The sequence below is a fragment of the Lepisosteus oculatus genome, chromosome 3 (assembly GCF_040954835.1).
Source record: "Lepisosteus oculatus isolate fLepOcu1 chromosome 3, fLepOcu1.hap2, whole genome shotgun sequence".
Lineage (NCBI taxonomy): Eukaryota > Metazoa > Chordata > Actinopteri > Semionotiformes > Lepisosteidae > Lepisosteus > Lepisosteus oculatus.
The window spans coordinates 12,433,232-12,711,621 of record NC_090698.1 but is presented as its reverse complement, the minus strand read 5'-3'; the positions used below and the strand labels follow the sequence as shown (position 1 = coordinate 12,711,621).

General features: G+C 45.7%; 19 protein-coding genes, 2 long non-coding RNA genes and 15 other non-coding genes across 43 annotated transcripts; 21 read left to right on the top strand and 15 right to left on the bottom strand.

Moving 5' to 3' along the window:
- Positions 1 to 7,271: 7,271 nt before the first annotated feature.
- On the bottom strand, positions 7,272 to 13,321 carry LOC102688225 (UDP-GlcNAc:betaGal beta-1,3-N-acetylglucosaminyltransferase 7-like). The gene is made up of 2 exons (XM_015340325.2): positions 13,242 to 13,321; positions 7,272 to 11,749 (listed from the first exon to the last, which is right to left on the bottom strand). Coding segments are annotated over exons 1-2 (1,206 nt in total). The 5' UTR covers positions 13,244 to 13,321; the 3' UTR covers positions 7,272 to 10,545.
- Positions 13,322 to 20,271: 6,950 nt separating this feature from the next.
- On the bottom strand, positions 20,272 to 32,679 carry LOC102688431 (UDP-GlcNAc:betaGal beta-1,3-N-acetylglucosaminyltransferase 7-like). Its single transcript, XM_069186874.1, has 2 exons — positions 32,571 to 32,679; positions 20,272 to 24,872 (listed from the first exon to the last, which is right to left on the bottom strand). Coding segments are annotated over exons 1-2 (1,200 nt in total). The 5' UTR covers positions 32,573 to 32,679; the 3' UTR covers positions 20,272 to 23,674.
- Positions 32,680 to 40,385: 7,706 nt separating this feature from the next.
- Positions 40,386 to 49,364, top strand: LOC107076534 (uncharacterized). The gene is made up of 7 exons (XM_015340306.2): positions 40,386 to 40,494; positions 42,523 to 42,566; positions 43,254 to 43,523; positions 44,011 to 44,070; positions 45,313 to 45,360; positions 45,880 to 45,969; positions 47,010 to 49,364. The coding sequence occupies exons 2-7, from the start codon at positions 42,545 to 42,547 to the stop codon at positions 48,746 to 48,748; spliced, it is 2,229 nt and encodes a 742-aa protein (XP_015195792.2). The 5' UTR covers positions 40,386 to 40,494; positions 42,523 to 42,544; the 3' UTR covers positions 48,749 to 49,364.
- Positions 49,365 to 50,117: 753 nt separating this feature from the next.
- LOC138237675 (uncharacterized) lies at positions 50,118 to 62,350 on the top strand. The gene is made up of 7 exons (XM_069186873.1): positions 50,118 to 50,371; positions 52,257 to 52,299; positions 54,430 to 54,702; positions 57,307 to 57,360; positions 57,780 to 57,827; positions 58,800 to 58,871; positions 60,038 to 62,350. Exons 2-7 carry the CDS (start codon positions 52,278 to 52,280, stop codon positions 61,732 to 61,734), a joined length of 2,166 nt encoding a protein of 721 aa, XP_069042974.1. The 5' UTR covers positions 50,118 to 50,371; positions 52,257 to 52,277; the 3' UTR covers positions 61,735 to 62,350.
- Positions 62,351 to 63,080: 730 nt separating this feature from the next.
- On the top strand, positions 63,081 to 74,872 carry LOC107076537 (uncharacterized). The gene is made up of 7 exons (XM_069186871.1): positions 63,081 to 63,357; positions 65,241 to 65,283; positions 67,414 to 67,686; positions 70,291 to 70,344; positions 70,761 to 70,808; positions 71,781 to 71,852; positions 73,001 to 74,872. The coding sequence occupies exons 2-7, from the start codon at positions 65,262 to 65,264 to the stop codon at positions 74,038 to 74,040; spliced, it is 1,509 nt and encodes a 502-aa protein (XP_069042972.1). The 5' UTR covers positions 63,081 to 63,357; positions 65,241 to 65,261; the 3' UTR covers positions 74,041 to 74,872.
- Positions 74,873 to 79,410: 4,538 nt separating this feature from the next.
- Positions 79,411 to 81,403, top strand: LOC102688637 (zona pellucida sperm-binding protein 4-like). Its single transcript, XM_069186872.1, has 9 exons — positions 79,411 to 79,639; positions 79,721 to 79,908; positions 79,988 to 80,085; positions 80,161 to 80,288; positions 80,367 to 80,556; positions 80,642 to 80,789; positions 80,871 to 80,946; positions 81,054 to 81,179; positions 81,257 to 81,403. The coding sequence occupies exons 1-9, from the start codon at positions 79,426 to 79,428 to the stop codon at positions 81,385 to 81,387; spliced, it is 1,299 nt and encodes a 432-aa protein (XP_069042973.1). The 5' UTR covers positions 79,411 to 79,425; the 3' UTR covers positions 81,388 to 81,403.
- A 605-nt stretch (positions 81,404 to 82,008) lies between these two features.
- On the top strand, positions 82,009 to 84,174 carry LOC138237805 (zona pellucida sperm-binding protein 3-like). Its single transcript, XM_069187652.1, has 7 exons — positions 82,009 to 82,035; positions 82,930 to 83,048; positions 83,137 to 83,243; positions 83,396 to 83,564; positions 83,639 to 83,756; positions 83,837 to 83,922; positions 83,997 to 84,174. Exons 1-7 carry the CDS (start codon positions 82,009 to 82,011, stop codon positions 84,157 to 84,159), a joined length of 789 nt encoding a protein of 262 aa, XP_069043753.1. The 3' UTR covers positions 84,160 to 84,174.
- Positions 84,175 to 84,455: 281 nt separating this feature from the next.
- LOC107076542 (uncharacterized) lies at positions 84,456 to 84,850 on the top strand. The gene is made up of 2 exons (XR_001477754.2): positions 84,456 to 84,582; positions 84,700 to 84,850. It is a non-coding gene; the product is annotated as an uncharacterized lncRNA (long non-coding RNA).
- Positions 84,851 to 87,481: 2,631 nt separating this feature from the next.
- Positions 87,482 to 89,479, top strand: LOC107076529 (zona pellucida sperm-binding protein 4-like). Its single transcript, XM_069186870.1, has 9 exons — positions 87,482 to 87,715; positions 87,797 to 87,984; positions 88,064 to 88,161; positions 88,237 to 88,364; positions 88,443 to 88,632; positions 88,718 to 88,865; positions 88,947 to 89,022; positions 89,130 to 89,255; positions 89,333 to 89,479. Exons 1-9 carry the CDS (start codon positions 87,502 to 87,504, stop codon positions 89,461 to 89,463), a joined length of 1,299 nt encoding a protein of 432 aa, XP_069042971.1. The 5' UTR covers positions 87,482 to 87,501; the 3' UTR covers positions 89,464 to 89,479.
- A 1,434-nt stretch (positions 89,480 to 90,913) lies between these two features.
- On the top strand, positions 90,914 to 93,316 carry LOC107076530 (zona pellucida sperm-binding protein 3-like). Of its 2 annotated transcripts, XR_011189035.1 has the most exons (8): positions 90,915 to 91,302; positions 91,378 to 91,475; positions 91,564 to 91,667; positions 91,862 to 92,039; positions 92,114 to 92,231; positions 92,312 to 92,397; positions 92,914 to 93,048; positions 93,166 to 93,316. XR_011189035.1 is itself a non-coding variant. In XM_069186869.1 (7 exons), exons 1-7 carry the CDS (start codon positions 90,925 to 90,927, stop codon positions 92,614 to 92,616), a joined length of 1,107 nt encoding a protein of 368 aa, XP_069042970.1. In that variant the 5' UTR covers positions 90,914 to 90,924; the 3' UTR covers positions 92,617 to 92,631. The 2 variants fall into 2 exon arrangements, 1 of the variants encoding a protein (XP_069042970.1); XM_069186869.1 differs by lacking the exons at positions 92,914 to 93,048; positions 93,166 to 93,316 and adding an exon at positions 92,472 to 92,631 and having other exon boundaries at positions 90,914 to 91,302.
- Positions 93,317 to 95,988: 2,672 nt separating this feature from the next.
- LOC138237674 (zona pellucida sperm-binding protein 4-like) lies at positions 95,989 to 97,988 on the top strand. The gene is made up of 9 exons (XM_069186868.1): positions 95,989 to 96,224; positions 96,306 to 96,493; positions 96,573 to 96,670; positions 96,746 to 96,873; positions 96,952 to 97,141; positions 97,227 to 97,374; positions 97,456 to 97,531; positions 97,639 to 97,764; positions 97,842 to 97,988. Exons 1-9 carry the CDS (start codon positions 96,011 to 96,013, stop codon positions 97,970 to 97,972), a joined length of 1,299 nt encoding a protein of 432 aa, XP_069042969.1. The 5' UTR covers positions 95,989 to 96,010; the 3' UTR covers positions 97,973 to 97,988.
- A 5,609-nt stretch (positions 97,989 to 103,597) lies between these two features.
- Positions 103,598 to 110,696, top strand: LOC102688843 (galactose-3-O-sulfotransferase 2-like). The gene is made up of 4 exons (XM_015340324.2): positions 103,598 to 103,831; positions 106,652 to 106,759; positions 107,443 to 107,701; positions 108,785 to 110,696. The coding sequence occupies exons 1-4, from the start codon at positions 103,827 to 103,829 to the stop codon at positions 109,667 to 109,669; spliced, it is 1,257 nt and encodes a 418-aa protein (XP_015195810.1). The 5' UTR covers positions 103,598 to 103,826; the 3' UTR covers positions 109,670 to 110,696.
- A 504-nt stretch (positions 110,697 to 111,200) lies between these two features.
- On the bottom strand, positions 111,201 to 111,282 carry trnas-gcu (transfer RNA serine (anticodon GCU)). Its single transcript has one exon. It is a non-coding gene; the product is annotated as a tRNA-Ser (tRNA).
- An 11,577-nt stretch (positions 111,283 to 122,859) lies between these two features.
- gal3st4 (galactose-3-O-sulfotransferase 4) lies at positions 122,860 to 150,872 on the top strand. 3 transcript variants are annotated; one of them, XM_015340322.2, is made up of 4 exons: positions 122,860 to 123,273; positions 139,774 to 139,878; positions 140,657 to 140,972; positions 142,409 to 150,872. In XM_015340322.2, exons 2-4 carry the CDS (start codon positions 139,778 to 139,780, stop codon positions 143,336 to 143,338), a joined length of 1,347 nt encoding a protein of 448 aa, XP_015195808.2. In that variant the 5' UTR covers positions 122,860 to 123,273; positions 139,774 to 139,777; the 3' UTR covers positions 143,339 to 150,872. The 3 variants fall into 3 exon arrangements, with proteins under 3 accessions (XP_015195808.2, XP_015195809.2, XP_006627381.3); XM_015340323.2 differs by lacking the exon at positions 122,860 to 123,273 and adding an exon at positions 131,304 to 131,894; XM_006627318.3 differs by lacking the exon at positions 122,860 to 123,273 and adding an exon at positions 137,486 to 138,109.
- Positions 134,780 to 134,861, top strand: trnas-gcu (transfer RNA serine (anticodon GCU)). The gene has a single exon. It is a non-coding gene; the product is annotated as a tRNA-Ser (tRNA).
- On the bottom strand, positions 138,742 to 138,823 carry trnas-gcu (transfer RNA serine (anticodon GCU)). Its single transcript has one exon. It is a non-coding gene; the product is annotated as a tRNA-Ser (tRNA).
- A 2,877-nt stretch (positions 150,873 to 153,749) lies between the features above and the next one.
- trappc14 (trafficking protein particle complex subunit 14) lies at positions 153,750 to 179,414 on the top strand. 3 transcript variants are annotated; one of them, XR_011189034.1, is made up of 12 exons: positions 153,750 to 154,400; positions 159,344 to 159,439; positions 159,841 to 159,970; positions 160,136 to 160,222; positions 160,640 to 160,760; positions 161,843 to 161,990; positions 162,496 to 162,578; positions 162,950 to 163,113; positions 163,788 to 163,930; positions 165,301 to 165,494; positions 166,227 to 166,496; positions 178,576 to 179,414. XR_011189034.1 is itself a non-coding variant. In XM_015340310.2 (11 exons), the coding sequence occupies exons 1-11, from the start codon at positions 153,939 to 153,941 to the stop codon at positions 166,378 to 166,380; spliced, it is 1,782 nt and encodes a 593-aa protein (XP_015195796.2). In that variant the 5' UTR covers positions 153,750 to 153,938; the 3' UTR covers positions 166,381 to 169,379. The 3 variants fall into 3 exon arrangements, 1 of the variants encoding a protein (XP_015195796.2); XR_001477744.2 differs by having other exon boundaries at positions 178,564 to 179,414; XM_015340310.2 differs by lacking the exon at positions 178,576 to 179,414 and having other exon boundaries at positions 166,227 to 169,379.
- zanl (zonadhesin, like) lies at positions 169,983 to 211,256 on the bottom strand. The gene is made up of 51 exons (XM_069186867.1): positions 211,156 to 211,256; positions 208,382 to 208,443; positions 207,683 to 207,829; positions 206,726 to 206,994; positions 205,705 to 205,789; positions 204,997 to 205,146; positions 203,859 to 204,023; positions 203,327 to 203,427; positions 202,600 to 202,678; positions 201,213 to 201,935; positions 200,790 to 200,983; positions 200,101 to 200,242; positions 199,714 to 199,958; positions 198,648 to 198,796; positions 197,931 to 198,059; positions 196,740 to 196,878; positions 196,009 to 196,150; positions 195,432 to 195,628; positions 194,847 to 194,985; positions 194,508 to 194,624; positions 194,061 to 194,185; positions 193,243 to 193,388; positions 192,356 to 192,499; positions 191,815 to 191,922; positions 191,284 to 191,453; positions 190,530 to 190,735; positions 189,612 to 189,753; positions 189,204 to 189,451; positions 187,881 to 188,058; positions 187,106 to 187,214; positions 186,414 to 186,508; positions 185,867 to 186,043; positions 184,787 to 184,989; positions 183,756 to 183,900; positions 182,856 to 183,097; positions 182,139 to 182,303; positions 181,597 to 181,724; positions 181,018 to 181,289; positions 180,402 to 180,613; positions 178,616 to 178,760; positions 177,218 to 177,465; positions 176,645 to 176,774; positions 175,789 to 175,993; positions 174,720 to 174,881; positions 174,097 to 174,227; positions 173,153 to 173,355; positions 172,740 to 172,875; positions 171,744 to 171,890; positions 171,522 to 171,615; positions 171,299 to 171,351; positions 169,983 to 170,890 (listed from the first exon to the last, which is right to left on the bottom strand). The coding sequence occupies exons 1-51, from the start codon at positions 211,233 to 211,235 to the stop codon at positions 170,847 to 170,849; spliced, it is 8,367 nt and encodes a 2,788-aa protein (XP_069042968.1). The 5' UTR covers positions 211,236 to 211,256; the 3' UTR covers positions 169,983 to 170,846.
- A 9,213-nt stretch (positions 211,257 to 220,469) lies between these two features.
- On the bottom strand, positions 220,470 to 238,931 carry LOC102689451 (hydroperoxide isomerase ALOXE3). 2 transcript variants are annotated; one of them, XM_015340308.2, is made up of 15 exons: positions 238,642 to 238,931; positions 233,485 to 233,656; positions 231,626 to 231,833; positions 230,311 to 230,392; positions 229,909 to 229,998; positions 228,372 to 228,487; positions 227,307 to 227,479; positions 226,895 to 227,038; positions 226,460 to 226,663; positions 225,043 to 225,129; positions 224,628 to 224,797; positions 223,960 to 224,081; positions 223,274 to 223,374; positions 221,587 to 221,757; positions 220,470 to 221,258 (listed from the first exon to the last, which is right to left on the bottom strand). In XM_015340308.2, the coding sequence occupies exons 2-15, from the start codon at positions 233,629 to 233,631 to the stop codon at positions 221,076 to 221,078; spliced, it is 1,998 nt and encodes a 665-aa protein (XP_015195794.2). In that variant the 5' UTR covers positions 233,632 to 233,656; positions 238,642 to 238,931; the 3' UTR covers positions 220,470 to 221,075. The 2 variants fall into 2 exon arrangements, with proteins under 2 accessions (XP_015195794.2, XP_015195795.2); XM_015340309.2 differs by lacking the exon at positions 225,043 to 225,129.
- Positions 238,932 to 241,227: 2,296 nt separating this feature from the next.
- trnat-agu (transfer RNA threonine (anticodon AGU)) lies at positions 241,228 to 241,301 on the bottom strand. Its single transcript has one exon. It is a non-coding gene; the product is annotated as a tRNA-Thr (tRNA).
- Positions 241,302 to 243,102: 1,801 nt separating this feature from the next.
- On the top strand, positions 243,103 to 243,173 carry trnag-gcc (transfer RNA glycine (anticodon GCC)). Its single transcript has one exon. It is a non-coding gene; the product is annotated as a tRNA-Gly (tRNA).
- A 157-nt stretch (positions 243,174 to 243,330) lies between these two features.
- Positions 243,331 to 243,401, top strand: trnag-gcc (transfer RNA glycine (anticodon GCC)). The gene has a single exon. It is a non-coding gene; the product is annotated as a tRNA-Gly (tRNA).
- A 1,820-nt stretch (positions 243,402 to 245,221) lies between these two features.
- On the bottom strand, positions 245,222 to 245,295 carry trnat-agu (transfer RNA threonine (anticodon AGU)). The gene has a single exon. It is a non-coding gene; the product is annotated as a tRNA-Thr (tRNA).
- Positions 245,296 to 245,447: 152 nt separating this feature from the next.
- On the top strand, positions 245,448 to 245,520 carry trnav-uac (transfer RNA valine (anticodon UAC)). The gene has a single exon. It is a non-coding gene; the product is annotated as a tRNA-Val (tRNA).
- Positions 245,521 to 245,852: 332 nt separating this feature from the next.
- On the bottom strand, positions 245,853 to 245,924 carry trnaa-cgc (transfer RNA alanine (anticodon CGC)). The gene has a single exon. It is a non-coding gene; the product is annotated as a tRNA-Ala (tRNA).
- A 115-nt stretch (positions 245,925 to 246,039) lies between these two features.
- Positions 246,040 to 246,121, top strand: trnas-uga (transfer RNA serine (anticodon UGA)). The gene has a single exon. It is a non-coding gene; the product is annotated as a tRNA-Ser (tRNA).
- Positions 246,122 to 246,738: 617 nt separating this feature from the next.
- LOC138237841 (transcription factor HES-7-like) lies at positions 246,739 to 250,762 on the bottom strand. Its single transcript, XM_069187687.1, has 4 exons — positions 250,611 to 250,762; positions 250,324 to 250,419; positions 248,812 to 248,899; positions 246,739 to 247,847 (listed from the first exon to the last, which is right to left on the bottom strand). Exons 1-4 carry the CDS (start codon positions 250,647 to 250,649, stop codon positions 247,372 to 247,374), a joined length of 699 nt encoding a protein of 232 aa, XP_069043788.1. The 5' UTR covers positions 250,650 to 250,762; the 3' UTR covers positions 246,739 to 247,371.
- Positions 250,763 to 255,159: 4,397 nt separating this feature from the next.
- On the bottom strand, positions 255,160 to 258,188 carry LOC138237840 (uncharacterized). The gene is made up of 2 exons (XR_011189148.1): positions 258,067 to 258,188; positions 255,160 to 256,035 (listed from the first exon to the last, which is right to left on the bottom strand). It is a non-coding gene; the product is annotated as an uncharacterized lncRNA (long non-coding RNA).
- On the top strand, positions 255,605 to 255,686 carry trnas-cga (transfer RNA serine (anticodon CGA)). The gene has a single exon. It is a non-coding gene; the product is annotated as a tRNA-Ser (tRNA).
- On the top strand, positions 255,923 to 256,004 carry trnal-uag (transfer RNA leucine (anticodon UAG)). The gene has a single exon. It is a non-coding gene; the product is annotated as a tRNA-Leu (tRNA).
- Positions 256,306 to 256,387, bottom strand: trnas-gcu (transfer RNA serine (anticodon GCU)). Its single transcript has one exon. It is a non-coding gene; the product is annotated as a tRNA-Ser (tRNA).
- On the top strand, positions 256,610 to 256,683 carry trnat-agu (transfer RNA threonine (anticodon AGU)). The gene has a single exon. It is a non-coding gene; the product is annotated as a tRNA-Thr (tRNA).
- Positions 257,835 to 257,916, bottom strand: trnal-uag (transfer RNA leucine (anticodon UAG)). Its single transcript has one exon. It is a non-coding gene; the product is annotated as a tRNA-Leu (tRNA).
- A 1,157-nt stretch (positions 258,189 to 259,345) lies between the features above and the next one.
- On the bottom strand, positions 259,346 to 263,829 carry LOC107076531 (F-box/LRR-repeat protein 12). Of its 2 annotated transcripts, XM_069186865.1 has the most exons (4): positions 263,654 to 263,829; positions 261,997 to 262,072; positions 260,700 to 261,556; positions 259,346 to 260,563 (listed from the first exon to the last, which is right to left on the bottom strand). In XM_069186865.1, the coding sequence occupies exons 1-3, from the start codon at positions 263,752 to 263,754 to the stop codon at positions 260,747 to 260,749; spliced, it is 987 nt and encodes a 328-aa protein (XP_069042966.1). In that variant the 5' UTR covers positions 263,755 to 263,829; the 3' UTR covers positions 259,346 to 260,563; positions 260,700 to 260,746. The 2 variants fall into 2 exon arrangements, with proteins under 2 accessions (XP_069042966.1, XP_069042965.1); XM_069186864.1 differs by having other exon boundaries at positions 259,346 to 261,556.
- Positions 263,830 to 265,576: 1,747 nt separating this feature from the next.
- cops6 (COP9 signalosome subunit 6) lies at positions 265,577 to 272,012 on the top strand. Its single transcript, XM_006627279.3, has 10 exons — positions 265,577 to 265,674; positions 266,996 to 267,121; positions 267,514 to 267,645; positions 267,820 to 267,908; positions 268,394 to 268,456; positions 269,415 to 269,462; positions 270,062 to 270,176; positions 270,298 to 270,390; positions 271,005 to 271,105; positions 271,357 to 272,012. The coding sequence occupies exons 1-10, from the start codon at positions 265,632 to 265,634 to the stop codon at positions 271,495 to 271,497; spliced, it is 951 nt and encodes a 316-aa protein (XP_006627342.1). The 5' UTR covers positions 265,577 to 265,631; the 3' UTR covers positions 271,498 to 272,012.
- Positions 272,013 to 273,173: 1,161 nt separating this feature from the next.
- and3 (actinodin3) lies at positions 273,174 to 278,105 on the bottom strand. The gene is made up of 5 exons (XM_015340330.2): positions 278,034 to 278,105; positions 275,972 to 276,038; positions 275,382 to 275,426; positions 275,101 to 275,267; positions 273,174 to 274,530 (listed from the first exon to the last, which is right to left on the bottom strand). The coding sequence occupies exons 2-5, from the start codon at positions 276,024 to 276,026 to the stop codon at positions 273,811 to 273,813; spliced, it is 987 nt and encodes a 328-aa protein (XP_015195816.2). The 5' UTR covers positions 276,027 to 276,038; positions 278,034 to 278,105; the 3' UTR covers positions 273,174 to 273,810.
- Positions 278,106 to 278,390: the final 285 nt, after the last annotated feature.

The window sequence follows — 278,390 nt, the reverse complement described above, 5'->3', positions numbered from 1 at the left end:
TCATACAACATACAAAAAACATCTGCACATGGATCAAACCTGGTGATGACTGCTGTGGAAATCCTGTTTACAAATTAAAGGTGAGGTTAAGGAGAAATGATTCACTCAACACAACAAACAAATACATGAATAAACCAATCCCTGAGGCAGTTAGGTTGCGATTGGACCACCTGTCAGTGTGCCAATCAGGCACACAATCATTTCATTCAACACCCTAATAATTCCCTGATCACCACTGGAAAAGTGCTCTGACATTGAGCCTCCTGAGGTAGTGCTGTAACCAGCCCTGCTAGAATTATAAAGAAACCTACACTATACATCTGAAACCTGAAGAGCATGAAACCTGGAACGGGAAGCAGTCCTCAGTGCCCTGTCCATCATTAGCTGTCAGCACCGGTCCGGTAGTGTGGTTCCTCCTGTCACCTGTTTCTATCTGTCCCTGCCTGCCTGTCCCTCCTTGTCTGTCCCTGCCTGTCATCTGCCTGCTTGTCTGTCTCTCCTTGCTTGTCTCTCCTTGCCTGTCCCTGCCTGTCATCAGCCTGCTTGCCTGTCCCTCCTTTATTGTCCCTCTTTGCCTGTCCCTGTTTGCCTGTCCCTCCTTGCCTGTCCCTGCCTGTCATCAGCCGGCTTGCCTGTCCCTCCTTGCTTGTCCTTCCTTGCCTGTCCCTCCTTGCCTGTCCCTGCCTGTCATCAGCCTGCTTAACATTTACCTGCAAACAGCCCTGGAAATCTTTTTTATGGAAATCTAACAAATTCTAATTTATCTTACTCCATCTTATGGCTTTTATACATATTGTCAAAATGTATACTTCACTCATGGTCTTGTGGCCTGCCAGCTGTGAAATCTCTCAGCTGGAATTGTGATATCAACAAGACAAAGCAACATCATCATCAAGCTCTTCTGAAAGAGGTATGATCTCTGTGCTAGTTACAGTAACATACAGCATTTTTACTTTTCATTTTCCACGGCTTTTAAGTTTTTTGTGTGGAATGTTGTTCTTGTTTAACGAAGTGGATGGTTAGGTATGAGCTTATTCATTTATTTTTTGCTTGGTTGAGTGAATCATCTCTCTTTAACCTCAGCTTTCATTTGTAAACAGGATTTCAACAGCTTTGACTGTGATTCACAGACCTAAAAGCAGGAGTTTTGTAAGAGAGATTCTGTGTGAAAATGGTGGGGCAACCCATGGGTTTTGCCTCTTTTTAAATTTTGGAACTAAAGATACCAAGTTCCTTTGTCTTCTTCTTTTTATAGAAGATATATTCATTTCAACCTTTCATACACAGCTAATTTTAATTATTAACTCATCGGTTTCCATTAGTATCTGAAATTAGAGTGAAGTGCCATCAAATGACGGAAAAGTAAATATGTTGCATTTTAAAAAAGCTGATAGCTGATGTGTGATGAGTGTTCTGGCGCATTACTGCCGTCGCATCATCCAGGTGGATGGGAGTGGAGGGGAGTCCCCATTACCTGTAAAAGTGCTTTGAGTGGAGTGTCCAGAAAAGCGCTATATAAGTGTAAGCAATTATTATTAATTATACAGTACCTACAGTACAACAGTGGTTGTTTAATGAAATGGGAATTAGGCTATTCTTATTATTCAGTCTTATTCATGTACTTTTATTCATGTACTTTGTAATTCTGGCTTTTCGCCATGTTCCCTGCACCTAACATTTGTTTTTACTTTTCTTCTACTGTAAATATGGTCACGAATATGCCACTGTGCATAACAGAGATGTTGGCCAGCTGGGTTGAGGGAGGTCTTCTGTAGCTCAGCTGTAGCTACAGTAGCTCAGCTATTCCCCTCCCTTGATAAAGTTCCTTTGAACTTCCACAAACGGCCACAAGAGTGCGCTCTTCCACTTGTCCATATCCTATCGCCCTGTCCGTTGCTATGTGTGACAACCCCCCATTAAGGTTTTAATAGGCAAAGAAAAAAAAACACAAGAATACTTATAAGATAAAATAAGATATAAAATAAGATAAGATGTACTGCGCAATGCTACAAACCATTTTTTATTTAACTGTCGTGTTCAGTTTCCATTGACATTATTATATTTTGTGTATGTCAGTCTACGGAAGCTCATTGCTGACGTCAAAGAAAGAAATAATCATCGGCTATCTTGAAAGGGCGGTATATTCTCGCGTGCTGTATGTGAACGTCACGCGTTGGCGCAATTGTCATACAATACCTACGTGATCATCAGTTTTAAGTAGTGGAATCGATTCCAGGGCTCACTCCTCGGTCTTGTGTGAGTGTCCTCATGGTTGAAACTGTTAACATAAGGTGCAAACTGGAACATTTCATTATAAATAAACCCCAGGGGAAAATAAATCCGTGCTTATTTTGCCGCGTTGCACATTGTCAGAACATTAAACCCACACTTCCAGCAAAGCTATCGGTAGCTTCTAGGTGCTGTCATTGTATCATGTAAACAGGTTGCTCATACACTGAAATGATCTCGTAATTACGATAAATTCGATTTTTTTCCCCTCTTGATGGCAGCAATGCGCTTCAATATGAATCGACAGCTGTGTTACTTAATTGGCCAGCAGATAGCGCGAGCGAGGTTGCTTTTCAGCCAAGCGCGTGAGCATCTGTTTTAAAATATGACACAACGTCAAATGTCGCACTGTGGTGAAACAGCAGCTTTAATGTCATTTAAGATGTGTAAATATTGTACATTGGAACGGAAACAAGGTACATGAGGGAACAAATTAATTAAATTGAAACTTTTAAAGTAACGGGTGTATTCCATTATTAAGTAGTATAAAGAAGTGAAAATACACTATTTCTTCGTGTTTCTTATCCTAATGACGAGGAATAATGTTATGCATTGTTTTTGTTTTTTTTTTTTTCTTCTTATACCATTTTACCTTAATGACAAAAGGTAATATGTGAGTTATTCAGATTTTGTTTCCTGATGCCTGAAGTAGGATTTGTGCTACTGTACATACTAAGTCAATGTTTGCACATACAGTATCTGCACATATTACTAAATTTTGAGCAGCGTATCGCACACTGAAAAACAGATGGTGACTCTGTGTCTAATAGTTTATCCTTGCCAATTAAGCAACGTTTTCCTAAAAAAACAACAATAGTCAGTTACTGTCATAAACTAAACTCTGTCAAAGAGAGTTTAATTCAGAGACGTCAGCTGTGAACATTGAACTGAACATCATGCTGGCCAGGTCGATTGCTGGGGAAGTTTGAAAATCCCAGTGAGTGCCGGAGCTGGACAGGATCTGTTGCTGGAGTGTGCATGTCTTCAGCTGGCACTGTCCCAGTATATTTGTATATTATTGTGTGAGAGTTCGTCCAATTGGTGGATCAAAGGTGATGGACAGTTATGCTTATTATTGCATGAAATTGAACTAGGTACAGTAATGGTACAACTGTGAAGATGGTGGAAGAATGTTTTACCAGCAGTGTGGAGCAATAGTTAGGGTGCTGGATTTGCAGCTGGAAGGATCGAGGCTCAAATCCAAGGTGAAATCTGTTTTTTATTGTACAGTCAAAGTACAATATGTCAGTCAAATCGCTCCTGTAGAACACGCAACTGTATAAATGGATATGCGGTAAATGAAAGTGATTCTGGACAAAAGAATTAGCCAAGTCAGTAAATAAATTAGAATCATTGTGGTGTAGTTAGAGGTCAACATTACTATTCAGTGAAACATCATCAAAGTCCTTGATTCAGGGTTTTTGTGTCGTAACTATGCACAATATCTAAGAATTTTAATTCTTTGTCTTTGCTGGCACAGAAACGTTCGAAGAATATCAAATTGAATTGTAATGTGATCAGATTGGTTGAGTGATGAAGTCTCAAAAGGGCCCAGTGGGCAAAGTGTATGTTAATCTACAAGTCTGACACATGCAGGTCGGGTAATGGTCTTCTGGGAAAACTGGCCCCGGTGTGAGTGCGTGTGCCCTGTGATGGACTGGTGTCCTGTCCAGGGTGTGTGAGAGTGTGTATCTGTGTGTGCCCTGTGATGAACTGGTGTCCTGTCCAGGGTGTAGCCTGTCTTGCGCCCGCTACTTGCAGGGATAGCCTCTGGCTCCCCTGCAACCCTGAATTGGAAGGTGGTTAGAAAATGGATGGATTAATGGCAGCTTCCATTCTTCCAGTTAATAATTTTAACATAATAAATAATAATTTAACATCATAAAATTAACAACATAATTTCACAGGAACAAGTAATAGGTTTAATCCATGTTGAAAAGAGAAGAAAGTAAACACAACGTTTCGGCTATGGATTCTTCTTCGGGTGTCTTCAGGTGTTCCCAGCTACCCACCTGAACTACTTTAACATTACTTTACTTCCATGATAAGGGATAATAGTAACAGGATCTGATTTTTAATAGGTGGGGTGAGAGATCAGGGGTCACCGAATAAACCTAAAGTTAGTGAAGGTGGAATGATGTAGCCTAGAATCTTTGACAGGGTTTTAGGATTAGGACACACAATTGCTAAATTGGTGGGTAGAAGAAAAATTCATGGACGTAACTGTCAGTAGTATTTCCTGAGCATTGATAGCATATATCTATTTCTAACATCCCCATATTAAACAAGTTATTTCCTCTGTAGCATATCCCATGTAAGGTTTTTAAATTGTATTGTATTTGACTATTGCAAGATCTAGTGAATTTGTTGCATCTGATTCCTGTTCAACTATCTCCATCCAGGAAGAGAGAGTGTAACATTGCTATCCAGATGGGGCCACGCCAACAGCATGCCCCTACACAGAGTGTGGAGCTTTTTTTTTTTTCTCCTCTCCTCCGAGAGTGTAGGTGTTACAGTATGTGTCCCCTCATGAGTGTAAGCGCTAGGGCTTGAGGTGTCCAGTGTTCCATCAGGGAAGCCTCAGAATATCTTTCCCTCAGTCTGTCTGAACAAATTGGAAATCTTCCCCTTCCACTCACACTATCCCAGGCTCAATGAACCATACACCACGTAACATCTCCTTTGGTGGCACCTCCCAACTCCCTGTGATATACCTTTCATGCCTTGGTCTTGGTCCTCTGAGGTCATGCTCCTCTCCCTCATTAATGTTTGACTTGCCCATGCCCCTTGCCCATGGAAGCTAGATACTGTCACAGACGTCCAAAGGGACTAACCGCGGGGAGCAGGAGACCGGAAAAAGACCCATATGCGTAGCGGCGAGACGGAAAAAGACTCGGGCTCATTAGTGCAAAGAGTTCAGGAATGCCGTATAGAAACCTATGCCCTCAGGGAGCGGACGTGGGGCACCCTGGTGCTAGGCGGGTCTCAGGACATCCGAACGTCAATGCTGAGCGAGGGCAGAGTGCAAGACCTGGGAATATATAGCCCAAGGGAAAGAGAGGGACCGGAAGGCCAGCAGGCAGGAAACTAGGGACAGGACAGAGAAGGAGCGCCCTCTGGCTGCTCTGGCTGCAGAGGGCGTGACAGATATTTTCTGCATACAAGGATTATTTAACACTCAAGAGTTTGATATCATAGTGTGTCAATGATACCAGGTTAATATATTTAATCCTCACTTGAGTACTTTCAGTAACCTCTTATCCCATTCAGGGTCATGGTGATTCAGAGGCTATCCCGGGAAACAGTGGGCACAAGGAGGGATACGCTCTGGACAGAACACCAGTCCATGGCAGTGTACACACAGACACAGACATACACACACCCACAAGGGCCATTTTGTTACAGAAGCTAGCACGACTTCGGACTACGGGAGGAAACAGGAGCACTTGGAGAAAACCTGTTTGTGTATTATTTGAATTACTTTCTTGTTGAATCTACGTGACAGATGAAAGGTAATGGATTTCTTGAACACAGTATTCGAAACACAGAAGGTCACACGAAATACCATTTTCAGGGGATTGGGTGATTCTTAATGTGAACAAACAGGTTTTTAAAAATACAGTTTACCTCTTGGGGTTCATTGCACAGTTTGAAAAACCTTTGAAAACCCCACCCATTCCATTAGTCCAAATCTGTTAGAAATGTAAAAGGCCTCCATTTGGCTTTTCACATGTAAAATTACTAAGTGGTGATGCAACTACTATACATACTGTACATGCCTGCTATGGTTACACAGGCTTGTCATGAAAAAGGGTTTTCCATTTTGAGAAAGGGCTCTATCATTAAAAAGTGAGATATAACGTGTTTCTCAATAACATTAATAAAGTTCAAACAAAAAAATCTTTTTTTACTTCTGACATCATTATACTTTGCTAGGTAAATTGTTGGTATGAAAATCTATTCAGAATTGAATGCATTTAGAAATGTTTTCTTAAAAATATGTTCTTGTTTATACAGTATTACTGTACTGGTTTGATGGGTTTACTGAGACAATTATTAATTGTAGCAGTAATCACGAGGTTGTTCGTTGGGGCTTTTAGAAAATCAATCGTCAAAACAACTAACAACGCAAACACACTGGTTCAATACACGAGATACATTTATTAATATAAACTGTGCACCAAACATATACTAGTCTGCCTGGATACGAGCGGCAGACCTTACTGTGAGGGTTATCAATATACAAGGTATATAATCTCGAAGAGATGCAAACACAAAGAGATACACAACAGAGAATATATGTCAATATATATCGTTCGGTTACCAAATCGCTAATCAGTGTTATTACCCACTGTTACTCTAAGCTCGGAAGTAAATACATTACTCATGAATTAAATTGATAACAACTTGTGTTGAGGTACAATTAAATTCTCGAGACGCAATGTAGAACATGGGGTTTACTTATCCACTGTGTTTGGATTTGGAATTTCCCGGCACGAACACCAAACCAGCTGACAGGCTCTGTTGCAGCCTCTGTTCCAGCGGTTGTCCAATGGGCGTTGTGTCGGCGTCCTCTGGCTACCGGCCAACCAATTCTGAGTACGTACGGGATCCTCGGCCTCGCTCTTAGAACAAAGTCCAAGTCCCTTTGCAGACAACAGCAGTTGTCACGTGATTGTCTCTGAGGATGCGCGAAAATGTCCAAGGAGAGCTCAGAACTGAGCTTGCGCTCCCTTTTTGATCAAGACCCAGATGTGTGCTGATTGGTTGAGAGTTTGGTGGGCATTGGAGACCCACGTGGTATTACCACGCCCTGCCAGTCCCTGATTGGTTGGTCAAGGTGAGATATAAGTCACTTACTCTTGACACTTAGGAATGCAGTCCAGATGTCCATTCGGCACTCCCTAGACTGATAGGTGCCAATGGATGACCATTGATCATGATAGCCAGGCTTAGCTAATTGCATCCCCGTCTGGGAGCTTGTTTCTTATCAAAAGAAAACATCTTAAATCAGCCTACATGAATTCTTTCTCTGTGGCTGCACCACAGAGATGGAGGGTGAGATGGGGCCTCCTTTAGGAGCATACCAACGCTTAATTCTGTCTTATTAACAAGCTTTGCCGCTACATTACCATTCTGAGAAAAAAATTTTAAATCATATGGGTTTTAGCATTTTGATAAATCATCATGCAGGCTCTTTTCTAAGAATATTCAACAAAATACAGTGGTAAACATGAATTTTCAGGTATTTCAGATAGATGTGCTAATAATGGAAATTATTGGATCCAGTGTCTGCACACCAAAACACTCTCAGTGTGGCCAACAATGTAAAGTCCAGGAGGCTTTATTGTAGACTTTCTCACGTTTTGCAAAATATAAACCTTAAAAAAACAAACAATTTATCATAAATATTGCCAACATCCTTTATACAGTATACACATATTCATTACTTTGGTAAACAATGTATAAATAAAGCTTCTTTGTGTAACACTTTATTGGGATAGAAATCCCAACTAGTTCTACGACATAACAACACCACTTTTTTCACTTTAGAAAATGTTGAAAAGTTGTGCTTCAAGTTTTTTTTCTGTCCATCTCTTAATGATATGGAATCCTTTGGTTACAAGTCTGCAGAACTGGTTTTCCAGAATGTCTATACCTTTAGACATTCGGTCAAAATGAGTTGGAATGTAAGCAGGTTTCAACATTTTATTGTATGTATTTTTCAGATAGTCTCTTGCGTGCTGTTGCATATTTTAATAATAATAATATAATAATAAACTTTATTTTATATAGCGTCTTTAAAGGTGGCTTCTCAAAGCGCTTTACAGAATGACAACAACAATAAATAAGAAGAATACACAAGATAAAACACAATGACAATACACAGAGGAGACCGTGGATGGTGGTACTAGGAAAAGCAGAGGGGTAAAGAATGGAACCAGTTAAGTACAGGCTCTTCTAAAGAAGAAAGTTTTGAGTCTGGACTTGGAGGAGTTTAGAGAAGGTGACTCTCAGATATCCTTGGGCAGAGAGTTCCAGAGCTTGGGGGCATCACAGGAGAAGGCCCTGTCACCCATAGAATGAACGGGCTTGGGGGACAGTAAGGAGACCAGAATTAGAAGAAGGAAGGTTGAGAGGTGGGGAGTAGGGTGATAAAAGTTCAGACAGGTACTGAGGTACCAAGCCATGCAGAGCCTTATAGGTGGAGAATTAATTAATTGTATTAATTCTCCATGAATTCAGTAGATTTAGTAACTGCCTGAAAATCAAACTTAATTTAAGACTTTAATCTAGTTTCATTTAAGTTAAATTACAGTGTCTTCTAATTAACTATTAAAATGCTTACTTTAAACAGCAATTCCCATTAATTCAATAGCATAACTGTCAAATTTCTGTCACATTTCCATTATCTATTGCTTTTGAGCTCATTAACATTCTCATCAATTTCTGTGTTTATATATCTATTTGAATGTTTCTATTTCCTTCATTATAACTTCATAGCCACTAAAAGAAATGTGTCAATTTCTTCTGTTAAAATGTACTATTTTAGATATCTGATGATTTTTATGAACATGTACTAACTTTTGTTTTTCCTGTTACACAGACAGCTTCATATAAAATAAAATTTATTTGAAATCACCTTTTTTTAAAAATAATATACATATTAAATATAATCTATGATGTTATATGTGAGGGTGGCACAGTAGCTAGCACGATTGCTTTGTGGTGCTAGAGTCCTGGGTTCAATTCCAGACCTGGGCTACTATCTGTGTAGTCTATCTGTTATCCTCATCTTTATGTGGGTTTTCCCCAGGTGCGCCAGTTTGACATATGACATACAGTAAGACATATGGTAGGCTAATTGGCTTCTGGGAATATTTTCCCTGGTATGAGTGTGTGTTGTGTGCCCTGTGATGGACTGTGTCTTGTCCAGGATGTGTCCTGCCTTATACATGTTTCTTTCTGGGATAGCTCTGGCTCCCCTTTAACCCTGAACTGAAAGGAGTTGAAAAATGCATGAATAAATGTTATATCTGAATATAAAATTTAAGTGCCTTCCAAAAGTACTCTGGTTTTTGTACAATTCTCACATTGTGCTGGTTAAAAACTTGAAATCGTGATGCTTTGATTAAGCAATTAATATTTGTTAATTAATATATTAATGGACCCCAGTCTATCGCAGAAGAAATATGAAAGAAGAAAGTCAATAGATAATTAAAAATAAAAATTGAAAAGTCTTGATTGCATAAGCCTTATGCTGTGGCAAACCTAAATTAATTGAGGTGTACAAAATTATCTTAACAACCCACACAAGGAACCTTTGCAATGATAGCGTCTCACATGATCTCATTATAAATATACCTATTCCTGCATGATCCTTCAGTCCAGTAGAGTATTTGAAGAAAAGCCAACAAGCTTTCAGAACTCTGATAATGTTGTATATGTGTTCAGATGACTGAACATCCCTTTAAACATGGTGAGGTTGATCATAAAGAACTGGAAGGAACAGAATATATTGCTAACCAAATAATGCCTAGATTTAATTGTCAGTCCAAACTAAGCAGCAGGGCATGGTGAATACTGCTTAGTGATGACACCATTAAGGCCAATGCCAACTTTGAAAGAGTTCAATGGCTCAGATGGCACAAAAAATGTCAATGGGACAACAATATCCCAGTTCATCCACAAAGGAGCTTGAATGGAACTGGAAAAATATTCCTGCATGTGTTTGAATCAAACTACCTATCTGATACTGCAAACATGTGACAAAATGTTTTGAGGTCTCACAGGATAAAGTTGGATTTTTTTAAAACAGGTCATTTAAGCATTATATTATACTATAAGATGACATAGTGATTTCTCAGACATTGATCTGGCATCAAATTATGTACGTGTTACCACACAGAAACTTATCCCATAGAAACCTAAACTTAAACTTAAACAGAAACTTAAACCATACAAGCAGTACAATTAAATCCTACATACTGCAACATATATACACATTCATATTCATTTTACTCTTCTCCTACAGAAAACAAAGAACCCTGATATTTACACCAACCACACTACAACCATATGAATAGCAAAACATCTCTTACATTTTGTACATAAGCAAAGCACTGTACATAGATTTTTATCTGATCTTATTGACCTGTGGGAAGATTATTATTTCAGATTATACATTTTTTACATACATTTACTATGCACAACTGGATTAGTCTGTACCTTATCTCAACCTACCTTCAGACCTCTCTATTCTATATACTTTGTCTGTGTGCAGGTGAGGTTGCTGTTCAACTGTTCCCACATTTGAATCAGCTCATCAGGAGCCAACTTATGGACCAGCAGCAAGTCACGGTACCAACAGGGGTTTTTACTCATCCCATTTTCTCTGCTTTTAACTTTGATGCCCAGTGTCTTAATGCCACTGTGCTCCTTGGGGCTGACCTGGAGCACTTTGAGACACATGCCTATAAACGCATCATCAATAGGGAAGATTTCCAGCTCATTAGAAGCACCGTACATCCTCATAGCCAAGGGGCCTCCCATGAGGAACCCTCCTCCTCCTACATATGGAGGGTAAAAAGTCTCACTGAACATCACTTCTGGGATGAAGTATTTGCTATTCCTCTCTCTGCTTGGAGCAGAGGTTGTAAGGACATCCCCAGTGATCAAGTCTGTTGTGTTCTTGTTACTTTCCAGAAATTCTACTACATTGACAGTGTTTACAAAGACATCATCGTCTCCCTTGAAGATGTACGGCACGCTTTGACAATAGATGGAAAACCACTTTAGGAAGCCAACCTCCTTGAGGGTGAGGTTGTAGAAACTGTCTTCAAAGTCCCACTGGAGGATGTCTCCAAACACCCTGTCCTCGTATTCCAGGAGCTTCTGGTGGTGAGCCTGCTCTTCTCCTTTGGAGTCTGTCCCCAGAAGGAACACGAGTCTGATCTTCTTGCCCCTGATCTCCTTCTCCTGCCCCCAGGTCCTGCGGATGGCCTCCCTGCGCTTGTACTGTGTGATCACGGACTTGACCACCATCAGGAGATAGATGTCTTCTCCGCATTTCTCTGGATGGTTAAAGATCATGGGGAAGTACCTACAGTGCCGGTACAACAGGAACCGCTGGATACGTTCCCCCACTCCAGCAAACCATGGCATGCTGACCATGCTGGAGTTGGCAGAGCAGTTGGCATTTGTAACATCCCATCCTTGGACCAAGCTGTTGTCAATGAATGATCTATTCTCATACTCCATCCAGAAGGAACCAAGTCCTGGGAAAGCCATACTCTTACTCTTACTGTCTTTCTGTATGTCCTGGTAATTCTTGTCAGGATCAGAGTTCTGGTACCTCAGCACTGCTACCTGCACAATGACACCTATTACCAGAAGGATGACCACTAAAATGATTCTTTGGAATTTGTTACTAATCTTCCGCCTAATCCTACTGAGAGACCTACAAGGGAGGGAGAAGCAGAAGGTAGTTACAACTGGTATGCACAGCCAGTAAGGTGAGAACAATCTCTAAAACATGATAGTAAACAGGTTCGCATAGGCACTGTATGACTGGTGTGAAGGAACAAGTTAAAGTGTTCAAAGCTAAATTTATTTTGTTAAAAACATTTCTTTTCATTTCTTTATAATATTCAAATCTGTAATCCAAATCGTGAAACTCTTTAATGTCTGTGTGTACCTTTTACAAGAATGGAGCCCTGTGAGGACCACATTCCACAGATTACTCTGGCGAAATGAACTGCTCTTCTCTGCCACTTAACTAGCTTTCTCTTCCTAATTTTTAAATAGTCAATAGACAAACTGTCTTCCAGCAACAGGTGAGGTGACAGAGGACACCAGAGGAATCTGAGAAATGTGGTTGTCAAAGGAATATGCTGTCACACCTATAAAAGAAAAACACCGTCTTATGTGCTGTGAGTTATACTAATTTTAGTAGTGAACTTGTATTTGTTAGAAACAGCTCTTATCTACATATAACTCTTTTGTAAAATGAGACTGAGAAAAGGAAAATAATTCATATCATTCTTGCTTCTAGTCTCGGGTCAAGCCTTGGAAGAACCGAATACCTCTCACTGAGAAACCCATTCTTAAATGTTTCATGATATACAGTATATACACTGTAGACATCTCCCTTGAAGAGAACATTCTCTGTCTATCTAATAGAATTGGGAAACAAGTCTCAGGAGGCCATTGACTAATGCAAAGGAAAGATAAATCATTCCTTGATTTGAACCAGAACTCCTTTCAGAACCCAGATTAGTCTTGAGAGTGAATAAGATTGTTTCCTGAATAAACTCTTTTGCTGCACAGTAGTGATGCATTTATAATCGTAATAAACACTATAATTGTAATAAAAATATATAAAAAGTGATATTTATAACACTTTTATAAATATTATAACAGTGATCTAATTCATTTACGCCATTCAGTTATTCACCTACAGATAATGATGACAATAATGAAGATTTAGACATAATACAGATTTACACCTGGCTAGATATTATTTGTACTGCAACTGATGCACAGTATGAGAAGTTTGTGTGTTGTCACGTAGTCATCTACACTTGTTGATGATCAATTAAGCTGATCCCATGATTTTGGAGTTTTATTAGACCCTAGAAAAGGTAGTAAATGTTCTTCAAAGTTTTAATTAAATTGAATCAGATAATGGTTACTATTTTAACAGTTGCACCTGTGAGACAGCTCTGTTATTCATGAAAAGATTTTTTGCAATTACAGGAAACCTTAGCTTTACAATCCTCAATGACATGAAATTATACAATTTACTGTATATGTTTTAATGATACATTTATGTAATAAATAACATAATTTATATGAATTATGTTTAACTAATGTCTGCACAATTAACATAGTTAATGAACATAATCATATTTTTAATTAGCACAATATACCAACAATATACTAATACTCACATTTCTGCAGAAAAGAAGAAAGCAGGTGAGTTATTTAGAGTGGAAAGTCACAACAGAGACTCCCTACAGACAGACTCCACAATCCCTTTCAGTGTGGAAAACCATCTCTGGCTTAATATATATTCGTCATACAGGCAGTCCTTGCAGTCGTCTTGTAAACCAATTGTACACCCAGGCACATGCAGACATTTGAATAGCTAAGGTTTTCATAGGCTGTTGTTCCCTTTGTGTCACCCACCTGTTCTTTTGTCCTCCCTCTACTGTACATAACTCTGGAGGCACTCTCTGGGTATGGCTAGGGGCCAGACACCAAATCCATACTTGTCCTCATTTCTACTGCATGTGGTGGCTCAAAGGAAGCAATTGAAAAAGAAACAATGCATTCAGGTAGGATGAGACACACCTGTAATGCTAAACATAGGATTAACAGAAATAAACAGAAATTGTATTAGGTCATCTAGCAAGGAAAACTGAATCTTTTGTTCATGTCAGCTCTGCTTTTTACTTTTTTTCTCTTCAGGGCATCTTCCATTTGAGTTAGAAATACTCTGAACTGTATGTGGCGACTTGTTATCTCTTGAAGTTAAAGATATAAAACATTTAGGACATTTTTGTTCTTTCACTTATTCTCACCTAGAAGGACCTGGTGGTCAGAAACTGGCATTATGACAATATTATGTGACATTACACAAAACACTTTAATGTTTCATTAACCTTTACTGGAGAAAAAACATTTTCTCTAGGAATACATTAGAAATGTTGGAGAAAGAATACCCGAAGCCATAGCGTCATGCTACTTGTCCATGCTGATGTTACATGTTGTTTATTGGGGTGGGCTTAGAATGGGATGGGGGGCATGGGTGAAATTTGTTGATTTCCTCATGTCCTAATCATTTTCAGAGTCTGGTACACATTGGATATTTTTATGGAATATTTTGTGACTCCAACCTGATCAGTGTCCATTTTGGGTGCAATCATTTAGCTTCATTTTTCACAGACCAAACTATATTTTTACAAAATAACATTACAGGAATGCTTATCTTATATCTCTCTAACTAAACAAATCTTTTCAGAGCAATTTGAGACTGTGGATGTTATGGTGTGTGATTTGACATGGAATGACCTATTTCTGTTTCCTTTTTGTTGGTGGGTATTATGGATATGTTAAAGGGAAATGAAGTGGTATATATCAATCGTCTTTGTCTTTCCCATCAAAACATTCTCCTGTAGAGTCTCAGGAAATGTGATCCAGGGAAACTCGTACCTCTCAGTTATCAACTTTGCTCTTTTTATCTAGTAGACTGTTCAGTAGTTTTGCAGAAGAAGATCTCATAGACACAGATGGAAATGTAACTACTACCTTTCAGGGTTTATTAGCTGCAGTGCTTGCACACTTTAAATCGAGAAAGTGCTTTGTTTATGTCATAGCAGGGACATAAACAGAAGCCAACTACACCACCAAGCAGTTTTAAAGATGTTAGGACCTTTCTCTCCAAGCAGGCTGCCATATTCCCTGAAGCCTCCGGTTCTCCCGCAGACCAGTACAAGACATGTATAGCACTCACATCCAGTTTTTATGTTTCTAGAGCCCCACTATTTTATCACTTTCTACTAAATAAAAGAACAAGGAAAAAATATCCACAAAGTAATTAAACACACAAACTTATGAACTCCATGAAGGTAAAAGCCCACCAGCACCACTCCGCTGAATGAGGTGAATAGAAGGTGCACCTCTTATTTCTTTAAAGAAAGTAATGAAACTTCTTGCAGTCCTTCAGTTGCCTATATGCAGGTATTCAGGTACATTGTCCTTATCTTTCTTCTCTGACCAGCTGGTCCACATCTGGATCAGCCTGTTAGGAACACACCTAGGCAATCTTATGGTTGACCTTTGACTGGGTGGTATTTGAAGGGTATCAGAGCAAAGAGGTTGTAAATTCAACCCTTTGTAGCACGGACCCAGAAAGCAAGGTACTTTTTTATTTCAAGTGCAAGAAAATTAAAAAAAACAAATTTAGAATCTAATCTTTAAGTTTCTGATTTACAACTTCAATCCCCCTGCAAGATTCCTGGCTGAGAGGTTAAGCTGCTCCCAAACAATTTGAAATTCTTTCCCTGAGACTAACCATGAAACTGATACTCTCTCCAAGAATTCTCTCAAGCACACTTGATCCAATATGTTATACTACATTTCAGCACCCGGGCACACCAAAAAAAAACAGGAAAAAACCTTACAGAAGACAAACAGAAACTGTCAGTCAGCAGTAAGGAAAAGACCATGATTTGAAGGAGGAAGAGAAAGAATTCCTTTTTTCCTCAAATGCCACTTTTTGGTATAGAAACAAAAAAAAATCCCACAGGACGTTCTGGTGATCATTAGTGAAATGTCTCTTACCTTATCTGCTTACTCAGGAATCTCCAAATGCAACATAATTCCTGGTAAAGCGGATAAAAACACAGAACAGCCTATGCTTGGGTGAGGGTGCTTAGAGACATGAAGAACCATGTTCAGCCAAGCACAAAGCCTATTTAACAACAAATTTGCTACAGTATGTACAGTATGTGCAGTTTTGTAAGTGACAAGTATGGGAAATTTAAACTTCTTTATGACAATTGCCTAAATCCCACAACTATGCATTTCTTTGACCTGTGTTGGAGGAAGGGTCACTTTTTTACAGAAAATGTTAAACTGAGCTACTGATTACTATTAAAAGTCCCATGACACTCTTCATAGTTTGTAATTTTCATGATTTTGGTTGTTAATCCTGTGTCATAGGTAAATCCTACTTCTGGTTCCCACAAGTATAATGCCATTTGCAGTGTCTTTGAAACAGTGTTGGTACCCAGCTTCATTTCAAATAAATTACCAAATCCGAAACCAGACATCATATTTTGCACTTCCAAGCTACTTGACATATAAATAAAAGTAATATATTTCCCAATATATAATAAGATAAGAGTAGTTCAGGTGGGTAGCTGCGTCACCAGCCTTCTTCGGGTGTCAGCCTGAAGCCTGAGTCTGAACTTTCACCTGAGCCTTCTTCAAAATGTTGTTTTCTTTCTTCTCTTTCAGCATGGAATAAACCTATTACCTGTTTCTATAATAAGATAATTTACTGTAATAAACATCATACCTACAGATACAATAAATAATTGGAAAACAGACTCAAACTATAATTTTATGGTGATCAGTTTTATGGTTTAACTGATAATCAATATTCATAAAGACAAAAAACATAGTTTTTTAATGCAATACAATAAACAGAGCATGAGACCAAAGTTGAAAGGAGGGAGATCATATATTTGTTCTTGCTAATTTTCTAACAGTCATTTATTGGCCTTCACTCCCTGGTTAAGAGCCACCACCAATGAACACCTTGCAAAATATACTCTCATATCCTCTTTCTAATTATAGTAAACAAATGACAAATTATGTTTTCTATTTTTTAAATATATAACATATTAAATACCTTTTAAATAAAAAAACATAACACATTAAAGTAGAAATGTTATTAGATTATACAGTAGATATACTAAAATTACATGTTTAAACTTTTATAATTAGTGACAAACCTTTACTGTAGTTTGTGCTAAAACCCTGTTTTTCTGGTTGTTTTGTAACCTATGTGCGTAAGAAAAAGAAGAGGTATGTCATTAAATGCTACCAGTACCATGTGAAAAGAGGCAGGAAAAGATCGAGAGAGCTTTCAGACAGGACAGATTAACCAATGGAATGCAAGTTAAAAAACTGGTTTGTCCACAACTTCTTAGTGTCACGGATGCTGGAAAAGTCTGCCGTGGAATGAACAGAAGAGCAGTAGAGATGATGTTGGCCTGTGCCCTCAGGGGATGAGGCCTGACAACATAGGAAATGGAAACCAGACACACTGGAAGGACATGAATAATCACACGGAACTAGGAACAGGAAAGAAGTGGAGCGCCCTCTAGTGGATGGATGTTGACCAAGAAAGTACCACACGTAGGATAAGCTGAACAGCACAGGGGGGAGGAAAAACCTAATTTAACTGTCAGGAAACCTCCGGGAATCCACAGCTGAGAGCAACCCCCTCCTCTGGGGTTATAATAAACTCTATTAACGTGTGGTAGAGGGAGCCGGAAGTCTCTTGTGGACCGGGCACTTGGTCTGTGGAAAAGTTCCATGACTACATGATCGATCACATGAAGGATCCTCTGGTCCTTCAGTAACCTTTCAATCTGTTAAAATTATTTTCTATCTTGGTACAGGTAAATATCTATATATTTTTACTGTGAAAGGTGTCTTAAAATCAAAACTTTCATATTTGAGTTTCAAAGTGAGAGCTCAAACAGATTTTGAAAGAAGTCAAATAGCTGGTGTCGGAATTGCAGGTGCTTCAGTCAAAGAAACAGCTAAATTATTAAAATATGTCAAGGGGAACAAATCATGACAGCATACGCCAAACAAGGGAAGACAGCATCAGGAAAGAAGAGGAGTGGTTGTCAAAAAGTCAAATTTATCAATGGTACCCAGCTTCATTTCAAATAAATTACCAAATCCGAAACCAGACAGATAGACAGAAGAGGAAAGTTTCTAAAAACCACAAAACAATAGCCTGATGCAGACACAGCCTATGAGACCACAGAGGAGATCGATCCAGGAACTGCAGACCGAGGGAGACTTTGGCAGAGGAACAGAGGCACTGCATAGAGACATTTAATACTTGAAGGCGAGGAGCAAAGAAACTGGCCTGGTGAGTCGATACTGACCCAAGGGGAATGTGGTGCAGTCTGAAGGAGGACTCCCAATATAGCCCAAACCAAGACTGGGCAAGTTGGACTGTGTGGCATTCCTCCTCTATGCATTGCTGTCCTTCTCTGTAACACCAAGACTTTCTAACACCCTCTCCTCATCACCTACAACTATAGCAGACCCTCAGGATGAGGTTTAGGATCCTTTCCTTGTTGCAACTGCTGTTTTCGTTGTGTCTTGGGCTGATAGTAAATGTTATCGTACATAGTAAATTAAAAGGGCACTTTTAATTATATTAATGCTTGTCACTGGTCTGTGTGTGCATTGGTAGTTCTGGGAAATGAACAGACCTTCCTTCCTAACATATCAATGGGTCTGTAATGGTATGGACAGTTATTCCATTGGGAATCATTGGGTATGATTATTACTCTGCATGGTAGAAATAAGGCCACAAAATACAAAACCATTTTAGGCAACCACATGCACCCTATGGTGCCAACATTGTTTCTTCAAGATGCTCCCATATTCCAAGGTGGTAATGCACACTGCTAAATGTATTCAACAGTGGTTTCATGAACACCAGGATGAAGTCAAATACCTTCCATGGCCTCCCCAATCACCAGATCTCTACATCATGGAACCTTTATGGGAAGTTCTGGAATGTAGACGGTGGCGCAGATTTGCACTTTCTTCAACTCTCAAAAATCTGGAGACTTTCCTTATGGAAGAATAGTCCAATATCCCACTAGAGATGGTTCCAAACTTGAGTAACAGTATATCAAGAATGAATGCAACTGTTCTGAAGGCAAAGGACAGCCCAGCTCCTAATTAGTTAATTAATATTCATATATTGCTTGGTGTTTTCATTATTTTGCCCACCCCCTGTACTTTATTTTGTTCTTTTACTGATTTTTAGCTTTGTTTATATACCTTTCTCCTTCTTCTGCGCTATCCTGATGAGCTCTGTGTCCACCAATGTAAAAGCAAGTTGATGTTTGAGGATTTTCATTACACGGGGTTTGTTAGGCTCTATCACATCCTAGACCTAGAGTATTCAATTCAGTTTCAGGATTCAATCTTTTGACTGCCCTAATCTGCTTCCTATACCTGCAGTCAAACACTCCAGAATCCAGAAATTGGTGCCCCCAACAATCCCCTCAGGAATATCTGGTTCTAGTGGCATCCTCTACATTCTTGTTTCTATCCTGAGACAAGGTTGTTTCAACCCCTGTGAAGACACACTCATGCCCTTTAAGGATCCTTAAGATCTGCAGAATTTACTTTGTGCCGTGACTCCTGTCTTTTCAAATATCTGCATTGTGAACACCCAGTAGCGCTTTTGTGCCCATGTTCATTACCCCCTTTCAATCAGTGGTGACTAAACACTGGAAATTTGGGGTCTGGAAAAATTGGCATTGGTGTTAGAGTGTGTGTATCTGTGTCTTTGTGTGCCCTGTGATGGACTCCATCCATCAGGGTGTATCCTGCCATGTACCCATTGCTGGCTGCGACACACTGTGGCTCCCCGAAACCCTGTATTAGATAAAACGGTTAGAAGATGGATGGATGTACTTTTGTTCAATAGGATACAGGTTCACTTTTTGCTTTTTAATGTGTTTTAGTGTTTAAATTATAGAGGTCTGTATTTTTTATGTCTGTTAAAGGCGGGACTCCAGAAATCACAGACGTAAGAGTTTCTGTTTATAGCAGAAACACTGTTTATAACACAGTGTGTAATTTACTGTAATAAACAGCTGTTGTTATTAAGGTTCTAGGAGTGTAAAGGCAATGTGTAGGTAAGACAAAATTTGTAAGAGGTGTGGGAAAGGCTATACGCAGTGTGAGGAATGTGTGCAGACCTGTGGGGAAATTTAGTACATTTTTGACTGGTTAGTAAGTACACTGTAGGGTTTCTTGACTTGTGGTGCCTGTTTCAGGAACTGTTTGAACTGTTTGAGAACCCAGTCAAGATTGAAGACTGGTTTTTTTATTCCTCCTTTTTATTCATGATTTGTGAATTTTCCCATTTATAAAAGACTCAGATCTTAATATTATTCTGTGAAGTGGCTTTATTCCGCTAAACGAATGCTGGACTGTTGTAGTGGACACTGATCTACTATCAGACTCTTCTGTTGAATACAGAAAACAATGCATTGATATGCTTGGTTAAATCCTGTCTTATATTCACCAAAACATAGTCTCTTACCACTAGTGCTCTCTTAGCAATTCTGCCATGAAATAAAATCATAAATACTCTGTAATTATAAAGGAACAAATAATAGGTTTATTCCATGCTGAAAAGAGAAGTATGGAGGGTATTGAATTTTTCCTTTGATTTCAAAACATTTAATAACATAAAGAAGTAAATTCTTCAAGATGTAGAACATGAAAGAACACAAAATGATTTGCATGCCTCCTACAATATGTCTGGAGGCCTGTAAACCTGTAAAACTAAAAAATACAGAGAGGATTTGCCCCTCTCTGAATGCAATGTAACCCTGGTGCCACAAGTGTGCAAACCTGATTCTGTACACTGTTTTACATTTTGACAGTTGCTTTAAACAAGTTAGAACTTCTGTAAAAAAAGTAATTTACCACTTATTATGCTTGAAGGATATCAGCGCTCTTTTTACCTCTTATGTACTGTCAGAAGTAAATATATTAAGCTCTGAATTCATTGTTAATATATTGTCTTACATATTAAAGTTTAATTAATTTTCTTTCAAATCAGTATGCTCCCTAACTCCTCAATTCTGGTTTCTTAAACTGAAACTTAAGACAAAACTTTCATCTTGTCTCATTCAAGTTAAATTACCTTGTCTTCTAATTAATCAATTCAATTTCGGATAATGTCACACAACATAGCAGACCTCTTTCACTTTATTATCATCTTGTGTGACACACACTAGAGGGTCCCATAAACCAGCAACTCAGCCTGCAAAGGAGCAAGGAAATGTTTATTCCATGCTGAAAAGAGAAGAAAGGAAACACAAAGTTTCGGTTGTGGAGCCTTCTCTGGGTGTAAGGGTCAACTATACACTGGCTCTCTTCCTCCTCTCAAGGTATCGACCCACTAACCCATGACACTGTTACATTTGGCACCCAATGTTAGGCTGCCTTTAAACTGCGGTCGCTGTGGCAGACAGGTTGAGTCTGTCGGAGGAAGACCCAAGCCCTCACTGTGTCTGTGAGTGTCCAGAGGGAAACCAACAACCTACAGCGGCAGGCGCAAATTACAGGCACAGCTGTCAACACTTCAGGAGTCTGCCTCATCATCTCATACCGTCCCTAATGCTGAACCCTCTTATTCTTCCCCTCCTAGATCTGCACCAATCGTCTTGACAGCTGGGAAATGGCGATTTTGACAGCTCAATTCCACCGAGACCAAGCCGAAGATCCTACCCTCACGCACGCCAGAGTCCAGGTAGTAGGACTGACCGGATGACCCATCGATGGCCGCCAGAAGCGTTCAAGTACCTTCATCGTTAAGAATGATCTCCTTTACCCATGTAACAGACCAAACCGGATCAGACCTCTAGTCCCCATGACGCACCGACAGTTCATACTGTGGCTGGCTCACTCCCATTTGCTGGGAGGACATCTCGGGGTAGAAAAGACACGAGAAAGGATCTTAAACAGATTCTTGTGGCCAGGAATATACACTGACATCAGGCGCTACTACACTAAATTCCCTGCCTGTCTGCTCAAGCCCCGAAGCCCCACTTACACGTGCCGTTACAGCTCCTTCCCGCTATTGAAGAACCTCAACATTGCCGAGAATCCCGGGAGACTGATTCCTTTGACATCCTGGACCATGTAAATAACTTCCAAGAGAGACTGTTCTAGTTAAAACCTCTCGTCGACCAATTTCTTAGAGAGGCACGGGACAGACAACAAAAATATTCGAATCGCACCGCTTAACTTCGTACCTTTCAGCCAGGAGACTGCGTAATGCCACTACTGCCCGCTCCAGGGTGCAAGCTTTACACTAAAAGGCAGGGTCCCTGTGAAGTTCGTGAACAGATGGGACCTGTAATTGATCAAATCTCTCACCTTGACCATCACGTAAACCGCCTAAAACCGTGGCGTGAGTACACACCCGACGAGGGCGCTTCTACCTTACTGTCCTGTACCTGTAAGGTTTCTGTGGAGAATACGGTGACTGTGATGTGGTTGAAGAAAGTACTAGCCCCCAGTCCACCCCCATCGTTCTGATTCCCAAACCCAACAGATCCTGGCATTTTTGCAACGATTTCAGGAAGTTAAATGAAGTGTCCCAGTTTGATGCATATCCTATGCCCCAGATTTATGAGCTTCTGGAAAAATTGGGAAAGACTAAATATATAACCCCTCTCTCTTTGTGCTCTTAAGGTGATCTTGCCTGTTTCTGTCCTGCTCCTTTGCAATCATTAATCCACAACTTACCTACAGTAGGTCTACTAAGGTACTGTACACCTTACAATTGTTTCTGCTCAAGGGACCCCCAGACCTCAGTAAACATTCTCTCTCCTTTGAAGTTTGAGGTGTTTACCCTTCCAAGTGTCACAGACTTTATCTGAAATCTAAGAGACACTTCTCAGTCACCTAAAGCTGAAACAATATGTTTATTTATTCATACTGTAAGTGCCATACAGAATATGTCATCTTTTCTATTTTCTTTATTCTAGCTTTACAGACTTTAAAGAAAAACTGGCTATTTTTGATTCTTCACTGTTTCTGTTACAAATCGCTGTATCATTTTAAATACATTATGACTTCAACCATGAAGACTAAGGTGCTTTTTTAAAGCACTTTTTTTTTACCTTAGATGAAAGTTGTATGAAAGCGCAGATTAGGAGAACAGAATTAAAAGAATAAAATATTTCAAAGACCCTTAGCCAGCAGCTATATACTCTGCAACTCACAACTGGCAACCCCCTGAAGCTAAGCAGGTGTGAGCCTGCTCAGTACCTGGATAGGAGAGCTCCTGGGAACAACTAAGGTTGCTGCTGGAAGAGGTGTTAGTGGGGCCAGCAGGGGGCACTCACCCTGTGGTCCATGTGGGTCCTAATGCCCCAGTATAGTGACGGGGACATTATACTGTAAACAGGCGCCTTCCTTCGGATGAGATGTAGAGTAGGGGGTGTAACCCCAGCATCCTGGCCAAATTTCCCATTGGCCCTTACCAATCAGTGCCTCCTCATAATCCCCATCTATGAATTGGCTTCATTACTCTGTTCTCCTCCCCACTGATAGCTGGTGTGTGGGGAGTGCTCTGGTGCACTGTGGCTGCCATCGCATCATCCAGGTGGGGCTTCACATTGGTGGTGGTGGAGGGGAGTCCACATTACCTGTAAAGCGCTTTGAGTGGAGTGTCCAGAAAAGCGCTATATAAGTGTAAGCAATTATTATTATTATTATTAAATAATATCTCTTTGAGCATGGTGCAACATTGTAACATTATGGTGGCAGCTTTAAGTTATTGAGGCCACATTGTCCGAATACTTGTACAATCAACATATAGTATTTTAGTTTTTCTCTTTACTATTAGCTGACATTTATTGCAAGATATCTAACCCTCTGAGGTATTCAGGCAATATAAAGCATTAAGCTTAAAAAACGTGTATACAACATTTTTAATTTGCTAAAATTGTACACCATAGGAATAATTGTTCTATTTTGTATATTTACTGCCCAAAAGCTGGGTAAGTAACTCATTCTCCCTTCAGGCTGTTGTATTCTGGTTTGTGTTTGGGCAGATGAGGTTGCTTTTCACCCATTTCCACATTACAATCAGCTTTTCAGGAGTCAACTTATGGAAGAGCAGCAAGTTGTGATACAAACAGGGGTCTTTGCTCATCAGCTTTTCTTTAATATAATCTATTTTGCCACGAGTCTTGATGCCCTTGTGATGCATGGGGCTGACCTGGAGCACTTTGAGACACATCCCTATAAACGCATCATCAATAGGGAAGATTTCCAGCTCATTAGAAACACCATACATCCTCATAGCCAAGGGGCCTCCCATGAGGAACCCTCCTCCTCCTAAATATGGTGGGTAAAATGTCTCCCTGAACATCACTTCTGGGACGAAGTATTTGCTCTTCTCATTTCTGATTGGAGCAGCATTTTTAAAGATCTCTCCAATGATAAAGTCTTCCTTGTTACTATGTTCCAAAAATTCAACTATATTATCAGTGTTTACAAAGACATCATCGTCTCCCTTGAAGATGTACGGCACACTTTGACAATAGATGGAAAACCACTTTAGGAAGCCAACCTCCTTGAGGGTGAGGTTGTAGAAACTGTCTTCAAAGTCCCACTGGAGAATGTCCCCAAACACCCTGTCCTCGTATTCCAGGAGCTTCTGGTAGTGAGCCTGCTCTTCTCCTTTGGAGTCTGTCCCCAGCAGGAACACGAGTCTGATCTTCTTTCCCCTGATCTCCTTCTCCTGTCCCCAGGTCCTGCGGATGGCCTCCCTGCGCTTGTACTGTGTGATCACGGACTTGACCACCATCAGGAGATAGATGTCTTCTCCGCATTTCTCTGGATGGTTAAAGATCATGGGGAAGTACCTACAGTGCCGGTACAACAGGAACCGCTGGATACGTTCCCCCACTCCAGCAAACCACGGCATGCTGACCATGCTGGAGTTGGCAGAGCAGTTGGCATTTGTAACATCCCATCCTTGGACCAAGCTGTTGTCAATGTGCGATCCATTGTCATACTCCATCCAGAAGGCTCCCCGTCCCCGGGAGGACATACTCTTACTGTCTTTCTGTCTGTCCTGGTAATTATTCTCAGGAACGAGATTCTGGTACCTCAGCATTGTTACCTGCACAATGACAACTGTTACCACAAGGATGACCGCTAAAATGATTCCTTGGAGGTTGTTAGAAATCTTCCCCCTGATCTGACTAAACCTATAAAGAAAGGAGAAGGAAAGTTACAACAGGCATGCACAACTAATAATACAGGATGTGATGTCAATCCATATAACATGACGGAAAGTAGTTACCCATGAATATGGTATGACAAGGGCATAGGGTAAAGTATTCAATGCCAAAATTATATTGTTACAGATTAAATATTATACCATCTCTTCATGTAATATATTTTTTATTAAACTCAATCAGAATGGTAAAACTCTTAATTGTTTGTGTGTGCCTATCAAAAGAGAAACATCCAAGTGCTATGATTTATACTAATTATACCAATATGGAATACAACATAGGCATTTAACATTTTATACTATATACAGGCCAGTAAACCAGTGTCAATGAAGGAACACAGATAACTCATGTGTCTGTGAGCATCCACTGCATTTGTAGAGATGTGCAGGTTAGAGAACATTAGGAGGCTGTTTCACAAAGTGAGATTTCTCAGTTAGCCAGATAACTTCAGGAAATATATTGACAAAATTCTGCCTTTTCCATTACATGAAGCAAGTTGGAATTGTATCCAGTTAAAGGGGAACCACAGTCCCAATTTCTCAGACTGGATATGAAATCTCGGTAACAAAATACATTCATTAATCTTATGGTAAAATTTGACAAATTCCGAATTAACCACAAAATTGTGAACTTTGTGAAAGTGTTGTACTGCACGGTGACCATGTTGTCGTAAACCTCTGGTCTCGCCACAGTGCTCACTAGTCACTGTAAGCAAAAAAGGGAACGTGGTTTACAAACAACATTAATCATTTTTTGGCTTTCTCATATATATTTTAAATGATGCATCTCTGTCCAGCATTTGGCTGAGCAGAACATGGTGGTCTCACACAAAATAGAAGATCGGATAAGCAGAAAGTCAAAGGATATTATATAGATTTATTATTGCAAGGGATATCAAACTAGCCAACAGATGGGTAATAAACATGGGCACTGATGGTGGTTCCATCAACAAGTTTCTTGACAAGAATCAGCACGATGCATGATTGAATAAGTACAGGTTGTGCAGCAGACATCATACCGCACAAAAATGTTCCTACGTGTCTGCATGTGGAGTTAACAAGTAAGTAAGAATGTTTAAAGTTATTACTTAAAGTCTTAAAGTTGATTGAATTCAATTGAATTGCACTCATTCAAAGAGATAAATAAATCCTAGATAAATCAGTGCCTGCCTAGGACCCTGAGGCCACCAGGGGTCCCCCTCAATGTACAACACAACACATTGTAAAACCTGACATTTAAATGTAAGTGAAAATTTCCATATAGTGGCTCTTTCTGCAGCTGCTCTGGATCATCCTAATGGAAACCCGGTTAAAACAATAACCTATCCTTATCAATACATAATGTTTCTGAACCACAGAAAAGAATAGCGGGATAAGAGATCTCAAAACACAGGTACGCCAAAATCATTTGAATAATGTATAATATGCATGATAATGTAATTTGTATTTCATTTTGTTTAGAGTCTGTCGGATCCACTAGATCAGCTGGCGAACAATAGACAAGACAGATTTTCAAGATAGACACGTAGACCACTGGAGGTATTTTACTAGAAGTTAACGAAAGTTCACGTTTCCAATATTTGTACCCAAGCCGCGTGGGTCAACTGGCTAAAACTCGGTGCTGGCTGGCCAGACAAAAGCGTGAAAGCGAATGTGCTGTACAAAAGACTGTTCAGAGATTATGTGTAACTAGCAGTAAAATGCGGTTTCTCCTGTATTTCATAAAATGGTATAGTGAACCCAACCTGTAGCCCTTCCGATTTTAGTCAGTCTCCCAGTGACAGCGGCAGGAGCAGAGAGGAGCTTTTCAAAGCTCAAGATTAAAACAGACCCGAGATCATCCCTGGCACAACACCGTCTCAGTTGACTGGCCATCATGAGCATCAATCATGCAGTGGGTCGACTACTATCGTATGTGTCACGCCCTCTGCAGCCAGAGGGCGCTCCTTCTCTGTCCTGTCCCTAGTTTCCGGTCTTCTGTCCTTCCTGTCCCTCTCTTTCCCTTGGGCTATATATTTCCGGGTCTTGCACTCTGTCCTCGCTCAGCATTGACGTTCGGATGTCCTGAGACCCGCCTAGCACCAGGGTGCCCCACGTCCGCTCCCTGAGGGCATAGGTTTCTATACGGCATTCCTGAACTCTTTGCACTAATGAGCCCGGGCCTTTTTCCCGTCTCGCCGCTACGCATATGGGTCTTTTTCCTCTCTCCTGCTCCCCACGGTTAGTCCCTTTGGACGTCTGTGACAGTATGAAGCTATCATTGATGATTCTGCCTCCCCAAATTCTAGGTGAATTGATTTTTCCAACATTTTGTTTTAGGTCTTACTGACCTCACCTCCCTTGTTATTGAGTGCATGTATTTCTTAATTACATATTCATTTCTACAGTTCCTTTCTACAAAGGGTTAAATGCGATCATTTGTAAGCTATGATTTGCTATAATTTTGAAGCAACAGAGGTCTTTCTTATTGTTATTGTTATTACTGTTCCTGTTTATTACTTTCAATGTATAAATACTTTATATTATAAAATCATTATACAATTTGTGCTCATTGTTCTTGTTAGTAACTTATTTATTACAGTATGGGATAATAGGTTTTCTAGTTATACAATTAATGGATTTAACTCTTCTAAATAGTCAAATAAGGGTGGGATGGGATAATACTAGTGTATGTGTATATCGTGATATGGAAGAGCCCCTTTCCAAGATCTCGCCTAGGGCCCCCAAAAAGCTAGGGCCGCCCTGAGATAAAGTATCTAAAAAACATGTTGCCTTGTAAGGTATGTGAGGGGACCTTTAATATGGGGTTAAGCTCAAAGAACAAGGAGAGAAACACATCATCCCTGGCCATTCCAAGCAAATGTGAAGTCAATAGCGTTCTCAGCTTGAGCTTCATAATAATAAACCCTGACGTAAAAGGACTTTCCAACTCTGACCTGTTAAATGAATAGAATCTTTTTAGGCTCGAGCAGGGAAGACCAAGACAGGACCTGCTTCAATTATCCAAAATCTACAAAAAAAGAACACTGACAAATTCAGCCTTCTCAATTATGTATGAAAACAGAAAGAATCATGATTATTGCAACAAAAACAATGTAAAAAACGTCTACGTCTGTAGAAAAAAAGGGGTAATTCAGGTTCAGTATTACATACTGTTTTCACACGCTGTGTCTCTCACACTATGTCTTGCCCTTTCTTCTACTTCTCCTCTTTCTTCTTTCTTCTTTCTTTTCACTGATCAAGAGTTACACTCTAGAGCAGTGGTTCACAAAGTGTGGTCTGCGGACCACCACTGGTCTGGGAGCATGCGCCAGGTGGTCCGCGGTCTGACCTAATCATCTTTCTTAAAAAGCAAGTCTTCGCTGTTTAAGTCAGAGGAAAGGATATTGTAGTGTCCGCTACGAAGGGGCTCCCCCTAGGAGCACTGTTAAGAACTGCAAGCTGTAAATAGTAGAAGGAGGGACTTGTGTGTTGATTCTAGGTATCGGGGTCTCACCAGCCTTAAGGGGACTGTGTGTGTCAGTAATGGGGCGAGCACCAGCCTAGACGTAGGCTTGGTTGCCTTGAGGGGCTGCAGACTGTACCCTTCTGGTGCCTTGGTGTTTTAATGAAGCTTGAGTTATGGCGGACCACTACGCCTCTTCATTTTCCCCAACAGCGCCTATCGCTTCAGTGTTTTTCTTTTATGCACCACGAATGAAACGATGTCACACACTGAAAACGAGACAGTTAGTTTGGCGGCGATGTCCTTGCCGCCCTGCAGCAATCTACTGTGGTTAGTGATGCCCGGGTCGGCTTTCTTTTGACCCGCACCCGCCCGACCCGATTTAAAATGATACAAGTACTGACCCGAAGCCAGTCTGAACCCGCTCCATTAGAAATATACAAGCATATCCAGATTCCTTGTTTTAAACGACTAAAGTAGCCCAGTCTTGTGACATTTCAAGTAGGGAGCTGCATCAGCTGCAAAGTACCAGGTAACGGGTTTATTCCATGATGAAAAGAGAAGAAAGGAAACACAACCTTTCGGCTGTGGAGCCCTCTTCAGGTGTACAGTCTTGTGACTGTCATTTTTGTAAAGTGCTTCACAATCGATGCAAATAACCTCTGCTTTTTCCTTCTGTTGCGCAGCTTTGTTTGTAAAAATATTAGTACTTTTCATCAAATTTAATTAAATATTAGTTCTTTTTAGTACATTAACAGGCAATGATTTGTACAGGGTAAGAAGTGGACGTAGGCATACAGTAGGTGGTCCACCGCATCTGTGACATGGTGTAAGTGGTCCGCGGACCATACAACTTTGAGATCACTTTCTTCTCCTGTTGTTGTGTCACTGTAATGATAACTGTAATAACTGTAATAGGTTAGTATATTGAATAATTCTAACATCTATCTCTCCACCGACCACCTACTGTAGTTGTATTTTCTTACTTCTGTAACGGGCATTGGAAAAATGCCTAATGATATACAGTAGAGGGGTCACATTTCTCAGTAGTTATTAAAGACCTATTTACCGGCACTAATGTCGCTGGGATAGATTAGGTTATGTTGATTTCCAGGATGGTGTCAATGTTGCCTCTCACTCAAGGGGAGCGACTGCAGTTGTCCCACTGAATGCCATCTAGCAGGAACAGTTAGGTATTGAGACTTGGAGGTGTGAGGAGTTGCTGAGCCAGTTTTAGCCAGACCAAGGGAGGAAGAGGGAGAGCCGGAGAGTGAACAATAAACTGATAAGGTCCCATGACACCTAGCTCGGCACCCCCACAGTCCTCAATCAACACAGGCTTCCTCCTGGACAAATACTGGGCAAGCCCGGTTCTGCCAGGGACAGTGGAAAACCCCCTGAAAGGGATTGGCTAAGGAGAGGGATAAAAACACCCGAGACAGGACAGAGGGGTTTTGGAATTTCCACTGGACCCCTGGAGACGACACAAGCAGCACAAGGGAAGCTGCAGAGTGCGAGACCACAGAGGTACTGTGCAGAGTCTTCTAATACTTGGAGGCAAGGAACTACTGGTTCGGTAACTGACGACCACGGGAGACATTGGCATTGGAACAGAGGTACTGTACAGAGACTTTAACACCTGAAGGCAAGGAACGAGGAAACTGGCACAGCTAGCCGATTCAAACTAAGGGGAATGTGATACAGCCCCAGAAGATTTATATTGTTATCTGAACGGAGACTGGGAAAACAGGACTGGGCGATACCCCTCTCTTTCAAGTGGGCCATCAGAGACTACAGGTACTAAGTAGAAACGTTTGAGTGGCCCTCTTCAGTATTTTACAGGGAAGACTGCTGCCCCTCTGTATTCATTATGCTGCGAATGCTGTTTTCATTGTGTTTTTGGGTGATAGTGAATGTGAATATAGTTAGAAAATAAAAGGGCACTTACACAATACAAATGCTTGTGGCTGGTCTGTGTGTGCATTGGTGATTCTGGGAGATAACAGAACCTGTGGTAATGTAGAGGGGCCCCCCAGTGGGCAGTGATTCGTAGAATATACGTATATTCACGGCGAAAATACGGCTATACGTATACAGTATATACGTCGCCGCGACGTATAATCAACGTCGAATTGCAACCGTAAAATCGACGACATTAATAAACGCATATATAATGTCGAAACCACATCTAACACAGTGCCTGAGGCTTTTTACTGTATGTATCGTGTGTGCCGCAACTAGGAGTATACGGCACTCTGCACAGTGTACGAAATAAATTATTCTCGCAGTAATTAATTTATTTACACGTGTATAATAACTATAGTAATAAATATAATTAATTAATTGGTTTTGAATTAGTGTGTTAATGTAATTAGTTTGTTTGTCATTACTATACTGTATATTGCCATGTTACCAGAATTTGTAGCTGAAGTTTAAGACTATTTGTGTTTTTTATGATTATTGCCCATATGTTGATTGTTGATTGATTGTATACAATGTATAATTTGAAATACATATTTTTCAGGTGTGAATGTGTATTTTCAGAATAAATTTCTAAACCAAATCATTGGCTTGATTTACTAGTTTCTACACCTGTAAAACCTATCTTTGATGTATAATAGACCTCTACCCATATACTTATAATAGTCCTCTAAAGTTATCCGTATAATAGACCTCTAACCATTTACGTATAATAGACCTCTAAAGTTATCCGTATAATAGACCTCTAACCATATACGTATAATAGTCCTCTAAAGTTATCTGTATAATAGACCTCTAACCATATACGTATAATAGTCCTCTAAAGTTATCCGGAACTCCAAACATATATGTATAATAGTACTCTAAATTTATCCGTATAATAGAACTTCAACCATTTACGTATAATGAACATCTAATCATAGACGTATAATTGACGTATAACAATAGACGTATATTAGAATTTCATTCCAGACGAATTGCGGACCACATTTAGACGTCTGAAGTATGGGTTTAATAGACGTATATTATACGTCTTTTGCCCACTAGCACCCCGTTTGTATTGCTAAGTGGCGTAGTTGTACACGAGGCAGGAACATTCCTCGCCCATAGGGTTCACCTTACTGTGACACTAACTTATGAGAAATAGGTTAATCAGCAATTACGTCTTCCTATGAATTTTGTCTTAATGTGCATTACACAAACTAACTCAACGAGAGGAACCGAAATAAACATGAAAAGAGTTTGCTTTGGTTTTTTCCTTTGCCTGAAATATTTTATCGGCAGGCAGAAATATTCACTTTAGCCATGTTATCTGCACACAATAGTATCCCCTTAGATATGTCTGTCCCCCGCAGAAGCCACACTCATTCGTGATACCCCAGGGATACACTTCTCTGCAGTGTGCGAGTGTGGAATTTGGTATCCCCTGCAAATTTCGTGGCTGCTGCCTCTCAAAAAACCCCAGCTCACACAGCCAGCAGACCTCTGGTTCCCCACACCCTCACAGCACCTCTGGGCCGAATCGGGCCAGCGGGTCCTGAGGCACACATGCGCACTTTGAAAGGGGATACAGATTTCCACGGCATACTGAAGTCGATACGACAGGCGACAGGAGAGTGAAAGCCGGTACCCACTTGCCCAAATTCATCTCGCAGATGTTCTTCACCCGACCTACAGCTTGGCTAACGAAGAGGTAAGATGTTAGCGTGTTATGTAGAAGTGCACCGTGGGTTATGCTTCTAGTTTAATTGGGTTATTTGTTTCCGTTTTCACTTGTTCCTTTGCAGCCTACGCATGCTGACGCAGCTACAGTTCCTACTTGAACTACATATTATCTCACTGGTGCGAATGATTCAATATTCCGAATCAGAGCACCCTTTAGTTTCTGCTTGGGAAAAAAACTTACACATACGGCTGGCGCTCATTACTCACGTAAACATCCACACCCAAACCAATGCACATCTAATGCTTTGCTGGCGGAAACTGAACTAAATCAGATAATGATTACCTCTGTTACTCAGTTACACCTCTGAGGCAGCACTGTTATTAATCATATTGTTTTAACAATTGCTGGAACAACTTTCCATAATCACACCTTATTGTACCATATTTATTAATTAAAAAACTAAATGTGTATGAATAATACATTTAATATATTTATGCACAATTAGCAAAGGCATGTTAACAAAAGTCTTATATTTTTCTAAATGTACCATACATCCATATTACACAAATAATACTCACATTTTCTGAGGAAAACAGGTGTTACTCAGAGTAGTTATTCGTAAGAAGTCCCACAGGTCGATTCCTGATTTTCTTTCAGTCTGAAAGACGAGCTACAGTATGACTACATTCCTCATACAGGCGGTCCTTGCATTGTTCTCGTAAAAACTATTGTGTAAATGCACATGCTCACACATACACGTTTGAGAGGCTCTTGTTACTTTCTATTTCACTCAACTGTGGGGGAGGGGGCATATCCAAATTAAATGAAAATATCCTTAAGATAAGATAAAATATGAATTGTATTGTCCCTTAGGGCAAATTTGTAAGGACTCAGATTTGTTCTGTACATCTGAATACATCACCAAAAACTTAACCATCAAAACTTATGCCCATGTTTAACTCATTAAAAAAAAGTCATGACATATTACACATACAGTCCACAGTTTGGTATAGCATAAATTGTTTATACTGACTTAATTGCATTTAGCTTTGCCATTTGTTTGTATTAGATGCTTTAAAAGATAGGAGAACATATGAATATTGGTATCTATTTGATCAACATCTGGGAACCCTCATTTACCAGAAGAAGGAAGTTAATATTCTGAATTAAGAATATGAAAAATATCTGATATGATTTTTTTCACCTGTCCAGTCATGGATTGGTCAAATAATATCTGCAAGTTTCACTCCCCTAACCTTCATTGCTGTTTGGACAAGATGGGTGAAATTGTATCTTAACTGGACTGATAAAATTACCAAATCACACTGTTATACCATATAATAATGTTATCAATAAAAGCGTGGATTAAAGTGGAGTTTTATTTCCGTAAAACTCACAAGCGCTGCTGAACTCTGGAGCTATAAGAATTGCACTTACAGAAACTTCCTGTAAACCAAACGATCTGGGAAACAAAAGGAGATGCTGAAATCAAGTAATTATTTGCCTTTCCTTTTCTTCTGGACTGTCTCCATCGGTAGGCAGTAATGAAAGTGACATTTGGTGTTCTGACGTTACTATGACTGATTTCAACTAGAAATAGAAAAACACATTTCAAAACTATCTCTTACAGAAAATTAAGCAAACATCAGAGTGTCTCTGATTTTAGCACTTCGGAGTAATAAGGTGATAATGATTATGATGGAAAGGTTAATTAAAATGCTGAAAAGAGAAAAACAGAAACACAACCTTTCGGTTGTAGAGCCTTCTTCGGGTGTACACAGCTGAGTCCACAGCCGAAATGTTGTTTCTTTTCTTCTCTTTTCAGCGTGGAATTAACCTTTACTTGTTCCTATGCAGTCTACACATCCTGAGGCAGCTGGGACTATGATGATTATTAGTAGAATTAATATAATACAGTAGTTTTATAGACTTTAAGGAAACATATTGGTTTTCAAGGACAGCACAGTAACTCCACACACCAAACCTAAGCTGTAATTTGAGTGCTAACTAGCTTATTCACTATCTGCAACAGAGAGGCTTAGCTGCTTACTGGCTTCCCAAACAACACACAAATACAAGGCTTTCTCCGAGACTCACCATGAAACTGCATCTCTCTCTGAGAGTCACTTGGTCAGTTGCTTCCTGTAAATGAGTAAGCCTGCTAAACTTATTTATAATAATAGACTTATTGTTCGTTCGCACACCTACTGTTGGATCACAAAAAATTAACCTTACAGGCAGCAGCAAAGAATGACAAATAAAAATACAAAATGTGTTGTTTTCTTGAAAGGAGGTAGAGACACAAAAATAAAAACTATCAAAATCGATATACAACATTCACAAGGGGGAAAATATCCAAAAATCGGATGCTTTGTGAAAGTTTGAGTATTTCTTTGTAGGATCATTGTGTCTTAACCATCTTGGTTGACGGGCAGCCCCTGGACATCAGAGAACAAGCAGGCAAGGAGCTAACCAAGGAAGAGTGCAAGGTAGAGGAGGGGTGGTGTAACGAACAGTTCTTTCCAGACTCTATGCGGGCGACAATTCGGAATAGTGAGGAAACACTGGGGGAAAAGCCATGCAGGAAACGGGGATCAAACAATCCAGTAGAAATCCAAAGGAGGAAACCAAAACAAAGCAAAGTCCAAACTCGGGAGGTCCATCCAAAACCAGACAAGATAAAAACTAGAACCGGGTCGGAACCGGGAATGGGAATGGGAACAGAGACTACAACCTTAACAGTACCAGGCGCTTCCAAGTGCCGGACTCGCACGATACGGAGATCAGATGCAGAGCCGGGATTAACGTCAGCACCTGGCTTTTAAGGTGGACTGGGAACAGGAGACAGGTGCACAAAATGAAAGTGAAAGGGCCGGAGCGCCCATAAGGGGGGAGGGACTACAGTTGTGACAGGTGGAGGAGGGATGCAGGAGACAAATGTGAATGAGGTGAGGTGTTTATGTTAGAAATGTATAGCTAGTTTCCATAATTATTATCTTAAGGACGAGCTGGGTGGCATTGACTTGTTGTTATCCCTCCAGAACTTCAGTTATGAACTTCCATTTCACAAGACACAACAAAATTGCATGTGAATGTTTGAGTATTTTGTGGCGGGATAGTTTTAGTCAAAACTTGCTTGGTTAAGGGGCAGCCCCCTGGCCTGGGGTCGAGGTGCCTCCAACCCCCCAACAAAGGAGACTAACCTGAAACGAATCCCAAAGCCATCAGTGCAGAAGCAGAGACAGAAGATGAGGATGCATTGCTTTGGGAGATTGTATAGAAAGCTGTAAGATATCAAAAGATGGGAAGTTAGTGTGGTGAGAGAGAGGAAATGATCCAAAACACTTCTGTGCAGTCAAAAAAGAGCTACTGTAAGTGAGCAAAGTGCACTTCCCAAAAAAGTAACATAGGCCCTCTGAAGGTAATGTCAAACGTAAAGATTCACAGGAATATACTATAAGATTCTAATAGAGAAGAATTGGATGAAGATTAAGACTTACATCTGGGGCCAAGGTTCTCAATTTCTGAAGCTGAAAACAAGAGAGAGCATCAGAGGCAGTATTTAAGTACCCTCAGAACTGGGTGCATCAGTTAAGAATCGATCAGCAATGGGAAGCCAGATGAGATGAGAGAGGAATTTCACGATGTACTTATAAGAAAAAATTCCTTTACTGATAATGTGTACCAAAATACAGTTATTTGAGTGGATGAGACCACACTGTTGTTTCCAGCTATGACTTGGCTAGGAATGTGGCAATGGTGCTTAGTTACAATTTGGAAGCTGGGGGTTTCTGAGAAGGAGTTGTAGATGAAAGCTCACCAGGCCAGTTTCCCCCAAACCACTGACCTGAGACCTAATCCTCTGGCAATAACAACATTTCATCACAGAAGAAAAACTGCCCTTTCTAGTTTTCCAGGAAGAAGTGCCATAATTGAAGAAGCTCCTGAAGACTACTGAATACCTCATGTTAAAAGGAAGGAACAGATGAAACCAAATCTGAAATAACAGCCTGCGGAGGGCGTGACAGTACCCCCCCCCCATGTGCGGCTCTTGACTCCCATACAAATAAGTGAGCTGCACAGCACTGGGGGGAGGAAAAACCTCATTTAACTGAAAGGAAACCTCCGGGAGTCCACGGCTGAGAGCTGCCCCCTCCTCCAGGGTATAAACCTTTATTGGGTAGAGGAAGGGGGGGTCATGTAGAGCTCCGGAGACTTAAAACAAAAAAAAGACAAGTACACAAGCACAAACAATGACCGAAATAAACCTGGGAGATCAGGGTAACAAACCACACTACACAGATAGGAACCAAGAGCTCCACAACACAGGGGTCAGGGGGACCAGAGAGAAGGGGAAACCAGGAAGTGAAAAATCTAAACACCAAGCAAAAAACAAAAATAAAAACACAAAAACCCGGGAAAAATACAGTAGACAGGGCAATAGGCACGTTCACATTATATCACTGATATCAGAGTGGACAACCCGAGGAAAGCCAGGCCGCAGCCTGCTCACAGGCACGGATGTCAGGAAGGTGATATCCTGCAATTAGAATGGGAGAGGAAAAAGGGCTCACCACCCTGTCGCTGATATCGGAGTGGACAACCCAAGGAAAGCCAGGCACACACAAATTTAACATTCGAGAATTCGCTTATTCGCAATTCAGTCTGGCCAATGGGGTCTTGGATTAAAGAAGAACAAAGCAGGATGAAACCGAGCTAAAGGCTGTTAAAAACCACTTTCATATTAGCGGCACCACAGATAAGACGAATCTATCGAGAGAGTGAATGAGCCTCTCCCTGCCTCCAGTGCCCCCTAATTAGCATCTACATCTCAGCAAGGTCTTGTGTTCATAGTGTAACGAACGCTCCAGGTTCTGTGTCAGCAGTGTGGGGAATCACAGGCTGGGGATGACTTTACAGGCTCACTGACAGTTTTATTGCCTATTTCATTACGGTGGCTCATGATGTTCACAGGGGCAGAGAAAGTGCAGACTGGAAGAGAGGAGGAAATTCATGTTGTTATTTTAGCTGATTACTATTGATTCTTTTGATTCTTTTAGTTGATGAATATTATTTATAACAACTTTAAACCAATGCATTAGTACTTCAATTATCATATAAGGGTACTGTTTAATCTATTGAAGTGGCTATTTGAGGTGTCTCAGGATCTAGAGGTGTTTGCTGCGGTCTATTTTGCAAATTAATGTTGTGGATCTGAGACAGATTAATGAAAAGGAAATATGTTTTTTTTTCCATGGCTTACCCTACTTAATTAACAAGCCAGGAAAACAGGATAAAAAGAGAGGTAGAGAAGGGAATAGCAGAAGATGCAAGGTACAGAAGGATACAGAACAGGCAGAATGACAGAAGGATACAGGGAGAGAAAATGGAGGTCCAGGTGAGAGATTCTAATTAAGTATTTGAAACTTGTTAAGAGCACTTCCCATTCTGTTATTTATGTCTTTTATAAAGAATCCTTAGATTTAAAATGGTCTCTCCTGGTTGGATGCAACATTTAGAATAGGGAAGTAGGGTTCCATTGTACTATCTGAATTTATAGGACGAGGAGGGATTTAACTGTAATGCTTAACGCTTGGTTTAGTAGGCAGGTTTATCACTCTTCTTGACCTTTGTAGGTATTATATAGGATTTTAAACACTTGGGGGCAGGTTCTTGTTGGTCAGGACGTAGGCTTCTGAAACGCCTTGTTTGTAGATGGAGTAACTGGTATGTTTTATGTTGTTGCATGTTGTGTTGTTTACTTTAGTGTGTGGTATTGTATTCATTAATAAATACTTGATTATCCCAATTTGCCTCTGATTTGTTCCTCAAAAGCTGTACTAGAGAACAAAGATCTCAAGTGCCTCTAATTATACCAACTACTGCGGAATATCCTTGGCATATTTTGCACAATTTGGGAGTTACCATTTTTTTACATTACTGATTATCCTACTTTGTCTATTGTTGATATCTGTCTCATTTTCTTAACCTCCTGCTTTGTAGCAAACTAGCTGCCAGAATTGAATTTTCTGGTTTAAAAAGTAAAAAAAGCAACATATCCTTGAATGACATTGATTTAAAAATATGAGTACTCTTATGTAGATAAGTACATATAAGTACTCTTATGTAGGTGCGATTTCCCTCAAGGGATCAATAAAGAATCTATCTATCTAGATGTTCAGATGTTTTTCAAATCAAATGAAAAGTATTTTAAAAAATCTAGAAGCCGAAATAAAGGCAATGATATTGATAACTGCTTTGCTAATCAGAGTGATACAACGGTAAAATCTATGTGATCAGAGGACGATCATTATATATTTATTATATTAGTTTATATTACAGTAGTTATTAATTATATTATATCATATTATAACACAGCATAAACACAGTCCCTGATGGTACTCGGAATTCTGGGATAGAACAATCCTCAGGAAATGCTCTAACTGCACAGCAGACTGCACACAGAGACCCACCACTGGTGACTGAGGCTGGGCAGTAATACAGCCCTTTCCAGTTGACCAACAAGAGATTGAAATTGAAAGTCTAGTTTGAAAATTGATGTGCGTGATAGCTGACAATAAAGGGAACGAACAGGTGAAGCACTCAACCTTGAACAACGATTCACATAATTCATACAATTAAAGTAACCTCACAGAAACAAAAGATCCTATTTTGTACACAGAGGACAAATAGGTAGACAAATACAGCTGACTGTGATTGAGCTCATCAAGGAGAGCTGAGGCTTTCTGCCTTCTCGGTTGTATTTGTGTTTGTATTGAGGTGTTGTGTAGATAAGCGTTTCGAATGGAAATACATTTTTTGTTTTTTTCTGTCTTTTTTAGTTGTTCGAGGGAGCACATAAGCCCCCCTTAATGGGCACTTCATAAAAATGTGTACCACATGTGTTTCTAGGAAATGAAGGAATAACTCAATCCTTTCAAAGTTCTGTTCTATACCATGTTGCCCTTTGCTCAATGGGTTTTCTTTTCTCCATTCACATTGGTTGTTGTGTATGTAGAGAATAAGGGTATTATTCCACTCTTAATTCATATGATTAATGCATTTAATGTATTGAGACTCATTATTTTTTAGAAGTAGACGTGCTCAGAATACCAATAGTAATACTCACATTTTCAGATGAAAATAAGAAAACAGGCGAGTTATTTAGAAAAGGGTCAATCATAAGACAGACTTCATGCAGGCTGACCTCACGTTCCTTTTAAGTTTGGAAACACCTACTGTGATAATATAAATTATACAAGCACTGCCTGCCATTTCCTGATAAAACCAGTTGTACACGCAAGCACACGCTCAGCCATTTGACTATCCCAGCTTTCAGAGGCTTTTCTACCTTTTTTTTCAGGCACCAGCCTTTTTTCTTCCTCTACTGTACATCGCTTTTGAGAGTGAGCAAGACCACAGTTCTGGTTTGAATATTTGATGCAAAATACAGGATAACAGACACAAGCAAATGATTTCATTGCGCTGAAATCACCAGTTAGCAAAATTCAGTTTAAAGTTCAAAACATAATACCTCATAAAACTAAAATAATTGTTCTTTTTTTATATAAATAAACATATATATTACATTCATACTCACTATAGTACTGTGCCATAGTGCCAGGATGTTCCATAGTTCTAGTCATAACATGAAAGTACAGCTTTGCTTTAGATGTTAAAAGGGAAGATTTAACTTAGTTCTACTTGATCACTGTGTACTGAGCCTATGGGAGAAAGCACTAGATAGCCACAGCTAACACTCTATCTGTCAGGCCATACATCATAGGATATTTCTCTCAAGTTCTCTCTGTTTTCCATTCATACTGCATGGGTTGTCTGAGGTCCTGCTTGGTTCTTTTTGGGGGTTCTAGTCTCCTCTTCCTACAGTATGGCCAGGAGGCTAGTCCTCAGCCAGGCAGAATAAGTCTAAATTACTGTGACTAAAACACCAATAAACCTTTCTATTTGCTCAATTCTTGGGTGTTATTATTTCTAGTGAAATAAACCTTACAGCTCATAAGGAATAAAAATAAGTTTTAGTCAAAGGCAAGAGACAATGAATTCCCTTTATCCTCATATCCAAAATGGAAAGCAAAAAACAGATTCCATGTGATGGAGCTGAAGAAGGCTCCACGGCCGAAACGTTGTGTTTTCTCTCTTCTTTTTTTCAGCATGGAATAAACCTATTACTTGTTCCTTTGCAGCCTACGCATGCTGTCGCAGCTACCCACCTGAAGTACTCAATAATAGACCTGAACATAGCACACACTCCCCTCTTCAATAATAGATCCGAACACGGCACACACACACCACTCAATAATAGACCTGAACACAGCGCACTCTCCCTTCCCCTCACTATGACAGACCTGAACACAGCGCACTCTCCCCTCCCCTCACTATAACAGACCTGAACGGCACTTCCAGTTTCAGTCTGAAGACAGTGTTTGCCGCGAGGTGAAAAAGAAAAATCAGAGCAGCACGACATTCAGAGGCAGAGGACAGGTGAGAACTCGGCTCTTGGCAGTTTTCATAGGATTTATGGAAAATGTGACACCACCCGCTTGCCGAACTCTCCGTCAGTTGAGTGAAGATACTCGGTTACTATCTAAAACAGACTTCTGAATCATTTTTCGATCACTACCACAGAAAACACCAACACTTTCTGCAAATGTTTTGCACGATTAAATGTTCCTAAAGTGGTTAAAAAAACTTCCTGATGGAAGCGACGAGCGTTCGTTAAACGTTACGGCGAAACTGTTGCGTTTTGGAGAGAAGAGGGGCTGGTGCAGATTTTAGACCCGTGCGCGTGTGTGTGCAGTTTGTGCGCTGTGATTCTGCAGTTATGCTGTGATCAATTTCATTATTTCACTTGATTGAATGGCGTAGAGAGCAGGGGCACTAGTAATACAGTAGGTGTTAGTCTTAATGCGCCGGATAAACTCCCCTCTGTGGTCTGTACAATCTGGAGTACAATGCAGTGGTGTGGGTGAGTGGGATACCTCCTCTATGTGGAAGGAGCTCAGACATTACTAAAATGATAATAAATGCAAGGAATTATTATTTATAATAATCTACACACTTGTGAATATATGTCCTGTACAAATCTGCGAAGACTGAGAAAGCTGCAGATTTAAGTAAAAAAGCTAAAGCAGATATTTTTACCAAGTGATTCAGCACAAACAAATAAAAAAGCCTCCGTTTTCGGGTAGGATCTTACATTAAAGTCTTAAAACAGAATTAAGCACCAGGAACATAAGGCAAATAAAACATAAGGCATACAAATCAAATGGCCTGCTGATTTAATTCATATTATCAACTGCACTAATTGTGCTTCAATGAAGTAAAGGTAAGAACGAAGGGGTTAAAGAGAATATTAAAACTCTTCCTGCAAGAAAACTGATAAGACAGCTGCTTCTGTCCGACCACCGGATACTGTAACAGGAAACTCTGCTAACGACTCTAAAAGACTGAACCTGGTGAAGGTGTCTTTCTCATAAATGAAGAGCATCAGAATGGTTCAGCCCACGCAGCCCGTTTGGTGGTTGATTCCAGGATCATCCAGCGGTTTCATGAAGCATAGCAGGTGCTGGCTTCAACAGCACGGCTGGGCAGCTCGTCCCAGACTCCCACGACCAGTTTGCATGACTTTGTTTGAGGAACTGCCTCCAGTTCTCACTTTTGAGTGCATTTCCTTTTAATTTCCACTTCGTGTTTCACCGTCGAACCCGATGAAGTCCACTGGGTTAACCCTGTCAGTGGCTTTTGAGCAGTATGAAATGAATCAGGTTCGCTCTCTGCTGTCTCTGCTCGACACTGAAGAGATGCAGGTCCTACAGCCAGCCAGCGTAGGACACTCCTTACAGCCTGGGAATGTTGCTGGTTGCTGTTCTCTAGACAGATTCTAGAGCAGCAGTATCTCCTGTTAATGGATGGAAAATTGACAAGAATCAATTTAAGCAATGGTCCTCCCTATTCCCACTGAAGAATTTTCACCAACAGTAACAAGAGTGTTTTCTCCAATCCTGCTTAGTGATACAGAGGGGTCTGTTATTACTTCAGGTGGAAGTAATACCTTCCACCTTTCCTCCAGCATGATAATTACTTCAGGTGCAGCGAACAGTGGACTACCTAGCCTTCAGCATGAGCATAACCTGTGCTGCTGCCTGTTCTCATCTCCAATACTCTGCACATCCAGACCTGCTTTGATACAGAATGATCCATGAAACCCCTGGTAGACCACTCTCCACCCACAGTGCTTTGCACAGTTATACCACAAACCTTTTTTTTTACAGTAGCTGTCTGAGACTCGACCCCAATGCACTGTGAACCAAAGAGGTGGTGTATTTATTCTCCTGCTTTAGTCTGCAAAATACCATCTAGGGCTTTGTTATGTCTGGGATATAGGAACCTTTGCTCTTAAGTCTGTCAGGAGAAGGGCTAATTAACTGTAGTGGGAGAATGAGTAATCAATTTTAAGAAACGATCGCTTGTTTTTAAAGAAATGCACATTTTTTATTTCCTTTTTTTCAGCTCCCATCAAACAAAATTAAAAATGAGACGCTGCAGCTCAGAAGGTATGTTTATGTAGTGTACGGTATGTATGTGAGTATCCCTGTGCACTTGGGCATGTTTGAATGTGTTTCTTAGAGAGCGTCTATGTCTCTGCTTGTGTGTGCATTTGAGTGTGTGTATGTCTGTGCATATGTGTGCATTTCAGTGTGTATATGTGCCTGTGTGTGCATTTGAGTGTGTGACCTGTATGTCTGTGCATGTGTGTGTGTCTGTGCATGTGGGTGTGACCTGCATGCGGTCTGATAAAGCTGTAGATTCCGGTGCTCAGCTTTTCAGAAGAAAGCGTGATGTCATCGTGGAGGAAGGTGCCAGAGCTCCACCACAGTGGGATGGAAATGCAATTTAAAAAATGCCTACAAGCATGTCATTGGCAGTTTAGAGATGAGAACAGGGTGAGCCATAAGAACATAAGAAAGGTTGAAGTAGGAATTTAGCACATAATTGACCCTAGGATCTCATCCAGTTGATTCTTGAAAGAAGCCAGGGTTTAACAACTTTAACAACCTGGTAGGGCAACTTGTTCCACACCCCCACTACCCTTTAGTAAAGAAGTGCTTCCTGTCCTGATTGGAAGATCTTATCCAGCTGTATCTTGAAGGAATCCAGGGAATAAGCTTCAGCAGCATAACATGTTCCATACTCCTACCACCCGTTGTGTAAAGTAAGCCCATGTTATCATTTTCTCACAGATGTTTGTGAGGATGCGTGCAAGAACAAACTGCTGGACACCTTTGCCTCCCTCGCCCGGCTCCTTGAATTCCAGACAGCGGTTGAAATGGCTGACATCCTGCTGAGCAAACAGAAGATCAACCTGTCGGAATACCTGGAGCTGCACTGCAGCAAGGACGTCCGGCAGTTCCTGCTCATGATGCTGAAAAAGCCGAAACGAGACCAGGAGTTATTCTTAAAGACCCTGCAGGAGAAGAACTGGTGCTTGTACAAGCAGGCAATGAAAGAAGGTAATAAAACTAAGAATTCCTTTCTTGCATAGTGCCTATATAATGTAAGAGACCAGTAAACACACTTTAAACAGATTTAAATGTTAAAGTATAAGACTGAGTCTTAAGACCAGATTTAAAGGGCCGACCTACTGTTGGTTCTGATATAGGCTGAGGACGGTTCTGATATATGCTTCCACGGTCTTGGAGCAACAGAAGAGAGGCCAGTCTTCCAGACTTTCCCAGTTTCTCAGAGGGCCTCCTCAAACTGGAGGGGCTCCTCAGGGGCTCCGCAGGCAGGTACTGGAGGGGCTCCTCAGGGGCTCCGCAGGCAGGTAATGGAGGGGCTCCTCAGGGGCTTCGCAGGCAGGTACTGGAGGGGCTCCTCAGGGGGTCTGCATCAACCATCTTTGTTTGTGTTTGTGGTCAGTGGTTAGCAGTTTCTAACTGAGGCTTACGGAAATCCGCAGACTCTAACACAGGTACTGTATGTCTCTCTTTGTGGCAGCATGCGAGATGAAAAACTGCTTGTTGTGTCGGCAGCCAGGCTCCCCAGCCCACCCTCAAGGTCAGTGCAACAGTGGCTTGTCCTCGCTCTCTGATTCTCTTTCCTGCCTCTGGTTTCCGGAAGGCTGAGAGTCATCCTGGATGGATACCGGACAGTCCAGGACTGCTTAGACCTCGTGGTCCTGCAATACAGTGGGGTGTGAGGTTACTTAAGCCCCTCCACAACCAGAGTGGACACAGGGGGAAACAGGGTCAATGACTGATTCCACTAAGCCATTAGAAAGTCAAGCTGGAATACATCCCAGATATCCTTGTGGTCATTCAAGCACCAGGAACGCACTGTGGTCATCAGATATTGAGGTGCACAGCCCTCATTTTATTGAGGGATGTTTTTTTTCCTGATGTGCAGTAGTGTCCAACACAACAGGGAGTGCTGAGGTCTGGGATAAGCACATTGCAGTTGTTAGGAATCCCTGGTGGGAAGATACAGGGATCCTGTGCAGACGCAGGCACGGGTGATAGATGAGGCAGGCGAACAAACCAAAACGAGAGGCAAGGTCGTAGTCAAAAGGCGAAAGGCAAGTCGTAATCCAGGAAGTTCTCCGGTAGCAGACAGTCTGAGGCGAGAGGCGAGGTGCAAAGTCGAAAAGGCAGAGAGGAATCCAAAATCCAGAATAAACGAGGTACAGGGGAAAAACGCCAGGTAGAGCTCTCAAGGAGTAGACTCAATACCAAGCAGTGGGAAGCAGGTGAAGATGGTTTAAATAGCAGTGCGCACCGCACAGTGAGTGTGCGCAGGTGGTTTAACTCGTGCGGCGGCGTTTGTTAATAATCACCCGCTGCTGGGACTGATTAGCTCGATTACGCTTTGGTCTTGACTGCCTGGTGGTCGTGACAGCAGTAAATTAAGAACATTGCAACAAATCAAATTGCTCTCCTGGGATGAATAAAGTATTTTGAATTGAACTGAATTAGGGGCTCTGACTTAGGGTGCAGGGAGGTTCAGTAACTTGTTCTGGGGATAGGGGTCCTGTGAGTTGGAGAGCCTTCTTGAAACCCTTGACTATAGGGCACAATCTGCTGGTTATCGTTCAGAAAGCCAGAGTGCTGGTCTTTGTCTTCCCAACCTGCTACCTTTGTATGTTGCTAGGACATACCACAGACAGGAGCTGTACTATAAACACTCCTACCTGGCGAACTATACTCAGAATGGGGCAAAGTACATACTAATTGCACTGCACTATCAGTGATCAGTCAATCAGAGGACAGGAAAATACCAATTCCTCCTTTTAATCTTTTGCAGAACCAAGGAGAAGAAAGGGATCAGAAACCATGGATGAAGTCCCAGCAAGTAAGCAAATAAAACAGCAAAACTTTAAGTCATGTTCCATGTTGGGGCGGAGCATCTCCTCAGAGTGAGGCAGGATCATGTTCACTTGAGAGGGAGTGATTACACAAACTGGCCACTAGAGGTCACTGAGAGACGAGGTCTTAGCTGTCTTAGGACAGCAGACAACAGCTCAACTCCAGAGCATTCCTATGTGAGTCCAGCCAGTCAACTGGGTAAGTCAGCATTAAAACAATATAGTAGAGCTGCAAACCAGGAATGGGGACTCTTTGTAAAGATCAGCAAAAATAACAAATAGTAACTTTGAGATTTATTCTGTGAGTGCCTCAACTCAGCTGGTATCCCTTCTGTGCAGCACTTGAATTGGAGCCTCTGTGTAATAACAGCCTTGTCGTCACGAGCTGCACATACACATTTAGGGAGCAATGCTGACAGAGGCACCACTGGATGCCTCTGAATTGTGGTCGAAAGCAGATGGAAAACCTGTGGATCTGACAGCATGATGTCTGTGTTTCCCTGCAGAGAGAAAGCCCTTCAAATCGAGTGCTTTTCACCACAAACACATGGTTGGCATTCATGGAGACGACGAGGTGGACTCTGCTCGTGGCCTGAGTGAGTCTTTTGTGTAGAGACACTTGTGTAGATGTGTATTTGGAGCACAAGGGGATCAGTGTGGAGCACTCTTGCTAGAAAACTCTGGGCTCTTGGGTTCAAATCTGGCACTGTTTGTGTGGAGTGTTTATATTTTGCCTGTGTTGGAGCTGGGTTTTTCCAGATATCATTTCCATCCACTGTCCAGAGACATGCTGTCCTGATTAATTGTCATCTCTAAACTGTCCCACAAATGTGTCCTGTGATGGACTGATGTCCCAGAGTGTACTGTACTCTCACTAAGGCAGAGGTCCCTAGTCCTGATCCTGAAGAACCAGTGTGTCTGCAGGGTGTCCAGTCCTGGTCTTGGGGATCAGTGTGTCTGCAAGGTGTCCAGCCCTGGTCCTGGAAGGTCTGTCAGTGTGCCTAAAGGGAATCTAGTTCTCTTTAGAGAACTCCCAAAGAGCTACTGAAGAGCTGAGAGAAGGTGTTTAACTGGTCCAATTAAATGAGCTTATTCAGGTCATTGAATGCCCAGTTGGACAGAAAATCTTTAGACACACTGGCTTTCCAGGGCTATGATTGGGTATTCTGGTTCGCTTGCCCAGTGGGAGTTCCTCCTTGTTCCCAGAATATTATTCTTGATTTCTCAAAAGGCACCTGTGCACCTTCAAGCCACTTGTCTTGTGATATGTCACAGGGAGCACAGCTCCCTGATGGAGGATTGGAGTACCATGTGTTGCAGAGTCACTGTGATACTGAGAAACCCAGCTGACACCACCCTGCTCTTTGTAGTGCTCAGCTAATCACGCACCACAGTCTGATTAATCCCCGTCATAGCTGGGGGGCAACAGAATCAAGACTCGAATGATCAGGCTAGTGCTTTTACTGTCTCACTCGAGGAGCCCCATAGTCCTTATACTGTAGTTAGAAATTGAGTGTTCTTATCCTGCTGCAAAACTGCAAAAGCTAATAGGAGATACACATAGACCGACATGTCAGATAATATCAACCCTTTACAATGGTTAATTATCCCCAGACTAACTCTGTTGCTCTTCCAGGTGGGTACACCCTGTCGAAGATGGAGGAATATGTGGACAGATCAGGGAACTGTGAAAGATTAATAAAGGAACTGAGGGAAAAGCTGGAGGAGGGAGAGATGGAGAAACTGGAAAACAAGCTGAGACACATGCAGACAAAAAATGGCTTCATTTTTAACTGGAGCACTGCCAGGAAGCTGACTTCCAATCAGGAGCTGAGGAGTTTCCTGATTGGTGGTAACCGGAGGATATTTCCCACCATTGTCCTGAATCAGTTCTTTCGGGTGAGGCTGAACCAGCGTTCTGGTGTTTGCTCAGAGCTGGGGGAAAGCACCGATGAGAAACAGACAGCTAATGAAAGTACCCACCCAACATGCAGTGATCCAGTCATCCCTTTTCTGGACAGTGTTTCTCCTTCAGCTATGGTTGAGCAGAAGATTTACCCAAAACCTCTATCTTCTGTGGATCAGTCTACTCTAGTATCTGCCCATGGCTCTGACAAGAATCAAAGTGTAGAGGACCTGAAAGGCGAAGAGGAGAACAACTGTAGCCCCAGTCTCAACAGCAGTGGTTACAACTCTTTTAGCAGCTCCATTTCAGAGAAGACAATTGAAACAATTCCGAATTCTGACAGGTCATGCATTCCAGAAGAGTCTGTGCCAAGAGCACCCTGTGGCATCAGCCCTGGCGAGCGCTCTGGAACATGTGAAGATGGCACAAGGACCTTCAACAGTGAGGTTGAAGGCCCATCTGGAACAAAAGGTTCTGGATCAGTAAGTACTCTGACCCTTAAAAAAAAATGTCTCTCTGGAACAAACACGGGAAATGATACTGGGAAAAAAGTGGATATTCTGTTTGAAGAGTCAAACCACATGCTTGAGAGAATTATGAATGACACCGATTCGAGTCAAAGCCCTACACTGTTTCAGAAGGATCTACATGTCTCAGATGAGGTTGGCAAGCAGAAAGAGGAAGATTTGGGGAAAGAATGCTTCTCTCTGTCAAAGGCTAAAGCATGCTCATCTCTCTCTGAGGAAGCACAGTCCAATTACTTTGGCACCAACACAATAGCAAGGAGGGCAAGCAAAGTGACCTCTTCTTCTAGAGAAAGGGCATCATTGGACTCAGAGATCTGGCTAGATGATGATGGTCTGGTTCTCCAGAAGACCCGGCCTACAACAAGGGCTCCTTCTGCAGAGTCAGCCAGATCAACCACACGGAACAATGAGACAAAGGAACAGATCCGTACCCAAAAGGGATCAAGGACGTCACAGAAAAAGCAGAATGATCAGCAAAAGAAAAGGTCCATGCTGAAGGAATGGGCAAGTAAAAAAGTATTTTGCTTGAAAGGAGGCACCAGTGAGGAGGAGAAGATGGGAGCAGTCCGAGCAGGGATCTCAATCATAAACCTCAAAGAGCACAAGCTGTACCCCTGCCTGGTGGCTGAGCAGTGCCTGGTGTTTGAAGACCCCGAAACTAGTAAGAGAAGGATCATTGAGATTGGGGAAGTGGGGAAAATCCTGTCCAAGAAGAAAGGGGAGTTTACTGAAGAGTTTGGTTTCAAGCTGCAGTTCCAAATGGGGGTGTTTGTAGACATCTGTGAGACTGATGTGGTCTTACCTGGAAAAATAAGAACAATTGCTTTTGATGAGCTTCTTTTTGAGAAGGTGCTCAAAACATTCTTGAAATATATCCACGAGGCCGTGCTTCCAGCTCTTGCTGTTTTTAAGAAGGTTCAGAGGGAGACCGACTTGTACTAAGCCAACTTGGGAATCCACTGTAATGGACTGAGAGATGTTCCTTGGACAGGAATACTGAACGGCTCTTTCGCTTCTTTTCATAGAAACTGCCAACATGCATGGATTGGGCTCTCCAGTGAAATTGTCGACTCAGAGAGCTGGATCATTAGGTCCGAATCCACATCACTGTGGCAGGGAGCTCCCAGAGCTGGCTGGGGCCTCCTGGAGTGTAGCTAGGGTCGGCCAGGAGAGTGAACTTGGGGAATCCTTTTCATGATCATTACACTTCAGTGCCCCCTGTCTGGGGTCAGGCACCAGTGCCCTTCTGGTCTTCACACCGAGAGCGGTGCCAGTCCTGCCTCCAGTGTGAGAATAGTTCGAAGAAACACATAGGCTGGCACATAGGGTAAAGCCAGTGAGCCCAGCTGAGCAGTAATTGTCAGCTAAGAACAGACCCAAGAGAAGAGGAAGAGCTACTTGTAAATTATATTATTCTGCTTCTTTAAACCCTTTCCCTGAGAAAGATTCCTTTCTGCTTTTCTACTGTACCTTGTCTCTTAAAACACTTGATTCTGTTCTTAAGAGTCTTGAATCATGTCAAGTGCTGGTGACTAATAAAGTTTTGCAAAGTTATAAATGTCTGGCAGATTGTAATTGTCTGTGGAGTCAAGTGTGATTTTCATCGACCACCCCTCCTAGTGCCTCCAAGAAAGAAACTTGTTTTCACTTTAGTGAAGCCTTTAGTGAAGACATACAAAACAATGGCTTTAAGAAAGGGATTTATTCACTTCACAAATGGAGAACCAAGTATTGCGGATATATTCCATTGAACATCTATGATAGGAAAGCTGCTCTCCCAGAACCACAGAGTACAAGACTGGACCACTCCCTGGACAGGATGCCCACACACTCGAAGGGACAATTTAGATACTGCAATCAACCAAGCCATGACTGTGGTAATGAGGAGCGAAGAGAAGGACTTTGTCAGAGAAAACTCCATATGAAGATGGGAGAGCAAGCAAAATCCACACAGGAGTCAGACAGTTCCAGTCACTACCCCAGAAGCACTCAGTATGCATTCACAATTTCAGCATTATTTACCAATTTTACACATAAAGTATCAAACCATTTACTGGAGTGATCTGTATGACATACTTTGTTCAGAGGTAGAACAGCAGTATCTCAACTTTAAATCCTCCAGCTCCATTCAACATACAGTATGAGCACACGTGTTCCTATTCGGGAATCCTAAAACCTAATTCTAAATCTCGCTAAATAATTGAAAGAATGCATCGCTCATTTCTCTGAGCACTCGCATATCTTTTTTTCGTTTCGGAGAAACAATGTTCTCTCTTCAGTTTCCCTGGAAATCACGGATCTGTCCGACTTTTTTTTCTTGGCGCGAGAGTGCTGCAGTTTAATTAGCCAACAGAAATTCTCACACAGGTAGCGTCAGAGGTAGGAAAGTCTGCGCTTGTGCAATATATACAGCCGGATACAGCGGAATCGAAACTGATCAGGGAGTAGCTTATTTTATTCTACACGTTCTCCTACACCCAGAGTAATGTTAACTTCTCCCGCTCTCCCTTCCAATAATACATGTGAGTGCCATATTTAGACGTGAGTTCAGAAAGGAGGAGAAAGGTACAGTATGATTTTTTTTTTCTACCACAGCACTCGGTATAGTATTTGGGACTTTTTTACTCGCAGACATTGAACATACAAAGTTGTGTTTACAAAGATCTCTAGTTAAATCACCAGCTGACGGCTGAAGAGTATGGAAGCCCGTTTCCGCCAGGGGGTAAAGAAAAAGCTAAAGAAAGTCTTCTTTAGCTCAGCCGGCAAGACCTGGGTTCGAGCCAATGCAGTGAGGCACGAACTAGTTCTATAACCCAAATCCATTACAATAACAAAAGGACAGACAATGAAATGTGGGCCATTTCGAAGTCGCAAATGTGAGATATAAAGTCGGCATTCTGAGATACAAAGTCGCAATTGCGAGATACCATAGCGCGGTTTCTTTTTTACTCCCTGGCGGAAAAGGGCTTCCATAGTAGAGCGCTAGCACTACACAACTAGCATGTTTTTTGAATCGAAAAGAGAAACAAAGTGCAGAAACAGTTTTGTACCCTTAATCATCTTTAAGGTATAAAGGAGCATATACAGTTAAGTCGATGAATACATGTTATTTCAGAATGAAAATAATATTAACAGTAATACACGATCGACACGAGTAGAAAATGCGTTGAAGCTCATACCCTGGATTCTCTCAGGAAAAGGCGGGATGAGATTCTGAGATCAATTGAAAACTACAGTATCAAACGTGCTGATGATCTCTTATTTGTGACCTTTCTTGTGTTAAAGCCTCCGAACGGAAATACGGTACACGAATGACATTACCGCACACTTTTTACAAAATTCGGGCAGTGTCCGCCTTTTTTTTTGTATTCTTGGGGAAATGTATTCGCTCAAACAAAGTGTATTGCGGGAGTCCTTATAGACCAGGAGTGGGCAAACTTTTTTGTCCCAAGGGCCACATACGTTTGAAACTATAAAGTGGAGCACTTCAGGCTGCTGTTTTAGATAGCCTATGCCCTATATAAGTTTAGAATCCAACATAGGCTTATTAGTTCAAGGTTAACGACAACCTGAGAGAAAAAAAAATATTTTAAATATAAAAAAAATAAAATTGTATAAAACGTGAAATTCACCTCACAAGCCAAGTCTTCACCGATTACCTCGACCCGACGGTTAACGGTTTTGCTCGTAATACATTTTTGACTGGCGATACCTGTGACGCCCCTGACCGACAATAGCACCCCTAGGTGACGCGATGCACAGTTTGGATTCACTGTGGTAAAACCTTTGTGCGCCATCTTGTGGCACGAATAATGACATTTAAGGAAAAACGACACCAAACAAAGTGGAATATGGCGAATATTTTGACTAATTTTTTTTTTACCTTTAAGGGCCGGTTAAAACTGGCTGGCGGGTCGGATGCGGCCTGAGGAACGTAGTTAGCACGCAGGTGTTATAAACTGTTAGTCACAGCAGCAGTAGTTTAGCTGTTTTTGTCACAGCCTTAGTCAATGTGAATTTCAAGCAGAGATTCAATCAAAAAGACCAAGGAGATTCAAAACCAATTTAGGCATAAAGTTGCAGAAAAGCTGGCTGCCTCTGATTCACCAACAGAAAGAATGTCTGGATTGATTTAATAAAAGTATTTCTAATGGCAATAGTAACATTTTCACTTAAGTTTCAATGAACAAATTAGATATTGGTCCAGATGGGTTAAGTACAGTACATTAGACCTTTAAGTTCTGAATTTATTGAGACAGAGAATACCTGAAATGTCAGTTAAGAATGTACTGTATGTTTGTTTCTTTTGGTATTATTTTCTATTCTAAGTTAATGTGCTTGTCTCCAACAAAAATCCAATGCCGAGAACACAAACTATTTTACTGTAAGGGGTATGGTAAGTTGATTGGGTATGCCCACACTGATTTTCTTTTCAATTTCTCTTTTTCAGTTAACCTGTAATTATCTTGAAATGGATCAGGACAGCCCTAAAGGTAAGTCATTCGGTGCATATCTGAGATCAATCGACCAATTTACTACTGTGTTGTAGCAGTTAAAATTACAATGTGTGAAGCGGTCAATGTGGAGAGGAGATGAACAGTAGACTGTAGATCTGTAGACATCAGTGTGATCAGAAGTGTTGAGGAGGTGATCAGCAGAATGTAGATCTACAGGTGTTAGTATGAACAGGATTGTTGAGGAGGTGATTAATAGACAGTAGATCTACAGGTGTCAATGCGATCAGGGGACTGTGGGGAAGGTGATCAGAAAGCTGTAGAAGTACAGCTGTCAGTTTGATCAGCGGAGTGTGGAGGAGGTGATCAGTAGACTGTAGATCTCCTGGTGTCAGTGTGATCACAGGAGTATGGAGGTGGTAGGTGATCAGTAGAATGTAGATCCCCTAGTGTCAGGGCTAACAAGAGTGTTTGGGATGTGATCAGTAGACTGTAGATCTCCAGGTGTCAGTGTGATTAGGAGTGTAAAGGAGGTGATCAGTAGACTGTAGATCTACAGGCGTCAGTGTGTTACATAACCATGGAGCATCCAGTTAACTAGTGATCTTTCCAAACTGATTGGAAGTTTTGAAAGCGACTAATTTTTAGAAAAAAAAAACACATTTGGGTCAGAAATTACATATCTTATTAACAGACTCCATAAATGTCCCTGCGAGCACTACAGGAACTTCCTTTCTCTGGTACAGAGTTGCAGACTATGGCAGATAATTTTTGTGTAAAAAAACTGTAGTGTGCAAAATTAATCTGTCATAGAAGTATGTAGGTCACACAGTGTCAGCACATATAATTCAATAAACACAGGTAGGCAATCAATGTGTGACAAGGCACTGAAACAGTGCTTCTTTTCTGTCAGGGGTGGCCAATCATGGCTTGCTGTCCATTCAACGACTGGAGGACTGATGTATCTTCAGATTTTCACCGCAACTCAACTGGACTATGATTGCCCTACTCAGTTATAAATGCTGTCAGTTAAAAAATGTTCAAGGGCTGACAAGGCAATCCCCTGAGTACACACTTTGTGAGGATTGACAGCAAGCCATGAATCAAGTTCACGTTTATTTTTCATTCCAGCCATATACAAGTATACAGTGGAATGAAATATCGTTCCTCCTAGTCCACAGTGCAAACACAGACGGGATAGACAAGACACTGACATTGACATTGTAGACAGGATACACATAGTGCAAAGTGCAGATAGTGCAAATTAGACGGTAAATACATAATACAATATACACAACCCACTGGGGGGATTTAGACCCTGTTTCTGGAATTGGGGTGGGTGCAAGTAGATTCCAGGGTGTTGAGGAGCCTGACAGCTTGCGGGAAGAAGCTGTTACAGAGTCTGGTGGAGCTGGCCTGCACACTGCGATATCTTTTCCCAGACGGTAGGAGGGCAAAGAGTTTGTGGGAGGGGTCATCTACTATACTGGAGGCCTTGTGTAAGCAGTGTTTGTGATAGGTGACAGAAATGGAAGGGAGGGAGGCTCCAATGATCTTTTCAGCTGTGTCCACAATTCGTTGCAGGGTCTTGCAGTCTGAAGTGTTGCAATTCCCAAACCAAACAGTGATACAGCTGGTCAAGGTGCTCTAAATGGTGCTTCTGTAGAGAGTGGGAAGAATGGGCAGGGGAAGGTTTGCCCTCCTCAGTCACTGCAATGGTATTCAGGGGTCATTAATGATTTGGGGCTTAACTCTATTAGTAACATTTTAAAGCATGCCATCCCTTTCTAAGGCAATATCAATTCTGCATAAAATCAATACTGACAGGAATTATTGAACTTTAAGTCATTTCTGTTTCATTATTTGGGGTAGAAGACATACGATCAACCGCCTTCCTTCCTCAGCAGAGTCCCATTACTGCCTGAGCCCAAACCCAATACTGAGATGCACACAGACACCCTTTTCACTTGTATAGTTCAGGACCGTGGACCTGACTCCAAGGATTGGAGTATGAGAATTTGTTAGGAGGAGAGGTTTTTTTTCAGTCTTTCAGAAGGCAAGGTATTCTGTCTAAAATGATATTTTAAGTGCCAGTCAGAGGTATAGTGAAACATACAGCTGTGACTCTTATGCTGACTCTTCTATAACCTGAAATGGTTTTTGTTTCAGATTTCCAGAAAGACAGCTGCAGCGAAATTAACCTACAAGAGGCATTTGCATCCATCATCGAGTTTAGGAATCTGGAAGATATAAAACAGGTCGCTGACACCCTGCTGTCAGCAGGGCAAATAAACAAATCAGAACTTGAAGTGTTGGCACAGAAAGATGATCTACGGAATTTCATGTTAATGATCCTAAAGAAACCAAATAAAGTCCAGCAATTGTTCTTAAAAACCCTAAAAAAGAAAAATCCTCCTGTGTATGAGCAAGTCATGGAAAATGGTAAGTGGTATCATTGGTGTCATGTGAGCACCTGCCTTAGTGTCTATATAAGGACATAGTCTATAAAGTAAACCCTGTAAAGCGCAGAGTGGAGTGTCCAGAAAAGTGCTATATAAGTGTAAGCAATTATAATTATAATTATAGTCTATCTCGTAGGTGTGCAACTCCGGTACCTGAGGGCCAGATTTCAATAGGTTTTTCACAAAGTGTTAAACCAATGATCAACTCAATTAGGTCATCAAGACCAGGCATGTAGCACAACAGTGTGCCCCCTCCAGGTCTGGAGGACTTCAACTTCTCTTCTGTCTGATGCAGTTTAAATATTTTGATAGATTCCAGATGGTGTGAGGACCAATAATGCTCGCTCCCATTCTGGAAACCGATTGCCCTTATTTTCTTAATAATGTTGTTAATAACACTCCAAAACAATGAACAGCTCTGCCCAGCACGAGACCCCCGGACCCAGAACAGGGGGAGGGTGCACCCCCTTCCTCCCTCCTATTCTCTGAAAATGCTCAGTATGTCCTCAGGAGCAGGCAGTCAATCAAGGAATCCCAGTCGCAGTCGGTTAGTTACATGATTCAACCTAAAACTTATAACAATAGATCCCAGCCTGGTTGAGGCATTCTGGTGGCCAGTTTACAAGTCCCAATTTACAGCAGCACATCATAGGAGTATTATAGTCCCCTCCCCCTTTGGGTACTCTAGGCAGGTCCAGGTCAGGGCAGACTCCCTCATACACACCCTAGAAACTTACCTATAGTAAGAAATGCATTACATTAGCAAGCTACTTATGTGAAATATTACTTTTTACAATTAACAAGAACTTGGGGAGGAATTAGTTTAAAAATCAACTACAGTAGTTACACTGATATGTGTAATGTGTGTATGGATCTTGTGTAAAAAAGACAATTGAAAAGAATTTCCCCACAAGCTCAAATTGATTAACCAAGTAACCCATTATGTACAGTACTGTATGTAATGTGTAACTGGAAGGCATTACTTTTAACAATTAACATTTCTCCTCATATTGGAATACGAAGAGCAGCAGGGAGAAAACAGTTTCCAGGAGTTCCTGATAAGGATGAGGTCAAAAAGAAACCTCAGGAATTTCAAAGCAATCAGGCTGAAGTCTCCTTAAGAAGACACCCAAAAACATTCTCCACATTGAAAAGAGACCAAATGGTGTAATAAACCAATATAACAGCCTTTGTTTACAGGAGGGATACTAAACTGATTATGTAATATACAGTACATTTTATATGTCTATCTATTTTGTAACCTCTTAATCCACTACAGGGTCGTGGGGTAGCTAAAGCCTATCCTGACAAGCAGTGGGTGCAGGACAGGGTACACCCCGGATGACATGCCAGTCTATCACAGGGCAAGGGGACACAGGCACAGACATGCACACACTCACACCCAGGCCAGTTAACCTGCCAGCATGTCTTTGGACTGTGGGAGAAAACTATAGCACCTGGAGGAAACCCACAAGAACACAGGCAGGACGTGCAAACTCCACACAGATTGCAGCCCAGGAATTGAACTCGGGGCCCCAGCAATGCTACCACTGTGCCACCCATATATATATAACCTATAATTGTCATGCTGCAGTGGCTCTCGGACAGAGCTGCACTATGGTAATGGGCTGAGGCCCAAGCGCAGATCTCAGGCTGCCTCTTGGGGTTTTTTCAGAGGCAGAGTGTGGCTGGGAGGGTGTTAACGGAGAGAGGGGGTGCAGGCAGATGGATAGTGTGCTAGAATGCTCCAGTGGGAGAACGCCTGCCCATAACCTGCAGGGAGAGTGCTGGAGTGAAATAGTTTGAGCTGGGAAGGCAGGAGAGAGCTGTGGGTTTGATGTGAAGCTCCCTGAGGACAGTCACAGCCACAGAGGAATAATACATGAGCTGGCAGAGACTGGGAAAAAATTCAAACTTTGTTTAGTCAATGCTCCAGAAGAATCTGTAGGTGAGCATGTCAGGAAAATATTGCTTGAAGAGTGACGTGTGTGCTTGCATGGGTGACTCATAGCTAAGAGTTAGCTAGGAGCTCATTAGGCAACTAATTAGGTAGATTGGGACAATCTGACTGACTGCCAGATTGAAAGATACTGGGTGTAATTGAGAGACATCCCTACCTTGTTTGCACGGGCTTGGAGGAAGCCTGAGAGTTTGTGTGAATGTTCAGGTGACCCCTTACAACAGCCGGTCCCAGCCCAGGCATGACAATAATGCTATTTACATATATAGATTCTAATACATACAGTATTCACCCTATTCCACTGATGTCCTATTTTTTTAATTCTAAATTATATTTGCATATTTCCTTTAAGCGAATATTTTCTGCCAAACTAGGATGCACAAACTCAGTACGTTTATGGTAATATTTAATATGTTAAATATCAAGAACTGACTAACACAAATACTGTATACCTCTATAATTCCTCACATCTTGGGTGCATATTGAAACATGAGGATTTCATTCAGTCTTCTGATGCCAAACTCTCGCTGCTTATTTGGCTCATCTTGACAGCCTGCTGTGAGAAGGGTCATTTGTTTCTTATTAATGTGACTATAACTTAGGCATGTGTGTCTTCATTTTCAGCTCGTGAACTAAAAAGAAAAGCTCTGCTAAAAGACCAATCCATCAGCTCACAAGGTCAGTCCAGATTGCCCTTCACCGTTTTTATTTGCGTTCTCAGTCCCTCACCCTCTGTGCAGGTTTGCTCAGCCTGCTTTATGTTAAAAATAAGCTTAGTGACCTTAATTCTAATTATCTATTTTATTAATGTTCTCTGATGTGAAAATGTGAAATATTAAATAAAGTAATGAGGCAGGGGTCGTCACTTCCATACAAAAGGCTGCAGGAAAATCAACATGTGGATAGATCTAATGATAACTATGACCTTATATTCTATATTATTCTAAATTTATTTATATACACACACACCAAACACTCCTGTCTGGCGAACCGCACTCAGAATGAGGCGGCATAGGTGCGTAGCTGATTGCACTGCAATGTGAACAATCAAGCAATCAGGACTGAAAAATGCTGATTCCTCTTTCAATCTTTTGCAGAACCGAGGAGAAGAAAGGGATCCAGCAGCATAGATGACGTCCCAGCAAGTGAGCAACTAAAACAGTAAAAATTAAAGTCATGTTCTATATTTGAACAGAGCGTCTCAAAGTGGGGCAGAATTGAGTGAGTGATTACACAAACTGGCCACTGGAGGTCACTGAAGGTTTTCAGCTGCACCTCTGGGTACAGCAGACAACTTGGAGATACAATGAGAGTAAATGTTCATTTGTGCAACTAGATCCCTCCCATCCCTCAGAGCAGCTATGCCATAAACTGAACACAAATGCTTTCTAGTGCGCTACGAATAGGGATCAATTGGGTGTCTAAGAAATGACCAGGAATGTAACAGATTTAGGGTGCCGTAGCAGTTGGTAATTACCAGGATTCTGGGGTGGGAAAGCTAAGTTAGGTCTGGAGTTTGCATATACTCCCCATATTCCTATGCATTTTCTCCTGGAGTTCTTGTTTCTTACTGCCTTTGAAAGACACATTGGCTAGGAAAAATGGGAAAAAAAGGGTTCATCGTTGATGTTTGAGGTGATGTTCCTGATTTCACTGCTGCAACTCAGGCTTGCAGAACCTTTTCAAAACCTGACACTGAATGAGATGTTTGTGGGAAAAGGAAATTGAGACATAAAAACTGTACAATCACGGTATCACATATAAGAGGTGAAGTCACATGTATGAGATGAAGGGTGACAGTGTTGTGGAATCTCTGTGTCTGGCTTCCTTTCAGCAGTCTCTTGCATAAGCCTTCTTTCCCACAGCACAGCGAGAAAAAGGTCCGGTTTGCTATTATTTTACAGACTTCAGAAATTACTAGACATACTACATGCTGGCATATTTCCACTGTTTTGGACATGATGGATTTTTTATATTTCATTAGGTTGATGTAACTGCTATCTGTGACCTATCTGCTTGTCTTGTGTTGTGCATGTACTGTACATATTTCTTAATGAGATCATCTTAAAGGCAGGTATCTTATTGTGGATGGAGAACTTTCTGTGTGTTTCTTGCAGAGAGGAAATCCCCTGGATCAAGTTTGGCTCAGGCTCAGGGAGAAGAAGATGTGGACTCAGCTCTTGGCCTGAGTAAGTCTGCAGAGATATTGAAAGAGACCTGTGTTTCTTCAGCACTTAATGTTTCTACATGGGCAAACAGACACCAGTGTAGCACAGCACATCATTTGGGAATAAGGGTCAGGTCAGTGCTTCTGTAACACCTTGACTACAAACCTCAATTTGCTAGACATGTATTTGATCTCCAGATTTGAATTCCTGATATTTCTCTTTGATGACCAATCTCCTGGAGTTCCCACCAAAACCTGCAGTCACATGTCCTAAATACTTACTGCAAGCACAAAAATGTGTTTTCTGCAAATGACTGCCAAATATTCACCCTTTTGTTTTCAGAGAAAACATAACAATGATTCCTGTTATTTCTGAAAATCTAAGGCACTGGAGTGTTTAATAAACCTGGGGAAGGGGAATGAGCTGCATCTCCTGAATGACTGTGAGAGTCTGGTTAGACAGACTTCCCCAGGTACAGACGGTTCCCTAATTGCCTTCTGAGAATGCAGAGAATGTATTCCTGGTAATGTCTCAATGCCGCCCTCTGGTGGGTCATCTGCTTTTCCACAGTGCTCCAGTTACTCAGTTTTCTCTCGGAGACCCGTTCTCTCCCATTCACAGCAAGCACCTTGTGATTTACAGTACAGATGAAGCACTGGGAAGGAGAGAGAAGGAGTTAGTGGGTGGAGTTAGTGGGGCTGTAATATCCTGGGGTAAAAGAAACACTGTATGTTCAGAATTACAGCAGCTCTTGATGGTTGTGTGAGAATGAAAGAATCAAGCCTCCAGACACCTTGTATTAAACTTCATTAAACTGCATCTGTAAAATAATACATAATGTACGGAACAACTTTTAACAGCTACTGTGAAACAGCAGATCCTTACATAAATTACCTACTAGCAAACAAATTACCTAGAGGGGCTGAATGGCTTTCCCATTTTTTATGTTCGTGCTTCCATGTTACAAATACCATTCATGTGCACCTGCGGCAGATAGGAACAGACAAACAAGTCACATTTTCATGTTTTTTAAAAGAAATATAGAATCCTGCATTTAAGTCTGTAAAAGTGGCATCGCAGAAATGAAGATTCAGTTAACCAGTCAAGTGGGAGTTCTATTCAAGAACCATTTAGGAAAAGTACCTGCATTTTTTTACTTCTTATCTGTTTCTCTGTTGCTCTTCCAGGTGGTTACACCCTCTCGAAGATGGAGGAATACGTGGACAGGCCAGGGAATGGTGAAGAATTAATAAAGAAACTGAGGGAAAAGCTGGAGGAGGGAGAGATGGAGAAACTGGAAAACAAGCTGAGACACATGCAGACAAAAAATGGCTTAATTTTAAAGTGGAGCAATGTGAGGAAGCTGACTTCCAATCGGGACCTGAAGAATTTCCTGATTGGTGGTAACCAGAGGATATTTCCCACCATTGTCCTGAATCAGTTCTTTCGGGCGAGGCTGAACCAGAGTTCTGGCTCAGAGCTGAAGGAAAGCACTGATAAGAAACAGACAGCTAATGAAAGTACCCACCCAACATGCAGGAATCTAGTCATCCCTATTTGGGACAGTGTTTCTCCTTCAGCTATGGTTGAGCAGATTTACCCAAAACCTCTATCTTCTGTGGATCAGTCTACTCTAGCATCTGCCCATGGCTCTGACAAGAATCAAAGTGTAGAGGACCTGAAAGGCAAAGAGGAGAACAACTGTAGCCCCAGTCTCAACAGCAGTGGTTACGGCTCCATTTCAGAGAAGACATTTGGAACAATTCCGAATTCTGACTGGCCATGCATTCCAGAAGAGTCTGTGCCAAGAGCACCCTGTGGCATCAGCCCTGGCGAGCGCTCTGGAACATGTGAGGATGGCACAAGGACCTTCAACAGTGAGGTTGAAGGCCCATCTGGACCAAGAGGTTCTGGATGTCTCTCTGGAACAAACACGGAAAATGATACTGGAAGAAAAGTGGGTATTCTGTTTAAAGAGTCAAACCACGTGCCTGAGATTATGAATGACACCGATTCGAGTCAAAGCCCTACACTGTTTCAGAAGGATCTACATGTCTCAGATGAGGTTGGCAAGCAGAAAGAGGAAGATTTGGAGAAAGAATGCTTCTCTCTGCCAAAGGCTAAAGCGAGCTCATGTCTCTCTGAGGAAGCACAGTCCAATTACTTTGGCACCACCACAATAGCAAGGATGGCAAGTGAAGTGACCTCTTCTTCTAGAAAAAAGGCATCATTGGACTCAGAGATCTGGCTAGATGATGATGGTCTGGTTCTCCAGAAGACCCGGCCTACAACAAGGGCTCCTTCTGCAGAGTCAGCCAGATCAACCACACGGAAGATTGAGACAAAGGAACAGATCCGTACCCAAAAGGGATCAAGGACGTCACAGAAAAAGCAGAATGATCAGCAGAATGATCAGCAAAAGAAAAGGTCCATGCTGAAGGAATGGGCAAGTAAAAAAGTATTTTGCTTGAAAGGAGGCACCAGTGAGGAGGAGAAGATGGGAGCAGTCCGAGCAGGGATCTCAATCATAAACCTCAAAGAGCACAAGCTGTACCCCTGCCTGGTGGCTGAGCAGTGCCTGGTGTTTGAAGACCCCGAAACTAGTAAGAGAAGGATCATTGAGATTGGGGAAGTGGGGAAAATCCTGTCCAAGAAGAAAGGGGAGTTTACTGAAGAGTTTGGTTTCAAGCTGCAGTTCCAAATGGGGGTGTTTGTAGACATCTGTGAGACTGATGTGGTCTTACCTGGAAAAATAAGAACAATTGCTTATGATGAGCTTCTTTTTGAGAAGGTGCTCAAAACATTCTTGAAATATATCCACGAGGCCGTGCTTCCAGCTCTTGCTGTTTTTAAGAAGGTTCAGAGGGAGACCGACTTGTACTAAGCCAACTTGGGAATCCACTGTAATGGACTGAGAGATGTTCCTTGGACAGGAATACTGAACGGCTCTTTCGCTTCTTTTCATAGAAACTGCCAACATGCATGGATTGGGCTCTCCAGTGAAATTGTCGTCTCAGAGACCTGGATCATTAGGTCCGAATCCACATCACTGTGGCAGGGAGCTCCCAGAGCTGGCTGGGGCCTCCTGAAGTGTAGCTAGGGTTGGCTAGGAGAGTGAACTTGGGGAATCCTTTTCATGATCATTACACTTCAGTGCCCCCTGTCTGGGGTCAGGCACCAGTGCCCTTCTGGTCTTCACACCGAGAGCGGTGCCAGTCCTGCCTCCAGTGTGAGAATAGTTCGAAGAAACACATAGGCTGGCACATAGGGTAAAGCCAGTGAGCCCAGCTGAGCAGTAATTGTCAGCTAAGAACAGACCCAAGAGAAGAGGAAGAGCTACTTGTAAATTATATTATTCTGCTTTTTTAAACCCTTTCCCTGAGAAAGATTCCTTTCTGCTTTTCTACTGTACCTTGTCTCTTAAAACACTTGATTCTGTTCTTAAGAGTCTTGAATCATGTCAAGTGCTGGTGACTAATAAAGTTTTGCAAAGTTATAAATGTCTGGCAGATTGTAATTGTCTGTGGAGTCAAGTGTGATTTTCATCGACCACCCCTCCTAGTGCCTCCAAGAAAGAAACTTGTTTTCACTTTAGTGAAGCCTTTAGTGAAGACATACAAAACAATGGCTTTAAGAAAGGGATTTATTCACTTCACAAATGGAGAACCAAGTATTGCGGATATATTCCATTGAACGTCTATGATAGGAAAGCTGCTCTCCCAGAACCACAGAGTACAAGACTGGACCACTCCCTGGACAGGATGTCCACACACTCGAAGGGACAATTTAGATACTGCAATCAACCAAGCCATGACTGTGGTAATGAGGAGCGAAGAGAAGGACTTTGTCAGAGAAAACTCCATATGAACATGGGAGAGCAAGCAAAATCCACACAGGAGTCAGACAGTTCCAGTCACTACCCCAGAAGCACTCAGTATGCATTCACAATTTCAGCATTATTTACCAATTTTACACATAAAGTATCAAACCATTTACTGGAGTGATCTGTATGACATACTTTGTTCAGAGGTAGAACAGCAGTATCTCAACTTTAAATCCTCCAGCTCCATTCAACATACAGTATGAGCACACGTGTTCCTATTCGGGAGTACTAAAACCTAATTCTAAATCTCGCTAAATAATTGAAAGAATGCATCGCTCATTTCTCTGAGCACTCGCAAATCTTTTTTTCGTTTCGGAGGAACAATGTTCTCTCTTCAGTTTCCCTGGAAATCACGGATCTGTCCGACTTTTTTTTCTTGGCGCGAGAGTGCTGCAGTTTAATTAGCCAACAGAAATTCTCACACAGGTAGCGTCAGAGGTAGGAAAGTCTGCGCTTGTGCAATATATACAGCCGGATACAGCGGAATCGAAACTGATCAGGGAGTAGCTTATTTTATTCTACGCGTTCTCCTACACCCAGAGTAATGTTAACTTCTCCCGCTCTCCCTTCCAATAATACATGTGAGTGCCATATTTAGACGTGAGTTCAGAAAGGAGGAGAAAGGTACAGTATGATTTTTTTTCTACCACAGCACTCGGTATAGTATTTGGGACTTTTTTACTCGCAGACATTGAACATACAAAGTTGTGTTTACAAAGATCTCCAGTTAAATCACCAGCTGACGGCTGAAGAGTATGGAAGCCCGTTTCCGCCAGGGGGTAAAGAAAAAGCTAAAGAAAGTCTTCTTTAGCTCAGCCGGCAAGACCTGGGTTCGAGCCAATGCAGTGAGGCACGAACTAGTTCTATAACCCAAATCCATTACAATAACAAAAGGACAGACAATGAAATGTGGGCCATTTCGAAGTCGCAAATGTGAGATATAAAGTCGGCATTCTGAGATACAAAGTCGCAATTGCGAGATACCATAGCGCGGTTTCTTTTTTACTCCCTGGCGGAAAAGGGCTTCCATAGTAGAGCGCTAGCACTACACAACTAGCATGTTTTTTGAATCGAAAAGAGAAACAAAGTGCAGAAACAGTTTTGTACCCTTAATCATCTTTAAGGTATAAAGGAGCATATACAGTTAAGTCGATGAATACATGTTATTTCAGAATGAAAATAATATTAACAGTAATACACGATCGACACGAGTAGAAAATGCGTTGAAGCTCATACCCTGGATTCTCTCAGGAAAAGGCGGGATGAGATTCTGAGATCAATTGAAAACTACAGTATCAAACGTGCTGATGATCTCTTATTTGTGACCTTTCTTGTGTTAAAGCCTCCGAACGGAAATACGGTACACGAATGACATTACCGCACACTTTTTACAAAATTCGGGCAGTGTCCGCCTTTTTTTTTGTATTCTTGGGGAAATGTATTCGCTCAAACAAAGTGTATTGCGGGAGTCCTTATAGACCAGGAGTGGGCAAACTTTTTTGTCCCAAGGGCCACATACGTTTGAAACTATAAAGTGGAGCACTTCAGGCTGCTGTTTTAGATAGCCTATGCCCTATATAAGTTTAGAATCCAACATAGGCTTATTAGTTCAAGGTTAACGACAACCTGAGAGAAAAAAAAATATTTTAAATATAAAAAAAATAAAATTGTATAAAACGTGAAATTCACCTCACAAGCCAAGTCTTCACCGATTACCTCGACCCGACGGTTAACGGTTTTGCTCGTAATACATTTTTGACTGGCGATACCTGTGACGCCCCTGACCGACAATAGCACCCCTAGGTGACGCGATGCACAGTTTGGATTCACTGTGGTAAAACCTTTGTGCGCCATCTTGTGGCACGAATAATGACATTTAAGGAAAAACGACACCAAACAAAGTGGAATATGGCGAATATTTTGACTAATTTTTTTTTTACCTTTAAGGGCCGGTTAAAACTGGCTGGCGGGTCGGATGCGGCCTGAGGAACGTAGTTAGCACGCAGGTGTTATAAACTGTTAGTCACAGCAGCAGTAGTTTAGCTGTTTTTGTCACAGCCTTAGTCAATGTGAATTTCAAGCAGAGATTCAATCAAAAAGACCAAGGAGATTCAAAACCAATTTAGGCATAAAGTTGCAGAAAAGCTGGCTGCCTCTGATTCACCAACAGAAAGAATGTCTGGATTGATTTAATAAAAGTATTTCTAATGGCAATAGTAACATTTTCACTTAAGTTTCAATGAACAAATTAGATATTGGTCCAGATGGGTTAAGTACAGTACATTAGACCTTTAAGTTCTGAATTTATTGAGACAGAGAATACCTGAAATGTCAGTTAAGAATGTACTGTATGTTTGTTTCTTTTGGTATTATTTTCTATTCTAAGTTAATGTGCTTGTCTCCAACAAAAATCCAATGCCGAGAACACAAACTATTTTACTGTAAGGGGTATGGTAAGTTGATTGGGTATGCCCACACTGATTTTCTTTTCAATTTCTCTTTTTCAGTTAACCTGTAATTATCTTGAAATGGATCAGGACAGCCCTAAAGGTAAGTCATTCGGTGCATATCTGAGATCAATCGACCAATTTACTACTGTGTTGTAGCAGTTAAAATTACAATGTGTGAAGCGGTCAATGTGGAGAGGAGATGAACAGTAGACTGTAGATCTGTAGACATCAGTGTGATCAGAAGTGTTGAGGAGGTGATCAGCAGAATGTAGATCTACAGGTGTTAGTATGAACAGGATTGTTGAGGAGGTGATTAATAGACAGTAGATCTACAGGTGTCAATGCGATCAGGGGACTGTGGGGAAGGTGATCAGAAAGCTGTAGAAGTACAGCTGTCAGTTTGATCAGCGGAGTGTGGAGGAGGTGATCAGTAGACTGTAGATCTCCTGGTGTCAGTGTGATCACAGGAGTATGGAGGTGGTAGGTGATCAGTAGAATGTAGATCCCCTAGTGTCAGGGCTAACAAGAGTGTTTGGGAGGTGATCAGTAGACTGTAGATCTCCAGGTGTCAGTGTGATTAGGAGTGTAAAGGAGGTGATCAGTAGACTGTAGATCTACAGGCGTCAGTGTGTTACATAACCATGGAGCATCCAGTTAACTAGTGATCTTTCCAAACTGATTGGAAGTTTTGAAAGCGACTAATTTTTAGAAAAAAAAAACACATTTGGGTCAGAAATTACATATCTTATTAACAGACTCCATAAATGTCCCTGCGAGCACTACAGGAACTTCCTTTCTCTGGTACAGAGTTGCAGACTATGGCAGATAATTTTTGTGTAAAAAAACTGTAGTGTGCAAAATTAATCTGTCATAGAAGTATGTAGGTCACACAGTGTCAGCACATATAATTCAATAAACACAGGTAGGCAATCAATGTGTGACAAGGCACTGAAACAGTGCTTCTTTTCTGTCAGGGGTGGCCAATCATGGCTTGCTGTCCATTCAACGACTGGAGGACTGATGTATCTTCAGATTTTCACCTCAACTCAACTGGACTATGATTGCCCTACTCAGTTATAAATGCTGTCAGTTAAAAAATGTTCAAGGGCTGACAAGGCAATCCCCTGAGTACACACTTTGTGAGGATTGACAGCAAGCCATGAATCAAGTTCACGTTTATTTTTCATTCCAGCCATATACAAGTATACAGTGGAATGAAATATCGTTCCTCCTAGTCCACAGTGCAAACACAGACGGGATAGACAAGACACTGACATTGACATTGTAGACAGGATACACATAGTGCAAAGTGCAGATAGTGCAAATTAGACGGTAAATACATAATACAATATACACAACCCACTGGGGGGATTTAGACCCTGTTTCTGGAATTGGGGTGGGTGCAAGTAGATTCCAGGGTGTTGAGGAGCCTGACAGCTTGCGGGAAGAAGCTGTTACAGAGTCTGGTGGAGCTGGCCTGCACACTGCGATATCTTTTCCCAGACGGTAGGAGGGCAAAGAGTTTGTGGGAGGGGTCATCTACTATACTGGAGGCCTTGTGTAAGCAGTGTTTGTGATAGGTGACAGAAATGGAAGGGAGGGAGGCTCCAATGATCTTTTCAGCTGTGTCCACAATTCGTTGCAGGGTCTTGCAGTCTGAAGTGTTGCAATTCCCAAACCAAACAGTGATACAGCTGGTCAAGGTGCTCTAAATGGTGCTTCTGTAGAGAGTGGGAAGAATGGGCAGGGGAAGGTTTGCCCTCCTCAGTCACTGCAATGGTATTCAGGGGTCATTAATGATTTGGGGCTTAACTCTATTAGTAACATTTTAAAGCATGCCATCCCTTTCTAAGGCAATATCAATTCTGCATAAAATCAATACTGACAGGAATTATTGAACTTTAAGTCATTTCTGTTTCATTATTTGGGGTAGAAGACATACGATCAACCGCCTTCCTTCCTCAGCAGAGTCCCATTACTGCCTGAGCCCAAACCCAATACTGAGATGCACACAGACACCCTTTTCACTTGTATAGTTCAGGACCGTGGACCTGACTCCAAGGATTGGAGTATGAGAATTTGTTAGGAGGAGAGGTTTTTTTTCAGTCTTTCAGAAGGCAAGGTATTCTGTCTAAAATGATATTTTAAGTGCCAGTCAGAGGTATAGTGAAACATACAGCTGTGACTCTTATGCTGACTCTTCTATAACCTGAAATGGTTTTTGTTTCAGATTTCCAGAAAGACAGCTGCAGCGAAATTAACCTACAAGAGGCATTTGCATCCATCATCGAGTTTAGGAATCTGGAAGATATAAAACAGGTCGCTGACACCCTGCTGTCAGCAGGGCAAATAAACAAATCAGAACTTGAAGTGTTGGCACAGAAAGATGATCTACGGAATTTCATGTTAATGATCCTAAAGAAACCAAATAAAGTCCAGCAATTGTTCTTAAAAACCCTAAAAAAGAAAAATCCTCCTGTGTATGAGCAAGTCATGGAAAATGGTAAGTGGTATCATTGGTGTCATGTGAGCACCTGCCTTAGTGTCTATATAAGGACATAGTCTATAAAGTAAACCCTGTAAAGCGCAGAGTGGAGTGTCCAGAAAAGTGCTATATAAGTGTAAGCAATTATAATTATAATTATAGTCTATCTCGTAGGTGTGCAACTCCGGTACCTGAGGGCCAGATTTCAATAGGTTTTTCACAAAGTGTTAAACCAATGATCAACTCAATTAGGTCATCAAGACCAGGCATGTAGCACAACAGTGTGCCCCCTCCAGGTCTGGAGGACTTCAACTTCTCTTCTGTCTGATGCAGTTTAAATATTTTGATAGATTCCAGATGGTGTGAGGACCAATAATGCTCGCTCCCATTCTGGAAACCGATTGCCCTTATTTTCTTAATAATGTTGTTAATAACACTCCAAAACAATGAACAGCTCTGCCCAGCACGAGACCCCCGGACCCAGAACAGGGGGAGGGTGCACCCCCTTCCTCCCTCCTATTCTCTGAAAATGCTCAGTATGTCCTCAGGAGCAGGCAGTCAATCAAGGAATCCCAGTCGCAGTCGGTTAGTTACATGATTCAACCTAAAACTTATAACAATAGATCCCAGCCTGGTTGAGGCATTCTGGTGGCCAGTTTACAAGTCCCAATTTACAGCAGCAAATCATAGGCGTATTATAGTCCCCTCCCCCTTTGGGTACTCTAGGCAGGTCCAGGTCAGGGCAGACTCCCTCATACACACCCTAGAAACTTACCTATAGTAAGAAATGCATTACATTAGCAAGCTACTTATGTGAAATATTACTTTTTACAATTAACAAGAACTTGGGGAGGAATTAGTTTAAAAATCAACTACAGTAGTTACACTGATATGTGTAATGTGTGTATGGATCTTGTGTAAAAAAGACAATTGAAAAGAATTTCCCCACAAGCTCAAATTGATTAACCAAGTAACCCATTATGTACAGTACTGTATGTAATGTGTAACTGGAAGGCATTACTTTTAACAATTAACATTTCTCCTCATATTGGAATACGAAGAGCAGCAGGGAGAAAACAGTTTCCAGGAGTTCCTGATAAGGATGAGGTCAAAAAGAAACCTCAGGAATTTCAAAGCAATCAGGCTGAAGTCTCCTTAAGAAGACACCCAAAAACATTCTCCACATTGAAAAGAGACCAAATGGTGTAATAAACCAATATAACAGCCTTTGTTTACAGGAGGGATACTAAACTGATTATGTAATATACAGTACATTTTATATGTCTATCTATTTTGTAACCTCTTAATCCACTACAGGGTCGTGGGGTAGCTAAAGCCTATCCTGACAAGCAGTGGGTGCAGGACAGGGTACACCCCGGATGACATGCCAGTCTATCACAGGGCAAGGGGACACAGGCACAGACATGCACACACTCACACCCAGGCCAGTTAACCTGCCAGCATGTCTTTGGACTGTGGGAGAAAACTATAGCACCTGGAGGAAACCCACAAGAACACAGGCAGGACGTGCAAACTCCACACAGATTGCAGCCCAGGAATTGAACTCGGGGCCCCAGCAATGCTACCACTGTGCCACCCATATATATATAACCTATAATTGTCATGCTGCAGTGGCTCTCGGACAGAGCTGCACTATGGTAATGGGCTGAGGCCCAAGCGCAGATCTCAGGCTGCCTCTTGGGGTTTTTTCAGAGGCAGAGTGTGGCTGGGAGGGTGTTAACGGAGAGAGGGGGTGCAGGCAGATGGATAGTGTGCTAGAATGCTCCAGTGGGAGAACGCCTGCCCATAACCTGCAGGGAGAGTGCTGGAGTGAAATAGTTTGAGCTGGGAAGGCAGGAGAGAGCTGTGGGTTTGATGTGAAGCTCCCTGAGGACAGTCACAGCCACAGAGGAATAATACATGAGCTGGCGGAGACTGGGAAAAAATTCAAACTTTGTTTAGTCAATGCTCCAGAAGAATCTGTAGGTGAGCATGTCAGGAAAATATTGCTTGAAGAGTGACGTGTGTGCTTGCATGGGTGACTCATAGCTAAGAGTTAGCTAGGAGCTCATTAGGCAACTAATTAGGTAGATTGGGACAATCTGACTGACTGCCAGATTGAAAGATACTGGGTGTAATTGAGAGACATCCCTACCTTGTTTGCACGGGCTTGGAGGAAGCCTGAGAGTTTGTGTGAATGTTCAGGTGACCCCTTACAACAGCCGGTCCCAGCCCAGGCATGACAATAATGCTATTTACATATATAGATTCTAATACATGCAGTATTCACCCTATTCCACTGATGTCATATTTTTTTAATTCTAAATTATATTTGCATATTTCCTTTAAGCGAATATTTTCTGCCAAACTAGGATGCACAAACTCAGTACGTTTATGGTAATATTTAATATGTTAAATATCAAGAACTGAGTAACACAAATACTGTATACCTCTATAATTCCTCACATCTTGGGTGCATATTGAAACATGAGGATTTCATTCAGTCTTCTGATGCCAAACTCTCGCTGCTTATTTGGCTCATCTTGACAGCCTGCTGTGAGAAGGGTCATTTGTTTCTTATTAATGTGACTATAACTTAGGCATGTGTGTCTTCATTTTCAGCTCGTGAACTAAAAAGAAAAGCTCTGCTAAAAGACCAATCCATCAGCTCACAAGGTCAGTCCAATAAAACAGATTGCCCTTCACCGTTTTTATTTGCGTTCTCAGTCCCTCACCCTCTGTGCAGGTTTGCTCAGCCTGCTTTATGTTAAAAATAAGCTTAGTGACCTTAATTCTAATTATCTGTTTTATTAATGTTCTCTGATGTGAAAATGTGAAATATTAAATAAAGTAATGAGGCAGGGGTCGTCACTTCCATACAAAAGGCTGCAGGAAAATCAACATGTGGATAGATCTAATGATAACTATGACCTTATATTCTTTAGTTTATTTATATACACACACCAAACACTCCTGTCTGGCGAACTGCACTCAGAATGAGGCGGCACAGGTGCGTGGCTGATTGCACTGCAATGTGAACAATCAAGCAATCAGGACTGAAAAATGCTGATTCCTCTTTCAATCTTTTGCAGAACCGAGGAGAAGAAAGGGATCCAGCAGCATAGATGACGTCCCAGCAAGTGAGCAACTAAAACAGTAAAAATTAAAGTCATGTTCTATATTTGAACAGAGCGTCTCAAAGTGGGGCAGAATTGAGTGAGTGATTACACAAACTGGCCACTGGAGGTCACTGAAGGTTTTCAGCTGCACCTCTGGGTACAGCAGACAACTTGGAGATACAATGAGAGTAAATGTTCATTTGTGCAACTAGATCCCTGCCATTCCTCAGAGCAGCTATGCCATAAACTGAACACAAATGCTTTCTAGTGCGCTACGAATAGGGATCAATTGGGTGTCTAAGAAATGACCAGGAATGTAACAGATTTAGGGTGCTGTAGCAGTTAGTAATTACCAGGATTCTGGGGTGGGATAGCTTAGTTAGGTCTGGAGTTTGCATATACTCCCCATATTCCTATGCATTTTCTCCTGGAGCTCTTGTTTCTTACTGTCTTTGAAAGACACATTGGCTAGGAAAAATGGGAAAAAAAGGGTTCATCGTTGATGTTTGAGGTGATGTTCCTGATTTCACTGCTGCAACTCAGGCTTGCAGAACCTTTTCAAAACCTGACACTGAATGAGATGTTTGTGGGAAAAGGAAATTGAGACATAAAAACTGTACAATCATGGTATCACATATAAGAGGTGAAGTCACATGTATGAGATGAAGGGTGGCAGTGTTGTGGCATCTCTGTGTCTGGCTTCCTTTCAGCAGTCTCTTGCATAAGCCTTCTTTCCCACAGCACAGCGAGAAAAAGGTCCGGTTTGCTATTATTTTACAGACTTCAGAAATTACTAGACATACTACATGCTGGCATATTTCCACTGTTTTGGACATGATGGATTTTTTACATTTCATTAGGGTGATGTAACTGCTATCTGTGACCTATCTGCTTGTCTTGTGTTGTGCATGTACTGTACATATTTCTTAATGAGATCATCTTAAAGGCAGGTATCTTATTGTGGATGGAGAACTTTCTGTGTGTTTCTTGCAGAAAGGAAATCCCCTGGATCAAGTTTGGCTCAGGCTCAGGGAGAAGAAGATGTGGACTCAGCTCTTGGCCTGAGTAAGTCTGCAGAGATATTGAAAGAGACCTGTGTTTCTTCAGCACTTAATGTTTCTACATGGGAAAACAGACACCAGTGTAGCACAGCACATCATTTGGGAATAAGGGTCAGGTCAGTGCTTCTCTAACACCTTGACTACAAACCTCAATTTGCTAGACATGTATTTGATCTCCAGATTTTTATTCCTGATATTTCTCTTTGATGACCAATCTACTTGAGTTCCACCAAAACCTGCAGTCACATGTCCTAAATACTTACTGCAAGCACAAAAATGTGTTTTCTGCAAATGACTGTCAAATATTCACCCTTTTGTTTTCAGAGAAAACATAACAATGATTCCTGTTATTTCTGAAAATCTAAGGCACTGGAGTGTTTAATAAACCTGGGAAGGGGAATGAGCTGCATCTCCTGAATGACTGTGAGAGTCTGGTTAGACAGACTTCCCCAGGTACAGACGGTTCCCTAATTGCCTTCTAAGAATGCAGAGAATGTATTCCTGGTACTGTGGTGGGTCATCTGCTTTTCCACAGTGCTCCAGTTACTAAGTTTTCTCTGGGACACCCGTTCTCTCCCATTCACAGCAAGCACCTTGTGATTTACAGTACAGATGAAGCACTGGGAAGGAGAGAGAAGGAGTTAGTGGGTGGAGTTAGTGGGGCTGTAATATCCTGGGGTAAAAGAAACACTGTATGTTCAGAATTCCAGCAGCTCTTGATGGTTGTGTGAGAATGAAAGAATCAAGCCTCCCAACACCTTGTATTAAACTTCATTAAACTGCATCTGTAAAATAATACACAATGTACGGAACAACTTTTAACAGCTACTGTGAAACAGCAGATCCTTACATAAATTACCTACTAGCAAACAAATTACCTAGAGGGGCTGAATGGCTTTTTCATTTTTTATGTTCAAGCTTCCATGTTAGAAATACCATTCATATGCACCTGCGACAGATAGGAACAGACAAACGAGTCACATTTTCATGTTTTTTAAAACAAATAGACAATCCTGCAATTAAGTCTGCAAAAGTGGCATCGCAGAAATGAAGAATCAGTTAACCAGTCAAGTGGGAGTTCTATTCAAGAACCATTTAGGAAGAGTACCTGCATTTTTTTACTTCTTATCTGTTTCTCTGTTGCTCTTCCAGGTGGTTACACCTTCTCGAAGATGGAGGAATACGTGGACAGGCCAGGGAATGGTGAAGAATTAATAAAGAAACTGAGGGAAAAGCTGGAGAATGGAGAGATGGAGAAACTGGAAAAGGATCTGAGACACGTGCAGCTAAAAAACAGTTTAATTTTAAACTGGAGCACCGCCTATATGCTGGATTCCAATCAGGAGCTGAAGAAATTCCTGGAGGGCCGCCAGGTTAAATTTCCCAAGGTCATCCTGAAGGAGTTTTTTCGGGTGAGGCAGAACCAGCAAGATGACCCGTCTCTCATAAACTCTGACAGGTTTTGCATTCCAGGAGAGTCTGTGCCAAAAGCGCCCTGTGGCATCAGCCCTGGCAAGCTCTCTGGAAAATGTGAGGAAGAGACAGCAAGTGAGTCTGCTGTAGATGTCGGGTACCAGCCAGGAGAGTACACCAGGAAAAGCCCATTTCCAGAGGGTAAGTCATGTTCAACCAATGGTCTCTGTGCGGTGACAAAGGCAGAGGAACAGGGAGGCATCAACAAAGGGACAGGAAAGATATCTCAGAAGAAGCAGAATAACCATCACAGGAAAAGGTCAATGCTGGAGAAGTGGGGGAGGGACCAAGTCCCTCACCTGAAAGAAAGCATCAGTGAGGAGGAGAAGATGGGGTTAATTCGAGCAAGGATCTCAATCATAAACTTTAAGGAGCACAAACTGTGCCCCTGTCTGGTGGCTAAGCACTGTCTGGTGTTTGAAGATCCTGAAACCAGAAAGCGAAGGATCATAGAGATTGGGGAAGGGGAGAAAATCCTGATGATAAATAATACAGACTTTGTTGCGAAGTTCAGGTTCAAGCTGCAGTTCCAGATGGGGGTGTTTGGAGACGTCTGTGAGACTCATGTGGTCTTACCTGAAGAAAAATCCCGTACAGTCCCTTACAATGAGGTTCAATTTAAGGAGATGCTCAAAACATTCATGAAATATATCCAGGGGGGCGTGCTCCCAGCACTTGCTGTGCTTAAGAAGGTTCAGAGGGAGACCGACTTGTTCTAAGACAACTTGGGAATCCACTGTAACAGACTAGGAGGTGATCCTTGGAACCCAAGGCTTCCATTGTATTGGATTCAATAATATCAATATCAATATAATAATATCAGATAATGATTATAATATTATAATTATTATAATATTTATCATAATCTGTCCGCATACAGGCTGATAATTATTACAGATAATATCAATCAATATGTGGACTATGTCACTGGCTACATCAGTAAATACATTGAAGATGTGGTTCCCAAGATTACTGTTCACGCGTATCCAAATCGGAAACCATGGATAAATGGTGAGATACGCGCCAAACTTAAAGCTCGGACAGCTGCTTTCAATTCTGCCAATATGGATAGATACAAAAAATCCAGATATGACCTCAGGAAAGCCATCAAAATAGCTAAATACAACTATAGAGTTAAATTAGAGTCATATTATCATGGCTGCAACACACGGAGCATGTGGAGTGGTATACGCACCATTACAGACTACAAAACGCAATCCATCTATATCGCACAACAGTCTGCCTCTCTTCCTGATGACCTCAACTCATTCTATGCTCGGTTTGAGGTCAGTAACGCTGATCAAGCCAGGAGGATTCCTGAAATCCAAGACAGAAACCCACTGATCATATCCAGAGCGGATATGTGTAAAGTTTCTAAAAAGAGCAATCCACACCAGGCTCCTGGCCATGATGCATTCCTGGCTGTGTTCTGAAGGCATGGGCAGACCAGCCCCCCCCCCGGTGAGCTCATAGAAAAGACATTTCATTGCCAGCAACTACTGGTGCATGCTGTATTGTTGTGCATTTGATAAATAAACTTTGATTGATTGATTGATTGATTGATTGATTGGTTCCAATGATCAAGAAATACTGAACAAATTCTTTCAATACAAACCCAAGACTACCATTGTGGGTCAGTGAAATCTTCTGCTCAAAGAGCTGGATGGGTTGCAGTTTTGAGTCCAGGCTTTGCCACCACATCACTGTAGCTGGGGCTTCCTGGGGAGTAGCTGGGGTTAGCTCGGGAGGTGCACTTGACCATGAGGAAACCTCAGCTCGTCATACTTCAGTAACCCCTGTCTGGAGTCAGGCACCAGTACCCTTCTGGTCTTCACACCAAGAGCAGTGCCAGACTGATGGAAGAGAAGAAGGGATGAGGCAATGAGAATGGGGCATGTCAGGCACATTAAGAATGTTATTTTCATTCTCACCTAGAGGAATGGCATTGTGCTTAGGATATCTGCTTCTTAGCACTTAGGTCTGGGGGCTGATTGTGGAATGAATGTTTAGAGTTTGCATGATCCCCTTGTGAATCCATGCTAATTCTCTGGGTGCTACGATTTCTTCACTGAGGAATGCTGTTTTAATTGACGTTACTAAATTGGGTGGGTATGTGCGTGTCAGGTGGGTCCCTGCACTGGACTAGTCTGCCGTCCGGGGAGCAGTTTTGCCTCCTATGCTGTGCTAGCCGGATGGAGGATCACAAGAAACTAGAAGGCAGAACAAATTCTCGGCAGTGAGATACACACCAATCTAAATTTACTGTAACTCTTTTACAGGTCAATCAAAGTCTTTGGATCGTGACACAGAGCCTGCACATGTCACACCTGAGCTCTTAAATTAAGCTGTTTATTGAATAATAATCATCATATTGCAAGAACAGAAGAACCGGTACACATGATAATACAAACGATTTAAGATTTGGATTAATCACCAGCTCAGAGGGTTATGAAACTGTGTCTGCACAAGGTCAATTATAAAATAGTTAACTTAGGGTCTCAGGTTCAAGATGAATTGTGAATGTTAAAATGTAACATGTTCTTCTCAGAACTTGTCAACAGTTGTACAGACTCCATGATCCAGGTATTAGAGATGTGTGGCAGGCTGATTTCCAGTGCAGCTGTGAGCAGTGTTCCCACTGTGTGACCTGAGCTCATCAGTTCCCAGGAGCTCAGCAGGGCGGGGCTGTAGTGGGGTGGGACACCTCTAAGGAAAACCAAGCTGCTGCTGTATGGGATGTTGGTAAACCAGTAAGTGGAGCTCTTCCCTCTGGCCCTGAATTTGCAATTTTACCACCCAATATAGTGACACAGGAGACACTGTTCTGTAGGAGGCGCTGTTGTTCAGCAGAGACATTAAACTGAGGTCTTACTACTCGGCAATGAAGGAGCCCGTGGCTCTTTGAAAGAGATGGAATATTAACCCTGGTGTGCTGATATAATAACTTTTTATTTTATCATTTTATTATCAAAAGCATCTTTAAGCATTAACAAGGACTGCAGAGTAGCACTAATTAAAAAAAAAACATTAATCAAACAATTAAACCACTGTAGCTGTAGGTAGCCCGTTTGGTAGCTAGTATTTTTCCATGAAAGAAGCTAGACCTTCAGCTTCTGAAGTCGGTACTAACATCAGCTCAGTACTGACCTGTGTCTAAGAAGGATTCATTCAGCACAAACCTGTCAGAAGATTTCCAAAACCAGTCCAGAACCTGTGACCTCAGCCCCGTAGCTTGGCTCCATACCACCTCCAGATTCCCTCACAGTAACGCAGTCTCCCAGCCTGATTCGGTCCAGGAGACTGCGCTTGCCTAACTCAGTCCTGTTCTCAAACCCCACGGTCCTGCTCCGTCTCCGTTCCTCCTTAGCTGTATCCAGTAGATCCCAAGCATCAGTCCTTCAGCTTTCTCCTCCAGCCTCTGGAGATCACTTTCCCAAAATGTCTGTAAGACGCAACTATCAGCTTCAGCTAACTGCCCCATAACACCATCCTTACATAATAGAATACAATAAATTAATATAAATGTGTGTGTTGGACATTGTGGGAATCTATTCAGCAATTATCAATGATAAAGGTTGCTCAACACTTAACGTGCAGATTACTGACAACATTCAAACATCAAGGAATGTGTGTTTTGTTGCAATTAAAAAATATGATTAGCCAGCATGAGTTACTGCCAGTCCTTAAGCAGAAAGCATCTCTGCTTCATGTGAATGTTATTTATAAGGTCTATGTTGTTCAGCAGGAGTTTTTCCTGAAAAACAGATCCGTGTGAATTTGACCCAGGAACTCCAATTTCCAGATTAACATATAGGCGGCTCTCTTATTGAAACCCAGGTTTGGCCTGTCTAACTCTGTAAAAGAGCCCTGTGGAAAATTGGGTCTTCAGAATCTCTTCATTGTAATTGAGCATGCACTCTATAAAGGCACTATAAGGATAAACGTTTTCACTCTGACTGATCACCTGGTCTTCCACGGTGATATCGACTTGGTTGAAAATGGAGGAGATGGGGTAATTCACCACGCTCACTCAGGTTCGTGCCTGAATGTCTGCGCCTTCAGGATCCATTACTTTGCAGGTCAAATAGAGCAGCGTGTTGTAATAAAGTATTTGCGTTGCATTTAAATTTGACTCTCCAGCCACGAACTTCTAATTTTGAGTGCTACGTGCTGTAAATCTTGTAAATCCAGAGAAAATTATTCACGACTTGTTAATGCATTGGGAGCAAATGCGACATCTTAATTGTAAATCTCCAACCTAATTGTAACGAACAAACGGAATAAAGCAGGAGACCATCGAGCCAGTGCTTAGTGCGGTAATATGATTGTTTTTGTTTGTTTTCCCAAGCAGAAACTAAAGGGTGCTCTGATTTGGAATATCGAATCATTCGTACCAGTGAGATAATATGTAGTTGAAGTAGGTACTGTAGCTGCGTCAGCCTGCATAGGCTGCAAAGGAACAAGTAAAGGTTTATTCCATGCTGAAAAGAGAAGAAAAGAAACACAACGTTTCGGTTGTGAAGCCTTCTTCAGGTGATATTTTGTCGTATTCATTGCTGAATGATCGTGATCATTTTATGTAAGGTTTTAATAAATGTAAGTATACTAAAATATTCCAGATGGGGCTCTCACAGACCGATGCGATATTCAATAAAAGTAAACGGATGCTGTTTGAATTAGATCATGCGGCGACACAGTGGGTTAACAGTATACAGTATTTATATTTTTATATATATATGATAAAGACATGCTGAGGCGCTTAACAGCAACACAGCTTAACGCTTAACTCATTTTTATGACAGGCTTGGGCTTCGTCTACGTGTACGAAATCAGACCGTTCGGGCTAGTTGGGTCTCGATAGTTTTGATAATGACCACGAGTTTTCGAAGATTATTCTATTATAGCATAGACTGCGATACAAGGTATCTTTCTTTATACAGTATAACCCTTTCACTTTAACTACATAAAGTACCACATTGTACCCACTGTAACCCTGACCCTCAATACCTTCGCTTCACCCTAAGAACTAACACTGTGGAGACCCCGCGCAATGAACAGCGAAACAAATACTCAAGTGACACCCAGGTGTTATGGTACGTGTAGTATAGATTACAATACATGTATTACAGTAAATGAAGTATATGGAATATGTCCGGTATGTCATGTTAATACAGACATGTTTAATACAGATACAGTATGTATTATATGAAGTACGTGACTTTGATTTCATGTACAGTATATGTCCATTTTAGTTATATTTACCAAGATTTTAGTTCACTTCTTCACATTAACGTATCTCAGTAACCAGCATATCTAACAGCTCTGTAGCACAGACTAATATGTTTATTAGTAGATGTAATACTGACGAGTCCTTTCTTTACTTTAAACATGAGGAGTACTGTAGGTCTATTATATTGCAGTTAGGATACAATGTTAGTTAAATATACAACAAAATTCGCAGCGACGGAAGCTTAAAAGCTTTACGTATTAAAAATATGACTTTACGTATTTACGTAATAAAAATATGACTTCAGTAATTAACGGCTGCTCCATTCGAAACTTTCCCTTGCGATCCCGTGTTCCGCTTAGTACGGTACGAAAACACTAAGAGTTGTACTGACTTAATCCCGTACTTGAGTATCCTAGAGCAGTAGCTCTCAAACTTTTTGGACCAGGTAACACCCCTGATCAAACCAAAGCATCCAAGTACCACCTACAAGTCATCTTCTCATAGGAACCCCAGAAATTCTCAATAACCAACATGAGACCAGCGATTCTGTGGCATCGGAGCTGGAGATTCCTTACTACAGCCAAATTCGTTGAGAATTGGTATTAAATAAAGAGCTGCGTACTAAGACAAACGACCCTACACCCCGCAGCCAAACGGCAGCGAAGAGTATTAAAAATGACACTGGGGAAAACCAGCAGAGCGATCTGCGCACCTGGACTCAATTCCTGACCCTGGAGACGCGCAGAGCGTCTGACGTCCTCGTGCGCCCGCTTCAGCCTGCTGCTGTCCAATCGCCGAGCTCAGCCAATCAGCGCGCAGAGAGAACTTAAGGCGCTGAGCGCGGCTTTCCTCTAGTTCCTCTCCGAGTTCCGCTATGGAGAAGTCTGGGGTTAGTGGGAAAGTGTGGAGTCTGTGTGCCTGGCTTTTTGTGTTGCTGGATGTGGCTCTAGCCCAGAATCAGAAATGTCTGGTGAGCGATAATGACAAGGTGGTGTGTGGAGACCCGACCGTCACGAGAGCCGACTGTGAAGCAGGAAACTGTTGCTTTGATCAGACAAGCCAGAGGCGCTGCTACTATGGGAATGATGGTGGGTTTGTGTAACCTGAGCACTTCAGAGCAGGACTCCTTTTTTATAATGGGACTGAATCCAGCCTTTGTATCCCCTCAGTGACTGTGCAGTGCACCAGGGATGGTCAGTTTGTGGTTGTGGTGTCCAGGAATGCCACCAGCCCTCCACTGAGCCTGGACTCGGTCAGTCTGCTGGGGGGTGGCAGTGCAGCCTGTGGCCCTGTTGGCACCACTGCTGGCTTTGCCATGTTCAAGTTCCCAGTCAGTGCCTGTGGCACCAGGATGAGGGTGAGTTGCAGCCAGTGTCTTGTTCCCAGAGTGCCAGTGTGTGCAGGCTGTGCCTGTCATGTCCCCACCCCTGTTCCAGGTGGAGGCTGGTGCTGTAGTGTATGAGAACCTGATGAACTCCAGCTTCGAGGTGAGGTCGGGACCTGATGGCTCCATCACGAGGGACAGTGCCTACAGGTGGGCAGGTTGCCTTCTCCTTCCTCGGCTCCCCTCGGCCTGTGCCAGTTCCTGATGGCTGGCTTCTTCCTGCAGGCTGTTCTTCCAGTGCAGGTATGCAGATGATGAGCTGGTTCCTCTGCAGGCAGTGGTCTATACGGTCTCTCCACCCCCTCCAGCAGTGTCCCCAGGACCCCTCCGTGTGGAGCTCCAACTGGCAAGAGGTACCTGTGCTGAGCCTTCAGCTCTGCTCGGCTGCCCTGCAGGGTGAAATAGTGCTAAAGCTTCTTCCTCCTCCTCAGGAGAGCAGTATGACTCCTACTACAGTGAGGGTGACTACCCTGTGACCAAGGTCCTGCAGGATCCTGTGTATGTGGAGGTTCACATCTTGCAGAGGACGGATCCCAATATTGTCCTGACGCTGGGAGACTGCTGGGCCACTTCCACCCCAAGCCCTCTGAGCCAGCCCCAGTGGAGCCTCCTGGTTGCTGGGTAACCTGTCCTCCTGTAGCTCTTGCTGGATTCCCCACTGCTGACCCCTGCTGGCAGAGCTCTCACCCTTCTCCTCCTGCTGCAGGTGCCCATACAGAGACGACGACTACCAGACCACTCTGATCCCTGTGGGCGGCTCCTCAGGGCTGCTGTACCCAACGCACTACCAGCGCTTCATGGTCCGGATGTTCACTTTTGTGGACCCTGCCTCCCAGCTCCCCCTGAAGGAGACGGTAAGGAGCCGTGGCTGGGAGGCACCAGCTTGATCCCCGGGGGCAGCTGACCTTCTCTCATCCCTGCTCTGCTCTCTCCAGGTCTACATCCACTGCAGTGCAGCAGTGTGCCAGCCGACTGCTACTGACCGCTGTGTCCCAACCTGCAGCAGGAGGAGTGAGTACCTGTCGCATGTCGGCTCCAGTGCTCCAGCTGAGGGGTACCTGTTGGCTGCTGAATCCTGGTCATCAGTCCTCCCAGCAGTTCTTCTGTTCCTCTTCCAGGAAGGGCAGCTGCTGCAGCACGCGGGGGCTCCTCCAAAGACACTGCAGTGGTCTCTAGTGGAGAAGTGATCCTGACTGCCTCTGAGCTCCCAGCCCAGGGTGAAGCGCATCGGCTCTGGTCCGAAGGTGAGAGGCTCCACTGTGTGAGCGGTGTTGGCGTGTTGCTCTGGCTGTGTACTGACTGCTGCCTGCTCTCTCCTCAGTGCCCCAGGTCTTCAGCTATGGCTTGCTGGCAGTAGCTGCCTCCACTGTGCTTGTGGTCTCTGCGCTGCTGCTGGTAGCTGGGTGGAGATTCAGACCTTGTACACAGAACAAAGCTGTAACTGGAGCATAATAAAGGGAGAAGTGAACTCTGGTCCTCCTCCGCCTTTTTCTTATTCACTCTCTTAATGATGTCTAAGACGCTTACAGCTGCTTCTTTCTAGAAGGAATGGTGGCAAAAACACTGCTTAACAGCTCAATGTAATGATTATTGCACTAAGAGGGCTTTTCTGCATCCAGCTCTGAAACCTCTTCCAGAACCACAGTCTGCTCCCTCTCCTTCGTCTTGGTAATCTGACCACTGAGGAAGGTAATTAATACTGCAGGTGCTGCTTGGAGGTGGGGGCAGTGCTGTTCCCCTTGCAGCGACTGTAGGGGAACTGACTTCGTACCTCCACTTGCTGCCTGCTCGTCACATAGGACTGATGTGACGTAATCCAGGAAGTGGCTTTCGACCAGAATAATTCGTGGTAAAAAAAAAAAATAATCCGTGCTCTTGGCTTCTATTTTCTGAAGAGAAATAGACGTGGCAGGACTGGGCTTGAGGTACCTGGGAGTTCATTTGGGAGATACTAATCCACGAACAGATATACAAATAAAGTAGTTCGAGTTTCACTCGTGAATATCGACATTACTGATCACAAAAGTGACCATGGGCATGAAATAAAAACTTTAAAGACGGAAACGCGGAAAAATGCAAGCTTGCGGATTGCTAAAGAAGGTAAGCTACACTATTTTGAAGAAATTTATTTACCGTTGGCAAAAGAGCTGACGCGTATTATGTGGAGAAAAAGCTGCTGAACAGCTCGACCTGCTGCCCTCCTCCCCCTGAAAGACAGTCATTCATAGAATTATTGAAATGAAGGATTATATCAAAAGTACACTGATAGAGCGCGTTAAGATGAGCAGCTGTTTTTCACTGCAATTAGATGAGTCTGTAGTCGATTTGGTCAATTTGGTCGTTCACGTTAGATACGAGTTTGAGGGTACGTCCCATGAAGACTTTCTGTTCTGTAAACCGCTACCAACAGGGACTACAGGAGAGCACATATTTCAGCTTCTGAATGAATTTATCGAAGAGAATGGCCTCGACTGGATAAAATGCGTCTGAGTTTGTACAGACGGTGCTAGAGCAATGACAAGCCGACATAACGGTGTAGTTGCACGAATTAGAGAGGCTGCTCCAGAAATTAATGTACGCATTACAACATCCACCGCGAGACCTTTGCTGTCAAGAAAATGCCTGACGATTTAATATCTGTTAGACTCGAAAAATTGTATCAAGGCTCGAAAAAATAATTCATCTCTGCTTTGCTCAACTAAACAGGCTCACCCATCTCACTGAAATGGTTCTTTTTTATTAGTTGTTAAGGTTTTTTTTCTGTAAACACTTTGAGATGCCACCTTTAAAGGCGCTATATCAAATAAAGTTTATTATTATAATATTTATTATATGTGAAGGAACAAGTAATAGGTTTATTCCATGCTGAAAAAAAGAAGAAAGAGAACACAACGTTTCGGCCATGGAGCCTTCTTCAGGTGTGAGCTCACGGTAGGGTGTCCGGCTTTGACATCATAGCTTCATATTTTAGTGGTGTGCCGGCCTCTCTCCTAGAGCGCACCGGAGGAGCTAGTGTACAACTTCTCTCTCAACTACACCCCGCGGGCGATTGCCAACACCCCCATCGTGAGAACGAATGGTGCCATTGTCGGTATTGAGTGTCGCTACATGAGGTGAGGGAGGCATCTGCTGTCCTGCAGGGTCCACAGAGCTCCAGGGCTGAATAAGGACCGTGTCACTCTGCTGGAGTCTCTTTCCCAGGTTTCACAATGTGAGCAGCAGCGCCCTGAAGCCTGGGTCCTGGGTCCCCTACACTTTCACCAAGTCTGCGGAGGATGTCCTGGATTTCTCCCTGGTGCTCATGGCTGGTATGTGCTCTTGTAGTGGAGAGGTGCAGCAAGACTCCCTTTCGCACTGGGGATGTCTACTAGACAAGATTGCTTTGTTGAATTAGTTGACTGGGGGTCTATGAAGGTTTGCTCCCAGTAACCGGAGCTCTTTGAAGGGATCTGTATTTGAGAGACGTTCATCTGGTTCTTTGCTATTTTCCTGGGGGACATCCTGAATATTGAAGCCTCCGTCAGCCAGGCCGACCACCAGCCCCTCCGGCTCTTTGTGGACAGCTGTGTGGCCACCCTGGTGCCTGACCAGACCTCTACCCCCAGATATGCCTTCATTGAGAATCATGGGTGAGTCCTGTGCCTTCTGATGGAGGAACTGCTGTGCAGATGGTGCACTTGCAATGGCCTCCCCTCTCCCCCAGATGCCTGACTGATGCCAAAACTACAGGCTCCAGTTCTCAGTTCATGCCAAGACCCCAGGACGGGAAGCTGAGGATGAAGCTGGATGCCTTCAGGTTCTATCAAGATGCCAGGAGCTCAGTGAGTGTCTTCCTGTGGCCTCTGGGCTGTGAGGAGGTTTAGCTGCAGTGGAGCCTCTGACTGAAGGTGTGCTGTTCCAGATCTACATCACCTGCCTTCTGAAGGTGACTGCTGCTTCCCAGAGTGTGGACTCCCTGAACAAGGCCTGCTACACTACTGGGAATGTGTAAGTGAGGAGGAGGGTGTTGCCCGCAATGTGCTCTGATGCGGGTGTCTGCAGTGATGCCTGTCCTGCTGTAGGTGGACGTCTGTGGATGGGAGTGATCAGGTGTGCAGCTGCTGTGACTCCAGTTGTCCTACTACCAAATCCAGGCACTGGATGAGAATGAAGAGGGATCTGGGATCTGAAGAGGGCAAGACTCTCTTGCTTGTGGTTTCTCAAAATGAGAACAGGGGATTCTAGTTCTTGTAGATGCTAGTGTTCCACTCCAGTAGTATGAACATTGGTACATTGAGGGATTGTGAGCAGAAGTCTTCATAGAAAACCATGGCACTGTATGCTGTACACAATCCCTCCTGCTCTTATTCTTGGGGAATGTAGGCAACTGTTTTCTGGATTGCTACATGAAAAGGAGTGTTCCAAAGGGTGTCCTTCCCTCCAACATGCTCCTTAAGTCCTGGTCAGGCTTATGTGAAAGTGAATCCTGTCTTCTGCAGCGCTGTAGGTATTTAAATCCAGAATTCTTTCCATTTGCAGCTGCTGAGTGGGAAGGTGATGCCACAGTTGGTCCTCTGTATGTGCTGGGAGAGCAGGCTGTTGACCGCCTAGCAGAGGTGAAAGGTCAGAGGTCTCTGCTGAGAGCACAGGAGGAAGGTGATGCAACAGGTAGAGGAAGCCTTTAATACCCAACCTGTATACTGACTGGAGTCTCAGTGGGACTGAACGGGTCTAAAAGCATCTCTATGGTAGAGCAGTGTAAGCTAACCTGTCCTCTCTTTCCAGGAGTGTCTGCTGAGCCTGTGATCCTGGCTGCTCTGGGGGCAGTGGTGGGGCTGGTCTGTGTGGCTGCGCTGGGGCCTGTCCTTTACAGGAGACTGCAGAGTAAATCCACTGAGCTGACTGTGGAGAAATAAAGGAGGGATTGGAAACTGTCTCTCTGTGTGATACTTGTTCCTTTCTTAATCCAGTGCAATAGATCTTGACACCTGCTTATTGCGCTGACCTCTCGTGTCCTCATGCTACCCTGTTCAGTGTCTTTGCCACAAGCACTGTGGGCAGAGGGTGGGCTTGGGCTGTTACTGCAGTGGCTGTCAGCTAGTCTGTCTGCCTTTCTTGTGCAGATGCTAAGCATTAAACTGCAGCTCCACTCTGTAGAGTAGATGCTATGGGTGGGGAGCTTCTCTGCAGCTGATGATGGCTGTTTCACTGTTCATTGCTGCTGTAGTACTCACGGGAGCAGCCTGGACTCCAGCCTGTTACAGGTCCCTGCCAGCAGCACATGGACGGTTGATTTTGCTTCTAATTCAGGTTCTAGGTGACACGGCATCCTTTGTGAAGGGTAGAGGAGAGCCACAAGGCAGCCACGTTTCTGGTGTTGCCATGTGGGGCTCTTTACTGTCACTGAGACACCTGATATGGTTCTCGTTTTTTGTTATGGAGTTACACGCTTTAAGGGATCTGACTTTTTTTTTACTTCGTTATGAGGTGAAAATGTTTTGAGCTCGGTACCGATTGGAACTGGTGTAGGACTCCGGAAAAGAGGTTAATCAGAAACGGGGAAAGGCGCGCGCGCACACACACATGGGGACAGGGATTACAGCGCTACTCCTACTGTACACTACCAGCCAGACACTACACCTACACTAACAGACACGAAGGGAAGAGCCTGTTTCCAGCCTCCGTCCCACTATATCCAGTCCCCTAGTCCCGCCCCCAAGCGCTCTTCCTAGCCCGCCTTGCGTGCGCATGGCTCTATAGTATTATCAAACTAAGTGTGTGGATGGAGTTTAGATTTTTCTAAACAGTATTGTACTTAGGCTTTCGTTCTAATACACAGTACAGTCTAAGACAAGCGCCTAAACAAAATTAGCTTGCATGAGCAGAAGAGATGTAAACGAAGGCTGAATACTGCGGCTCCAGCTTCCTGTGTCTCTCAAACATGATGCATCATGTTGAGATGCGAGTGGAAAATTCCTTCTGCTACCTCTTTCTGTTGCAGCTGAGGATTATACTAATGTCCGAAAATGGCCCATTAGCATTGAGATCGTAATTTGTTTCTGAAGCGTAGAAAAGAAAATCGGGATAAGAGATCTCGCCGAAACCAGCCATTGTAATACTGCATAAAATGTAATCATTTGTATTTAATTTTGTTTGGGGTCCGTTACATCCACGTAACTAACAAACGGTAGACATGGCCCATTGTCAAGCTAGAGACGTTGACTATTATAGGTTTTTCTTGCTAGAAGTTAACAGATTCTCGTTTGCCGCAATTGTACACATGCCGTATGTCTACAAATCGGCCCTACCCAGACAAAAGCGTGAAAGCACAGTTCAGTGATTACAATCGGCATTAAAACACATTGCTTTCCGTGCGGCTTCTCCCGTATTTTACTAAATGGAGGTCTGAATTCAGCCTGTAGCCGCTCTCCTCAGAGCTCAAGCGGATTAAAGCATACCTGAGGTCCACAACCCAGGCACAGTTCCAGAACGTTTTTTATCAAACCTTCCCATCTTCACAGCTTTGCTGATCTCACCTCCCTTGCTACTGATGGCTCTCGATTTAAGCGTTTTACCTTCATCTTTATTTCTGCAATTGCTTTCCACAAAGGTTTCAGTGCAGTACTTTTTAAGTTATGATTTGCTTCTTACGAAGCGGAGATCCTATTTGTTATGAATTCTCACACATCAAGGTCAGTGTACAGGCGAAGGTTCAAACAGGAGCTCCCAGGGTACTGTGGACAAGGCAGGCTCGGAGTCAAAGAAAGAAACTAGGTGGGGGCAGGAAAACAGGCTCACTGGAAGAACACGGCTCAGTACAAGGCACTCAGGAGGTTGAGGCAAGACTTCGCGAAAAAAACGAGGCTTAGACAGGCTTTATATAACGTTACAAACTTTTCGAGGGTGTGGAAAATGAGGTGATGACAGGTAGCACCCAATCACAAATCAGGGAACAGATATATTTTTGTACTTTCCATTTATGTGTATTGGGTCAAAACGTTGTGATCCTAGATCACCAGCTTGCTCTTAATTTTTCCTATACCGAATCCCGGCAAAACATCTGAAGCTTTTGGAAACAGTGTGACGCCATGAAGTCGCGTTCAGCCTGGTCACGCGCCTTTTGATACGGACTTCGGAGCGGTGGACAGTATGGTAACGCTATGCTCCAAATGAATCGAAGCAGTTGCGAATCAGTGTTTCGAGTTGTGTTTCTTTAAACCAGTCGCATAAGCAAGATCAAACGATTCCTGGCTCAAACATCCAAATATATTAGCAGCCCAATGATGTGAAATTTTAAGCAGTGCTGATTTTAATTGGATTTAAAAATAACCGCTGAGGTTCTGTTTCCTCACTTGTTTACACATCACGGAGGAAGACAATTCTTAAGAATGACGCTGGAGGGAACCAGCAGAGCGATCTGCGCACCTGGACTCAATTCCTGACCCTGGAGACGCGCAGAGCGTCTGACGTCCTCGTGCGCCCGCTTCAGCCTGCTGCTGTCCAATCGCCGAGCTCAGCCAATCAGCGCGCAGAGAGAACTTAAGGCGCTGAGCGCGGCTTTCCTCTAGTTCCTCTCCGAGTTCCGCCATGGAGAAGTCTGGGGTTAGTGGGAAAGTGTGGAGTCTGTGTGCCTGGCTTTTTGTGCTGCTGGATGTGGCTCTTGCCCAGAATCAGAAATGTCTGGTGAGCGATAATGACAAGGTGGTGTGTGGAGACCCGACCGTCACGAGAGCCGACTGTGAAGCAGGAAACTGTTGCTTTGATCAGACAAGCCAGAGGCGCTGCTACTATGGGAATGATGGTGGGTTTGTGTAACCTGAGCACTTCAGAGCAGGACTCCTTTTTTATAATGGGACTGAATCCAGCCTTTGTATCCCCTCAGTGACTGTGCAGTGCACCAGGGATGGTCAGTTTGTGGTTGTGGTGTCCAGGAATGCCACCAGCCCTCCGCTGAGCCTGGACTCGGTCAGTCTGCTGGGGGGTGGCAGTGCAGCCTGTGGCCCTGTTGGCACCACTGCTGGCTTTGCCATGTTCAAGTTCCCAGTCAGTGCCTGTGGCACCAGGATGAGGGTGAGTTGCAGCCAGTGTCTTGTTCCCAGAGTGCCAGTGTGTGCAAGCTGTGCCTGTCATGTCCCCACCCCTGTTCCAGGTGGAGGCTGGTGCTGTAGTGTATGAGAACCTGATGAACTCCAGCTTCGAGGTGAGGCCGGGACCTGATGGCTCCATCACGAGGGACAGTGCCTACAGGTGGGCAGGTTGCCTTCTCCTTCCTCGGCTCCCCTCGGCCTGTGCCAGTTCCTGATGGCTGGCTTCTTCCTGCAGGCTGTTCTTCCAGTGCAGGTATGCAGATGATGAGCTGGTTCCTCTGCAGGCAGTGGTCTATACGGTCTCTCCACCCCCTCCAGCAGTGGCCCCAGGACCCCTCCGTGTGGAGCTCCAACTGGCAAGAGGTACCTGTGCTGAGCCTTCAGCTCTGCTCAGCTGCCCTGCAGGGTGAAATAGTGCTTAAGCTTCTTCCTCCTCCTCAGGAGAGCAGTATGACTCCTACTACAGTGAGGGTGACTACCCTGTGACCAAGGTCCTGCAGGATCCTGTGTATGTGGAGGTTCACATCTTGCAGAGGACGGATCCCAATATTGTCCTGACGCTGGGAGACTGCTGGGCCACTTCCACCCCAAGCCCTCTGAGCCAGCCCCAGTGGAGCCTCCTGGTTGCTGGGTAACCTGTCCTCCTGTAGCTCTTGCTGGATTCCCCACTGCTGACCCCTGCTGGCAGAGCTCTCACCCTTCTCCTCCTGCTGCAGGTGCCCATACAGAGATGACGACTACCAGACCACTCTGATCCCTGTGGGCGGCTCCTCAGGGCTGCTGTACCCAACGCACTACCAGCGCTTCATGGTCCGGATGTTCACTTTTGTGGACCCTGCCTCCCAGCTCCCCCTGAAGGAGACGGTAAGGAGCCGTGGCTGGGAGGCACCAGCTTGATCCCCGAGGGCAGCTGACCTTCTCTCACCCCTGCTCTGCTCTCTCCAGGTCTACATCCACTGCAGTGCAGCAGTGTGCCAGCCGACTGCTACTGACCGCTGTGTCCCAACCTGCAGCAGGAGGAGTGAGTACCTGTCGCATGTCGGCTCCAGTGCTCCAGCTGAGGGGTACCTGTTGGCTGCTGAATCCTGGTCGTCAGTCCTCCCAGCAGTTCTTCTGTTCCTCTTCCAGGAAGGGCAGCTGCTGCAGCACGCGGGGGCTCCTCCAAAGACACTGCAGTGGTCTCTAGTGGAGAAGTGATCCTGACTGCCTCTGAGCTCCCAGCCCAGGGTGAAGCGCATCGGCTCTGGTCTGAAGGTGAGAGGCTCCACTGTGTGAGCGGTGTTGGCGTGTTGCTCTGGCTGTGTACTGACTGCTGCCTGCTCTCTCCTCAGTGCCCCAGGTCTTCAGCTATGGCTTGCTGGCAGTAGCTGCCTCCACTGTGCTTGTGGTCTCTGCGCTGCTGCTGGTAGCTGTGTGGAGATTCAGACCTTGTACACAGAACAAAGCTGTAACTGGAGCATAATAAAGGGAGAAGTGAACTCTGGTCCTCCTCAGCCTTTTTCTTATTCACTCTCTTAATGACCACTGAGGAAGGTAATTAATACTGCAGGTGCTGCCTGGAGTCGGGGGCAGTGCTGTTCCCCTTGCATTGACTGTAGGGGAACTGACTTCATACCTCCACTTACTGCGGCAATACTGCCTGCTCCTCACACAGGACTGATGTCACGCAATCCAGGAAGTGGCTTTAGAGCAGAACAATCTGTGTTGGCTTCCACTCTGAAGAGAAATGGAGGTGGCGGGATTGGGCATGAGGTACCTGGGAGTTCATTTGGGAGATACTAATCCACAAACAGATATATCAAAGTAGTTCGAGTTTCACTCGTAAATATCACAAAAGTGACATTGGAAAGTCATTCAAAAATATTTGCTTCGATTACAATTCGAGAGATTCCTCTTCCTGTTAAAAGCTTGAAGAGTAACCTTTGGGGATTTTTAACTAATCTTCATTCACTATGTGATTCGGAAGCCCTCGTCTGAAAGAAAAACGAGGCATTAATCTTTAAAAGTTAAACCTTGCTGAACGTGCAATAAGACTGACCTCTTTCAACTTGTATTTTAAACCACCAGCGTACGTGGTAATTATTCTAAAGCAGTACTTTAAATGTCGAAAATATCAAACTTATTTTCTTAATGTGTGCGATTTCAGCCCGCAGGCACAGAGTACACGTGTTCTCTCATCTGTCTGCAGCTCCTTCATTAGCGCCAACATCGCAGGCTTCTCGATCACACGCCTGCTTACGCGACACTGTCTCATTCGCATTCTGGTGCTCTAATGTAGCGGGTTTGTCTCTGCAACACGACTAATCAGTTCATTGATCTGAAATTACACGTGTAGCGCAAGTTAAGACGTAATTTGAGTGGATTTAGGATTCCTGTTAAACGAAATGTAAAATAAGAAAACGACAGATTGAAAGGCCTGCCTACATTTTCTAAAATGTCATAATGCCCTATGTGATTTAACAGTAAGGCAAAACCACATTTGACTAAGAATACGTTATCAGCCGCGATTTAGTCCTAGCCTGAGGTGGACTGGATTTTGCTGTAGTTCTACATTTCTATTTTCTCAAAATCCTTCACAGCCAGCACTGGGACGACAGGACGCCATTTAAGTTAGAAATTGGGTCATAATGCGTAATTACAACAGAACGTACTGACTCAGCCGGAGAAAATGGAAACATGAAATAAAAGAATACGTAAAACATCACCGGTTCCTATTTGGACAGTTTTCAACAGACTCGGCGCTGTTTCCTGATCGCTGCTCTGATCTTCCCCGACTCTCGCGCTCTATCCGGGCTCCTCAGTACGAGCGGACACGGGGTTTGTTCACGTGAGAATCTGCTTTCTCTGTCGGCAAACCTGAACCCCATTAAGAGAGAATATCTGTGTGCCTTTAAAAAGACGTACTTGGCAAACAGTAGGTATCATGGATTTGTTCTCTGTAGGAAGCAAAATGTGGGTTTCGGGCATTTCTCTCTTCAGCTTCTTGGTGTTCGGGCGTTTCTGTGACGCCGCTACATGGCGCTCGGCGCCCGGACGGCGAACCGGTATCACGCACAAGGGGGCTGTGTTTTACGACGTTCCTCGGTTTCCACAGCAGGATACGCCGCTCGTGCGGGCTGTGTCGGTAGCGTGCGGGGAGAGTCAAATCGTGGTGCAAGTCAGGAGAGACCTGTTCGGTACCGGTCAGCTGATCAACTCCTCGGACGTCAGTCTGGGAGGTTGTGCGGCCTCAAGGCAAGACGACGCGGCGCAGGTCCTGATCTTCGAGTCCGAGCTGCAGGCGTGTCGTAGTTCGCTGACGGTAGGGTGTCCGGCTTTGACATCCTAGCTTCATATTTTAGTGGTGTGCCGGCTTCACCCGTCGCTTCTCTCCTAGAGCGCACCAGAGGAGCTAGTGTACAACTTCTCTCTCAACTACACCCCCATCGTGAGAACGAATGGCGCCGTTGTCGGTATTGAGTGTCGCTACATAAGGTGAGGGAGGCATCTGCTGTCCTGCAGGGTCCACAGAGCTCCAGGGCTGAATAAGGACCGTGTCACTCTGCTGGAGTCTCTTTCCCAGGTTTCACAATGTGAGCAGCAGCGTCCTGAAGCCCACCTGGGTCCCCTACACTTCCACCAAGTCTGCGGAGGATGTCCTGGATTTCTCCCTGGTGCTCATGGCTGGTATGTGCTCTTGTAGGGGAGAGGTGCAGCAAGACTCCCTTTCGCACTGGGGATGTCTGCTAGAGAGGATTGCTTTGTTGAATTAGTTGACTGGGGGTCTATGAAGGCTTGCTCCCAGTAACCGGAGCTCTTTGAAGGGATCTGTTCATCTGGTTCTCTGCTATTTTCCTGTAATGGCTCCTCTCCAATGCTAGATGACTGGAGCTCCCCAAGGACCTCCAACGTGTTCTACCTGGGGGACGTCCTGAATATTGAAGCCTCCGTCAGCCAGGCCGACCACCAGCCCCTCCGGCTCTTTGTGGACAGCTGTGTGGCCACCCTGGTGCCTGACCAGACCTCTACCCCCAGATATGCCTTCATTGAGAATCATGGGTGAGTCCTGTGCCTTCTGATGGAGGAACTGCTGTGCAGATGGTGCACTTGCAATGACCTCCCCTCTCCCCCAGGTGCCTGACTGATGCCAAAACTACAGGCTCCAGTTCTCGGTTCATGCCAAGACCCCAGGACAGCAAGTTGAGGATGAAGCTGGATGCCTTCAGGTTCTATCAAGATGCCAGGAGCTCAGTGAGTGTCTTCCTGTGGCCTCTGGGCTGTGAGGAGGTTTAGCTGCAGTGGAGCCTCTGACTGAAGGTGTGCTGTTCCAGATCTACATCACCTGCCTTCTGAAGGTGACTGCTGCTTCCCAGAGTGTGGACTCCGTGAACAAGGCCTGCTACACTACTGGGAATATGTAAGTGAGGAGGAGGCTGTTGCCCGCAATGTGCTCTGATGCGGGTGTCTGCAGTGATGCCTGTCCTGCTGTAGGTGGACGTCTGTGGATGGGAGTGATCAGGTGTGCAGCTGCTGTGACTCCAGCTGTCCTACTACCAAATCCAGGCACTGGATGAGAATGAAGAGGGATCTGGGATCTAAAGAGGGCGAGACTCTTGCTTGTGGCTTCTCAAAATGAGAAGAGGGGATTCTAGTTCTTGTAGAGGCTAGTGTTCCACTCCAGTAGTATGGACATTGGTACATTGAGGGATTGGGAGCAGAAGTCTTCATAGAAAACCATGGCACTGTACACAATCCCTCCTGCTCTTATTCTTGGGGAATGTAGGCAACTGTTCTCTGGATTGCTACATGAAAAGGAGCGTTCCAAAGGGTGTCCTTCCCTCCAGCATGCTCCTTAAATCCTGGTCGGGCTTATGTGAGAGTGAATGCTGTCTTCTGCAGCGCTGTAGGTATTTCAATCCAGAATTCCTTCCAGTTGCAGCTGCTGAGTGGGAAGGCGATGCCACAGTTGGTCCTCTGTTTGTGCTGGGAGAGCAGGCTGTTGACCGCCCAGCAGAGGTGAAAGGTCAGAGGTCTCAGCTGAGAGCACAGGAGGAAGGTGATGTAACAGGTAGAGGAAGCCTTTAGTACCCAACCTGTATACTGACTGGGGTCTCAGTGGGACTGAACTGGTCTAAAAGCATCTCTATGGTAGAGCAGTGTGAGCTAACCTGTCCTCTCTTTCCAGGAGTGTCTGCTGAGCCTGTGATCCTGGCTGCTCTGGGGGCAGTGGTGGGGCTGGTTTGTGTGGCTGTGCTGGGGACTATCCTTTACAGGAGACTGCAGAGTAAATCCACTGAGCTAACTGTGGAGAAATAAAGGAGGGATTGGAAACTGTCTCTCTGTGTGATACTTGTTCCTTTCTTAATCCAGTGCAATAGATCTTGACACCTGCTTATTGCGCTGACCTCTTGTGTCCTCATGCTACCCTGTTCAGTGTCTTTGCCACAAGCACTGTGGGCAGAGGGTGGGCTTGGGCTGTTACTGCACTGGCTCCAGTGGCTGTCAGCTACTCTGACAGCCTTTCTTGCGCAGATGCTAAGCATTAAACTGGAGCTCCACTCTGTAGAGTAGATGCTATGGGTGGGGAGCTTCTCTGCAGCTGATGATGGCTGCTTCACTGTTCATTGCTGCTGTAGTACTCACGGGAGCAGCCTGGACTCCAGCCTGTTACAGGTCCCTGCCAGCAGCACATGGACGGTTGATTTTGCTTCTAATTCAGGTTCTAGTTGACACAGCATCCTTTGTGAAGGGTAGAGGAGAGCTACAAGGCAGCCACGTTTCTAGTGTTGCCATGTGAGGCTTTTTACTGTCACTGAGACACCTGATGTGGTTCTCGTTTTCTTTGTTATGGAGTTACCTTAAAGCGTGTATCTGACTTTTTTTTTTTTTACTTCGTTATGAGGTGAAAATGTCTTGTTACGACCGCGGAGCTCGGTACCGATTGGAGCGGGTGTAGGACTCCGGAAAAGAGGTTAATCAGAAGCGGGGAAAGGCGCACACACACACGGGGACAGGGATTACAGCGCTACTCCTACTGTACACTACCAGCCAGACACTACACCTACACTAACAGACACGAAGGGAAGAGCCTGTTTCCAGCCTCCGTCCACTATATCCAGTCCCCTAGTCCCGCCCCCAAGCGCTCTTCCTAGCCCGCCTTGCGTGCGCATGGCTCTACAGTATTATCAAACTAAGTGTGTGGATGGAGTTTAGATTTTTCTAAACAGTATTGTACTTAGGCTTTCGTTCTAATACACAGTACAGTCTAAGACAAGCGCCTAAACAAAATTAGCTTGCATGAGCAGAAGAGATGTAAACGAAGGCTGAAAACTGCGGCCCCAGCTTCCTGTGTCTCTCAAACATGATGCATCATGTTGAGATGCGAGTGGAAAATTCCTTCTGCTACCTCTTTCTGTTGCAGCTGAGGATTATACTAATGTCCGAAAATGGCCCATTAACACCGAGATCGTAATTTGTTTCTGAAGCGTAGAAAAGAAAATCGGGATAAGAGATCTCGAAAGAGGGGAACGCCGAAACCAGCCATTGTAATACTGCATAAAATGTAATCATTTGTATTTCATTTTGTTTGGGGTCCGTTACATCCATGTAACTAACAAACGGTAGACATGGCCCATTGTCAAGCTAGAGACGTTGACTATTATAGGTTTTTCTTGCTAGAAGTTAACAGATTCTCGTTTGCCGCAATTGTACACATGCCGTACGTCTACAAATCGGCCCTACCCAGACAATAGCGTAAAAGCGCAGTTCAGCGATTACAACCGGCATTAAAACGCATTGCTTTCCGTGCGGCTTCTCCCGTATTTTACTAAATGGAGGTGTGAATTCAACCTGTAGCCGCTCTCGTCAGAGCTCAAGCGGATTAAAGCATACCTGAGGTCCACAACCCAGGCACAGTTCTAGAACGTTTTTTATCAAACCTTCCCATCTTCACAGCTTTGCTGATCTCACCTCCCTTGCTACTGATGGCTCTCGATTTAGGCGTTTTACCTTCATCTTTATTTCTGCAATTGCTTTCCACAAAGGTTTCAGTGCAGTACTTTTTAAGTTATGATTTGCTATCATTCTTACGAAGCGGAGATCCTATTTGTTATGAATTCTCACACATCAAGGTCAGTGTACAGGCGAAGGTTCAAACAGGAGCTCCCAGGGTACTGTGGACAAGGCAGGCTCGGAGTCAAAGAAAGAAACTAGGTGGAGGCAGGAAAACAGGCTCACTGGAAGAACACGGCTCAGTACAAGGCACTCAGGAGGTTGAGGCAAGACTTCGCGAAAAAAACGAGGCTTAGACAGGCTTTATATAACGTTACAAACTTTTCGAGGGTGTGGCAAATAAGGTGATGACAGGTAGCACCCAATCACAAATCGGGGAACAGAGAGATATTTGTGTACTTTCCATTTACAGTATGTGTATTGGGTCAAAACGTTGTGATCCCAGATCACCAGCTTGCTCTTAATTTTTCCTATGCCGAATCCCGGCAAAACATTTGAAGCATTTCGATACAGTGTGACGCCATGAAGTCGCGTTCAGCCTGGTCACGCGCCTTTTGATACGGACTTCAGAGCAGTGGACAGTATGGTAACGCTATGCTCCAAATGAATCGAAGCAGTTGCGAATCAGTGTTTCGAGTCTTGTTTCGTTAAACCAGCAAAAAGCAAGATCAAACGATTCCTGGCTCAAACATCCAAATATATTAGCAGCCCAATGATGTGAAATTTTAAGCAGTGCTGATTTTAATTGGATTTAAAAATCACCGCTGAGGTTCTGTTTCCTCACTTGTTTCCACATCACGGAGGAAGACAATTCTTAAGAATGACGCTGGAGGGAACCAGCAGAGCGATCTGCGCACCTGGACTCAATTCCTGACCCTGGAGACGCGCAGAGCGTCTGACGTCCTCGTGCACCCGCTTCAGCCTGCTGCTGTCCAATCGCCGAGCTCAGCCAATCAGCGCGCAGAGAGAACTTAAGGCGCTGAGCGCGGCTTTCCTCTAGTTCCTCTCCGAGTTCCGCCATGGAGAAGTCTGGGGTTAGTGGGAAAGTGTGGAGTCTGTGTGCCTGGCTTTTTGTGTTGCTGGATGTGGCTCTAGCCCAGAATCAGAAATGTCTGGTGAGCGATAATGACAAGGTGGTGTGTGGAGACCCGACCGTCACGAGAGCCGACTGTGAAGCAGGAAACTGTTGCTTTGATCAGACAAGCCAGAGGCGCTGCTACTATGGGAATGATGGTGGGTTTGTGTAACCTGAGCACTTCAGAGCAGGATTCCTTTTTTATACTGGGACTGAATCCAGCCTTTGTATCCCCTCAGTGACTGTGCAGTGCACCAGGGATGGTCAGTTTGTGGTTGTGGTGTCCAGGAATGCCACCAGCCCTCCGCTGAGCCTGGACTCGGTCAGTCTGCTGGGGGGTGGCAGTGCAGCCTGTGGCCCTGTTGGCACCACTGCTGGCTTTGCCATGTTCAAGTTCCCAGTCAGTGCCTGTGGCACCAGGATGAGGGTGAGTTGCAGCCAGTGTCTTGTTCCCAGAGTGCCAGTGTGTGCAGGCTGTGCCTGTCATGTCCCCACCCCTGTTCCAGGTGGAGGCTGGTGCTGTAGTGTATGAGAACCTGATGAACTCCAGCTTCGAGGTGAGGCCGGGACCTGATGGCTCCATCACGAGGGACAGTGCCTACAGGTGGGCAGGTTGCCTTCTCCTTCCTCGGCTCCCCTCGGCCTGTGCCAGTTCCTGATGGCTGGCTTCTTCCTGCAGGCTGTTCTTCCAGTGCAGGTATGCAGATGATGAGCTGGTTCCTCTGCAGGCAGTGGTCTATACGGTCTCTCCACCCCCTCCAGCAGTGGCCCCAGGACCCCTCCGTGTGGAGCTCCAACTGGCAAGAGGTACCTGTGCTGAGCCTTCAGCTCTGCTCAGCTGCCCTGCAGGGTGAAATAGTGCTAAAGCTTCTTCCTCCTCCTCAGGAGAGCAGTATGACTCCTACTACAGTGAGGGTGACTACCCTGTGACCAAGGTCCTGCAGGATCCTGTGTATGTGGAGGTTCACATCTTGCAGAGGACGGATCCCAATATTGTCCTGACGCTGGGAGACTGCTGGGCCACTTCCACCCCAAGCCCTCTGAGCCAGCCCCAGTGGAGCCTCCTGGTTGCTGGGTAACCTGTCCTCCTGTAGCTCTTGCTGGATTCCCCACTGCTGACCCCTGCTGGCAGAGCTCTCACCCTTCTCCTCCTGCTGCAGGTGCCCATACAGAGATGACGACTACCAGACCACTCTGATCCCTGTGGGCGGCTCCTCAGGGCTGCTGTACCCAACGCACTACCAGCGCTTCATGGTCCGGATGTTCACTTTTGTGGACCCTGCCTCCCAGCTCCCCCTGAAGGAGACGGTAAGGAGCCGTGGCTGGGAGGCACCAGCTTGATCCCCGAGGGCAGCTGACCTTCTCTCACCCCTGCTCTGCTCTCTCCAGGTCTACATCCACTGCAGTGCAGCAGTGTGCCAGCCGACTGCTACTGACCGCTGTGTCCCAACCTGCAGCAGGAGGAGTGAGTACCTGTCGCATGTCGGCTCCAGTGCTCCAGCTGAGGGGTCCCTGTTGGCTGCTGAATCCTGGTCGTCGGTCCTCCCAGCAGTTCTTCTGTTCCTCTTCCAGGAAGGGCAGCTGCTGCAGCACGTGGGGGCTCCTCCAAAGACACTGCAGTGGTCTCTAGTGGAGAAGTGATCCTGACTGCCTCTGAGCTCCCAGCCCAGGGTGAAGCGCATCGGCTCTGGTCTGAAGGTGAGAGGCTCCACTGTGTGAGCGGTGTTGGCGTGTTGCTCTGGCTGTGTACTGACTGCTGCCTGCTCTCTCCTCAGTGCCCCAGGTCTTCAGCTATGGGTTGCTGGCAGTAGCTGCCTCCACTGTGCTTGTTGTCTCTGCGCTGCTGCTGGTAGCTGGGTGGAGATTCAGACCTTGTACACAGAACAAAGCTGTAACTGGAGCATAATAAAGGGAGAAGTGAACTCTGGTCCTCCTCAGCCTTTTTCTTTTTCACTTTCTTAATGTCCTAGATGCTTATGGCCGTACACATTCTAGAAGGAATGGTGGCAAAAATTGTTTAACCGATTAATTTTATGACTATGCAGAAAGTGCATTTTCCGGATTCTAGGACTGGATGTAGGAGAGCCATTATAATCATGGTGAATTGCTGTTGGCACTGTTCTTTTCAACAGTGGCCTCTTGTAAGAGCTGGAGATTCTGTGCAAACCAAGATGGCTACCTAACTAGTCCTTGGTGCCTCTGTCAACAGAAGTCCTGTACTGCCCACAACTCCTATCTTCCCAGTACTTCAGTTAATGTTTTGAGAAGGGAAAGTGCATATAGATGGTTGGGGGGGGGGGTTAATTCCATATATTTTCATTTGCTTTACTTAAAGGGCTGTAGTGAGCCTAGCTTAGTAGGTACAAGGTGTTGGGTGGGATCCTAATTTAGAGAGGACACCACTTGGTCACAAGGCTCACAGACATGCTTTGAGGATGTAGTTTAAAGATCTAAACTAAGACTGATTAGTGTGTGTTGTGGTGGGAACAGAAGGCATCCAGAGAGAACTGTTCTTGATATGGTGAGAACATGCAAATGCCACAGGGAAGTTCACAGAAGGACCTGGACCTTAGGGATGTTGGGTATATACAAAAAAATCTCTTCCTATTAAAGCAAAGGACAAGAATTCCCATGTCCATGTAGTACTTCTATTTGGTTTCTTCTCATGTTCAGTCATTTACAAAAAAAAAGCTGTTATCTTTTCTATCCACACTGTTATTAACAAACAAGCCTTCTGGGGACAAATCAGGTTTTTCTGTGAGCTCACTTTATTTTCCCCACAGGGAAGTCAGTTGCCACAGTCAATACAGGCTTTGTTTGCAGGGAAGGGAGTGTGGCTCCTGCCAAGGCAATACCTTTGTCTTTTATTGCTGCTTTTCTGGTGCATCTTCAGTAGGGAGATGCTATGCCTTGGGGTTATGTGGTAGACCAAATCGGCATGGACTTGATGGGTTCCAGTTAAAGAAATGTCTAATGAGCTGCTTAAATAAAGTGGTGTCTCATAAAAATGGGCAACCAAGATATTAACAAGTGAAATGGCTGATGTGGTAAATTAATATTTACCTCTGGTGTGTAGCCAGAATGGATCTGGAATGTCAATATCAGAGAAGTGATTAAAAGGTTACAGGTATTTGAAGCAGTTCAGCAAATACCCAAGTCCCTCATGTGACTTTAGTACTTAAATGAAATGTTATTCATGGCCTGTTGGCACAATGGTCACCCGAGACAATGGTAAGTACATATGAACTGGAAAAGTGCTGCTATATTGCCCTCCCATAGAACAGGTGTCAGTTCCAAGTAATAAGTAGCCACAGACTAATATAATTAAATTAAGTCTAATCTAGAGGATCCACTCTGTGACAGCAAGATCCTAGGGGTTTACTTAATACAGACTTAAAAATGTAGTCTTGCTTAACTTTTTCTTTAAAAAATCTGCCACAACAATGGAAACAAACGGAATGTATGGTTTGTGACTTAAAGAGGTGCAGAAGACTTGATGAAATTCCTCATTATAGAATTATCTCACATAGAAGGCTTTCAAGGTAATGTGTGTGCTTGAATTGTTTAATAGAGAAGAAACAGAGGACTGGTATAATACTCCAATTGGGATGTCCTATTTAGTAGAGTACAACAGGGATCTGTTGCACTACTAATTTACATCAATTATCTGGGTTCTGGTATAGTTTGTCTATAGGTATTGTTTCACAAGCTGGCTTAGGCTGGGCAAACATCTGACACATGACTTAAAAGTAGACAAGTATAGAAAAGGGTGTTTTTGTTGACATCCTTTTCATCTCCAGGCAATGTGTAGATAAATTGAAGAGGCAAACAAAACAGGACAGGATATGTTAAACATGTTTACATTGTTAGCAACTCCTTTTGAAAACTGTGTACCATAGCAGTTGCCAAGTTACATAAAAGATCATAAGATACCAGATGCATTACTGTGGTAAAGGGTTTATTCTTTTACATAATTATTGATGTTCAACCATTCAGAACCTTGTTGTTGTTAATGAGTACTTGTCTGCATCCTCTGAGTGCTCTGCCCTCAATCTTGCATGCGGTGATTGAATGTCTCCCTCATGAGAGCAGTCTCAATTCTATGGCTCAACGGAAAATTAACTTTGGTGAAGTGCTATCAAAGCTATGTTTGAATTCCTGCTTAAAGATTTGTGTTGCCTTTTATCCCCTTCTCTAGCTTATTCTCCACCTCCAGCATTGTTTTATCTCCTACAGTTTGTTCTACATGTTCCTGTTTTTGTTTTTTCATATTTTGGATCTGTGGTTTCCTCCCCCATCCAAAGCCCTCTCCTGTCTTCTTGTTCGCCAGTTCCTATGTTTGTTCCTGGTTTCCACTGGGGGATTCGTGTTGACCATGCAGGGTGCACTTCTCCTATCTGGAGTTGGGCCAAGAGGAAGTGACCAGGGGATTTGGTGAAGTCCCAGCCCAGTGTGATGGCGTTGGCCAACATCTTCTTCATGTTGCCTGATGAGCAGCGATGAAGAGAACAGTCAGAAGCAGCAGGGGGAGCAGGCAAAGTCTCCACACCAGTGAGAGTGTCGGGGATGAACCAAACCAAATGGCAGTGCCTTTGAAGGGAGGGCGGAGAAGACCAAAGCTTGTTGAAACTGGAGGAGTCTCACTCTTTGAGAGAGCTGACACAACATGTACTGTACATAGGACAAAGCAAAGTGAGCCACTTACCAAACTGGGAAAACGCAAAGTACATGTGTTTGCTATGGTTGCAAATGAGACCCTGAACTACATCAAGGTAAAGGCGGCTGTCTTGAGCAAATGAGATTGGTGCGACCACTTGCCATTTGTGGCTCAGAGTTTTGACTATGCAGCTGGAAGAGCTTCTATCAGAAGTGGGTGCATCCCAAAAAAGCACAAAGGAGGAAATTAGGGAGCTTGGAATTGGGGACATTGTCCCTCTATGGTGCTCGAAGCAGCTGAGCTGGAAGATAACATTGTGACCAAAGACCTACACTCAACCCTGAGGGACAAAGTCACTGAGATTCAGCAACTCGGTGAGGTTTTTTTCCAATAAAGGTGGTGGGTTTGAGACAGCCAAACCCAATTACAGAGCTTGGCATGACAGTGAGGGGTCTCATCCTATATCACAACTGTGATCATGAAAGACAACAGTTTAGAAAAGCAAAGACACCTTTCACTGTCTTCTGTGTGTTGCTTCCAAATGCCCCAGGGAAAAAAGACACTTTGGGAGGCCAATATACACTTCCAAAGAGGAGAATGTTACGGTAGATTTGTTTTTATTAGAGTTTAGTTAAACATATACTTAGAGATGTACTGTAAACAAATGTTATGACATGTTAAGTTCTGTGGAATGCTATTAAGACTACAGTATAACATCTTTGCGTTAAGCAAGACACATGATTTAATCTGTTTTTTTTTTCAGGTAGATTGTATGTTTTGTTCCTTTTTCATTGGAAGCATTAATAAATCTGCAAAGCACTGTAAACTAGGAAAGACTAAAAATGCATTGGGAGCCAAAATCATTTGTTGTTGCCTTTTTAAAGCCCCTCAGTATATATTTATATACAAACAAATGAATTAAAACTACTGTATGCTAATCCAAGACAAAGGTAGCAATAATGGAACATTCATTTTAAGAAAACCAAGCCTTGATCCAAAATTAAACATGCAGTATGCATATCCTGGATTATTGTTGAAATCTTTGTTGATCAAGGGCAAGCACACAGTACGCAAATTGTTTTATAACACTGGCTGTCATCCATGATCCTGGGGTAATAGTCAACCTTTAAAGTGGAAACTGTCTTTCAGAATGTAAAATAACAATGGTAAATATGCTTAGTGAAACCAAATTAATCTTCGCCAATAAAACCAGCTGGCTTTACTGTGAGCGAGAAATACAAGCAACCAAAATCAAATAAAAACAGCAATGCTACACTGCTCCCAGAAACGTTCCTTAAGAAGCATCTTAAATAAATAACGTGTGATCGTCCTGTGTAACTCGAAGGGCAGAAAACCTTCTTTTCGATTTTTCATAAAATATAATTATGTAATAAATATTATATGACGACATACAGTTCGAGAACTGGTTATGAAATCGAGGTTATGAAAACGGTAGCTGACAGAATCAAACAGAGACTGGCCTGGTGATTGGAAGAAAGATATGGATAGCTGCCGTGTGTCCCTGTGAATAGCAGGGACCGCAGCCGCCAGGCTGATGGGAGATTTCCCTTCGGCTCAAGTGGCTGGGTCCCTGGTGAGTGACACTGGAGTCCTGGGTTCGAGTCCCTGACGGTGGGGGGCCGACCTGAGGCGGCAGAGGTAAGGGCATATACCCATGTGAACCCTGGAGTGTTGCAATATGCTTAGCAGTCAGCAAATTGTCTTCTTATAAACCTTAGCTTTTTGATTGATGCACAATTACAATGCAAAAATTACTGCTCAATAGGTGTTCATGAGACCCACCTCCATTCTGTATGACTATAGGAACCAGAACAGCATGGAGACAAACTCAAAGTAGTCTCCAATTATCCAGCCTGTAAGGACTGCGGTTAAAGTTTGTTTTATTTCTGAAACCCTTTTTTTAATGTCCTGTTTTCATTCAGGTAAGGGTCAACTACATGTGCAATACTGCTGTCAGCAGGAAACATCCTTTTCTGTGCTCAACAGCTTTTTAAAAACAGCACTCATGATGTTCAAACCAAATATTTTAAACAGAAGACTGACTTTTCACAGCTTTGCTTTGTGAAACTTATTTTTGGAGGATTTTTTTGTATATGGCACCATTAGATAGGCAATACACTGGGATAGGGGGTGCTCTTCAGTAGCTTTTTTACCACAAAACTCACAATGCTGTAACCAAGCGTATTTCACACTAGGCAGGCCCTCTGACTTTTTACAACCTTGCTTTGATTTGTGAAACTTGAAAACTACTTTGAGTTTGTCTCTTTGCTGTTCTGCTTCCTATAGTCATAGAGTATGCAGGTGGGTCTCCCGAACACCTACTGACCAGTATTTCTTGCATTGTGAACTTATGTACAAAGCAGTCCAGCAATGTTCCAGATAGTACGTAACTGCGCATCAATCAAAAAGCTAAGGTTTCTGAAGAGACAATTAGTTGACTGCTAACTTAATGCAAAGGTCTTTGCGTTTGGTTTGAAGACTTTATGTGTTTCCTTTGCAACGATATTGGCAACAGAATATTTGTGTGTGGACAAAAAAAAGGCGTAAAAACGACAAACGGACGGCTGTAAAACATCCACAGTACACTTTATGCACACTGCAAGTGTTTTCATACCTCTAGGGGGTTTCGTGAAAACGCTATTGAAGTTCCAAAACGAATATCGAACTTCGAGCTAACTTTATTGCGGTGTTCAACCAAGGTATAGACGAAGACGATACCCAACACACAAGAGAACGAGATAGGTCGGAGAATAAGAAGTGGGAGGGACAAGGATGATAGAGGGGGGAAAAGAAAAGTTAAATCTCCTGTGTTGGAACAGACTTTATATTATAATAAATACGCTACTGCACAAGAGAGACTAAAAGGAGGCAGAGAGCATTGGACGAGTACTGAGACCAACTAACACAAACACAGGGGTGCAGGGAGAGACTGTGAGAAGGTCAAATTAAGAGAAAGTCGAGGAGACACACCTGTAGACAAGTTCTTCCACAGAAGGTGGAGCACCGCGGGATGCGCTAGCATTAATCCTCAGTCTGACCTCACCCAGCATCGGCAAACCCGATCGGCACGGCGCGCTGCAGAATGAGGTGAGATCCGTCTAAGGAGAAGAAGCGGATTTTTTTAGAAAGATTCCCTCCGTCCCACCTGTAAAGCCGCCTAAACCCCGCTCTGCTCTGCTGCCCCCGTTATTTATATGTTATTCCTTATTAATCGTTTCAGCACTCCACATTCGTATTGTGAACGAAACCCATTTCTGTAGCGTGTCGAAACATGCTCAGAAACGAATTTTAACTTAATCTATATATAAAAAGTGTTTTTTAATTCCTAAATGCGATTTTAGCTTCACCTTTTTATTAATTAAATAACACAGCAAGTCTGGGCGATTGTTTAAATATCTCTACCAAGTTCTAACGGAAAGACTCGTTCAGTTCGAAATAATTAGGGTGTTCGACACTTACCATGTTTTTTTAGGACATCCATGAGAAAGGAGACACGAATATTATAGTATACATATACACTTTTCTATCCTGCTATAAGTATTTCAATATATAATATTAGAAAAGATTCGACTATCGCATTAAATCAGAGTTATCGCATCAGTTTTGATTCTCCTGTACGGTTGTGCGCTGAAACAAAATTACACACCGCCAAGTATACTGTATGCATTAAGTGAGAGCCTTGTTTTTAAAAACGCTACAACAACACCTCTTAGTAGTTCAAGTAGGTAGCTCCGTCAGCGCGCGTAGGCTGCAAGGAAGTAAATGTTTATTCCCTGCTGAAAAGAGACGAAAAGAAACACCAGAAAAGGGCTCCCCAGTTAGAACGTTGTGATTCCTTTCTTCTCTTTTCAGCGTAGAATCAACCCGTTACCCGTTCCTTTGCAAGATTACCTCTTGCCGTCGACATTTGTTGTATTTTGACGATTAACTGTAACTTGGCCGAACGTTGCTGAAAGTGCAGGTTAGATGTGGAAGGTTTCTTGCTTCTACAGTACTTCAATTTATTGAATAAGTATTTCATATACAGCCAGAATCCGAATACGAACTTTCTGTCTTGCATTACCAAGCCCTGCCAATTAGGGGTTTACTGTATCTTCGATTGCTCGATGTTCGTGCAACGGAATGTTCAATTCGTATCTTGCAATTAATCTTCGATTGCTCGATGTTCGTGCAACGGAATGTTCAATTCGTATCTTGCAGTTAATCTTCGATTGCTCGATGTGCGTGCAATTGAATGTTCAATTCACTGTCGACGGTATCATACCTGGCCCGAGGTTTCATAAGTCTCAGAAAAGGGATCCTGGGGCAGTATGAGACATAAAGCTGTTTTATAAAACGAATGCAATTGTACACATCAAATGCAATTAAAGGAAAATGAAATGAAGTGCAACATGTATACATAAACCCAGTTTTACTCATTATTGAGATACTTATTGCTGCTTGATGCAAAATAATTTTATAGAACTGTGTGTTACTCAAAGCCAATGTCAAGGTCAAGTTTTGAATTAGTCAGCCCTCTGGACAAATACAGAAAGAAACAGTACTGTACATAAGGGTGTGAAACTCTCACTGTGCTAACTTCTCACGCAGGTGAATCTAAATCCTGGTGAGATTAGAGCAGGACTGGAAGGCTCTGATCCTGCAGGACTTGGTATATTCTGTGTTTTGTTCCACCTTAGCTTTTGGTAACAGTGGGTTTAACTCACTGCTTGATTGTATAATTGTAATATTTCTCCAAAGAGGTTTGCAGAGGTCTGATAGAGCCACAGCCCACTAAAGCTCGGCGGGGCTGAGCCTGGCCAATACCTTGATGGGAGACCTCCTGGGAAAGGTTGGTGCTGGAAGAGGTGTTAGTGGGAACAGTATGGAGTGATCATGAAACATCCCAGTGTGTTTCTCTGAAAGAGTAGGGGTGTTACCCACCCTGTGTCCTGGCCAAATTTCCACCCGGCCTTTACCAATTGTGGTAAATCGTGTGATGAGTGTCCTGGTGCACATTGGGAGCTGTCGCATCATCCAGGTGGGGGCTCCACATTGGTGCTGGCGTATTATCATTACCAATGCTTTGAGTGGGAAAGATTTTTTGAGCCTTAAGTGTAAGGATAACTTTTTTATATTTATTTACACAGGTGCTATACAATTCTCTAATTTCTTGTAAATAGCCACACCAGGGACGATTGCCTTAGTTATTGGAAAACTGGAAAAGCTTTTGAAATTTATAGTAGTGGTGATTGGGAAGTCCTAATATGTTTTCTTGTAGAGTCTGAAAAGGCTGGAAAATATACCATCTGGTCATTGCTTCAGGGCCATCTGGAGTTTTTATGCCTGCTGACCCTTGGAACAACCCTGGTTGAGAATAGGGCTACGTCACACCCATATTCTCCACCCTCCAGCACTTGACAGACCCCTGTCGCGCATATTTATTTCACGTTTGCTGTCCCACGAGAAGTCAATCCGTCCATCCAATTTCCAACCGCTTCTTCCAATTTGGGCTCACGGGGGAGCTGGATCCTATCCCAGCAAGCAGCAGGCACATGGTAAGGTACATGCTGAACAAGATACCTGTCATCACAGGGCACACACAGATGCTCACACCAGGGCCACTTTTCCCAGAAGCCAATTAACTTACCAGTACGGGTAAGTTATTAGGCTATGGAGGGAAACCAGCGCACTCAGAGGAAATGCATGCAAACATGGGGAGATCATACAAACTCCACACAGATAGTACCCCAGGTCCAGAATTGAACTCAGGGCCCCAGTGCTGCCCTCTGTGAGAAGTACCTCTTATTAATAGAACTTTGCTCTGTGCCATAGGAGGATGAGCCAGTGTGCACGTTATTGCTCTTGTGTCTCCAGGTGGGGTGCCTATGGTGCAGTGAGGTGTGTAATTCTCTCTTCACTTTACAGGATACACTGCCTGACGATGAGGCAACTTGGGCATCAGGGCAAAGTGGTGATATTCATCTTCGCCATCTGGTTTGCCAAACAGCTCAGAGACCTCATTTTCAGTAAGAGGTGATGTCCTCGCCTACAGTTCATATTGTCCCTTGACTGAGAATGTGTGCCAGTTTAATCAGAAAACCTTGACACGCAAACAGCATTAAGAGCCCTATTTCCAAAGGTTTGCAGCTGTGTGGACAAATGCAAAGAAAGTCTAAGATCTAGTCACCAAAGCTGCATCCTCTGTGGTGTTTGCTCCAGTCAATTTGTTCCCCAGTTTGTGAAGATTGTGCAAGTGTCACAGTTTTTGAAGAAAGGTTGATGACCATCTCCCTTAAAAGTGTACTAGGCTTTTATTCCCATGAGCCACATTGATATTGTTGATATAATAATAGTGACCCTAGGAGTCACTTTATTGTGGTATTCAGGAATATGACGTGAGTGTGAGACTGGCACATCAGAGAGGGTTTTCTTAATGAGTTCCGACCAGACTCACCAGGCACATATGAACCTGCATGCTCGCCTGAGTCACTTCTAATGTAACAATTGTAGTCTTGGTCATTAAACCACTCACTGCCTCAGTGTGACACAAGGAACTTTGACACATACAACTCACACTGTAGTGTCTTTGTTTGCATACAGTACATGCTACGGCGTAAAGACATTTCAGGGATTGTGACTTTGATTCTGTGTAACATTCCAGCTCTGAAAAACCCTGCTTTAAATTTATCTTCCTCACCCTTTGTCCTCTCTTGCAGTTGGGAACCCATCAGCGCCCCCTGCAGGCCGCACACCCACGTCATGTTCCTGAAGACCCACAAGACGGCCAGCAGCACGGTGCTCAACATCCTGTGCCGCTTCGGCGAGGAGAGGGGGCTGCGCTTCGCCTTGCCCCTGGGGTACCAGTTCGGCTACCCGTTGCCTTTCAAAGCAAAAATGGTGAAGGGCAACAACGAGTCCAACAGGACACAAGAGTTCAGCATCATGGGACATCACATGCGCTTCAACAAGTCAGAGGTACACAGAGATCTCCAGGTCTTCTTTCAGGGATGATCAGGGTGCTTCAGTCTCGCCTCTCCTCACTGCTCTGTGCTGCTACCGCACCTTCTCTCTCCACCCTTCCTGCAAGAGGCCATGCAATGTGTGCATTCCAAAGGATTTTCACTCATTACCTCACTTTAGATTACCCTCGGCCTTCAGAGAAAAGTGGTCCCTCCCCCATTTCTCCAGGCATTACACCTTGAACGATGGACCAATTTCCTGTTGCTCTATCCATGTGGTGGAATCAATGGAGACAGTGTTCACCATTTGATGGCTTTCTATGAAACTCTAACTGGGTTTAGATCCCAGTCAACAGGCAAGACCTGTGCAAGAATAAAGCATCAAGCTAACACTGTGACACTTGTGTGACCCTCCCTGATTTGGCTGGAGAGTTAGGTGTGAATCTACTTAAATAAGACTGCTGTTGTGATGTTAGTGAAATAGAAAACAAAAGACATTTGCTTCCTAAGCGGCGCGACGTTTCTCTGATAGGGAGTACCTCTCTAACAGACCCTTTTTGAGTCATTTGAAAGCTGTGTTAAAATAGATTTTTTACACAGTAGAGTAGTTAACATTCTTCTTCAAAGTTCAGAGCTTTCCCCTGAACAAGACCCCTACACCTGTTTACTCTGTAGTAGGGTAGGGTGCCTGTTGCCAAGGCCATGTTACTGGAGCAGTAAGGGCAGCTTCCCTCCTTCCCTCCTGTTGTACAGAAGTCGTCCTGTACAATTCCACTGCCTTCACAATGCAGTAACACATCCATTGTGCAGCTCCTGTCTCATTGTAGGTAACTTGATATTATGTGTTCAGGCTAAAGTGCTTCTGGAGGAGGGAAAGGAGAAGGAGGCCCTATATAAGTGTCCACTACCATGTGTTCAAGGGTGGGAATCATGTGTGGTGATGGACATGAAATTATTTGTCAAAAAAATAAAAGAACGGGACCGATCGGTTTCAAATAAACTAAAATCATTCCCAACAGGATTCATTGTACCTGCCATCCCACCACTGTGTCACAGATGCATCTCATCTCTCTCTCCCTCTCCACGCCTGTGCCCACAGGTCGAGAAGGTGATGCCCCCCGACACATTCTACTTCTCCATCCTGCGGGACCCTGCCCTCCTGGCCGAGTCCTCCTACACCTACTACAAGGCAGTAGCTCCAGCCTTCAAGCAAGTTCAGAACCTGTCAGAGTTTATCGACGACCCCTGGCACCACTATGACCCGCGGCTGCGGAACAACCACTACGCCCGAAACCTGCTGTGGTTCGACTTCGGCCTGCCGCATGACGCCAACTTCACCGCTGAGCTGGCGCGGGCCGGGGAGGCGGAGGTGCGCCGCAGCTTCCAGCTGGTGCTGCTGGCCGAGCACTTCGACCAGTCCATGGTGCTGCTGCAGCACGCCCTCTGCTGGCCGCTGGACGCCGTCGTCTCCTTCCGCCTGAATGCCCGGCAGCAGAGGGCGGGCTCAAGTGCCCAGCCGGTGCTGTCCGAGGAGCAGAGGCAGAAGCTCCGCGAGTGGAACGCCCTGGACTGGCACCTCTACCGCGCCTTCAACCAGACCTTCTGGGCCCAGGTGGAGCGTTTCGGCAGGGAGCGCATGGACCGCGAAGTGGGGGCGCTGAGGTCCCGGCGGGAGGAGCTGGCCCAGCTCTGCCTGCAGGACAACGGAGAGATGATACAGGCCAGACATATTAAAGATCAAGCCATCCAGCCCTTCCAAAGTGGACTGGACCCAATCCTTGGCTATAACCTCAGTCCTGGGCTGGACAACGCCACCCGGGACATCTGCCTGAAGATGGTGCGGCCTGAGCTCCAGTACAAAGATATGCTGGATGCCAAGCAGTATGGGTCCCGGAAGCAGCAATATCAGAGAAGTAGCAGCACCCAGCCCTCCCCCAAGCACACAAAGAGGATAAAGGAGACCAGATCACTGGGCAGAAGATGAACCAGACTAAGCAGGAAGATCAAGAGGAAAGCCCATCTGAGTCCATCGCTGTCCTCCCTCCAGTGTGTGACTCAGGATAGTTCAGGACATAGTGACAGTATTGGCTGGTCAGCTCTGACTGTTCTCATTCCCTCTACCCCATGTTAAGGAGATGCAAGACCAGTGAAAAATATTCAAGTAATCACAACAAGAATGCAAACGGACTATAGAGATCACAGTGTTCCATTTGCACTTTCATTAGTGTTATGGATCCTCCTGAAGATTACAAGTCATTGTCCAAGGATCGTGGGTGGAAGAGAAACTAGGATTATTTTCAGCACAGAGGGTGCCACCTGGAGTTTCTTTGTCACCAAGCTTTGATGTCCACAAAAGTACCTTGCATGTTCTGACCAAGAGGGTGATGGATTGTGGGTCTTCAGTTTCTTACACCAAGTAGTAGATTTTGCTTTTAAATAATAAAAGCTGGGTGGTGAGGTGTGATGCAACCAGCATGTTCATGAGTTCTTTCTCAGGCTCATGTTCTGAAGATTTTTGTGGCGAACTCTGGTTTGTCCACTTCAATTTTGGTCTTTGCTTCACAGACAAGCTCCACTCCCCTGAGCTTGATAGTTTTTCTGTGGGGGCTGGGCAGGACTTGGGGGTATGTGGGATCTCATTTTTGGAGTTCTGGGGATTTCCCTTGCATTCAGCTTTTCTGGCTTTTCTACCTTGTGTCATTTTTGGGGGTTTGTGAAATATTTTTCAGGAGGAAGGACAGGAGGCATCAAATCTGTGATTTATTGAGTTAAGTGGACTGTGTTACTCAGGGGCAGCACTGGTAAGAAAAAATCACCACAAAAATATAGTCTTAACATAAATCCTATATTTTCCACAGATTTTAGGAATCCTTGTTTTTTCCCATATTTAAAATTATTTTGATAACATGGGCATATACTTGCCGATATAGTATATATATATCTAAAATATTTAACAAATAATTAATCCATTTAAGTCTGAAGACACCTGAAAAAGACTCTGCAGCCGAAATGTTGTATTTCTTTTCTTCTCTTTTCAGCATGGAATAAACCTTTACTTGTTCCTTTGGTCTAGATAGTGTTTGTTTCCCCTAAGGACGTCTCAGGCAAAAGGTGGCCAATGAAGAGGCCTACGCTTTGTTCAAATTTAGACAGGACACTGTGGTTAACACCCAACTCCTTTTACAAACATCGACCTGGGATCCTTAACGGACCAATAATCAGGACCTCAGTTTAACATTTTAACCATAGGAGAGTACCTATATACACTATACTGGGGAATTGGTTTATACATTCTTGTCTTGTCCACAAATATACTCTAGTACACCACTGCCAAGATTCTGAATACTGATAAAATCTGCTACTGTCCCAGCTGTTACTGGAGAGGATCTATAAATTAACATAGTTTTAAAAAAGAGTTAAAGGCTTTTAATGATTCACCTTAAAATTTCAAAGCAGTGATTTAGGGAATTGATTTTTAATTCAGAGGTTTAATTTCACAAAACACCACGGTCATCCGACGAGGATGGGATTCGAACCCACGCGTGCAGAGCACAATGGATTAGCAGTCCATCGCCTTAACCACTCGGCCACCTCGTCTGCCGATGCCGCTTCCTGCACGTTTTCATCCAGGTAGTCTTTACACATGTCAGAATTCACCGCACGGCTCCAGACACAGGGGCTGTGTTTGAATGCACCTGTCTATTGTCAGAGAGCCGCTTAACCGCTTTTCCACGGGTGAACCAAGAGTCTTTGGTTTATGAAGTCTCCTTTCGACCAGTAAAAACAGGTGGGTGAGTGAATGAGGCCCATATATGCCGGTGATCAAGTCTCGGTGTTACAGAATGTATTGTGTTTTATATTCTTACGTATTGAGCTCCTTTGGCGAGTTATTCGTTTCCCACGGGTCATTTTAACTACCCTGCGTTCAAAAAAACGATAGGAAACGCTCAATTTGGTCTGTCGGTTATTTCTTTGTTCATTCTGGGCACTTGGTAATAACAGTTTATCCTTCGTCAGGAAAAACAAAACAAAAGTGTTCATTTTCTCAACAAAAGCAATTTATCGAAAACATATGTATTTTTTTTTTACTTATAAGTCGTGATAAAGAAATGACTATTCTTTATACTGCTACAATCCATGTCCTTCCCTAACTTGCGGAGCTGTGGTGAAAACGTTACATTGACTATTGAAACACACGCTGGAGAGTTTGTACGGTCCTATACATGTACAACGTTATGTTAATAATTCAATGGAGGGTTTCATGCCCTGATTAGATCCATTAAGGTCTTAACACCAGCGTCTAAAAGTCCAGGGAGTATTCTTATGTTCAAAAGTACTAACCAAGACTTGAAAATACGATCATAATAATTGCTTACACTTATATAGCGCTTTTCTGGACACTCCACTCAAAGCGCTTTACAGGTAATGGGGATCCCCTCCACCACCACCAATGTGAAGCATCCACCTGGATGATGCGACAGCAGCCATAGTGCGCCAGAACGCTCCCCACACACCAGCTATCAGTGGGGAGGAGAGCAGAGTAATGAAGCCAATTCATAGATGGGGATTATTAGGAGACCATGATTGGCAAAGACCAATGGGAACTTTGGCCAGGATGCCGGGGTTACCCCCCTACTCTCTTCGAGAAACGCCCTGGGATTTTTAATGACCACAGAGAATCAGGACCTCGGTTTTACATCTCATCCGAAGTACGGCAAAGATGTTCTTCCCTTTACTATTTCCCAGTGCTGGATTCTGTCGTCAGTGGAACGTTCTTCGGTGTCTCTAGAATAAAGTTTTGCCAGGTTCTGGCTTGTTTAAAACCAAATTTAAATTTATACCACATTGCAAACGGTGCACACATTGACGTACAGTAGGCGGCTCCGTGCCGAAGAGTCATTTCTCTCTTTTCTCACTAGATGTCGTTGTCCGGTTAAACATAGAGCGGTTTCCTCCAAATTCCGCTGCCGTGCGGAGTTTTCTTGGCCTCGCACCGTTCAACTCTTCGAGACCTGGCTAGGAAGGGGGGGGAGAGACAAATTAGCCGAGCTAAAACATACCTGGACCCGTTTAGCCCTGTAACGAAACTTGTAAGTGCCGCTCGTTTCAACGGATGACAACATAAGGGCCTAAAAAAGCCGACTAGGAGTATAAGTCAAGTAGAATAAAACCTACATTTCCTATTATCCCTGTCACCGGGTCTCGGCCACATCTCCCTCGCAGTAATAACTCTTCGTAAAAAAAAAAAGTATTTTCCAAAATCAGTGCAATATTGTCTTTAAACTCCTTTCCATTCATCTGCGATTCTGTTCACTGAGCTTGAAATGGCCGCTGGTAGAGACGATAGATAAGACGTGATTGATCCCGAAGTGAAAATGAGGTGTTACAGCAGCCCAGCCCGAGACAAGTAAAGCAATACAAAATAAATATATAGAGTTAGGTGTGTGCAAAATATGCTCATAGTCACTGTAAAACAATAAAATATGTGCAAAATGTGCACAGGTATATACAGATTGAAAGTACCACAGTATAAACAGTATATTAATGCAGTGTCCAAGAAGTGCAACATGCTGTCCATACTGTAGATGAGCTGATGAAGAGCTAGCAGTCCTAGCCTAGGGCAGTGGTATACACCCTGACAGCCGCTGGGAGGAAGGACCTGCAGAAATATTCCCTTGAACAGGGTAGCAGGAGCAGTCTGTTGCTAAAAGTGCTCCAACGGGATCACTGTGTGGTATGGCAACACCTCTTCGCGAGAAAGAAAGGCACTGCAGAGAATGGTCAATGTGGCCCAGAAGATCATCAGCTGCGGTCTCACCGAGATTAAACAGCTCTATGAGGACCGCTGCCGTGGTAGAATTCTGGCCATCACAGAGGACAGTCACCGACCCGGGCATGAGCTCTTCACCCCACTGCCCTCAGGCAAGAGATATAAGAGCATATGGACACTTACCACTAGATTCTTCAACAGCTTCTATCCACAAGCAGTGAGACTGGCGAACACATTTAGCCATCCCCCTCGGACCACACCTACACCATTACTATCTACCTCTTTATGATTTCTTATCTATTGCACATCTCCAGTCATTGTTTACACGTCTGTATTGTTTACATTCAAACTGTCTACATGTTTACTTGCACATTGTCTTTTGTTTGTACATTGTCTTGATGCACTGTTTGCACTTTGTCTTGTTTTTTTACACTTGTTTTACAATCGAGAGACTTTCTGTAAGTAAGAATTCCATTGTATCAGTACCGGTTACATATGGCAATAAAGTTCAAGTTCAAATTCAAGTTCATCTGTTACTGACTCCCGTTAAAATGCTGAAGAGCACAATCAGATTCCCCTCTCAGAAATCCTGTACTGAGTCTGAAGAGTGTGAGTTCCTTCAGGCTGTTCTCATATAGCACATTTCTTTAGCCCTCGTAGGCGTCTTGTGCTCTTCTACGGATTTTTTCCCAATATTCCCTCATCCCTATGTTAAAGTCTGAACTGCAGCAGTGCTCCAGATGTGGACTGACCACTGCCATGTCGTTTCCGAGTACTGTAACTGTCCAGTAACTGAAGCAACATCTCCAGACTCTCCAGCCAAGCTTTGTGTTTGCCTTCTTCCTTGTCTGTGTGTTTTCCCCCCTGATTCCACACACCCCTGGACTGTTTTCCCTCTGCAGGCGTTCCGATTCTCGTACAATTATGGTCACCAATGTTTCTTACTGATGTTCACAATTGGCAGCACTGAGTTCTATTCAGTTTTCCTGAGTTTTAGCCATATCTACGTTCTCACCTTGTCCTGCACAGCTTGGAATCAATCTACATGGTACCAGTTCCCACAGTTCTGAGCTTAGCACTAGACCTGAGCTGCTGATAAGAACCTTGTTTAATGTTTCTGAAGGTTCACGTACACAATGTCATAAGCACAAGTGTTCATATGTATTGTGGCTCCAACAAAAACACTAAAAGACCCATTTAGGAAGCTTTCCTTCTGATCCATCCATGTTGACTGTGCCTAGTCTGGTCTGTTCAAAATATTTCACTCCAGTATTTTAGATGATCCACATTAAATTGACTGGCTTATAATAATAACTTGGTTCAGCTATAAAAATAACTTGGTTTTCCCAGATTTATACATCTGTATTATATTACCAATCTTCCAATCATTTGGAAATTCTCCAGGTTTTATTGCCTGATAAAATACACCTGTAAGTGCTCTATAAATCACTACACTGATGTTTTTAGGAAATCTTGGGTATAAATATATCATCGGAACTTGATAGCCTAGTGTTTTAATCTAATACATACGTTTCTGCTATTTCAATGAAATACTTGTCTACTTGCACATGGCTGATGTCTGACCTCTTCGTGAGTAAAGATATCAGTGAAGTAGTTATTGAATATAATGTCATTTGAATGTTATCTCATGAGCGCCCTCAATAAGCCTTTCATGCACTCTTCTCATAAGTCCACTGTCTAGCCTATCAAAGCAGAGTGAAGTTGCCATAGGGAAGAAAATATTCGTTAGCAAAAAAAGTTAAGTTTTACTAACACCTGAATATTTGAAAACTCATAATATTGTATGTAAAATAAACAATTTCATTAAGCTGCTTTAGATTTAAGTATTCTAGGTACAAATTGTTGACATAAGGCTATTATTTTAACTGCCTATGTTATTTTGACTGATGAATATTTGTTTACCTATGGTGTATTTTGTACATGGAAAGATGGAACACTTAATTGTACCAAGCTTTGAATAAACAAATAGAGGTGTAGCCATGTTTGCCTTATGTAGACTGTGAGCTGTAGTCAATGAGTGATGTCATCCAAGGGTGTCCAAAGATACTTGTTCTAAAAGTGCCCCTCAAATGCTCTCGTACCTTGAGTTCTCACCTGCTCTACATCACAAAAGTGAAGTCCTGGAGGAAGGGTTTAAGGCTTAGTGTGACTCCTGGGACGCAGTATGCACATAGACTGTATCACTTCAAAACAAGTCCCCTGCTATCACTAACTCTGCTTATAGGGGGAGTAGGGGGGGTGGAGTACTTTGACCCTCACGTTCACCTCTGAATACCTGGGCTCTCCAAGTACCTCCAGCAAGGGCTGGAGCTAGTAGGACACGGCTAACTGGAACTCTCATCCCCATGGGCTATGCACAGTATGTCCTGCAATCTCTCTGGCTGCTCTGAAGATTGCCTCCCTCCTCCTCTTGCTACTCTTGGCAAGAGTGCCCACAAGATCTCCACAGGACGCTGACTAGTCCCTTCTGTTCCCTCCCTCCCGTGGACCGGTCAACCGGCTGTTCCTCAGGTCCATGCGTCTGGGATTCAAAGCACACAACCCACTTCGTTCACAGACGTGGTCCCCTTAGATACCTGCATCCACACATTCTGCAAGCCAGCTACTGCAATGGCCCCATCAGGCTTGATGGATTTATCTGTTTCTCTAAACAAACTGATTATTATGGTTTAATGCTGTCAATTGACCAGGAGAGCCAATGTTTGTCCCTGTGCAGCACTATCCAGCAGATTCAATAGGTCTCTTTAAATCGTCATCTCCTTAAGAGAAAGGAGATGCTCCAACCAGTCCAATTAAGCAAATAATGAATTCAATTAGGGCTCAGGTGGAAGAAACGCTGGCGTTGAGCTCCCTTGTTTTGTCCTTTAGCTGCAGATTTCTATCATTCTTATCTAGATGGAGTTGCAAGATGCAAAATGATCAGCTTTTAAAATGTTGCTTTTAGAAGGACAGACCAGATACAAGATCATTGCAAATGGCAACTGAAGTAATGTTGCTGAATCTAATCGCACCACCAATCAGTTTACCTCCTAAGCATCTTGAGGCTCTCCGTAATCATAGTCCCAAAATGAAATGTCCAATTACTGTTTGAAGGCTAAGAACAACTCAGAAATGAGAGAGAAGCTCTCCTTCACAGTGTAGAGAGGACAACTGGAGCTTGTTTTCTGTTGACAATGAACTCGCTAGAGCACACGGGACACAGACATTTGAGAATAAAACACCCTGATTTTGATATGCTCCACCCACAAAATATTTTACAATTAGAATTATGGCAAAACTAAGGGGGACCATACATCTGTTTTTTTTTTCCCTTGCACATGTTCTCCTTTGTGGTCCTTAACTCTCCCTCTGGGAGGAATTTTCAAATATCTTAAACACATCTGGGATTTTTCTCTTGTTCTCTTTCCCCCGAGATTTTTGATGCAAAAGGCTCTTGGGATGAAGAGCTGACTCCCCGCTCTCTGTCCTCTTTTTTAAATGTTCAGATACGGCAAACCAAGACATTTCTGAGCTTGTGTAGCTGTATCACCTGTAGTAGGCGTAACAGTAGCTGTACTAGTTCTAGTAGTAGTAATAGTAACTCCAGTAGTAGAAACTGTAGTAGGAGTAATAGTAACTGCAGTTATAGCCGTAGGAGTTGCAGTAATAATAGAAGCAGCAATAAGAGGAGTATTAGCAGCAGTGGTAGGATTATGAGTAGTCTTTCTAGCAGCAGTAGTAGGAGTAGCAGCAGAAGCAGTAGTAGTAGGAGCAGCAGTAGTATTGGCAGTAACAATACTAGTAGGAGGGGTAGGAGTAGCAGTGACAGTATTAGGTGTTGCAGTAACAAAAGTTATAGGAGTAGCCGTAACAGCAGAAGCAGTAGAAAGCCAGAGGCCGGACTGTTCATCCCCTCGTGGTGTGGAGCGCTTCTTCTCCGCCCCCACCGCCCGCTCCTAATCCGCTGTCCCGGCCTCCCGGGTGAGCGCTAAACCGCTCAGCGCTGGGGGTCGAGCGGCCGCCCGCCAGCGCTCCCTGCAGCCGAATAAACACTCGCGCCGGAGTCTATGAATTACAACTGCGATTATACCAACCACGAGAAACATGTTCACGGACTTTTGTCGTTGAGAAGGAGAATTTGGGAGGGTTGTTATGTTATTTACGCTTATAACGCACGTTTAGAAATGAGCGGATAATATACCAGTTCTACGGCAACTAGGCGAGTAAATCTTAATATATTTACACGCAGGACGTCAGCCACGGAGGGAAAAGAACGCGACAAACACTTTCAGCCACACTTGTGAATGTACATTAACGATTTTTTTTCCAAAGCAGCCCACACGACCTCTCCCTCGCTGTTGCCCACGCCGTCGACCGTGTATTTATTTATTTCGATCCGTCTATCGATCGTGCCCCATTAATTAATGAGGTCGCCGCGCTCGCACAGATGACTGTCGGCAGGCCAGAAGGGCATGTCTCTTGACCTCTGACCCGGGGACAGCCGCGAGGAGTAAACGCTGGAGAGAGACTGCACTGTGACAGATACTCTGGGATTAGAGAAACATTCTTCCCTAAATTCAGAAATCTAATCCCAGAGTTCCCACACCTGCCAGAATCACAACGGGTCCCAATCCTACTGGGAGAGGGAGGAGGGAACTCAGTGGAACTGACAGCCCAGTATGTGATCTCCTGTCACAGCCTGAGGAACAGTGAGCCTGTCTCCCAATAATGCTCAATATGTTTACAGTATATGTAAATATTTTATTAAATGTCTTTGTTGTAAATGTCTGTAGATTTTATTTTACTTTTATTTTTTGTTTTGTTTCATGTGAATTTCATTATTTTTATTTGCTTTGGCAACACTGATTGTACCCATCGGTCATGCGAATAAAGCACCTTGAATTGAATTGAATTAACTGAGGAGGAGACAGCGCAGTCAGGGCTCAAGTGGTTGTGCGTGAGCTGTGCTGGTGTCTGGGTCAGGGCTCGTTAGGCATGTGATGCTTCCCCAGCCCCCTCCACTTTCTGTTGCCCCCAGGCCGCAGAGAGTCAAGCCCAGACAATCGCACACAGCTTTTCACAGGCACACGCCCACTTCCTGACGCACATACCCAGATGCAGGGTTACACACACATTACTGTACTCTGCAAAACACTCACCTCTCCCCGGGCACTACGCCACAGAAGTGCTTTTGTTCCTGCAGGAGGAATGTGGTGAGGTGTAGCAAGGGGACAACATAAATGCCGCACAAGCTTTAAGGCACAATCAGTACCAATGGGATTCAGAGTTGTGTGCAACTCCAATTCCCTTCCCCCTCACATTTTCTCACTGTCAGTTTGCATCTGATGTCATACTGACCCCTTTCTTCTCTTCCTAGCTTCAGTACCTGTCGATATTGGAGAACCTTTGCTATAATACTTGTTAGTTTTCAAGGTAATCCTGTTTTCTTCCACATTTTAATGTTACCAAGAACTCGATGGCTTGTGGTACTTACCTCTGGTACTGTACACACCCTTCATCCTATTGTGCTCTAACTACGTAAAGCACCAAGAGGTGGTAGCCACCATGAAAAAGTGGAATATAAATTAAATTCTTATAGCTTGCTAGTTGCATATGTAGTGGGAGCATTATCACAGAATCACTCCCAACACTCACAATGTCAGATGTAAATTGAGTCTTAATACAGTGAAAAAAATATGCATGCACTTATAAAAAAACAGCACTTAAGTTTATGTCTGACGCTTAAGAAGAAAGCTGTCTCGTGACATAAAGGCGCATATTTGAGAAACTGAAGATCAGTATCTGTCAGTTTCTTTTTCCTACTTTCCTACTTGTATTGCTTGACACAAGGACAAGATCTGTGGGTCTCCTCCCCATCCTGGCAGCTATTTCCTGTGAAAAACTATTAACTAGCCCTAAGGTTATATATTACCCAAGAAACAATTTCTCCAATGGTTCCTGAGGAATGTAAAGCAATAGCAGACGGGGCCATTGTGCTGTATTATGGGTAAGAAAGTTGATGGAAGGGATCTCGCAAGAGGCATGTATCAGCTGCTGTTGGCTGAGTGGTCTCATATCTCCACAACCTGTAGCAGATCTAAGTATCAATTGATGTGTGGTGGCCAACTAAAGGAGTACTACCTGGTAGGGAAGTAAAGCTCTATTTCGCTGCTGTATTCCTATATGATTGTGTGCTCTTTGTAGTCTTTTGTAACACCTATTGGAACTGACTGAACATTGTAGCATTTTGTGATTCTATACCTTCATGTAGTTGTGTTTCTAATGCTCTGCATTTCCTTGCTGTGTCTTTCTCAAAGTCACCTTGCATAAAAGTTGGACATTCGTTTTGTGGTTCTGCTGTTTTGATTTCAGTGCCTGCGGTCATACACGGAAGGGGCCAGTGGTTTAATGAGATCATTGTATTTCTCCTGGCTCAAGATCAGCGATGGGGAAACCTTTCTGCAGGGGCAGAACAGCCATGAAGTCACATGAGACGCACTGCTGATAGAATCTGATCCTTCCAATAAGAGTTCCACAGAATGTGCACTTCAATCAGACTAATTAGTTTCTGCCCCCGCCCAATCATTTCATTCTGCTCAGTAATAAGTGAAAGAGACTGCCTTTTTTTTAAGCCAGATTTAATTTAGGTCTTATTCAGAGCCATTCAGGATGAGAACAGCTTGACTCAGATCCTTGCGATGTACTGTAGGTCTCAAGTTGATACCTCATGAATGTCAGCAAGAGACCTGAAATCAAAGCCTACTCAGAGATACAAGGACGGAGGCGACAGTTACCTGAGACAGTTATGGGAAATTGCATGAATTAATCAGAGGGACAGAAGGCAGAGTTACAGGTTGACCCTGCGTTAGTGGAAAGGAAATAAGAGCGGACACTACAGGGGCACTGTTCCCCGGTTTCTGAGGTGTAATTTCAGCTTCCTCTCCCTCTCTTTCCTACAGATTGGGGTTCATCTTCTTCCAATCTTGTCCACCTGCTGTGTTTCACAATGCTGTGTGCACATGTAAGCCGCTTGGATATGACCAAAAGGAGTAGTAGTTGTAGTGGTACGCCCACCGGCCAAAATAATAGACCCCCACTTGAACAATCTGAACCTGAACTTTCACCTCATCATATCAAAGGTCGATCCAATTCATGGCCACAGGACACACATGGACACAAACCAGGGCCAATTTTCCCAGAAGCCAATTCAGCTACCAGCATGAGCTGTGGGAGGAAACCAGAACACCCAGGGAGAACATGCAAGCTCCACACACACAGCACCCCAGGAATTGAACTCAGGGCCTTTCCTGACATATGTACAGCCTAATCCCATCAGGATTCTACCAGCTTCTTGCCAGGTGCCTTCTATTGGAGGCAGTAATGAGGCAGTAACCTGCAGGGTATAACAGTTCCACCCATAAGACTGATGCACCAGCTCTGGTTTTCTTCCCCCAAGCCAGTGGACTCTGAATGTTCTGAATACAGTATTTGCGATGCAGGGTGGTTCTAATTCACTGTGCTGGCACTGTCGGCAGCAGGAGAGGGTGATTAGTGACACTGGTGAGATGGTTTAAATGGTGACTGCTGCATGTTTGGGTCATTCCCAGTTCTTCTTGGGATGACCAGGTTACTATATTAGTGTTTTACTATATTTACTATATAGGTTACTATAGTAATCAGGAATCTTCTACGGGACCACACCCACAAATACACTTATATAGTGCTTTCTGGACACTCCACTCAAAGCGCTTGACAGGTAATGGGGACTCCCCTCCACCACCACCAGTGTGCAGCCCCACCTGGATGATACAACAGCAGCCACAGTGCACCACTACACTCACCACACACCAGCTCTCAGTGGGGAAGAGAACCCAGTGATGAAGCCAGTTCAGAGATGGGGATTAGAGGCAATATTATTGATAAGGCAATATCAGGGCAACACCCCTACTCTTTCTGAGAAACAGCCTTTTTATAGTATAGTGTTCCCACCACTATTGTGAAGCATTAGGACCCACACAGACTACAGGGTGAGTACCCCCTACTGGCCCCACTAACACCTCTTCCAGCAGCAACCTTAGTTTTTTCCCAGAGGTCTCTATCTAGGTACTGACCAGGCTCACACCTGCTGATCTTCAGTGAGCTGCGGGGTTATATAGCTGCTGCCCTACAAAGGCAAATTACCGCCGTTCTTCATAATCCGGTAGATTTTCCACTCATCATTTGATTTTTTTTTTTTAGATTTTACAGTAACCACCTTCCGCGTTACCTTCCGTTTATATCACAAACAGCAAGTACGGAGTACCGTGAACACGTCAGTAAACTATTAATTGTGAAGCCGCCAAGTACAATATATTTTATATAATCTGCAGTTAGTGGACGCCGATCCACGTACAGCACATTATTTTCTGTGCCATGGAGTTAAAACACTGTATTGGGCGCGGTTGCAGTTTCCGAACCTCGCAAAGGCGGTGGACTTGATGTGCTCCCGCGAGCCCATACTCTTTTTCCTGTCCGTCACGAGCGCAGGATGAATGGCACTTTTGTTCTTGAGAACTGTGGGGGACAGATGGGAAGAGAGAGAGCGCGGGTGGAAACGATGCAGCTCTAATCCCTATTAAAGTATTCGGGATTGTAGCGTTTCGGGGCAGGCGAGCCGGGAGGCAGGGGAGGCCGGGAAGGGGGAGAGGCGCACTTTTCGAAGCGCAGGGGAGTGTTGTTATTCGGAAAGGCGGAGGGAGAGCGGGGTTGAAGCGAGCGAGCCAGGGGAGAAAGTGGAATGCGAGCGGAGCAAGGAGGCACTTAACTTCCAAAATTGTTTCCATACCATAGCTGTGCCACGGCGTAGCTGCTGCGTGTGTGTGTGTGGCTACAGCGGCGCAGTCCACGAAACAAGACGACAAAAACCCACAAAGACAACGTCCCTCCTCCCCTGAAACACATTCACTTTCGAGGCTTGGTTGGTGAATTTATTCACTTATCAATAGTTCGTAATAATGAGCTAGTTTCACTTCTAATTGTGTGTACCAAGATCAATAGCTGAGAAATCGTAATGCATGTGTTCATTGAATTGGACAATTCTTAAAATATTTTAATGGATCCATCATAACTTCTTCAGTTATATACTTCGGGGTAACAGCGATCTGAATCCCAGTTTTCGATTAAGCTAAATATATTCCTTCTTATATTGCGTGCCTAAAATTCCTTCCTTCGAGGCCTGTGCTTAATTTACTTGGTGATATTAATACGGGCCTATTTTCCACAAATTGGAATATTAATAGAGCTGCGGACACAGTCCGCAACGCAGGGGGGGACATGCGCGCTCACAGACCCTCTCCGGCGCGCAGGCACGCCGGCCAGCTCAGCCACAGAGTGGAGAAAGAGGGAGGGAGAGAGAGGAGAGGAGAGAGGAGGAATGGGATTGAGAGGGCCGACAGAGAGGAGGGTGGAGAGATGATTGTTCTAGAGGGGAGGAAGCAGAGCCCACTGTATTAATAGCCTCGAAAGAGGGAGAGGGAGCAGACAGAGACCCCCTACAGCCCAGAGAAGAGGAGGAGGGGGACAGGAGACGGAGGGAAACTTCTTTTTTTTCCGCCGTTCTTATGTTTCTTCTCCGCCAAGGGTTACCAGCTGGGAGACACGAACTCCGCGTTTCTCTCAGCGGCGGCGAGGCGGAGAGGCTGTGAGTTCGCGGCGGGTTGGGGGTTGTTTATCAGGGGAGTCGCCGCGGGCAGAGAGGCACCGGCCGGACTGCGAGAGAGAATTAAAGACGCAAACCGGGGGTAATCCACACCATCGCGGATTGAAAGTCCAAGTCTAAGGTGAGTCCGAGCGAATCAAGTGCGGGGAAGAACACGGAGCACATGCTAACAATGCTAATCGCAGGAAAGACGTGCGCCGTTCGGTTCTTGTCAGAGTTCTGTTGTATTGATTGACATAATTCGCCAAACAGCCACAGCACACGAAGTCTTAAATACACAGCGTGTCCTGCTCGCTCTCCCACTCGTGTTCAGTTGAGTGGAAAGAACCCACCTACTCCCGAGAAGGAGTGCTTAATAAACACTTTCCGCCTCCCCCGCTGACATCCTCTTCTCAAACGGGGTATTTAACGAGCCCCAGTGATGCAGGCTACTGAGCCCGGAATCCCAATGCTGCGATCCGGCTGGCACCCAAGACATAGAACATAATGGATGTAACTCCGGGATCGTGTCCGACAAACACATCCATGGAAACGCAATGAGCTACGGAGAAGTGAATTTAGCGGGAGCTGGCGATACTGTAGAACTATTCTGTAACTTCAATTACCTGTAAATCGGGGTGACTTTGTCGACTGCTGTGTTACACTGGTCAATCCATCCCATACTTTGTAAACCATAAGAGTTCAGCTGGTTAACTGTGACCACAGCAAAAGTTGTTTACCTGCGCGCCACTTCGGGTAACATTGCATAACAGTCAAATTCTGAAACATTATTTCTCCCCCCTGACCACCCGGCAGTCGGATTTCCTTTACCGGATAATCTGTTCCTTAACTACTATAGCCTCAGCATTACAGAGTCCGCGATGTCTTTTGTGCGTCCATGCCGTTTCGCAGCCGTATTCACGTCTACCAGCCCCAGCTCCGGGGCTGTTGTTTTCGTTTTGATGTGGAGCCGAAATCACAGAAAATCATTATACGATCACCGGAAAATTATGATCATATGTGATAACGTGACCGCTTTGCGCCGTAAAGACTCCGCGCTGACACGCACAGCACGGGGAAAGATCTCTGCTTCAGCCTTTTGCTCCTGTTGCTGTTGTGTGCTGTAGAGGACAAGAAACAAACCCCTTGCTGAATATTTAGTTTGTGTTTGTGCGGGAAGGGCAAGGGAAGAAAACTTCGAACGTAATTTTCCCAACCTGCAAAATGGGATCTACAGCAGATCGACAGTTGCTGTATTAAGGGCTAACAGGGTTGTTAAACTCAGCGTCCCCGTCAGAGCTTTGGTCTCTCTGTGTTGCTTCCAAACGGAAAATGTTTGGTCCTCAAATTTCCTTGAGTGACTTCCCAGACCATACATTCCTTGTCAAGGAGCAGAAACAGACAATTACTTCTGCATCTTGGCGCTGTGACTGCCTTTGTTGTATCTCTGCAGCTGTGGTGGTACATTACTGTCTGACATGTATATAAATATTTGGTCTGGGATTAAGCCGGATCTGAGATGGGCTGGTGTCCCATCCAGGTTTGTATCCCGTCTTGCGCCGGGTGCTTGTGGGGATAGGCCCCGGCCCTCCCGTGATCCTGAAATGGATGAAGTGGGGAGAAAATGGATGGGTGGATAACAGCCAACATGCAGGTTACATATAACAGAAAGAAGACCAACATTATGAGTGAGGCAGCTGTGCTGTGTGACAGGGAAAGTCCTGGAGGTTCCCTCAGAGTGGGGCTCTGCCCTCACACAGTCGATGGATTCGGGGATCAGAGTCGTGCTTGTACATCAGTCCGTCCGGTGGCTCCATGGAGCTTATTGGGCAGAGTTCCTCCAGCGACCCAGCAGCTCAGAAATGTCAGGCAGTGCTTTTAGTTTTGTAAAGATCAAGGGATGCCTTTAATTGTGAAGAAGTGGAGTGGAAAATAGGGTGGTGAGGTGGTGCAGTGGAGCAGTGCAGTGCCCGGGGCCCTGGGTTCAGCTCCTGAGTTGCATGCCCTGTGTTCACATGGGTTTCCTCCAGGTGCTACAGCTTCCTTCTGCAGTCCAGAGACATCCAGTCATTTCTGCAGGGTTTGAATATTAGCTGTGTAAGAAAAGTTCAGTAAATGGCAGATCTTGAGGGGTTGAGTTACTTTGCGCATTACTGTTTACTGCAGTCGGGGCTGATGTGTGTGTTGGGATAGGAATGTTAATTAGTAAGGAAGATTTATTGGCCTTAGCTAAATCATGCCAGCCTCACAGTTCTCTTTTTTAATTGTAGGGGATTGGAGGGTAATTAAGTGAAAGAGTGGTGTTGATTTCATGAGCAGACCTGTGGCATTAAGAAGCGCAGACACAAAGACAGGCTGCCCATGTGAGCTTTCCAAGCAGTTTGTGGAAACAGACAATCACATTGCTGTTGGCGTCTACCTTAATTCAAGTTTAATTCATATGTCTGTCTTTTAAAATGAAAGTGCCTCTGATAATGATAATGACTGTTTTTTTTATAGTTTGACTAGTAAGGAAGATGGAGAGGATGTCTTCAAAATCACATTTCTACATTCCTTATCACCCCGGTCCAGTCAGTACAGGGGTCTGCAGTCCCGGTCCAGTCAGTACAGGGGTCTCCAGTCCAGGTCCAGTCAGTACAGGGGTCTGCAGTCCTAGTGCAGTCAGTACAGGGGTCACCAGCAACAGTCTAGTCAGTACAGGGGTCTCCAGTCCCGGTCCAGCCAGTACAGGACCTCAAGTCCTATTCCAGTCAGTACAGGGGTCACCAGCAACAGTCCAGTTAGTTCAGGGTCTCCAGCCCCAATACGATCCAATTTAGCTATTGGTGATGTATGGTAACCCACAAAACCTACCTGACTGGGGCTCTGCAGGACCAGGGTTGGAAACCCCTGATAAAACCATTATCTTCATTAGCTTTTCCCCTTCATTCCACTATTTACCCCACTCTCCTCAGAGCAGTGTCAATGCACTCTTCTGTTTAGTGTATCAGTACTATTCCCTCCGTAAGTCTCTCCATCTCCCCCGCAGTCAGTAACCTATCCAGGGCTGTTGAATTATACACGACCGGCTCTACAAAGTGGTCTCATTGCCCATGAAATATTTATGCTCTTAAAGTGGGCTTTGTGTGATTCAAACGGGGTCATATTCACTGCTTGTTATTCTTATGGCTGACAAGTGTCTCCATGTCTTTTTTTCAGTCTCTCCATCACTCGCACGTTTGCTCACTCGTTTTCCCATTGAACTACTCTCATGCATGAGTCTGGCTCTGGATTCAAGAAGTACAGGGCATGATCAATAGGAACTCCTTCACTTTTTTCACAATGGACTTTCTGCCTCGTAGGATCTCTGCTCAATGAGCTCTTTTCTGTGGATGAACCCACTTGCAAGTCATAGTGTCTTCCGCTTTTGTATCTCTCAGTGCAGTGTTAATGTGCTGTAATGTACAGTGTGTCTGTATTAACCCCTCTCTCTCAGTGCAGTGTTAATGTACTACTGTATAGTGTCCAGTGTGTCTGTATTAACCCCTCTCTCTCAGTGCAGTGTTAATGTACTGTAGAGTCCAGTGTTTCTGTATTAACCCCTCTCTCTCGGTGCAGTGTTAATGTACTGTAGTGTCCAGTCAGTGTGTCTATATTAACCCCTCTCTCTCAGTGAAGTGTTAATGGACTGCAGTGTCCAGTGTGTCTGTATTAACCCCTCTCTCTCAGTGCAGTGTTAATGTACTTAAGTGTCCAGTGTGTCTGTATTAAACCCTCTCTCAGTGCAGTGTTGATGTACTGTAGTGTCCAGTGTGTCTGTATTAAACCCTCTCTCAGTGCAGTGTTGATGTACTGTAGTGTCCAGTGTGTCTGTATTAAACCCTCTCTCAGTGCAGTCTTAATGTATTGTGGTGTCCAATCAGTGTGTCTGTATGAACCCCTCTCTTTCAGTGCAGTGTTAATGGACTGTAGTGTCCAGTATTAACTCATTCACTGTAGTGTGTCTGTATTAACTCTTTTATCCTTTTCTCTTCTTCTTTCTCACTCAGCTTCTCCTCTTTCTCTCTCCATTGCTCAGTTTTTCAGTCCACTGACATTAGTGCAGACTCATGACTGATTGACACTAGCACCTGTCCTGACACGCCAGGAAGGGGAACTCCAGTCAGGTGATGTCCACACAAGGATAGTCTTTCTGTTTGTCCCTGTTAAAGAGGAACACTCTTACTATTGAGGAACGAGGTGTATGAGGAATTAAAACCCGGTTTTCCCCAGGCTTCAAAATTGAATAGTCAATATTGTTATTTGGCTCTGAAAATGATAGTGAACTTTCTTCAAGGTCTCTCAAAAATGATGTGTTAAATTTCACTGACACATAGATCTTATGATCAGATTACTTTATTGGCCATATACAATTCTTGCATTAGGAATTTGTCTTTTCACATACCCCAGCTTGCTCTCCGTGAGACACACACACACACGCACGCACGCACGCACGCGCACACACACACACACACACACACACACACACACACACGGCCTTGGTTAATGGTCCAGTGGAGTAAGATTCCTCTGCTGGCCGTGGGATTTGAATTGGCCTGGTCCTGGAATGCCTTATTTCATTTTGTTCGGGGATCACCAGCCCCAATACAGTCGGTACAGGGGTCACCAGTCCCAGTATAGTTATTACAGGGGTCACCAGCCCCAGTCCAATCAGTACAGGGGTCACCAGTACGGCCCAGTTATTACAGGGGTCACCGCATCCAGTCCAGTTGGAACAGGGGTCACCAGTACAGTCTAGTTATTACAGGGGTCACCAGCCCCAGCCCAGTCGGTACAGGGGTCACCAGCCCCAGCCCAGTCGGTACAGGGGTCACCAGCCCCAGTCCAGTTGGAACAGGGGTCACTAGCCCTAGAGCGTCTGTTCAATTAAGAGAACTTTCGTTCTTGGGGGCTGAAGTGTGCTTTTATTTTAATTCTAAATGGTCTCTAAATGACTTCATTTAAAGTTGATTCTTCAACTCTAGAAATTGCTGGGGATCCTAGACTGCACCAGGAAGTTGCTTGGTTGGATCCTTTGCAACATTCTACTCAAAGGTTGGAGAGCTCAAGTTACATAAGAAACAAAGTAGTTCAAAGGCAACCTCCTTAATGTTTAGACACTCAAAACAATTGGAGCTTGAATGAAGTTTTGAGCCCTGTTTTGTAGGTGTATTAGGGGTTCAGTAATGAATTGGGTGCCCAGGACCAGGATGTGGCACCCCTGCTCTGATCCATGGGTTTGAAATGTGCAAATGCATCTGTCTCCCCCGAAATGAAACTTATCAAAATGGAGAGACACCAGCAGAAAATGTCAAATCCCTTCTGCTTTGGCCTGCAGAGAGAGCCTTTGTAAACCGTCCAGAGTTAAAGTTCCCAGAGATCGTTCAGGACAGAACAGCAGTATGGACCTCAGTGTGTCAGAATCCACTGCCACCATACTAAACCCACTGGAGCCCCAGCCAGACACTGTTGTCAATCATCCAAAACTACCACCTGCGGCTTCGTTTACCATGGCCAACTGGGAGAAGATGGAACAGGGAACAGTTGTAATTCTCCCAGAGGAGGATCGCAATGCAGAACGAGTTTGCAGTAAATGGGAATGGGATTTATCCTCTCTCATTAATATGGGAAGAGGCCAAGTTCTCTGGCCCAGCTGTAGGAGTGGTGATTCAGCCACAAGTATAAACAGATCTATATATAACTTTCTGGTGGATGGAAAGAGTTGACCTGCATCTAAATTGTAAGATCCGGTGGATCTTAATGCAGCATTGTCATGGTTGCATCGCATCTGCCTGCTTCGCTATATCACATGCCATTCTCTGACCTCTGTCCCGTCAGATAAATTGCCATGTCATGTGTTCCCTTTCCTGTGGTTTGCCCTGTTATTGTGTTCTTGCCTGCTGAAGTGAAATAACATCTTGGAGCACAAGATTTTGCAGGCGTGACGTGGCGTGTATGATCACATGTGTTCCCATCGGCATGCCAGCACAAATGTTGGTGCTCTTCGCACTGGTTGCTAGTGTTGTCATCTGAACGTGAACCTGCAGTGGGCACCTGCAGTGAAAGAGAAAATCTGCACCCGCACCTACAGGGCTGATTCTCCATCCCTTTAAACATCCCAGAGGGCTTATTCACCAAGACTTTCTGCTGTGGAGTGTTGCTGTGTCTGAGAATCACAACTCCTTCTTCCTTTGGCAACACCTGTTTCTATAAAAGCAAGACAGTGCTTACCTTCATTTATTGTCCCAGATGGGAAATTTGCTTTGCAGGCAGTTAAAACGACAACATCATACACAATATTTAGCACGACGTGAATCTGTTAACAAATCTCAGACATACATGTATGATGAAACAAAGAATTAATTAATTCAAATATACAGGGGAGTGTACAAATGAAGCAGGCTAGTTCTATTGCACTTGAATCTGGGTAGACTAAATCAACCCACTGTGCAAGGGATGGTGACTTTACAATACTGTGCAGGTTCATTTTATATACAGTAGTACATGTGGGGTAACTTCACAGAGTTCTTTAGAAAATTAAAGTCAAGAATATGCAATTGGTCTAAAGAACACTCCAGCTGCAATTCCTGAATCAACAAGATAGCACACTCAAAAGGTATTTTACCTTTAGACTCAGTCTCAAGTAGTCTTAAGCTGAACTGGATGTTGACAGAGAGCAGTCTGATCTTTCAAATTCAAGTGGGCCAGGCTTTATGGAATTTGTATGTGAATGTAACTAAAACCATTTTTTAATGACACTGATTACCAGTGGACTAACCTGATCATGGATGGAGCTATTGGGCTCAAAGCCACATAATTGCAAGAGGAGCCAAGCTCCAGTTCTCTGTACAGTATGTAATGGAGGCAGCTAGCAAGAGATTTGGGCTTCCTTGTGCTCATTCCTCAGAAGGAGCATGACTGCAAATCTGCTGTTAGAGAAGGCAATTAGAGAACGTACCCCTGAGTCTAGGGACAGCCCACCAGTCCATCCACAGCCTGTCAGAGGCAGCACTGAGCTGACAGGCTGACAGAAGCATCCGTCCTCGTGTATAAAACAAGCTGACTTGCTGTTAAATCCTGTTAGTTCATTTGTTAGTTGTCGGACTTTATTTGTCAGATGTAACCTCTTCAAAGTGCACTGTGACACATTCATCCTTAAAAGGGGGTCACGCATCTGCAACTCTATTAAAGTGCAGTGCCAGCAGAAGAGGCGTCCTGTCTGCTAATGGCCATAACTGCCAGTGGTTTGTGGGTTTACTGTGGTAAACCCAGGTGAAAGCAGAGTGAACTGGAGTGGTATAGGGCAGATCTATCCTTGACCTTCACTGATTGACTAAATGTATAAAAGGTGTAGGTTCAATGCATGCGTAGGATTAAAGTCAGGTGACGCTATGTTAAAATTGTTGAACAATACACTTAGATCTCATTTAGGTGATTGTGTACAGTTTTGGGGTGGCACAGTGGTGTGATGGTTAGTTTTACTGCTTCACAGTGCTGGGGCCTTGAGTTGAGTAATGGACCTAGGGAGCTATCTGTGTGGAGTTTACATGTTTTCCTCATGTGTATGTGGCTTTCCTCCTGGTGCTCCAGTTTCTTCACACAGTCTAAAGGCATACTAGTCCTAAGGCATTAGTGTCTGGGAAGATTGACCCTTATGTCCCATCCAGGGTGTGTCCTGCCTTGTGCCCGTTGCTTGCCAGGATAAGCTTCAGCTCCCCCGTGATCCTGAATTGGACAAAGTGGTTAGAAAATGGATGGATGAGTTTTGACCACCACACATGATTTCCTGGATTGTCTTAAATAAATGATCCTGAACATGATTCAAGACAATCCAGGAAACAAGACAAATCCAACAGACGTCTTGAGAGTGAACCAGAGTGGAAACTACGGGGAAGTGTTTTTAAATCTGAGAACAGAAGAAACATCTTTCCACAAAGAGTGGTGGGAGCCTGGAACAAAATTGCCCCGCCATGTTATTAAAGCTGGTACTCTGGCTTCTCCAGAGACACATCTGGATCCGAAACCTTCAGTCGCTCAGTGACGAGCCCGATGGACCAAATGTCTCGTTTCCTAGCCTTTGTCACTAATTAATTCTATTCCATTTCAAGAAAATTATTGTCTGTAGTTGTATAGTTATTTTCATCCCCTGGGTGGAAATGCTGGAGGGATTCCAGCACACTTGACATACAGGAAGAGATCCACTTCATCCCCCACTGAAGTGCTGCCCCCACCCTTTGTTCCTGTTTCCAGTATTTAGGGTGCCATGTGCTTTGGGCACTTGGGTAGAGTTGGCATCACTGAGCGCCACTATTTCTTACGGATGCCAGTCATCAGCAGGTCAGCAACTGGATGCGTTTCATGTCATTGATGGCTTTCATGGCTGACAGTTACAAGATTAAGCAGCATTAAAGCTAAATATAGCATGTGAGGGAAGCAAGATCTGATTAGCAATTATTCACCAGCCGTCTTGCACGATTGTCAAGGACATTACTGAAGTGGCCATTTACTGTAGCTCTCAAAGCACGGTGACAACCACAAACAGCCACGCGTCTCGCAATGCGCCACAAGGCAAACACAGCTGTGAGACGCACAGGGTCTTTTATGTTCACGTCAACAGGATTTTGCAGCCGTCAATGAATTCAGGCTTCTATTCCTCAAGAGAACTGGCACCCCAGGAGCTCAAGCCTCTTAGTTTTATTTCTGCTTTCCCCTGGATGTGCGGCTTTTCTCTCCCACAGAGACAAGGTGAGGTTGGGTGTTGGTGCACTAGACCCGATCTCTCCCAGATCTAGTCAGCGGAGGGCTAGCTAGAGCTCGCAAGAGTCTAGAGTTTTCCTTTGACGTTAATCAGTGAAGACAGCCGAGATCATTTTTCTGCTGTGTTTCACAAATCGGATGGTGACGAGAGTGGAAACTCGCGGTGACCGAGGAGTATCTCGGAGTTTCTTTGCGAAACTGCGGAGCTCTGAGGGAGAGCTTTAATGTGAAGTGACAGATGAGTCTCTGAGTCTTCGAGATTCTTTACACTATCGTTCGGTTTTGGCAGATGACGGAATTTCTCTCCAGGATTCGGCAGATCTGACAGGGACGGCAGAGCTCATCTGAAGGGGTTTTGGAGACGGGCCGACTTTTGCTTTCGCTGTCGATGTGAGAGATGTATGGTAGCTGATGGCCTGTCGCACAGATCCAGGTGGCTGACGTCAGGGATGATCCTCAGATCTCTCCCTGTGACGAAAACCGAACTCTCACCTGAGGCAGACACTGACTTAAGCGTCTGTGTTGCAAGCAATCAAGATGTCTGAGCTCCGGGAGATGGTTAGAAGTCTAGAATTAGAAGAAACACATTGGCAAGCGCTTACATAATAAGGCTTTATGTTTGGGGATTTTGTAATTTCATCCCCTGCCTATCTTTCCTTGCTCCTGCAGTGCTCATCAGAATCTGAGCTGTAGGACTTTGCAATGATGCTGTGTGATTAGGAGATGCTTACTGCTGGCGGCCTGGTGCCTTGTGTAAAGGAAGCCTCAATTAGGATCCTTTTTCCTCTGCTCTGATTTCTGTGGGTGTGCAGTATCACATGTGCACAGCTGGCCTTTTTTTTGTCTCCCGGCGTGTCTGTTTGCTCGCTCTGCATTTTCCAATAATGGTACAATGTGCAACAGGGTTTTTACCCAATTAGATCCCTGTTCTTGGGAAGGATCTCTTTCAGGGATACAGTCATGTTGTCTATTCCAGTATTCCAACTACTCCAAGCAACTCATTCTATCATTTTTGTTTTTCTGAACAAATATGAGATCTGGCATTGCATACAAAAAAAGCTTGTCATCTTCATCTTCAAGCCAGAAGAGAGAAATCCAAACTGCATTCATATATTTTTTTAACTAAATTTGGAATATGGTGTTCACAATGAGTGGTGGGAGCCTGGAACAAGTTTCCCAGCCATGTTGCTGAAGCTGATACCCTGGCTTCTTTCGAGAACAGCTGGTTGAGATTGTCTAATTAGGACAGGAGGCACTTCTTTACACAAATGGTCGTGGGAGTGTGGAACAAGCTACCCAGGCACTTTGAAGCCAAAGCTGCTGATTGAGATGCTCAGATCAATTAACCCATCAAAACCAAATTGGCTGAATGGGCCAGATTGATCCTCTTATTTATCACCTTAGGTTCTTGAAAGCAGGGCTCTTGCAGGCTAATGCTCAAAATTGAGTTGCCTGTTTTTGTACATATCCTGTTGCTGACTAGACCTCCTCTGAAAGGCTGATGAGCACCATACAAGTTGCTGAAAAATGTTTTGTTTTCTAATATGTACAGAACCCGAGGGCAGATGGTTGGAAAGTCCTGCCTGATCATGCCTGAAGTTGACAACATCCGATTATCACCCTGGTCCTTGGAAAGAAATGTAGTTATTAATTCCTGCGGAATGTGTCCTGCCACTCCTGCACTGATCAGGAACGTCAGTCTGCCAATCAGGTGCGGCCATATCACCCAATCCCCGTCTTAGCCGCAGAGTGTGGTCATGACTGGCCAGACTAATGGCTCACAGGTCAAGTCGCCAGGCCAACAGCTGGAGACCAGGCAGTCTTATCCAGATCAGGATCACATCAGAGGAAGCAGGCTTGCCGTGGCCAGACAGGGAAGAAGTCCAGAGGCAATATCTGAAAGTGACCATGAGCCTCCACCCCTCTGTGCAGCAGAGATCCTCCGAGCTTGACTGCAGACTGCACAGTGATGCCCATCAATGTCAGTGCCCAGTGTTGACCAGTGCAGATAAGAAGCAGATTCGCAATCATCCACCCTTCCATTTTCTAATCTCTTCTTCTAGTTCAGGGTCACGGGAGAGCTGGAGCCTGTCGGGGCTCAAGGGGGGGTACGCCCTGGATGGGATGTCAGGCCATTGTAAGGCAGACACACAGACGCAAACACCGGCAAACTTGGCCCAGGGCCAGCTTTTCCAAAAGCCAATTAACCTGCACTATGGGAGGAAACACACAGGGAGAACATACAAACTCCACACAGATAGCACCCCAGGTGCATTCCAGGGCCCCAGTGCTGCGAGGCAACAATATTAATCACTGCACCACTGTGCTGCCCGATTTGCAATGAAAACCTTCAAAACTGTGATATAGTTAAGGACAAAATGCAAGACAAGGAACTGAAATTGCAATGCAGGGATGAATCATAGACTCTAACCCATACTCAAAAAGGGAAACAAAAGCAATGCAGCTCAAAGTGAAGACAGAATGCAATGACAGAATAAAACCAATATAAAAAATACGAGCCCCGACATATGTCTGCGTCATGGGTGCACATTATCAAATTAAAACTACAGGTAAAACATTTCGGCGTGTAAAATGCTAAATTTCGGCAGTCAATATTGTTCGTACCATTTATGCATTCACAATACTATACTACCGGTAAACTGTATGTTTGGATGCACGTTTTAAACCTATTTTACATTTTAAGTTATTAAATAAGAGAAAGGGGAAATTTAACGCTCAACAGAATTAGTTTTACAAAATAAGAAACGCTAAACGCACATATTAGCAAATAGATATATATATAACTCGTCTGATAAGCGAGTACGGGTAAGAGTTCGTTTAACAAGGGATGAGCGCACCCCTTTGTCGAACCGGACGAGGTGGCCGAGTGGTTAAGGCGATGGACTGCTAATCCATTGTGCTCTGCACGCGTGGGTTCGAATCCCATCCTCGTCGGATCGCTTTTACTGAAGAGTTCGTACTTTCGGTTAATACTAATAAAACCTGTCTGCTTAGTTGACATTACGCAATTAACCGCATTTGGAAAACGCTGTACGCTGATTTGTTCAGGTATGCATCTAACATGTTTGCAGCTAACGGCTCTTCTGGATATTCCGTTCAAATGGCAAACCGGTTAATAGGAGTTTCCCTTCAGGGTTGTAAAAAAGTCCTAATTAAGTTAGAAGTGAGATATACAGGATTTACTCTTTATCTTAAACCAGTGAATGAATGAAAGGAGTAAATTTACCGAACAGAGCGAATACACTTTTGCTCTGTAGATACGGTACTCTATCCAGTGGTTCTCAAAGGCTGACCTAATCAATTTCAATTCAAGATGCTTTATTGGCACGACCGATGAGTACAATCAGTTTTGCCAAAGCAAATAAAAATAAAATTAACATGAAACAAAGCAAAAACAAAATCGAATAACCATTCTTAAAAAGCAAGTCTACGCTGTTTAAGTCAGAGGAAAGGATATTGTAGTGTCCGCTACGAAGGGGCTCCCCCTAGGAGCACTGTTAAGAACTGCAAGCTGTAAATAGTAGAAGGAGGGACTTCTGTGCTGATTCTAGGTATCGGGGTTTCACGAGCCGTTAAGGGGACTGTGTGTGTCAGTAATGGGGCGAGCACCAGCCTAGACGTAGGCTTGGTTGGCTTGAGGGGCTGCAGACTGTACCCTTCTGGTGCCTTGGTGTTTTAATGAAGCTTGAGTTATGGCGGACCACCTCGCCTCTTCATTCTCCCCAACACCGCCTATCGCTTCAGTGTTTTTCTTTTATGCACCACGAATGAAACGATGTCACACACTGAAAACGAGACAGTTAGTTTGGCGGCGATGTCCTTGCCGCCCTGCAGCAATCTACTGTGGTTAGTGATGCCCGGATCGGCTTTCTTTTGACCCGCACCCGCCCGACCCGATTTAAAATGATACAGGTACTGACGAAGCCAGTCCGAACCCGCTCCATTAGAAATTACACCGAACAGTATTCGAGCACTCATCTGATCAACATTTATAGAAGCAGCATATCCAGATTCCTTGTTTTAAACGACTAAAGTAGCCCAGTCTTGAGACATTTCAAGTAGGGAGCTCCGTCAGCATGCGTAGGCTGCAAAGTACCAGGTAACGGGTTTATTCCATGCTGAAAAGAGAAGAAAGGAAACACAACCTTTCGGCTGTGGAGCCCTCTTCAGGTGTACAGTCTTGTGACTGTCATTTTTGTAAAGTGCTTCACAATCGATGCAGATAACCTGTGCTTTTTCCTTCTGTTGCGCTGACAAGCTCGCCAAACTTCTCCCACCTGGCTCTTTTGTCGCTCTCTCGTCTTTATTTGTATCTCACTGTTCTGGTGTTGTGTCCTGATCTGCTCTAACGAGGTTGCCATTATGTTTTTTTTCTTTGTAATACACTGTTGTCTGTTTTCTCCCGCTTTGCCTTGTGATACAACCAATTGGAGCTTAAATATGGAAAAAAAAACGTCAGTTTTAAACCTTAAAATTACTAAACGTAAATCACTAAAATCACTTAAATTCATTTGTTAAGATACAAATGATCGGTTTTCTGCAATATTTTGCATTTGGTCATGCAGTATATCAACCCGCTCCCGCCCAACCCGAGTCAACCGGTGCATCACTAGTTGTCATGATTGCGTGGTTACGCTGTTTACTTCTTCATATGTGCGTGTGCCTCGCCCGTTGCCATTATTGTTCGTATCGTTTCGCTCTTACTTTTGAATATCTTACTTTGAGTTTGAAAGTTCAAGGTGTAATTTAAAGAAGCCGTCGAAGTAGATGGGTCATTATGGATCACTTGCTCAGATCTGGGAGTCTGAAAAGCAAATATAGTCACGACAGTGACAGCGCAGGTGCGAGTAAGAGACAGGACAGAAGTGAAAATGCGAGTGAGGTCATTTGTGTACCATACCAAGTGCTGTAACTCCAATTCCAACAGCTTGACAAATGTGATGTGCAAGGAAGCAGAAGGTGTGCTTGATGTGAAGTCTCCGTCTGCCTCCGGGCATGAGACTTGTCCAGCTTGGATCCAGATATCACTTCTCTGATTGCTCAACAAAAGCAGCTCCATTCTTCACATTAACTTTTAATGTAATAAAAACATTTGCAAAATATGCAGCTTTGTTTGTAAAAATATTAGTACTTTTCATCAAATTTGAATATTGGTTATTTTTAGTACATTGATAGGTGATTCGTACAGGGTAAGAATTGGATGTAGGCATAGGTGGTCCACCGCATCTGTGACTTGGTGTAAGTGGTCCGCGGACCATACACCCTTGAGAACGGTTCTGAAAAGGAGCGCTATTTTGACTGCTTCTTCATTATCCTAATTTTACAGATATTCATGTCTGGAACAACGTCCAGAAGCCACCCACTCTCGACTGCGGACAATGTTGAATTTGCGAAAACAGTTTTTGTTGTTGTTGTCATGCTGTTTACGACATCTTCCAAATATAACGTGATTTTTTTCGTTCAATAATCCAAAGGAGTCGTTTCTAGAATTAACCTTATTATTATAGCGTTGCTGTTCTACAGATCTGACAACGAAGTGTTAATCTGACACTGACTTGGACACGGTCGACTGAGTCTGCGGTCTTCGGTGGTTTATTTTCGCAGCTTTGTCAACTGCGAAACGAGGCTGAACTAGCGGATGCGATAGGTTCACTTGCCTTCCGATGTTCCGGTGCTCTGCAGCGCCGATGAAAGCGCTGTGTTGGGTAGGAGGAAGTGGGTATGGCTGCTCAATGTGACTATTGATGTCTCGGCTAGACTGAAATACTTTATGTTTCCCTGGCGCACACGGTGGTTGAAGCGACTCCACTTTGAACGCGACCAGCTTCTTCATTTTATTTCAGTCCCACGGGGCTGGTCGCGGAGCTCCACAGACTGTGGCTCTCGTTGACGTCAGTGCGCTACCCAAGCCTTCGAGAGCCACTGTGGAAAACGCCTCCGCTTGTCAGCGCAGGGAAATAGGAGAGGGATACCGAAGGAGCTGACAGCGGAACAGTAAACAAAGACTGAAGTCGGACTCTGCGGCGAATGCAGCCGGCTTGCTGTAGCCTTCCCAGATCCTAATGTGCGCTCCCCTCCCACTGTCTGCCACTTGTCCGAGATGCGCCCCGCGTCCAGCGGTGCACTGGCCCGCTCGCAGGACAGCATCCCCCGACTGCCATGGCGTTCAGACGGACAGCGAGGTAGGTAGGCAAGCGGGCTCCGGCAGTGGCGAGACAGCGCCGGGGAAGGCTGCCGCCGTTCGCCGCTCTTGCGATGTGCGGTTTTATCTGTTCGCGTTTCGCAACGTTGTCAGAATCTGATCGCACCTGGCAAGGCTGCTAACAAAACAAACAGTCCCGGAGACAGCGGGGTGGGTTTTTTATATGTCTGGTAGGGGGTACCGATTTAGTGTTGGAGGTGCCATTACAAAACAATACGCTGACACCTGAAGAAGGCTCCACGGCCGAAACGTTGTGTTCTCTCTTATTTTTTCAGCATGGAATAAACCTATTACTTGTTCCATTACAAAACAACGCGTGTTTATGACACCTTGGTATTCAAATGCTGCGCAATCCTGTCATCATAAAAAGACAATAGCTGGCTATTATTAGCGTACAACAAAAACAAAGATAGTGGAATCGTTAGCGTTTAGTACCGGTAAGGGGATGGTTCTGTCTGAAAGAGCGGTTCAGCTGGAGCAGTCCTTATGCGTGTTTTATGAAAATGAGGCTCGTAAGTGTTCCGCATGATGATTGCATCGTATTTCAAAGCAGGGCAACGCATGGTTTTATAAGAATTAATGTAAAGCAAGATATTCAGACTAAAAAGCGCTCGACGAGGATGGGATTCGAACCCACGCGTGCAGAGCACAATGGATTAGCAGTCCATCGCCTTAACCACTCGGCCACCTCGTCTGCTGCCGATTTGGTGGGTGGACAGGTGTAGAAACTACTGAAAGGTGGTTTGCAACAGAGTATTCTTCGGAAAACCAGAAATGTATCAAAGTATTTTTGCTGTTACTACAGGTTTACTGTAGATGTAGTTTAAAGAATACATTAACTGCAGCAACACTGAAACATGTTCAGAATTGCAGTGCTAATGTGTCAGCAGTGCCTGTCGTAACGGATGATCGGGGCTTCTCTCCACTTGAACATGCCCTTGTACCGGCGGCTGCTGTTTCAAATGCCAAATTGTGGCGTTCCTGTTTGAGCACGAATGCGAAGGGCGCAGATCTCCTAAGGGGTAAATCTGAACACAAGCAGTCTTGTCAACACAGGTGTTGAGAACAGCGGACTAGTAACCGCTGTCTGTTTATAGAGACCAGTAATGTAGCTCGCTGCCGCGACTGTGTTCGCATTTTACCCGCGATGTCTTTCGGAAGCTGCTGAGATCAAAGATAGGGGAAAATCTGCTGTCTGCTGCTTCTGAATGTCCTCTCTCATACGTGTAGACCACAGTTTCCTGACAGCCGTATTAGCAGTGTTGTGGTGATAATAAATCCTGCTTTGCGTGGTTCAGCTGCTGTCAAAGTCAGTACTATAGTCTACCATGGTGTAATTTCTAATACAATTCCTAAAGCAAATGCAGGCCAAGAAAAATGTACGTGTGATTTTGTCGAACACTAACTTGTGCTAGGCACGCTTACAGTTCCGTGAAAAAGTATTCACACCCTTTCAGATTCTCAGAGTTTGGCATATTTACGCCACCGAATGTTACCACACTCGATAAAAATGCACTTAAACTGTGATTTTCATAAGTCCAGAACAGGCTGGAGTGTCGGGCTGTGCTCCTGGCTCCCCGCCAGGACGCTGTCTGCACCGGGACCCAGGCGGAGGGACGCTAACCCTGCCTCTCTCTGTCCCAGGAGGATGCGCTGGCTGGGGTGCTGTCGCCTGGGTCTGCTGTGGAAAGCGCTGGTCCTCTTCGTGGCCATCGGTTTTGCCGGACAGCTGCTGGGAGTCAATAAGAGGTGCTGATGAATTAGGACTGCTTGCTTCACAGTCCGTGATTTATTCAGGAAGAGTAGCACAAAACTGGGAATTTGTCAGAAATCAATTTCTGTGTGATACTGGAGTGATGCAGTGGAATCATTCAAAATAATAATAATAATAATTATTATTATTATTATTATGATTATTATTATTATTATTGAATGATCCCACCACTATTGTTGCTATTATTGTTTTATTCATGTTGATATTTCAATACTGGAATATAGTAGGAAAGTAATGGGCCAGGCACAGAACCAGTTCAGTAAAGGCCCTTCTAAAGAAGAAAGTGTTGAGCCCAGATATGAAAGAGCTCAGGGAAGGTGACTCTCCGATATGTTAGGGATAGAGCTCCAGAGCTTTGGGGTAGAAAAGGCTTTGTGACACAAGCCTGTACATGGACAGGCTTGGAGGACAAACCAGGAGACCAGAATCAGAAGAGCAAAGGTTGCGAGGTGAGGAGTAAGACAAGGGTAAGTCAGTGAGCAGAGGGTATTTTAAGTCGACAGGAAACCTGACAGGAAGCCGGTGCCTGATTGACTTCGGGATAGGAGTCATGATCACGTTTACGTGACCTGGTCAGGATTCTGGCTGTTGAATTCTGGACATACTGAAGCTTGTCCAGGGCGGATTTAGATACCCCAGCCAGTAGGGCTTCACAGTAATCGATTGACAACATTATGCTGTGCCCGTACGTCTGTGTCTGTGCCCTTCTCTTGGAATCCTGGGATTGATCTCTTCTTCTTCTCCCAACCACAGTCTGCAGCTAGAGCGCCCGGCTCCGTTTTCAGCTGGCGACCCCAGGCACCCCCTTAGGCTTCTAGCAGACGCCAGCGCCCCCTGCAGGCCGCACACCCACGTCATGTTCCTGAAGACCCACAAGACGGCCAGCAGCACGGTGCTCAACATGCTGTACCGCTTCGGCGAGGAGAGGGGGCTGCGCTTCGCCCTGCCCCTGGGGTACCAGTTCGGCTACCCGTTGCGCTTCAGCGCCCACAGGGTGAAGGGCTACAGGGGGCCTGGGGCAGTGGAGTTCAGCATCATGGGAAACCACATGCGCTTCAACAAGAAGGAGGCAAGTAGTGACAGTGGTGTCTGCTGCCGGGCACGATCATGGCAGTCAGCTCTGGCCTGACCCCAAGTGGCCAGAGGACCACACTGCACTGCAGCAGTACTGGCTCACAGTAAGGGCCAATTCCTAACAAAAAGCACACCACTAGCGCGTTCAAAGGGAATTTTTCTCACCCCAGGATTCCATATTATAAATCCATAAGACTACCCAGTTTTCAATATACATGTCAGGACTCCTGTTGCATTTCATAATCATTCAAATTATTTCACCAATGATCAGAGCTGCCCTGGGGAGGGAAGGGGCAGATTATGGGGCAAATCATTGTGAGCAGTGCCTCTCACCCCTTCTCCCCAGCCCCCCTCCCTATCACAGGACAGCCCCCTCCATCCCTTCTGCCCATGAGAGAACGGTTACGCTGAACATTAAGGGCCTTATATTTTAGACCATAAAGCCTTCACATTGCCTTTGTAGGTGGATACTACTAAGGTAGATTACAATTAGACTAATGTTTGTGATAGTGGTTTGAAATGAAGATGTAATACAAAAATCACTATCAAGCCCATAAACTCAGGAGGTTTTACTTCCGTTTGTTTTCTTGAAGTCAGCAAGTTATTAGCCTTAGTTTTGTCTGTACTCTTTATAGAACAGCAAAAACATTTCCAAGCGATACCGAGATCGGCCAACATCTTTACAGTTTCGCCTCACAGAGTGTTGTAAATGAACAGATGGCCTTCAGGTGAGGGGGATTGAGCTAGCCTTCCACCTGGTTCACTGGTGTTCAGTCAGGGGATCTGGGATTTTTGCACCAGTCAGGGAATTTGACTGAATTGGGTCTCATTTAAAGATGCTAACACACCAGTGTTTCCTGAGCTGTACTTGGGGTGTGTTATGTTTTTGACCTAAACTGCATAACAGTCATTATGTTGTTACTGGCTGGTCAGAACTATTAGTTTGTTTTTTAGTTCATACCTAGAGTCCCTTCATAAATAATCATGAAGGCAGGAAGCGACACTGTAACCCTCTAGAGTTCAGCAGGAGCTCTGGGCCCCAGAAATGTAAGAGTAACTCTGAGAAAACAGGCAAATCCATCTGCAATTGAAGGGTCTCAGCAGCCCAGAGCTGATCCCAAAAGCGCAGGCAGGACCACAGCCTGGATGGGATGCCTGTCTTCTAGGAGCAGAGAAACGCTGTTCAAACTCCTTTCGTTTTTGAAGAAAGTCTTTAAAGCACATCACATGGTGCAGAACTGCAGTCCCCGCTAATGACTATGTCACTTCTTTTCCGCAGACACGTAAAGTTTAGTTTCTTTGATGCTTGGAACTCTGTACTTTAATTAATGTGGTTCTGTTAATGAAGGGGGTCCCTAAAGGAAATGAGCACTGTGCTGCAGTGCAGAGCATTGACGTTCTTTTCCCTTTCCTCCTCCACTATGCCCACAGGTCGAGAAGGTGATGCCCCCCGACACCTTCTACTTCTCCATCCTGCGGGACCCTGCCCTCCTGGCCGAGTCCTCCTACACCTACTACAAGGCAGTAGCTCCAGCCTTCCGGCGGGCAAAAGGGCTGGCAGACTTTATCGACGACCCCTGGCGCCACTATGACCCGCGGCTGCGGAACAACCACTACGCCCGAAACCTGCTGTGGTTCGACTTCGGCCTGCCGCATGACGCCAACTTCACCGCTGAGCTGGCGCGGGCCGGGGAGGCGGAGGTGCGCCGCAGCTTCCAGCTGGTGCTGCTGGCCGAGCACTTCGACCAGTCCATGGTGCTGCTGCGGCACTCCCTCTGCTGGCCGCTGGACGCCGTCGTATCCTTCAGCCTGAACGCCCGGCAGCAGAGGGCGGGCTCAAGTGTCCGGCCGGCGCTGTCCGAAAAGCAGAGGCAGAAGCTCCGCGAGTGGAACGCCCTGGACTGGCACCTCTACCGCGCCTTCAACCAGACCTTCTGGGCCCAGGTGGAGCGTTTCGGCAGGGAGCGCATGGACCGCGAAGTGGGGGTGCTGAGGTCCCGGCGGGAGGAGCTGGCCCAGCTCTGCCTGCGGGACGGGGGGCAGCCCGTAGAAGCCAGCCGCATCCAGGACAAGGCCATCCGGCCCTTCCAAAGCGGACTGGTCAAGATCCTGGGCTATGAGCTGCAACCGGGCCTGAGCAACCTCACGCGCGACTTCTGCCTCCGGTTGGTGCGCCCCGAAATCCAGTACAAGGACGTGCTGGATTCCAAACAGTTCCCAAGGCCTCCGGGTCCAGCGGCAACCCCGAAGAAACAATCCCCCAAATTTGAGAAAGGGGGAGATCGACAGGATCTCCAGATCAGGGAGCAGAAGATCAACCAGACAGCAGAGACAGGGAAAGGAGGGAACCTTCTAAGATAGCTAAAGCCTGCCCACTGCCCCAGCAGGTGACCTGGTTACTACATGACTGAGGAATTCACAGACACATGCGGGAGGCCGAGTATCCCTGCGTTCTCTCTTCATGGATCAGAGTCTGGAGATACAAGACTGGGGGACCAGGGATGGGCACACTTAAGAAATCCCAGGGGCCACCTGTAACTCTTCTGCCCCCAGCAGACGGTCCATTGACTCACCTTTGGCCTATCCCCAGCTCTTGAAGGAAAGGGGAGTGGGGTGCCCATCAGAACCTGTTCTCCCCTGTCCCTGCTGACCTTGGTACGCGGGTACAGAAGGCAAGGATGTTCACAGCTCAGGCTGGCATGATGATGCCTCGATGCCCAGCTGAACTCTCATCAGGATAATTTCTGATGTGCTGTGCTGTGCCGTTGTTGGCTTAGCTTCCTGTAGCTTGAGATTGTCCCGTATTATGTTTGCAGTCAGGCGATCTGCACGTTTGCCTGTACTTTAGGAACCAGCAGCCGCCAGCATCGTCAGTAGGCATGCTGTGTAGAACCTGCCCCTTGTGTGATGTAAGCACTCAATGAGTATGCTCAGAAGCAACCCTTGTGCCCTCACCCCTGATATCTCCTCCCTGCTCAGGCTACTGAGGATCACACCTTGACCACAGTGGCTTAAATTATCTATTTATTTTTTTATTGCAGCTATTTATCTCCTTTTATAGACAAGAGCGTCTTTTTTTTAAGGAACCTCCAAAACGGTCTCTGTGACAAAGGGAAAATCCCACTATGGGGGAACTCTGAGGCAATTGTGCTGCACAGCTGTCATATATGCAGAGGCGCACAAAAGCACAATGTCACAGAACCATTTGAACAGCAAGCTCTCGCACACAGTGATGTGATCAGAGTGTCACTTGACACAACAGAAACAGGAGAAGTACACACACACAGAATAACGTGATCATGCACACACACAAAGTGACTGGTCTGTCACACCGCAAAATGAACAGGAAACACCCAACATTACAGCAAGCCCATGGGATTGGGACAGACAGCACCACCTGCTGGTGGAATAACTCCATCTTCAACACTCCTGTCCCAGCTCTGGCTGTGTGCACTCAGACCTGCTCGGTCTTAAAGATTTGACCACTTTAAGCTCCACTGTCTTCTTATTACGGAAATGGACTTCAAAGCTTAGGCAATCAATAATCAAAAAGCCAAGGAACAAACGCTCCAAGAACAGAGGCCTGGTCAGATTTGCAGGATGCTCCAGTCCTCTGTAGCATAGTAAACACAAATCGCTGGGGCCAGACTGGCTCAGTATTCCCTCCTGTGAGGGTGAAAAGGAAGGATTATTCTGTCAATACCAAGGAGCTGCTGTGCTCACAGGATCCCCACCGCTCTCCAAAACCCTGGAAAATTGAAAACAAAATTGGCATAAATGGAAAAAGTGTCACAGAAAGTGGAACTATCTTGAAAAGCCCCAGCAGATACCAAAACATGCGTTTGTGTTTTATATGCATTAACAGATCAACACGCGGGCACCGCAGACTGTACATATAGATCTGGAAACCTCATTTTATCTAAAACGTTGACAGGCCTTAAACATGGGACTCTCGCAACCAAAAACAGGCCACAAGATCTGCATAACTATTGGGAGTTTTGCTCTCCAAAGTGAAAGTGTGCTCAGCATCCTCCAAAAGTCTCAGCAGCAGGGGAAATGTGCTAAACGTGCACCTTGAAAAAGCTTTTAATTGTGTTTTTCTTCCCATTTGAATATAGTGTTCAACAGCTGTGTTACCACCTTCTCATCTGACCTCTAAGGAAAACCAGGCTACTGCTGTAAGTGGTGTTTGTGGGCCTGTAGGTGACGCTCTTCTCACTGGACCAGGATTTCCAGATCAACGGGAATGGGGACACGGAGCTGTATGGAGACACGAAGCTCATGGCTGCTTGGTTGTTTGTCAGAATAGGATTGTGAACCCCAGTGTCCTGGTAAATCCCATTCTGGGGTACACAGTCTGGCCTCCCTAAAGTTTTCAATCCCTGGATCCGCAGGGCAGTGGGGCTTCTGTGTGTCACCCGGGTTTTAGGAAAAGAAAAATAACTGAGGATTACAAGTTGTTTTTGCTTAAAGAAAAACACAACTGCCCAAGCATGCTGATACCAGCCCCGTTCTGCAACACAGCACCCTCATTATGCAGCAGTGTTTTAAGAAAGAGGAAACCGTGATCAGGGGAAGTGCTGACACTACTGCCTGTGACTCAGTCTCCAGCCCGCACAGAGATCTATGAGACGTGACATGTTTTCTATAATGCTACACAAGCCAGGCCAGTGTGGTATTCAGGTTTCCTTCACACCCACCTGCAAAGTTGACCTGAATATCTTCTTTTCTGCTCCAAAATAACCTTTTTTTTCTTGGCATGCCTTAACAAGCTGCTAAGGAAAAGTACCGTAGTTCCTGGCCCTGATAGTGATGTGTAAGCAATGGGAGATTTCCACGATCGTTTCACCTTTTTCCAGTAAGTTTTAGCATAGACGTATTCCCAATCTGGTCCCCTTTTCAAAGTACTGGAATCCCTGATCTGGTCATTCTTATTCCAAGAGATGAGGTGCTGATCTGGTCACTCCTAATAATAATGATTCCTTACACTTATATAGTGCTTTTCTGGACACTTCACTCAAATTGCTTATTTTTACAATAATGGGGACTCCCCTCCACCACCACCAGTGTTCAGCCTCACCTTGATAATGCAACAGAAGCCACAGTGCGCCTGTATGCTCAACACACACCAGCTCTTAGTGGGGAGGAGAACAGAGTGATGAAGCCAGTTCATAGATGGGAATTATTAGGAGGCCATGATTGGTAAAGGCCAAGGGGAAATTTGGCCAGGATGGTGGGATAACACCCCTACTCTTTTCAAGAAACACCCTGGGACTTTGAATGACCACAGAGAGTCAGGCCCTTGGTTTTATTACAAATTTCCATGAGAAACTCACCTTTTTACACTCCCCATCACTATACTGGGGCATTAGAACCCACACAGACTACAGGGTGAGCACCTCCTACTGGCCCCACTAACACCTCTTCCAGCAGCAACCTCAGTGTTTCCCAGGAGGTCTCCCATCCAGGTGCTGACCAGGCTCACACCTGCTGAGCTTCAGTGGGCTGTCATTTGTAAGTTGCAGGGTAACTGCTGGCAAACTCCTATTCCAGCTACTGTAATCCAAAATCTGATCACCCCCTGGTGATTGGCAATGATCTGGTCACTCCTATTAAAGGTACTGGAATCCCTGACTCGATCACCCCCTTCCAAGTGCAGAGGCATTGATCTGATCACTCTTATTCCTGGAGCTGAGGTAGTGACTTCCTCACTCCTGTTCCAAGTGCTGAGGCACTGATTTGATCACTATAATTCCAGGAGCTGAGGTACTGACTTGGTCACTCGTGTTCCAAGTGCTGAACCACTGATGCTGGGTCACGTCTTTATCCAAGCTCTGGCGAGGTGTCTTGCTCTTCCTGAGTTAACATCAAACAAGGAACCTTGGATCCTCTAGACTAGAGGCCCAACTGTCTCTTTTAGGAAGTCAGCTGATACCTGTTGAAGACTGTAGTCTACTGCATTTGCAACAGAGACACAGAGGGTTAGCAGTAACCCCTATACAGTTCCTCAGAGACCTGCGATGAGATCTAGAAATACTAAATCCCTTTTTTATCATTTGGATGCTGTACATATATTGTACAAGACCAATACATTGCTTTAAATAGAACCTCAGCTCCTTAGAATTTTGGGCACCTAAATTGACCCGTAGAATTTATCAGCCTAGTGTTCACAAGGAGAATGTCGAAACTGCATAGAGATTACAAATTTCCATGAGAAACTCACCTAAAAGTAATATATAATGCAGTAGTTCTAAAAATGAATATAGTTATGTTTAGTGATGGCAGCAAGACATCACAAAATGTTCATTGTATTCTACTTTATTTCAGTATTCAAATGCCAGATACTTATTTGCATTTTGCTTGTAAATGGAAAAAGGCTTTGGCAAATCCTACAAGTTAGTTTTGTTGCCAAGCAGGGAATATCTGTAACATAAAGCAGGAAAACCTCTCAGTGCAGATCTGCATTGTAACGGAGCAGGACGGATGTCTGGAACAGATGTCAGCTGTATTCTTGGAGGGAGAAAAGCTGGGCAAAACCACAAGCCACTGAAACCCACAAGACACCCCAAAAAGTTGTTGTTTTACTGTTTTACTGTTGTTTACCAGTCTGCACATTGGGCAAGACCCCCCCACCCCAGTGGTGAAGTCTGGAATGAGTCAAACTGTGATCACTAGCCGTATAATTAACCACGGCGCCTCCGACCCAAATTGTTTTTACCGTATTCATTCCGGATGGCTGAGTTCTGGTTAAAAATCATCGCCAGTTTCCCCTTTTCCAAAATCAGACAATCCAACAGATTCTCCTAAAGCGTTGGCCAAGACTCGCTCACTAGAAACCACGTCGCCCAGGGAGCATGACGTTGGGGAATCTTTTGACAAAGATGTTGCTTACCACAGTAGAAAAAAAGCTCAGTGAAATTAAACAAGAAAGGCTGTATTTAAGACTGCTCCCCCCCTCCCTGATCCCCAGCCCTGCCTCCAGTGTTACAGTCTTGAGATTGTTGCGTTTGAAAATCCAAGTTGTCACAAAATGTTTGGAATTTGAAGCCCCATTGGAAAGTACAGGAAACTGGCATCCCTGCAGAGCATGCTGGGAAGGTCAGCTTTACAACAGCTTTGTGTTTCTCCTCAGGTTTTTGGGGGTTTTCTTAAAGAAATGTGGGGGTCTTCATTCTGGGCTGAAGCAACATTTTTCAGGAGGGGGTTAAAAGATAATCAGTTAATCTGGGGACAGTTGTGTGTCCCTCCTGAACAAGTTGTGGAAAGAAGTCCCACATGTCAACTGAGGTGAATAAGTTCTGTCATGCGAACACATTCCACTTTGATGTTTTTGTTTTCTTCTCTCATGTGGGAATGTAAAAAAAGTGACGCAACTTTGCTTCAATTCCATACACAAGCACATTCAGAATTTGCCCTGGAGGACAAGTGGGTGTGTTGAGGCTGTTTTGGGGCTGTGAAGTATTTTGTGTAGTTTTGGGCGACAGCAGGAAGGGTTCTCTACTTTAAAAAAGCACAGTCTCACAGAACTTCTGAGTCTGAACAGTTTGACACATCTGTGCTACAGCAGCCTGAGAGGTCTGTGATCTCAAGTAGCTGAATCCCACTGTCATGTGTCCAGCTGCGCGTAAGGTCTGGGAAATTCTGTAACCATACCTCTCATAATACTGTTCAGTCTTCTGTTTCTGAGTGTGCCAGATACCACTTGCTTAATACTTAGTAGATTTCTCTTATGACTTTCCTGTTTCCATATGTAAGGGGGTGGTAGGTGGAGTCAAGATGGCAGATCTTGTCTGAACTACATTCCCCAGAGAGCACAGAGGAATGACCTGCCATCCTCATCCACCGGACCTATTGGAGAGGGATTTTGTGATGTTACCTTCACATCTGGAAATATTTATTGGTGTTCTGATGACTGACAGACTGCTGGGTTGTGGACGTCATGTCCCTGAGCTGATGTCCCCTGGAGTTTCAGACACAGTAATAACCCTTAGACACACACTGGCCAACACTTTTGGAACTCTCCAGTCAAATGGCAATATAAGGTCATGTACCAGTGTACCCACTCTTTAATAACAAGCACTTCGTCAAGCAAGACAGAGCCTCTTTGTTTACAAAACTATCCCAAAAAGAAAATGTTTTGATCAGCGCCACTGGTGTGCCTTAAGGATGTGACACTCCAACACAGAGCTTTAACTGCTGCTAGAGACTGTGTATCTCTTGTTGTCTGTATGTGTGTTTGCATTTGTCAATCCCTGTGTTTTACAACACCAATGAGGAGTATGTTCATGACTGGGGTTGTGGGTTTAATGGCTGTGTTGGGAGTAAGATGTTGGCTATATATTTCTTGTGGGATCTCAGACAAGCAGTCAGTCATGAGGCACATTGGTGACAATGGTCATCTCATAAGGTACTTCTCGGTATACATTTGCCCACCAGCATTTCACGTTATTGATCGGTGGCTCTGACCTTATCTTTTTGTTCTTTTCTAAAGATAAGTGCTGCCACTTAGTGGGGATAGGTGGGTGGAAAATCTCTTTTGTTTTTCTCCAGGACGGTGGAGTGCAGTTGTGCACTGCCCTTTCCTGTGCCGTAGGTGTTCACTTCACTCCAGATCAGCGGTCTGTCGCCCCCTGGCGTATAACGTGGGAACTGCCAGCCCAGCATAGCGGAAGGTAGAGCTGGGAGGGATTCCGCAGCCTTGGTCGTGGAGATCCCGAGTCCTCCGGTCTCCCGACCAGCCGAACTCCGATTGATACAATTCTATTAATCAATTACTTTGTGAGATTCTGACAGGTTACAACGCTCGATGGCAATTCAAGGCTGCGTACAAAGCCGACAGGGCTACTGGCTCCTGATGAAGGGGCCAGTGATCTCTTTATCTCTCCGTCCAGATGTGCACGTAGGCAGGGCTCAAATGGAATTTCTTGGCTATAATCTTTCAAGTGTATCGCATTTAATATTTGGGGCCACTTGAAATGCTGATGATATTGATATCGGGTGACCGATAAGTGTATTTATTCCCAGACATGTCCTCCTTTTTGGGGATCTTAATTGTCCGTCCAGGAGGAATTTTCTAATATTTTAGAACAATCTGGATTTTCCCCCTATTGTTTTACCCCAAGGATTATCAGTGTGAATGGCTGTAGGGATGAAGAGGGTGTTGATTGTTCAAGAAAGAGAGATAGTATGTTGATTATAGTCGTGTGCTTGTCTAGTTCGCCACCCCCGGTCAGTTTCCATTCTGAGCAGGTACTGATTTTCCACAGCCACCACCCCTGGCTCAGCCACAGCACCAACCCTTGCTGTGTTATACTGTATATGTCATATAGAAAAGTTAGGTTTATTAAATAGCATGTTGTATTGCATTAATACAACACACTTCAGAAGAAACTGGTAAAACTACCAGTGGCTGGTGCCGTGGTTAACATTATTGCTGGGGTCCTGGGTTCAGTTCCTGTGGTGCTATCTGTGTGGAGTTTGCATGTTCTCCCTTTATTTGTGTGGGTTTCCTCTGAGTGTTCTGGTTTCCTTCCACAGTCCAAAGACACACTGGGAGGTTAATTGGCTTCTGGGAAAACTGGCCTTAGTGCGAGTGACAGTGAGTTTGCGAGTCCAGCTCTCCCACGACGCTGTTCTGAATAAACCCGTGAGAAAATGAATGGACAGTTTAAATTACCCTCTCCCCACTCTTGACGGGAGTACCCTCTGTTTTGAATGTTTAAATACGGTAACCCAAACTCAGAGCAAGTGTGAGGCGTGAGGTTTTTTTTGTGTCTTTTTACTTGAAAATTTCATTATGCGGGTGGCGAACTTGAGTGCTAGTGTATTTCCTGTTTTTTTAATTATTATTACCACTGTACAGAGCTGAAATAAATGGAACTTTGTAGTAAAGGAAGGCTGGTGTCTGTCATGTGTCACTGTTGCACGTATCCAGGCTGCAGCTGCTGTAGCAGACCAGCTGCTGCTCAACTGCTGTCCTGAAGGCTTTCTAGGTCACTTACTGAGAGCAAGAAAAAGGCTCCACTTATGTCCAATTACAAACTTTTGAGCTCAATTGAGGTGAGGGGAAAACTGATGCTGGAGTTGTGCGTCTTTGGACCAGACTAGAGGTGTGGCGATCCTTTACCAGAGAGCTGCCTACCTGCAAGTCTGAGAGGGAGCCCTGAGGTGGCTTTGACTGGGAGCCTGGAGAACACCACACCCTGACCGTCACCGGGGGTCTTGTTTTCAAGTTCAAGTTCAAGTTTATTGTCATTACACTCATATACATGGTATATGGTATGAATAGCAGTATTCCCGCACCGTTAATGTTAAAACAATAGACCAAATGCACGCAGAGGGAGAAAAAACGTGAACTGGATCAGGTACAACTGGAATTAGAAAAGAGGATACCATCTCCACACCGCAGGACAGGAGCCCCGGGGTGGTGACGTCAGCGCTGACAGCAGGCTCGGGCCTTGGAGCGCGTGGTTGTGCCGGGGGTTGCTACTGCTGGCAAAAGGTTCGAATCTCACCGCGCAGCTTCCATTGACACATTTTATTCCTTGTTCTCAGAAATTACAAATCTCGTTTTCGAAACGAGGAATTCTTATTCTGCCGCCTCAGGAATATCGCCAGACTATGTCCTATGTTGTCACTAACTGTAGCTGAAAAGCTGGCCAACACTGTTGTTTTCTCTTGAATTGATTACTGTAACACCCTACTTGCTGGGGTACCTAAATCCACACTAAACAAAGTTCAGAATGTCCAGATCTCGGCAGCCAGAATCCTGACCCTCTCTTGTGCAAGTGATCCCATTACTCCTATCCTGGAGTCTTTGCACTGGCTTCCTGTCAGGTTTCGTATTGACTTAAAAATCCTCATGCTCACCGATAAGGCTCTGCATGGCTTGGCGCCTCAGTACCTGTTGGACTTACTATCTTCCTAGTCCTCACCTCACAGCCTCCATATATCTCATTCTCCTATTTGTCCTCCAAGCCTGTCTACGCTGTCTAATCTAAAATTAGTAGTAGTGGTAGCTGGATAAATGTCACAAAGAAACAATATGGCTCGTAGCTATTTACTTTATATAAGCCGATCACCGATAACATAGATCCAGCTTAAATTGGAACCAGGAATGGCACACGGTGACAAATTTCCAAAGAAATTGCAAAGGTGAACGCTTTTGCAGTGCATACTTCGTAAACAGATTTTTATATTACATTCAAATGTCTGCCTTTTACGTATTGTGATATTTGTAATGCAGATTAAGATTTATCCATTCCGAGAAAGGTGCGCTTCGTGTATTGTGGTTTAAACTAAAAATATCTAGTTTTTACGTTCATGTTTTAATTACAGATCGCTCCCTAGAGGTAAGCATTAACAAGGTTATTAACAAGACACCTTAGATTTGAGTTTTGCGTGCAGATCGCCCCGTAGGCAGAGAAGAAATAAAACTATTATAGCGATGTTGGTTCCGCAGGTCGCTGCAAGAACCGCATGACTGCACTAAAATGCCATTCAACCATCTGCTTTTGCACCAAGCGCTCGGTCCAAACCGAGACTTGAAAGGTTGGAAAAGGAGGGAAAGAGGTTTCAATATTTATGGCCACAGTGAGAGGTGATAGAGAGGATGACGAACTGCGGGCTGTGTGAGTATTGAGGGCTTAGGTTCCGTAGCGAACGTTTGACTCAAATGCGAACCGAATTTGAATCTCGGTTTGCATAGGAGGCGCCGACCCGCACGACTACAAGGGCAGATTTCCATATGAGGAGGAGGGGCCGGGGTCACAGCACTCATCTGGAGGACTAATACTGAACTTCCCAACCGGGAAAAATACTCTGCAACACATTGTACATGTAGATACTGGTATATATCAGTTCAGGCGGGTAGCTGCGTCAGCATGTGTAGGCTGCAAAGAAACAAGAAATAGGTTTATTCCATGCTGAAAGGGGACGAAAGAAAACACAACGTTTCGGCGGCCGGAATTCCAGGTTTAGAGGAAGGTCCTACCTAAACCGGTAGACTAGAGCCGTGGCTCCGTGTGCCCCCTGGCGGCGCGGCACGGGCCAGATTATTTCAGAAAGTAAATCGTCTAAAACGACAGACACATAAACACAACTACTTGGTTTCAGCAGACCAAGGCATTTTAAAGGAAACTTTAATAACGTGTAATTCCTCATGTAATCGTGTGTAATTACTGTGAAATTTAAATAATTCATTCTTTTTCATTCTATAGTTATGATATATTTTAGGTTTAAAGAACTGACCTACGTCAACGATTTTTTGATCAGGGATGCGAGAACAGATTTGGGGAACCAACAGGGTGCCTGTAGGCTAAGAATCACTGAAGCAAAGGAACTAATTATCTTTTATCTTTAGTTCAGAACAGGAAAGTCCATGAGGTGACCTGATTGCAGCGCTTAAAATCTGCAAAGGTATTGAAAAAAGTCAAGCCAGCCCAGTGGGCTTCTCTAGAATGAACAGTGAAACAAAAACCAGAGGTCACTCAAGTGTATGTCAAACTGAGAACAGGAAGCACTCTCTACTCAAAGGGTGGTGGGAGTGGAGAACAAGCTGCCCTTTAAAGTAGTTGAAGCTGATACCCTGGCTTCCGTCAAGGGCTGGATGAGGTCCTCGGATCGATTATCTACTTACCACCAAACGGGCAAGACTGGCCAAAAGGCTGCTTTTACATGTTACCTTTCACGTGTTGAGAGTAGGAAATTGGGTCACGAGGTGGAATTCTCGAGGATGGATTGCTTTCCCCTGGCTTTCTTCTACCGCAGCCTAGTGCGTGCGACGCGCGGCGCTCGGCTACTGCGCCTGTGTGTGTTTTTTGGGTGAATGTGTCAAATCGGGGCGTTTGTGCTGTTCCGCAATGACAGTGCTCATGGATTGCGGCAAAGGGCTGCAGAAAACCTTCGTTAAAAAGGAGATAAAAATATAGGAATCACATTGCATTGAATTTACTGGAGGGAAATGGTTTTAATGATGGAATCCCAGTGCGAGTATTTCATGTATTTCCCTGCCGTGCCTATTTCAGACTTATCGGACCCGGCGAGGTACCGCTCTTTGCCCCGCCGGAGTCACCTCTACCTCGGCGAGACGGTGCGCTTCCTGCTGGTGCTGCGCTGCCGGGAGGCGGCGGGGAGCGGCGGTGACGGATCCGCGGCGGACTCGCCCAGCAGCCGGGCTTGGAGGGAACTGGCCGGCTCGCTGTGCGCGGTGGCCAGCGTGAGCCCCGGCGAGGGCAGGCAGCGATCCCAGCCGCATCACGACTACCACAGCAGCGGGGACGAAGGGGCGGCGGAGGCCGAGGAGGAGGACCCTGCGCCGGGCAGGACGGACGCGCGGTGCCGGGGGTTCCGGGACTGCAAGCCGCTGCTCATTCACAACAACACCGGCAGCGGCGGGAGGGAGTACCGGCGGGCGCCCTTGCAGGTGAAGGCAGCGAAACATATCAAGATCGCAGCTCCAAATAAATGTTGAATTGGCGATTAAACCTTACTTGTATTGAGATAGGTGCTATTAAATGTTAGTATTTGCTTTGCAAACTAGGAAGTTTGCGTTTCCTGTTTGTGCAACTGACATGTACAGCACCGTGCAGGTTACATTAAATGTGCCCGGTCTATCCGCACATTAAAAAGGAGAAGATTTCGGTTTCTTCGGAGGGGATGGAAAATTCCTATGCAGTGCGATTTGCACTGGGAAGCCCTTTTCAAAAGCATCTCTCGCTAATTGACTGACTAATTGCAGAATCTCCCTCCGAGGCAGCTGCTGTCACCGTTTCAGACGGCGATCGGAGGCGCCGTGTCACCGGACAGCCTCGAGCCCAGATGGCCCCGTTAGCTTTGATAACCGGCTGTTTTAGGACCCCGTTGGCCCAGCCACCCGAAACCGGTACAGTCCCGAACCGCTGCGTCACGCAGCAGCTTGTGGTTGGAGTGTCACTCTCTAAACGCGTCTTCATCGGTAATTGTAGAGTCATGTTGCTAGACGCTTGTTTTACGCTTCGTATTAATTGTACAGGGGGCAGTAGCGCTACCAGGGCGATTTCTGCTTTGGGGCTGGCAGTAGGGGCTCTCCACTGCATCGGGTGAATGGCCAGGGCGCCAGGAGCAGCCTGGGCCAGACCCCGAGTCTGCTTTGGCTTCTGAGTTCACACTGGCTGACCCCCCCAGGTGTGAGTAATAGTGTCAGGCCCGCCTATGGCAAAGCTCTCTCTGCCCCTTTGCCCTGTGCTGACCGGGAGTTCTCACCGCAGAGCAGTGTGGCAGTGTGAGCCCAGGCTGGGATTTCTCAGCGTCCCAGCCGGGCCTCCTCGCGTAGCCCACCGCAGGGCTGCTCTGATTGCAGGGAGCGGTTCCTGGGTGGATCGGTTTCCCAGCCCAGCCTGAGCCCTCCGCCCTGCCTCGGCTCCTTTCTGAGCCCCGCGGCGCCCAGCGGGCCAGTCTCAGCTTGCTCGGGGGGCCGGATGTTGAAATCCGCACGCTCTGCAGACAGCTGCTCAGGTGGCGCCCTGTGTTTGCCCAGCGAGACGTGACTGAAGTCTTCCAGTTCCTTATTTGTTTTCCCCTGAGTTCAGATATAATCTGTGGAGAGGTGAGCACATACACAAGTGATCGGGCTCTGCTTTCACGCTCTGGATACGCATACAACAGAAGGTGCTATCAAAGTCAGTCCTGGGCACCTGAGCACGAACCAGGGGACACAAGAGGGGAAAAAAGGGGGAGCATATTTAAAACTGAGAGCAGGAAGCACTTCTGTACACAAAGGGTGGTGGGGGCGTGGAACATGCCCAGCCATGCTGTTGAAGCCAGTATCCTAGTATCCTCAAGAATCTTTGGATTAGATCTTCGAATCAGGACAGGAAGCACTTCTTCACAGAAGATGCTGTAGGAGTGTACACTGCCCAGTCCAAAGTCCCACCCCCTTACTGCACTGTAGCCCCCCAGAGCTCACGTTTCTCATTATCACCTGGTGATGCCCAGGACAGAAGTGAATTGCGTTTATAACCAGAAACAGGAGGCACTGCTTTACGCAAAGGGTGGCGGGAGTGTGGAACAAGCTGATCAGACGTGTTGTTGAAACCGATACCCTGGCTGCATGCAAGAATCCCCTACATGAGCTCGTGGGTTAAATTAGTTACTAACAACCAAATGGGCTGGATGGGCCAGATGGCTTTCTCTTGTCTGTTACCGGTCTTACGTCTTTAAAACTGAGTAGGGCCTGTTTGCAAGAGAGAAAGCAGAAGTGGGGAGAGGAGAACAAAAAAGGTGCTCCTGTCCCTTCCCCTTTCCAAATAACCACTAATGGCTCTGCAAGCAGGCAGCCTGGTGGGGCATGGGTTAGTATTGCTGCTTCGCAGTGCTGGGGTCCTGGGCTCAGTTTCAGAGCTGGGGGTGCTATTTGTGTGGCTGTGTCAAAGTTGAAGGGCATTCAGAGGTAATAGATCACGTTCTGAGCACTGACAGTTTCCTTATGTTCTCCACTACTGTTTTTGTCCACTATTTAAACAACTTTGAACTTTATAAATCAATCTTAGTTTGGCGACAAGACTCCCTGAAGCTTGTCATTAAGCATCTTCAATTCCCGCTGATCGGAATCCACGAAGATTTAACCACAGCTGCCCAAGATAAGTCATCCACAAATGAATAATCCATCGCTTTTAATCAACTAAACATCAGTGACAGCGGGGGTTCCTCTCTACACACCAGTAATCCCAGAGTTAAAAGGTCGTTATTTGTTTACCAAAGTATAGCAAAATCTTTCAGGGTTGGCCGTTAGTGTGAAATTGAGCGGCTCCAATGTCGGGAGAAGATTCACCACGGAATTGCGTTTCTGAAAGTAGAAAAAATACAGAATGACTGAAAAGAGTGGAAAAATGCTAAATGTCTTGAGACTTGTGCTCTTCACTGTATTGATTGCTAGTTTCAGCTCACAGGACTGCGGGCCCACCTCGAGGGGTGTATCCGCTCCTGCTCTCGCAGGCCAGCCCTAAAAGTGTACCCAGACGCTTTGCGAGATGTGAGGGAATTTGTACACGCTCCCCTACCGGCGGGAAGAGAAGGGAGAAGGGCGAGGTGTCGTGAGCGTCATGTGGGCTGTAGCAGAGCACCGTAGAGCCAAAGACGTGAGAGCCAGAGAAAGCTGTGAAAATATCGTGCAGAGATATCGCTTTTCATCTTTATTGGGCTTTTCTTGTGTAATACTCAGAACAGAAAATATCATTCACCCTCCCCTTGGACGCATATTTAGGCGTTGTGGTGTCAGGATCGCAACGAGAGGATCCGCTTAATCGGGTCAGAACTCGGCAGCCCAGATTATCAGAAACAACAAACGACGCCCTGCTGCTGATCCACATTTCTGTTGCGTGACATGATCGGAATCTTGCGCGTGACTTGGGAAGGTTTTAAGGGGAAAAGGGATCAAATCAGCCATTTGACTTGGAAAAAATTCCCAGGCTTTTGTGTAATTAAAAACCACGGGAGCACACGGATCCTATGTGTACCTATGTGCTTAAGAAGTGATGTCAGCACTATTGATGGTGACTCAGATCCTGCTTAACTCACTCCAGCAGAATCCTGGCTTCTTCCACGCCTTTATTTAATCGATTTAAATCCCCTTGTGAAAAATACGGCAACTCTATGCCTTAAAGCACACGTAGAAATTATTTTGGTTTTTACACTGTGCACTCTTTCGATCCTGGATAACAATTTCAACATCTTGCACGGGCAGCTTGTTCCACACTCCCACCACCTTTTGTGCAAAGAAGGGCCTCCTGCTCTCAGTTTTAACTGCACTTATCCTTATTTTCCACTTGTGCCTCTTGGTTCATATTTCACTGCTGACCCTGAGCAGTTGCCCAGGATTGACTTTGACTGTGCCTTTTATTTTATTTTATTTTTTTCCAGAATGTTAATGCAGCACCTGTCCTCGTGTGAGCACGCTCACCTTTGTGTAGAATATTTGGACTTGGGAGATAGCTTGTATTTTGTCTACAGCTTTCCAGTTGTACAAAGAGCCCTGCACACTTTCACCCCTATAATAACCTGAGTGCAAACAGTAGCTAGGGTGAGACATCTCTCTATAAACTACTGAACGGAATGCTGTTGGGTCTCAAATCTTCATTTTGGAGAGCTCCATTCCAACCTTCCTTACAGTTCCCCTGTAAATCACAGATTTGTAAGATTAGGAGCGCCTGTAAATCCTTAAAATCCGAAAGGATTTCTGATTTTTGTTCCATCCATCCCTTTTGTTACCACTTTATCCCATTCATGGTCGCGGGAGAGCCAGAGTCTATCCCAGCAAGCAAAGGAGCAAGGCAGGGTACATCCTGGATGGGCCGCCCGTCAGTCTCGGGACACACACAGACGCACTCGCACAAGGGCCATTTTTCCCAGAAGCCGGTTATGCTACTAGCATGTCTTTAGACTGCGGAAGGAAAACAGAGCACCCGGAGAAGACCCACGGGAACGGGAAGACAACATGCAAACTCCACGCAGATAGCACGCCAGGAATTGAACCCAGGGTCTCAGTGCCGCGAGGTAGCAATGCCTCCATGCCACCCGTTTGTGTTCCAGTGATTTTGAAATGATTGAATTCAACATGTCAGCGGTTCAGCTGCTTGCATATTTAAGCGGTGCCACACGTTTAGCATGTAACAATTTAGAAATGACCAATAAAAGCAGCTGGATTGTGGCTCTGCAGGACCAGGCTGGAGGTCCCGATAGATACAGGGTTTTTTTTGGCCCTCACAGTGGAGCTTTGGAGAAGGTTTGAAGCTGGAAGGTTCAGGCTCATCAGTGTGTTCTGAGTAAATTTGCACAGGGAAATGGGGAGCGTTTCTGTAGCGCAGGCTCACAGCTCCCTGCTTGCAGACACCAGTGTGCTGTCTGTCTGTTTCCTCTGGCTCTCTGCCAGGGTGCGTGTGTGCGTATTCACCAGTGCAGCGGGGTGGGGGGGAGGGGGCAAAGTGGTTGTGAACATTACCGTACCACCGGCTGTTCAGATGTCTGGGCTGGAAAGAACAGGCACTCGTGGCGTCTCGGCGGCTGTCTCTCTGAAGTGAAATGCTTTAATCGGGACACTTACCAGCACCAGCGCGGTTTTGAAGATCTTGTGCATTCTGCTGTTCATTCTTAACAGTTTAAAGTTGTGTATGCAGTGCAGCTCTTGTGTACGACATTAGTTTTGTTTTACTGTATATAGTAGCAAAAAGTGTACCTGCTGTCTACTTTCCATGAAAAGGACTCTGAAGGGGGAGACTTGTGGTGCAGTGCTTGGCAACGCTGTGCAGTCGATGGGCTGTACGCAAGCCAGTGGCCCTGTCTGCAAGGAGCAGCATGTTAAAGCCTCACTCTGTCTGTGTTTGTGTGCGGCAGTCTCCTCTGGACGAGCCGGTGGTGCTCAGCGATGAGGTCATCTTCCCTCTGACCGTGTCCCTGGACAAGCTGCCGGTCAGCACTCTCAAGGTCAAGGTGAGGTCAGAGCCATGTTGGGGGAGGACAGGGGGGTCATCTGGTGCATTTGGATGAGTGCTCTATGCTGAAGCTGTGCGCATCGATGAAGTGTATTAATCCAGTGTATCGGGCATACAGATTGTGCTGAGTGGGTCACGGGTCATTAATGTGTGCTAATCCAGTGTGTTCAGGGTGTGTTGTTCCACTGTGCTGGTGTGTTCAGGGTGTGATAATCCAGAGTGTCCAGCACGTGTTATTCTAGTGTACTGGTGTGTTGAGGGTGGGACAATCCAGAGTGTCCAGTGTGTCTTGTTCCAGTGTCCTGGTGTGTTCAGGGTATGACAATCCAGAGTGTCCAGCGTGTGTTATTCCAGTGCGCTGCTGTGCTTAGGGTGTGTTAATCCAGCGTCTGGCTGCAGGTCATCGTGACGGTGTGGAAGCAGGAAGTAGAGAAGGCAGAGGTCCAGGAACACGGCTATCTCACCATCCTGCAGCACCGCAGCCCTGCCCACATTTTCCGGGACGACCTGAACACCTTCAAAGCGCAGGGTGGGCCAGTCATGCATACTTGTATTTAACTCATAGTAACGGATGATGTTCAGGTTAAATAGAGAGCTTTGTTAAAGCCATCGCCTTTCATCTGCAGTGTCTGTTACAGGTGCTCTGTAACTGTGTAATTGTTCATGCTGACCTTTGCTCTTTGACCTCCTCCAGTGAGCACAACCCTGACGGTCCTCCCACCCCCCTCAGTGAAGTGCCAGCAGATGACAGTCTCTGGCAAACACCTCACCATGCTGAAAGGTAGGGGCAGCTCTGAGCATATAGTGGTTACTGCTCTACTGCTGCCTGTGTCCGAGTGTCTTAACACCTCACTGATGAGCATGAAAGACACTATGTTTTCTGCCTTCCTTTCAGTATAGCATTTGACACAGTGTCCAGTGAGTATGTATTAACCCCCCTCTCTCTCAGTGTAGTGTGAATGGACTGTAGGGTCCAGTCAGTGTGTCTGTATTGACCTCTCTCTCAGTGCAGTGTTAATGTACTGTAGTGTCCAGTGTGTCTGTATTAACCAATCTCTCAGTGCAGTGTTAATGGACTGTAGTGTCCAGTATATCTTATATCATTAACCCTTCTCTCTCGCTGATAGCACTGTTAATAGACTGTGATATCCAGTGTGGGGTATCCACTGTATTAACTCTCTCTCCCCCTCTGCCTCAGTCCTCAATGCATCCTCTCAGGAAGAGGTCTGTATTCGTGATGTCAGGATCCTGCCCAACTTCAACGCTTCCTACCTTCCCATGATGCCCGATGGCTCGGTGCTCCTCGTTGACAACGTCTGGTCAGTCTCTGTGTCCATATTTCTTTTCACATCAGTCAGTGTATCTCTTACTTCAGTGAGTGTAGGCAGGAGTGAGGCTGGCTGGCGTTAGGCTGTATGGTCTGGCGCTCACGTCTGAGGGGCCAGTAGGGGGCACTGTGCAGCCCTAAAAGATCTCGGCTCCGTTCTCTGATTCAGACTGGCAGGGTGGCTTTGGAGTCAGTCCGGGAGGAGGGTCCCATTTGGGAATGGGGGAAGTAGAGTAGTAAAGGTTTTTGGGGAGAAACAGTGATGACGCTACCTTGATTTCTGCTTTTGCAATCTGTTTTGTTCCAGGGTAAATAAGTCAAAAACCTGATCACAAAATAAGCGTTCTGTATGCAGTCCCCATTCAGTATGGTCTTGTCCCACTGAAAGGAAACACCTGGCCCCTCACCATTTCTCAGTGCGAGTATGACGAGCCGCACGGAGAAACGGAGATCAAGCCGTCCAGCCACGATCAGGAAGCCTCTCTTTCCTGGTCAGGGCCACAGTAACCCAGAGCAAAAACACAGAGACACCAGTCCATCACAGGGCACAACGGCACATGCAATTTAGAAACTGCAATTGACCTAGTTGTGTGTCTTTGGGATGTGGAAGCATCCAGAGTAAATTCCACAGAAACTATGGGAGAACATGCCAACTCCACACATAAGGTTCCCTTGGTCCTAAATCAGACCCAGGATCCAATCATCTCTGTGCCGCCCATGGTTAAATCAATTATGTATTAGAACAGAGAACCTGTCACACTGCGTAGTGGAGTAAGTTAGCATTACTTTTCTCAGAAGTAGTTTATTTCTATTGAGTGCTAACTACCACATACAACTTTGCACAGGTATGCGGAATATGTCTCTAATGCAGTAATATAGTGTTAGTTCTTCGTCTTAATCCTTGGTCCACGGTCAGAGGGTTCCCCAGCAGGGTTTAAACTGAGTTCAGGAAGGTCCTATGAGGGCTAGCCAGAGGTTTAGCTAGATAACAGAGAGCTGACTGTGTGTACAGTGTTAATTGCCCCAGGCTATCTGGTCCATTTTGTTTGAATTGGATTATCGTATCCCATGCAGCCACCAATCAGGTGAGGTTACCATGGCATCATTCTACAGAATGGACAGCCTCTCCTGCCGCCTACCCAGCATGCTGAGCGCCCTGGAGGAGCACAACTTTCTGTTTCAGCTACAGGTCAATGAGCAGTTACAGGAAGATACCAAAGAGGTGAGACCACTACCCAGCTGGATGGAGGGCAGGAACAATTTAAACAGTTAGTAAATAACAGTGTCTCTGTGTGTCTCAGGGTCTGGAGGGGACAGAGTGTCAGTAACAGTGTATGTGTGTCTCAGGGTCTGGAGTGGACAGTGTGTCAATAACGATGTCTCTGTGTGTCTCAGGGTCTAGAGCGGACAGGGTGTCAGTAACGGTATCTGTGTGTCTCGGGGTCTGGAGGGGACAGGGTGTCAGTAAGGGTGTCTCTGTGTGTCTCAGGGTCTGGAGGGGACAGGATGTCAGTAATGGTATCTGTGTGTCTCAGGGCCTGGAGGGGACAGGGTGTCAGTAAGGGTGTCTCTGTGTGTCTCAGGGTCTGGAGGGGACAGGGTGTCAGTAAGGGTGTCTCTGTGTGTCTCAGGGTCTGGAGGGGACAGGGTGTCAGTAAGGGTGTCTCTGTGTGTCTCAGGGTCTGGAGGGGACAGGGTGTCAGTAAGGGTGTCTCTGTGTGTCTCAGGGTCTGGAGGTGCCCCTGGTTGCTGTTCTGCAGTGGTCCACTCCCAAGCTGCCTTTTACCAACAGCATCTACACACATTACAGGTCAGACTAGATTAATTCCTTTTTCTCTCTCTCAAGTTCAGCACAACTGTAATGTCCAGTGTGTCTTTTTTAACTCTCTTCTCTTCTGTCTTTTTGTGTTACCCTTTTAGTGTTGAAGTGCCCAGTCATTGTATCTGTATTAACCCCTCTCTCTCAGTGCAGTCTTAATATACTGTAGTGTCCAGTCAGTGTGTCTGTATTAACCCCTCTCTCTCAGTGAAGTGTTAATGGACTGTAGTGTCCAGTCAGTGTGTCTGTATTAACCCCTTTCTCTCTCAGTGCAGTGTCAGTGGACTATAGCGTCCAGTATATATTAATTAACCCTTCTCTCTCAGTGAGAGCACTGTTAATGGAACCCCTCTCTCTCTCAGGTTGCCCAGTATTCGTCTGGACCGGCCACGGTTCGTGATGACAGCGAGTTGCGAGTCTCCAGTCAGGGTCAGGGAGCGTTTCCGGGTCAGATACACCCTGCTGAACAACCTGCAGGACTTCCTAGCGGTCAGGCTGGTGTGGACACCTGAAGGAGCACACAGCGGTGAGGGACAGACTCCAGATCCTCCAGATGTTATACTGCTGGCTGAAGAAAGAACATTCAGTGAAATCAACATTATAATGGTAGATAATGGTAGAGCAGTGTTCTGATAGAGTTAGCCATTGAAACCTGATGCCTAGATTGAAGCCCTGGTCCAGACTGGAGCATTTGTCCAGGTTGTGTCTTGGTCCAGAAGTGGATCCTTTGTCCAGGTTGTGCACTGATCCAGACTGGAGCTTTTGTGAGTGGTGATCTAGATTTAGCCCTGGTCCAGGTTGAACTGTTATCCAGATTGTAGCCCTGATCCAGCTTGTAGCCCTAGTCTGGACTGGAGGCCTGGTATAGACCTGAACCCTGAAAGGTGACCTGGTCAAGTGTCATTTTTGAATGACGTTCCACAGGAACAGAACCCACGTGGTTGAGGTAGAGAAAGAGTTTGTCCTGAAAATCCAGCTCTTATTCCATACTCCCATCCCCCCTTTGTGTAATGAACTGGTTCCATTTCCCAGTTTTAAAAGCACTTCGTCTCGTTTCCACTTGTCTCCGGCAGAGACTGGGCTGAGAGGGAGGGAACGAGGCAGATGGAGGAGAGGGGAAGGAGAGGTCAAGCTGCAGGTGTAAGGACTGCATTGGGTGCTGATGTGGTTTTAAGCTCTGTGTTCTGTTTCTGCCCCCAGGGCGAGGCCAGTGTGCGGAGGAGTGCCAGTCAGTCAGCTCGGTGGTGTGCCACACTCCCCTCAGCAACCTGGGGTACTGTCGCAAGGGCAGCACCCTGTCCTTCACCGTGGCCTTCCAGATACTGCGCGCCGGACTATTTGAGGTACCGGCCGCCTGCCTTGGACTTGCGCAACACAAAATGGGCTTTACAGGTCCGACCTTCGTGGGCCCGGCTGTTAAACAGCTAAGATGGCGATTCCCCCAGGAAGTCAGCGCAGAACTGGCTGAAAATTTCCAGGGGCTGGGTGGGTGAGTTTACGGCACTCGGGGTTGTGATAGGTTTGCGGTGCAACACTGCCCCCTTGTGGCTGGCCGGACACCCATGCGCTCACAGTGCCTTTGCCTGGAACTGCGTCTGTCCTGATCACAGGGATCAGGCCTAGCGGGAGACACAGACATCGGCATCCACTACTGCGGCGAGGACTGACTGCAGCAGCTGCTGAGCTGGATACGAGCTGTCAGTACAGCAGGGTCTCGACGTTCGCGAGGGCTGGGAGCAGAGAGCAGCCAGATTCACTTCTAACCAAGTCCAGCCCTGTGTTGTCACGTAATGTCCTACAGCATATAGGTCCCGGTTGAGCACTGGTGCAGACTGTAGCCCTGGCCCAGACTGGAGCCTGTGTCCTGGTTAAACCAGGATGGCTAAAAGACATAAGAAAACTTCCATTATAAGATTATTAAAGTACTAATGCATTGGCCTGAAGTTAATTTAAATCACATCGATCAACTAAAAGAAACAACAAAAATCAGAAACCCATAGTAATCAGCTAAAATAAACATGAATCCCTTCTCTGTATACCACTTACACTTTCTTATGTGTCCATGAACACCGTACCCCACTGTAATGAAATGCCACAATAAAACTGGCAGTGAGCCTCTAAGCTCTTCTCCAGCCTGTGATTCCCCCCGCTGCTGACAGAACCCGGAGCGTCTGTTACACTGGGAACACAAGAGCTCGCTGTGATTTGGACGTTGAGTCGGGGGGGGGACTTGGGCAGACAGCAGAGAGAGGCTCACTGGATTCATCTCATGATCGCCGTCGCTAATTTTAAAGTTGCGTTCAACAGCTTCTTCCATCGAAGACCCTGTCGGCCAGACCGAATCGTGAATAAGCGACTGTGCCAGTGTTAAATTCAAGAGACCCTACTGTACTAAGCTGTGCGAGAGGAGTGTTTTTCCACACATACGTTTCCTCCAGATTTTTTTAGAAAACTAACAAAATGGGATCTGTTAGCACTGGGAGGGAATGGAGTCGCAGGTCCCAATTAAAGTGTGGTAGGGTGTCCGTCAGACCTTTAATCCTCAGTAAAGTGGGCTCTCCTGTCAGACTGAGTACAGGGAGCGGATCATCCCATTTTTTCCTGATTTCCGCACCATGTGGTCCAGATTTCCTCGCCCTCCCACAGGGAGTTTCTCTGTGTCCCGGCCCGTCATCTGAACTGCTCCTCTCTCCCCCCTCCCTCCTCCCTCCAGCTCAGTCAGCACATGAAGCTGAAGCTGCAGTTCACCGCCTCTGTGTCGAACCCGCCGCCCGACGCTCGGCCCCTGTCCCGCAAGAACAGCCCCTCCAGCCCGGCCGTGAGGGACATCCTGGATCGGCACCAGGCCAGTCTGGGCAGGTCGCAGTCCTTCTCCCATCAGCAGCCCTCGCGGTCACACCTCATGAGGTACGGGGGGTACGGGGGTACAGGGCACTCCCTGCACTCACCATCTAGAGTCCTGTTGGTGCCCACCACTGCTCTGAGCCTGTTCGCACGCTGTCCTGGCGTGTAAGGCGGCGCACAGGACAGGTTGGAAACGAGAGGAGGCCATTGGAGGTGGCAGGGCAGCTTGTTCCACAGCTTGTTCCACACTCCTACATCCCTTTGTGTAAAGATGTGCCTCCTTGGAGGAACTCCCCCAGCTGTTTAGTGAAAGAAGCCAAGGCATCAGTTTCAAAATATAACTGGTTATACTGTTCCAAACTCCCGCCACCTGTATAACCAAGCCCCCTGTCCTGATTGGAGGATCTGGTCCAGCTGTGTCTTGAAAGAAGCCAGGGTATTTGCTTGGCCAGAACAGCTGGGTATCTCGTTCCATGCCCCCCACAACCCTTTGTGGAAACGGGTGTTTTGAACACACGCACCTCAGCAGTTTCCCTGCCCTCTGGTTTGTGTTTCACTGCTGATTCTGCAGAAATCCCCTGGATTGAATTTGTCAGTGCCTTTGGGGATTTTGAATACTTAGACTCAGTTCTCCTCATACTCCTTATTCAAGACGTTCTTTTAGCCTGTTGTTAGGCCATTCACATACATTTACACCATGTATGAATATACAGTATTTACATCCTAGTACACCAGTTTCAAAAGGCTGGGATGCTGTCAGACAGTGACCCCTGGTGTTTGGTTGTGGAATTGCAGGACTGGCAGTGTTATGGAGCGTCGTGCCATCACCCCTCCCGTCGGCTCTCCCATTGGCCGCCCGCTGTACCACCCCCAGGACAAAGCCGTCCTCTCATTGGACAAGATTGCCAAGAGGGAGTGTAAAGTATTGGTCCTCGAGTCTGTCAGTTAAACCGCACCGGTTCCTGAATTACTCCATGAAACAGCTCCGCCGCTCGCGCGCATTCCCGCTCCCGCGCTGCGCAGCAGGTACGCATGCGGACAGGGATAAGCTCAAAATGCCACAAGGTTTGTATTCTTCTTCTTCTCCTTAAATTCGTCGCAGACTTGGAAAACTGAAATATGTTGCAGTTTTTACTACTTTATTTTATATTACTGTATTTTATGCTGGTTCATTGTGGGGGAGGGTTAACGGTATGTGTGTTGTTTTGGCGATTAAAATGTTATATTTTTGTGTTCGTCCCTCCTCTAGCCAGTCAGCGGTTGTATTGTTTGGTGTAAATGTAATGGTGAGCGATAGTTAACCGCAAAGACACAGTGACCACGCACACGCCGCAAAAATGGCGACCACAGATGAAAGGACAGAGGTCATAACCTTATCAACTCTCCCGATAGCCGATAACACCGCAGCTCTTTAGGACAGTACAAATGTATCGTATTAAATGACGAAGCTCGTAAAATACTTGAAACTACTGAAAAAGGTGAAATGAGTTGTATAAACGAAATATTTTATGGTTAATACTTTTTGTTGTCAATGTCGTTCAGAAATTCACTGGAGTTACTGTAAATAGACCTGGTGTGTAAACACTTATCTGAAACATGTTTTTTTTATATGCGTTTTTCTCGAAAACAATAATTGTTATGATTACAGTTTTATTTGTCATCACTGTAAATTCCAATGCTGTATTATGAGTCCTGTCACCGTCGTCTGGGTGAGTGGTGTGAGGGTGTGTGTGTGAATTTGGGTACAGCGAGACCCTGTTTCACCAGCTCTTTTCTGCTGGGTTCCCATCTTCCATTATAACCACTCCTGGGGGCTGTGTGTTTACAAGATGGCTTCTGTTCTGGGGGCCACTGTTTTTGAGTTTCTCTGTCTGCTCGTTCACTTCTCACAATCCCATCTGTCTGTCTCGCGCCCGAGCTGCTATCTCTCCACCTGTGAGTACAGTCAGTTACCCCCTCAACCCAACCCTCAGGCCTTTTGATTGCCCATGAAATATGATTTTGAAAGTCAGTTTGTGGTTGAGAAGTAGGCACACAATTATTCACACACTCCTTTTGCTTTTGTTCATCTGATGCTTTGGCCACTGAAATCAGGCCTCTGTCTCTACTGGCACATCATGGATCGTCTCCCTAAAAGAAACGGTTGGTGCCGCCACTGTACTGCTGGTTTAGTATCTTTAGGAATCATTTTTTCATGATAGGTGGATTCTTGGATCGGTCAACATCCAACAGTATTTTCGTCCTTTATGCTGCTCTCGTGGAAGGTGGTTTTGTCTGTTTTAGTAACTGACTCGATAACCTGCAAGCATGGACATGTTCTAGTAAATTTGCACAATCCCCACACAACATTGTTTCTTTACAAGTAGGAAGAGGCGTGTCAGTTTAAACTTGAGATTTAAGCATCTCTCTCTGTCTTGTATGTGCCATTATACCTGGGGCAAAAATGGTGTGATATTAGGGATTTTTCACAGCTTTTGCTGTGTCAGTGGGTTGTTGGATTATGAATGGCTGCATTGATATTCTGGGTAATTGATGTTCAGGGCCCATTCAAGTCGGCACCTGAACACAGGATGTTGAGGAACCTCCTTGCAGTAGATGGTTCGGTCTAAAAGCTCTTTGGGCTGTCTCCCAAAGGAGGAAAACGAGAGGTACATAGGAAGGTGGGGACCATGCTGTCGGGGTTAATGCAGATAGACAGCCGCACACTCAAGCTCATAGACACCTTGAGACTGGCTCTGCTGGAGACCCTCCAGTCCCAAGCAGCTGCGCTCCGTCTGAGGAGAAAATGGACCAATTCTCCAACTGAACCTGTGCAGTGACTATTCAGAGCTCTGTTGAATTGAAAACCAGAAAGTCTCATGCTGCACACATCTCTCAGTCTGTGAAAGAAGATAATCACATGGACAGTAGGAACCCCTGGCTAGATGTTTCTAATGATAGAAGAGAGGTTCTGACTTGAGAGAGAGCCCAGCCATCTGTCTCCACATAGAAGCTCAGTTGAGTGGTATGAAACAGAGTGGAGATGGGCATGGTGGTGCAGTTGTTGGCATCGCAGCCTCACAGATGCTGGGGCCTTGGGTTGAATTCCCGGGGTGCTGTCAGCGTGGAATTTGTGTGTTCTCCCTGCGTTCGGTGTTTGTGTGGGCTTCCTCTGGGTTCTTCAGTTTCCTCCCACAGTCCAAAGACATAGTGTTTGGAGTATTGGGTTTTGGGAGAATTGACCCTGGTGTGTGTGGATTTGTGTGTGCCCTGCAACTGGACTGGCGTCCTATCCTGCCTTGTACCCATTGCTTGCTGAGATACTTCCCCGTGATCCTGAATTGGATTAGTTAGAAAATGGATGGATGGTTTGAAATAGAGTGGAGGAGCCCTCTGTGCTGGTTCACTTTCTGAAAAGGGAGCGTGACTTGAGCATGTAGGGTTGTGCTGTTTGCAGCACTAAGAGGATCAACTTGCTTACGTCAGGGACTGGGTCAGTAGCCCACTGGACATCCCACAGGAATCAAAAGAATCAAGAAGGTACTTGCAGACAATGTGTTTAAAACAGGGTTAGAAATGTGTTGTGACTGGGAGGGATGCAGACTCCCCCACATTGACCCTCATTCGGAGCCCCACCTTTAACAATCTCATTAACCAAGACTGTGACTGTGCCACATTTCCACAGGAAATGACAGAAGGCCCTTCTTTTTTAAAAAAAACTTTTTTTTAATGTTGTGCATTTTTTGTTTTTTAACAAAACCATGTTTGTCTGTGTTCAAGCACTTTATTTAAATGTAACTTATTGAAAACTGTTTTTGTTTTGCTGATTTTGTTTAAAAGAATGTTAAAACTGGAACAATCTCTCAGGCACCAAGCTTGCACAGTTGTAAAGCTGTCGCTGACTGCTTTGCCCCTTGTCCAGATAAATAAAGCTGATTGGGTAACAGGTGGAAGCCTGCAGATTTGTCACTCTTTGTCTCTCTGTGTTACTGGCTAATGAAGTTTGGTAATGAAGTATGTAATGTACCTTTGGTAAAAGAAAGGGCAAATGGGAAATTTGGCCAGGATGCCAGGGTTACACCCCTACTCTTTTCGAGAAACGCCCTAGGATTTTTAATGACCACAGAGAGTCAGGACCTCGGTTTTACGTCTTATCCGAAGGACGGCGCCTGTTTACAGTATAGTGCCCCCATCACTATACTGGGGCATTAGGACCCACATGGACCGCAGGGTGAGTGTCCCCTGCTGGCCCCACTAACACCTCTTCCAGCAGCAACCTTAAGTTCCCAGGAGGTCTCCCATCCAGGTACTGACCAGGCTCACACCTGATTAGCTTCTGTGGGTTGCCAGTTGTGAGTTACAGGGTGATATGACTGCTGGCGACCCGGTTGAGGATGATGTAATTCATTTTGTAGTTACACTGTTGCTCCAAAACTGAGCCTGCATCACAAGCAACAGGATTCTTAAATCAAACAGACCTTCTGGTAACATGAAGGTTTTTATCCCCTTCAACTCCACATTTGTCATGATAGATAGACCAGCAACAATGGAAAAAAGTGTTCATAATTTCACTGTAAGTCTTTAATATGGAGATATTAATTTTTTGAATATTAAGGTTTAAATAAGTTAATAATAAAAATATCCAGGAATGTTACAGCTCTCAACTCCACCAGTCCTTGGCAGGTCAAAGGTCATGGGACAAGACCATTTTCAAAGGCAGGTCTTCAGTTCTTGGAAACAGCAGCTGCAGTAAAAACAGCTGATGTTTCTGCTTTTCTTCTTCATTTATCTTGCAGTTTTTCTTTAAGAAGGAAGTCTTAATCGGTTTTTGTGGCTTTGTCTTGTGGGGTTTTCCTCAGATCTAAAAGGCCAGAAAGAGGAGAAGAAATGGGAGGGAAAGGGTCAAGTGACCTCTAGGATTCAGAAGTCTCATATCCTCTGTGAAGCAGCACAGGTTATGCTACCTTTGGCAATCAGGGCAGCAAAGGTCACATGATCTCTGGGATGCGCAATTGAAGGAGAACAGACAGGGAACAGGGAAAAAAGAGGAGGCAAGAGGACAGAAGCAGAATAGAAGGAGGGGGAAGAACAAGCCATGTCTAAAAACTGTGGCAGAGGGACACAGTGCTGGGATAAGTGCTCCATGAAGACCACTGGGAATTGTATCCTTAGTAATAAAGCAGGAATTAATTAGGACAATTCCAGCAAGGAAAAAGCCTGTGCAGGCCTGGAGCTGAACATGCTAATCTTTTTAATGAGGTTTTGCAGAAGAAATAGCCTGCTTTATATAAGGGATTCATTGCTGTGGTCCAGCTTTTTGTCACATTCCAGTCTCTGTGCAAGAGGACTCTGCTACTAAGACGGCTGTGGAGATTTCTGTCCTTCTGGATGTTGAGAGCTGTGGGGTGGGGGGTCTGGGCCCAGGAGACCACGTCTTCAAAACTTTGTCACCTTGGTTTTCTCTGGCTTGTAATTCTTATCTGCAAGAACAGAACAAGAATAGGCTGGGGGTAAGGGTTTAGCACTTTGACGTACTGACGAGAAGATTAAAACAAGACAGTCCTGTGAAAATTCTTTAAACACAGCCACGGGTTAAAATATAAGGAACCTCCCAGTCCCATGAACAGACTTCATGTGTTAGGTACTGGGTGTGGTTGGGTTGGAGGAACAGGAGAAAGGCTCTTTTCACCTATGTTGGCCAGAACAACAGGCACACTACTATCCCCTCCAACAACTTTCAGCCATCGCCCTGGATGAAATAGAAGGAATGTGGCAGTAGATATTTTAAAATCCTGCTATAAAGCAAACAGGAGTAGCCGGGACATGCCTGTTTCCAGACTGAGAGCAAGCCCAAATCTAAAACACTCTCCATTGTGTCATACACTTACTTTCCAGGTAAGCCAAGTCCTCTTTGCTTGTATCATATTTCCATCGTTTCTTACTACAGCAGAAGAGAGAGATACATAAGTTAGTGCTCGGATTGTACACTCTTGTGTATTGGCAGCCCTTAGACAGAGACCCCAGGGAGGCCCAGAGAGAGAGAGACTGAGGACAGGGAGAAAACGATTGGACAGAGACAGCAGGGAGGGAGAGAGAGGACAGACATACTACCTCACTCTGTGCTGGTGCACACAAACAAACAGCACTGCCAGGAGGATCACCACGAGAGGGACGAGAACTCCAATCAGGATGATTGTCTTCTCGTCTGGAGAGAGGGAGAGTAAGGGATAATTCTTATGTGCTGTACGCTACTGTACACAGAAACTGGGAGTCTGACTGGCATGTTAGTAGAGCCTCATCAGACACGGTTGAAGAGTTGCTTCAGAAACTCACCGAGCTGGTTGCTGCTGGGAGGAAGCTTCTCTCCTTCACAAAGTGGGCCTTCAAATCCCTCAAGACACTGACAGTTGAAGCCAATGCCTTCTGGCAGCTCTTGACAGATTCCGTCATTCCAGCATGGCATGCTCAGACACGGACTTTCTGCAGAGACATGCAGGAGAAATGACCCACTGCTCACAGGTGTCTCTCCTGTGTGACAGGTCTGTGTGATGATTCCCTGCAGCGACACCTGTCACACTATAGGGAGAGACCTGAGGGTGAAGAGAGTCATGACACTTGACACAGTACAGAGACATCTTTTACACTACAGCGAGATCTGAATCAGGTCGGGAGGAAGACATTTCACGCTCCGTAGCGACGTACATATATAGCAAGAGGAAAGTACACAAAGTGAAATAAAGACTAGATGATTAGACTCCACATTCTCAGCGTCTGGACAGTCCGCACAAACAACAAAAAAGGCTAACATGCTTGGCTATGTATCACAGAGTACACAATACAAGGCAAGAGAGGTTATGCTGAAACTGCAGTGCTAATTAGACCACATCTGGAGTACTGCTACAGTTCTGGGCCCCACTTTACATATTAAGGAGTTTTTAAGGAAGGTCATTTTTAAGACATTGTTAGGATACAACAGAATTGTCAATGTATGGAACAGATTAGTGGGACTGGCCATGAAGGCAGAGATACGTGGGTGCTCTTAAACTAGGTCTTACACTTAGGTGGAATCATGTTGCATATAGCATGTAGCCTGTTTATGTTTTTAGAGAGTCAGTTCAGAGCCCCACTGCTTATACAGAGACACAGGGACAGAGACAGGTTATGCATTCCATATCATGCTTGAGGAAAAACATCTGCATGACTGCATTTTTACTGCCCTACTTTCACAGTTTTAATGCTCTGTACCACACATCTCTTAAGGGCACTTCTGAAAAACATGTATTGCAGACTAAGTTGTACTTGTGCAGTTACTCACACGCAGTATCTCACCTTTGTAGCAGTTGCGTGTATCGTTGTACACTGTACAGATGTGGCCCACTGGGCATGTCTTGGGTTCACACGCGGCTCCTGTGACTGTACACTGACAACTCTGACTACAGTCCTCCGACACAAATTTCTCATTCAGCTGAAAGACAAAGACAGACTCAGAACAGACTGAACACTACAGTACATTAACACTGCACTTAGAGGGGTTAATACAGTCACACTGGACATTACAGTCCATTAACACTGCACTGAGAGAGAAGGGTTAACACAGTCACACTGGACACTACAGTACATTAACACTGCGCTGAGAGAGAGGGATTAATACAGTTATCACTTAATGGGTGGCAGAGATGTGTGCTCTGAATCTGTAGTCTGACCATAGAGACATACAGTCATGCTCAGACAATCAGACTAACCAGATAGTAATGCCCCTGGAAGGTACAACCGCACTGAGAATAAGGCACACAGTCCAGCCCACTCAAGACGAAGCCTGGGTTGCAGTGACATCCTTCCACACACACAGAGGTGTCGCACTCTGAGGGGGCAGCCAGGTCAGCACAGGACGCCGGGCAGGCTGATATGCAGGAATTGTACACACTGTTGGGTGGGCAGCTGAGAGCTGGAAGAAGAACAAGGACGGTGTCAGTTATGCAGCAGACGGGGGCCAAGACACCACTGTAGTATTCCTTTGTATTGCAACCCACTTCATCCACCCATTATCAGAAGGTAGTTATTCACAGCAACCCACAGCCCATCCTGGACACACAGTCTATCACAGTGCACACTGGCACAATTTAGAGACAACAGTGCTTCTAACCAACATGTCTGTTAAGAATGGGTGGAAACTGAAGCACTGGAGAAGTATAGGGAAAAACTCCACACAGTAGATTCCCCAGTCCGGGACCTCAGAGCTATGAGTCCAGTTAGAATGAAAACTCACCTGTTTCTAAGGATAAAGAACAGAAGAAACTGATTAGAAATGTAAAAAAAAACTCCATTTGAGGGCTGAAGGGTACTTAAATTGTGGCCTGAAATGCTCTCTAGATGTCAAAACAACTTCTTGATTGGTGCTCAAAATTATTTTTGGGTAACCCTCTGCCCAAACTGCACAAAGTTGTAGGGCAAGTCCTTAAAACCAGAAGATCTCACCTCTCCGAAGTTTAGTGGAAAGGTTATCTTTGATGTCCTGGTGGTCCTGGGCACCAGGGTATGGGTGTGTGACTCCTTTGTGTGTGCAGAGTCTTGAAATGTACAAGGTGCCCTGTTGGGCTGGAGAGAGCACCCAACCCCTGTCTGATTGGGACTACTGAGGGCAAGATATACTGTTTCTAAGTCAGTGTCACACGCCTGAGTGTCTCACCGCAATTCAGCTTCTGTCTCCACGGCCCCAGGGTGACTCCTAGCTCCTGGCAGGCCTGTGCGTACACTGTATAGCTGGCACAGAGCAGGGTGGCATCATTCTGCTCAGCGCACAGGTCAAACACACAGCTCCTGAGGCACGGAAACACATTAACACACACCCGTGACCCTCCAGATACACAACATTAAAACACTCCTGCAACCCCCCCTCACCGCTAGAAAAAACATTAACACACAGCTCCTGAGGCACAGAAACACAGTAATTCACATCTGCGACTGACAGACCACCAGATATACACACCTGCAGCACACAGCATGCCAGACACAGCAACACATTAAGACACAGCTGTAGCACCCACATACACAACATTGATACACAAATTCTCAGGCAAGGAACAAACCATTAATACAAGGTCTCACACACAAACAACATGAGCAGAGCTTCTCCAGGTAGCTTCTACAGAGACACACAGTTAACACACAGACACTACTAATAGTATTAATAAACAGCTGACACTCACAAATCCCATGTTAAACACACACAGCTCACACACATCCTGTGTTAAACACACAGGTAGACGCTCAGGCTGGACTAACATCGGACTGCCAGTTTGCCACACTCACTCCTGGAACTGCACGGGGTCCAGCCTGGGGTGGCAAGGTGCAAAGGGCCCCTGGGGGTCAGCGAGAGCCCCACATTGCGAAGACCCATTCACCACGGTCAGCTGGTCCACACTGCAATCTCCTGTCTCGAACCCGGTCTCCAGGTTTTCTTCCAGGGCGCGCCTGCAATATGGGTTGGGTTGCCATAGGACTGAAGTCAGACATACTGGCACACGGTAATCTGCAAGAACCTTCACACCTCGCAACAGTCTTCCTCTTGCCACAGAATCAGCATATCATTTCAAACGCAAAACACAAAAATACTCAGATTTGACAGTTCTTTGAAATGCTTCCATCCATCCACCATCAGAAACCTGCTCATTAATGGTGAGGTTCCTGGCCTCCCTTTCCGGAAACACTACAGACCTTTAGGCTACAATGTGGGTCTACAACCTGGACAGGACGCCAGGTTTTCATGTCTGAATCAAAGTTTGGACAAAAATTCAAAAAGGTTCACTCTGATGCATATGGCGCACTGGCCAAAAGCAATTCAGGTGATAATTGTGTTGTTGGCTACAACTGACATCCACGCCCTACAGAAAACCGGAAGCTATAGTGCCTTGCAGCCTTGCCTTGCAGATCTGGTAAGATGTCGGAGAATAATCAAGGCTTGGCTGGTCAAGACTTGGATGGCTGACATCTAAGGAAAAATTGGCCTCTGATGGAAGTCGAGGTGTTGGACCAGCAGATGGTGTTGTTTGACTTTGCCCAAATTGGTATGATGACACCAGACACTGAAGTAGGAGGGTCAGTCCTTCAGGTGACACATTAAACAGATGTCCTGACTTTCTGTGTTCTTGAAAGATTCCAGCTGGATTAAATTCCACTACAGCTTTGCTGAGGCCTGCTCTAGCCTGTCTGAATTTCCCCCTCAGTTCACCTGCTGAAGTAATATTTTGCCAGTTTCCTATGTAGTGGTGACAGTGGTGACGTCACTCAAGCTCACTCCAGAGGAAGTGTATCCTCCCCTGTTAGTGAAGTGTTTTGGATCTTTTTGCTTGGAGTTCTATGCAGGACCTCTTATCTTTACCTGTGGAGACGCCAGGCTGCAGGGTGAGAAGGAGGGGTCTTCTGTCCTGGTAGCTCCCTGTCACTCACTTGCCAGCTGTTCCCAAACTCGTTGATATTGCGGGTCAGACTGCCATCAGGTTTCATGTACTCGTTGTTGGAACGGCCATCGTAGTTCCCACAAAGGCCTCGCACGTGAGATTGGTAGGTGCTGGGCAGGACCACCTCTGTTTCAGGGGCCAGTGCAGGGCAGAGGGGAGGAGGAGGAAAATGTTCAAAAGGTGAAGAGAAAGAGGAAGAAGAGACAGGAGGGAGAAACTTTGAGCCTGAAATCCCCAGAACTTTTACAGCAAATCTAAGTTTGAGAAAGCATCAGCGTCAATTTGGGTGCCTGTGAGTATGGTCTGTCTGTTTGGACATGTATTGCTGCCAGTGCAGGATCACAACTCATTCTTTTCCAGAAAACCACTTTTCCTGCTGAGAGTGGAAGAGACCTGGATTGTCCTGGAAGCACAGAGTGCAAGGAAGGACCACATCCTAAATGGGACACGTCTTTTAAATCTAATCAGTCTGACTCCTTTGTGACATCACGCCGGCTCAGTCACTCTGAGGGACTGTCTCCTTTGTGACATCACACAGGCTCAGTCACTCTGTCAGTCAGACTCCTTTGTGACATCACGGAGGCTCAGTCACTCTGAGGGTCTGTCTCCTTTGTGACATCATGCAGGCTCAGTCACTCTGAGGGACTGTCTCCTTTGTGACATCACACAGGCTCAGTCACTCTGTCAGTCAGACTCCTTTGTGATATCACTCATTTGCACCCATAGTGCATGGGACCACCCGACCTTTTTATCCTGTGTCAGTGCGTGGAATCTCACCTGCATGGTATTTCCCATCAAAGCTGACTGAGAGGCCAAAGTCAGTGTGCAGCTGAACAAAGCGTGACCGCTGGGACAACCTCAGACCCTGTAGGGGCTGGAAAGGGGGTCTCACTCTCTCCCCATCCACCTGCACATGGGGATCAGAAACAAACCTTTAATGCACAGCACCTGTCACAGAGAGGAGGCTGGGGCTCAAGCACTGGGCATAAAGTGGTATGATATGCTGCTGCTTAATGGATGGTCTATACGCACTAGGAAAAGACATTTAATTCAGCCCAAAACACAAGACTGGAAGAGCAAGTTTACTAAAGTCAGAATATGATTGGAGCTTTATCACATATTTGTTTAAAGTTGAACAATGCTTTTGTGTTTCTGTACAGTGGCCACACTCCAAAGAAATCAGATCAAAGTTGTCTCCAGAAGCTCTGTGATTGGACAACAGGCTCATATAACATTAATATTCATACCCATAATTCAAGTGTGCATTGCAAATGCTACTTTGTAATCCCATTATAAGATGTATATCACGTTATACAGTTTCTCTACACAGTGTATGTTCGTTGGACTCACCAGTACTTTCCTCTGCTGCAAGAAGCGGATGTTGATCCCATATATGTCAATATAGACTTCCTTCGGGAAGGACACCCTCCGGTTGATGCCTCTGCGCGTGTTCTTTCCCCGAACCGTGAAGGGCGCCAGAGAGGTGGGCAGCTCGTGGGTCTGGGTCAGGATGTAGGTGTTGGGGCCCTGGTAGTGGTGAACAAACCGGTCGAAGGTGCGGTAGTGGGGATCCCCAGAAATGCTGCACTTGTCAAACTCTGGAGGCAGGGAAAGGGAGCAACGATCCTGGTTAAAACTGGCACTGCAGGCTGGTGGTCACAGTGGCTTGGGATACACACTACCAACACTCGACACTCGTCTACGTTACAGTGTGTCCAGACTGAATCTCATCTACATCTTTCGAACTTCTTTCACAGCTTCTACAGTGTTCACAGATCCTATTTTGCTATCATCTGCATACACGACTTGTTGACTAGTTTACTGCCTATACCAGAATCTAGATACGATAAACCTCGATTATATAATTTCTCAGAAAGCATCCTGTTGGAAAGTCTGATTGAAAAGCATCCAATCAGCTCTGTTTTTAACACATTGAGACTTACAAAAAAGATACAAATAGTACTATTAAATATTACATTAAAAATTTAAAATATAACATTCCATAAAAGACCTCAACCCATACAAAGTCCTTATGCATCACTCCTACAACAATCCACAAAGGTTCCTATAACCTGTAAGTTTACTCCCCCAACAATAACCCCGAGCCTCTATAATTATGCATTACCCCCTTGTTTTGCACCGAACCACTGATTGCACTCGCCCATAAACCAATACTGCTTTATTGTCAATGCATTTATTGAGCAGTTGAATGAGTGTGGGACAAAGGAATTCTACATTTTGTTACATTTGCATTGAGGAACTCTAAAACCTTTGTTTGACGGCATAAGTTTGTATTGGTCATGCAGAACACATGAGGGATCAGAGGAGATATGAACAGATAGCCTAAGCACACTGTTAATGTAAGAAGATTGAAAGCTCTGCTCAAGTGGCAGCCCCACTAATTTAGAACACATCTTTAAGGGTCTGGATCATTGATCTAAATGAGCAATTCTCCTCAAGCAAATGTTGAGACCCAGCAGTACTTTGTTCAAGGCTGAAACAGCAGCTTCCCACTCAGGTTCTAATCCCACACCCTTCCAGTCTTGGTCCAGAACCTCTACTGCACTACAGTCCACCCATTAATCAAACGAGCTAGACCGAGACCTAGACCCGGGGCCAAACAACTTCCCTGATGTTTCCTAGCCCTCATTGTCTCTGGTGTGTATCATGACTTGTTCCCTTGTAACTCTAATGAGAGGTGAAACCAGGAGGTGCGGGTGAGGCTCGGAGAGGAGATGGCCCACTCACTGGCTGGCTTGCAGTAGCGGATCCCCTCGCTGTCCAGGGCGCAGACCGACTTCTCGCTGCACTGGAACGCCACGCAGTTCAGGACGCCGCCCGGCGTGCATGAGCACCTCCTCTCGCAGTGATCGTTCAACCAGGAGTCTCCCACCTGAGAGAGGTCAGAGCGTGGTCAAGCCGAGGCCCAGCCAGTGACTCCACAGGGGAATCCGCCACATCTCCACTCGTAAAGGGAGCCGTGATAAATCCACAGCTGGGGCAATGCAGAATTCCTGGCGTGCCATTATTTAGTGTTCCAAGAGGGTTCTTTAAGATTCTCCTCCCATTTCTGACTTCAGACATGCCTCTAACACTGCCCCCCAAATCAAGAGAACTGTCCCCCAAATCAAGAGATCTGCCCTCCTAATGGAGAGACCTGCCCCCCAGATCAAAAGATCTTCCCCTACCACAAAGCCCCAGCCCTGTAATCAGGGAGCTGGAACGTCAAACTTTTCACTGAAAATATCCATTCCTGTGGGTCAGAGATGCTGCCTAACACCTCTGGGGGTTCTGGGATTAATACTACCTGTATCGGAGTGGAGTTTGCATGTCCTCCCTGTATCAATGTGGGATTTTTCGGGGTGCTCCAATTTCCTCCCAAAAAAGATGAGGCTTTGCTAATGGCTACGTTGATTCCTGTCACTACATTGTCTGTATTTCTGCCCTGTGATCCACTGGCATCCCATGCAGTGTCTGGATAGAGCTCAAGGTTGTTGCAGGTCCTATCAGGAATAAGATCTTTTCCAATAAAGGAATGAAATGCTAATTGCTGATTATTTTAACAGCTTTGCAAGACAGAAAATAAATACTGACTTTGTGGAAATTAGTGGTCCCTCCATTCCCTTGTTCATGGAAATACAGCAGTTGTTTTAGATGTGTTTCATGCACTCTGTAGTGCTGTAACTGTGTTCAGGACCCTGTTCTGCTTGCTGTGTGTTTAAGTGAGGTGAAATGGAGTTTAAATAGTGGTCAAGTGGACAGGGACACTAGGTGGCTGGGAAGGTGATACAAGTGGTGGTGTATGACCACACTGGATTACCAATTATCTTCTGTTTTATGGTTCAGTAATTGGTTATCAGCAGGGCTACAGCCCCCAAGGCACACATCGCCAGTGACCTTGGAGACAGCCCCCAGCTCAGTCAACAAATCAAGGAGGCCCCAATCAAATCAAGCCCAGGAACGCAAAGGACATCAGAGCTGAGATCTTTTTACTGGTGTGCTTTAAACTGGGCCTCTGAGCTGGTCTAAGCTCTAGATCCGCTGTAGGAACTGTTAGTCAGGTCTGGTGAGGTTGGGTGTAGAGAACGTGGATGGACTGAAAATAAGATTTGCAATAACATAATGTGTTGCCACAGTTCTGTGATGAGTGTCTTTTTCTGCATGAATGTCACAAATTAGCCTCTAAGCAGGGTAGGGAACCCAGTTTGAATTTTATTACTTGGAGTTTAATCAGAAGTGAGCACAATCCTTGTTTGCCAGCCATGTTATTAAAAATGCAATTTTCATTTAATAAAGCCTGTCTCTCGGCACACTGCTCCTTTACTGCTTACCCGAGATACATGGAGTATTCCAGTATTATTTAACACTAATATACTGTTTAACTGGGGGTGTTCCAGGGTCTCTCTCACTATCTCACTACTCGTATTTCACTCTTAAAGCAGGACTTGTTTGTTAAAGAATAGTAATGTGATGATTTCAAGTTTGCCATCAATACTAGACTGAAATTTCCCCCCAGTTTATGGGGGACACTTACATCGTGGTATTCCCCCTTGCTGTCCACACAGCCACAGCTCGACAGCGCCACACACTGGTCGCCGCTCAGCACGAAGCCAGGGTTACACTGGCAGCCCTCCACGCAGGCACTGGGGGGGCGAGGGCAGCTGGCATCAGCATACAGGTTGGCGCAGGTGGGGGGGCAGGGGGCCGTGCAGGGGGAGTACTGGCTGTTGGGGGGACATGGTAGGGCTGAGAGAGAGAGGAAGAGATCGGTTTGTTCTGTGTTTCATTTCACTCAAAAGCTCTTTAGAAGAAAACATCAAGTTTTAGCACATCAGACAAGATTTATTATGGAGTAGTAATTGTGATTACTAAAAACAAAAAAATGTGAAACGAATCTACAAAAACAGACTTTTTTATATTGTAAAGTTGGATTCACCAGGGTTTTAGAACTTGACTTTGCATCTCCAACTTTTTTATTGCAAAGAGAGAATGAGGACTGTGCACACCCTCCTCTGACACCCCCTGTCAGATCACTCACCCTGGGACTCTGCACAGCACCTTTGAACATTAAAAAAGTAAAAACTACACAAACAATCTGGGTTTTGATTGTTGTTTGTTAAGGGAGAACGCAGAGGGTCGGTCAGACTCACGGCAGAAAGTGGAGTTTCTCCAGGACACAGTGATCCCCAGACTCTGGCAGGCCTGGGCGTAGGCCCCCACGTTGTCGCACAGTGTTCCCAGCATGCCCTCGTACTCGCACATGTCGTACACGCAGTTCTGCAGGAAGGGCTCCTGCAGCAGGAGGGCGTGGCACTCCTGGAAGCGCTTGTCGAAGAGCAGCTCCATGCAGAGGGCGGTGTAGTGGGACTCCTCCTCCTGTGTGCACTTGGGGTCCAGATCCTCCCTGTCATCAGGCTGGCACCTGAGAGAGCCAGGGAAGACACACTGTACCCGCTGCAGGCTCTATGCTGTGTTCAGGGACAGTACCCTGTGTTCAGAGACAGTGCCCTGCCTGTGTTCAGGAGTGCTCTGTTCTGTGTTAAGGGACAGTACTTTGTGATTGAGGACTGTGCCCTGTGTTCAGTAGTGCTCTATCCTGTGTTCAGAGACAATACTCTGTGATCAAGGACGCTGCCCTGTGTTCAGGGACAGTATTCTGTTATTGAGGATGCTGCTCTGTGTTCAGTAGTGCTCTATCCTGTGATCAGGGGTAGTGTTAGATCTCTCACCCCTCATCACTGTCGCCTTCTGCCTTCCAGCTGTTGCCCAGCTGGACCACATCCTTGGCAGGGAGCCCGTCTGGCATTAGGCTGTCATCACTGCCGTTGTTATTGAAATTGCCACACATGCCACAGACCTGCAGAGAGAAGACGTTAATACTGGCACACACTGGCACAGATTGGGGCACTGTACTGTAGTGGCTTCTAGGTAGTGTCAGTGTGTGGTGCTGTGCTGTAGTGGGTTCTATGTAGTGTCACTGTGTGTACTATGCTGTAGTGGGTTCTAGGTAGTGTCACTGTGTGTACTGTGCTGTAGTGGGTTCTAGGTAGTGTCAGTGTGTGGTGCTGTACTGTAGTGGCTTCTAGGTAGTGTCAGTGTGTGGTGCTGTGCTGTAGTGGGTTCTAGGTAGTGTCACTGTGTGTACTATGCTGTAGTGGGTTCTAGGTACAGTAGTGTCACCGTGTGTACTGTGCTGTTGTGGGTTCTAGATAGTGTCAGTGTGTGGCACTTTGCTGTAGTAGTGTTCAGGCTTTGTGTCAGAGTGTAGTACCTTATTGTAGTAAGCTCCAGGAAGTGTGATTTCCAGATGATGCACCCCATCAAACCTCACAGTCAGCCCAAAATCTGTGTCCAGGACACTGTACACCCCACTAGTGGACAGGCTTGCCCCTGTCCCACTAATGGTCAGAGGAGTCAACACTCTACGACCATCCAGCTAGAGAGATGCAGAGAAAAAGTTTAGACACAACTAACACATATCAGAAACACACATTCTTTACAACAGTTACTCAGAACTACAGTACCTTCTTAACTTTGTTCTATTTACTATATTGTGTATACAATCAATGGGTCCAATAGTACAAAACTTACCATTTCTGTTGCTTTTCAGAGTGTGGTACTATGCTGTAGTGGGTTCTAGATAGGGCCAGAGTGTGGTACTGTGCTGTAGTGGGTTCTAGATAGGGCCAGAGTGTGGTACTGTGCTTTAGTGGGTTCTAGGTAGGGCCAGATTGTGGTACTGTGCTGTAGTGAGTTCTAGGTAGGGTCAGAATGGTGTACCGTGCTGTTGTGGGCTCTAGCTAGGGCCAGAGTGTGGTACTGTGCTGTAGTGGGTTCTAGATAGGGCCAGAGTGTGGTACTGTGCTGTAGTGGGTTCTAGGTAGGGCCAGATTGTGGTACTGTGCTGTAGTACTCAGGCACACCTTTCCCTCCCCCTCATGCCCTGTGTGGACACCCTGCCCGCTCCCTCTCTCTCCCTCTGTCTCACCAGCACTCTCCTGTTCTTGCTCAGAGTCACGGTGGCTCCCTGCAGCTGGATGGTGACGGAGCGCAGGTAGGAGGCTTCTGGTTGACCCCTCTCTTCATTCTTGGCTACGATGGTGAAGGGCGTCACCAGACTGGTGTTGCACACATCCACCAAGGTGTAGGTGCAGGTGCCCATGAAGGTGTGCATCACGCCATCGAAGGTGTAGTAGTGAGGGTCCCCAGCTATGTGACACACTCCCATACCTGTGGGATACAGGGGTAGCGCAGCCTTATCCCCGAGCTCGGACCTCAGAGGACCGGGGCACAGGTTCCTGCTCAGCTCTGCTGCCTTTCAGTCTACTGCACAGCGAATGGATCTGAAGTATAATGAGGCTGCACAGTGTATGAGACAAACGAAAAGCTGAAGCCCACAAATGTTAGTGTTACAGTAACAACTTGAACTGTTTTTACAAATATTTTTCAATTATTTGTATTGCTTAAATATTTAAATATTGTTTAAATTTAAATATTTACTTTGGGAAAAATAATATTTTCTTACTGTGTATCTATGTGGTGTTGTGCATCTGTAGACTATATCACCTGTCCATGTCAGAGCGGCATGTGTTCAGTGTCAGAGCTGAGTGTTCAGTGTGTCAGTATCAGTGCTGTATGTGGTCAGTGTGTTGGTGTTGTAAGTGTTCAGTATGTCAGTGCATGAGTGCTGCCTGTGTTCAGACTGTCAGTGTATCAGTGCTATGAGTGTTTAGTGTGTCAGTATCAGTGCTGAGTCAGTTCGTCAGTGCATCAGTGCTGTGTGTTCAGTGTGGCAGTACATCAATGCTGTGTGTATTCGATGTCCCAGTGCATCAGTGCTGTAAGTGTTCAGTGTGTCGTATCAGGGCTGTGTGTGATGAGGCCTCACCTGTAGTGTGGCAGCCCAATGTCCCCTCCTGGACACTACAGGCCTCTGCTGGGCTGCACCGCCAGGGCTCACAGGTGATGTTGTTAGAGGAGGAGCACACACAGCGTTCAGAGCAGTCAGACACAGGGAACCAGCTGTCCCCCACCTGGAGCACACACACACAGGGAACACACAGGTGAACACAGGTAAACACACACACACACAGCGTTCGGAGCAGTCAGACACAGGGAACCAGCTGTCCCCCACCTGGAGCACACACACACAGGGAACACACAGGTGAACACAGGTAAACACACACACACAGTGTTCGGAGCAGTCAGACACAGGGAACCAGCTGTCCCCCACCTGGAGCACACACACACAGGGAACACACACACACAGTGCTCGGAGCAGTCAGACACAGGGAACCAGCTGTCCCCCACCTGGAGCACACACACACAGGGAACACACAGGTGAACACAGGTAAACACACACACAGCGTTCGGAGCAGTCAGACACAGGGAACCAGCTGTGCCCCATCTGGAGCACACATACAGGGAACACACAGGTGAACACACACACACTCACAGGGAACACATAGGTGAACACAGGTAAAGATACAGAGGCAAATACACAGAGGTGGACACACACATGGGTAAACACACAGCACAAGCCAGATACACACAGAAATCCAGTACAAACAAATTACAGAAACAGAAAGGATTGCCGGAACAGATATGCACATTGCTCTTCTCAAAGATTGTTAAGATGATTATGAGGAAACCTGTCACTTTCAGAACAGCTTTTGCAATGTGAGCTTGTTCACACACAATGCTCTGATCTGATCCAAGCCTGCAGATCTTACAGGTGCCTCTCTTAACACCTACAGATTTCAGGTAACTTCTTATGCTAATTAGCTTAATTAAGGAGCTTTGATAAGTGATTAAATGAAGGTCACAGGACACTGTGACCTGTGACCTGTGACCTATGACCCTTTGACCCTGTGACCCTGTGAGGCTAGAGCTACCCATCATGCACCGTGTGCTGCATACCGGGCGGTAGCTGCCATCCTTGTCCACACAGCCGCACTGGTTGAAGGGGACACACTTGTCCCCACTGAGCACCATGCCAGGGTCACACACGCACCCCTCCACGCAGGGGAGGTCACAGGAGTTGGGGGCTCCGGGTTCAGTGCAGCTGGCAGGGCAGGCGTTACCACAGGGGGAGTAATGACTGCCAACCGGGCATGTGAGAGCTGGGGGGAGAGAAGGGGGGTTAATACGGACAAATCTGGGTGCTACAATTTAAAAAGACACTGAGAGAGGGGGCAGAGTAAGAGGGGATTACCAACAAGAGGGAAAGAGTGAGAGAGTGAGATGGGGATTACAGTAGGTCTTGACAACTGTCATTTTACCATTTACGATTTCACTTATTAGTAATCGGTCTGGACAACAGGGCCTTGGATAAAAAAAAAGCAGAGCGGGATGAAACCGAGCAGAAGGTTATTAAACACAACTTTCAGATCAGCTGCATAACAGACTGGGATCATGAGACGAATCTAGCGAGTGAGCCTCTCCCTGCCCCCCTGACCAAGCACCCCCTACGTGGCATCCGCATCACAGCAAGGTCTTGTGCTCATATTGTCACGAACGCTCCAGGTTCTGTGTCAGCAGTGTGGGGAATCACAGGCTGGGGACGACTTTAAAGGCTCACTGGGGTGTGGGGTGTGATGATCACAGAGAAATTCAAGCTAGACGCAGAGTCTATGTTGTTTATTTTAGCTGATTAAGTTTGTGATTACTGTTACTTCTTTTAGTTGTTCAATGTTATTTTAATCAACTTCAAGCCAATGCATTCATCCTTAAATTATCATGGTTGCTTATGTCTTTTAACCATACATACCATATACTGTAGTACATTATGCAACAGTATAGGGATGGACTTGGTTATATGTTAACTTGGCTGTTCTCTGCACCCAGTGCCAGGGGGATCTTAGTTGAGCGAATATCAGAACCTCATTTTAGCATCTCATTTAAAGAACGGCACTCATGCAGCTTAGTGACTGCACTAGGAGCGCCACCTACTGGTCCACCAACACCACGCACAGCAGCAGCCTCAGAACAAGTACTCACGGCAGAAGGTTTTGTTGCGCCAATCAATGGGCACACCGGCCTGGGCGCAGAGGGCAGCATAGGACTGCAAGGCGAGGCACAGAGCCACGGTGTCGCCCCCTGTGCCACACTGGTCGTACACACAGCTCTCCAGGAACACCTCCGGGGGCACCACGCTGTGGCAGGGCTGGAACACTCCTGCCAGGAGAAACAGGGATGGGGGCTTGCTAACTGCTGGGCAATGCAGGAATGAGAGACAATGATTCCTGGGTTCTGATCCATTCATCAGGTTTATAATGGCTCGAGGGAGAGTGGAGTGGGAGTGGGGTCAGTGTGATGGATACTGAGGGAGAGTGGAGTGGGAGTGTGGTCAGTGTGATGGATACTGAGTGAGAGTGGAGTAGGAGTGGGGATAGTGGATGTGAGATGTTGTGAGGAGCAGTATGTGACAGTGGAGTGCGAGAGAATGGAGTGGGGTCAGTGGATGTGAGGTGTTGTGTGGGGCAGTGTGTGATGGTGAAGTGGGGTTCAGTTTGGCACAAGGCAGGCGCCCAGAGGCAGCACTCACCCTGGGGGTCTATGATCATCCCACAGCTGGTGGGCTTCTTGGCTTCAGCCTCAATGTTCTTGTCACAGACATCCACCCCTCCATCGTGGGAACACCTGAGAGACAGAAAGTGGTGGGCAGGAGGAGAATGAAGTGTCTTGTAGGAAACTAAAACCCATCTGAGATGCTCTTGACATGAGCGATTCTGAAATCAAGACTCAGCAGATGCCTAGGTTCCACTATGTAGACTACATTCCACTATGACCCTTCCTGTCATCATGGTGAGAGGGACTGACAGTTTGCACTATTTTTGTACTCTCCCAATGTGGAGATGCCTACAGTTGATCACTTCCTCATGGTGTTGCAACTCCTATACCAGCATGGGCTGTGAAAGCTCTCCTCCCACACTCCCACTAGGAATCAGCTGAACTGCTGTGAAGCACCTGCCAGCTCCACAGTGGAGCAGGAGAGAGCTGGCTGACATTCCTGCTCAGGAACCCTCAAGTCCAGGGACTGGCACCATTCAGGACCCACTGTTAGCCAATGGTCCAGGCCTCCAAACTGGCAAGCAACAGAGTACAGGACTCAACCTGAGCTGGAAGTGAGCACCTTAACTGGGTCAGCCATACAGGAGCACCTGGCACAGCGCAGGTCATCTGCACCGAGAATGCATGACCGAATAATGCAGAGTAATACACAGCAGTCAGACTCACTCGGTGCGGTTGTCTGGGACCTGCCAACTCTCGCCCAGTTCACTGGAGCTGTCTGCTGGCCTGCCATCTGGCCTCAGATTGTCATCACCGGGTCTGCCATTATAGTTGCCTGTGGGGCAGGAGAGATACATTGTTAAAGAGACTGAGATACACTGTGACTGGGGGAAACACACTGTCAATGAAAGATACGCACACTGTTGCTGGGATACGCGCACTGTCTCTGAGACACACACACTGTCGCCGGGACACACACTGTCACTGAGACTCTGCTGAATCAGTGCTCGGAGATTTGGCAAAAAGGTGTCAGTTTGGGCAAGCATAAAGTGGAAGTGAGAGCTAGCACCGAAAGCTCTATCTCAATGTCAGAGCACTGAATCAGTGGGGAAGAAAGCCTTAAATAGCCTGCTTAATTAATCGATTGGTTTTGGGATCGAGATTGAGACATGAGCTTTTTGAGAAATGTGTCCTGACCACAAAGGATCACACAGGATCGGAGGGAGGTTGAGAGCCCCTGTAAATGTTCGGGTTGCCCAGGGCAACGCCGGGAAACGAGCTGCTCCCTGTCAGAGCGTAACACACCGTGGTGCCCTGATAAATGTACTTGTAAGGCACAGTGGACCATTCTGAAGACTTACAGCTGCTATGATCATGATCACACCTAGCACCCACGACAGTGAAGGAGAGTGAATCTGTGTCTGAACCAGGAAGGTCCCAGAGGCCTCTTTGGTATGAGTGCAAGGAAGATGATGATGATGACGACGAAGAAGGCCCTCACCGCACAGCCCACAAAGCTGCTCGCTATAGGTGGACAGCACACTGACGTCCGCATGGTGGTTTCCATCAAAACGCACACGTAGCCCAAAATCCGTCTCCACTGTGACAAAGACCCCGCTCAGACGCACGGTCACCCCCTGATCCAGGAACACTGGAGGGGTCATCTGTACCCCATCCACCTGGGAGACACACATGCACAGGGTCTGATATTCTTGAAGAATGCAGGTTCTTTCCTTCTTCATGCATATAGCAATAAGTCTTAACCAATAGAGCAATACTTAAAATACTTAATTTAGAAAGCTTGTTTTTTCCATCAAACACATCTTATACAGGCAATCTCCAGTGCTCTTGCAGAGTGTAGGCTGAGCCCTACAGGGCTGGAAGGGTTGTCAGTGACAGTCCTCGCCCTCCAGGGGGCTCTGTGAGGCCTGCGAGCTCACCTTGTCAGAGGAGGAGGGTGAAGCACTCTCCTCACCCAGGCCATATGGAATGAGACGGGGCTACAGTGAGACCAGCCAAGTGATAGTTGGCTCCTTCAAAAGGGAGGGGGCGTGGAGGATGAACATAATTATAAGTGCTGATGTGAAGTTGTTCTAAAAACTATCAGGGGCTACATCCCAGCTACAAGGCCCTGTATCTGATTCAGCTATTGAGTGCTGCTCTGTGGAGAGTTTCCCTTCGTGGCTTAAACACTTTGATCGCAAGTTCAAGCCTGGGTCATGTCAATAACTGACCATGACCAGCATTCACCAAGGGAAGGAAGGGGATTAGTCAGCCTCCACTCTCTCCTGGCTCTCTTCCTGTGGCCTCCTGGGAGCTTGTAGTCACCCAGTGCTGTCAGTGAAAGACGCACGTCTCCTCCAATCAGAGTTGATCCTCCAGTAGAGAGAGGGGCTACCTATGATGTGTCAAAAGGTGAGTGGCTGCAAAGTGGGCTGGGCTGAGGAATGGCCCAGACTTCCACCTTCTCCCCTGTGTGCGGTCACGGGCTTTGGAACTGCAACCAAGACATGTTTAGCACATAATAGCCCATTCCACATCGGTTGCACATGACAAAAACTAATGTTTTGATTATATATTTAATTATTGATTAAAAATAAAAATAAAAGATCCCTCTCGAAGCTTGATTCTGGTCCTTTCCTTCAAGAGGAAAAGAATTAGGCCCTCTCCTTCCTCATTATTCTGGCCTGTCAGAAATGCTTCTAGTGTCACCTAGAACTGGATACAGGTTTAATAGATTGGGGAGACAGTAGCACCCAACCTATACTGTCATCTATAAAAACGTCACACCAAATTACAGGGGGACCTCTCAAGTGTGGCTGACCTGCACTCTGCGGCCTTTGCTCATGGCGATGGTGTGCTGGTGAACTCTGACCCTCACGGCCTTCACGTAGGACACGTGCTTGTTGTTGCCACGGTGCTCGTTTTCGGTCACCACAGAGAAGTATGGCAGGTGTGAGGAGGCGTTGCACGGCTGGGACAGCGTGTAGGAGCAGGAGCCCTGGAAGTGGTGGACCTTCCCGTCGTAGGTGGTGTAGTGAGGGTCACCTGTGGCCGAGCACGTGGCCCTGTCTGAGACAGAGGAGGTTGTCCATTCAATATACCAGTGCTCACTAACACAGTACAGTCTAGTACAATACAGTATAGATTAATAGTGCATAGTACAGGGCAGTGTGGTCTGTTACACTACAGATTAATGCAATATAGTTTAAGAGAGTATAATACATCTTACCCAGTCCCTGGCAGCCATACTGCCCATTTTGCAGCTGACAAATCTCCATCTGGGAACAGCTGCTGTTATCGCAGTGGATTACACCCTCTCCCTGGCATACACAGCGCTGGGTACAGCCTGGCAGATACCAGCTCTCATCCACCTGCAGCACAGAGTCACAGACAGACTGAGATGTGCAGAGACAGAATTTCAGTCTCAATCACCTGCAGCACAGAGTCACAGACTGATGAACAGAGACAGCACTGCAGAGTCTCAATCACCTGCAGCACAGAGTCATAGACTGATGTGAGAGAGGACTGCAGAGTCTCAATCACCTGCAGCACACAGTCAGAGAGAGAAACACACACTTAGACAGCATGATAGTGTGATTAGTTATTGATTACAGATTGGTGTACGGAGATTATTTAATACATTATTGACTTATAGTTGGAGGCAGAGGCAGTACTGTCAATGAAGAGTTACTGATTAAAGATTGAATCACAGAATGATTTATTGGTTATAGATGGAGACATGGGAGCAGTATGATTAGATATTGAGACTGAGACAGAGGAGTAGTGTGATTGAGTACTGACAGCAGATGGACGCAGGGTAATAGTTTGATCCATTTTTGATTACATCTCATCCAAAGGATGGCGCCTATTTTACAGTATAGTGTCCCCGTCACTGTACTGGGATATTAGGACCCACATAACCGCAGGGTGAGAGCCCCTTGCTGGCCCACTGACACCTCTGCCAGCAGCAACCTTAGCTATCCTAGGAGGTCTCTGGTCCAGATACTGACCAGGCTCAGAGGGTTGTCAGTTGTGAGCTGAAGAGTGATGTGGCTTTTAATAATCCCTTGATGCAGGAAAGCAACAGTCTGAGCCGGGCAAAATGAAATCTGAGTGAAGAGCCCTGAGGGCAGTGGGGGGCACTCACAGGGTGGTATGAGCCCTGGGGGTCCACACAGCCGCAGTCTCTCAAGGGCACACAGCTCTCGTCGCTCAACACGAAGCCCGGGTCACACTGGCATCCCTCCACACACCGAGAGCTGCACCCCCCCACTGGCAGATGGCCGGGCACACACGTCTCGGGGCACTGGCTGCCACACAGGGTGTAGTGACTGTTGGGAGGGCACAGCAGAGCTGGGGAGAGAGGGGAGAGAGGGGAGAGGAGGGGGATTAATCCACACACACTGGCACCTCATTGTTCACCTCAGTGTCACATCTGTCCCGTGACAGACGTGTACCCATGCCCAGCCATAGTCACGGGTCATGTGTGATGCAAGAAAGACAGGAAATGGTTAAACAAGGGAACTCTTCTAGGGATGTTGAATACTATAGCACTATCGCTATCACTATCACTATCACTGCTTTGAATGGGTTTTCTCTTAGTGCTCTGGATTCCTCTCTCATGCCAGAGACAGACAGGCTGGGCTATTTGGAGACTTTAAACTGTCCCCCATATATGTGAGAGCACCAGCGACGAAGTGGCGGCCACATCTAGGGTGTAGTCCTGCCTTGTGTCCTGTGATGGACTGGCGTCCCGCCCAGTGAGGGTGTGTCCTGCCTTGTGTCCCATGGTTCCAGGACAGGCTCATGGATGGATGAAGACCACCGTACATGATCTGTGCACTAAAGCTAAGCGAGAGAGAGAAAAGGTGACACAAGGAGAGAGGGGTAATGGCACTCACGACAAAAGTCTGGCGCCCTCCACTGGTGGACAGTGGCTCCTGCAGCCAGACAGGCATCAGTGTAGGCCTGCAGCTGGTCACACAGAGTCTGCAGCAGCCCCTCGTAGCGACACATGTCGTACACGCAGCTCCAGAAATAAGGGTTGGGGTCTACCACAGCGATACAGTCCCTGCAGGACAGACGCACAACTCAGCACGGATATCCACAATCACACCATACTCACAACTCAGCACGGATATCCACAATCACACCAGACTCACAACTCAGCGCATGTATCTCACAATCATACTACGATGCACAACTCAGTGCGAATATCCCACAATTACTCCAGACACACAACTCAGCACAAATATCCACAATTACACCAGACTCATGACTCAGTGTATGTATTTCACAATCGTACCACAATGCACAACTCTGTGTATGTATGTCATTGTCTCAGTGTGTGTGTCAGTGTGTCTGTGTGTTATCGTTGTTTAAGTGTGTATATAGGGGTCTCACTGTGTGTGTGTTTCAGTGCCTCAGAGTACCTGAAAGGACCCTGTTTGTTGGTCAGTTTGCCACATTTTTCCGGTTTGGCCACTTCTGCGCCCAGGTGTTCATCACAGGGGTGGTCCGTGTCATTGCCAGGGCGACAGCTGTGGAGGGAAACAGAAAGTGGAAGTGAGACTCTTGTCCCACAATCCCTGTAATTCAAAAGCCACACACATCGTACCCTGGGCCATTCATGACAGGGCACCTCAAGGCCCTGCAGGGAAGCAATGAGAATGTTGCGAAGAAAAGCAGCCTGGTTGAGAGGAAAGTGGGACAGGCAGTACCACAAGCCCAGGGTGGGATAAAGGGAGGCTCAGGTCTTGGGTCCTGGAGCACTTGGTGAATGAGTTTGGGATTGTGGAAAAGAATTCCCTATTCTTCAGTATAGGGAGAATAGGATTTTGGTAGAGAATTTTAGACTGGAGAGTAGAATTGTAACTGAGAATTCCCAGTTGGAAAATTGGAATGTGGCATAAAATGCACACAGCAGCCCATGGTGGTCTCCGGTTCGGACACCCTCAAAGTCTTTGTACTCACGTTTTGTCCTCGTCTTTGTCAGTTTGCCAGCTGTTGCCAAAGTCATCCGAGTTTATCGCCTGACTGCCGTCTGGCAGCATGAAGTCGTTTCCGGCATCGTTGTCATAGTTACCGCATAGGCCACACATCTGGTCATAGTAGGAGCTGAGGGGAGGGAGGGGCGTTACAGAGGAACAGACACCAGATTAGGAGGATGAGGCTATCAAATAGAAGCCACAGTCACTCTCGCTCTCCCTTAGACTCACATATCTTACACACTCACATTCTTGAACAAAACCTCACACACTCTTTTACACCCTGACATACAATCACTCACACATACCCACTCTCACATAGTGTCTGGACTACATTTCCCAGAAGCCTTTGGGGGGGGAATTAACTGTTGCTGCCCTCAATCACCTGATCAGTCCAAGGAAGGTGATTGGTCAGGTGAATGTTTACACAGCAGGAATCAGAAGCTTTCTGTGTTAGTTAATGAGTCTACTAGCTAGAAGCTGAAGGGAGATATTCTGTTTGAGACTGTCTGACCAGAGGCCTGAAATTCAGGAACATTGGACCATGAAAATTGTGAGTGTTTCACTTTGAAGAGTTTGCAAAGAGGTCTCAGTAAGGGACTGGATCCCATGAGGAACTAGGTCTCAGGGGCTCGGTTGTGTGTTGAAGCAGGTAGAAGCTTAGTAAGCTGCTCGAAGCAGAGCCAGGTTTTCCTTTATATTGTTTTGCTTTTTGGTGGCTGGTTTTGATTTCCTTCGCTTTGTAATTAAAGAGCACTGGTCTGGAAGCTTATTTGTGTGGTGATATTTATTGTCTTTTTTTAGAAGCCCTGTTGTGACCTGCCCAATGGAGAAACACAGCACAGCAGATCACACCCTGACGCGCTGGCTCACCTGGGCACAGTGATGTGAGCGTAGTGGTTGCCGTCCCAGCGCACTGTCAGCCCGAAGGGGGTGCTCACAGTGACGTACTGCCCTGACAGGAAGAGGGACATCCAGGGGGAGGGGGAGTGAGGCAGGGCCACCCTCAGACCATTTACCTGAGGGGACAGTGAGAGGGATTCGGTTTCCAGCTGCTTTATAGGACCACAGATGCTCACTGCATTATCTGTGTTTACAGATTGCACTGTAGACTCTACAGAACCTGCTGGTATACTGGATTGTTTCTATACATAGACTTACTGTAATTTACACTCAATATACTGTGTTTTTAGCTACACTGACCATGCAGGTTCAACTGAGTCTACAGCTTTACTGACCATACAGGCAGAACTGTCTTTTCTGACGGTACAGTCCCTACTGCATCTACAGCTTTACTGACCACACAGGTAGAACTGTCTTTTCTGACGGTACAGTCCCTACTGCATTTACAGCTTTACTGACCATACAGGCAAACTGTCTTACTGACAGTACAGGCCCTACTGCATCTACAGCTTTACTGACCATACAGGCAGAACTGTCTTTTCTGACGGTACAGGACCTACTGCATCTACAGCTTTACTGACCATACAGACAGAACTGTCTATACTGACCATATAGACCCTTCAGTAATTCTACCGCTTTACTGATCATACACGCCCTACTGTGTCTACAGCTTCATTGTCTGGACAGGCAGAACTGTCTATACTGACCATATAGTCTTACTGCATCTACAGCTTTACTGACCACACAGGCTACACTGACCATACAGACTGTACTGTGTCTACACTGACCAAGGTCCGGCGGCTCTTCATCAACGTGACAGTAACTCCATTGACTGTGACGTAGATTTTGCGCAGGTAGGAGACGCCTGGCATCCCTCTCTCCTCATTCTTTCCCTCTACTGAAAACCAGGGACCTAGACAAGACAAAATGCAGCATCTTAGTACCGAGAGACAGCACATCAAATCTGGCACATGAACAGATAGCACCTCAAGAACCATTTTAGCTTAGTGCAAACATACACTTATCCATGGAAGTCTTTGATCCTGATTTTCTTGTAGACTTATATTACAATTAAAAGCTGCTTTAGCCTTAAAGACTTTTTGTCCAAGTGAATTTGCAAGGTAACAACAGGATTTCACTGATTATGTTCCACGTATACAAATTCGCACAGCACGCTCCCAGATGAGACTGGAACAAGGCCTTTAGCAATCAGTGTGAGGGACAGACGCCGGTACCATTGTTGTTGCGGCAGGTCCTGGCCAGGGTGTAAGTACAAGTGCCCATGAAGCTGTAGATACGCCCATCAAATGTCATGTAGTGAGGATCTCCTGATACATAGCAGTGAGCCGAGCCTGTGGATGGACAGAGATAAAAGTGAGCCTGTGAGGAGACGCAGAGATCCAGATACCCAAGGATGGGATGCTAAGCCTGTGAGGAGATCCAGAGATGGGAAACATGCAAGACTTTAGTGTGTCTCTAGACTGAACAAAAGAACTGCTGTGACACAGGCTGGAGCCCAGCTGTAACAGTCCAGTCCTGAGAGAGACAAAGGAACAGTGAGAGTGACTTCTTACCTTTGGGGTGGCAGCTCAGTACCCCGTCCTGAACTCCACAGTACTCTTGGTCTGAACAATTCCAGGGAATGCACACTGGGAACCCCAACTCACAGCGGCATTTTGACTGGCACCCAGGGGTGAAGAACTCCTCGCCCGACTGAGATAGAGAGGAATACAGCTTTTATACAGACACACTGGACGCTACAGTCCATTAACACTACACTGAGAGAGAGAGGGGTTAATACAGACACACTGACTGGACACTACAGTACATTAACACTGCACTGAGAGAGAGGTTAATACAGACACACTGGACACTACAGTCCATTAACACTGCACTGAGAGAGAGAGGGGTTAATACAGACACACTGACTGGACACTACAGTCCATTAACACTGCACTGAGAGAGAAAGGGGTTAATACAGACACACTGACTGGACACTACAGTCCATTAACACTGCACTGAGAGAGAAAGGGGTTAATACAGACACACTGACTGGACACTACAGTCCATTAACACTACACTGAAAGAGAAGGGTTAACAAGACACACTGACTGGACACTACAGTCCATTAACAAAAAATGGAGAAATAGCACCCCCACCTGGTAGTATTTTCCATTATACTGACAACCACAGCTCTCTTGCCTGACACAGATTCCGGCACTTTGAATAAAACCTGAGTCACACACACAGCCCTCTGCACAAGGCCCCTGGCACTGCCCATGACTGGACATGACACAAGACAGCGGGCATGGGGGAACACAGGGCTCGTAGTGATTATTGGAGGGGCAGAGGAGAGCTGGAGGAGGAGACAGAGAGAATTATGTCAGCATTCACCACAGCACTAAAATGTCAACTGTTTTCAGTAAACAGTCAACAAAACACAAAACACAATTCAAAATTGTATTTACACAAACAGGGGTAAGAGTCTGCAACAAGCTTTGACCTCAAGAGGTTCAGAGAGTCTTCTTCACAGCCTTAATGCTGCACTCAAAGAGCTATGTGATTGAGCATCTATTCTCTCGTTCTGTATGAAGAAGCAGAAAGGCAGTAAAGTCTCCAGCAGTCTCAGGGAGAGAGTTCCACGCTGGTCGTGCTCAGCTATTGATTCCCTCGGCCTGTCAGTGTATAGCTGTCCGTCTACAGGTCTCCTGGGTCCCTGGGTGTGGTCATACTCACGACAAAAAGTGCTGTTCCTCCAGGGTCCCACTGAGATGTTGCGATCCTGGCATTCGTTCACATAGGACTCCAGAGCCTCGCAGAGTGACGTCTGGGCTCCGTCCAGCTCACACACGTCGAACACACAGTCCCTGAAGAAACTCTAAGAGGACAGGCAGACACCGGCAGACTATCAGTGGAAGCTGTAGTAGTTATACCAGCCACAGAAGATAATTATTATTGCGAGGGAGGTTACATCCCTGAATGGAAGAGTCACCTGAGATGTCCCTGGGCGGCTTCCATAGGAGGCAGACATTTTGGCTCTTAAGTGGGCCAAGAGGAGTTATCGAGCTAACATGGCTGCCAACAGCCCAATTATTGAGCGCAGGTGCCAACAGGGATAATTAGGCTTAGCTAAGGTGTGTATAAGCCCCATAAAGCAGTGTAGGACTGTGATTTGGAAAAGACATGAGAGGATAGAAGATATTTGAGGAAAAAGTGAACAACCCACTACCGTGTATCGTTTCTGGTGTCACCCAACTTATAGTAAGAAGAAGAGACAACCTAAAATATATGCAGGACTCCAGAAAGGGAGTCAGGTTCTGTTTAGTAGTTTGCCTTGGTTTTGTTTAAACTTTTCAAACCTGTGGAAGTAAAACAAATTAAAAGGAGCTTCCAGTGTGGAGAAACACCGATTTTGTAGTATCACAAGACACAGCCATCTGACAATAATATTACCAGTAATAACTCACATTGGGGTTCACTCGGGGATGACAGACAGCAAAGGGTCCCTTGGGGTTCAACAGCATTCCACAGTAGGCAGGACTTTCATACACATCCTGTTCCTCATCAGTGCATTGTGGGATAGTCTCATTGGACGTCTGGTAACATCTGGAGGAATCAAGTGGCACAGAGATTGACTGTAAAACTAAATTGGCCTTTTGCTCACTGACACCACAAACATTCAGAAAGATCTTAATACACAGATTCCTACTGCAGAGCTATGTCAGCAAAATCCTCAGACAGGGATGAGCCAAACTACAATTTTTTCAGTTATATATAGACCATAAAGTAAACATATTTAGAGGGGCCAGGTCATCATCAGTGTCAACATGAGGACAAAATTTAGGAAAATGTCTTCATAAAGGTATTAGGTATAACTCCTGACAGACATTGTGGTGACATTCCCACAATGGAAATGATAGTTTGATAAACTAGTTGGCAGCTTTTTTCAATCTAAAAGTGACAGAAATATTTGTTCCAGGTCTACATGGATGATTCTAATTTGGTTGTAGGAGGGAAAAGTGGAACAAAAGAGAACGTAAATCAATAAGAAGTCCCCACTAAAGCAGGACTGCACACGTTTATGTTTGTGTATAGGTGTGTGAGAGGGGCAATGACTTCAGACAAGATGGAGTCTCTTTTCTGGACTACCTTCTCCAGAATGCTATGAGGAATGAGCAGCTGCCAGTTGCCACAAGACAATTGGTCAGTTAGCACTTCGTAATTTCCCCCCTGTCATTTCCCCTTTCGTCATTTTCCCCTGTCTGAGGACAGAGGGCAGATCCTCTGCTATGCGGCTGACCACCCACAGACCGAGCAAGACAACAATTGAGGAATCTGGGAGTTTCGAGATTTTGGAAGAGTGTTTTGAAGAGTCTGTTGTGGAAAAGCTGCCCAGCTTGATAATTAGAGACTGAACAGGTCAGCCAGGATTTCCCAGAAGAGCTAGGTTTTTGTATGATGTTTTATTTGGTTTAAAGTCTCCTTTGCTGTAAATAAACGGTACCTGGTTTATGCCTTACGTCTACTGTTTCGCCCTGACCCGACGGCTAAATTTCCCTATTTTAAGACATCCCACAGCTAGGAGTGTCACAGGGTGTGTAGATGTGTGTATATTTGTGTATATTTCTGTTTGTGTGTGTGTTCATCAGGTGTCTTACTTGGCGTCTGTGTTCCAGCTGTTTCCAAAGTCGTTGGGCGTGCTGACCAGCTCCCCGGCTGGCGTGCGGAAGTCATCCATGGCGTTGCCGTTGTAGTCCCCGCACAGTCCACAGAGCTTGCCCTGGTAACTGCAGGGAGGGGCCAACAGGAGGTGCTAGAATTTACACCTGATTTAAAACCTGCAGCCCCTTCCTTGTCCCCAGAGGGAAGAGTTGTATGTTGTTTCTTTGTTGCCTCTAGCCAAGATCAACATGTACATTTCTTATTTGAAGCTGTCACCTTTTCTTAACTGTAGGAACTTGTTGGAAAGGGTAGACGTCATTCAACACACAGAGCACCACCTGTAGTGCTCAGTTTGTGTTGCAGTCTCTACAGCTGCAGTTAGCTGTGATTATACTATTGCAAGACAGAATGCCGACCTCTGATTGGTCAGTCCAGTACTGGACCTGTGATGTCACCAAAGTACCAAAATATTCCTACGCCACACCTCCAAAGCTGACAGACACGACAGGAACTACTTTATATGGCAAAGGGATCTTTTCCAATTGAAATGATGAACTACAAGATGTGTACTGTAATGTACTAGATCCCCCAACTGTCCCAGAGCGAGCCAATAATTGTACAGTGTAATTAAGGAGTTCAAATAAATGTGCTTTCTGCTATACAGATAAACATAAGCCCTAACAGGCTTTACTCAATATGCTCATGACACTCACTCGCTGGTGACCTTGATATCCATGTAGTGGTTGCCATCGTATCGCACTGTCACCCCAAAGTCCGCTGATACAGTGATGTGTGTCCCCACTTTAAACACGGACACTCCAGGTGCAGGGCTTATTGGGATGTTCACCTTTGACCCATTCACCTTGAAGAAGAGGGAAAGAGTGGAAACGGGATCACAGGAGGTGAGATTTTCATATGACTGGGGTGTGCCCAACACAGATCACAAAAAAGAGAGATGCACACAACAATGAAATTCTTGCGGACTTCCTCATTGTATAGGTGGATTTGCACAGGTCTGAGCAGAGAATGAGGAGGCACAACCAAGTGTGAAAGCTGGCAGTGATGCCATTAAGAAAGGCCCCACCCCTTCTGTCTGCACTAACAGAGCTGACAACGCATTGGACAACTAGGACTGGGAGCTGTCAGCATTCGATTTTGATCATACAGAACTATAACGACCGGGAGTTGATTCAGCATGACAAATGCAAAACTTCAGTGATTCTGGATTCTTAAACATGTGTCTGGATTGTCTGCTAATTCCTACTGATCTGGTACTGGTGCAGGGCTGAGAGGTGACTCCGACCTCTCTTCCCCAAACCTGCCGCAGTTTGATCTTCCAACAGCCTCATCCAGTCTCCGATGTAACTTTGCTCTTTGAACATTGTTTCTGCATATTGTGCAAGAGATCTGCAGGCAAATGTGAATCCAGCATATGGCACCTGTGTTACTGTATGCTGTCTGCACCACAGAATTGCAGTTTTTCAAATTGTTAGGTTGAAGATCTAAAGAGCATCCAGCATTACCAACTTTTCATGTAATTAGGACAAATAGATTGCTCATCTACACCAATTATGGTTTAAAGGGAGACATGTCACTTTGACAATAAAAGTAAAAAACAAATGATAAATATCGTGGATAGGCTGAGTTTGTAAGAGGAACAAACAAACCTGTTCACAGGTTCCCATTCTCCCTGTAGAATGGTTTGATCATGTTGAAAAGTAATTAGCATTTCCAGATTGGATGTGAAAGTGATGATGGCCAATAAACAGAGTCTCTCACCATCACTGTGCCACCCTTGATCAGTGAGATGGGGAAGCCCCCCACGTGCACGTGCACGGCCTTGATGTAGGTCACGTGGAGCAGGCCGAAGCGATGCTCGTTGTCGGTGAACACGGCGAAGGTGGGGACCTGACTGGAATTGCAGGTCTTGGACAGCAGGTAGGTGCAGTTCCCCATGAAGCTGTAGTGCCGCCGGTCGAATGTGGAGTAATGAGGGTCGCCTGCCACTATACAGGTGGAGGAGTCTGAGAGAGAGAGAGGGAGGGCAGGGAGTGAACACAGTCACACTATCACTGTGTTGAGCCTGATAAAGATGAGACGGAGTTTATAGCTCATTTGGCACGGCACCAATGAGAGAGTGAGACTAGGAGACGGGGGACTCCATACCTTTGGGATAGCAGCCTGGCACCCCACTGACCTCGCGGCACTCCTCGGTGGGCAGGCACTCATTACTGACGCACTCCAGTGTGTAGTTACCAAGGCAACGGCACATCTTCGAGCAACCGTTTCCGAACACCAGCTGCCCAGGCTGAGGGAAACCGCGAGATAAAGGAGGTGAAGGGGAGGTTTAGAAAGAGACGCCACAACAGCCAAAAACAGCCAGCCCAGGCGCGACTCTCCATAATTTGTACATCACTCTGTACGTGAGATGTGTAATGTAAAATGCCACTTGCAGTCTGAGTTGTGTGCTCTGAGTTAAATAAAACTGGTCCAGTATCAATCACGCAGGTAGCTAAGAGCTGAAAACCTGCAAAAACTGGAGCTGTGCAGCTCTATTTTAAATTAATCAATATGGGGAGTGATGAAGTCAACTCACTGGATTGCTTCAGGATGGTCAGAGTCAAACTGGTGCTTTACAAGATCTTTGAGCCCCTAAACAGTCAGAATGCAGAGGATGGATCACATGGCCTCCTCTGATCTGCTGCAGGGAGCTGCGATACTGCTTGTTTTACTACAGTAAATCACTGTATAATTCCATAAGGTAGGACCGTGATCAGGCCTGAGGAAGGAGTGGAGAAGCGAGGTAAAGTGGATGCCCTGTCCCAGGGGGGGCGGCACATGGGCTTCTTCCTCACCTCGTAGTAGTTCCTTTCCTCGTCCAGGCAGCCGCACTGGTGCAGGGGCAGGCAGCGGCGCCCGCGGTACACGTAGCCGAGGTCGCAGAAGCAGCCGGTGATACAGGAGCCCGTGCAGTTGTAAGAGGGGGCCTGGCAGGTGGGCATGCAGGCAGGCCCACACACGATGTAGTGGGAGTTGGGGGGGCACTCCACTGAAACACACAGAGGACCACAGTGAGCGCTTGGCAAAGGCCACCCTCTTCATTTCAATGGGCAACATGAAACTCTGCCTCCCCTGCAAGTAGCTCTGCCTAACTATCTAACCTCTTTCCCAACGCCACCTCCTCTGCAGGCGGCTCATTTAACCTTCTTCCACGCTTCACCTTCTCTGCACCCTGCCTCAGCTTACCCCCTGGCTCCCAAATGCAACAAAATACTTACCTGGAGGCTTGCTGGTGGTAGTTGTGGTGGGCTTAGTTGTGGACGTGGTGGTGGAGCTTGTGATGGGCTTGGTTGGGGACATGGTGGTGGAGCTTGTGGTGGGCTTGGTTGTGGACATGGTGGAGCTTGTGATGGGCTTGGTTGTGGATGTGGTGGTAGAGCTTGTGGTGGGCTTGGTTGTGGATATGGTGGAGCTTGTGGTGGGCTTGGTTGTGGATATGGTGGAGCTTGTGGTGGGCTTGGTTGTGGATGTGGTGGAGCTTGTGGTGGGCTTGGTTGTGGATATGGTGGAGCTTGTGGTGGGCTTGGTTGTGGACATGGTGGAGCTTGTGATGGGCTTGGTTGTGGATGTGGTGGTGGAGCTTGTGGTGGGCTTGGTTGTGGATATGGTGGAGCTTGTGGTGGGCTTGGTGGTGGAGCTTGTGGTGGGCTTGGTTGTGGATGTGGTGGAGCTTGTGGTGGGCTTGGTTGTGGATATGGTGGAGCTTGTGGTGGGCTTGGTGGTGGAGCTTGTGGTGGGCTTGGTTGTGGACGTGGTGGAGCTTGTGGTGGGCTTGGTTGTGGACGTGGTGGAGCTTGTGGTGGGCTTGGTTGTGGAGCTTGTGGTGGGCTTGTTTGTGGACGTGGTGGAGCTTGTGGTGGGCTTGGTTGTGGATATGGTGGAGCTTGTGGTGGGCTTGGTGGTGGAGCTTGTGGTGGGCTTTGCTGTTGTAGTTGGAGAAACTGTTAAAAAAAATACAAGCAGTTGTGAGATACAAGAATTTATATTGTTCTTAAAAGCACAGAAAATTAAAATTAAAGACCTTCAATCGATTTCAGACTTCAGTGCAGAAACAAGACAAACGGAACTGGAGTCAAACCTGGAGTCACAAACCCTTGTTCAAGGGCACAACAACTGTGTCCTCCCTGGGTCTTGAACCTGTGACTCTCCCATATAGAATCCTAGCCATGAATCCAAGCTTCTGTATCACAATCACAGGACACGACACAGAGTGTTAAAAAAGGAGCAAACCCCTCTGTGCATGATGCTTTTCTAGAGATTTGGCTCATTGGAGCCATTGTTTGGTACATGGCCCATTTTTGGAGATTGTTGACGCAGAGGCGCTTGCAAAAATAACATAGAAAGAAGCTGTTTCCTCCCTGATGCATTTCTCACCTGAAGGAAAGCAGAAGCACACAAAAGGCGAACCTTTGATTTTCAGAAACAGATGCAATTGCTCCAACCAGTGCCAACCCCCAGTCATTTCAAACAGAGGTTCCCAATCAGAACAGCTCTTGTGACAAGTGAGTGAAATGATTACAGAATGTTGATGCTGGTATCTGTCCCCCACTAGTGTTTACTTTTGGCTACTTCAGGGCAGCCCTGGGACCCCTGATGCTGCTGTACCTTGACAAGCAGTGATGCAGACGCTGTCCACAGCAATGTCAGTCTTGTCCGTCTCTCCGTACACCCCCTCAATCACAAACTGAAAGACACCAGTGGCAAAACCATCACAGAATAGTTAGGGGAAACTGTGCACATCTAGGTCACGGCTGAGACTATCATAGCACAGTTAGGGAGCAGTGTGAATAGCCTTTCACTGCAGACACTGTCAAAGCACAGCTAGGGGACAGCGCACATAGCCTTTCACAGCAGACACTGTCATAGCACAGCTAGGGGACAGCGCACATAGCCTTTCACTGCAGACACTGTCATAGTACAGTTAGGGGGCAGCACACATAGCCTTTCAGTGCAGACACTATCATAGCACAGCTAAGGGACAGTGCACATAGACTTCCACTGCAGACACTGTCAAAGCATAGCTAGGGGGTAATGTGCACATCTATGTCACTGATGATACTGTCAATGCACAATTAAGGTGCACAACTGTTTCCCTGGAGGATACACACTTGGCCACATACACCAGGTGTCCGGGGTGCTTGAGACAGCTAGGGTATCGCATGCTTGCCATGCACCAGCGCCTCCTAGGACTAGATAGTAGCCTGCTGTCAGTCCTTTCAGCAAGAGCTGGATCGTTCCTGTCTTGTGGGCACTGTGTGGTACCGAGGGACAGAAAAAGCACGTCTCTTACTTAAAAGAGCTTGTTTCGGAGGAAAGCACACTCAGGCCTCACCTGTACATCCTGTACGTTGCCTGTGTAGCGAACCTCTGCCTTCTTCCAGCCCTGCCCTTGGTTGCCTTGCAGCTTGAACAGGGGTGGTCCCAAAGAGCCTCCTGAATTGAGGAAGGGGGCAGATATTAATTTGTTAATGGAGAAGATGTCATGTTCAACAGCTGATATTAGCCAAAGTGTCTTCTACTTGTATCCAAAGTATCTTCTATCTATTCATTCTGCTTGATGATTTAAACGTACAATCCAAATGAGGTACCTCTCTCAAGGGAAAAATAAAATACTGTCTCCCACGTTGGATTTGAACCTGCAACCCTGCAGTTATGAGTCTAGAGTTCTGACAACTGTGTCACACTGCATAGGCATGGTACTGTATTCATATAAGACAAATTTTCCCATCAGGGATATGAGCAAAATAACGAATTCCTTTCTTATTAATCAGAAAGGCCTTATGGTAAGGAAACTTTCAAATCTATTTTTTTTCAGTGTATCATTTATTTTTATGGAGTATTCACTTGAATGCGAGGGGACTTACCAGCAGCAGCGGCATAGGCGCTGAGCCTCATGGTGGTGGCTGTGCCGTACATGTAGTAGTAGAAGGAGAGCTGGAGGCAGCCCCCATTGCTCACAGCTGGGCTCCACAGCTCTGATTTTGCACCCGGTACACAAAATATGGAGTCCAACAGCATGTAGCTCCCAACTGTCATGATGGGCAAGAGAGGCCAAGACAGTGTAAGAAGCTACCAACCTTAAAACGTTATCAAGCCCTTGGAGGACTAACTATGGGATGCCACTAGGAGGCGCCATATTAGAGTGATGGAGGTAATGACATGTCTTCACAACTGGTGCTTCTGCCTCTGAGTGGTCAGAACAGAACTTTTGTTTTGTGAAGGTAAGAGTTATGTCCTTCTAAATCTGTGTAAAATATCCTATCTCCTTGTAATGTGCTCATTAGTTGGTTTGGATAAGTTGTTGTGAGAGATAAATTATTGTTGTTCTTTTGACAAAATGGTTGCTCCCATGATATTCAGTTTAGAAAAATTTAAAAGAATGCTGTCTGTGGTAGGCATGTGATTACTATTTCTTATACACAGCGCCTCCTAGTGGCACCCCCAGAGTTAGTTCCACACCTTACAAATACAAAGAAGGAGCTTTGCTTCACCTGCTAGTAGCATACTGATCCATGTAGGAGTGTCTGCGCTATCTAGTCAAGACAGATGTGAGCAAATTCCAGTCCAGGAGATCTGACATCCTACAGGTTCGCTAGTTGTCTGCAATTCCTCAGTTGTTAAAGACACGGAGCCTGAAGAGTATAGCTGAGCGATTAAATCGATTAATTCCACTCAGGAATCACTTCCAGCTCGCCCATACTGCGTGTGCCAGTGTTGTCACACTCCGGTTATTGGATCAGCTGTCTCTTACAGTTCAGGTATTCAAGAGACCTCAGAGTTTCTGGATTTTAAGCATTGGAATTGTGAACTTTGAAAAGCTTTTAAGCTTAACTCACTGAAAGTGCTATATAGAGTAGTTCTGTATAGATCACAAACAGCTTTGTTTGATTCCCTAGGCCCAATTATTTGTGAATTTATTCCATCTGGGAAACATTGTCTTTCACACACGAGGTCATGTCAATGTCAGACACGCATTCCCACAGAGAGCCCTATCGGACTCACAGCCTGGTTTGGAGAAGTCGTCCTCAGGCCCGGTGCCCTCGGTATCAGTCTGTCCGTTCCACTGTTCCCAGCCCGTAATACTGGGCTCACTCTGGGTTGTCCAGCCACACTGGTCCGTAACAGTGTCAAAATCACAGCCAGACAGGCAGCCTGCAGAGGGACACGTACAAAGACAGGTCAGCTGAGACGAGCACAGCCGCAGTAATCACTCCCCCACATTCTGACCAGCCAGCCCATGTAAGTGACCGGCACACTGGCGAACTGAAACACTGGCTGTCTCACTGACTGGCACAGGGCATGACTGGCATGATCACACACTGGCACATTGGCTAACTGAAACACTGGCTGTCTCATCGACTGGCACTGGCACTGACTGGCATTATCACACACTGGCACACTGGGGACTAATAGACATGCTGACTGGCTAACACACAGACCGATTGGCACAGTACCTTACTGGCCCATTGCCTAACTGGCACACTGATACACTCTCTGACTGGCATCATCACACACTGGCACAGAGAATTACTGGCATTATCTCACACTGGCACAGTGACTGAAAGGCGTTATGACACCCTGGCATCTAACTGGCACAGTGACTGACTGTCGCCCCTGGCACACTGAGGCACTCTCTGACTGGCTTTGCCCTGGTGGTTTAGTGAGTGCCTGCAGATGATCGGATCATGTCTGAGTGGAAATGAACTCTACCAGGACAGGCGCCACTGCTGATGGTGATGTTGTCCAACGCCGTGTCACAGGACGCGCTGAAGCCCCGCACGGCCTCGAACACCACCTGGGCACACAGACACACAAGAGGATTCACTGGATGGACAGGGCAAATCACGGTGTTGTTACAGTCCAGCACACTGTGGACTAGTAACGTTATGGCAAAATTACAGAATGATTTACTGTAAATCACAGAGACATATCAAGACGCAAGTGTGCTATTCCACAGCATTTAAAAGAGTCCCAACAAGAATATAACTGATAAAGGCAGAAGGCTGTGGGGAGTGTAGTCCAGGCAAAAGTCTCCATCTTGTCTGGACCTATTGCCTTCTAACAGGGAGGTACTGAACCATTTCTGTATATACAGGGTTATGGATCACAGTACTAGTTAAAATAATAGGTTAGATAATCAAACAATGTGTTTCTTGAGCCCTTTCAGTGTATTACTAATCAAATTTGTAGTCGTGCCGTGCTTTGACGTGTTTATAAAATGAGTTTTTGTACAAAGGTTGGAATTTCAGCTCCACCCTGTTGCAGGACAATGATCCAGCCAGGCCTGCTGCCAAACATGCCCGCAGCTTAGGAAACCAGGAATACAATCCTGCCTGGGATGGAACACAGACTGCGGAGCTTCTCTTGAATGAATTCTGCGTGCTCCCTTCATGATCACTAACAGAAATGCCAGAGCACCCAGGCACCCCCCCAGCACACATCCTGTTATTGCCCTAGCAAACCCATGTTGCCCTTCTGATATGCCCCAAGCACCTTCCTTGCACCCCCTGGGCACACTCCTGGTACCCATTGGCATGCCCCTGGCACTTTCCTGTTATCTCCCTGACACAGCCCTGTTACCTTGACACACTGTTGGTACCCCATGGCAGGCCCTTCGCTCCCCCTCGCACAACCCTCATTCCTCCCTGGGACACCCCTCGTTCCTCCCTGGCACCCCCGGCACCCCCTCAGCAGCAAGCCCTGGGCCCAGGCCTGGCTGACCAAGACTCACAGTGAGGTCCTGCCCGGGAGAGGCAGGGACTGTGACAGCCTCCCCCAGCCAGGAGTGGCTCTGGATTCCCTGTCTCTCCCACAGGAGCTGCTCCACCGCGCCGGGCTTCTGGACCAGCAGGGCCAGCCGATTATCAGACTCCAGGCCGTACATGTAGAACCAGAACTGCACACACAGCTGGCTGTCCCTCGGCCTCAGAACCGGGCTCAGCAGCCGTGCGCCCTGGCCGCTGACCACGTTGTCAGCCTCGTGGTAGATGTAGTAGCCGTCTGGGAAAGGGAGCGAGGAGATACAGTAGGAGCAGAGGAGAAAAGGCATTGGAATGAGGGGGAGAAAGAGGGGTTGACAATATGAGAGGATAATAATCAATGTTATTTTATATTGCGCCTTTAAAAGTAGCATCTCAAAGAACTTTAAAGTAAGTCTAAAACCAGTTGTAAGGACAGCGAATTACAGAATATGCACAAAAGAAACACAAGCAGTTAGTGCAGTAGAAGATATTCAGGATACTTTTAGAAAAACTGAGCCAACTCAACTGAGTCATGGAGCTGTAATTGTACACAACCGCGCTATAGTGTTGTCATCGTGCACAATTGAGCCATAGAGCTGAGCTATAGTGTTGTCATCGTGCACAATTGAGCCATAGAGCTGTAATTGTGCACAACTGAGCTATAGTGTTGGAATCCTGCGCAATTGAGCCATAGGGCTGTAATTGTGCACAACCGAGCTATAGTGTTGTCATCGTGCACAATTGAGCCATAGACCTGTAATTATGCACAACTGAGCTATAGTGTTGGAATCATGCACAATTGAGCCATAGGGCTGTAATTGTGCACAACTGACCCGTAGAGCTGTAATCATGCACGACTCATCCACAGCGCTGTAATTAGGCATACCATAATGCTAGGTAGACCAGTAACAAGTCAATGGTGCTAGAAAAGCGTGCACCGTACTCACTCCCATCAGGGAAGTCTCCGCTGGGCCCCGTGCCTTCAGTGGGCGTGGCACCACGGTGCCGTATCCAGTCGCTGTGATCCTGCACATCCTGTCGGAAGTCACAGAAGGGGGAGCTGTTGTTGTTGAAGTCGCAGGAAGTCAGCACCGCTGCAGGGAGACACACCACCAGGAGTCAATCACAGAGTCTGGGGCAAAGCACCACACCTCCATGCCCAGAGAGCCATAAAGTCATAACACTCATCTGGTGGCTTCTGTAGAGCACACCACCTAAGTGAGCTCCTGATCTATCAATTCCCAGCACACCTTGGGACAAAGCAGGTGGTCAAGCAACACACTTCAGCTTAGCAACAGTGCTGCGCTGCTGTTACCCATACTGACCGCCTTGTCGCTGTCACCACTGTTAATTAAACAGGGAACATCTGATCTATTTTATTGATCTTAGATCTGATTTAGGAGAATTGGGTTAAATTATGGTGATGCAATAATTATTTAACAGCGTTATGTAGAGACTATCTGTTCGCAATACCTGTTTGGTGTTACAACAGAATAGAGCCGCCATTTTGGCTCTTTTTCCACCATCTACTGTCTTTGAGCCAGGATGACTGCAGTTTCCAGATGTATTCCACCAATATGTACTCTATGCAGCCCATGCTGCATTGGAGCTACAGTATAGCAGCTTCTGTCGAGAAGTCCACTTACTGTTGTCCCTGGGGGTGTGCAGTACTGTCCCTCCTCCATAGTCAGAAACTGAAAGTTGATATCTGTAGAGAGAAAAAAAGACTAGTAACATGCTTAAGACTGTGCATTTAGGTCACTGTGCCAGGATAGTACTTTACAATGTCTCTAGCATTGCTGTGGTTTGATTTCACTGCCCATCCCTCTGCCTTTACCACGGCACAATACAACAACTATTGTAAGACTTCTTGCTTATAGGTATTATAAACAGGTTTAATAATAATAATAATTCCTTACACATATTTGGCACACTTCTGGACACTCCACCCAGTAATAATCCTATCCCAGAATACTGTAGCATTCTTCCCTGGTAGAGGTCTGTCCAGGCAGGCACCCTCTCAACTCTGACCTTTTGCCCCTTTGATCAAGCTCACTCTCTCCCCTGCCCCTCTATAAAAGGGGACCCCCGCGCTCCCCTCGTTCTCTTCTTGCACCACCCCCAGCTGAGCAGTGGCCTTTCTCCTCTCTGTGTAACAGAAGAGGGGAATAACGTCAGAGTTGCACAGAGAGTCTCACTCAGGGACAGTGGGCTGACGTCACTTCTGGAACTCGCTCGGCACGCTGAGCCCTGTGGCAGTCGCAATACTTTAGTTACAATTTCTTATCTCGGGTTGAAAAGGTCATGTCTCGGGGTGAATTGTTTGTTATCCACGTGCCGAGTGTGATCTTGAATCCATTCTTAGAATGCTTCAGGGCACTATAGGTGATCTCTCAGATTATTACACCATTATCTTCAAAGATAAGGAGTAATTGTATGCTCAGCAATGCGCTCTGATAATGACAAATTAATGTAGTGTATGCGATATCAAAACAAAAGGAATCAATGCTAATATAAATAAAAAAATATTTATACAGTATGTAACCGTCTGTTTATTGGTGTTATTCGAAAAAAAAAGACTTCAGGCCAGTGATTAAAAAATTAAAAATAGCTACGACTTTTCATGTTTTAGAATCTGTCTGGAGTGACGTTAAAACCGTATTTACAAAACTTTACAAGTGTAGTTCCATAGTTTTGTTTTGGAACCGATAAATGTACGAATTACACGAGGTGGGAATACAGCATGTTTTAGTATCCAAATGTGTGAAGAAAACCAACACTGGCTTCAAAAGGTATCAAATATAACCAATGACTAGTATGAACTTGTAAACATATAAAACTGGAAAAATACGGTTCATATTCATTAAAGTGTTCACAGATTTTCTGCTGGAACAATCAGTAAAATAGACTTCAAGGGACTTAATGTAGTGAAATTAAAAAAAACGTCTACACTCAAGCAGATAATGGACATGAAACGTGGTTAATACGCCTATAAACAGCGATTTGAAATAGTCTTCTCTTGTGCGCTGTCCCTTACTAATATACCAGCACATTATCCACATTCGGCTAACCCGTAACAGACATGGCCGTGTGATTTATATTAATATGCCCCGATTAACGCAACGCTTTAACTCCGCAGTTTTGCTCCAGAAAAGTAAAGCCCGCGCACAACCCTCAGACAACGAAGTCGGGTTATTTCACGCGCACGTGCCTCGCTCCACAGCTCAAGATTTCATCTTTTTAGTGGAAATTCTTCGGCGCTGACAAACAGGTGCCAGCCTGGTCCGTCGTTCACGATCTAACTTTGCTTCTCACTCCAATCAGGGACGCCGCTATGCGTCTTTAACAGTCCTATATGAAAACATCATCAACATTCCCAAATTTCTGGCCCAAACTCCCCCTCTTGGCAGGACAGTTCTCCTCCCTGAAGTACCCCCCCGGATCTGTGTGGCGCCCAGGGGGGGCAGAACCATGATGTGGAATGAAGTGTCCTCTCCTGGACAAGGGAAGAATTTGGGGAATCCTTTGGAAATGGAAGGATTTTTACTTTTTTGTACTCATTTTTACTCTTCTGTTTACCACAGTTCTTCAGCCTTTATTGCAGCTGAGCCCTCTGTGAATGACAGCCTTAATCAAATCCATTATCAGTTTATGTCCTGCCTGTCTCAAAACATAGAAAAAGCTGCAAATCTCAAGCAACATGCCTGAACATGCAATTCATTCAAGCCTGTTACTCTTTATGTTCCCAAACTGCATCGAACTTGTACGTTCAATGAAGTAAGAGTAACCACAACCAGAAGGCAAACCAACAGATTTTGGGGTCCCAAGTTCACCATTTGGGACACTTTATTCCGTTTCAAAGCTCTCCTGTCTGCTGCCTCAATAAAGACCAAGCAATGGCAGAATGTCCTTGAATCAACAGCCAAAGCAGACACGTCTGTAAACCCTTATAATGTGAATGGGCACCTTGGTTCACCAGCAATGACAGAAACTCAGCACACGTCTACAGAATCAGCAGTTTAACACAAAGCGGAGGGCACAAGTGAAAATTAGTGGAAGTGCCTTTAAAACCAAGAACAGGAGACACGACTCTACAAAAAGAGTGGTGGGAGTGTGGAATCAGCTATTCAGCCATGTCGTTGGAGCCGATTCCCTGGCTCCTTTCAAGAAACAGCTGGATGGGATCCCGGAATCAGTTAGCTGGACTGCGCCAGCTGGACGCAATCATTTCCAAAACCGCAGCAGAGAAGACACGCAGCAGCCCTGAAAAGAACCCGCGACCCAGGGGTGCAGACCAGGAGGGATAGGAGCCCCATGTCGCACCCAGGTGACAGCTACACTAGCAGAAGGAGAGATCCCGCAGGACGCTGCTGCCAGCCAGGCAGAAAAGGGGCTGAAATCATCCACTGGCTCCTCTTACCTGTGGCTCCCATGTCCCAGTGTGTGGATCCTGCCTATCCAGGCAAAAAACAAGAGGAACCCGGGGTAACAGCAGCGCATGATGCCCAAGGACTATCCCAATCGGCCAGGCAGTCAGCAGGAGACGAGGACGAGGCCGGGGGTGAGGCAGGATTATATAGCTCCTGGGACACTGGGCTGGGGGTGGAGGGGTGTGTGTGAGGCGGTCAGAGGTTTATTGCATTCTCCTCGATTTTTTCTTTCTTTTCTTGCAAAACTGCAGGGTGTATCAGCGACCATGAGATAGGACTCAGGGTGTGTCAGGGTGAGGGCTTGTGAAACTCGGTGCTGATCAGGAGAGGTGAGGACAGAGACGGAGGCTCACCTCGCCTTCCCTGCCCTTACCAAACAGACTAAATGGGCTGAATGGCCTCCTCTCATTTGGAACTGTTCCAATTTTATACTACTACTACTAAACTTTATTTTATGTAGCGCCTTTAAAGGTGGCTTCTCAAAGCGCTTTACAGAAGAACAACAACAATAAATAAAAAATTCACAAGATAAAACACATACACAACACACAGGGGAGGCTGTGGATGATGGTACTAAGTATAGTAGGAGCAGAGGGGTAAAGAATAGAACCAGTTAAGTAAAGGCTCTTCTAAAGAAGAAGGTTTTGAGAATCTGATATCCTTGGGGAGAGAGTTCCAGAGCTTGGGGGCATCACAGGAGAAGGCCCTGTCACCCATACACTGTAGACAGGCTTGGGGGACAGTTAGGAGGCCAGAATTAGAAGAGGGAAGGCTGTGAGGTGGGGAGTAGGGCGATAATAGTTCAGACAGGTATTGAGGTGCCAAGACATGCAGAGCCTGTCAGGTGAGCATGAGGATTTTAAAGTCCATATGGAATTTGACAGGAAGCCAGTGCAAGGAATCCAGGACAGGAGTAATGTGATCACTTGCACTAGACCTGGTCAGGATCCTGGCTGCTGAATTTTGGACATACAGCAGTTTGTTCAGAGTAGATTTAGATACCCCAACGAGTAGAGCATTACAGTAGTCAATTCGGGAAAACACAAATGTGTTGATCACCTTTTCAGCCACGGGTAGTGATAACATAGGGCGTAGTCTAGCGATATTTCTGAGGTTAAAAAAAAGATGTTTTGACAATATGCTGCACACGTGAGTCGAATGTTAAGCCAGAATAGAATATCACCCCAAGGTTTTTCAATTTAGACTGAAGCTCAAGTGCAGAACCATCTACAGAGGGGTTACAGGACTGGCTTTACGAAGTTGATGGGGGGTACCAATAAGCATGACTTCAGTCTTGGCACAGTTAAGATGAAGAATATTTTTAGTCATCCAAGTTTTTATGTCAGAGATGCAATTAGATAGAATAGAGACAGCCACATCAGTGTCAGCTTTGGTATGGATGTATATTTGCGTATTATCAGCATAGAAATGATAGCTGAGGCCATGTGAACTTAAAAGCTGACCAAGTGGAAACATGTAAATGCTGAAAAGCAAGGGCCCCAGTATTGAGCCCTGAAGAACACCAGACTTAACCAGACCAATTTCAGACCTATACCCATTAAGAGAGACAGCGATCATTTTCTTTGATATTATGGTGTAGCATCTTTTAATAAAATCCTCTACACAGAATACCAGCCATAGAGCAGCTCAATACTGTATTGTTTTGATACCATCCATTTATTTTCTTACCGCTTCTTCCAGTTCAGGGTTGTTCAGGGTTCAGAGCCTATCCCAGAAACACCCTGGATGGGACCATCACAGTGCACACACTCAGATCAGAGCCACTTTTCACAGAAGCAAATTCACTTACCACTCCTGGACTGTGGGAGGAAACAAGGGGAGAACACACAAACTCCACACAAATAGCACCCCAAGTCTGTAATTTAAACCAGGGCCCCAACACTGCGGCACCATGCCACCCCACTAATGTTACAGTAGACAAAATATGTTAGAGCATTTAGAGCAATAACTTAACAGGGCAAGGGAGAGTGATACTGTAGCTAGACTTGTGTTATCCTCTTAGACCAGAGGTGGCCAACTTTAGCATCTGGATTCCACGCTGCTCCAGGACTTTGATCCTTCCACTACGCCAAGTTCTGAACTGATCCTCAATTGCTTTATTCGCCCAGGCGCTGCACATGACATCAGCAATCAAGGAGGAGCTGGAGAAAAGAACTGTCATGGAATTCAGCAGCCCAGCTTGAAAGAGTGTTAGTGTACATGAGACGCAGCTTGAGCTGGGATTCTGTCAGAGCAGTGACCTCCTTGGGAATATGTATCACTACACGCAGACCTCTGCTTTGTCCACAGTGTTTTCTCTCCTGCGGGAGTGTGGAGTTGGCATAATATAACTGTACCACGGTACACCACAGAAAGAACAGATCGCACTGTATTACGGCACAGTGGTGTCTTTGCCCAGTATGGCAATAAAGACGTACTGGATGTTATGAATTCAGAGAAACAGTGGCAAAGGAAGGAGCCTGTGTACTATAATTGCCTCCAAACCATGCGAAACTCTTTACCACGCAAACTTACAAAGACAGACTGTCAGAAGGGGGTGTTCATCACGAACACTTCCGGTTTATCTCCTAGTTCATCACAGAACATCACAGTACCAGGGCACACTTGCGTAGCTCAATAGCCTGTAGTCTGGCACAAGAACAGGAGAACGGTAGGCAGTTCTTTACTCAAAATCTGATAACTTGTCCTCTTTTAAGAAATAGCTGGATGAGATCTTCCAGTCAGGCTCTTCCTTACACAAAGGGTGGTGGGAGTGTAGAACAAGCTACTCAGCCATGTTGTTGAAGCCAGTACCCTTTTTTTTCAGAAACAACTGGATGAGATCCTGGACTCAGTGAGCTCGAAAACAAACTAGATGCACCGAAAACCCTCCTCTCATTTGTCACCTTTCTTATGCCCTTAAATTGCATCCAGTGTTAACCATCGATCCCTCCACTTTCTATCCACTCTATCCAATTAAGAGCTGCGAGAGAGAGCTTTGCCAGAGCCTGTCCTAGCAAGTTAACAGATGCAAGGTAAGATACACCCTGGACAGGACGCCAGTCCATCGCAGGGAAGACACACAGTCACAAACACACTCACACCAGGGCCAATTTTCCCAGAAGCCAGCTCACCTACCAGCACAGTCCACAGTCTTTGGACTGTGGGAGGAAACTGGAGCACCAAGAGGAAACCCATGTGAATACAGGGAGAACATATAAACTCCAGGCAGATAGCACCTCAGGAATTGAACATAGGGTCTCATGATACGCCAAATCCAGTGTTATGATTAAAAAGTTTCAAATGATCATTACACCAGGGCAAGCACACTCTTGACAGCATCTATAATGCTCTGGAGTGATGTTGCTCTTAAACCAACCCCCCAGACACAATCCTGTCTCCCTTGACAAGTATAGGTATTATTATTTGCCTAATGAAGCACATTGCTGTCATGCAGATGGCGTCCTGTGGAAACTGGGTGGAAATTGAAAGTGTGGTGCCGGTAGCGGCTGGGGCACGCTCTTCCCAGGTCTTGGAGATTTTCAGTTCTCCTACTCAGTCTCAACTGTGATGGAAGACAAACGGCAGAGGGACTTCTTACTAAGCGCTTCGAGAAGCCACCTGTAAAGGCACTAGATAAAACAAAGTTTATTATTATTATTATTATTATTATTATTATTATTATTATTATTATTATTATTATTATTAATAATCTGGGGATGGTGTGGCTCGCGCTGATTTTCAAAGCTCCACAGTGCCGCGCTCATGCAACCTGAAAGAAACACTTTGTCAGCTCTGGATACACTGCCTTTCCAGCCTGGGAGAAGCTACGGTTTGGGATCCTTGGGACACAAACGCTCCCTTTCTCCCTGGGTGAATGAGTAACACTGCAGGAGAGAGAGCCCCCCCAGCAGCACACTGAGCAGTAAAACGATTAAGAGGCGTGAGAGGCAGTAATAAAGATGTGGGATACTGAAGGAATCTCGGCGGTGTTCCCTCAAAGTGCTGACGCTGCAGTAGGGATCACACAGCAGGAATGTCCCTAATAAAGAATTAGGGCAGACCAGCAAATTATTGCTGCTGCTGCTGTTGGTGTTATCAGCATGCTGCGTTTCATGTGCTCTCCTCGGGAGTCAGCACACTCTTTGCGAATTTGTGAATTGTCCAGCAACCACTCTTTACAGAGGGGGCAGTGGGATGTAGTCAGCAAGACTCCAGGCTGACACCTGGTGTCACCTTCTGGGTGCGAGTCCCTGATTAGGACCCTGGAGTTGAAATTTGACTGAAGCACTTTACCCCAGTTGCTTCAGTCCAGCATTGCTGGGGGTTCATTCCTGCTGTGGATCGGGGGTCTTATTCGCTTAAGACCCCAACAGCCAGGCTGAGCTGTGGTCTGATGAGGTGATGGGGCTTGGAAACAGAATTTCTTTCTGGGAGGGAAGATGGTTTGATTTTTCAGCATTCTCGCCCTGGCACGTCTGCACACTCCTCAAAAGGTTGGGGCTGCCCCAGCATTATAATAACCTGGGGTAGTCAACTATTCTGTAGGATCCAAGCAGTAGCTGGATTGAATAACAAATGTCTTTAGGGCATGGGAGGTAACCAGACACAATCCAGAAGGCAACATGCAAACTTCACACAGGAGGTCCCCCGGACAGAACTGAGCCCATGATCAAGGAACTCAGAGACAAGCACCACACATACTGCTCAGCAGAGTTACAGCAAAACAAACCCACATGTGTCAGTATCTTCACTCTACTGGGGCGGTTGAGGCATCTGTGACGATACTGTAAGTTTCTTGAAAGTATCTGAGACCTTTAAACTGACAGCTCTGCTCCACACCCATGACTCACCTCCATCTGGCAGCGCCACTCCCTGTGCCCCGCAGATCTGCGCTTTCACCTCCCTGCTCACAGAAGGGGCGGCGGGGGGGTACAGGAGCAGAGGAGGACACGAGCTTGGCTCTGCCAACGCGGTGTGGCACAGTGTCCGCTGATAAGGAGCGATGGCGAGCTGCCACTAAAAATAGTAACACACCCTCAGATTAACTCTGATTAACGAAGCATCCATGTTTTAATGGTGCACAACACCTTCACCATCAGAGGTGCAGCTGCATGGGGTTGGGTACTCTGTCAGAAAGTGAAGTCAGCGGTTCGTAAGGACCCAGAAAGAGGGCAGGTGCTCTGGGACATCAAAAGCCAGGCAAAATTCTTCCCAAATGACACACAGTGCCTGGGCAAGGTACATTCAGACCTTCCTACTCCTGTGGTTGCTAGAGCCCATTTATTTAAAGTTGAGAGTCTCCTTCAGCAATGTGCCTGAGTAGTTTGTTCCAGACCCCCATAACTCTGAATGTAAAGTAATGCCTGCTATTGCACATACTTAATCTAAGTTTAAAAACAGATTAGCTAGGTTTTCAGAGGAAGTTAAAGTATTGTCCCAGATCATAACGGTGGTTGATTTCTGGGGAGACTGCCCATGCCCAAGTTATCAGACTAGCACAAGGTCGAAATACCAGTGAGAGTGTCATCAGCATGGAGTGAACAAGGATGTTTGGAGCCCCGTGTGTCGACAGGAGTAAAGCCCATACACTTTCTAATACTCTATGCCAGGAGTTCTCAAGGAATGACAAACAGGAGTGGCGATAATGGACAGATCTGTCAATGTCACCTTGATGGGCAGCAATCAGTGATCACTGACCCTGTCTGCAACCAAGCTTCTGGACTGTGAATGACAACCTCGGGAACAGCTCGGGAGAGGACCTCCCTCAGTCAGTCACACTTCTCCTCTGCTAGAACATGCACTGCACAAAAGCCTAGCTCCTGAGTTCAGAATACAGAAGCCAATGGTTGAAATTCCATTTTAAATCAAGTCAAAAAAGATCCAGAGCTCCCCCCCCAAAAAAAGCAATTCAAACATAAATGGATGATGGTGGAGCCATGAGCTGCCCGTAAAAATAACTCAAAATGGCTCCTGTCCAGCTGCACTCTCCCCCACTGTCATGCTCTGCTCTGCTCTGCTCTGCCACTGGCTGGACACAAACATGCATTCGAAGAATGAAGGACACGTGACTGTAAAAGAGGGGAACTATACAAAATACACAGAAACAAGATACTGGAAGGCCATAAACACAGTAATAAAACAGAAATATGAAGATGCTTGAAGTAATAACGTGCTGTAAAGATAATTCTTGGTCCTAAATGGGATTTAGTTGTGCTTTAACAACAGTAACAGAGGGAGCCTCCCTTTCAGAAAGGGTGACACGTCACGCGATGGTGTGCAACTCTGTTCTGTGCCCCTGGAATCCCCTTCAGAGATGCCCAACCATGACTTAGGAGCCTGTCCTGACATGCCAGAGCTCACCAGGTCTGTTATGTCGGGGGCAGTGGTCAAGCCGAGGGTGAAAGTAAAATAAGGGGACGTGTTGTCATTCTTGTTGCAGTGAGGCATCCAAGCTGTGGCTCTGAGGGGGCTGAGCAGGACGATAACCTGACCCCAGTGCTATGACCACGTGCTTTACCCAGAGACAGAATACAATTCAATTCAAATTTTTATATAGCGCCTTTCACAACAAGGTTGCCCCAAGACGCTTAACAATGTAAGTGACCCTACATGTTGTGAATACAGAACAGAAATGACCAGAAGACAACGGAGGAGAGGAACCAAAAACTCCTTAGTAAGGAGAAAAAAAAACTCTAGGGGTCCAAGGTCAACTGGCTGCCCAGCCCCTCTGGACATGCTAACATTATACAATTAAAAAAAGGAATAAAAGAATGCAGTCCACCAGCGTTTCATAGGTTAACCCGACAGGCCATTCGCACTCTTCCTGAGGGAAGACTTCTGAGCAAAGACCACAGATCCAAGACAGCACCACATTATCTCCAACTCGATGTCTGGCACAGCCAGTAGAGGCTTCTCATACTTTGGCTGCAATGGAAGAAGCGATTAGAAAATGGATGGATGGTGCCCTCCAAGGAGATTTCTGCTGGTGCCCCCTTATTCTGGCATCACTGTTAGTGTTGATGAAATCCTGGATTGGACTGACATTGTCTGTACCTCCTGAAAGTTTGAACACCTAAATCACGTGTACGTGTGTGCACGTCTCTGCCCAAAACTAAATGTAAACGAAAATCTTTAATCAATCCTACACAGCTGCACACTGCAGTTGTCAATGTGGCAGATAGTGTTCTGTTTCGCCTAGAAGACAGACAGGGAAACGTCAGTGCCCACTCCCTGTTGCTTTCGAGCTGTACAGCCAATAAAAAAGGGAGAAGACTGCAGGTTTTCTGTGTGTTGGCACAGAACGGCCTTAAAAGAGGATTGGAATTTATATAAACCGGGCGGAGGCTTCACACATATTTTCCATGCAGGTGTCAACACCTTGATGAGCTAAGAGCCCCATTAGCCCTCAAGCTTTCCCATAAATGTCTGTGTCTGTATGGGCAGCAAGCCACTATTTACGGGAGATCACCCGCTGCCATGGTAACAGGAGGTGTCCTGATTACGGATTACGCGCCAGGGGACGCGTTGGACGCGGAAGGGCGCGGGCACCAAAGTGCAGAGAGGAGGTGCCGGCAATAAAATTGTGTAACGGGCTGCTGGCCCTGGGAACCACACCAGGAAGACAGGCGAGCGCAACGACCCTGGCGCTGAAATCTGCGCTACTAACCACCGCTTTCATCCGGTTTTCCCTGCTCCTGGAGATCCCCTTTTAAAAGTGTTTGACGGCGACCGTACCCCTTAAAACGGGATAAAAAATAAAAAATAACGACTTACATATCGGCGAAATATAATCAAGCTACTGCAGTCTACAAGCTTCTTTTGAGTGGTGGAGGTAATAATGATAATATCCTTACACTTATTTAGCGCTTTTCAAGACACTCCACTCAAAGAGCTTTGCAGGTGATAAGATCTCCCCTCCATGCTGGTCAAATTTATAGTTATCGGCTCACGGAGAAAGGGGTGTTCAACAGCGACTGTTCCCACAATTTAAATGAACGGAAATACAACAGCCCTAACCAACTAAACATCCGTTAATAATCCAGACATTTCGCTCTGCTTAGCCTCTGCAGGTGTCGCGCCCCGGCAATAAGCAGGGGGTTTGTTTACAAACGAGGGGACCGAGACCAAAGTTTTATACCAACTTTTGATGAGTGCTACCTTTCTCCTCCAAGACAAACGGTAACCATACTCAATCGAGTATCCAGTTAGACTCTTTACAGGCTTTTTCACAGGTCGCTCAGATCTATTTTTGCAATTTTGTACGTTAAACCGTTGTATAAACGCGACCCCTAGATGGCAGAAGTACTAAGGCGGTGCGCATTGAAAGCGGAAGGTGTCATTATTATTCAATCATTAATTGGTTTGAGTTAGAAGGGCCCACGTAAGTAAAAACATCATCAACAAATGTGTGTTAAGAATTAAAAATGAACATGCAGAAGATTAGAGATCGAAATTATAGACTGTAATGTGTGCATCCCCCGCACTGCCCCAGCATTGTCCTGCGCCGAGGAACACGGCTGAGAAAACCTGAAAATATCTCCGATCCCGCAAGGGCCAGGAGAGGCACAAGAAAACTTGAAAGGATCAGGACCGCTGACAATGTCATCCTCAACTGCAGAGCAACGCAATGTAGTCAAAATGGGAGGCAAGTGAAGAGTACTGATGAGTGTTTTAAGCATTTAGCTATTATGTAATGTTAATGTTTGTAACTGAAATGCATTACGGTGTAATACTTAAAGTGTCTAACGATTAAAACGTGAGAATATATTTTGTACTTTGAAGAACAGGATTACAAGTGGCAGGTCGTTTGGTAATTGTGCTGCTGATTTGAGGCAAACTGATTTGAAGCCTACGTTACTGTTACATCACAACACAGGAGACTCGCATGTCTTTATTGGTAACAAAAGCTGCCCAAGAACATAAAAGTGGGAATACCATCCATCCATTTTCTAACCACTTTTTCCGATACAGGGTCACAGAGAGCCGGAGCCTATCCCTGGATGAAACGGGTGCAAGGCAGGGTACATGGACAGGACACCAGTCCAACACACACACAAATAAACACAAACATGCACACACACACAAAAATAAACATAAACATGCACACACTCACACCAAAGCCAGTTTTCCCAGAAACCAATTAATCTCCCATGTTTTTGGACGATGAGAGGAAACTGGAGCACCTAGAGGAAACCTGCACAAACTCAGGGAGAACATACAAACTCCACACAGACAGCACCCTAGTGTGAAATTGAACCCGGGGCCCCAGCACTGCAAAGGAGCAATGATAATGACTGTGCCAAAATATGAATACTTCTCCAAACAAATCCCTGTCAATTTGCACAGTTTAAAGATATATCTTGTTTTCAGTTTAGTTGGTTGAAAGTTAGATTACTTTTCACTTATAGACAAAGATTTTTTTATTCAAATGCTTTATACAAAAACAGGAGTTATAAATGAGGAAAAGACAAATAATAGATCCGGCTACAAACAATCAAACTGCAATAAGCTTTTCTAAATCACTCTGTCCTTTTACATTTACCGTGCTTTTTGTAAATGGACTTCCTACTCTCTCAGGTATTCACACTTGAAAATCCTACAACTTTTTTCATTTGGTTAGCAGGCGGTTTGATGCGGTGGGGGTGGGGCTTATGAATTAACCAATGATAGATCTGATGCAAGCATAATGGGAGGAGCTAATGGTAAAACTGACAGGTGGGAGGAGCTATGAGATCAGGTCCAGGGATGCTCTGTGAAAATCTTAGTTAAGTAGCTACATTTACGAACATGAGTCTTGATACGACAGTGTTAATGAAATCCGCAACAAAGGTGTAAATATTGATCCTTGTACACTTTGACTTGACCTATAACCGATGGGACTGTGGGACAGGGAGTGAGCCGCAGACTGTCAGATGGCCACACTGTTCTCAATGCGATCGGGGGATAGGTACGGGTAGGGCAGCTCCAGACTGGCGTTCCTCTCCTCAATCTGCTGGCGCAGCTCCTGCAGCTCCTTTCTCAGTGCATCCATCAGCCTGCAGGGGGCGCCCTCCCTGAACAACCTTTCTTTCGGGTACTCGCCCAGTGGGATCTGGCAGGGTGAGAGATGGGAATCAGATGGGGACAGCTCTCGGGAAAGATGGAGGCAGGGATCTCCTGCAGAACAATATTTGTCTTTCTGCTGATATGTCTGACTCATTTTCCTGTCTTACCCTCTTTTTTTCAGTCCATTACCAAGCTTGCTGTACAGCAGGGAGAAAGAGAAAGCTTGGTAATGGACTGAAAATAAGAGGGTAAGACTGGAAAATGAGTCAGACATATCAGCAGAAAGACAAATATTGTTCTGCAGGAGATGCAGGCAGTAAGAGAGGAAGATCACCCTGGTACAGGAGAACTATCCACCAAACGTAACGACTCACATAATCTCGCGCAGGCTGGGACAGCAGGGACAGAGTGATGAGGATAGAGCAGGTGGCATTGACGTCGGGCAGCCAGGACAGAAAGTCATCCATGGTCACTGCACCCTTCACTGAGGGCGGTGGCCGGCACATGGAGGCTGGACAGTTGGGCATCCAGAGGTCAAAGTCCAGCTGAGAGAGAGAATGAGTCACAGGGTGAATCCGGAGGGAGAAGAAAAGAGAAAGTGATGGAGAGAAAGGTAAGTGAGGGGCTACATTGAATTCAAGACGAGCAGTGAGATGAACTGAAACAGTTTGGAATTTGTCTTCCTACATATCACCATAATTTTCATTCTCTTCTCCATCACAGCTACAGGGAGCCTATACAGAGCATCCAGACACTGTACCACCATGAAACTACTCAGAGCTGGACCTGATCTGGATTGGAATGGGAGATCTCTAAGGAAAACCAGGCTGCTGGGAATGGTGCTAGAGGACCAGCAGTTGGTGCTCTTTCTTGTGGACTAGCTTGTAAAAACCAACACTTTTGCATGATGACAGGAAGATGCTGTAAGGCAGGAAGTGCTGTCCTCTGGATGAGTCAAAACTGATGTCTGGACTACCAGTGGGTTAGTAAGGATTTTGGGCACTGTTTGTAGGCACAGGGGACCCAGCCCCACAGCTTGATTGGTGGACTCTGCCCAGATGTGCCCCAACATTTCACATTTCCACCTGCTTTGGCTGACCAGCTGTCTCCAGCTGCAGGTCAGTTCACAGTGGAACTGTGAAGGAGCAGGCTGCATAAGCACACTGCCAGGACAGGTTTCCTGCTGCAGGGGATTCATCATCCATCTGATCTGTCCCAAGGAGTTATAGTAATTACATGATGACCTGATTTTCCTGAGGACATCACTGAAGGGGGAGCAAGAACACATGGTGGACTAACTTGACGACAACAACAACAATAATAATTAGTCATTCAGAGATCCATCCATCCATTTCTTATCCCCTCATTCCAAAACACGGTCGTAGGGAAACCAGAGCCTATTCTGGCATGCTATGGGTTCAAGGCAGGATACACCCTGGATGGGACGCCACGCCATCACAGGGCAGACACAAACACACACACTCCCACCAGGGCCAGGTTAATTTTCCCAGTTTTTCCACTTAATCTACCAGTATGTCTTTGAGCTATGGGAGGAAACCAGAGCACCCAGAGAAAACCCACATGGAGACAACAAATTCCACACCAGGCAGCCGTGCTAACCACTGCGCTACCACACCATCATTCAGCAGATGCTCTGAACCAAAACATTTTATATAGCCTAGGGATTCAACTACAGCAGCTGCAGCTTCAGAGTCTGTAACAACAGCTTTGACTTCTCCGTCCAAGAGATGGAGAGGACAAGGAGGTTCAGTAAGTAGTACACACAGCAGGAGAGTAGAAAACCCTTAAATGTTAGCAGCCCAGTTCAGCCTCCTAGAGACTTGAACAACCTGGTTTGTTCAAGGAGCCTTCTGTCCTGGCTCTGGTCTGGGTAACTAAGCTTGTAAGGCCATGCAACCTGCCTCCATAACACAGAGGGTTAAGTGTAAACATGAAGCCAAGGAGCAGAAGGAAACAGACAGGTTCACACACTAATTCATCAACCCTCCCACTAATAAAACAATTGATCACAACATTGTTCCACAACTAGGCACTTCTAACCTGGGAGAAATTAACAGCAGCGTGCAGGGCAGAGCAGCTGAAGATCACCATGGTAAGAAACTGGGTGAGTTCCTCTCGCTCTTGGAAGGACTGAGGCAGACCTGCAGACGGGAGTACAGACATGAGGCGAATCAGGAGAGTGGAGGTGCCCCTTTGATCCCAGAATTCATAGTATGCAGGACATTCCCTCCTACTGTGAGCTGAAAAGGAAGACCCTCAGACACCACCAGATTCTCTAGGGAGGGGGCATTCAGTGTAACTCCAGTTCCCACGCCCCAACAATCCCCTCCAAATTAACTGACATGGTCTGTATACTTCCCTTAGGGCAGCTGAGAAAAGAGAAATAACATGAATGCAGTGTGAGGGCTAGATACGATCTGATTCATGGTGTGGTGATGTTGTTCAGATCTTGCTTCCGTTCGCTACAGTGTAGCTCAAGCCTGGAAACTGGGTAGGAGGGTGGACGGAGGAATAGTTACCAAGCAATGCTCTTAGTTAAAAGCACTGAATTTAACCACAAGGAGATCCTAACAGGTCAAACTGGCTGTGGTAGGCTCTCTCCTGGATGTGGAGGCTTTATGATGGATTCAAACCAGCAGCAGAAGCTCACTTGATGATGAATGCGCCTAACACTGTGAGATCTCGCTCACCAGTCCCACTCCCAGTATGACTCCCATCTCCCTGACCTGACTCTGCTCGGCCCAGGAAGCCCTCCACGAAGATCTCCCGGATCCAGTTCTGCAGCTCCGAGTCCTGCTGCACCGCTGCATCGCTGGGGTAGTACAGTTCCACCAGCCCTTGAACGAACCTGCGCTCAGCCCAACAGAGAGAGATTGCTGAGGCTCTTCCGAGTCGATTCACCAGCAATGGACTCAGCTTGGGGCAGAGGCTGGAGATCACTGGACCAACAGTGACCCCAGCACCAGGTGGTGCTGTTAGCTGGTGCAGCTAAACAGGAGTATTTCACCAGCAGATCCTGTGTTCCATACTGGTCTCCCACACAGAGTGCTGTGAATGTTTGCACAGATTACTGGATCCATGAGGACCAATCTGAGAAAGTCCTCACATCAAATAAATGGACTTTGTAAGGACTCAAAAAGCATCTTCTTTCAAATGTAAAAGAGATAAAACTGCTTGTTTTGGGTATACTTGTACCTCATGTGTAATTTCATTTCATTAGAGTAGAGAGTGTTTCTACTCAGCCTCTCAGTGTCCTATTCCTCCAGCAACAGATCTAAAAAAGATTGCTAGTGACCCTTTACCTCTTTCACCTTGCAGGGAAGTATTTGAACAGCTTTTCTTTCTTTTGCCCACCTCAGAGTGCCAGAGCCTGTCTTTTCCTCTCTCACCATACCTTTTGATGGCCCCCCACGCTCTCAGTCCATCCAGTGCGAAGTAGTTGTGGGGCAGCTTGTCGATCCCTCGGTCCTGCAAGTCCTCCGGCAGACAGAGGGCGCTGTAACACAGGCGCTCTGTGGCTCTGCGAAGCAAGGCGGACACCCCCTCCAGACCACAGGCAGAAGACTGGGGAAATGGCATGATCAAAAAACACAGCAATACAACAAAGAACAAAGCTAGAGTCTATAAAACCTTCAGTACAGAACACAATTTATGATGCAGCAAGATTTTGAAAAAAGGGTGATAGTAAATTTGGGCTGCTTAACAGGTGTGAAGTGTCTGTCCAGCTGCAGTCCAGTAATACATTCACTGTGGGGCTTAAAGAGAGAGGAGCAACCATCACATTATGGCCAGGGAGCACCTGTGCTCACCTTGTCAAACACGCCCCCTGGTGCCAGGAGTGAGGCTCGCGCCTGGATATTAATCTGCAGAGTGGTACTAACATGCGGCATCAGCACCTGGAAAGGGAGGGCAACAGAGCTTCAAAGTAAGTTTGGTAGGCTTTCTTGTCGCTCAGCAGGTGAATGTTGTACTTCACTTCATTATCAGTATTTCAGTAAGCCTGTGCAGCTATGCCCCTGCTTCTGGCTGCTCGGCAGTGTCTGTGTGTGTAAGCTGCACTACAGGCCACCGGCTGATCTGAATGCTCATCTTGGCCACTATTCAAACATTAAACCCACCCTGTGCGTAGGCTGACCTCAAACATGGCCTCAGGGAGACCCAAAACTGTCCCATCACTACATCACCCGTCCTTCGGATGAGACGTAAAACCGAGGTCCTGACTCTCTGTGGTCATTAAAAATCCCAGGGCGTTTCTCGAAAAGAGTAGGGGTGTAACCCCGGCACCCTGGCCAAATTTCCCATTGGCCCTTACCAATCAAGGCCTCCTAATAATCCCCCTCTATGAATTGGCTACATTACTCTGCTCTCCTCCCCACTGATGTGTGGTGAGCGTTCTGGCGCACTGTGGCTGCCGTCGCATCATCCAGGTGGTGCTGCACATTGGTGGTGGTGGAGGGGAGTCCCCATTACCTGTAAAGCGCTTTGAGTGGAGTGTCCAGAAAAGCGCTATATAAGTGTAAGCAATTATTATTAATTATTATTACAGAAGGAACAGTGTATACTTACTGGCCAAATGATTAGGCTATCCCTGTGTGTATGGGGGGGGGGGGGTGCTCACGGTTAGGGTTAGGGATTTTCTTTCTGAATTTCCTAAAATCCTGGTATATTTGACATCTTTAAAAAGACTGGTGTCACTAGATGGATTCTTCTCACACCTTCAAAGAGACTGGAGCCTCAATCCAGTGCCATAGACTGCTTGGCCATGATCCATGATCATGGTAAAAAGGATTCAATAAGGTGGGGATCTGGGGTGTTCTGGCCAGGGGATCTCTGGCTCCTCCAACACAATCACCCCTTTCCCTGTCACCAAGAGACTGGACTCAATGCTCAATATATTCTGGCTAGTAAGACCCTTGAAACACTGCCTTTGAGAAGATTTAAGTTTTTGTATTTGTCATGAAAACTGTGCACTGTTGTTGATTTCTCAACATTGACAGCGGCCTCCCCTTGGAAGTTTGACTGCACAGATATTCACTGCCAAATCTTGCTTATTGCAAAACCTCATCCCTGACAAGTATGGAATGTATTAGTGTGTATATTATAACCTGTGTGGCAGTGTTTCAGTGTGTATTTTTGTGCTATTGACCTGTGAATCATCAATCAGTGTGTAGCTGTGTCAATCTTGGAGCATTTAGTTGTGTTCGTCATTGCGAGTTATCAGCATACCTGATACAGGGGGTGTATTTCCGGCAGCTGCCTGAGGGTGGCAATGCAGCACACCTCCCCTACCACATGAGTCCTGAGGAAGTGGGAGATAAGCTGGTGGCAATGAAAGTCAGCACTGCGCACCCATGCCTTGGCCAGCAGCCAGTCAGGCGCAGAATCAGAGGGCAAGAACACAGGGTTCTGAGGCCCAGGGTGCTGTTGCAGCTGAGACCAAGGGTTGAGAGATGAGAATTAATTAGATTCAGAATTGTATGGACCAAGACAATCACTTCAAACACACTAGAGATACATCCCCTCTTATTTCCATTCCATGCAAGGTTAATTTGGCAAAAAAAAACTTAGTAAAGTAGGCTTTTTATATCATTTATAACAAAATATGACACTTAAAATAAACCCCTATGCCCCCAATTCCACTAGACGCTGTCCTCTCTCTACCTGAATGGCAATGGGCTTCAGCTCCCCCTGCTGGTCACAGTGCAGAAGACACAGAGGGGTGGCCAGGTACTGCTGCCGTCCATTGAGGCGATTCGCTGGGACACCTTCCAGAACCTCATAATCTGCCAGGAAAACAGTTCCGTGCTGCAACAAAGAACAACACACAGAAACAACCAGAATATGAAATCACATCCCCAGTCCTGTAACCTATACCCATATTTTCAACAGTCTATACGCCAAATCTCAACAGCCTGGACCCTAGTCCATTACAGCATATATCAAAATTCTCAGCACTGTGCACCCAGTCCTCTACACATCAATTCTCAACACTATATATATCCCTGTCCCATGCAGGGCTCAATGCACATCTATCCATTCTCCCGTCTCCCAGTTATCCTTGAGAAAGACGCACCTCCATCTCCTGCTCCAGCGAGGAGCCCTCGGGCAGGAAAGGGCAGAGCATCTCGTTGGTAACAGCCAGGTTTGGCGGGAGGTGGCGACACTGCCGGATCATGAATGGGTTGCAGCCGTTGATGAACTGATAACCAAAGAAACTGTCTTCCTGCCAGTGAGACTTCACATACCCTGAGAGAGGTGCAGAGAGGAAGAGTTAATATCCATTATCACTGCACTGAGAGAGGGGTTAATACAAACACACTGGACACTACAGTACATTAACACTGCACTGAAAGAGAGGGGTTAATACAGACACACTGGACACTACAGTACATTAACACTGCACTGAGAGAGAGGGGTTAATACAGACACACTGGACACTGCAGTACATTAACACTGCACTGAGAGAGAGGGGTTAATACAGACACACTGGACACTGCAGTACATTAACACTGCACTGAGAGAGAGGGGTTAATACAGACACACTGGACACTGCAGTACATTAACACTGCACTGAGAGAGAGGGGTTAATACAGACACACTGCACTGAGAGAGAGGGGTTAATACAGACACACTGGACACTACAGCACATTAACACTGCACTGAGAGAGAGGGGTTAATACAGACACACTGGGCACTACAGTCCATTAACACTGCACTGAGAGAGAAAGGGGTTAATACAGACACACTGAACACTATAGTATACAGTACATTACTATAAAGAAACAGAGCAAATGAGAGGTAAAGATGTAATGCTGATATTCACCCTGTTTGTCTAGCTCTGTGCCCCCATTACAGAGGGAAAAACATGAATTGTCTGCCAAAACATTCATGTCTATAAAGTGGTTACCTTTTCCTGAAGCATCGCAGGACTGTGGTGGCCTGATAGGTCACATGGTTTGGCCATCTTGTTGGATTTCTCAAAAACTAGGTGAATATTCAGGAGTGTTACATCTAAGCCAACAACAATCAACAACTGCCAGCAGAGGACTTAAACGAAGGATTTCCACACATAGAGGACAGAAGAGTATGAAAGTGGGAATGAGGAGAGAGAGAGGTGCTGAGAGCAATGAGTGTGTACGTGCGATGGTGTTGTCCTTGTGGTTCAAGTTGAAAAGTCTCTCCAGCTCCTGGAAGCTCCCCCAGGACTCAGCTCTCTCTGCAAATCCCCTCAGGTAGTGAAGATTTGTACTTGGACTGGAGGGAGACAGAGGGGTTAATACAGACATACTTACTGGACACTAAAATCCATAAACACTACACTGAGAGAGAGGGGTTAATACAGACACACTGACTGGACACTATAGTACATTAACACTGCGCTGAGTGAGAGGGGTTAATACAGACACACTGGACAGTACAGTCCATTAACACTGCACTGAGAGAGAAAGGGGTTAATACATACACACTGAACACTATAGTACATTGACACTGCACTGAGAGTTCTACAGTATACAGTACATTACTATAAAGAAACAGAGCAAACGAGAGGTAAAGATGTAATGCTGATATTCACCCTGTTTGTCTAGCTCTGAGAGAGAGAGAGAAAGTACAGATACATTGACCTGAATTTGGAACAGAGATTATAGTAACTGCCAAAATGATGTTATTTAGTTACACCTATTTTCTTCTAATAACACACAAAGAGAATGGCCTTTTCATCAGGAAGCTGAGGAGCTTGATGCCGTGATAAGTATTTTGCATAAACAAATGAAGTGAGCAGGCAGTTTAACAATTGTTATATGATCCACTGTGTTTTATTTTTAAAATACATACAGCTCTTTCATGCTGGGTGAGTGAAGACCAGAATAAGCATTCTTCTACACAAAGTCCATTCTCCTACAGAATTTCTGAAACAGCAAACAGTGCTGGACTTGAGAGGCCTGAATATTCACCTTTTGCAGAAGCCGTTTGAAATCTCTCCAGGTTTATACCAGGGTCAGGGGAACAGTTGATAACGGTCAAGGGTCAAGTAGAAAAAATCCTGCTCTAAATGTTCTTCTAGTTCCTCTAGAAACATTCGCGTTATATGAGGTGTTGAGACATGCTGTCCCCAGAAGGCTGTCGGTAGCAGATGTACACTCATATTCCAGAAGAGCTCAGAATCACTCCATTAAACACACCATTGCAGCATCATTGTGTTCCACATCCTTAGAAATTGGTACAGTAAGCTTGGCCCATGACCCCACAGGACCGGGGTTCTCCAAGCTTGACTGGCCGACCTCCTAGACCAGCCTGGATCAGGTGGAGCTCAGTTAGATCAAGCTGTAACTCGAGGACACTGGGGTCACCAGTAACAGCACAGCTCTGGAACCTGGCCTCCCAAAGACTTAGCATAACTGTTCATTGAGACCCAGAATTTGAGCCCTTGTTGTAGCCTTCTTCAGTAGCTCTAACAGTGGATAACAGTGCTAATAACGTGCACGACAGCTTCACAGCACCAAATCAGAGAGCTCTGGACCTCCAGGCTCAAACACAGGTAATTTCAATGCCTTTCAGAAGTGTGGGGGATTGGAGCGAGTGGTTCCATTCTCTACAGCATCCGTGATGCCGGTAGTGGATGGTAAGTTTCAGGCAGACAGAATGACAAAGAGACACGCACGTGAGTCGGTCATTACCTTTGACGAGTGTATCTCAGATTGGGTACCAGTGCCTCCAGACTGGTCATGTCGATGCAGCGAGGTACACCCTCATGAAGAGTGCGCCACCTATGGGACACAGACACACATTACACACAGCTTACACACAGAGGGACAGAGAGAGAGTGAGAAACCCAGGCACAGGGAAACAAATGGAGACAGAAGTAACCTTTGCAGAGGAGCAGAGATAAACTGGATCACCACTTACAAACACCAAAAAGCCAAATACATGAAGAAACACAAATACATGCAGTCCACAAGACCAGACAGAAGAAATAAAGACAAGAACATCATCAGTATGCAGACAGACTGTATACTGATGCAGAAATGGGGAGAGAGACTTGGACAGACAGGTTTGAAAGAGCCAGAGAGACAGGGTACCTGTATATCTTCTGCTTGGCTTGAAGCTCCCTGGCCCTGTGGTCTCTCAGTATCGGCAGTGTCTCTGAGCTCAGTGTGCTCACTGAGAAAACCACAGGCAAGTGCAGAAATACAGAGAGAGAGAGGGGACATAAGACTCCACTGGCAAGCTGGGAGGTTAACTGGCTTCTGGGAAAACTGGCCCAAGTGTGAGTGTGTAATCTATGTCTGCCCTGTGATGGACTGGTGTCCCATCCAGTGTGTACCCCTCCTTGCCCCCATTGCTTGCTGGGATACTCTGTTTCCCCCATAACTCAGACCTGGATGAAGCGGTTCGAGAATGGATGGATGGAGTTTGCCAAATGAGGCAATCAGAAAACTCAAATTGCAAAACTGTAATTAAAATGAAGAGTTATCCACAGGCAGCCTTAAGTTTACAGTGGGTCAGCTGTCCTTCACAGCACTTCAGAGTGAGCAGACACTGCCACTGTTAGTTCACACCTACCACCCAGCTCTCAACAGCAGCTGCAGAGAGATGCTGAGTTCCGCGACACAGGGGGCGTGCAAGATCCCTAGACGAAAAGCCTAAAAGATTCTCGCCAACTCGCAGTCTGCTGTATGGAAAGAGCCCCTTTAATGTCCCACGGCCACTCAACCACTCCACCAATGCAGACAATTTGTGAAGAAACCATGATTAGGCGGGTGGAAAAAATCATATCAGATCCTTTTCGTAATCTTAATTCTGAATATCTACGTCTTCCCTCTCCCAAATGTAGATACAAATATTCATTTGTAAAGCAATCAATACAAATAAATGGCAGGGGTAAATGCCATTGTGCCAGTATAAACCAATTATCCTGTAACAAACTAGGTGAGTTCAACATGTCATGACTACGTTGTAACGAGTTAATCATGTAGAATAGATTTGATGTGTAATGCTGCGTGCTGTATTCAGATGTACAGAAGGACTGTGTAGGCATAAACACTTTCCCCAAATAAGTGTATGAAAGGGATGATGAATTTCTAAATAAATAAAGGTGATCTTATCTTATATTCCCCTATAATTGTGGGACAATGCCCTATTTTTCACCAAAGTAACCACAGGATTTTACTGACTGGACAGCTCTGGATGTCCTACTGGCTACCGGTCTTGAACCATTACAGATCAAGAACTCCTCTCTGCACCCCTCTGACCTTAGGGTTGGAGGATTGGGGACACAGAAACGCTTCCTTTGCTTTTTAATACTAGTAATTAATTATCGTAATTAAGCAGTCAGATGGCATATGTTGGTCCAGTATTCCTGGAACCATTCTCTTGTGAGCAGGGAAAACCCACCTAGCTCACTGCACAGCTCAATGGCGCCATCTGTCGATTGGATCCACTTATTGCAGGGGAAGCAACACTTCTCTCCACTTGGTGTCTCCACACAGACCTCCTGGCAGTGCCAGTCCAGGTCCGGGAAGTTAGGAACTCTCTGTTTCCTCAGCTGGATTAGCACCACAGTGCCCAGTAGGATCTCTGTCTTCAGTATACAGGCACACGTCTGTTGTGGGACAACATACAACCAATCAGGACATTGCACTGCACTCTGCCTTCTGAACTGATGGTCATGTACAATCATGTATGGAAGGGATGAAAGTCTATACAGTAGATTCTCAACAGGGTCTTGAATAGCTAAATTTGCATCTAACCAAGTCCACCCCTATTCTGTCAGATACTGTACTACAGCACAGAGAATGGATTTATGATTAAAACACATGAGGAACCCTCCCTTATATGATAATTACATTACTAATGCATTAGCTTTAAGTTCATTAAAAAACATTGATCAACTTAAAGAAACAACAATTTACAAACTTACACTGTCCAGCAGATTCCTACACTTTCTATCTCTGCTTCATGATCATCACACTCCACTGTGATGAAACGGGCAATAAAACTGTAAGCTCCTCTCCAGCCTGTGATTCCCCACACTGCTGACAGAACCTGGGGCGTTCGTTACACTATGAACACAAGACCTCACTGAAATGCTGATGCTGGGTAGGGGGGACCTGGGCAGGTGGCAGAGAGAGGCTCACTCACTAGAGTTGTCTCACCATCCTAGTCTGTTGTGCTGCTAATTTGACAGTGGCGGTTAATAACCTTCAGCTCGGTTTCATCCCGGATTGGTCCCGAATGCAGAACACACAAAAAAAAGGAATACTAGAAAATGTAAGTGCATGCAAAATCATTATACACACAAAAAAAAGATAAATGAAGCACACACAAAATCAAAGCACACTAGAAAAACACAAGTATTTAAGGAATTGTATCACCATTCATCTGGCAACTGTTAAGCGACATAGGAAGGAGTAATGATGATGACAAGGCTGATGGTGACAAACCTGTGGTAATTATACCTGTAAATCACAGGCTTAAACATGCCTTAGTCTTTCATTCAATGCAATGGAATCATGTTTGCATAAGAATTGAAAAGGAGGAAACCTATATATTTTAGCTAAGTAAAAGCTCTCAAAGGATCATGAAAAACATAAGATACTTTTAACCCTTCCAAAAGTAAATGATTGAGGATGAGTGATGTGATTACAACCCAGAGGTGTTGGGAAGAATTATGACACAATTCTGTAAGTACTTGTCTTCTTTCTAGAGTGCGTTCCTTTTTCCAGTGTGCTTTGATTTCGTGCATGCTCGATTTTTCTCGTGTGCATACTTTTCTGTGTGCACATTGCTTTTAAGAGCATGTCCTTTTTCTTGTGCAAGCACTGTTCTTTTCTGGTGTGCGTGCTCGATCTTTCATGTGCGCACAGGTTTTTGTGTGTGGCTACTATTCCTTCTCGTGTGTGCCTTCCTTTCCTCAGCGCTCCAGGGTCATCTTATCATTGCATTCTGCACTTCGTCTGTACAAGACACTGTCGGCCAGACCGAGATGCGCTGCTAAAAGTTTCCCTTTTCTGGGGGGATTCTGACATAGAGGCATTCAGGCATAATCCCACATATGGTGGCTTTGCATCAATGGCTCTTATGTGCATTGATGTTAGATTCCTGCACAATCATATATATATACACAACTTATTCAAGACTGGTAGTGATAACACAATAATTTGGGAGGGTAGTGGCTGTGAATACAATCTCAGTGCCCTAGAGAGCAGGAAATGCCAGCCTGTGGTTTCCTGAGCCTGTCCTGTCATACTCACCGAGCCAGGAGTGAGGGGGGAGTCCCCAGAGCCAAGGATGACCTCTGGACTGACGCCCTCTGTGCCAATCAAGGTGACCCCAACAGAGCTGAACGACCCCGCCTGGGGGGCGGTTGAGGTTGTCACAGAAACCAAATACTCCACCATGATTGGCTAAATTCCAGGGAGGAGCCTACAGGACCAATCAAAAAGACATCAGGTAGAGGCTGTAACAGGTAATTAAATTGTAATGGGCTGCAAAGAAATGGTGAAAATGAGTAGCAAGATAATTGGGTCAAATCAAATTAATTCACATTTCCTCTATAAAACAAAGGTTTGTGTAGTGTTATGGAATGTGTCTCAGCCCCTCCATTGTGAATTTACACTACTACCGTCTTGGAGACGTCTCTGTGTCCCCAGTCATAAAAGTAAAAAACTCTTTCATCCATACTGTAATATTGCTCTCAGACAACATAAAGTAAGTCTCTTATTTCCTGCAACATTGTTGTGCTGTCTTCTCTGTTGGCAGTATTGGTCTTCCTTGTTGTATTGTTGTACTGGACTGCCGTAAAACAATTTCCCCCCAGAACACAATAAAGGTTTAATTTAATTGAAGACTTTTGTAAAATCCTCCCACAAGAGTCTCCTGTCCCTTCCTCCAGTCTTCTAATACAGCCCAGGTCTCTGTCTCTGTGGGGAACTGGCTTAAGTATTCCAGAGCAGTGCTTCTCATGATATTCCTGCATAACACTGGTGTTCTGCCAGATAGTCTGAGAAAAAAGACATTCCATGCATTCAATTAATTGACAAATTGCCTTCTTTGAGCAGAAGGATCTTCACAGCTCTCGTAATGCAGATTCAGAATTCAGCATCCAATCAACGGCCCTGTGGACAGAGTAGTTCTCTTTTACAGTGTTCATTTCCAGTCCGACTGTGGCTGGTTTTTGCGTATGTATGTGTTTGTGATTTATACGGTGAGATTCACCAAGAGCAATACACAAGAAAGATAAAGCCCTCACAGAGGCGCAGAGTGACGTGATGGAAGAAGAAGTGAAGGCAGGGAATGGAACAAAATCCAGACCCCTAAATACTGGACTATGACTTGTCAAGATGTGGGACGTCCCAAAACCAGAATGAACAGCGAAATCCAGATTGGGTCGCCCCAGGGAGAGGTGAAACCGGTGGATCCCCCTTCAAACACGACAGAAACTGTGCCATCAGCCGTGAAATAGAGGGCCAACGTCTGGTAGTCAGGGTCCCCCCCTGAGACAATGGAGTCTTTGTCCTGCTGCAAGTACAGTTTACTGTTGCAAATGAGGCTGCAAAGTGAGAATGAGCCAATCTGTATAGCATGTCAGCACATGGGGGAAGTCAAACACTGTGGTGGACTGCAGAGTGCAAATCCAGCCCAGAAGCTTGCACACACACACGTGCATGAGCAAAAGACTTTCACACATTCACATTCAAAATCTGTTTGTTATCAGAAAGGTGATAAGATGGCAATGATGGTGACAGACCAGAGCCCTTTCCAGAAGCACATCGGACAAGACAGGATTATATACCATGGGCAAGCACACCAGTCCATTCTGGGGCACACACAGGGACAATCTGCAGACTATAATTAGCCTAGATGGAACACCAGAGAAAACCCACTTAGACTAGGAGATAACATGGAAACTCCGGGCACCCCAGGCCAGAACTGAACCTAAGACAGCGAGACAGTGGCAGCACCCCATTGTAAAATCTCTCATCCTAGCGTTAATCCCACATCAGCAGGATCTGCTTGTCGGCACGTCCATCTCCATTTTGTGGTTTGAACCAAATCTTTGAGCTGATGTTGCCATTAAATGCGACCGAGAATACTCCAACCAGCGCATCGCTCCGCCTGCTGTCGGAAGGGTGGGGGGGGGGGAGGAGAACAAAGTAATGTAGCCAATTCATAGAGGGGGATTGCACCCATTGTAAAATAATGCTTTTAATAACATGACTGGATAGCTTGTTCCATACACCCACCACCCTTTGTGGAAAGACGTGTCCTCCTGTTCTTTGTTTTAAGTACACTTCCACATGCACACCACGTGGGTCCTGTGGCTCATGTGTCACTCGAGGCGATGAGAAATGTGAGCTCTGGGAGGCTTGCAATGCTGAAAAGGGGCCAGTTTGGACGAGGTACAGTAGCCTGTTCAACGCTCCCACGACTCTTTGTGTAAAGAAGTGCCTCCTGCCCCGATTGCAGGATCTCATCCAGAGGATCCTTGAAAGAAGCCAGCGTATCGTCTTCAACAGCATGGCTGGGTGGCGTGTTCCACACACCCAGAGCCAAACGAGATGTGGAGAGAAGGAGGAGAAGGGCAGGGAGACAGAAAGGTGGCTACAGTTTTAACTGCCTGTGCACTTGGAGCTCAGGCAGCTGGGATCATAACAACCCATACGACTAGGACGTTGACAGATTTCCATTGCAAATATGGGGACAGGTATATCTCCTCTATTATGTAAATCAGTCCAGGTCTCGCTTGCCTCATCAGCACGGGAGTCTTTGGGGCACACTGGAGCAGTGCTAGGCAGACAGGGGCTCACCGTGAACCCCTCTAGCAAATCTGACACCGCCTTTCCAAACTGCCATATTGACACCATCACACTTACAGCTACTGTTGCTCTTTCAGGCCGTATCCCAATGCAGACATTTACGGGCGCCCTTCTCTGAAGTCCGAGTCAGAGCGACTCCGCTGAAGGGAATTACCCCCAAATCCTTGCGGGATGGTGACGTCCCACTTTCTAACCTATCAAAGCGGAGAGACATTGCCATGGAGAATACAATATTCACGTGTTAGGAAAAATGAACCTTTTTACAGTTTTAAAATGTATAATATTGTATGTAAATAAATGTCATTGGCTACTTTAGATTCATACTGTATGTATTCCAGGAACGACGTTTTGACATAAAGCTTTTATTTCGTCACTCCATTTCGACAGATGAATATTCTTTTACCTGCGGTGTGTTTTGGACACGGAATATTTAATAGTACACGCATTTAATAGTGCAAAGCTTTGAGCTGTTGCTAAGTTTACCTTATATAGTTTACTTTGAATGAACGTGAAAGAGCCCGTTATCCTCCCCAAATGATAAAAGTGTCATTTTGTACTGGGACAGACAACATGAAATGGATTCAGTAGTACTTTGAATCAACAGCGCTATTGTCAAGTTTTCTTTGCCGGTTTTGCGCCGAGCCTGCTCAACACGAATGAACACGATGTGTCACTACTTTTCTGCAGGGTCAGACGAGGTGACATTCAGTTTCATCACACTGCCAGCGGAGAATGAAACATTCTTTTTAAAATGATCTGCCGACGTACAAGCAGCCACCGAAGAAAAAGCATCAGCAACAAAAAAGCATTTTGACCCAAAGACTTGGAACCTGATTCCACTTTTAGGGGAGGGGTGAATGGCTCACATGGATTTTTTCACGTTGCTCGAGAGACTGTTTTTGAAACGGTTTCGGATTTCGTCTTCTTCCTTGCTTTAGCATTTATGATAGTCCGTTGCCGAACAACAACATTCTCTCTTCTCTCTCGTCCAATACTCTTCGCTCTCTCCCAATATGTCTTCTGGTTCCGCTGCCATAAATGACCGTAAATGAATGAACCAGAAAGACCACAAATTCACAACAGTTTATAATACAGTACATAGCCGCTTTGCATCACTCGGCTGTGCTGGACTCTGTGCGCTGCAACTGCAAATACTTGTGACGAGATTTTAATCTTCGCATGTAAGGGAGGGAATACAGCATCTCGCCCGCCGTGAGTGGTTAATCAAGTACAGAAATCAGCTGTGAAAGCGATCTCAGACAGCTCCTCTCAGAAACCGAGTCAACGCTGAATGCAGGTCACCAGCAGTGAGCGTGCCAAAGCTTCCTGGGGCTTCGTCTGCGGCCAGCTTCAGCCTTATCAATTCATGCTTCTGAAGGTCATCGGCGTCACCATCGCCAGTAAATGCCGCCGCCGTGCAGAAGCGATTCCAGCTCTTCGCTCCGGGTTCGCGAGCTGTCGATCCGTGCGCCAGCCTCATCTCAGAACCGACCACCCTCTGCGCGGAGGTGCTCTGCTTGCCCCGGCCTCGCGGCGAGTCTCCCCACCCGTGTCCGGTGCACTTTCACGGAGGGTGGAGCGCTGCAGCTCAGTACGAACCGAGTCGGCTAGCCGGCCAGGAAGATGGAGCAATGGACCGAGCGAACACGCTAGTGAAGAGCACTTGTAGCAAAACGGGCCCAGGTCACCAAAAAGTAAAACAACTGCAGCAGAAGAAAAGGGATTGCGGGGAAAAAAGGACTGTTTTTTAACAGACGCGGTGAGCGGGAAACGGCCATGAAGAAAGACGGAGACGGGCCTGTCTTACAGAGCGCGTGGCTGCTTTTTCTGGGTGTTAGTGCTCCTTTTACCTAGATTCCTTTCCACATGGTATTCCTTGCGACACGCTTCCTATAAAACCAGCCACTCGCCCGTCCATTTTCTAACCGTTTCATCCAATTACAAGCGTAAGGCAGGATTAATCCTGGAGAGGACACCAGTCCATCTCAGGGCAGACAGACACAGACACAAACATGCGCACACCCACTCCAGGCACACTCCATTGGCTTTTCCCAGAAGCCAATTAACTTACCAGTATGTCTAAGGACTGTGGGGGGAAACCCACGCAAACACGGACTCCACGCAGATGGCCCCCCAGCAACTGAACCAACACAGCAAGACTAACCGCGGCGCCACCGTGCTGCCTGCCCGTTTCTAGTGTATATACACTATTATAAACTCTATATACTCATAAATATTTATATTTCTTTAATCCTATAGTACCAGTACTGACATGAATACACATACTACCCCCCAAAAAATAACACCGAGACAGTTCCAATACCGTATCCACTACAGCGGAACTAAGCTCAGAAATATAATACTATTCACGTATATTATAGGTGACTCTAACCATGACACAAGGTACATGTAAGCAAATATAATCTAATGAGCGGGACGGTAAACATCTGTGTTGCACAGGCAGAACCTAACGGTTTTTCTAAAACTCGCATAGCTATCGCAGCAAACACAGTACATTTCTATTAACTGGGGTCAGTTGCAACTGCACCGTAATTCTGCACGCGCGCGGAAAGTGGCGCAGGGCGGTCTTACCAGGCTGCGCGAGGAGAGCGAGAGGCGACGCTACGACCTGACGAAGCCCAGGGCTGAATCACACAGAGACCGGAGCCGCCGGCTCTTAAGAGTCTGAGTCGTGCGTGGGTGGTTTGCTGTATTTCCTGATTGCCCTGTGGGAGCACAACAGAAAAGAAGTCTCTGGCAAAGTGTCAAAGTCTGTTTGCTTCTGTGTTTGTTTTGGCTTGCGGTGGGGTTGTAAGCGAGGTTTTGACATGGCGCATCTTGGGAACTATGTTTGACATTGACAGCGCGCGTCACATCGGCACGTTCTGTGCGTAAGTCGAAGTCTGCCATCAAGATAAGGACATTCGCCCTGCCCAGGTCTTCTAGTTGCCAGAGTATCGACTTTGCCACCATAGCTAGGCACCTTGTTCCATACTCCCACCATCCTTCGTGTAAAGGGTGCCTCCTGTACTTGGTTTTACGGCGACGAGCATCCCAAATCGCTGTTGTGCAGAGGACAGATAGAGACAACACAATTAACACAACTCGGAAAGGCCAAACACCACACTGCGTGGTGGTGTTTCATTTTGAAGTATACGAGATACCTGCAAAGCGTCATGGCAAATCCCCCTGGTCAAAAAACACAAATCTTGAATCTTGACATAAAATGAAAGGGGTTCATTAAACTAACATTTAAAGTTATTCTTGCTGCTGTTTTTCTAAATTTTATATATATATGTAAAAAGCTATATTAGATAACATTAAACCTAAGCGCGTAATGGCTAATAATTTGCAAATGTCACTCGCACTAACCCAGAACTCGAGCTGTTTTTCAGCAGAGCTGACAGCTGCTGAAGAGTCATACAAGCGATGCACTTGAGACTTAAATGTCACAGGATGGGGAAGTGGCGCGAGATATTTACATGTACATTTTTAATCTCCACAATCGAAGCTGCGGCGAGGATAAGTTTATTTCCTCGTGGTCGTAAGAAGAGAACAACAGAGACGCATTCGCTGTATTTCAGCGTTATCTCTCCGGAATGAAAGTTTCACCCGCTCAACCGTATCGGCACCCGGCTCCCTCACCGCGCGAACGTGCCAGGAGTCTCGTTTCTGGAATGGCGTGTACCGCGCAGGCGCACCCCGGCCCGCTCCATCGCCATTAGGGGCAAGTGCTGAATTAGCACCTGGGCTGTATGTTCATTCATCCGTCTTCTAGCCGCTCCTTCCACTCCGGAGGGAGGCCAGTCCATCGCAGGACGGAGACACGGACACTCCAGAGCCACTTCGCCCAGAAGCCAATCAGCCAACAAGTATCCTGTCTGTGGACAGGGTGGAGGAAGCCCACACAATCACGGGAGAACATGCAAACTCCATGCAGATAGCACACCAGGTCTAGAATTAACTCCAGGACCCCAGAACTGCTAACCTCCACACCTCACTTGTAGTACAATTATATAGAAAAATAGGTCTAAAGATTCAAGCAGCCAGCATACCATATCACCCTGCAACTCACATCTGCCAACCCCCTGAAGCTCAGCAGGTGTGAGCCTGGTCAGTACCAGGATGGAAGACCTCCTGGTAGACTAAGGTTGCTGCTGTGCTGGAAGAGGTTTTAGTGGGGCCAGTAGGGGGTGCAGACCCTGGGGTGTATGTGAGTCCTCATGCCCCAGTACAGTGACAGGGACACTATAGTGTAAAAAGGTGCCGTCCTTTAGATACGCTGTAAAACTGTGGTCCTGAGTCTTTGTGCTCATTAAATGTTCCAGTGTGTTTCTTAAAAAGAGGAGGGGTGTTACTCCAGTGGCCTTTACCAATCATGGCCTCCTGATATTCCCCCTCTGTGAACTGGCTTCACCTCTGTTCTCCTCCCCACTGAGAGCTGGTGTGTGGGGAGCGTACTGGCGGACTATGGCTGCTGTTGCAGCATCATGATGGGGGCTGCACACTGGTGGTGGTGGAGGGGAGTCCCCATTACCTGTAAAGTGCTTTGAGGAAGTATGTCCTTTTTAGGCGTTAAAACGAGTAACAGGTCATTTAAATACCGTTTTTGGAACAAAGAAAACCACTAAAGTGCTGCCCCCACTTTGTGACAGGCAGCAGATCTCCCACTGCACAGCGGTGAGAAACTGCGGCGCCCGAACGAACAGCCCGGGGAGAGATTCGACCGGGACAAGACGTTTAACACCCCTACTCCTCCGTGCAGCGCTGGGATCTTTGATGGGCTCAGCGCCAGGACCCAATGTTAACATCTCGCCCGAAGGACAGCGCTTCAGCGTCATCGTCTTACCGTTTAACAGCGACGCGAAATCTGGAGAATACTTCCTGTAGGACTCCCTCGCAAATTCCCCTGAAGAGACGGGAAACTGGAGTATTCCCTTATTCCCTTACGCCTGCGAAAACCGATGCAGGAAAACTTGCTTAAGGGGAGGTCTGCAGTCCCACCGATATCCGTGAATGCCCCTGCAATATTCGCCCTCGTGAATGGACCCATTCATTTAACGTCGATAAGATGCGAGATATTGTTTTAGCGTGTGTTTGGTAGCAGGATTGCTTTATAAGAGCTCAACCTCTTAACATCTTGCGCCCATATTCAATGGATGACGCGGAACACAAAAAAGGCACCGCTGGGATTCGAACCCAGGATCTCCTGTTTACTAGACAGGCGCTTTAACCAACTAAGCCACGGCGCCCCCGCTGCTCCGCTTCCATAATCGCCACCAGAGCCCGTCCCTCCACCCTGTCGGTGGGCTCGGCGGGGGTGGCAGTGCCGGAAACCCGGTTCCGAGTGAGCACGCGCGTGTCAAGGGTGTATGGGGGTGCAGAGGGCGGTTGAATCCCCGTCAGAACCCACCTGCCAGGCTTTCCAGTCGATCTGTTTTTGGGTGTGGAAATAAAAGACGAAAAAAAAATGCAATAATGACCGTATAGGGAATCTGTGTAAACCCTGATTCGTCCTTCCCTCTACATCCTTCTGAAATACAATATTTGAAACTATTAACTGGAAAATAGTTTGGACAACCCCTGACAGACACCGCCTTCCAAACAAGGTGAAATGAAACAACGTTTAAAACGGTTCGCAGTAAAATAAACACTTACTAGATTCAATTACCAACCCGATGGTTTATGTGTGGTCTTTCAGAGCGGAAACGAAGCTCTGACACATCCGTTTGCAGTAGCGATGCGAAAGGACCATGTATGGACTGATGTCTTTTATGTGATGTTATGTTTATTTTAAACGTAATGTTTCTTTTTTACTGTTTATAGGTAAGTCTGTGACTGTAACAGGGAAATCGAACAATCAAAAACATTATCGTATAGGATTAGCCCGGAGGCGTGTGTCGGAGATTTAGGATTGAGCCCCGCGCCTTCACTGCTAACCAGCTGGAAGACAAGCGGGGGAAAGCGATGGGTTTGAAGGCGGGTCTCACACCCCGCTGGTGGCCGTGGTTCATTAAACAATCAGTACATTTGTGTCATTGCACACACTTTGGGTCAATCTTAAGGTCCTTTGCAATTGATGCCTCAGAGTTCAATCCAACTGGGAAAACTGGCCCTGCTGTGATTGTGTGTGTCTACGCGTCTGCCCTGCGATGGACTGGTATCCCGTCCGGGGTGTACCCTGCTGTGCGCCTGTTGCTTGCCGGGATGGGCTCAGGCTCCCCCGAGACCCTGAATTGGATTAATTTAGATTAGAAAATTGACACCTGAAGAAGGCTCCACGGCCGAAACGTTGTGTTCTCTTTCTTCTTTTTTTCAGCATGGAATAAACCTATTACTTGTTCCTTTGCAGCCTACGCATGCTGACGCAGCTACCCACCTAGATTAGAAAATGACTGGGTGGAATTAATCAGATCAATTATGTTATCGCGAGCAGAACAGAACCCCACAGATACCGGGCCATCACACGCAACTTGTTACGCCTAAAACCAGGGACTGAGACGGAGTGGTTTGCAGACGTCTGCTCTTTCTTGTCATAAAAGAACTGTCACTGCTTGCCGGGAAAACAGCGGAAACGCGTCGATTGTATCGATCAGAGAATTCAGTGATCGGCGTTTCTTATTAGTGGGGGGTACATTTAACGTAGACGCCAGTGTATCGTGTATGATGACGGTGGCCGGAAATAAAAAAAGATTATTTTTATTTCACGAAACAATATCGTGTTTTTTTTTTTGCAGCTTTGTCGCAGACAATGGCAGTTTATTACAAGACTCTACCTGCACAACAGTTTCTCCCAGTTATGAAGAGTTTCAAACCGCGCAGTAACGCAGGGCATTACAGCGTCTGTGTAGAGATCAGCCAGACTGAGAATTACGTAGTAGGTTGCCCCAGGCACGCCAGAAAGCTGGGAGAGCTCAAATGCTCCAAATGTAGAAAGAAAATCAATTTATTTAAGTCCTAGTAGAAATAAAAACGAAAATAGAGTAAGGAAGGACTCCCAGTAAGAGGCTCGCTGCAGTTCAGCTGGCCGTCTGTAAAGTAGTGTTTCTGTGAGCATTGGTGGTTCAGTGGTAGAATTCTCGCCTGCCACGCGGGAGGCCCGGGTTCGATTCCCGGCCAATGCATCATTCCCTTTTCTTACCAAGCTACTGTATCTAGTTCTTTTTCTTTTGTTTTTGTGTCGTAATTCCCGTGGTGAAATAGCCAGGACGAGCACTCTATATTCATAACTGGAAGAAGGTGTAAGCGGACCATCTTCCGAATGCCCAAGGATTTCTGCAAGCATTGGTGGTTCAGTGGTAGAATTCTCGCCTGCCACGCGGGAGGCCCGGGTTCGATTCCCGGCCAATGCAACATCCCCTTTTCTTACCAAACATGTATCTAGTTATTATAGCAATAAAGTATTAAACTGAACTGATGCAGCTTTTTATTTCTAAAAGTAGGACGTAACCTAATATTTTCTCCATTCTTCTACATTTTATACAAGTTTTTAAACAAAAATGTGGCAGATCGCAAGTGTTCAGTCGATAGGCCGTCTCTTGCCATGTGGTTCAGCAAAAAACCCGAGAAATCAATTAAATTCATGCAGCTTTATTTGCATGACCGGTAAATTACAGTGTTGCCAAAGCATATATAGTCATTAGATATCGAGAGACTGGGTCACTGACAGCGCTTCACATTTCACAAGTAGCCCACCCTGACATACTGTAACATGAGAGCGGTTGTGCAGTTCTTAGTCTTAGCACGCCCCCTACTGTCTTTCCGTGGTATTGTTGTGTTCTGCAGTAGGTAAACTCGGTACACTTAACCCGACTGCATATCGAAATGTTCTGAAGATTCACTGTATTCTGCACCAAAGGGCGATGGTAGTACAGATCAAGGCCGGGCCTAGCTCTTTGGGGGCCCTAGGCAAGCTCTTGGAAAGGGGCCCCTCCAGATCACACACAACACTATCAGCTCCAAGCACATCCTTATTGTACTGTTAAGAACAATTAAATTCACTAACTATATAACTAGAAAAGCTTTATTGACCAGCTTCAAAGGACACATAATAAATAACCTAAACAAGAACATGAGAGACATTTTTTTGACAGAATGGTAAACAAAAAAGTATTTTAACATCGAAAATAATTAAAAGGAGCATTAACAACAATACACAATGATAAACAGGATATCTATTTCTCCCAAATTAAAGCAAAACATAAAACGTACTGCATTAAACTTGTGTAGATAGAAATTGTATAAATATAAAATTAAGTACGAAATTTAAGTGCACTGAATCACACGGAATGTCAGATCAGTAAGGCAGAGCAGATAGGAAAGTTGTATTTTAAGAAACGCTCTAAAAATCGATTTGTCTATTTTTTTCAACCTTGGGTAAATTTTAATAGCTTGAGCTCCGAAAAGCACCTCTCTGCTCCTGCTGCCACTGGGAGAGAAACACATCCGAAGGGCTCAAGGTTGAGCACCCCCATTGGGCTTCCCTACCACCCCAACACACTTCCTATCCCCAGGACTATTAACTACCACTTCTCCATCCTACAGGCACGACAGCTCTAATCTCTCCGTCTGTGTTCTCAAAGACGGGTTTCCGAACTCATACATCAGAAAGACCACCGAAACCAAAAGAATCCTGCAGCTAGGATCACACCTTCCCCCTTCTCTTAACGACAGACTACTCCACTTTTAAATTTTCTCCATTCATTGGAAGTTTCATTTCACACCTCCCTACACCTATTCTGTCTTCACACCTCTTGATTGGCCTCTCTTTCTATCCTCTGCTCCCACTCCTCCACTCTCCCAGCCTTTGTTCTCCCACTACATTACCTTTGCTTACTGCCCTGTCTTTCTCACACCAGAAGAAGGCTCCACGGAGGAAACGTGTTTTCTTTCTTCTTTTTTTCAGCATGGAATAAACCTATTACCGCAGCCTATGCTTTACCGCATTCTGACGCAACTACCTACCTGAACTACTTCACCCCCACTTAATACAGGAAAAACTGCAAGGAAAACAACGCGTTTTGGTGCCAATAGTTGAACAACTTTCACGCTTTTGTTTGTCCTGGCATTTAAAAAATAAAAAAAAAATGCTTAATGTTTAATGTAATGTTTTTTTTTAGTTAGAAGCACCAAGAACATAACAGCAACAGCAGAGAGGACATATCTTTTCAAAAGGCACCGCTGGGATTCGAACCCAGGATCTCCTGTTTACTAGACAGGCGCTTTAACCAACTAAGCCACGGCGCCACCCCTGCGGTTAGGGTGCCTGGTTTAGTTTCACGTCCCTACGTGAAAAAGACTACGTCACACTTTGTTTACAGCGCCGTACGTATAAGAATCGGTAAACACCCGATTCATGAAGTCTCTTCAGTGTTCCAAGTATCCCTGGAAGAGGAGACGGTTCCATAGTGTAGTGGTTATCACGTCTGCTTTACACGCAGAAGGTCCTGGGTTCGAGCCCCAGTGGAACCAGCCCGCATCGTTTTAGAACACCTCCGTACATGTAAGTGTAGCCACTTAAGAAAGAAGTCCTTACATTTTTTTCAAAGTTACAAGTACAGTATTGTGTCAATACTCGTCAGCGCTGCAATGTATCTTAGGAAATTAGGAAATACACGCTATTACATATCCGAGAGGCGTGCAGGGTACATGTGCGTTGCTCTCAAATTAACATGTTTTTGTTATAGAGAAATGAAAGTTTATATTTCTTATTCTGAAAATAAAAACTGCAACTAACTGTAATTATTTTATAATGTCGGATATTTTATAAGCGAAAGCAGACAGTAGAGGAAAAAAAAAACAGATGGAGATGCCGGGGATTGAACCCGGGGCCTCATACATGCGAAGCATGCGCTCTACCACTGAGCTACATCCCCACGTTGTTACACATTCCTATTATGCGGTACTTAAAGAAATAAATCGTGTGCCATTATTAGTTTCCGGTTTTTGTTGTGTCAGTTTGAAACACAGTTTGAAACACAGTTCCTACGTGCTGCGATGGCCGAGTGGTTAAGGCGTTGGACTTGAAATCCAATGGGGTCTCCCCGCGCAGGTTCGAACCCTGCTCGCAGCGAGGTCTCGTATTTTATCAGCAAAAATCTTTATACTATTAGTAAACAGCACTGACATGGGATTATAGTTTAAATGAAGTGGAAATGAGAATATTATTTAAATCTGTGCACAAATTCATAGAAGATCTTGGAGGAATTGTTGCCTGTATAGAGCCACTCACCTGAAGAAGATTCCACAGCCGAAACGTTGTGTTTCATTTCTTCTCTTTTCAGCATGAATTAAAACTTTACTTGTTCCTTTGCAGCCTGCGTGGCTAACCGCTTGGACGACTAGAGCCACTTTCTTACTGCCACTCGTTTACATAAATTCGGCTTTCGTTTCAACAAGCATATACCTGGTTCTTCGTGATAAAGCGAAGTGCAAGACTACCCCCAGGAAACTGGGCAGCCAGCCACTCGGCTGCCCAAGACACCTCAGATTAAACGATGACGAGGGTGTCACGAAGTGCTGATGACCAGGACCCGCGAACTTAGAAAACACCGTTTAAACAGAGACCGGGAGCACCGAGACTCCTTCGGTTTGGTTCGCTAAATACAACTGCGGAAAGCATGATAAAAGAAATAAGAGATGATAATTACTTACATATTTTTATTAAAAAAAAGAATATGGGAACTATAATACAGATATATATATATATGTGTGTTAAGGACAGGAAAAGCACAGACAGCAGAGAAACAACAGAAAACAGAGAGCAACTCAGAGCAGGAGAGGAAGGCTCAGGCACAGGGAGACAAGACTTCCACGGCAGTAACAATAAAGATGATGATGATGGCGATGATAATGACAGTGACGGTATGGCTGGTGATGATGATGACGATAATGACAGTAATTACAGTTACTATGATGACAGCAGTCCTGGGGGATGATGAAGATGAAGACAATGATGATTTCGGCTGTAATTATGCTACTGACGACGCCGGTGAATCAAGACTCTTGCCCACGGGTCTCACATGTGCTCATAATAAGGATTTAAGGAGGGGGCTGCAGCATCGATTGATCTGAGGAAAAGACTAAGATCTGTGCAGTTTGGGCATAAATGGTGATATTGAACCTTTCAGATTGATTTAAAACTGCTCACAAGTCAAATCTGAATTTGAGGAAGATCAGAAGTGACAACCTTCTAGTCAAAACAGCCATTTCCACTCCAGGTTTTGAGTAATTGATAATTAAATACTCTCTATAAATACAGCAGGGCTTTAGTCCCATAGCAGTGGGTCAACCCCCACTTGTCCATGTACAGTCTATTTGTTTCTAAGGCCAGGGCCGCCACACATTGTGCAAAGGCACTGCAGTCTGTGGTGGAGGGTGCCGTGCACAGAGGGCCGTGCCCTGGGCATTGTGACCATGGTAACTGTAGACTGTCCCACAAGATCCCTCCGCCTCCTCTCCCAGCACAGCACTGCCAACCTCTCCCTGTGGCACCAGGGTCTCAGTCCCAGACTGGCAGCTGCCAGCACTTCGTCGGTCCAGCAGGGCACCCCCTGCTGCTGGGCAGGGGCAGTGCCCATGTATGCTCAGGGCGGAGGAAGGCGAGGACGGGTCGTGGAGTCGCGTTTGGGTCCGATCTGGGTCTTGGCTGGCCGGTGAGGGCAGGTGGTCCAGTAGCAGTCTGCGTTTCGCTCTGGGGGCTCGGGCACCCTCCCCGCCCTCCAGAAACTCGCCCACGGTGCGGAGGCAGCCCACGAACCCGTGCTCGTAACTCCGTTCTGGCGCCCCCTCTGGCCACCCTGGAAAAACAGCTCAGATCAGAGAGGGATGCAGGAGCCCTACCACAGCATTAATAATTAATAATAATAATAATAATAATTGCTTACACTTATATAGCGCTTTTCTGGACACTCCACTCAAAGCGCTTTACAGGTAATGGGGACTCCCCTCCACCACCACCAATGTGCAGCATCCACCTGGATGATGCGACGGTAGCCATAGTGCGCCAGAACGCTCACCACACATCAGCTATCAGTGGGGAGGAGAGCAGAGTAATGTAGCCAATTCATAGAGGGGGATTATTAGGAGGCCATGATTAGTAAGGGCCAATTGGAAATTTTGGCCAGGACACCGGGGTTACACCCCTACTCTTTTCGAGAAGCACCCTGGGATTTTTAATGACCACAGAGAGTCAGGACCTCGGTTTTACGTCTCATCCGAAGGACGGCGCCTGTTTACAGTCAAGTGTCCCCGTCACTATACTGGGGCATTAGGACCCACATGGACCGCAGGGTGAGCGCCCCCCGCTGGCCCCACTAACACCTCTTGCATTAACAGACCCTGCTCAGCCTGGGCACAGGGAGTGCACCCATCCATTTATCCAGTACAGGGCTCCGAGGGCTCTGTCATCTGACACACAGGCAGATGACAGAGGGACAGAAGATCGACAGGGAGACGAGCAGATCAAAAGGGAGACGAGCAGATACACAGGGAGACAAGCAGATTGACAGGGAGACAGACTGATCGAGAGGAAGGAGGGTAGAGCAACAGGGAGACAGGCAGATCGACAGGGAGACGGGCACAGGAGAGATCTGCCAGGCAGAAAGAAGGCAGTCTTAGAATGAAAGCCAGGCAGCAGGCCAGAGGAATGTATCCCAATGATCAAGGAGACAGAAACGCAGCATCACTCAGGAAAGCAGAGACAGACACAAGCCAGACAGACACGCGCCTGAGCCAGCCACAGGCTTTGCCTTATTAACGTACCGTAGTGTCCCAGCAGGGTCCATCTCCTCATGTGCTGCACAGCCCGCTCCAGGATCTCCGCCTTCTCCAGCTTGGGATTCTTCAGCATCTGCTGGGAACATTGGATACACTGATCGATGTACTGAACTGAGTGTCCAGTCTTACTTACAAAGCAGCTTCCCCTAGTTTCTTATAAATGCAAGCAGCAATCCTGCTAATCAAGGGCATTCTTAATTAGAGGGATTATTTTAGAAAAGTACCTTTTCCCAACACAGTTCACACAGCATTGACTAACGAACTCTAACTGAGGTGCAGTTCCAGCATTTTATCACCATGTGTCAGTCAGAGGATGGTTGGCATAAGTCTTGGGACTGGGTTAAAACAGAGTTACGGATTGGTGCAAGGATTCGTATGGAAGCCCGTTTCCGCCAGGGAGTGAAAAAAAAACGCGCTATGGTATCTCAGAATTCCGATTTAGTAACTCAGGATTCCAACTTGGGAAGACCTGGGTTTGCGCCCATGCAGTGAGGCACGAACTAGGGTGGGAGTGACGAGGGGCACAAGCCCTAGAACACAAATCAGTTACAATAACAAAAGGACAGACAATGAAATATGGGCTATTTCGAAGTTGCAATTATGAGATATAAAGTTGTAATTCTGAGTTTTTAAGTCGCAATTCTGAGATATAAAGTCGCAACTCTGAGATACCGTAGCGCTTTTTTTTTACTCCCTGGTGGAAACGGGCTCCCATAGATTCGACAGCAGTCTGAGGATGGTGTTCTGGCTGGTACAGGGGCTGTTTTGCTGTTGCTGGGTTTTCGGTGGAGGTCAGTGGTTCAGATCGGGAACAAGGGGTGGTATTAAGGAAATTGGTTCCAGTCTGTACTTAAGGTTGGAGTAAGGTGTGCAAGGGGCAGTCTGACCAATTCTGACCCCCCAGCGGTCACCCAGGAGAGTGGTGGAGCCCTGGGTTCAGTTCTCTGGAGTACTATACATGTGGAGTGTGCATGTTTGCATGGGTTTCATATAGCTGTTCTCCAGTTTAAAGACATGCTGGTAGGTTAATTGTTCTATTGGAAAACAGGCCCCGGTGAGTGTGTATCTCTGTGATGAACTGCCGTCTAGGGTGTACCCTGCCTTGTGCCTATTGCTTGCTGGGGTAGGCTCCAGCTGTCCTGTGATCCTGAGTTGGATGAAGTGATTAGAAATTGGAGAGCTTTTTTGATTGAACTCATTGCTTTTTTAATTGATCGCAATGGAATTGTTCTATATCTTTTAAGAAGTTGATGTCATGGTAAAATACTAGACTGAGGCTCCCCAGAGACAAGGATTAGAGACCCCTGTGTTTCTGTCTGGGACTCTGTCTAAATGTGTGTCCATCACCACTAAATGGTTTGCCAGATTATCGGATACTTTCCAATTAGCAAATTACGGGTACTTGGGATCTTTATCTCAGGACGGAGTCAAATCATTCAGTAGGAAGAGAGGTGTAATAAAGTTTGGAAAGTCCACTTCCCGGCGGCTCTCGCTCACCTCCTCCCTCGTGCTCTCCAGCAGCAGCACGCGCAGCCTCTCCAAGCTGTGGTTGATCCGCTCGCGCCGCCGCCGCTCCGCCTGCGGCTTCCACATCTGCGCGAGAATCAGTCAGGACGTTAGCGCGACTGCCGGGGGCCCGGTTATAACACACAGGGTGACAGAGCAGAGGGGTGTCGCCTGCAGCGCCCTCAGACAGCCCCGATGAGGCGATTCATGAACAGCACAGAGATCGAAGCAGAAAAGGTCGGCTGGGATTCTCGGTGAAAGACTAGAACAAGAAATACCCTTCTCAGTCCCTTGTCCTCAGCCAGGGCTCCGGTCATCTCCTCGCTCGATGGGGTTCTTCCAGTTTCCAGTGAGCGGCAGTGGGTCAGTCGGGGGACGCAGGCAGCGGACAGCTCTCAGTCAGTCGGGTATAACGCACAGGTCAGCTCTGAGGGGCAGGGAGGGACTCTCATATGTAAACGCTGGGGGGGGGGGACACCCTCGGCCTACGTCAGCAGACTACTTGCTCCCTGCCCCTCCCCAGAGCAATCCCACCTCAGATATTACCGCCAGATCTGTTGATGAACCTCATTGAAGGAGGCTTCAATGAATAGCAGTTTTTAACTTGCTACAGGGTATGTCAATAACATACATTATTTTTTTAATCGTTTTTTTTCCGAGTTGGGTAAGAATTTGCCACGTACCTAAGCCCAAATACAGCTGTAAGAAATCTAAATATTCATTTGGCAGTTGCATTCTTAATATCGTGAAGGAATTCAAAATCAGAATTAGGGCGACTCAAGCAGTAAAGGGATTGATAAATTCAAGATCAATCCTTCAATATCGGACGTATTTCTGGTACAGCACAAACTACAGAAAACCCCAGAATCGGAAACATTGTTTTTCTTATTAAAATGTAAGAATTCTTAAATAAGTGTCATTTCTCTTCATTCACACGGTGCAATTCCACTTCAGTTCCAATACATTGTTACACTTTAATCCATTTTATTACATTCTGTCGAGATGTTATTAAGTTGTGTCAATTATTCATTGTTGCATATGCTCTTTTTCAAACTGAACATCAAGTAATACAAAGTATAAAAGGAAACCTAAAAAGTGAGCATATAACACAGAACAATATGTTGACAAAAGCCTTTACAAAGCTGGACGCAAGAAGTTAAAATTTCTGCATATATCAATTGTGGGTTTTGCCGTTTTATTTTTCACGTTTTAATGGAGTTCACGAGTTCTGAAGCATCAAAGGTAGGAATAGCATTAGATCATTTTGTTTTGGGAATATGATTTGCTAACACGTCAGTTATAAATACATTTTCTTTTTCTACACCACATCTTACAAATTATAACACAATTTCAAACTCCTTAAATCTAGCCTTCACGTTTAAATGCTTGAAGAAAAGTTTTGCAAGTCTATCCTGAACAACGTCGTCTTTATACAGGCGGCACATGTCTCAGTGCGTCTTTTCCAGCCCTACAGAACACACATGAATCCTCTTGCTCATATCTGAGTCTAAATAGCGTTAGCTGAACAGGATAAAACCTATGAGCAGTTTGAAAGTTTATGTCTTTAGCCCTGTTGGGAAGACATTGTCTGTCGGGGGGTGTCCTAACTAACCCCCAGATAATATTGCCAGAAGAACACGCAGGAGGTGAAGAAGGGTTTACACAGAGTGCCAGGTGATAAGCACGCGCTGATTTTTACATCGTTAGCTGTCATCTCGCGCAACGGGCAGCCCTTCCCCGCTGACTCTTTGATGTCGGAGCGGGGTGGGGGGAGGCGACGCGCTTCCGCTCCCGGGATCTGCGGTGTTACTCGTTAACACCTCCCCCCGCCGCAGGTGTCGCGCCGTTTGTCAGATTGCACCACCGGCGTGACAGAATGCGAGAAGCGTGCCGGAGGCACACAGCGAGGGGCCGGGGTCGGGTGAAGTGCAGTCTGAGGGGAGGACATGGCACACCGTACAACAGACATTTCTGTTCTCCTGAAATGATCACCCGTATTTGCTAACACGTGTTATTGTGTTATTGTGAGCTCTTTAAATGGGGGTGACCCACTTTCTTGATTGTAAGAATTTGCCTCACATTATGATCTGTGGTGAATGTGACCAGACAATGCTTGTCTTTAACATGACTGCAGTTAAAGATCAGTTTTTTCTTAATCCCCAGTCCTGGTCTTGGGGGGTCAGTGTGTCTGCAGGGTGTCCAGTCCTGGTCTTGGGGGGTCAGTGTGTCTGCAGGGTGTCCAGTCCTGGTCCTGAGGGGTCAGTGTGTCTGCAGGGTGTCCAGTCCTTGTCCTGAGGGGTCAGTGTGTCTGCAGGGTGTCCAGTCCTGGTGCTGGGGGGTCAGTGTGTCCAGTCCTGGTCCTGAGGGGTCAGTGTGTCCAGTCCTGGTCCTGTAGGGTCAGTGTGTCTGCAGAGTGTCCAGTCCTGGTCCTGAGGGGTCAGTGTGTCTGTAGGGTGTCCAGTTCTGGTCCTGAGGGATCAGTGTGTCTGCAGGATGTCCAGCCCTGGTCCTGGTAGGTCAGTTATAAATTCAGAGGTCACTTCATAGACTGAAAAGTTCCATCAGTGTCACTTATATATAGTAAATCCCATTTCAAAAACTAGAAAGTAACTTACATATGGCCAGTGTCACAAAAAAGCACAGCGACCAGCTATATTACCCTGCAGCTCACTGAATATGAGCAGGTGTGAACCTGGATGGGAGACCTCCTGGGAAAAACTACAGCTGTTGCTGGAAGAGGTGTTAGTGGGGCCAGAAGGGGGCGCTCACCCTGCGGTCTGTGTGGCTCTAATGCCCCAGTATGGGGATGGGTACACTAGACTGTAAAATGTCACTGTCTTTTGGATGAGACATAGAACCGAGGTCCTGACAGTCTGTGGTCATTAAAAATAGCAGGTTGTTTCTTGAAAAGAGTGGGGGTGTTACTGGCCAAATTTCCCCCTGGCCTTTACCAATCATATAATATTCCCCCACTGTGAACTGGCTTCATTACTCTGCTCGTCTCCCCACTGAGAGCTGGTGTGTGGGGAGAGTACCGGTGCACTATGGCTGCCGTCACATCATCCAGGTGGGGCTGCACACTGGTGGTGGTGGAGGGGAGTCCCCATTACCTGTCAAGCGCTTTGAGTGGAGTGTCCAGAAAAGCTCTATAGAAATGTAAGGTTTCTTATTCTTTCATTACTGTACTCTGAGTGTAGAAAAGCACAGAGTCTCACAGACTTTCCCTCTGCTGTCAGGCTCTGACAAGGAAAACGGCCCGCTGTCAGAACACGATCATTGATATCACTTCCTGGCGGACAGAGCTATGTTGGCCTGCAGTTGTTAACCCGGGTGTTTCACGGACAGTCAGAGAAGGCACTTAGGAGCTCTATTCTGCTAAAAAGAACGACAAATTACTCGATTCCTCATGTTTCGCGCAGACGGAGGGATTTGCTCAGGGTAGTATGTTGTGCGAAGGTCAGTGCGTCTCTAGAGCCGTGGGGAAGCGAGTCGAGGCGTGAGGTCTGACTGTGGGAACCGCTCTCCTCGCGCGTGTGAAGGACGAGGTGCCGTCTCCCAGGTGTGGGCGAGGGACCGTGTGGGAAAGTGACAGAGCTCCCCCCCACTGCGGACAACCGCCCGCCCGGGGGGCCACACTTGTCGCGCGGGGGTGATGAAGTAACACAGCACGTGCGACTAGCCCTAGAGCTCACCAAAAGGCGCGCGCGGGCCTTTAAAGGGATCACAGCCAGGCGAGGACGAGCACCCCTCGCGCCTTCACGGTTTTGTTTCTGTGCTGCTTTAATTGTCGAAATCAATCCTGTTTCTTACCCACTCAGACGGGGCTTTTTCACTCCTGCCGTGCGGGGGTCAAAAGGTTGGAGCTGATATCCTGGCTTATATAGGTTGACGACGCTGTTACTTATCGGATACTTTTCAATCAGCACAATACCGGCTTCAACGTCATGGTTGTTGTTTCTCGTGCGAAACGGGAAAAAGCGAACTCGCGCCACACATGATTCCCACGCGGACGGTCTAAGAGTGCAGCAGCTGTCTCGCGTGCCCCTGTGTTTATTTAGAGCAAGGTTGTTACTTCTTGCTCACAAGTGTTTCAAAACCCACACGATAAACTCTGTTGTGAGTATAAAGCGCAATACTATACAAAGCGTTAAGGGTTTGACGGGATCATGTCACATTTCATCATTTTAACGGTAAAATCCATCCGAATAAAAACGTCAAAATAGTAGGCCGAATAGCACCAACGATACAGCCAAAAAAAAAAAGAAATAACATATTGCTTAATCGAGTGTTAACGCTTTACCCTCCCTTTTTTTTCAGCTAGTGACTGACTTTTACTGTTTCCTTTGGAGCCGACGAACACTGACGCCGCTCTCCGCTCGTCCAATTGATGTCTTTACTAAGGGGAAATCCTCACGAATCTTAGTGAGGGTATCGTTCACTGCGGAGTTCAAAACTCTGACCGACAAAGCACTGTATGCGAAGGAAGCGCTCACTCTGTGTGTTTCTGTGCTGCTTGAAGGGTCGAAATCAATCCTGTTTCTTTACCCACTCAGACGGGGCTTTTTCACTCCTGCTATGCCGGGGTTGCAGCTGATATCCTGGCTTCTTTCAGGAAAAAGGATTTTCGACTCTAGCAGCTTCAACTGTACTGATATGTGCGACATTTCAAAACTGCGTTTAATTATCCTAAAGAGAGGCAGAGAAACAGTGGTACTAGGGTAATCTTTAGCGATCAGAAACTAACGTCAATTAGAATCGCAGTCTGCTTTAAAAGGGACTTTGCTGTTTTTTAATGGAAAGGAATACATTCTAGAGTAAACAGCGTGATACAAACCAAACTGTTTATTATTTTATATTTTATTATATACAGTACTTCAATGACACGTGGGCTCTTTAAAGAATGGCGCACGGGCAACACAGCAACATTTAATCTTAAATTAGTCGTGAGATATTTGACGAGGTAATTCGGTTTGAGACTTTCAGTTGTCTAGGGGAAAAAAAAGAAACTTTGCTTCAAACGTAGTCACTGCAGGATTCAGACACGAACAGCAGGTTAACGCGAGGATTACCAGTCCCTTTCCGGGTTGTCGTATGCGTCAGAGCGGGGCGGTGTTTTCTGATGGTGAAACACAAATCATCCCGAAAAAATGGTGATTAAAATGGGAATCTACGACTCCAGATCTTTTTTTATTTCTTTAAAAAGAAAGTCGAAAAAAAAATGATGATCTCGTCCGCATCCTATTGAGTGTTGATGAGGCGGAGTTACACGTCGGCTGCGATGGCCGAGTGGTTAAGGCGTTGGACTCGAAATCCAATGGGGTCTCCCCGCGCAGGTTCGAACCCTGCTCGCAGCGTTTTCCGCCAACATTTTCTTTAATCTTTCAATTAGATGCACGAACGCACCGGCGTCAAACCTTTTTGTTGGTCAGTTTTACTGCCTTTCTCAGTGCAGTTTTTCAAGAAGCGAGCCCCGCGGAGCACGTCACGGGTGTGGTCGGCTTGGTTACTTCTCCAGTCCGTCGCCGGAATTCGCAGCTTCCGCCTCTTTGTGCACAAAGGGAACCAGCTCTGACAGAAACAAGTCTGTGCGGGTAGCGTGGCCGAGCGGTCTAAGGCGCTGGATTTAGGCTCCAGTCTCTTCGGAGGCGTGGGTTCGAATCCCACCGCTGCCACATCTTTTGAAGCCAAACACCTCACATCGCGCTAAAAAAAAAACATCGGTCACAGAAGGTTTAAAGAATATCAGAGAGAGAAAAATATATTTCCAATTTTCAAAGATGGTGCGTGAACGGTTTACGCGAGTTATTTACCTACGAAAGAAAAAACAATAAGAAAGGTCTCTTTTCGTGCTGTGCTGAGTGAATTGAACATCGTGTTCTGCGTTACAGTACATGGCAGTAACTTGCGGAGGCGACAAGATTTTTCTCTTTTTCAAACTGGGTCCAATTTTGAAAAGGAAAATGAGACGGCCACCGACGAGGATGGGATTCGAACCCACGCGTGCAGAGCACAATGGATTAGCAGTCCATCGCCTTAACCACTCGGCCACCTCGTCGCATGTCGGCTTCGCTCCGCTATGATGTAGACGTTGCAGTCAGACAGAATTGTTATACTAGCGACTTTGCGGTTTGTAGTAAGGTCTGTGCAGTGCAGCACGATAAACACACTTTTTATAAAAACACACTAAATGTAAACTGAAAACTCAAACATCCTTCATAACAAAGATACGTAAGACTCCATTTTGTAAAGGACAAATACGTCATGTTTCGCTGTAACTGGCGCCGTGGCTTAGTTGGTTAAAGCGCCTGTCTAGTAAACAGGAGATCCTGGGTTCGAATCCCAGCGGTGCCTTTTATTTACAGACTGAATTTCCCCTCGAATGTTACTGCCTTCCCATTTCAATTCAAATTCAACTGCCTTCCCCAATAATACCTCGGAATGTCTAAAAACACGAAGGATTTGAAAGGGCATTGAGGGGCGCCCTATAGAGCACCCTTCTACAAAAGGGAAATGCACCCCCTAGCGCATGGACAGGATGTCGATTAAGATCTATCGATAGTTCCAGCCAACAATGGCACAACGTTAAATAGCGCTTCGCGATGGTATAGGGCAGTTTTTCTTCACTTTTTCCATGTCTCAACAGTTGCTGTGACAATAAAAGCGATATTGTACACCTTTTCCCTCTACACACACTCACAATAAACACGTCCCTAGAACATTTGTATAAACCAGCTCCAAGCGCGCAGGTGACGATACTGTTACTTATCGGATACTTTTCAATTAGCAAGCAAAATACCGGCTTCAACTTCATGATTGTTGTTTCTCGTGCGAAACGGGAAAAAGCGAACTCGCGCCACACATGATTCCCACGTGGACGGTCTAAGAGTGCGGCCCCTGTGCTCGGAAATGTGTTTATTTAGAGCAAGGTTGTTACTTCTTGCTCACTGTGCTAACGTGTTTCAAAACCCACACGATAAACTCTGTTGTGAGTATAAAGCGCCGTTAAGGCTTTGACGGGGTCATGTCAACTTTAATCATTTTATCGGGAAAATCCATCCGAATAAAAACTTCAAAATATTAGGCCGAATAGCTCCAACGATGCAGCAAAAAAAAAAACTTTAAAAATTAAACTGACAGCAGTATGAAACGTTCAGGCTATCACCGTCTTAGCAAAATAAATCACTAATGCATGTTGGAAAAAAGAATCACATACTGCTTTAATCGACTGTTAACGTTTTAAATTCCCTTTTTTTTCAGCTAGTGACTGACTTTTACTGTTTCCTTTGGAGCCGACGAACACTGACGCCGCGCTCCGCTCGACCAACTTGATGTCTTTACTGATGGGAAATCCTCACGAATCACATCTTAGTGAGGGCATCGTTCACTGCGGAGTTCAAAATTCTGACCCACAAAGCACTTTATGCGAAGGAAGAGCTCAGAGGTGTTCTCTTTCTAAGATTTTCTTTCGTCCCTGCGTGATCAGCGTTTTAAAAGGACTGCACTGGCAGCGGTGGGATTCGAACCCACGCCTCCGAAGAGACTGGAGCCTAAATCCAGCGCCTTAGACCGCTCGGCCACGCTACCTGACGGCAACTGTAATTGCAAGAGCCGGCCACAAGCCGCAGATAGCAGTTACTGTAAATCAGGAATTGTAAAGACAGAAGTTATTATAAAAAAGGATGTTTGGAAATAAGTTTCAGTTACACTTAATTGACGTCCATGGTAAAGGAGTACCTTTAGAATGACCCAGTTAAATAAGGTCGATGATGAGGCCCTCCAGTCATCCAGCAGGCTGTTTGGACAGAGCTGTTTCAGGGTCTGTCGGATTGTCAGACACAACTTGCTTTGCTCTTCAATAATTTCCTATTCCGTGGGATGGAAAATGGAAAATACTGGAACGTGAGTTAACTCGGGTCAACACTGTGTTGTACAAAGATAGAACTTTTAATGTCCTCTTACTGTACAGAAAGGGCTTTTCCCCACTCCAAACATTTAACATAATGAAACAACTTCAGTGTGTCCAGATTTTGGCAGCCAGAAGCCTGACCAGATCTTGTGCAAGTGATCCCATTACTCCCATCCTGGAGTCTTTGCACTGGCTTCCTGTCATGTTTCGTATTGACTTCCAAATCCTCATGCTCACTGATAAGGCTTGGCGCCTCAGTACCTGTCTGACTTACGATCTTCCTACTACCCACCTCTCAGCCTCCGTACATCTAAGTTTTGTCTCCTAACTGTCCCCCAAGCCCATCTACACTCTATGGGTGACAGGGCCTTCTCCTGTGATGCCCCCAAGCTCTGGAACTCTCTCCCCAAGGCTATCAGAGGGTCACCTTCCCTGACTCAATGCCTTCTTGAGTAGGGCTTTTATTCAACTGTGTTCTGTGTATGCCTCTTTGCTTTTCCTTCCTCTGTTGTAATTGTATAGTTCTGCTGTCTCCTCTCATAGTGTATTTTTTTCTTACTGTAAAGGGCTTTTAAAGGCGCTATAAACTAAAGTTTATTATTTGGGGGGAAAAAAGGAGCAGTCTTCTCAGCTGCCAGTCAATCGTGGAGCAAACACACACTACTGCATATCCCTCATCTGCATATTCTGTTTCCTGGGCAACCGCACAGATCCCCCACCCCAAACCCCCAGGGTGCCACCCTGCCCAGTGAAATGGAAGGAAACCGTGAACAATAGAGTACTTTAGAAGATTGCAAACTGAGCCTGTGGTCTAGTCTGTAGCCTGACTTGTACATTTATTGTACTCAGCCAATATGATAACAGCGGTACGTTTTGTGTTGGAGAGTGTGTGGTGAGGTAGCTAGTGCTGCTGACTCACTGCTCTTGTGCACTTAGTGTAAAAGTAAAATGTGGACATTCTGTGCAGAGCTTGCATGTTGTCTCCAGTTTCCCTGGGTGCTCTGGTTCGACGCTAACTATCCCAGTCTGGCTGGCTAAGTAAAGACATGTCTTAGAGATGAGACGGGGCTCTTGATTAAACTCCAACAAATGTCATGTCAAACACAATGGTGGTACAGCGCTTTATTGTGCTGAAACGTGATCAAGAACCTTTCAGGGCTGCCATCAGTACACTGTGATAATGTGTGGTACAGAGTGGCAAACTGTGACACTATGGGGTAACAACAGAGTGAGAAAGGCAGGGCATGGCACAGCGTGATAAAGGATGGGACTGCGATGCACAGTACTGACGCTGACGGACAGCAGGGCCTCTCAGTATAGTCAACGCCAGCACAATACAGCCAAGGGCAGCCCCTTGTAGCACAGGCAGGATCATATACAAGCCAGTGCAGGGCAGTACAGCTCTTACAGAACAATCCCGTTCCCTGTGGCAGTACAGTGCAGACTCCCACACTACAGTAAAGTACATAATAATAATTGCTTACACTTAATTAGCGCTTTTCTGGACACTCCATTTAAAGCACTTTACAGGCAATGGGAATCCCCTCCACCACCACCAATGTGCAGCCCCACTTGGATGATGCGACGGCACCATAGTGTGCCAGTACTCTCCCCACACACCAGCTCTCAGTGGGGAGGAGAGCAGAGTAATGAAGCCAATTCATAGAGGGGGATTATTAGGAGGCCATGATTGGTAAGGGCCAATGGGAAATTTGGCCAGGACACTGGGGTTACACCCCTACTCTTTTAATGACCACAGAGATTTAGGACCTAGGTTTTATGTCTCATCCAAAGGATGGCGCCTGTTTACAGTATAGTGTCCCCCTCACTACAATGGGGCATTAGGACCCACATGGACCGCAGGGTGAGCGTCCCCTGCTATTCCCACTAACACCTCTTCCAGCAGCAGCCTTAGTTGTTCCCAGGAGGTCTCCCATCCAGGTACTGACCAGGCTCACGCCTGCTGAGCTTCAGTGGGCTGCCAGTTGTGAGCTGCAGAGTGATATGGCTGCTGGCTAAATACATGGTCTGGTACAGCATGTATTCTGGACTGTGATTGTTCCTCTGTCCTAGATTCAGACTAGCACAACTGCCTGCTGTGCAAGTCGGTCTGGTTTCAAGTGATGAAATAGTGTGACTCACTTAATTATCCGTCTGCTTTATTTAATACTCCCCTGCCCGTACATAAATAAACAAACTTCAAAATACAGTTAGATTTAGTACCAGACTCAAACTCCGTGGCTGCTCCTGGTCTGTGCCAATATCACAAAGACAATCATCTCTCACAATCATTCCCCTTTCCCACGTAGCTCATACTGGATGAATCTGACAGATGATAAAAGAGAAAGCAATACATTTAATAGCGCCTACATTTCCACCAAATATGAATTAATAAATTGCCTGGAAAAAACAAACCCTTTACAAAACAAAGGGAGAGATCTCCAAGAGGCAAATGTCTGACCATTGCTGGCTGACCGAGGGCACTGCCTTTGTCCTGCTTTGTGAGGCCTAACTTTGCACAGCCCTTGCAGTGCAGCGGACGCAAGTCACAGCGCAATGGAGCAAGCCCTGCTGGATGGAGTCCTGGTCGGCGGCGCTGGAGAACGAGACATCGCTGAGCACCACGCTGCGGAGGGAGGGCGCTTCCTGGCAGGCAGGCAGGAGGTCAGCGGGGGACAGGGAGGAGTGCTGGAGCCGCAGGGAACGCAGCCGGGCCAGGCGCGGGAGACAAGGCAGCCCGTTCAGCACTTCAGCCCCACCCAGGGTTAGCTCCACCAGGCCTGGCAGTCCCTCTGCGATGCCCGCCGCCGCCCTCTCGTTCTGCGTGGAGCATCTGCCTTTCCTCCCGAGTTCTAGGCTCTCCAGCTGTGTCAGGTGTCCGCTGGCACAACCACGGATGCCAGCTTCTGTCACCCTGAAGGCATCCCTCAGCTCAAGCCTCCTCAGGGTCTCCCAGTTTCCCAGCGCTTTCAGGTGCTGGTCTGAGAAAGAGGACACGTTTTCCACAACTAAGGTCTCTATCCTGATCCCACTGCTGACACCACTGCTGTGGAAGAATGCCCCCGGCACCTCACAGGTAATGAGCTCTAGCGTCTTCAGAGAGGCAGGCAGGCGCTGGTAGTTGCCCACCTCCTTCAGGTCAGCGTGCAGCAGGATGAGACAGTGCAGCTTGGGACACTGTCTGGCAAGCGCCTGCAGCCAGGGCTGAGAGAGGAGAGCGCGGTTTCTGACGGAAAACAGAAGGCCCCTCAGACAGAGCACTCGCAGTCCGGCGCCCAGGTACCGCCTCACCAGCAACCACAGCAACCTCGAGTTCACCTGTCAGAATGGAAGAAGAAAATCAGGCTGTGCTGTCGGGTGTACTGTCCTGAATTTGGGGCTTCCATTATCAACACAAGAAAAGACCCTCAGTCACTTCCCTCTTTCAGGAGCCTGCTCTGCAGGGCCCGGGCCTGCTGGGACCCGGCATAGGACAACAAAGCGTGTTGGGCTTGGTTATGGCTCAGCTTGACAAAACGAACAGGGCTAGCTGCATCGCGATGGCTCAGCTCGGGCAGGCCAGTGTGAAGAGGGCTAGAACAGATCACAGTCTCCCAGCGGTGACCCCGCACAGTGTGAAGCGCTCCAGTCAGTTATGGGTACGAAGATGCGACAGGTTGCAGATGAAGAGTTCCGGGTAATTCGACTCTCACTGCACTCTGTCGCAGAGCAGCTCCACTGGCAAGTCACAGGAACAGTTGGGCAAGACGGCAACTCACCACGCCGCACTTGGTTAAATCCACACGTCTCCACAGCCTGTGGTCACGGATAAGCCTCTTCCACCTCTTGCACACCCTGCAGTGGGAGAAAAGGTTTATGGAACAAGTCTTGTTATGAGCCCAAAGGTCAAACAGCTACCCAGCGGGCAGAAGATCTCAAATCGGTACTTGCAGAGGAGGTTCCACAGCTTGTTCTGGAGTATATATGAACATAGGGATCCCTCACCAACCCTGAAAAGTCAACACCGGACAAATCAATAAGCTCTTATGGGAAATAACAGCAGTTTCCTGTGACTTTGCCCCTGTAAACGCACTGTTTTAACTGCAACCTACATGCAACAAAATAAAAGTACTGTATAGATACCACACACACCACTAACATAAATTAACCCCAAAACAGAGCCGCTTGGCTCTGTGTCTGTTCAGGTGGCAGGGACTGAAGAGACTCCCGTCTTGGAGAATGTTAGAACCGTCTCAAACTCATCCTGTAACTGCAGAGCCCAGTGTCTTCAGGTTTTCCCCTCAGTCTGAGTCTCATTATTTTCTTATGCAGTTACAGGATATTTCTAAAGCTCTTTCGCAGGCCATTTCTCAAACCTCTGTGACAAGCGGTAAAATTCTGCAGCTAATAAAATAATTAGGCCCACTGTGTAGCCCAGAAGTGGGGAGGCAATGAGCCCAACAGGAACTGAGTCTGACACCTGGTCTAGGGGAACTGGTGCCTCAAACACAGAAAGAAAAGGACACTTGTTTACCTGTTCAGATATGAAGTATCACTTCAAGTCTGGTGTAGCTATGAGCCCAGCTGAGGGTCTCAGCTGACATCACAATCATTTCAAAACCTCCGTTTTGTCTTGACAGATCAGTGGACACTTGATCTACCTTCAAGTGATCAATTTGATCTCCTGACTCTCTCAATACAGTTACTTACATTGTTCGGATCTACTCCAGCCTACTTCTGAAGTAGCTAGAGGTGCTTTTTCATGCAGAAAATAACTAATGTATATATTTTATACATTCTAGAATATAAACATTGTATAATATATACATGACCCATACATCACGGACAAAGAGAAGAATACACGTTACGTATTATAACACCCCATATAAGCCAATGATTACATCATGTTATGTAATGTATTCTTTTACTAGCGTTAGGAAATCTGTTTAAAGCAAACGGCCGATGCAAACACACAAAGACATTCAAATACAAACTTATACACAAATTCATTATACTCGCATATAATGATACTAATACAAACACGCGTCTACACTTGAAAACACAGACTATAGTTGGGAAATATCAATAAGAATGAATGTAAAGGTGTGAATTGACAGCCACGAACGCAGACATTGACTTCTCTGTCATTTGTCATGAGGAAATCGTAGTCTCATTAAAAGGCATGTTTTGGGGAACGCAACTACAGCGCTGAGGATTTACTGTAGTTGGGTTTTAATGGCGTCGTCATCCAGGACCACGAACTGCATTTCCGAACCAGTTGAGTATATCTTGATTATCACTGGGACCACAGTGAAGTCCTGCACTACACCAACTCCTAAAACAACAGGTGTGTCCGGGGCAAGAGTCACCCTGTAGTTAAAGCACCACTTTCAGTGACACATAAACATATGCCGGTAGTGACTTGAGAATCCTCACCTGGCTGCTCTCAGCAAGTCTCGCACGTTTAGGTACGATAAGATGTCTAATAAAATGTTTTCCGGGAAGTAATCCAAAGAACCGCTACCCTCAGCGGCCATTCTAGTCTGTAAACAAAAGGACCACCGCTGTTGACTTTACCGGGTAGGAACGTCAGGAACTAGTCCCGCCCCTATCTGTGGGCTGGCGCTGCGATTGGTCACAGTCCGACCTTGGGAGCTACCATTGGTTAATCAATGGTGTCACTTGATTGGTGATCAAGCTGAATGACGTAATTAGTGAGCGCTTGAAGTTGACGTTGACGTGTTTGACGTTTCAGGTTTCCCCTTAAAAATGTCGGTGTGGTCCAGTTCAAAATATGCATTACTCCGTAGCCACAAGCTGAGTAGATAAGACAATAAATAACACGCTTTCTCGCTCAATGCGACAGGAACACAAAATATCTGCCGGAGCATTGTTTTTTGTAAAATACATTATACCCCTTTTCCTGCTACGAAATGAGAATAAAACTCGCGGTTGAACTAGTTGGTCAAGTTCTTTGTTATATAAAACCCACTCACTACTAATCACAGAGCTCCTAGAAGCGGTGCATTGCTCCATGAATTAAAAAAAAGAAGTAAAGATCAAACTGCTGGTCGCAGCTAATCCATCCCAGAAACTCACCCCGTCTTTACTCGCAGGTTTGCTCCAGACATCGGCAACTCTTTGGCTAAAAACATGCACTCCGCGTCTCTAGTTTTGCTTGCTGGTTTGCTTAATTGGGTGTTATAATTTGTGTGGATCTTGTCTCAGCTGTGTGATTGTTTTATTGTACACCATTTTGAAATTTCACACCACGGAAGGCTATTAACGGTTATTGTATTAATACAATTTGATCTCCTGACTCTCTCAATACAGTTACTTACATTGTTCGGATCCAGCCTACTTCTGGAGTAGCTAGAGGTGCTTTTTCATGCAGAAAATAACTAATGTATATATTTTATACATTCTAGAATATAAACATTGTATAATATATACATGACCCATACATCACGGACAAAGAGAAGAATACACATTACGTATTATAACACCCAATATAAGCCAATGATTACATCATGTTATGTAATGTATTCTTTTACTATATTAATCCAAATGCAAGAACCAAAATCCCTCACAGTCTCAATTCTTTCAGTTCCTTCACTCCGTGTTTCAGCGCTTTCAGAGTTGAAGGTAGACTCACTCACTGAGCCTTTCCAAGAAAGGAATTTCAGCTTCAGGACTATGCTAATATGCAGCTATATCACCCTGCAGCTCACAACTAGCAACCCCCCTGAAGCTAAGCAGGTGTGAGCCTGGTCAGTACCTGGATGGGAGACCTCCTGGGAAAAACTAAGGCTGCTGCTGGAAGAGGTGTTAGTGGGGCCAGCAGGGGGCGCCCACCCTGCAGTCCATGTGGATCCTAATGCCCCATTATAGCGACAGGTACACTATACTGTAAAAAAGACCTTTGTATGAGATGTAAAAGTTAGGTCCTGACTCTCTGTGGTCATTAAAAATACCAGGGTGTTTCTCAAAAAGAGCAGGAGTGTAACTCCTGGCGAAATTTCTCATTGCCGTTTTTACCAATCTTGGCTATCCTAATAATCCCCATCTATGAATTGGCTTCATCATTCTGCTCTCCTCCCTACAGATAGCTGGTGTGTGGTGAGTGTTCTGGTTCACTCTGGCTGCCGTCGCATCATCCAGGTGGGGCTGCACATTGGTGGTGGTGGAGGGGAGACCCCATTACCTGTAAAGCACTTTGAGTGGAGTGTCCAGAAAAGCGCTATAACAGTATAAGCAATTATTATTATTACAATTATTATTATTATTAATTATTATTAGGGGGAGCAGGCCCCTCTACTGGCGACAGGGTAATAGTGCACAAGTACGTCCCTCCTCGTGGCCTACTGCACATGCGCGTCCCGGGTGCGCCAGTGTGAGCTGCGCGGAGATCAAGATGGCGGCGAGCAACGGCGGGGGAATGGAAGTAGATGCGGCAGGTAATACATTCTCTGCTTTCAAGTACATTTCATTTTAACTTAAAAAATGGTAACATTCGTGGACAGCTGGTGTCTCAAAACATTCTCATTTCGGGGACTAATAATAACGAAGCGCGAGATAAAAATGATTTTGTCTTGGTATAAACCGGGTATAGCGATGTTTTTAACAGCTGCCCTTCACATACATACTGATTGGTCAAGGAGCTGTGTATTCTTCTGTTTGATTGGACGACTGTGAGTACGTACCGCCCTTTTTCTGAAAGAAGTGTATTGATTGGCTTAATTTGGTGTCACTCTTGTTTTTGACGATTCCAAACACTTCACTAATCTGTTGTGTCTGTGTACAGTAGTTTAAGAAATTTGGAAATTAATAAGTATTTGTCATCAATCTGTTAATTTTATGGAGTTATAAAGCTTACGAAGATACATTTAGTGATTCTTGTATAATTTATTTGAGAATCGCCCCTGATCTGTTTTTTTTTTATTGAAAGAACCGGCAAACTGACTCGTGTTTTATTAAGAAAATACGTGATGCAAATAAGAAGGCATTCGATAGATAATTGATCTAGCGGGATTTTGAATGAAGCCAGGGTGTCAGCTTCAGCAAGGTGGCTGAGTAGCTTGTTTTTAAACCACTTTGTGTGCGGAACTGTCACTTGGTTTCTCTGTATTGTGTTTGAAATGTTAGATCCCAGGTGATCACACACAGCCTATCCTATACCATTGTTAATATACTGTAGTGTCCAGCGTGTCTGTATTAACCCCTCTCGCTCCCAGTGCAGTGTTAATGTACTCAGCCATATCACCCTGCAACTCACAACTGGCAGCCCACTGAAGCTAAGCAGGTGTGAGCCTAGTCACCCTCACCCTGCAGTCCATGTGGGTCCTAATGCCCCAGTATAGTGACGGGGACACTAGACTGTAAACCTGGATGAGATGTAAAACCTGTGGTCATTAAAAATCCTAGGGTGTTTCTCGAAAAGAGTAGGGGTGTAACCCCGGCATCCTGGCCAAATTTCCCATTGGCCCTTACCAATCATGGCCTCCTAATAATCCCCCTCTATGAATTGGCTTCATTACTCTGCTCTCCTCCCCACTGATAGCTGATGTGTGGTGAGAGTACTGGCACACTATGGCTGCCGTCGCATCATCCAGGTGGATGCTGCACATTGGAAGTGGTGGAGGGGAGTCCCCATTACCTGTAAAGCACTTTGAGTGGAGTGTCCAGAAAAGCGCTATATAACTGTAAGCAATTATTAATTATTATTATTATTACTGTAGTGTCCAGTGTGTCAGTACTAATCCTTTCTCCTTCTCTCAGTCAGTCCCAGTGTCATGGCATCTGGGGTGACGGGCAGCGTTTCAGTGGCTCTTCACCCCCTTGTCATCCTCAACATCTCTGACCACTGGATCCGCATGCGATCACAGGAGGGACGGGCCGTGCAAGGTCAGAGTGTCTCGGAGGGGCTTTCCAGCTTCTCCATTGCTTGTCTTGTAACAAATGACAGTGTGGAAAGTCATCTGCAAAAGCCAACTGTTTCTGTAACTTTGGTTCTTTGTGCAGATTAAATCCAACTACTGTCTGTAAATGTATGAACAAGGATATTCTTGGTTAAAGGTGGATTGTGTGCCTGGGATTTTAGTGATGCAGTGGATGTGATCTGTATCAGTGTCTGTGGAGTCTGTGTCAGTGTGTGCTGACTGTGTGTGTGGACACTGTCAGTGTGGAGTCTGTGTCAGTGTGTGTGGACACTGTCAGTGCCTGCTGACTGTGTGTGGAGTCTGTGTCAGTGTGTGCTCACAATGTGTGTGCTGATTCGGTGCGTTGTTCCCACACAGTGATCGGAGCCCTGATTGGGAAGCAGGAAGGCCGGAACATCGAGGTGATGAACTCGTTTGAGCTGCTTTTCCACACAGTGGATGACCGAGCCGTCATTGACAAGGAATACTACTACACCAAGGAGGAGCAGTGTGAGTGGGGCGTGGGTCAGTGGGAGAGCGTGGGTGTCGGACAGTGGGCCTGATGGGCATGTTTTTAATTTTGAATCTGTTGCATTGCTTTGAAACAAATAATCTTCAATTTTCTTCCCTCTCTCCTCCTGATGTTCCCTCTTATTCCTCTCTCTCTCCGGCTCCATCTCTCAGTTAAGCAGGTGTTCAAGGACATGGAGTTCTTGGGCTGGTACACAACAGGCGGGCCTCCTGACCAATCAGATATCCACATTCACAAGCAGGTGGGTGGGTGCTCAGGCGGCAGTCCAGTGGTCACTGGAGAATGATCACATCAGGACATTGCAGCTGCAGCTCATCCTGCATTGTCAAGTCTCCGATCATTCAGTTACGAAGCCGTCACCATCACACCATCAATAATTTGCTCACCTGCTGTTTCTCTCGGTGCTCTTCATTGTCTTTATTGGTTCTAGCAGTGTCCGCCCTGCTGTGTACATCTGATTATGTGCTGGATGTTCTCTTCACTTAGAAGTCAGGGTCATCTTGTAGCTGCTCAGACCGACTAGTGGCTCCTCCTAGGGCTGGTCTCCTGATCTGCACACGTTTCATGTGAGCCGGTTCTATGCCTGCAGCTCTTCTGTAATGAGTCCAAGCTTATGCAGGCTGGGACACGGGTACAGTACAGGGGAACCAGCTTTGCTGCAGCATGCCTAGTGGGTTCAGAGTGTCTTAACACTGTCTATCTCTGCCTCTCTCTCCCCCCGGGCAGGTTTGTGAGATCATCGAGAGCCCCCTGTTCCTCAAACTGAACCCCATGACCAAACACACTGATGTGAGTTTTGACTGCCTGGGATTGTGGGGGGTCAGGGTTGTTGGTGTTAATTCTCGGAGTATGCCGGCGTGACTGGTGTTACATTGCCAATAACATATCATACTGAAGTCTGCAGAGCTGGTGCTCCAGTGTTCCAGGTTCGGAGTTTGGAGTGTGGTGCTCTACAGTCCAGACAATACAGGATCCACTCTGGGCTGTAATATTAGTGCCTCCCCTCACCTTTCACAACTCACTCTCTGGAGCAGCTTCGACACCTCCAGCTGTGAGACATCACTATGTAATAATAATTAATAATAACCAGTCACAGCCAAGATCACCACCCCAGTTTCCTGGTCTTCGCTCTGTGTCTTTGTGCCTGTGCCCTTTCACCCTGAGCATTTTGTTTCCCTGCCGATCTTGATGAAGTGCAGGCATACATCTCCCCAGCATCAGTGTGTGCTGGTGCTGAGAAGTGAAGATTAGAAACTAAAATCATAGCCGGTTTTGTGAATGGTTTGTGTAATACTAGAGTGGTGTTTCTATGCGAGATGAGATCTCTCTCAAGCTGCTAATGAATGATTAAACCAGCTGAATCGGTTTAAGGCAAGTAACTCATCAAAACTCATGACTGTCAACAGAGCTGCACTTCCCACTGTCTTCCACTAGGGAGCACCACATATTTAATGCATAGCTTTTACATTTTCATTCCTGTACCCACAGTGCTCAAGAGAACCAGCATTGGGTCACTAAACTTGTACTGCTTCCAAGCATGGTTATATCCTGATAGTTCTTAAAGCTCCCTATTCATAGGAAATGTAACATTTTTAAAATCCAGTTCATAAAGCAGTTTCAGCTGTTTCAGAAAAATACTTTATTTTGTCTTTTTGTTCTTTTGCCTTTATCTCCTCCTTCTTATCTCCCTGTGTGAGGCTTCTCTCTTTTCCATTCCTTTCAATACTCTCTCTTATTCTCCCTCCAGCTCCCGGTCAGCGTGTATGAGTCTGTGATCGACATCATCAACGGAGAGGTAACGCCTTTTGTGAACTAAACATTTGTACCACTGTGTAATTGCCGTCACAGGTGTATTCAGGGTGAGTGTGAGAGGAGAGAGACAGCAGTGGCTCTAGCAGTGTTTGTAGTCCAGTCAGGTGTGATAGTGTGCATCTAGCAGTATCTGCTGTACAGACAGGAGTGACAGTGTATTCACTGGTCAGTTCAAAGCTCACTTAAATTGTGCAGTGTTCAATAGCTCATTATCAACTTGCAGTAGGCAATCTGATCCAGATTCTCACCTTTAGAAGTCCACCGTTTCCTGAGACATTGAAATGGGAGATACAGGACAATTCTCTCAAAGTGTTGACTGAAGCTGTGAGATAATGGTTACGCCGTGGCTTGTCGTGGTATCCCTCAACCTACCCACAATACACCAGTCCTGGAAGCTGACTAGAGGTCATGGGCATGAGGCATTGTGCATCTGTGATCAGTGACACACGTCCTGCCTAAGTCATCTGCGCAGGTCTCTCAGTGAAAGGTAGCACCTTGACCACTATTCAAGAATGTCCACCACTGATCTCTATCTCCATCCTGCTGTCCTCTGTCCTCCCTATACTCCTCCTCTCTACCTAGGCAACCATGCTGTTTGCAGAACTGACCTACACACTGGCCACAGAGGAGGCGGAGAGGATTGGAGTGGACCATGTGGCCCGCATGACTGCTACTGGGACTGGAGAGAACTCCACAGGTGCGACCCGGTTCCCCTGGTTCTTTTTTTGTTTTTGCTCTCTATTTTCATCCCTGTTGCTCTCTCTGTTCCTCTGCCTCCCTTGTTTGCCATCTCGCCTTATTGTCTCCATCTCTTTCAGTGGCCGAGCACCTCATTGCCCAGCACAGTGCCATCAAGATGCTGCACAGCCGGGTGAAGGTCATCCTGGAGTACGTCAAGGCCGTGGAGGCTGGTGAGGCATTGTGGGGCGAGATGGGGGGGCAGAGAGCTGGGGTAACGGTGAGGGGAGAGGTTTGTGAGAGGGTTATATAGGACGCATAGGTTTACTTGGTGAATCTCAATCAGCATGGGCACTCTCCTGAGTGCATTTTCCAGTCTGGGTGGTGTCGCTAGCCAACTGTAACTGGGGTTTCCCCAAGTGGTGGCACACTATAGGGTCAGGATTACTTTTGGTGAAGGGTGTGCCTCTCCTCCAGTAACAGCTTCGCTGCAGTTTCATGTTAAAAGATTATTAGAAGAACCAAATGATTGGTTCACATTCTCCTGTGTGCGCTGGCAGGGTTCTTGGCAGTGAGCCGAACAAAAAACACACAGTGGGGGATTTCAGATCAAGTGGGGGAAACAGAAGTCACGGGCAATTCTAAAGTTTTTTTAATAAAGAGAGAGGGAGATGACGTAAAGGGGTAGCGAACAGGAATGCAAAGAGCAAAGGGACAGAAAGACAGAGATTCAGATGAAAGGAAGGAGAGTGTTTGACCGCCCCTGGCTCCACCTTTCTGTGATGTCCAGCATGTGGCCCATTTGTGTCTAAAGCTGCCGCCCTGCGGTCCTCTTTCCCTCTGTCAGGAGAGGTGCCTTTTAACCACGAGATCCTGCGTGAGGCCAATGCTCTGTGCCATCGGCTGCCTGTTCTCAGCACCCTCAAGTTCAAGACTGACTTCTACGATGTGAGTGCACACCAGTAACACCAGCAAGCCAGTACTGTTGCACTGTCAAACTAAACATACTGTTGCACTGACGCCACCGTACTGACACACTGCTTGCACTGACACTGCCCAACTGATATAGTAACACTGTCCCACCAATACACTTTCATACTGATAAAGTAACACTGTCACGCATCATAACACCTACACTAATACTTGCCAAGTAGACACAGAGGAGTCAGTCATTTCCTCTCTCTCTCTCTCTCGCTCAGCAATGCAATGATGTGGGCTTGATGGCGTACCTGGGAACCATCACCAAGACCTGCAACAGCATGAACCAGTTCGTCAACAAGTTCAACATCCTGTACGACCGGCAGGGCATCGGGCGCCGCATGAGGGGGCTGTTCTTCTGAGGAAGGACTGGGGGGTCGCTCTCCTTCCCTGAGCAGGGGCAGCGCTGCCCTGTGAAGGGGTTCCAGTCACATGGCTCAGCTGAACAAGAAACAGTGAGGCTGCGAAGTTGAGCCTCGGTGTCTTTGATAAAAGAATCGCGTTACCCTGGACGCTGTCTTGTTTAACTGAGGCACACCACATGCACTTTGGTAAGCCCTTCTCTGGCTGATGTCTGATTTCTGATTCTGTAAGCCATAAATGGTTTGATCTAATGCCTAATACAAAATACAGCACACATTAACACCTTGGAACACAAATATAGGAAGACACACACACACACACCCTGTGGCACCTCGCACTGATACGCCCCCTCCTGGTGCCAGTTGGTCCTGCAGGCTGGCAATCCCGAGGTGGGGGCTGTGTCTGAAGATGTAGAGACACCTCCTCCTCTTGTGTGAGGCTCTCTAGTGCTCGTCTTGTTTGAATTTTGCTTTAGTTTTTTTTGGAATTTAAAATAAATGTTTTCCACACTGGAGGACTGAGACTGGTTTGGTTTCTGTGGGTTTTGGTGTGATGTGATCAGTGGTGTGTGGTGGGATCACTAGCTGGTGTGGAGTGGGAATCTGAAGATTCAGAAGATTTGGGCTCTAGGTGGTCCTGAGAACAGGTTCTCATTACAGCTCCCTCAGCCAGCCCCCTCTGTGTGGAGAGGCATTCTCTAATCTCAGCCGCGACTTCAGATGGATTGCTCCTGCCCTGGGCCTGTTTTCTGGGTCTGTGCTTTCAGGAAATGGCTGGCTGAGATCCTGGGATCACTTGGTTACCAACTACAAAGTGGGTCAGAAGCCGAAGGGCTTTCGAAGAAGGCTCAGCTCCCCATGCCTGTTCACCCTTCCGTCTGTAAAACTGCATGTGAAAGGCCAGGCAGGCTCTGGGGTGGTTTAATAGTAACGGAGCACACAGAGGTATGGGATCTGGGCTGGCTCAGTTCTGTTCAGTAAAGCAAGAGGACTGAGGGCACCCCCCTGTGACCACGGGCAACGTGGCACAAGCAAGCCCACAACGAGCCCCCTGCCCACTGTTTTTACAGAGGCTTTTTTCCCACCAGGACTGCAGTGTCAGGGAGTTTCCACACATGCGGGCAGCAGATGGAGTCATTAAGGCTGTGGCTGGCTGTGATCAGAGGCCCTGCTGGGGTGGGGGGGTGTTATAGGACCAGTATGCCCTCTGGTTATGGGGCATTTAACAACACCAGGCTGGGGACTCACTAATGACAGCCCCTCCCCTCAAAAATACTCTTATTTCTCGGGCATCTCTTGTGTTCAGTTCCAGTCTGCAGACACACAGCTTTGTGTTTGTGCCTTCCACTACTCTTGTTCCATGAACATATACTGTTCTACATGCCAAGTCTAGACACATTCGCACAAACTCACTTAGATATACTCTGCACAGCTACAAACACACTGAAACACTCTTCATAGATACAATCACAAACACGCTTCGATGCAGTCACACTCTCACTGAAATACACCTTTACACTCTCTCATAATCTCAAATACACAAATACAATCATAGAGAAATACACTCAGACTCACACTCACAGATACAGTCCCACAGAACCACTCAGTCTGACTTGCAGTGACATGGCATTTGACACAATGGCCCAGTCAATGAGAAATGAAAAGACAAGCTCATATCTCTTCTCCTTGTTTATTTCTTGCTATCTGCATCATCTCTGGTATTAACACCCCACTGTCCACTGAGAAATACAGAGGGATGGATTCAGCAGTTTTCCACGGCGATCAGGGTCCTCCACTCTCAGCGTGCCAGATCATATAAGAATTGTGTATTTCGGTCCTTTTTTCCAAATTTAAAATGAAGAAGCAGTTTTTTCTTTCACAGAATGTCTTTAAACCGAGGCTGCCTGAGCTGAGCCCCAGACTGTTTTCATTAGTCCCTTCAGAGCACCTGTTTTCTCTCAAGAACCCTTAACAAGCCTAATTAAACCATCCCCACTCCTGTGAATTCAATAATAGCAAGATGAGTGTGATTTGAATGTTTACCTTTGTTTCTCAGGCCCTTGAGAGAATGTAATTATTGATCATCCTTCATTGACTTATCAGTTTCATGCACAGATTCATGACTTTTTCAATTTTTTTTTTACATCTGCTCTGCCTCTTCTATACGAGATGCAGTTTGAGGGAATGAGAAAGAGGGGACCAGCCCTGGCATGGAGATGGAGGGATTGGGGCAGGAGGGAAGGGGTTGGGGCTTACTGGTGGGGGCAGGATGTTTTAATTGCCCCCAGCCTCTAAGAGTGTAAGCCAGGGTCTTCACTGGCTGTCTGGAGTGTGATGGGTGTAGGTGTAGGGGTCATAGGGGTTGTAGTTGTAGTACTGCCCATGGACATAGTAGGGATAGGGCAAAGGCATCTTAACCTTCTTCTGAGGCTGGGGCGGAGCAGGCTCTTCCTCTTCCTCCTCCTCCTCCTCCTCTTCCTCCACAGGGGGGGGCTCAGGCACCTGGGGGTGGGACTTCCCTTTGGTGAGCATGTGGGGCACCTCTCTCAGGCAGTCGGGGTCCCAGTAGGGGTCGCAGTCGTACTCCATGGCTTTGTAAGGTCTTGGGGGAGGGGGAGGAGGAGGAGGAAGGGGAACTGATTTTTTCGGAGCTGGGGGCGGAGGGGGTGGAGGGGGCTCCTCGGTTTTGGGGGGCTCCTCGGTTTGGGGGGTCTGGCAGGCAGGGTCGTAGCGAGGGTCACAGGGAAAAGGGCTGGAGCCCAGGGTCATGTAGACGATGTGGGGCTGGCAGGTGTGGTCCCGGGGGTCACAGAGGTAGCGGATCAGGGTCTGCTGCAGTGGGGCAGGAGGCGCAGGGGTGGTGGGAGGGGGAGGGGGGGGCAGGGTGGTCTTGCACTTCTTGTCCTTGCTCGGGTCACACTTGGTGGGCGCCAGGCCCAGAGTGTACTGGTAATAGGGGGCATTAGAGCCGTGGACCTGCTCGAGGTGACGCATCTGCTGGTACAGCATCCTGATCCGGTCAATCTCATAGAGCTGGAGCGAGAGGGAGCAGAGAGGTGAGCGGGGTATTCGCCAAACAGGAGAACCAATGTATTACTGCTCTGTGTTACATACTGCTCCTCGTCGCTTATTACATATTGTTCTTGCTCACTACTATATGTTTATTGTTCCACAACATATTTATTGTTCCCGTTGTGTGGTGTTGTCTGTCGTACTGTGTATGTACTGAGAGATCAGCTCGATTAAGAGTTCCAATGTACGTGTATATAATTAACAGCTCTACTCTACTACTCTATTCTTTATTGCTCCTACCCCTCTCCCTGTCACATGCCACACACCTCTATGCATCAGAGGCCCTGCCCCTTCAACCACCTGCCCCATTCCCTTGTCACAAGCCCCACTCCTCTCCCCATCTCAGGCCCCTCCCCTCCACTGCCATTGGCCCAGACCCTCTCCTAGTCACATCCATCAAGGCCCCAACCCTCTTCGTATGACATGCCCCGCCCCTCCATTGTCATTGGCCCAGACCCTCTTCCTAGTCACTGGCCCCTCCCCTCATCGCCCCATCCTGGGCCCCACCCCTCCACCCATTCAGGCTCTCACCCCTTCAGTGTGGCCGATGCTGTTGTAGTATTTGTAGTAGGCCTGGAAGTCCGGACTGTTGCGGTGCCACTTATCGGCGTTGCGTTTGGGCCGGGAGCGAGAGGACAGGAAGTCGTGGGCCTTGGCTGGGTCGATCGTCACAGTGCTGACCGTCTGAGCCTGCTCCCCTAAGGGGCAGAGAGAGGGAAACCCTACTGAGTATATAACAGAAACACTGGACCCCATGTCTCCACACACCTGAGTGATCCGCCAGCTGAGCAATGAAGAAGAGGGTTTCTTACCTTCAGGCTTAATGATCTTCATCAGCGACGTGGCTTCCAGCAGCCCTGCAGATGGGAGAGAGAGAGAAAGTCACGCTTTTCCAAGCGTCTCCTGTAGCCTCCAGACCCCCAGCCTCTGGGTCCAGATCAGCCCTGGTTCAGTGACCCGGATACCCCCCACACCCCCATAATCTGCCCTGTTTCTGAAACCCCCCTCTGCTTAGGGAATAGAACAAATTAAACGAATGCCCCCTAATGGTACAATGGTACTGTCTAGTTGTCCACAGTACCATTGTGTACTGTGGCATAGACATCACTTTTCTTTTGAATGAGTCTTTGTCAGGCCCAGCATGCCTTGGAAAGCTGCTGTTGTGTTTGTGCCTCCTCCCTCAGGTGCTTGATGTTGTGTTACAACACTGGCGTGTCTGATCAGGTGTCAGCACAAACATTGATACTCAAGCTGCACCCCTGTATCTCAACCGAATTTAATAAGAGGGCCAGGGAGCGATAGGCACCAGAGAAACATCACTGATGTTTGTGCTACTATAAAAGAAAGATTTTTTTATTTTAAAATGTAAAAAGCCTCTAGGAAAGCAAGAAGTTCAACTCACCTGGAAGCAATGTGGTGCAGCACAGTGCCCCCGCCAGGAATATCTGAGCCATCATCTTCAGCAGCTCCTGCGAATACAAGTGCACAGCACAGCTCTGAGCAGGAAGTTGCAGGCTTGCAGAGTGTGGACTCTGGCAGGGGACATAGGTCACACTGGACTTGTCAGCTGGGCATGACTGATGGAAAACGGTCAGCCGTCTCCACTGAGCACAACAAGACACACTTGACCCACTGCGTCCAGATTCAGGGGCACAGTTTCATGCCCACCGATCACCTTTATACTTCTAGCCATTCAAAAAGAGTCAAAAACGTTTTGGAAATGCATGCACTGTAGGCTGGGGGAGCTGTAATAAATTACTGTTAAAATACTGTGCAGAAGGACAGCACAAATGAGAAAGCAGTGTGGAGCTGAAGAGACAGAACCAGCCAGAGAGTTGTGGGTTTGAATCCCACAGCCCTGCTGCTCTAGACTTGAGTTACCAGATACCTATTCCACAGTGCACCAGAAATCCTGACTATAAACTAATTTATAGGCAGAAGAAGTATTCAGTCTAATCTGCTTTGGATATTTATCTTTAATGACTTGACTGATTACTTTTGAATTTTCTATCATAACTCTATGCCTCAAAACTCTTCTGCAGAACTTCACCCAAAAGATCCTGTAATGACACCACTACAGTGAATGCAGTTTTAAAAATTCAAATTGAAAGTCTAGTGTAAGAATATGTAGATGCACCAGTCCCTCCCTCTCTCACCAGTCTGCCCCCCTACACCAGTCCCTCTCTCTCTCACCAGTCTGCCCCCCTACACCAGTCCCTCTCTCTCTCACCAGTCTGCCCCCCTACACCAGTCCCTCTCTCTTCATCCCTCTCTTCCCATCCATCGTTCTCACCCCTTTGCTTTTCTTTGATGCTCTTTGATCTGAAGCCCCCCATCACTTTACAGCACATCTGGCTCCTCAGCCCCCACCCCCTCTTCCCCATTTCCAGCGTGGCAAGGGTTCAAGGTGCTTTAACGAGAACTGCTTCGTTAGCATGTTCTGTACAACCCTTCCCAGCTCAGAGGAGGCTAATGAGAGACAGGCTCACACTTGGAACACTCTTCCGGTGGCACTGTGTGTCCCCTCCAGTAAAGCACAGGGCTTATTTCCTCTCTTTTGCCCAACATCTGGCCAATAACGGGCTCATTGGTGTGTACAGGGTCCTGTTTGCTTCTAGGACAAGCTGAAGCGCACACCACAAGCAAGAACAGCTACCAACAGGAGACCATTGGGCCAGTCTCACACATTCTGCACTGAGTAGTCATTTGTTCCAAAGATCTCATAGCAAACTATTTCTTGAAAGAAGCCTGGGTATTGGCTCCAACAACAAAGCCTGGCAACAAAGCTTGTTCCACACTCCCACCACCCTTTGTGTAAAGAAGTGCCTCCTGTCCTGATTGGAGGATCTCATCCAGCCGTTTCTTGAAAGAAGCTAGGGTATCGGCTTTGACAATATGCCTAGGTGGCTTGTTCCACACACCCACCACTCTGTGTCAAGATGTGTTCCAGATGAAAGTCTCTCTCTGTATGCTCATATAACTCATTTTACACGCGTAGCAGGACCCCTTTCTGCCTGTCAATCCACAGAGCAGCTACAGCGCCTGTCAAGACAGTATCTGTGCAGCAGGTACGGTTTAAACTACACTGCCTCTTGAGAGGTGCGAAGAGCAGCTGGGATTCGCGAGCTTTCCTCAGTCTGCGGAGCGTGTCGGACTTTCGCCTGGTCTCCGACACTACCGACCCGACCCGTCCCGTCACGCACTCGAAGGTCCACTGACAGAAACCCCACAAAACCTAATTACTTACGATTTACCCTCTCACCCGTCTCCGTAAACCATGATACTGAACCCCAGCCACTTCTATGTGGAAGTGACCGGCCCAGACACACAAATATTAATTACCTCAGCAAGGTTTTTCAGTAATAAAATAATATTGGTAAACACCGCATTTTTAAAGAATACGTGGATAAAACATTGTAAATGAAGATGGACAAACCCCCCTGCATCCCCCCGGCTAGACTTACCTGGCCTCGCGCCGCTAACTGTATTCTGGCAGGTAGAGCCGCAGGTGAGCTAAATACAGCTCCTCCTGTCAATCAGCGCTAGGTTGAGCTCCTATTGGCTGATACTCGAGCTGGGGTGGGGCCAGGGGTGACGTGTCGTCTTAAGCGGACTGGCGGCACCGCGTCTCCCCAGGAATGATTGTAAAAAAGTTCAGATGAAATTGAGACTAGAACCCCGCTGTGAACACAGCAAAGTGCTGCCGTCAGCCCAGCCTCTGTGCGTGAGGCTCTTGTTCCCTTTCACAAAACCGAGAGATCTATTCGAATAATTTTAAAATAAACTTGTTTGCAAACAGACATCGAGTCTCAATGCATTGC

Bases quoted from the DNA above. Each gene is read 5' to 3' on its own strand.
- LOC107076534 (XM_015340306.2), top strand. From the start codon at position 42,545: ATGAGACGCTGCAGCTCAGAAG. The intron at 43,524-44,010 runs GTAATAAAACTA...TCTTTGTGGCAG, and splicing joins CAAGCAGGCAATGAAAGAAG to CATGCGAGATGAAAAACTGC. The intron at 45,361-45,879 runs GTAAGCAAATAA...GTTTCCCTGCAG, and splicing joins CATGGATGAAGTCCCAGCAA to AGAGAAAGCCCTTCAAATCG.
- LOC138237675 (XM_069186873.1), top strand. From the start codon at position 52,278: ATGGATCAGGACAGCCCTAAAG. The intron at 57,828-58,799 runs GTGAGCAACTAA...TGTTTCTTGCAG, and splicing joins CATAGATGACGTCCCAGCAA to AGAGGAAATCCCCTGGATCA. The intron at 58,872-60,037 runs GTAAGTCTGCAG...TTGCTCTTCCAG, and splicing joins GGACTCAGCTCTTGGCCTGA to GTGGTTACACCCTCTCGAAG.
- LOC107076537 (XM_069186871.1), top strand. From the start codon at position 65,262: ATGGATCAGGACAGCCCTAAAG. The intron at 70,345-70,760 runs GTCAGTCCAATA...AATCTTTTGCAG, and splicing joins CCAATCCATCAGCTCACAAG to AACCGAGGAGAAGAAAGGGA. The intron at 71,853-73,000 runs GTAAGTCTGCAG...TTGCTCTTCCAG, and splicing joins GGACTCAGCTCTTGGCCTGA to GTGGTTACACCTTCTCGAAG.
- LOC102688637 (XM_069186872.1), top strand. From the start codon at position 79,426: ATGGAGAAGTCTGGGGTTAGTGGGAAAGTGTGGAGTCTGTGTGCCTGG. The intron at 80,289-80,366 runs GTACCTGTGCTG...CCTCCTCCTCAG, and splicing joins GGAGCTCCAACTGGCAAGAG to GAGAGCAGTATGACTCCTAC. The intron at 80,557-80,641 runs GTAACCTGTCCT...CTCCTGCTGCAG, and splicing joins TGGAGCCTCCTGGTTGCTGG to GTGCCCATACAGAGACGACG.
- LOC138237805 (XM_069187652.1), top strand. From the start codon at position 82,009: ATGCAAGCTTGCGGATTGCTAAAGAAG. The intron at 83,565-83,638 runs GTGAGTCCTGTG...CCTCTCCCCCAG, and splicing joins GCCTTCATTGAGAATCATGG to ATGCCTGACTGATGCCAAAA. The intron at 83,757-83,836 runs GTGAGTGTCTTC...GTGCTGTTCCAG, and splicing joins ATCAAGATGCCAGGAGCTCA to ATCTACATCACCTGCCTTCT.
- LOC107076529 (XM_069186870.1), top strand. From the start codon at position 87,502: ATGGAGAAGTCTGGGGTTAGTGGGAAAGTGTGGAGTCTGTGTGCCTGG. The intron at 88,365-88,442 runs GTACCTGTGCTG...CCTCCTCCTCAG, and splicing joins GGAGCTCCAACTGGCAAGAG to GAGAGCAGTATGACTCCTAC. The intron at 88,866-88,946 runs GTAAGGAGCCGT...TGCTCTCTCCAG, and splicing joins AGCTCCCCCTGAAGGAGACG to GTCTACATCCACTGCAGTGC.
- LOC107076530 (XM_069186869.1), top strand. From the start codon at position 90,925: ATGGATTTGTTCTCTGTAGGAAGCAAAATGTGGGTTTCGGGCATTTCT. The intron at 92,040-92,113 runs GTGAGTCCTGTG...CCTCTCCCCCAG, and splicing joins GCCTTCATTGAGAATCATGG to GTGCCTGACTGATGCCAAAA. The intron at 92,232-92,311 runs GTGAGTGTCTTC...GTGCTGTTCCAG, and splicing joins ATCAAGATGCCAGGAGCTCA to ATCTACATCACCTGCCTTCT.
- LOC138237674 (XM_069186868.1), top strand. From the start codon at position 96,011: ATGGAGAAGTCTGGGGTTAGTGGGAAAGTGTGGAGTCTGTGTGCCTGG. The intron at 96,225-96,305 runs GTGGGTTTGTGT...GTATCCCCTCAG, and splicing joins CTGCTACTATGGGAATGATG to TGACTGTGCAGTGCACCAGG. The intron at 97,375-97,455 runs GTAAGGAGCCGT...TGCTCTCTCCAG, and splicing joins AGCTCCCCCTGAAGGAGACG to GTCTACATCCACTGCAGTGC.
- LOC102688843 (XM_015340324.2), top strand. The intron at 106,760-107,442 runs GTGATGTCCTCG...CCTCTCTTGCAG, and splicing joins GACCTCATTTTCAGTAAGAG to TTGGGAACCCATCAGCGCCC. The intron at 107,702-108,784 runs GTACACAGAGAT...CTGTGCCCACAG, and splicing joins TGCGCTTCAACAAGTCAGAG to GTCGAGAAGGTGATGCCCCC.
- gal3st4 (XM_006627318.3), top strand. From the start codon at position 138,087: ATGGCGTTCAGACGGACAGCGAG. The intron at 138,110-139,773 runs GTAGGTAGGCAA...TCTCTGTCCCAG, and splicing joins GCGTTCAGACGGACAGCGAG to GAGGATGCGCTGGCTGGGGT. The intron at 140,973-142,408 runs GCAAGTAGTGAC...CTATGCCCACAG, and splicing joins TGCGCTTCAACAAGAAGGAG to GTCGAGAAGGTGATGCCCCC.
- trappc14 (XM_015340310.2), top strand. From the start codon at position 153,939: ATGGTTTTAATGATGGAATCCCAGTGCGAGTATTTCATGTATTTCCCT. The intron at 160,761-161,842 runs GTCAGTCTCTGT...TATCCCATGCAG, and splicing joins CTCCTCGTTGACAACGTCTG to CCACCAATCAGGTGAGGTTA. The intron at 163,931-165,300 runs GTACCGGCCGCC...TCCTCCCTCCAG, and splicing joins TGCGCGCCGGACTATTTGAG to CTCAGTCAGCACATGAAGCT.
- zanl (XM_069186867.1), bottom strand. From the start codon at position 211,235: ATGCGCTGCTGTTACCCCGGGTTCCTCTTGTTTTTTGCCTGGATAGGC. The intron at 196,879-197,930 runs GTAAGACACCTG...TGATTCCTCCAG, and splicing joins AGCTGGAACACAGACGCCAA to ATGTTACCAGACGTCCAATG. The intron at 194,186-194,507 runs GTACCGGCGTCT...TGTCTTGTCTAG, and splicing joins GACCTGCCGCAACAACAATG to GTCCCTGGTTTTCAGTAGAG.
- LOC102689451 (XM_015340308.2), bottom strand. From the start codon at position 233,631: ATGGTGGAGTATTTGGTTTCTGTGACAACCTCAACCGCCCCCCAGGCG. The intron at 226,664-226,894 runs GTAGAGAGAGGA...CCTTGGTCTCAG, and splicing joins TGAAGCCCATTGCCATTCAG to CTGCAACAGCACCCTGGGCC. The intron at 221,758-223,273 runs GTTAGAAGTGCC...TCTCTCTCTCAG, and splicing joins CTGCTGTTAATTTCTCCCAG to CTGGACTTTGACCTCTGGAT.
- LOC138237841 (XM_069187687.1), bottom strand. From the start codon at position 250,649: ATGACCGGAGCCCTGGCTGAGGACAAGGGACTGAGAAGG. The intron at 250,420-250,610 runs GTATTTCTTGTT...ATTCTCGCGCAG, and splicing joins AGGACAAGGGACTGAGAAGG to ATGTGGAAGCCGCAGGCGGA. The intron at 247,848-248,811 runs GTACGTTAATAA...CTGTTTTTCCAG, and splicing joins GACCCTGCTGGGACACTACG to GGTGGCCAGAGGGGGCGCCA.
- LOC107076531 (XM_069186864.1), bottom strand. From the start codon at position 263,754: ATGGCCGCTGAGGGTAGCGGTTCTTTGGATTACTTCCCGGAAAACATT. The intron at 262,073-263,653 runs GTGAGGATTCTC...CTCCCACTGCAG, and splicing joins GACTTGCTGAGAGCAGCCAG to GGTGTGCAAGAGGTGGAAGA. The intron at 261,557-261,996 runs GTGAGTTGCCGT...CCATTCTGACAG, and splicing joins ATTTAACCAAGTGCGGCGTG to GTGAACTCGAGGTTGCTGTG.
- cops6 (XM_006627279.3), top strand. From the start codon at position 265,632: ATGGCGGCGAGCAACGGCGGGGGAATGGAAGTAGATGCGGCAG. The intron at 267,646-267,819 runs GTGAGTGGGGCG...TCCATCTCTCAG, and splicing joins CTACACCAAGGAGGAGCAGT to TTAAGCAGGTGTTCAAGGAC. The intron at 270,391-271,004 runs GTGAGGCATTGT...TCCCTCTGTCAG, and splicing joins CGTCAAGGCCGTGGAGGCTG to GAGAGGTGCCTTTTAACCAC.
- and3 (XM_015340330.2), bottom strand. From the start codon at position 276,026: ATGATGGCTCAGATATTCCTGGCGGGGGCACTGTGCTGCACCACATTG. The intron at 275,427-275,971 runs GTGAGTTGAACT...TCCCATCTGCAG, and splicing joins CTGCACCACATTGCTTCCAG to GGCTGCTGGAAGCCACGTCG. The intron at 275,268-275,381 runs GTAAGAAACCCT...TCTGCCCCTTAG, and splicing joins GAAGATCATTAAGCCTGAAG to GGGAGCAGGCTCAGACGGTC.